The 288,358-nt window shown below is 47.3% G+C and overlaps 2 protein-coding genes and 1 pseudogene across 11 annotated transcripts; 2 read left to right on the plus strand and 1 right to left on the minus strand.

The window, feature by feature from the left end:
• Positions 1-594: 594 nt before the first annotated feature.
• On the plus strand, positions 595-154,751 carry CPXM2 (carboxypeptidase X, M14 family member 2). Of its 6 annotated transcripts, none has more exons than XM_067709128.1 (14): positions 595-1,043; positions 12,226-12,324; positions 28,726-28,835; positions 51,954-52,093; positions 84,829-84,913; positions 85,897-86,047; positions 95,120-95,208; positions 102,589-102,712; positions 103,931-104,127; positions 105,142-105,321; positions 108,340-108,637; positions 113,556-113,695; positions 115,813-115,912; positions 154,233-154,751. In XM_067709128.1, exons 1-14 carry the CDS (start codon positions 743-745, stop codon positions 154,370-154,372), a joined length of 2,154 nt encoding a protein of 717 aa, XP_067565229.1. In that variant the 5' UTR covers positions 595-742; the 3' UTR covers positions 154,373-154,751. The 6 variants fall into 6 exon arrangements, with proteins under 6 accessions (XP_067565229.1, XP_067565228.1, XP_067565230.1 ...); XM_067709127.1 differs by lacking the exon at positions 154,233-154,751 and adding an exon at positions 125,526-126,178; XM_067709129.1 differs by lacking the exon at positions 154,233-154,751 and adding an exon at positions 126,502-127,858 and having other exon boundaries at positions 597-1,043.
• On the minus strand, positions 145,419-202,011 carry GPR26 (G protein-coupled receptor 26). Of its 5 annotated transcripts, none has more exons than XM_067709135.1 (4): positions 201,777-202,011; positions 200,939-201,508; positions 191,530-191,643; positions 145,419-146,261 (listed from the first exon to the last, which is right to left on the minus strand). In XM_067709135.1, exons 2-4 carry the CDS (start codon positions 201,427-201,429, stop codon positions 145,955-145,957), a joined length of 912 nt encoding a protein of 303 aa, XP_067565236.1. In that variant the 5' UTR covers positions 201,430-201,508; positions 201,777-202,011; the 3' UTR covers positions 145,419-145,954. The 5 variants fall into 5 exon arrangements, with proteins under 5 accessions (XP_067565236.1, XP_067565233.1, XP_067565235.1 ...); XM_067709134.1 differs by lacking the exons at positions 145,419-146,261; positions 201,777-202,011 and adding exons at positions 176,019-178,214; positions 181,563-181,835 and having other exon boundaries at positions 200,939-201,675; XM_067709132.1 differs by lacking the exon at positions 201,777-202,011 and having other exon boundaries at positions 145,420-146,261; positions 200,939-201,675.
• On the plus strand, positions 158,056-159,514 carry LOC137209464 (polypeptide N-acetylgalactosaminyltransferase 11 pseudogene; annotated as a pseudogene).
• Positions 202,012-288,358: the final 86,347 nt, after the last annotated feature.

Consider the following 288,358-nt stretch of genomic DNA (forward strand, 5'->3'; position numbering starts at 1 on the left):
CTCCTCACCCAACAGGGTCCCTTCTCAGTCAGGAGCAGGGCTCCGCCCCCCTCCTCCCCGACACTTTACTCCTCGGAGCCCTGGGGACCTGGGTTCCTCATTCATAGTTCCTGAAATAGGATCGTGGTCAGGTTGAGGAAAGGTCTGTCTGGCCGGTGGGGAACCCGTGTCTGTTGTGGAGCCAGGGACGGGGTAGGGGTCAGGAGAGCTGGAGACTAGGCTTCGGGCTCTAATTTGCTTTAGGACCTTGGGCCGATCCTTTCTCATCGTGGGTCACGGTTCCCCAACCTGTAAAACGGCTCGAGGTTCCTTCTAGATGGAAACTCCTTCGAGTCTCTGGGGAAGCAGGCGCCCAGCTCTGGCCGGCTTCGGGAGTGCGGGCAAAGGGGGAGGTTTGGAGACAGTAGATGGGGTGGAGGGGGCTCCCGACACCCGGCTCCAAGGGCCTGCCACCGCGGGGTCGGCCGGAAGGGGAGGGAGGAGGGAAGGGCGGGGCCGGCCCCCCTGCGCCCGCCCCGCGTCTGGGCGCGCCCCTGCCCGCCCCGGCCCGGCCCAGCCCAACCCAGCCCAGCCCAGCCCAGCCCGGAGAGCGGGTCACACGCGCCACCGGCCGGCCGCCTCCGCGTCCCGTGCGCCCCGCTGTTGAGGCCGGCGCCCCTGCCCTGCGCCGCTGTCCGCGCCCGCCGCCCGCCCGGCGCTCCCGGCGACCGTGACCCTGCCCCGGGCGCGGGGAGGAGCGGGCATGGCCCGCCGGGGGGCAGCCGCGCTGGCGCTGGCTCTCGCGCTGCTGGCGGTGGCCCTGGCCGGGGCCGCGGCCCAGGGCGCAGCCGTCGAGGACCCCGACTACTACGTGCAAGAGATTTGGAGCCGGGAGCCTTACTACGCGCGCCTGGAGCCCGAGCCCTTCTCGCCGCCGCTGCCCGCGGGGCCCGGCGAGGAGGAGCGGAAGCTGCGCGCGTCCGAGCCCAGGGCGCCCAAGAAGGCGACCAAGCCCAAGAAAGCTCCCAAGAGGGAGAAGTTGGCTCCGGAGACGCCTCCGCCAGGTAAGTAACTTTCTGCGCTGCGCGGCCCGAGGAGGCGCCCGTGGCTGTGCGCCTGTCCCAGCGGCGGCCCGCCGGGTCTGAGGCGACCGCTGGCTTCGCAGTCCGTGTGTCTGGGATGAGAGACCGGTGAACCTCCCCATCGCTGCCCCCCACCCCCTTCCTAGGCACTGCACTGCGCATCCCGCGGGCCCCTCCGAGCGCCCTGGAACTTAAACCTGACCGGCGGTCCCCTGTCAGGTAGAGACAGACTGTGCAGTTGGGAAGCTGCCTGGGAAGCTGGTCCCAATGCCCCAAGTTTGAAATTTCCTGGGCAAAGGATCTTTCTGCCGGGCAAAATTTCCTGGGCAAAGGATCTTTCCTACTCTGCCTACTTTTTCAGTCTTCTCCCAGGGCGTTTTCTTGAGAGTGAATTTCCTACTTGGCGATGTGACTAGTTGGTCTGTTTCGGCACCGTGGCCTTCTGGGGAGAGCTCAGCGGTGGGCCTTTCCCCAGGCCGGGTCCCCTCTCGGCCCCCTCCCTCCTGCTTTCTGTGGGTCCCTTGAATCCTCTGTCCAGTAGGGGCAGGATGGCAGAGCCTCTGTCGGGGAGCCTTGGGCTGCAGCTGGACTCCTGTGCCGGAGGAGGGGTTAGGGAAGCCCAGTGGCGCCTGAAGCCGGCCGTCTCTCCCAGCCTTCTCAGTTGCATCCCCACTTTCTGCCTGCCCCGTCTTGGGGAAATGACTTCCATTTAGTTTCTTACACTCCTTGAGAAGGGGGACTTTCTCTTCATTGTCCCAAATGTTCTTTGCTGAAATTGCAGAGGGCTGCGGTCCTAGTATTTAAAGATTGAGGCATGAGGCAGGATTGTGGCCAAATTCTCCGGCCTTGTAACGGCCTTCCTTGAAAGGAGATACATGCCAGTGGCACCATTACACAGCTCCTGGCATGAAAGGCATCACCTTTGTTTGGTTAAACTGTTCACAAGAGATAGCAGCGAGGCAGTGGGGAAGGAGTGGAGATGGCGGCCCAGAACTCTTGAGTGTGTGGGCCCATCTCAGCAGCTCCTTTGCACTTACCTGGAGGGGGAGTCCTGCCATATTTCAGTCTGTGGGCGACTCTGTACATCTGCAGGCAGTTCTGTGAGTTGTGTAACAGGAATAGGAGTTGGGAAAAGACACTCATATTTGTAGACCGTCTGCTGCGAGTTTATTAGGAGATTTACGGGCAGCCGTCTCATTCATTCTTTCAGGGACTCTGAGGGGTGGGTATTCTTGTGACTTTACAGATGAGGAAACTGAGGCTCTGACCACGTAGGCAAGCTGCTTAGGGTCACTCGCTGGCGTGGGAGATTTGAAAGCCCTTCTCCTGTGCTTTTGACTCAAGACCTTTTTTGTTTGGTAGTTTGAATCAGCTGGCATGTGTTTTTGTTTTTTTAGTATCTGCTACGTGGTTAGCACAGCGCTGGGCGTGGTTGGGAGAGGTGGGTGGGAGACACATTTGTTAGGTTCTGGTATTTACTGGGGGGACGGCAAGGGGAGCATGGAAGGAGCCGCAGACTGAGAGTGTGAGGACTGCACTTAACGCCCGGGTCTGGGGCTCAGCGCTCAGCTTCCCGGACCTCAGCATCTCTATCTGCCCAAGATGACTAGTGCCTGCTACCTTACTTGTCAGCTGTTTGATGAGCTTTTCAACAAAAGCTTGCAGTGTGTCAGCTCGTGGTTGTGCTAGCCCTTCTGTGAGTTCTTCATAATTCCGCAGGTCCTTACGGAGAACCTTTCCAACATCAGATGCTGGGTGAGGTCCTGGGGGGAGGGGAGCGCAAGACAGCCCCGGCCCCGCCCTCCTGGAAAGCACCAAAGTTGGCGGCTTGGAGAAGGTTATTGCAGGTGTGTTGAGGGCTGCATTGCTGATTCCCCAAAATAAAAACAGGGCCCTGGAAATTCCAGAGACTCAGCTTCTGGAGAGCTGCCTCCAGGCCTCCTGTCTGGAGTGTGTGTTTCTAATAAATTGTGTGGGGCTTTTCAGAGCTCCCCGACTCTGACAAACAAAGTGTGACCTTGGTCAAATACTTTCAAGTCTGTTCTCCCCATCCTGCCTTTTTTGGCACTTGACCACTGGAACCCTTTATCCTGGACCCCAAGTGGGGGAGCTTGGTTAAGACTGACTTTGATTAGGGGGGGTCAGTGATAGTTTGTGCAGTTAAATTGCAGTAAGAGGAGATGATTTTGCCCCCCTTAAGGCGTGGCTTGATATATGTATAGAAGCATTCGTTTCTGTTTGCTGTGAACTTCTGGACTGGGTAGATGGTGCCTGCTACCTACCAGGCACTGTCTAGACACTGAGGTGGGAGTGAGAGGTAAGACTTAGAGAAGAAAAAGAAAGTGAAAGCATATGTAACTACTCATTGAAAAGTCTGTCATGTGCTTTGTCTTTGCAGGTGATGAAGTATTTTCCAGATAGCCGGTATCTTGCATAAGGGCTGGGCTCAAGGGAAGATGGAAGGCAGATGTTCTGTGCGTCAGGGTCTAGGATGGAGTCTTGTCTGAATCCCATAGGGAGGTATACTTAAGGAGCCAAGGGCATTGGGGATTTGATCTTGGTGTGAGTTTGACTTGCCCCTTGACTGTTCTTTCATGCCACCACAGAAATGTGCAATGGATGTCATGGGCTGACATTCTCCTGGAAGTGGCTTGGACAGCTGAATCCTTTGGTTAATTGAGAGCACTGCATTCTTCCACGAGTGGCTGACAGATTCTGGAGAAGTAGAGCCCTGATGTGCTGAATAGAGTGAAATCTTAATTTTTTTTTAAAGTTTTTATTTGGAAGTAATTATAGACTCACAGGAAATTGCAGAAATAGTGCAGAGAGATCCTGTATACCAGGGGTCCCCAGTACTGGTCTGTGGCCTGTTAGGAACCAGGTGGCCTAGCAGGAGGTGAGCTGCGGGTGAGTGAGTGAAGCTCCATCTGTATTTACAGCCGCTCCCCATGGCTCACATTACCGCCTGAGCTCCACCTCCTGTCAGATCAGTGTCGGCATTGGATTCTCATAGGAGCGCGAACCCTGCTGTGAACTGCGCATGCGAGGGATCTAGATTGCGCGCTCCTTATGAGAATCTAACGCCTGATGATCTGAGGTGGAGCTGAGGCAGTGATGCTAGGGGAGCGGCTGCAGGTACAGATTGTCATTAGCAGAGACGTTTGACTGCACAGAGACCATAATAATCAGTTGCTTGCAGACTCATACCAAAACCCTATCAGTGAGTGGCAAGTGAAAACAAGCTCAGGGCTCCCACTGATTCTGCGTTATGGTGAGCTGTATAATTATTTCATTATATATTACAAGGTAATAATAATAGAAATAAAGTGCACAATAAATGTAATGCGCTTGAATCATCCCAAAACCATCCCCCCACCCCCCGTCTGTGGAAGACTTGTCTTCCATGAAACTGGTCCCTGATGCCAAAAAGGTTGGGGACCGCTGCTGTATACTCTTTCCCCAGCTTCCCCAAATGATAACATCTTTTAGAACTACAGTACAGGATTTCTTAACCTTGGCAGTATTGACATTTTGGGGCCAATTGTGTGTGTGTGTGTGTGTGTCTGTGCGCGTGCGTGTGTCTCAGGGCGAAGGCTGTCTTGTGCATTGTAGGATGTTTAGTAGCATCCCTGGCCTTGACACACTAGATGCTGGTAGCACCCTCCCCCAAGTTGTGACAACTAAAAATGTCTCTAGACATTGTCACCGGTCACCAGTGGGTTGAGAATCACTGCTATATACAATGTCAAAGTAGGAAATTGACATTGGTACAATACTTTTAACTTTTAGGTTACCTTCCCTGGTTTTCACATGCACTCGGGTGTGTGTGTGTGTGTGTGTGTGTGTGTGTGTGTGTGTGTGTGTGTGTGTGTGGTTCTCTGCATTGTCTCACATCTATGGATTCATGGAACCATCACCACCATCAGGATACAGAACTGTGAAATCCTTTTCTGTGGTGGACTGGGACTCAATATCATAAAATTTCTGAGGCCCTCATTGTGAACATCAGTAACTCCCAGAATTTTAGAACTTCAAGGAACCTAAGTGTTCATTGCATGCAAGTTCTTGTTTATTGCAAGATTCCGACAGTGGGCTGCTCGGTGTTAAAAAATGATTGAAGAAGACAATTTAGGTGATATAAACTTTTTTTTAACACTTTCATGAAATGGACAGTCTCCTTGTGGAGAATGGCAAAATGGGGCGGAAGGCAGGAAGCTTTTATAGGACAAAGAATAAAGAACAAGGAAGGAGAACATAGAAAATATCTGGTTGGCTGGGGTGTCACAGTCCACTTTGTTTGGGGTGAGAAGACCCAGAGTTGGCTTGGCGTTGGGGAACTGGCTAACTATTTCTGACTAAGGTTGTTAGGAACAGGAAGCTTATCTAAGTTTTGTTTCCTGATGCGGCACCCCGGGTAAGAGCAACTCCATCTTGGGCCTGGAAGTTTACTTTTTTTAAAAAATTATTTCTTTTATTTTTGGCTGTGTTGGGTCTTTGTTGCCACACCCGGGTTTTTCTCTAGTTGTGGCGAGCGGGGGCCACTCTTTGCCACAGTGTGCGGGCCTCTCACTGCAGTGGCCTCTCCTGCTGTGGAGCACGGGCTCCAGAGCGCAGCCTTAGCAGTTGTGGCTCACGGGCTTAGCTGCTCTACGGCCCTCCCGGACCAGGGCTCGAATCCGTGTCGCCTGCATTGGCAGGCGAATTCCCAACCACTGCGCCACCAGGGAAGCCCCTGGAAATTTACTTCAACACCAGTCTTGGCTCACACGTTTCTACTGACGGGTGCACACCACCTTGCGAGGTTGCTTATCCATTGGATAAATAGTACTGATTGCTAGCATGTTCTTCTTCACAGGGACCTGGCAAGCTGCTTCTCTCTAATTCCATTTATTCAGCTGTTTCTAGCCAAATTCAATATTTTCTAGATCCCTGCAGTTGGAATGCTTTGAGGTCCAAAGAGTGAGTCTCCTGGCCCCAGTTTTCATCATCCCAGGGTGAAGAGTGAGATGACGGACCACATTCTGGGTGTGGGAGTGCATTTGGGGTGTACTTCTCATGTCATCTCCAAATTGATGGACTTGGTTTGGAGCCATACCCTTTGTAGAGAAAAAAATGGAACAGAGAAGTAAACCACAGTTATATAACTGATTTGCCTTTTCCCTCCCAAGTGGTAGGAAGAAACAACCAAGTTAATAAACAAGACTCTTAATAGGTGATTTGAAGATGTTTTGTTCTCCCCCCTCCACTGGGTTAGAAGTAGCCTTTAACTTCTGGGTTCCTGCTTGTTTGTTGCTTTCTTCAAGGACTGGGAGCACGCACCTCTGTCGGAATACACGCGTGCCTGCCTTGCATCCATGGTTTTGGTCCACGGTCTTGAGTCCGTGGAATTCGCAGAGTGGGCAGCGATCCATGTTTGTTCGTATGTCTGTGCCCAGAACTGGAGAGTTTGCACTTTGTACTGTGTTGCCCCGGCTTGGGGGGGAGGGGGGCGGGCGGGCGGCGATAATCAAAGAGCTGTTATTTGAGCATATTTGGTTATAAACAAAGCCGTTTCTGTTGAGCGCTGCCAGCTGGTTGCTGGGAAGAGCTTCACTTCTAAGCTTTTGCTGCAACACTCTTCAGGGCGTCTTGCAAGGTTTGGCCTTCAGATGGAAATGTCTTCTGCCGGGCAAAGCTGGAGTGTGAGGATTAGATGAATGTGTTTGTAAATATTTCACTATATACTTTAAAAGCAATCACACGGCTATCCGCACGCCTAAACAAATAACAAGAAATCTTTATATCATGGTATTATATGTTCTCTTGAAGAGTTAAATCCAAAGTGCTTGGTCCAACTCCCTACAAAATTCCTAGGGAAAGGACTTTTTATAAAAAAGGTCTTCTCACATACATCAGCAAGCAGCTTTCTAAGACACCACCTCTGTTTCCAAAACGCTTTCCAAAGACAGCTATTCGCGCTGGCACATCTCCTCTCGACTGTGCCCGTGGTTCCAGAAACCAGGGTTTGTGCGTGGATAATGAAGGGCCAGACACTTGCGTGTTTGGGGAAGCTGGGTTGGATGCTGTGGTTCTTGAAAATAGCCACCGTGTTTCCTGCGTGCCCCGGGCATCCCTGGCTGCCAGACCTCACGGTGGGTGGTGGCTTCAGTCCCGTGGCAACAGCAGCCTGGGCCCTGGAACCTGGCCACGCCACGCGGCATGCGGGATCTTAGTTCTTGACCCCATGCGCCCCGCAGTGGAAGCGTGGAGTCTTAACCACTGGACTGCCAGGGAAGTCCCTTGGAACCTGGATTTTTGGGGTGGGGGCCTCCGCTGGATGTCTGAGGTGGCCAGGGAGTCTGAGCTCTCAGGTTTTGCACCTCCAGCAATGGCTCTGCCTTCTGTGGCCTTCTGAGGTCCCTGCCCCCATCACTGCTTTTCTGGGATCATGAAACCCATAAAACTGGGGTGGCTTTGGATGGCTACGGGAAGGGCTAGTGTTCGTAACTGGCTGGGATCCCATCGACTACTGATCTGGGTATCGTAGGAGGGTCAGAGCCACACAAGACACCTTCAAATGTTCATTTAAGACTCTAGATTTTTATGGAATACTTGATTCGTGAGAGGCACATGGAAGGGTTTGGCATAGTTTTTTCAGGATTCAGAGAGATTCAAAGTCTGGCTCTGCCACTCATGGGCACGTATGACATCTTCACGCCTCGAATTCCTCACTGTGACGGGGGAAAAATAATGAGAATAAGCTTCCCAAGGTGGTGTGAGGTTAGAAGGTCGATGCACAGCCTCGCAGTCTTTCGAGGGACAGGTCAGAGGCAGCTCCTACCCAGTGTCCTCAGGTCCCCCAGCTACGTTGAGTCCTGATGGGTCCCGCTTAGCAGTGCAGCCCGGGTTATTGGCGTTTCCTTCGCTGAGTCTCACTCCCTCCACTTCTTCTTTTGTGCTTCATGAAATCACCTCTCACGTTCGCTCCAGCCTCCAAGGCCTTGTCTCAGGCTGGTTCCAGGCAGAACCCAAACAGAGACCAGCAAGTCCCAGCAGTGCCCCCTGCAGGGTTGGCACACCCCGCCTGCTGTGGTTATCAGGGTATCTCTTTAAAGGCTCAGGGCTTCCTGCTTGGTTGCAGGTCAGGAAGGTGACCGCTGCTGCACAGAGCTGGGCGTGGCTCTCCCTTCTGCCCTGGGGACCCGGGTGGAGGCCAAGTCTTCTGCACGAGACCAAGGTCTTCCTTCTGCACAGGAGGCAGCCCAGAGGAGGACACGGTCTGATCAGCTAGTTTCCCAGGGAAGACACAGCCAAGCAGGAGCAGGGGAGGGCTTTTGATTGATTGATGGACGGGCTGATGGATCGATTGACTTTGATCCAGCCCTGCTAAAAAAGTACTTAGAAAACTGCACTGGTGCTCCCATCTCCAGCCCAGACCATTCAGGTCACTGATTGACGGAAGCAGGCACGTCCTTCAGCCACTCAGCCCCTTTTTTGCAGGCTGCACCAGATCCCTGGGAAACCTCCTTCTGCCAGGAGCTTGACGGTCTCAGATTTGGGAACTCGATAAGGACACAGGCTGTCCCCTCCCTGTGTCATGATCCTTTTCTTGCTAACACACACACGGAGCACGAGTTTCTGATTTTTTTTTTTTTTTTTTTGGCTGCTCTGCGCAGCCTGCGGGATCTTAGTTCCCCGACCAGGGATCAAACCCACGCCACCTACAGTGGAAACCTGGAGTCTTAACCACTGGGCCGCCAGGGAAGTCCCGGGAGCACAGGTTTCTAACTGCTTTTGTTTCGGCTTTTCACGTTTGCCTGCAAGGTCCTCCTTGGTCCCATGGTGTTTGAGAAAAGCGGAATTATTGTCTGTCCCGGTGCCGCGAGGCTGCCTCTCTGGGGAGCTCCCGAGAACCTGCAGTGGCTTGGTTTCTCGCATCCTTCCTCCTCACGCGGGTTCCTTCACAGGAGCCAGGCAAGGAGCTCAGGGCGGGGCTGCGTCCTTCACAAGAGGGAGCGCAGGTACCATAGGGCTGGAATTTCTTGGGAAAATGCACATATGCAGCAAAGAATTTTTTCGGATTCTGGGGTTGCTACTGTAAGCTCCTAGTATAGAGAGGGGAAAAAATAGTTTCCTGTCAATCAAGGAGTGTGATATTTATCACCGTGGACCAGAATAGAATATGTGGCCTGCATCGGCAATTCAGTTTGCTACTTTTAAGGAACTCAGTTTTGTCACGCAGCCCAGATGGAGATGTTGATTTGGTCCTGGTTCCTTCTCTGTGCATTATTTCCACTTCACTCTTTCTGTCATCCGTACAGACCATATGCTGCCTTTCTTGCTGTACGAGAAGAAGGGGCAGGGAAGGGCCTAGGCCTGGCGTCAGGCTCCTGCTCTGCTGCTCCTGTCTGTCAGTGACCTCGGGTGGGTCTCTTCTCCTCTGGGCCTCCGTGTCCCCCTCTGTAGAATAATGTTCGTAGCAAGCTTCCTGCCCTCGATGGGTATTTGCCAAGATCGAATGTTTTAATCTATGTGAAAATGCCTTGTAAATTGTGCTCCACGTGTTGGCTGTTACTCTTCCAGCACCTGGGACGGTGCTTTGTGACGGTCGGGACTTGGGACTAACAGGAAGGGTGAGAAGGTGGAGGCTGTCTTTTATTCAGAGGTCACTGCAGGTCAGGCACGGCCCTCAGTGCTTTGATGTATGTCATCTCTTTCCTCTCCGTAACTTCCACCGAGGCAGGTACCATGTCTCCTTATTTCACTGATGAGGGGAATTAGCATAGAGGGGTGAGGTGGGTCCCCCGAGGCCACACATGGTCGGTGCAGTGGCAGAACCTGGCCGCCTGGGGCTGGAACCAGATTTGTAGGCACATGTCCTGGAAGTGCGTCTTCCCTAGAGAAGGTGGCAGGTGCCCTGCCTGTTTTCTCGGTCCCTTTGCCACTCCCTGCAGGGAATCTGTTCCCCACATGTTGGTCTCAGCGGTGATAGCACATCTGCCTCACATCTGGGCCATTATTGGATTCCCAGAGCTGAGTACGGGGCGTGGGTCCAGCCCAGGGGAGTGAGGCTGAGGGTGTGCGTGGGGCTGTGTCCTCTGACTCTGTCTCCCATGCTGCCCGTGGAGGCCCCGTAGAGGTTGCCCAGGCAGAGGGAAGGCCTGCAATGAATGGCCGGCTTCCAGGGAGGGGTTGGATGGCTTTTTCCTCTCATGTTTTGTAAAACTTTTTCTTCCCTTAACATATTATCTTTCTGCCAAATCAGACGCTTGATTCTCAAAAGTTGTGGCACCCAATTTTCCAAACAATCAAGATTTTTACAGACCCTCGATCAGGCTCTTTCAGAAGAAGTCATCTTTGGAGGTTGCCGGGCTGGCATTCCTACCCACAAAAACGGGACAGATGCCGAGGTGACATTAGGCTGATGTCATCGGCTGCACTCAGGTTGGCAGTCTTCCTCCTCTGGCCTTTCTGAATGTTTTGGTTTATTGATTTCCTTGACCCGAGGAGGACATTTAATTTTGTGATTTTTTTTTTTTTTTTTTTTTAGCTTACATGAAAAATGAAAGATATGCCCAGGAGGTATCACCCAAGAATATGATAGAGAGGGGATTGCCTGTGGCTGGGCCCAGTGTACCCTTGAATTTTTTGAGGATTTAAGGTTTTCTTGATAAATATCTTTTTTTTTTTTTTTAGTGACTCTAGAACTATCTGAAATGATTTCATTAATTGGCACAATCCACTAGATGTTTTTGGTATTTCAACTTGCTTTTTAAAATCCAAACTAAGTATCTTTCTCCATAGACCTTCCCTTCCTCCTGTTGTTGTCTCATTGGTCACCCACTGACTCACGGTCATTCATGATCAGTTGTTCCTCAAAGACTTAACCAGACTCTGGAGGGAGAGCAATGAGCAAAACCAGACACAGTTCCTGCCCCCGTGAACAGAACAACATATTTACGTGTGTTTGATAATGTTACACAGGACGGGTGTGCAGAGCCATAGTGGGGGCTGCTGACACCACACCCAGGTCCTCGTTTCCCACTGGCACACCCATCCCACAGCTGCTGGGGCTTGGCTGTGATGGCTCACAGCTGCTCCCCTCTCTGGAGCACGATCCTTGGAAGGAGACAACTCCCACCACCCCACACACACACCTCCCCCACAGTCTGTAGCCAGAGGCAAACCAGCATAGGAAAAGGTGGCCCCTTATCTCAAGGTGGGGCAACACTGCGTGCAGTTCCAGCTCCAGAGCTCCCCATGGGATCAGGCTGAGTTAGGCTCTGCCTGGGGACACAGCCTAGCTTAGCTCCTTCCTCTGCCTCATCTTGCTTCCTCCCTTCCCTTCTCCTTGGAGCCCTCCCTCAGTACATCACCTGCACCAAACCCCTGCCTCAGGCTCCACACAGAGGCAACTTGACCAAAGACAGGTGCTCTCAGAGCCCATCCAAGGAGACATTGATGTAGGTGGGGAGTTCAGGAAAACCATCTCAAAGAGGGCGTGGCTGAGCTTGGATCTGCAAGAGCAACAGGAGTTAAGTAGATGGAGAGTGAATGGAAGGATGTTGCAGGAGGAGGCACAGCACATGCCGAGTTCTGGTGGGCAGGAAATATGAACTGCAGGCTGAGAGGAAGCCAGTGTCTGTGGCACAGAGAGAGTCCAGTGTGAGAGGAAGCTGGACGGGCCAGCGAGGTGCGAGCAGGCAGACTCCCTGGGCTCCAGGAAGGAGTCCCTCCAGCATCATCACACCTCCAGGTACCCAGCCGGGGCCTTGGAGAGTTAGGTGGGAGGAGCCCAGCATGGTAGGAAATCTTGCCCCGGGATCAGAGGTCTGGAGTTCCAGCTCCATTTTATCAATTAGACATGGTGTCACTTTTGGGGCCCCAGGGAGGGTCAGAGGTACTCTGCAGGACGTTTTGCGGTCTCAGAACAGTAACCACCTGCAAGTGTGCATTGTTTTTATTAGGAGTGGTTATTCCCCTGGGTGCTCACAATAACACACTTCCTTTCCTTTAACCACCGGCCCCTCAGAGTCCAAGGTGCCTTCACTGGGGTCCGGGAAGGCAGAGGGTAGAGACAGCTGCTTTGCAGGAGAGGACGGCTGAGTCCTCACCAGCCTGGGATGATTCTGACATATGTGACAGTAAAGGCATCTCTCTCTCTCTCTCTCTCTTTTCTTTTTAGGTAAAAAGAGCAACAGAAAAGGCATGAAAACCAAGAGCTCTGAGAAGGCTGCCGGTGATGACCACAGGGTCCCTGTGGCCCGTGACACTGTCAGAGAGGGTGAGTGAGGCCCCTGCTTCATCACCAGCCCTGGGAGGGCGTAGGCCCCGGCGCAGCAGCCGAGTCCTGAGCACGGGTCTGCCTGGGGTCTGCTGCCCCTTCTGCACCGTCCATACGGGGGTGAGAACATTCACAGGCTGTCTCTTCTGCTTCGCACAGTAACTCACAGCCATATTTTCTCATCAGCTTGACTAAGGTCATTTCCGAATTTCCTGGAGCGCTTGCCTTCCCTGCCCTTCCCCCTCCCCCCTCGAAGACAACATCATTTCCTTTCTTGTGGGGCCTCGTAGCTGCCCACAGCCTTGTGTGTGCATTTCTGATCTCCCAGCCGAACCCAGGGCCTCCAGTGGCAGAGGTCGAGGATTCTACTTCCAAAGCATGTAATGCTAGGCCTGGCATTTTACAATCATGTAAACATATTGGTCCTTTAATCACGTACCTTAGGATGGTCAAAGCCATTAGTTCGAGACTTATGGACAAACTCTGGCCCACTAGCTAGAGCTATAACTGTTATTACTAACTATTACAATTACCTTTATCGTTATCTCTCTTACTCTAAAGTATGGTATCTAGGATGACATTTGTGCTGATATTAGTAATAGTGAACGTGTATTATGCACTTACGCTCTCAGTCATTGCCAAGCACTGGGCCTCATACCTCACGGCTCCTGATGTCCCTCTGAGTATCGTGGATATTATCATTGTCATCGTCGCCATCACAGATGAGGAAAATGAGACTCAGTAATACGGATCATTTGCCTACCGTTATGCAGTTTGCAAGTTGTGAAACAGGGATTTGAACCCAGGATTTGCTGGTTTCTGCTCAGCTGCTTGAAATAAATAGAGCAGTTCACAAATTTGAGGCAGGATCCGATTTCAGTTGCCGCATGAGCCCATAAACCGTGTAACAGAGTCGATTGTCACAAAGGGAATTGTGTGCTCCCTTAGGCAGAGTGTAATGATCTGGGGCTGTGTTTCTAACCAAGAACTTGCCATCAGAGAAATCATAGATATGACTAGCGGTGCCTCCTAAAACAGAAACAGAAGTTCCACAACAGTGAACTTCTGCAATCACTTAGTAATGAGAATTCTCTTCCACCGTAAAGTGGGCAGGTGTGCACTGGACACATTGCCCCCGGGAGGGCCCAGCATATCAGGACGGTGTGTGGAGGACCCAAGGGGTGCTAAGGCTGTGTTCCTGCCGGTTCACCCTGAGAGCGTGGGCCTTTGGGGTTTCAACTAAATGGGTGGTAGTAAGACTCCCACCTTGAGTGGGCCTCGGCCATGACTCTTTGTCCCGTTGCCCCAGCAGGCTGAGAAAACACCAGCTGTTTCTCAGGATCACAGGTCACAGGGCTAAAGCGGCTTCTAGTCTGGTCTCACCTCTCTGGGTTCTGCTGCTGTCAGATCTGGGCCAGAGAGTTCTTTCTTGTCTTGTTAATTCTTAGATGCTTTCAAACATATTTTAAAAATAGTTTTTCCAGTTTTGTTAGTAGCTTTAGCACAAGAGCCGGTTTGAGTTACCTTACTTCTCCATTACCAGAATTGGAAGTTGGTACAATTTTGAAAGGCATTTTCGCAGAGGTTTTTCAAGGCCCATTTCTGTACCCATGTGTGTACGCACGTACGCTCTGAAGTCCGCAGTTACCTCCTGATCTGCCACACGAACATTCTCCTTCCCCACCCTGACCCGCTCAGGATTGTTCCCCCGCCCTTCACCTCAGAGCCCTGTCTGAACAGTTGGGACCCCTGGTCCCCAAGGCAGCCATTCTGGCTCTGATCCTTTGAGCGCCCTGGACGTGATTTCGGCCTGTGAGCCTTGTTCACATTGCTCTTCTATTAAAACAGAACTGAGGGCAACCCTGGGGTCGGGGGAAGAGAAGCTGTGTGGGCCCTAGTATGCAAATACGGGAGAGAGAGAGATGGTGAGGAGGGGAGGTCATGTGCAGGAGGCAGGCGGCACAGCAGTTAGGAACACTGGTCTGGACCAGGAGGAGACACCTGCGGGTGGCGCTGGGCAGAACAGGGCCTCGGATGGACAGCTGGGCGGGCTCAGGACCCCGCATCCATCATTCTCTCAGCATCTCCTCTGATCGAGCTGGGGGCCTCGCTGGAGATGGGGCAGAGTGAAGGGGCGGGGAGGGTGGCTGTCACTTACACTGTGTCCAAGGCGACAGGTGGACCAGATGTCACCTGCTTCATTTTCAGGGCGGTGGGTAGTACAGATATTAACCACACCGAGTTATGGGAGTGACTGGCATCAAAGGGCTCGTGTTAGACGTGGATTTGAAACCGCACAACCCAGATTGGGACTTGAACCCACTGTCTTTTAATTGAGATGACAGACCTGGTCTCTGGGCTTAATGAAGCCCAGGTTCTTGATGTCTCATTGCAGGAAGAATTCAGCGAGAGACAAAGTGATAGGTAAGAAGTGGATTTAGAGAGACACATTTCAGAGACAGAATGTGGTCTGTCTCAAAAGGCGAGAAGGGCTTTGGGAGGAACACATTCCACAGACAGAGTGTGGGCCATCCCAGAAGGCGAGATGCCCCAAAATAATGGGCTGGTTAGTTTTTATGGGCTGGGTAATTTCATAGGCCAATGAGTGGGAGGATTATTCCAACTTTGGGGAAGGGGTGGGGATTTCCAGGAATTGGGCCACCGCCCACTTTTTGGCCTTTTATGGTTGGCCTCGTAACTGTCATGGCACCGGTGGGTGTGTCATTTAGCAGCTAATATATTACAGTGAGCATATGATGAGGCCCAAGGTCCACTGGAAGTCGAATCTTCGGCCATCTTGGACCTAGTTGGTTCTAACTAGTTTTTGTCGTGTCCCCAGTGGTTATGTCATTCTTATTTTTTTTTTTGCGGTACGCGGGCCTCTCACTGTTGTGGCCTCTCCCGTTGCGGAGCACAGGCTCCGGACGCGCAGGCTCAGTGGCCATGGCTCACGGGCCCAGCCGCTCCGCGGTATGTGGGATCTTCCCGGACCGGGGCATGAACCCGCGTCCCCTGCATCGGCAGGTGGACTCTCAGCCACTGTGCCACGAGGGAAGCCCCGGTGATGTCATTCTTTTAAAGGTTATGCCCAGTCCCCTTCCCTCGTGTTTCAGACTCACCCTGAGAGAATCTTAGCTTTAAGGGAGAGATTATGTACATGGCTGTCACCATGACTAAGGATCAGTGTCAGCTGTGGCGAGTCTCCAAAATACATCTTGGATATTGTTCTGTAATAGCATATGCAGTGGTTGAATTATTGGTGTAGTTCTTCCCCTCTCCCTATATGTACAGCCTTTGCCATATGCCTTCTCAGTTGCCTTCACAAAGGTGAAAACCCCTTGACTTTGGGCTGGTCCATGTGCCTAGGTGAGGCCAATAGAATAAGGTGAACTGAAAAGGTGCCAGTTCTGTGCTGAGGGACTTTGTTTGTTTCCATTTGCTCCTTGCACCCTGCCATCTCCATGAGAAGAATGCATGCATCTAGGCCACTGGTCCAAGGAGCCTGGGAGATGAGTGAAGCAGATATGGGCCCGATCTGCAGCCTGGAGCCACCAGCTGAGCCCAGCTGATCTGTAGACAACTAAGGAATAAGTGCCACTGAGAGTCTGTGGTGTTTTGTTACACAGCAATAGCTGACAAATACAGTGAAGATGAAAACCCTCATTTTTTAAAACGTTGCATCGTGTTCTGTCAAATGGATGTTCTATAATTTATTTAACCTCTTAAGTGAAGGACGTTTAGGTTGTCTCCAATATTTTGCTGCTGTAAAGAGTATCGCGGTGAGCTTAGCGTATACCCTGTCACTTACCATGCACTGGTTGCAGAATAACTCCCTGCTTGCCATTCAGAGCCCACCATGATTTGACTTATCTCTGGCCTCTGCCTCCCTTTTTTTCCAACCAGACAGGATCTTGTTTCTCAGACATGCCCTGTGCGAAAAGCTCACTCACGTGTTTCCTCCGAAGGGAACTGGGCAAGCGTCTCAGTTGGTGATGCAGAGGTAGCTTTGGGGTCAGGCTCTACCCTCGCTGGCTGTGACGCTCCGGGCAAGTTACTGTCTCTGTGACTCAGTTTCCTCATCTGTAAAGAGGGGATAATATGTCTTTTATAGGGTTTTTGGAGATGAAATAATGTGTGCAGAGTGGAGTGTACACAGTAAGCTGTCAGCAAACATTAGCTGTGATTTTTATTTGCTGTCTTGGGACTTTCCATGCCTTAGTTACAGGAGTTGGCAGATAGCTTTAAAGGATCAGATCGTAAATATTACACGCCTTATGGGCCAACATGCAAAGTTGAGCGTATTATGTTGGTACTTAAATAACCATTACAAAATGTAAAAACGGTTCTTATCTCATGGGCCCTACAGACACGGATGGTGGGCTGGGTTTGGCCCTCACTTGGGCTGTAGCTTGCTGGCTTCTGCCTTAGAACTTTATGGTTCTCTCGGAAGCCTGCCCTGGTCACCTGTCCTTTGCTTTCCTGTATCTCTTCCTCGTGTTCCTGGTCCTCTCCTCTCTCACATCCAGTGATTCCTGCGCACAGCTTTTCTGACATGGGAGGCTAGGTATGTTTATGAGCAGAGGCTCCCCGTGTGATTCACGTCAGGAAATGCCCAGCGTAGGTAGCAGCGGTACTTGACCAGAATAACAAACCTGTTCATCGCGCACCCGCGCTGTCGGCACTAGTGTTCTGGGGTGGAGATCGGGTGTTCCATGCGTGTTGAGGTGGATTCTCCATGGCCCAGATCAGCAGAACTGGGCCTCCACAGGAAGCGCTCTTTGATCTGTAGGAAAGAAGCTTAATTTCCTGCCATCATGGAAATAGGGTGGTTTCCCAAAGCAGTACGTGTCGGTGAATGGAGTGCCCTCAGCACTCTGCCTCGTGTTGGGCTGGGTGAGGTTTGAGGCCTCTACCAGGTGCGGTGCTTGGGGATTGACCTACCTTGTGTGTGTGTGTGTGTGTGTGTGTGTGTGTGTGTGCGCGTGTGTGAAACTCGAGGGTTTTCCTTTGTATTACAGTTTGGCTTTCGGCTTTTCATCCAAGCCCTTGCTGTGAGCCTTGCCCCTTGTTGCAGGGCCAGGTGGCCCTCGGAGGCTCAGCTTGGTCGTCCCCTAGATGTCTGGCACAGCTGTGGAGGGCAGTAGAGTGAGTCCCAGTTTCCTGATTTGGGAGGAGACGGGGCCGACATGGTCTCAGCTACCCTGGAATATGCTGTAATAAAGGATCACATCTGTATTTCGGATTCCTTTGGAAGTGAGAGGGGAAGCGAGGGGTGGCAGTTGGACAGAATCACACCACCCTCTTGGACAAACCTTGGTTGGGAAGCCTAAACGATGTGGACACTGGAAAACCCGGGGCTCCTCCATCCTTGCTACTTCTTCCACTTTCAGCTCCATCTCAAACATGTCTAAAAAGTTCTTCAATCTCTAAAATGAAACCTGTGTCCCTTGAGGTCTTTCTAGCCTCTTGCACTTTAGAGAGATTTATTTTTTCCTCCAGTGGTTTTGCCATGGCAGGGTCTTCACTGGGTCAGATCAGGGGCCCTGGGCTCACGCTGTCTGCAGTTGACGGCACACTGAGTGTGTTGATTGACACCGTGTGGGCAGCCCAGGGCCATGGGCTTCAGAGCCTCAGTCTGAAACCAGAGCCACAGTGGACTTGCCGGCCTAGAAATATCTCCCAGACAAGGGGTCAGGGAACAGAGCTCTGATGTGTCAGTAGCACTGGTTTGGTGGCACTAAAAGGTTCCATTCATTTCTATCACCCAGTTGACCCCAGCTGTGGTTCTCGGTGACCAAGATCACACTAGTCCATCATTGGAGGAGCGATTCCAGTGCTGAAGCTCCTGTGAAGCCTCATGACCGAGGCCACAGCACACGTGCTCTTGTCGCTCTTGGAGTTTTGTTCTTGTGACACTGTCAGCCTTCATTCCATCTTCTCAAACCTTCTGTGTGAGACTGTCTTTATTCTACATTGCTGACTCTGGATGGATTTAGCAGAAAACCCAATTCACCTTGTCACATGCTAAAACTTAAAAAAAAAATTTAACCCACTTGAAGTGGAAGTTGTTTTAAAATTGATTTCTTTACTGCTTTATTAGACATTCTGAACTATGAAAATAGTGAATGCGCCTTGTAGAATATTTGGAAGATACAGAAAAACGCAAAGAAGAAAATAAAAGGAATCCACAGTCTTATCTTCCAGAGATTATAACCATGGTCGACATTTTGGAGTGTGTCTCTCCAATCTTTCCTCTCTGCGCGCGCGCGTGTGTGTGTGCAAGAACAACATCACAGGTCTGTGTATAGATCACACACACGCTTTTTGCAAAATTGAACTAGTCTTATTTTGTAACCTTCTATTCTCATTTAATATGCTGTTACTTTCTCATCATAAAATATTCTTTTACAACATTACATAACATTATTTTCCATTTTATGATGGTTTCCTAACTGTTACTGTGTTTTTTAATGTTCACGTTGTTTCCAGTTCTTCCCTGATGTGGGCAGTTCTGCTGTGCACCCTGGTGTCCGTGGCTTTGCTCACCTACTCCTTGGGCTTGTTTCCTTGAGGAGGAACTGCACAGATGTGATCCCTGTCTTCCAGAAAAGTTTATACCAACTTGTACTTTTATCAGCTTTTACCCACTTTCTATTAGTGTGTGTGTGTGTGTGTGTGTGTGTGTGTGTGTGTGTATTGATTTATAAGAGCTCTTTATATATGAAGGACAGGGCCCCTCTATTGATACATTGCAATACAGTGCATTGAAGAACTCTGAAAGCAAACTGATTGGAGATCAAAACCCAGTCCTTGGCTCACTAGCTGTATGACCTTGGGCATGATGTTTAACCTCTTCTTTCCTCAATTTTCTCAAATATAAAAGGGGGCTAATACTTGGACATGCCCATAGGATTGGGATAAGTATTAAATAAGATTACTTGAACGAAGCACAAGTGGCTGACACATGGTAAATTCTCAATAAGGGTTACTATTACCTTATTAGGTCCCATTGAATGAGCTTCCTATCAGTCATTCACTGGGGCACTGGCCATCTTTCTTCTGATAGAGGCTGAGTTGGAAGATGTGTCTTGGCATGAGAACCAGATGGGTGCGAATGAACCCCAAGAGGTGCAGGCATCCCCACTCCCAGCTGTATGTGGCTCTAGACCAGGGCGTTGCTCCCCCGAGAGGAGTAGAGCCCATGCGGAAAAGTGGAACCATGCTCCCCGAGGGCATCCTGCTTCCAAGAGGAGGAGGGGAGGGCAGAGCTGAACTATACACACCATTTATCGGTGCCTGTGTACCAGTCAGACAGGTTACCCCAAGGGCAGAGTGAGTCAGGTGGCAGAGAGAGGTATGGAACTCCCCTCAGGAACATCCCTCCTCATGGAAGCCAGGAGCGAAGAAGTGTTCCCTTTAGCATATGCCTACAAGTTTAAAATTGTTTCATCTTCCTGGAGAATTGTGGGTTTTTTTTTTTTCCTACTGTGTATTGACTTTCTTTATGACTAATACTACTTTTTGACTTAAAAAATCTATTTTATGTGACATTAAAGAAGCTATATAGTGGGCTTCCCTGGTGGCGCAGTGGTTGAGAGTCCGCCTGCCGATGCAGGAGACACGGGTTCGTGTCCCGGTCCGGGAAGATCCCACATACCGCGGAGCGGCTGGGCCCGTGAGCCATGGCCGCTGAGCCTGCGCATCCGGAGCCTGTGCTCCGCAACGGGAGAGGCCACAACAGTGAGAGGCCCGCGTACCACAAAAAAAAAAAAAAAAAAAAGTCATAAAGACATTTTATACTACTTTCTAATTCCTTTTTTCTCTTTCTCATTTAGGTTTTTATATATTAGAAAGGATTTTGTTTGTTTGTGATAGGAGATTGAAGTTCAGTTTAATTTTTTTTCTTGTAAGAACCCAAATGGAATAATAATTGTCTCCCCACTATTTTGCAGTGCTGCCCTTAGGTGTTGGCTGTCGTGTCCATATATGCTTGGCTTTGTTTTCAGGCTCCCAGTTCTCTTCTTTATCGTTACTTCATTTTTCTACCCATATATAAAATATCTCACTCTCTTAATTATTATAGCTCTATGATAAATCTTGATATCTGATAGAGCGGAACTTTGTTCTTCTTCAAAAGTTTTGGTTATTATTGACCCACTGAAAGTGTGTGTGCGCACACACACATTTACACCATGTAGTCAAGTTCTTTAAAAACTCTCCTGGAATTTTGATTAGAGTTACATTAATTCCGTAACATCAATTAGGGGAGAATTTACATATTTATATTGAGTTTTCTAATCCACAAACATGTATATCTCCGTATTTCTTACATCTTTCAAAATATATCTCAATACATGGGCCTTGCACATTTTTAAATAGATTTATTCTTAGATAATTGACATCCTGTGATGCTTGTAATTTCAGTTTTCTAATTCTCTTTTGCTAGTGTACAGGAGTACAGTTGATGTTTGAATGTTGATTTTATACCCAGCAACTTTGCTAAACTCTTATTAATTATAAATTTATTCATATATTAACTTGAATTTGGCTACAGAATCAATGTACACTAAATAATGACAGTTTTCTTTTTCCTTTCCATATTTCAAGGCTTTTATTTATTTTTCCCTACTGCATTGGCAAAGAGCTTAGTTCAAAAATAATAGATCTTTCCTTGTAGGTTTTAATTCTGTCTTTGGATTTTTAGTTTTCTTGATGTTTGGCTTATCTTAAATATTTTCTATCTTTTTTTTTCAGCATATCCTTTTCATGGCAAGTAGAGGCCATGTCTCTTGCACTATACTTAGGGTGAACAACATTTTCCTGGTTATTTTATCAAATCACATTATTTCTTTTGGAGTCTTTTGGATGGTGTACCTCTTTTAATGTTTTGTTCTTTACTCATCTTTGAATGAGTCAGATTTTCTCCCCTGGGGACAGTCTAAGCCCTGCCTCAGATCTACAGATGTTGACCAGTTCAGCATGCAAAACCCCCAGTACAGTTTGTACTTCCTAGCAGCCTTTTATCTTTTACACATCATCGCTCTTAGGTGCGAACTCCTTCCCTCACTGCTGGTTCTTAGACACTGTGATCTGATGGGATTCATGGGGAACTATAATCACCTTCATATGCGGTTATCAGTGTTCTTTTTGTCCCCACACTGTCAGACTGCCACACCTCCCCCTACCTCCTGTCCAGTTGTGTTTCAAGAACTTCTGATCCAAACAGTTGTAGAAACTTGGCTGGGGGGAGAGGTGAGCACCCAGCCACCTCAGAAAGCCCCATCTGGGCTTTAGAGATAAATGTGCAATTTTCTAGTTGCTGCAGACCCTGGGTTTCAAAATGGAGGCATGCAAGAGGGGTGAAGGGTTTTTCTGTCCTTCCTCTGGTCATCTCCATTTTTTTTCCCAACTGTCCCCATTGGACTCACATGTGGTGAATGTTCTTCCACCTCTGGCATTAGGTTAAAGCACTGCTGGGAGTCTTTACTTATCTGCCTCTTCATAGTTTTTTAGGATGAGTTTGGGAGAGGCTGCAAAATTTTAAGCTAGAGTTCCCCAAAGTCTATGATGCCTCCGTACAACTGGCGACTTTATGAATTATGGTAAATAACCCTGAACACATTATGAGAAGGTTGTCCCTTTTAAGATCCCTTAAAAAAGCTTTTTCTTTTTTTATAAATTTATTTATTTATTTGTTTGTTTTTATTTTTGGCTGTGTTGGGTTGTCATTGCTGTGTGCCAGCTTTCTCTAGTTGTTGTGAGCGGGGGTTACTCTTCGTTACGGTGCACGGGCTTCTCACTGCGGTGGCTTCGCTTGTTGTGGAGCACAGGCTCTAGGCACGCAGGCTTCAGTAATTGTGGCACACGGGCTCAGTAGTTGTGGCTTGTGGGCTCTAGAGTGCAGGCTCAGTAGTTGTGGTGCACGGGCTTTAGAGCGCAGGCTCAGTAGTCGTGGTGCATGGGCTTAGTTGCCCCATGGCATGTGGGATCTTCCCAGACCAGGGCTCAAACCCGTGTCCCTTGCATTGGCAGGCAAATTCTTAACCACTGAGCCACCAGGGAAGCCCCAAAAGCTTTTTCTTTTGAAGTAGTTACAGACCCACGGGAAATTGCAAACAAATGGGTCTTGTGCTCCCTTCAGCCTGCTTCCTCCAGTGCATTTTGGGTAACCGGTACAATAACAAAATCAGGCCATTGGCATTGGTACAGTCCACAGAGCATGTTTGGACCCCACCAGTTATGCATGTGCGCGTATGTGTGGGCATGTGTGGGTGTACGTGGTCCTATGCACGTGTAGCTTCATGGAAGTAAACACCACAGATACAGGACAGTTCCATCACCATAAGGCTTCCTGGTGCTCCCCCTTTATAGCCACACCCTCCCTTCCCCAGGCACTAACTTCTGGCAACCGCTCATCTGTGTCCTGTTTCTATAATTTTGTTTTTTAAGAATGTTAGGTAAGTGGAATCATACAGTATACACTTTTTTGAGATTGGCTTTATTACCTCAGCATAATTCTCTTTCACTCTTTCTGAGTTGGATAAACAGACTTAGTCTGGTATTAATATGATGTAATAGTCAGGAAAAGCTAAGCCTGTTAAAAATTATTAGTATTGAAGTGTGCCATGCATACAGAAATGTCTAGAAATCATAAGGATATAACTTATTGGGTTGCCACCTACACCACTCCCATATAGTGTGAATACGCCATTATAACTGTCGTCTTGATCAGAAACAGAACATGACCAGAACCTCTGAGGCCTTCCTCCAGGTCCTGCTCACAGACAACCACTGTCAGAGATTCCTTTTGCCTGTTTTGAGCCTACGTTCATGGATTCATACGTTGTACTCTCTTTGTGGCTGATTTCTTTCACTCAGTATTATGTGTGTGCGATTCATCCATGTTGCGTAGAGCTACGGCTCACTTATTTTCATTAGTTTATAGTTTTCTATTGCATGACTATCCCGCAATTTATTCATTCTCCTATTAGTGGACATTTGACTTGTTTTCAGTCTCTGGCTATTACATATAGTTCTGCTAGGCTCATTCTTGCCTGAATCTTTTGGCATATGTATGAAGGTGTTTCTGTTGCGTGTATACCTAGAAGTAGAATTGCTGGGTCCTAGGGCCTGAGGATCTGTAGTAAATACTCCTAGAGAGTTTTCCAAATTGGTTGTACCAGTTAACACTTGTGCCAGCAGTGTTGTTTCACTTCCTCACCAACATTTGATATTGTGTCTTTCTCGTTGTATTCGTATTCATGGGTATGGACTGGTATCTCGCTGTGGTCTTAATTCGCATTTTCCTGAAAGCTAATGACTAATGTTTACTCACCATTAAGATATCTTCTTTTGTGAATGCCTCTTCAGCTCTTTTGCTCATTGCTCTTCTTATGGATTTATAGGATGGTTTTTGTTTGTTTTTTATGCTTTTCTTAAAAATATTGTGGATGTGAGTCCTTTGTTATTAATATGCATAGTAAATACCTTCTCACGCTCTGGCTTACCTTTTCATTCTAGCACTAGTGTCTCTAGAGTAACAGATCTTCTTAAATTTAATATAGACCGTTCATCAATATTTTCCTTTAGTACTTTTGTTTCACGTTTAAACTTTTTTTTAACCTACCCCAAGATCATGAATATATTTTTCTATGTTCTAGTAATAAGATTTCTTTTGACACTAACATATTTTCATTGAAATTATTTGACTTAATTAAAAATTAAGTAAGAGTAATCAATTAAGCAATAGTGCCTGGAAAAATTCATGGAGATGATAAGCAAGGGATTGAGGTTTGAGAAGTGCTCTTTTGAACCAATTATTCCTTTTTTGGCTTTATAAGCGATATGTAAAGAACAGACTTAATTTTCCATGACGATGCAGACATAGTGATTATTAGTTATATTGGATTGTATTACAAATTCATTCATTCATTCACGCGGGAAACACCGATTTGGGCTTTGGGACTTCAATGATGAGAACTCATGGTTGCTGCCCTGGGACCTTCACAGTGTGGTCTGTACTTTTCTTAGGTTGGGGTGGGTAGGATGAGAGGGGTGGGTGTTGAGGGACGAAGTCTCTGGAGGCTTTGCATGTGAGGCCACCACTGATCTGAGGTTGGAGCTTCTAGATTATACGAGGGTCTGGCAGGCTCCAGGCATGAGTGGCTTCCACCAGCGTGGGCTGATACCCAGCTCCCTGAGAGTTTCCTCTGCTTGACCCCCTGGGGCCTGGGAAAGAGAATCCCGAGTTTGTGCAGCGTTACGGGTAAGGGACACCAGCCAACCAAGGTCTCAGAAGATTCACTTGGGAGCCTTAGACTCGGGCCCGGGCCACTCTGCCGTCCCGTGGATCAGAGTCTCTGGGGAGGGGGTCTAGGTATCTTTTTTTTTTTTTTTTTCTCTCCAGAAGATTCTGATGTTGGGTCAGGGTGAGAACTGCTGCCTGAAGGAGTCCAGAAGTGAGGGAGGAGCTTTCCAGGGGTGATTAGATAAGGCTGGGATTAGCTCCTTTGCAAGACCCCAAGGGAGGCGTGCCCTCTGGGAAGCCAGCGACTTCTGAGACGGGCAAAGAGCCACTGCAAACGCTCTCTGGTGCACCAGGAAGGGCCCTCACACTCTCACTGATCCAAGGGAATGTCAAGTTCAGAAAGGCGAAGGAAAGAATGTTCTAAGACTTATCCGGTTTATAGGCGACCATGAAAACAAAAGTTCAGCATGGCTGTGAGCTTGCTCCTGGCAGTGCTCTCGAGGTCTATGGAGAATCCTTTGCTCTGCTTCCAGCAGACTTCACAGCAGGCCAGAAGACCTTGGACTCTGAGCGCCCCTCTGCCAACTGGTGACCCCCGTCCCAGCCTCACTTCCTGTCTTCCCTGTGACCCCAAATGCAACCATGCAACTTGCATTTCTACCACACTGTGGAGTTTTCCAGTCCAAGGGAGGTGGCGTAAAGACCGTGCCTGGGATTTTATGTCACACTTGATTTTCAAATTCTAACTCAGATACTTCGGAGCTGCTTAACTCTGTGTAAGCCTCTTTGAGTCCTTGTTTACGTGTAAAATGGGGATGGTAATGCCCATCTCTCACGGTTCTTGTGAAGATTAAATGACAAAGTGTCTTCAGAGGCTCTGACTCATGGTAGTTGCTTTCATTGCTCCCCAAACCTTTTAAAATGATTCTCTTGACTCTCATAACAGCCTCGCCTGCAGACAGATTTAGGGCACTGAGGGTGTTCTAGTCTGACTGTGCTCCGTAACTTATAGGTCACAAAATGAAATGCCATGAGCACCCCTGATTTGTTACAGAGCTGGTATATGCGCATATGGTAATTGATGGTGGTGAGAGTAATAAATATATTGCCATAGTGCTAATGTCCATTTTGTAAAGTGGCTGCAATGCAGAGAATTTTAGCCAGGGACAGATTTAGTTAAACGTGTGTGTGCCTGCGTGCACTTGTCGAAGGGGAGGTGTGGAATGCGGCAGAGGGTCCCCTTTTCGCCCACGTCCTGGGAACAGTGCTCAGGCCTGTGAGGCAGTGCCCCGCTCAGCACAGGGTGTTCTCAGGAGCCGCGCTGCCTGGAAGAGGAAAGTCGAGTCATCTGTGACGACTGTCACTCTTTCCTCCAGATTATGACACATCTCCCATCTCTAATTAATATTTTCCTGAAGTGTTCTTTTCACACATTTTTTTTCATGTTCTCCTCACCCACATGCTTCCCAGGATTAGAGTCTTTTCCTCTTAGAAAAAACAAAAATGTGATTTGATGATAAAGGGTTTTGTTTGTTTTTGGAGGAGGAACAGGGAGCTGCCTCGAGGGCTGTTCAGGGGCTGCTGCTGGGACAGCTTGGCCCAGGAGCTGAGTCCTGGCTGAGTTACTGCCAGAGCTACTACCTCCGTGCAGCCTGGCTGGGGACTCAGAACACAGGGGAGGGGTGAAGAGCTGGGAATGAGCTTCCCATTGACTTCAAGCACTCTTTCAACCTAGTAATTATCTCCTCAGTTGACATTATAATCTTGATTATAATACCAACATATCACGCTCCAGTAATGATGCCATCACTCTGCCTGGCCTTTTGACTTTCTGATTGTGGAGATTTAAATTAAGCTTTGAAACACTTGTGTCTCCTCCATTTATTTGATCCTCGAGGCAGCACCCCTGGCTTCCTGAGTAATATTTTCTGAAGATGGAGAAAAGTCCTGCCTGTTGGGAGATGGTATCATGACGGACTGCTCTCTGGACAGGGGCCGGGTGTATCTTTGAGAATGTAAGACCAAAGGAATTCCAGCTTCTTGCTTCCACTTAGCATTGCTTTTGGAGTTCTTTGGCAGGTAGAGCGCACTGGGCTCTTTTGGGGGGAGTCACTGCACAGAGCCCTCAGCTCTTATGTCCCATGTGGGGGGTGTGTGTGTGTGTGTGTGTGTGTGTGTGTGTGTGTGTGTCTGACACATTAGTCCAGCAGTGTTTTCAGCAAGAATCTGAGGTTATGATGGGAGTGATGAGGTTATGATTTTCTAAGCATTGACTGAAGATGCCCTTTTGACTGTTGACAGATCGTGGGTTCTAGATTCTCATTCCTTCCCCTCAGCCCTTGGATGCAGGAGTTGCCAGTGAGAAGCCTTGTGTTAGTGTGATTGTCTCTTGTCTCCTGGAAGCCATGGACAAGGCAGGAATCGTGGGTGGGAGGAGGCCGCTCGTCTGCTTCCTGTCCCCTCTGCCCTTCTGGAGTTCCCGTTTTGAAGATACGGAGGTTTCCTTGAGACGGCTGATTCATTCTGTGGGTTTTGTTAGGCTTACAGCCTTTGGGGCTCTGGTAGCAGCCGTCCCCCACTGTGTCAAAGTCCAGGCCGCAGCTGAGTGAAGTTCTGCAGGTGTCCCCTCGAGGACCAAGAGGTGGTCTCGAGAGCTGGCCAGGTTTCGTGATCACCCTGTGTCATTTTCTTTCCCACGTGGTATTGTTCTACATTGCGGGTGAGTCCAAGGAGGAGAGGCAGCTTTTATTCTGGACGTTGAGTAGACCTGCCAGAAATCTTGAGAATGATCACGAGGCCACCTGAAGGCTTCCGAATCCTGGGGCAGCATCAGGCCGGTGCCAGTGGAACTGTCACTTCCTCTCTTGTGCTCTTTACCACGCTGGGCAGCAGTACCTCTGCTTCCCTGTGCTAGTACAGGCAGCCTCCCGGCAGATGTGGGCAGGGGAGAGTGTGGCATCGTTTGAAAGCTCGGAGCTGAGAGTCTGGAGACCGGGATCTGAGGCGTGGCTCTGCTGCTGGCAGGGACGCCTCGGGTGGTTCGCCTTGAGTCTCGGGGCCTCGGTTTCCTCTTCTGAGAACTCAAGGGGAGGACTTGATGGCGTCTCAGGTCCCGGCAGGTCTGAATTCTTCTGGCTGTAGCACCTGGACAGACTTTCTACCTGGTGCCTGCAGAGCATGCCCTGCGGGCACTGTTCCGCCACCTCCTGCAGCCTCCCAGGACCAGAAGGGCTTTTTCCCTGCAGGGGTTTGTTGTGGCTGGACAGACACGCTCACGTCCCCAGGGATCCCCAGGGGCACTTCCGTCTCAGCAGCGACCCACAGGGCTTTTAAAATTTGCCTCTGTTACACTAGGGATTTTTCACAGAAGTAGATTTTGTTCACTTCTCCTCCCGAGTGTTTGTTTTCTTTCTCCAGGGCCAGATTTGAAGAAGGTAGCATCACTTGGAGATTTCCAGCCCCACGGTAGGGTGGGTGGTGAGAATAGCAGCCCAGGAGTCAGGAGGCCTGGGATCCGGCCCCAGGGCTGCCGTTAGAGCTCTTATCCGTAGGGACGATGGGCTGGATTGGGATGATGGCCAAGGGCCTGCCCAAGTGCTAGCATCTTATTCCAGGGGCAGCTTGGACAAAACTGCGTGGAGTAACCATTCTCAAAATTACCACTTTTGCCAGGAATGGAAGACAATAGGTTTGTTTGTTTGTTTGTGTTTTTCTGTTGCTCTGCTCATCAGTATTCACAATACAAAGGCGAGAGTTGCTGAAGCAGAATCAACAAGTTCTGATTAATTTGCAGAGCTCAGCCATGGAATCGTTCTGAAATTTCTAACCAGTAACTCTCCCTAGCTGAGTCACACTGCGGAAGGATCCTTAATTGGAAACAGCCTCAGACAGTAGCATGGACAGCATCAGACAGAAGGAATATCAGGGCAAAAACACCCAGAAAGGAAATGCCGACAAGAAGGAAAACTGGCATAATGTCAACAGTTGAATCGACAGCGTTGGTCCGGAAACGCTGCGCATACCAGTGAGTGGGGCTGCAGCGCTGAGCGGGAGCTCAGGGGAAAGACGGAGAAGCACGTGGCCAGATTTAGAAAACCAGAAGTTCGTTTCTGTCAACATCTGTCCTTGTTTTTAATAAGCGTTGTCCTTTCCAGGTTGCCCGCCTCTTGGTCTGGAAACCTTAAAAATCACAGACTTCCAGCTCCACGCGTCCACTTCGAAGCGCTACGGCCTGGGGGCGCATCGGGGGAGACTCAACATCCAGGTACAGGCGCCGGCACCGTGGGAAGGATTCTGACAGCAGGGCTAGTTGCTCTGGCCACAGACACAGCGATGGTTCACTGAGCTCGGGGCAGGCTCCGTGTCTGGCATTTAACACGAATTAGCTCTAATTCTCACGATGGGGAGGGCCTTGCTGCAGAATCCGCATTTTAGAGAATGAGCCCTGAGCCTCAGGATACGTGTCTCCAGAGACTAGTTAGTAAAAAGGATGCTGCTGCTTCCTGGGCCCAGATCAGGTCACCTCCATGTGATTGATCTGTGAGAAAAGGGCGGGAGAGAAGGCTGGACCGCTGCGGCCATGGGCCGGCAGTGACCTTTGTCCTCTCTTGCCTCCCTGCTGATGCTTCTCACCTCTGCCACACTTACTTCTTCCAGGCTGTTCTGTGGCTCCTTCCGTTGTGTTCCGCCAGGTCAAACCCTTAGTGGTGTTCATCGTGTCTGGCCTCCCTCCCGGAGGCTCAAAGGCCTCCGTAACCTTGGCCCTCGGTGCTGTCAAGGTCCTGCTCCTGGAAGGTGGGCTCCTCCAGGCTCCCTCCTTGCACCGTGCGCTTCCTGGCTGCAGGCCTTTTCCCAAGCAGGTCCCCGGCCTGCAACGTCCCCTCCCTCCACTTTGCCCAAGCAGTGTAAACCCTGGTTCAGCCGTGACATCGCGTCCTTGTGCTGCTCTCACAACTTGTCGTAAGTGTAGCCACTTATGCAGCACAGGTTCATCCTCTTACAGTTCTGGAGGATAGACGGCTCATTGGGCTCCAGTCGAGGTGTCGGTAGGGCTGTGTTCTTTCTGGAGGTTCTCAGGGAGAATTGTTTCTTACCCTGTTCCAGCTTCTAGAGGTGCCCACATTCCTTGTTTTTCTAAGCCAGAGGTGGCAGGTTGAGACCTTCTCAGGCTGCCACCTCTCTGGTTCTCTCTTCTGCCTCCCTCTTCCGCTTTTAAGGACTCTTATGAGTACATTGAGCCCACCTGGATAGTCTGGGACCATCTCCCCATCCTAAGCAACCTTAACTGCATCTGCAACCTTCATTCCCCTTTGTCATGTAACTTCGAGTGCTCGCGGGTTCTAGGATTAGCACGTGACGTCTTTGTTGGGGAGGGGGTTGTTTTTCTGCCAACGCATCTCGGGTGCCTTTTCCCTCCTGCTCTGGTTCCAGCTGATCTACCCCTTCTCAGGTTGGCGTTTGATCCCATGCCATCCTATGTGGTTCTCCAAGAGTGTGGTTCCCTAATATTTTAGTTTCTTTCCCCACCTGATCCATAACTGTGTGGTTTCCAAGCCCTTTGGCACATGTGCCGTCTTGGCAAGCCTCCGGGGAGGAAGGTAGTCCTTTCATGCACACGATGTGGGGTCGTCAAGGCTGCACTCAAGGCTCACAGCTTCTAAGCGGCAGAGCTGACAACTCATTCCCCCAGCTGTCACTGTAAACGTGCTACGGGCAGCTGCCGTGCTGAGAACTGGACGAGAGTGGATGAGACCCCTTCCCAGGGAGCCCCTGGGCTCAGCAGGGGGACATCTGAGCAGAGCTCCGACTCCAAGCATCTCTTCCCTCCTCTCCACCGCATCAAATAGACTTTCAAACCACTCAACCGTAACCACTTTTCAGTTCAGAAGAATTCAGGTAGAACGTTTCAGAACGAACTTTCATGAAATCTAACGTTGGTTTAAAAATATTTGTTCTTCTTCCTTTTTAATAACAGCTGTTAAGAAACATTTGGATGTGTACAGCTGGACACTTTACCAGAGGATGCACTCTCAAAGTGCAGACAGGAGTACCTGCTAGTAATCCGAGTGCCTCCAGCATCTGTCATGGGCTGCAGTCCTCCAAGTAAATGAAGTCAGACCTGGGCAGGGCTACATCCAAATGTCTACAGGCCTGCTTCCTGCATTACTTAGTGGATCTGTCATCTGATGCCTTGGATTCTTTCTCTAGAAATGAAGTTATCCTTTATGAAAGAGGAAGTGTTCACATTTACCCACACTTCCGGTCAGAAATGGAGAGGCCCAGTTAGTCCTAAATATGTGGGGTGGGGGCAGAGGATGGGGGTCACGTGCTTCCAGTTGGGAAACCCATGGGCAGAGTGGACACGCCGCACGCAGTCCAGTCAGTCAGGCTGAGTTCAGACCTTGACCTTGACACATCTAGATGTGGGGACTTTTGGAACAATTATCTCACATCTCTGAGCCTCAGTTTCCTCATCAGAAACATGGGAGTCCCAAGTCACAGGATTCCTTGAGCAGTGAAATGAGATGATTTTTAATTTTAACACATTTACTGGGATTTCTCACTCCTCTGCTTAAAGTGTTCGGTAGCTTTAAGGACAGACGCCCTTTGGTGGGTCCCACTTTCCAGAACTGGTGCCAGGTGAAGCGTGATTCCACTGCCACAGGTGCCCCAAAATGCATCTTCCCACACATGCAGTTTGAATGCAGTTTAAACATAACTACATCTTGTCTCACATCTGGGTATTTGGTAGGCTTGTCAAGCTAATGGAATTTTATGTGTGAGAAACAGCAAGGTATTGGAATTAGAAACCGTATTTAAATGCATTTAGTGCAGGATGTGAGCGAGGTCAGTCCAGCCCTTTGCTGGTCAGGCTCTGCAGGCGTGATTGTGATCCACCCAGAACTCAGGCTCGGCCGCTCCCTGGTCCTCCTGCTGACGAGCCGAGAGGCTTTAGGCAAGATGCTCACCTTCGCTCACTTCTCGGAATGTGAGGATCAGAAGGAGGAAGAAGGAGAGTCATCCTCAGCAATTCTCAAATGCCACGTTCGTGCCCATTAAAATCTGTTCACTCACCTGACCGTTGCAAAGTGCCCTTTATGTACCGGAACTGTACGGCCCTTACAGAGCCAAGAAGAAAAGCTCCTGTTTGTTCCCTTTCCTCCAGATGCCTCAGTCTCCAGCAGAAGGAGAGCTGGAAGCAGCTCTGATAGTCACTGGTGCTGTGCTGAGTGCTTTACCTGCATTATTTCATTTATTCCTTGGCGTGAGACAAGGACTATTATTATTATTACTTCTGTCTCATAGAAAACAGCTGCATGGATCGGTAGAGTAACTTTGTTGAGATTTCCCAGGAGGGGCAGGATGTGACTCCAAGCTGCTTTAAACCTGGAGCTGCTGCTCCAAACGACGCCATAAAACTGTCGCGACCAACAGCTAAAGTGTTCTAGGCATCTCCGGATGATTATTAAACCATGTGCAAGTCTCTTTTCTGACGTTTATCTCACATTGATTTACTCATGGGTCACCCTCCCCAGGTCGTGTGAATCTTGTTTTTCTGAGATTCCCACACTGTCAGCACTGTGTCTGCACATATGTATGTGCCTCATAGGTGCTCCTGGGGAGCTGCTGCAGTGCGAAGGGCACCGTGGCTGCCTTGAAGTCTCCCCGAAGTGGATGGGGTTGGTGCAGGCAGGTTGGACGTCTTGGTGTTTCGTTATTGCAAATTTGCTCATGTGTGATTGGCAAGTATGGGATGATGTCATTGTGGCACAGAAGTAGGGTTGGTTCATGTACCATTTTTGCCAGTACATCAGTGTTTTGCGGGACCAGGCGGCAGCCCTGACCCCAGGGACCATCAACACAGCTGCGGGCAGAAGCCTCGGAAGAACTCGGTCCTGTCCATGGTGCTCGTCACTCTGCGGTGCTCTGGCTAGGGTGGCCGTGTGCCCTGTCCTAGGACGCTTACCACTCAGGTCCTTTGCCCATTTGCTCACAACCCAGCAGCTTCCATTCTTCCTTACACCCCTTTCCACCATACTGCTTTAACTGTGGTTTTTTAAGGTCAAATTCTATCATCATAGCTGTATTTAAAAAATTGTTTTAAATCAGGGCTTCCCTGGTGGCGCAGTGGTTGAGAGTGCGCCTCACCCCTTCCACCACGTGAGGACAAAGGAGAAGACAGTCGTCTATGAACCAGGAAGCAGGCCCTCCCTCACCAGACTCCGAATCGGCCGGCACCTTGATCTTGGACTTTCCAGCCGCCAGAACTGTGAGGAATAAATCTGTGTTGCTCCTAAGCCCCCCAGTCTAAGGCATTCCTTTACAGCATCTCCCAACGGACTAACACCGAGACAGGTGTTTCTGCTATAACGTGGCAAATGCAGTTCAGTAAATGCTCATCGTCTGCAAAATCTTGCACTTATAAAATCCAAGTTCACAGGAAAAATAAGGTTCAAAATCTATGCAGCTCTGTAATCAGAACAACAACAACAACAACAATCAATTCCAAAAAACATCACTACTGGTAAGGAGACACGTTAAATTGACTGAAAACAATTTTTTTTTTTTTTTTTTTTGCGGTACGCGGGTCTCTCACTGTTGCGGCCTCTCCCGTTGCGGGGCACAGGCTCCGGACACGCAGGCTCAGCGGCCATGGCTCACGGGCCCAGCCGCTCCGCAGCATGTGGCATCTTCCCGGACCGGGGCACGAACCCGTGTCCCCTGCATCGGCAGGCGGACTCTCAACCACTGCGCCACCAGGGAAGCCCTCTGATCAGAGTTTTAAAGAAAGAGCTGGTGTTTTGAGGTTGCAAGAAGAAACATGGGGCATTAACACCTGCAGACGTCTTTGCAGTGCCTGGTCACCATTATTTGACTCTCTGTGGCCCACGACCTGTCTCACGTGTGTGAGCCCTCTTTGACGAGGAAATGTGTGGTTATAATAGCATCTGTCTGAACCATTTCTCAGCACCACTGGAACGAAACACAGCTCCTCTTGTAAGTCATTCCATTCAATAAATTCCACAGAGCAGCTGGGTGCTGATATTAGAACCCACTGCCAATGACCTGATCATCTTTTTACCTGACATGAGGTGTAAGCCGTGAAGATGGCCAACGCCCGTGGCTTCAGATATACCCACAGGGAGTCGGTTATAGAGCATTGAACCAAGTTTTATCCTGATGTCGAAGTTCACGAGCATGGGCACATCCCACACATCTGTCCCCTTGTCCTCTTTGGCCCTGAGACACCTGGTGCCCCACGTTTATCTGGGCGGGGAGCGTATGGGGACCACCCAGGGCAGCATGGTTTTCTCAGGCGTCACCCCGCTCTCCCCCGCTCCTGCCTGTTGCTGGAATCATCTGCACCCGAGGTCTTCTGACCCCAAAGCCTGTCTGTTCCTTCACACCATCCCATTTCTCTGCCTGTCAGCCTCCCATTTCTTTCTGGCTGTACAAACCCTTGCTGTGACTCGACAAGCCCTCACTGGGGGCTGTTTATGTGCCGGGCGCTGCAGAGGCAGAAATCATCACAGTGGGGAGAGTTTCCAAATCAAGGAATGTTGTGCTCGTTTCCGATAAAGGGATTTCATTCCGCATCTGGCTTCAAGAAACAGTCTGGGACACAGTGTTTGGATGCCAAGATGTTGGAATTTGAGGTATTAGGATTTTTATGGGAATAGCAGGACTGAGTATTTTAAATCATGACTTTTGGAAAGTTCAAAGTGAGAATTTGCCATAATGAGGTTGACGTCCTGGTCTCATTCTCGGAAGCATCGTGAAACGCGAGTGTGATAACTAGGAACAGAGCAGGGCAACGAGGACAGGGGAGCCCCGAGTAACAGAGACGCCTGACCTTTGGATCCCAGGCCATTCTGGAAGCACCGACTCCCTGGTGCAGGAGTGGACTCCGTTCTGCTTGCCGTGTGGATTTTTCTTTACTATTTTACTAAATTTCATTAAGTTAATATTTCATTTCATCTTCAGCATACTCAGAGGGAAACTCTGGTTAGAGAAAAGGAATTGAAGTCAGAGGCTGACTGACCTGCCCTAACCCGACAGCCAGTAAGTGCAGAGCTGAGGCTCAGACTGAACTTTTCCGGCCGTAGGGTTTTCCGTGCTCCTTTTGGTGCGTCTCAGGTGCCCACGAGAAGGTTCAGTGTGTTCACTAGCTTGTGGTTTCCCCCAGCACCCCCCCTTCTGACTCATCTCCTTGACCACTGGCTTCTGCATCACCTAGTACCTTCCAGGCCCACATCCTGGCGAGACCCAGAGAAGTCTGATGGGTGTCAGCAGTCACCCCCATGGGACCTCATGTCCATTCAGTTGGCACAACCCAACTGTGCCTTCTCAAATGGTGCCTCGTGGGGATGGGCCCTCTGGGCTGTCTGCCCAGCCACACGCAGGCCAGCCAGACTGTCTCCTGGACGTGTACAGTTAAGAGTCAGGGGTGCAGGTCATTCTGAGCTGGGGCTCCAGTGGACACAGCACACACTGCACAAGCAGGGAAGACTCGTGTGGAGAGAGTATGAAAGACAGGAAGGGAGGAGGGAAAGAAAGATCAGAACAGATTCTTTCTTGTATTCATTCATTTCGTTAAAAACCCCACCTCCTGGGGACCTTATTGGTGCTAGGCAGACACTAAAAATCACAAGTCCTGGGGAGACGATGATGAGCAAAACCAGAACCAGTCCCTGATCTTTTAGCCAATGTTTCTGGAGGACCTCCTGTGTCCTGGGCCCTGTGCTGGATGCTTGGGATGCCTCAGTGACCAAAACAGGCAGAGATCCTTGCCATCTGAGAGCTTACGGTCGAGAGGGAGGGAGGCACATGAAAGCAAGAAAAGTAATAAAAATTTTTATAGAATGTTAGAAGGTGATAAGTGTGACGGAGAGAAGAAAAACAAACCTGTAGCCGACAGTGGGGTCAAGAGGGCCGGCTGTGGGGAAGGGGCAGGTTATAGTTAAAGGTGATCAAGGTCTGGGCTTTTGGGAGGTAATATCTGTGCTTAAGGATCAGCAGGGGCTCAAGTAGCTGTGGGAGGAGCATCTGGGCAGTGGGAGTGGCCTGAGTGTCCTGCACCGACAGCAGGCCAGGCATTACCAGTTACCAAGGAGCAGCAGAAGGCTGGTGTGGCAGGGGGTGATCTCAGCATCCCGGACAAGAGGTGGTGCTGTCTCCGGCCAAGACGGGAGTGTGGAGGTGGTGAGAAGTGGTTGGGTGTTGGATATTTTGAAAGTAGGCTTTTCTGATGAAGTGGATGAAGTTTGGAAGAGGATGTGAGAAAAAGAGGAGTCAAGGATGCCTTCTCTGATGTTTTTTTGGCCTTGGATAATGTAATGGGGAAATGAAATTATTTAAAAAAAATTCTCACAGGTGAATGCCCAATTACAACCTGTAATGCATACGCAGAAGGAGAGGACAAGGTGCATTAGTTTCCTGGGGCCTCCATAGCAAAGTGTCACAAACTGGGCAGCTTAAAGCAATAGGAATTTATTCTCTCACAATTCAGAGGCTGGAAGTGTGAAATCAAAGTGCTTGTAGGCCTGCGCTCCCTCTGAGGCTGCGAGGAAAGGATCCTTCCTTGCCTCTTCCAGCTTCTGGTCCCCATGCGGCCCAGGATGTTCCTAGGCTTGTAGTGGCATCACTCTAGTCTCTGCCTCTGTGGTCGTGGGCGGTTTCCCTGTGTGCTCCTACATCATCTTTCCTCTCTGTATGTCTGTCTCTGTATCCAGATTTCCCCTTCTTATAAGGACACCAGTCATTGGGTTTAGGGCCCTTATCATTGCCTAACTAATTTCATCTGCAACAACCCTATTCCCAAATAAATTCACATTCTGAGGTTCCAGGGATTAGGGCTTGAACATATCTTTTTGGAGGACATAATCCAACCCATAACACCATGGCTCGCTATGCCCAAGAAACCTGCCTCAGTCTAGAAATCTGGAAGACTTTCCTGAGGATGGGCTACAAGATGTGAAGCAGGATTAGAAGTTAAGAGTTTATCAGATGAAGAGTTGGCAGAGGGGATAGGAGAGAATTCCAGGTTGAATGGAACACTGTGTGCAAAGGCCCTGTGGTGGAGAGAATATGATATATTTGAGGAACTAAAGCAAAGCCAGTATGCTGGAGCCCTGCTATGGTTGTGGAGCAATATCATGGCCAATAAACATAGTAAAAAGTGCTCTTTATCATTAGTCATCAAGTAAATACAGATTAAAATCACAACGAGATGTGATAGGCACTAGGATGGCTTTTTAAAAAAGGACAATATCAGAGCAGAAGCAAGAAGAACTACAATCCTGCAGCCTGTGGAACAAAAACCACATTCACAGAAAGATAGACAAGGTGAAAAGGCAGAGGGCTATGTACCAGATGAAGGAACAAGATAAAACCCCAGAAAAACAACTAAATGAAGTGGAGATAGGCAACCTTCCAGAAAAAGAATTCAGAATAATGATAGTGAAGATGATCCTGGACCTCAGAAAAAGAATAGAGGCAAAGATCGTGAAGATGCAAGAAATGTTTAACAAAGACCTATAAGAATTAAAGAACAAACAGAGATGAACAATACAATAACTGAGATGAAAACTACACTAGAAGGAATCAATAGCAGAATAACTGAGGCAGAAGAATGATAAGTGACCTGGAAGGCAGAATGGTGGAATTCACTGCTGTGGAACAGAATAAAGAAAAAAGAATGAAGAGAAATGAAGACAGCCTAAGGGACCTCTGGGACAACATAAAACGCAACAACATTCGCATTATAGCGGTTCCAGAAGAAGAGAGAGAGAAAGGACCAGAGAAAATATTTGAAGAGATTATAGTTGAAAACTTCCCTAACATGGGAAAGGAAATAGCCACCCAAGTCCAGGAAGCGCAGCTAGTCCCATACAGGATAAACCCAAGGAGAAACACACTGAGACACATAGTAATCAAATTGGCAAAAATTAAAGCCAAAGAAAAATTATTGAAAGCACCAAGGGAAAAATGACAAATAACATACAAGAGAACTCCCATAAGGTTAACAGCTGATTTCTCAGCAGAAACTCTACAAGCCAGAAGGGAGTGGCATGATATACTTAAAGTGATGAAAGGGAAGAATGTACAACCAAGATTACTCTACCCAGCAAGGATCTCATTCAGATTCGATGGAGAAGTCAAAAGCTTTACAGACAAGCAAAAGCTAAGAGAATTCAGCACCACCAAACCAGCTCTGCAACAAATGCTAAAGGAACTTCTCTAAATGGGAAACACAAGAGAAGAAAAGGACCTGCAAAAACAAACCCAGAACAATTAAGAAAATGGTCATAGGAACATAGATACCGATAATTACCTTAAACGTGAATGGATTAAATGCTCCAACCAAAAGACACAGGCTTGCTGAATGGATACAAAAGCAAGACCCATATATATGCTGTCTACAAGAGTCCCACTTCAGACCTAGGGACACATACAGACTGAAAGTGAGGGGATGGAAAAAGATATTCCATGCAAATGGAAATCAAAAGAAAGCTGGAGTAGCAATACTCCAGATAAAATAGACTTTAATTCAGATAAATTAGACTTTAAAATAGACTTTAAAATAAAGAATGTTACAAGAGACAAACTGTCACTGCAGATGACACTATATGATATGTATGATACTATACATAGGGAATCCTAAAAATGCCACCAGAAAACTACTAGAGCCAATCAATGAATTTGGTAAAGTTGCAGGATACAAAATTAATGCACAGAAATCTCTTGCATTCCTAGACACTAATGATGAAAAATCTGAAAGAGAAATTAAGGAAACATTCCCATTTACCATTGCAACAAAAAGAATAAAATACCTAGGGATAAACCTACCTAAGGAGACAAAAGACCTGTATGCAGAAAACTATAAGACACTGATGAAAGAAATTAAAGATGATACAAACAGATGGAGAGATATACCATGTTCTTGGATTGGAAGAATCAATACTGTGAAAATGACTATACTACCCAAAGCAATCTACAGATTCAATGCAATCCCTATCAAATTACCAATGGCACTTTTTATGGAACTAGAACAAAATATCTTAAAATTTGTATGGAGACACAAAAGACCCCGAATAGCCAAAGCACTCTTGAGGGAAAAAACGGAGTGGGAGGAATCAGACTCCCTGACTTCAGACTATACTACAAAGCTACAGTAATCAAGACAATATGGTACTGGCACAAAAACAGAAACATAGGTCAATGGAACAAGATAGAAAGCCCAGAGATAAACCCACACACCTATGGTCAACTAATCTATGACAAAGGAGGCAAGCATATACAATGGAGAAAAGACAGTCTCTTCAATAAGTGGTGCTGGGAAAACTGGACAGCTACATGTAAAGGAATGAAATTAGAACACTCCCTAACACCATACACAAAAATAAACTCAAAATGGATTCGAGACCTAAATATAAGACCGGACACTATAAAACTCTCAGAGGAAAACATAGGAAGAACACTCTTTGACATAAATCACAGCAAGATCTTTTTTGATCCACCTCCTAGAGTTATGGAAATAATAACAAAAATAAACAAATGGGACCTAATGAAACTTTAAAGATTTTGCAAGGCAAAGGAAACCATAAACAAGACGAAAAGACAACCCTCAGAATGGGAGAACATATTTGCAAACAAATCAACGGACAAAGGATTAATCTCCAAAATATATAAACAGCTCATGCAGCTCAATATTAAAGAAACAAACAACCCAATTCAAAAATGGGCAGAAGACCTAAATAGACATTTCTCCAAAGAAGACATACAGATGGCCAGGAAGTACATGAAAAGCTGCTCAACATCACTAATTATTAGAGAAATGCAAATCAAAACTACAATGAGGTATCACCTCACACCAGTTAGAATGAGCATCATCAAAAAATCTACAAACAATAAATGCTGGAGAGGGTGTGGAGAAAAGGGAATCCTCTTGCACTGTTGGTGGGAATGTAAATTGATACAGCCACTATGGAGAACAGTATGGACGTTCCTTAAAAAACTAAAAATAGAATTACCATATGATCCAGTAATCCCACTACTGGGCATATACCCAGAGAAAACCATAATTCAAAAAGATGCATGCACCCCATTTTTCATGGCAGCACTATTTACAATAGCCAGGTCATGGAAGCAACCTAAATGCACATTGACAGATGAATGGATAAAGAAGAAGTGGTACATGTATACAATGGAATATTATTCAGCCATAAAAAGGAACGAAATTGGGTCATTTGTTGAGACGTGGATGGGTCTAGAGACTGTCATACAGGGTGAAGTAAGTCAGAAGGAGAAAAACAAATATCGTATATTAACGCATGTATGTGGAACCTAGAAAAATGGTACAGGTGAACCGGTTTGCAGGGCAGAAGTTGAGACACAGAGGTAGAGAAAAAAATGTATGGACACCAAGGGGGGAAAGCTGCGGCGGGGTAGGGATGGTGGTGTGATGAATTGGGTGATTGGGATTGACATGTATACACTGATGTGTATAAAATTGATGACTAATAAGAACCTGCTATATAAAAAAATAAAATAAAATTCAAAAAAAAGAAAAAGGACAATATCAGGTGTAGGCAAAGACGTGGAGCAATAGAAATTTTTATACAGTGCTGGGATTGTGAAATAGCACAGCCACTTTGGGAATCTCTTTGGTAGTATCTGCTGAAGCTCAACATTCTCATACCTGTTAATCTAACAAATTCACTCTTATGCCTGAAAGAAATGCATTCATATGTGTACAAATGACATGTACAGGTAGGTTCATAGCATTATTATTCATGATACCCCCAAATGGTAATAATCCACATGTCCATCACCACTACAATGGATAAGTCATTTGTATATGCACACAGTGGAATACTATACAACAGTGAAAAGGAGTAAGTTACTGTTACCTGCAATAATATGGATGAATCTCACAGATTTCACATTGAGTGGAAGAAGCCAGGCACAAAAGAGTAGCTACATAAAGTTTCATTTATATAAAATGAGAAAACAGGAAAACCAATCCAGGAAACCCAGGGCATCAGCAGTGAAAGCACAAGGTCCTAACCACTGGACTGCCAGGGAATTCCCTAATAGATTTTACTTTTAAATGTTTTTAATTTCATACTCTAGATGTTTATTGGTTTCCTTAGCCAGTGCAAGAAAATTTTTTAAAATTGGTTTGGGGTTTACAAAATGGCTTCAAAACAATGATTGTTTCTTTTTAACCAACTTTACTGGTGACCAAGGCCTGAACTAGCAGGGAGCTCTGCTAATTTGCAGAAGGATCAGCTGATTTGCACCCAGGCAGTTTTATGGGTTTATCACAGAGGTTTACTGAAGGTAGATATTCAGACCACGTTATGGCCTTTTATGGGAGATTAGTTACTTACCTATAATAATCAGATGTCACATCTAACATTTTTAGGTAACCACTGCCTCCCAAGGAGCTAACTCGTCGGTAACTATGACGTTTCAGCCTCTGCTTCTAATATTTTTTTCTCAAAAGTATTTAAAAATAACTATTACTTTTTTCTGTTTCTGTCCAAATAGCACTGGGCTATGTTTGCAAAGTGGCAGGCAGCTGTTTTAATTATCCTGGAATCACTAACTAGTTACATTCACTTGGATATAACTTTTTAATTTGCTTCCAGATGTTTCTGTATAGAGGCAGCCCATGATCATGCAATATGTACAACGGAGATCAGTGATTTCACAGCAGCAGAGTGACTTTGAGATTCGCAGTCTTCTGTATGTGCCATAAAGCAAAGCATTTTGCGTAACGCCTGGAACATAGTAGGTGCTGTGTAGACACCCGGATAATTAAAGAATAATTTTATTTTATTTATTTATTTTTAAACATCTTTATTGGAGTATAATTGCTTTACAATAGTGTGTTAGTTTCTGCTTTATAACAAAGTGAATCAGTTATATATACACATATGTTCCCATATCTCTTCCCTCTTGCGTCTCCCTCCCTCCCACCCTCCCTATCCCACCCCTCTAGGTGGTCACAAACCACCGAGCTGATCTCCCTGTGCTATGCGGCTGCTTCCCACTAGCTATCTATTTTACATTTGGTAGTGTATACATGTCAATGCTACTCTCTTACTTTGTCCCAGCTTATCCTTCCCCCTCCCCATGTCCTCAAGTCCATTCTCTACCTCTCGGTCTTTATTCCTGTCCTGCCCCTAGGTTCATCAGGACCATTTTTTTCTTAGATTCCATATATATGTGTTAGCATATGGTATTTGTTTTTCTCTTTCTGATTTACTTCACTCTGTATGACAGACTCTAGGTCCATCAACCTCACTACAAATAACTCAATTTCGTTTCTTTTTATGGCTGAGTAATATTACATTGTATATATGTGCCACATCTCCTTTATCCATTCATCTGTCGATGGACACATAGGTTGCTTCCATGTCCTGGCTATTGTAAATAGAGTGGCAATGAACATTGTGATACATGACTCTTTTTGAATTATGGTTTTCAAAGGGTATATGCCCAGTAGTGGGATTGCTGGGTCGTATGGTAGTTCAGTTCTATTTTTAGTTTTTTAAGGAACCTCCATCCTGTTCTCCATAGTGGCTGTATCAACTTACATTCCCACCCACAGTGCAAGAGGGTTCCCTTTTCTCCACACCCTCTCCAACATTTATTGTTTGTAGATTTTTTGATGATGGCCATTCTGACTGGTGTGAGGTGATACCTCATTGTAGTTTTGATTTGCATTTCTCTAATGATTAGTGATGCTGAGCATCCTTTCATGTGTTTGTTGTAATCTGTATATTTTCTTTGGAGAAATGTCTGTTTAGGTCTTCTGCCCATTTTTGGATTGGGTTGTTTGTTTTTCTGATATTGAGCTGCATGAGCTGCTTGTATATTTTGGAGATTAATCCTTTGTCAGTTGCTTTGCTTGCAAATGTTTTCTCCCATTCTGAGGGTTATCTTTTCATCTTGTTTGTGGTTTCATTTGCTGTGCAAAAGCTTTTAAGTTTCATTAGGTCCCATTTGTTTATTTTTGTTTTTATTTCCATAACTCTAGGAGGTGGGTCAAAAAGGATCTTGCTGTGATTTATGTCATAGAGTGTTCTGCCTATGTTTTCCTCTAAGAGTTTTATGATGTCTGGCCTTACCGTTTAGGTCTTTAATCCATTTTGAGTTTATTTTTGTGTGTGGTGTTAGGAAGTGTTCTAATTTCATTCTTTTACGTGTAGCTGTCCAGTTTTCCCAGCACCACTTATTAAAGAGGCTGTTTTTTCTCAATTGTGTATTCTTGCCTCCTTTATCAAAGATAAGGTGACCATATGTGAGTGGGTTTATCTCTGAGCTTTCTACCTTGTTCCATTGATCTATATTTCTGTTTTTGTGCCAGTACCACACTGTCTTGATTACTGTAGCTTTGTAGTATAGTCTGAAGTCCAAGAGCCTGATTCCTCCAGCTCCATTTTTTCTTTCTCAAGATTGCTTTCACTATTCGGGGTCTTTTGTGTTTCCATACAAATTTTAAGATATTTTGTTCTAGTTCTATGAAAAATGCCAGTGGTAGTTTGATACGGATTGCGTTTGAATCTGTAGATTGCTTTGGGTAGCATAGTCATTTTCACAGTGTTGATTCTTCCAATCCAAGAACATAGTATATCTCTCCATCTGTTTGTATCATCTTTAATTTCTTTCATCAGTGTCTTATAGTTTTCTGCACACAGGTCTTTTGTCTCCTTAGGTAGGTTTATCCCTAGGTATTTTATTCTTTTTGTTGCAATGGTAAATGGGAGTGTTTCCTTAATTTCTCTTTCAGATTTTTCATCATTAGTGTATAAGAATGCAAGAGATTTATGTGTATTAATTTTGTATCCTGCTACTTTACCAAATTCATTGATTAGCTCTAGTAGTTTTCTGGTAGCATCTTTAGGATTCTCTATGTATAGCATCATGTCATCTGCAAACAGTGACAGTTTTACTTCTTTTCATATTTGGATTCCTTTTATTTCCATTTCTTTTCCTATTGCTGTGGCTAAAACTTCCCAAACTATGTTGAATAATAGTGGTGAGAGTGGATATCCTTGTCTTGTTCCTGATCTTAGAGGAAATGGTTTCAGTTTTTCACCATTGGGAAAGATGTTGGCTGTGGTTTTGTCATATATGGCCTTTGTTATGTTGAGGAAGTTTCCCTCTATACCTGCTTTCTGGAGAGATTTTATCATAAATGGGTGTTGCATTTTGTCTAAAGCTTTTTCTCCACCTATTGAGATGATCATATGATTTTTCTCGTTCAATTTGTTAATATAGTATATCACGTTGATGGATTTGTTTATATTGAAGGATCCTTGCATTCCTGGGATAAACCCCACTTGATCATGTTGTATGATCCTTTTAATGTGCTTTGTTTGCTAGTATTTTGTTGAGGATTTTTGCATCTATGTTCATCAGTGATATTGGCCTGTAGTTTTCTTTTTGTGTGTGACATCTTTGTCTGGTTTTGGTATCAGGATGATGGTGGCCTCATAGATGAGTTTGGGAGTGTTCCTCCCTCTGCTGTATTGTGGAAGAGTTTGAGAAGAACAGGTGTTAGCTCTTCTCTAAATGTTTGATAAAATTTGCATGTGAAGCCATCTGGTCCTGGGCTTTTGTTTGTTGGAAGATTTTTAATCACAGTTTCAGTTTCAGTGCTTGTGATTGGTCTGCTTATATTTTCTATTTCTTCCTGGTCCAGTGTTGGAAGGTTGTGCTTTTCTAATAGTTTGTCCATTTCTTTCAGGTTGTCCATTTTATTGGCATATAGTTGCTTGTAGTAATCTCTTATGATCCTGTGTATTTCTTTAGTGTCAGTTGTTACTTCTCCTTTTTCATTTCTAATTCTGTTGATTTGAGTCTTCTCCCTTTTTCTCTTGATGAATCTGGCTAATGGTTTATCAATTTCGCTTATGTTCTCAAAGAACCACCTTTTAGTTTTATTGATCTTTGCTATTGTTTCCTTCAATTCTTTTTCATTTATTTCTGATCTGATATTTATGATATCCTTCCTTCTGCTAACTTCGAGGGTTTTTTTGTTGTTGTTCTTCTTTCTCTAATTGCTTTAGGTGTAAGGTTAGGTTGTTTATTTGGGATTTTTCTTGTTTCTTGAGGTAGGATTGTATTGCTATAAACTTCCCTCTTAGAACTGCTTTTGCTGCATCCCATAGGTTTTGGGTTGTCGCTTTTTCATTGACATTTGTTTTTAGGTATTTTTTGATTTCCTCTTTCATTTCTTCAGTGATCTCTTGGTTATTTAGTAGAGTATTGTTTAGCCTCCATGTGTTTGTATTTTCTACATTTTTTTCCTGTAATTGATATGTACTCTTATAGTGTTGTGATTGAAAAGGTACTTGATACGATTTCAATTTTCTTAAATTTATGAAGGCTTGATTTGTGACCCAAGATAGGGTCTATCCTGGAGAATTTTCCATGAGCACTTGAGAAGAAAATATATTCTGTTGTTTTTGGATGGAATGTCCTATAAATATCAATTAAGTCCATGTTGTCTAATGTGTCATTTAAAGCTTGTGTTTCCTTATTTATTTTCATTTTGGATGATCTGTCCATTGGTGACAGTGGGGTGTTAAAGTCCCCTACTATGATTGTGTTACTGTCGATTTCTCCTTTTATGGCTATTAGCATTTGCCTTATGTATTGAGGTGCTCCTATGTTGGGTGCATAAATATTTACAATTGTTATATCTTCTTCTTTGATTGATCCCTTGATCATTATGTAGTGTCCTTCTTTGTCTCTTGTAATAGCCTTTATTTTAAAGTCTGTTTTGTCTGATATGACAATTGCTACTCCAGATTTCTTTTTGTTTCCATTTGCATGGACTATCTTTTTCCATCCCCTCACTTTCAGTCTGTATGTGTCCCTAGGTCTGAAGTGGGTCTCTTGTAGACAGCGTACACATGGGTCTTGTTTTTGTAGCCATTCAGCCAGTCTGTGTCTTGGTTGGAACATTTAATCCATTTACATTTAAGGTAATTATCGATATGTATGTTCCTATGACCATTTTCTTAATTGTTTTGGGTTTGTTTTGTATGTCTTTTCCTTCTCTTGTATTTCCTGCCTAGGGGAGTTCCTTTAGCTTTTGTTGTAAAGCTGGTTTGGTGGTGCTGAATTGTCTTAACTTTTGCTTGTCTGTAAAGGTTTTAATTTCTCCGTCGAATCTGAATGAGATCCTTGCTGGGTAGAGTAATCTTGGTTATAGGTTTTTCCCTTTCATCACTTTAAATATGTCCTGGCACTCTCTTCTGGCTTGCAGAGTTTCTGCTGAAAGATCAGCTGTTAACCTTATGGGGATTCCCTTGTACTTTATTTGTTGCTTTTCCCTCACTGCTTTTAATCTTTTTCCTTTGTATTTAATTTTTGGTAGTTTGATTAATGTGGTCTTGGCGTGTTTCTCCTTGGATTTATCCTGTATGGGACCGTCTGCACTTGTGCGACTTGATTGATTATTTACTTTCCCATGTTAGGGAGGTGTTCAACTATGATCTCTTCAAATATTTTCTCAGACCCTTTCTTTTTCTCTCCTTTTTCTGGGACCCCTGAAATGGTGCATTTCATGTTGTCCCAGAGGTCTCTGTGACTGTCCTCAATTGTTTTCATTCTTTTTTCTTTTTTCTGCTCTGTGGTAGTTATTTCCACTATTTTATCTTCCAAGTCACTTATCCGTTCTTCTGCCTCAGTTATTCTGCTATTGATTCCTTCTAGAGTATTTTTAATTTCATTTATTTTGTTGTTCATCATTGTTTGTTTGCTCTTTAGTTCTTCTCGGTCCTTGTTAAACGTTTCTTGTATTTTCTCCATTCTATTTCCAAGATTTTGGATCATCTTTACTGTCAATATTCTGAATTCTTTTTCCGGTAGACTGCCTATTTCCTCTTCATTTGTTTGGTCTGGTGGGTTTTTACCTTGCTCCTTCACCTGCTGCATAATTCTCTGTCTTCTCATTTTGTGTATCTTTCTTTGTTTGGAGTCTCCTTTTCGCAGGCTGCCGGTTCATAGTTCCTTTTGTTTTTGGTGTCTGCCCTCAGTGGGTGAGGTTGGTTCAGTGGCTTGTGTAGGTTTCCTGTTGGAGGGGACTGGTGCCTGTGTTCTGGTGGGTGGGTCTGGATCTTGTCTTTCTGGTGGGCAGGGCCGTGTCCGGCGGTGTGTTTTGGGGTGTTTGTGAACTTAGTATGATTTAAGGCAGCCTCTCTGCTTATGGGTGGGGCTGTGTTCCTGTCTTGCTAGTTGTTTGGCATGGGACATCTGGCAGTGGTGCTTGCTGGCCGTTGGGTAGAGCTGGGTCTTAGCTTTGAGATGGAGATCTCTGGGAGAGCTCTCACCGATTGATATTATGTGGGGCCGGGAGGCATCTGGTGGTTTAATGTCCTGAACTCGGCTCTCCCACCTCGGAGGCTCAGGTTTGACACCAGGCGAGAGCACCAAGACCCTGTCAGCCACACAGCAGGTAAGTGGGGATTTTCTTGCCTTTTGGGAAGTCTGAGGCCTTCTGCCAGCGTTCAGTAGGTGTTCTGTAGGAGTTGTTCACATGTAGATGTATTTTTGATGTATTTGTAGAGAGGAAGGTGATCTCTACGTCTTACTTCTCCGCCATCTTGAAGGTCCCCCTGCAATAGGAGACTCCACTGAAGACACCAACCTCCGCACAAGCTAGAGGTGCAGAGGCACTTTTTTCAGAGGGTTTGCAGCTTGCTTTTTTTTTTTCTTTTCTTTGTGCTTCGTCTAGTTTCATTGGCACTTCAGATCAGAGTGCCTAGTCAAGAATAATTTTAAAAGTAGGTTGTAGGGCTTCCCTGGTGGTGCAGTGGTTGAGAGTCCACCTGCCGATTCAGGGGACGTGGGTTCGTGCCCCGGTCTGGGAAGATCCCACGTGACGCGGAGTGGCTGGGCCCGTGAGCCATGGCCGCTGAACCTGCGTGTCCGGAGCCTGTGCTCCACAACGGGAGAGGCCACAGCAGTGAGAGGCCCGCGTACTGCAAAAAAAAAAAAAAAAAAAAAGTAGGTTGTATATCAGTTACTATTTATATCTGTGCATCTCCTTTCCTTTCCTCATTAAAATTAAAATTTATTTTAATCAGTTTTATGAGCAAGTAGTTAAAGAAATCAAAACATTAAAGGATTATAACAAATAAACAATAGAATGGTGGTTGCCACGGGCTGAGCAGGAGGGGAAATGGGGAGATGTAGGTTAAAGGGTATAAATTTTCAGTTATAAGAAAAATAAGTTCAAAGGATCTAACATATAGCGTGGTGATTATAGTTAGTAATACAGTATTGTATAATATTGAAAGTTATTGAGAGTTAAATCTTAAGCATTCTCACCCCACAGACAAAAAAGTGAGTTAACACCAGAGGTGATGGCTGCATTAATTATCTTGATCTTGGTAATCATTCCATAATGTATATGCATATCAAATCATCATGTTGTACACTTTAAATGTATACAATTGTATCTGTCAGTTATTCCTAGTAAAGTTGTAAAAAACAAAAACAAAACAGTAGTTCCTGTTGAGGCATTCCACATTCCACCCCACCCCCTGACTGCCCCGAATGCTGTGAATGGGGCAACTACTTCCAACTCTTTTAAATTGTTTCTTTGGACATTTAAATCTTAATTTCTAAATGATATGCACGTATTGATATGTATTGGTTTATATAAATTTGGGACTTTATCTTTTGAGTTCTTATTACGGAAGATGAGAATTTCAGCTCATTTTTAAAATCACTCCTTTACCCCTCTTTAATCTTTCCAATAAAGTCGCATCTCAGATTTTGGATAAATTTACATTTGAGGTTTTCATTGTTATGACTATAAATATTGCTTACTATCGAGCCAAGAATTATTGTAGTTTTAAGCCAAGAAATCGTTTCTTTTATATAATTTCTTGACAACTTTTTGTTTTCCTGGAACTGCTCATGTTTTTAAAAACATCTCCCCACACGCTGCAATAGTCTGGGTCTGTAAAATACCTTCAATATAACTTTCTATAAGGTCAGATCTGTTCAATGATGTTCAGTCTGACCTTTGTTGTTTTGTGTTTCTGTAGACATTCGTTTGGGAGCCCTTTGACCTGCTGTATTCTGAATAGGTTGCTTTCTGGGTCTTTTACATCACTAGTATCTCGGGACTTCTTCACCGTCATTCTGAGAAGTCCCTCCTGTGTCGGAACCCATTTTTTCTGGATCTGATGTCTTCCTCTTTTTGGTGTTCTGCCTCATTTTTGTGGAGCACATCCTACAGTAGCAGACATTTTGCTGATATCATTTTTGGCATTCTGGTGTAATTTGGTGACATCTCTGGGGCTGGTACCTCCTCTTTCATTGAATTCTCCCAGATGCTTGCTTTATAAATGTATAATTGATTTTGCAGAGGTGGCTGTCATTTCCCAAAGAGTCAGCTTCAGGAAGGGCTCTTCAATCTCCTGACACCTTATTACGTTTAATTGGCTGTCTGGGGTGCTCAGGAAGAACTGAGATGGGCAGCAGAAGCAAAGTATCCAGACTGGCAGAAACGGGAACTGTAAATTGAATGTCGGGTACCAGTCAGTAGACTTTGGCCGAATGACACGAGGACAGCTGCTCCAAGCTTTCATGGTCCTGTGGGGGTGAACATCCTGGGCTGTGGGGCAGCTCTTTCTTGTCTGCTTAGCCCATAAGCTGGCATTCTTAAGCTCTGCGTGATTGACATTTTGGGGCGGGCAGCTCTTGGTGAGGTGTTGCTGTCCTGTGCATTGTAGAATGTTTAGGAGCATCCCTGGCTTCCATCTGTTAGTTGCCAGTTGCACACACCTCCCCGAGTTGTGACAGCCGAAAATGACTGCAAATGTTGCCGGAGGGGGCAACATGGACTCCTGTTAAGAACGTTAGACGGTGGGCCTCCTCTTTTTTCAGATTTTATAACTCTATTCTGGATATTTGAGGTTATAGAAAATGTGACACCAATGAACTGGAATAGTATTGCAATTCCCTGGAATTTTGTACAGTGTGAAATCATTCTTAAAACACCCATATTTCCATGATTTACCAAATATTCGTTGTTTTAGGCGTACTGATACCTAGCATTTACTGAGTGTTCAATTCTTTTTGAGCCCATGCTTCTAAGTGCCAGGCCCTGTTGAAAGCACAGGCAGCATCCTGTCACTTGAACAGATGGGGAAACTGAGGCACAGAAGAGCATTTAGGCAAATTGCCTGAATTAATGCAGTATGAAAGTTGCAGAACTGGGATTCACACCCAGATAGGACTTCAGAGCACAAGCTCTTAATCAACACACTGTGCAGTGGGTGATTTTGAGATGCCAAGACCAGGACACAAGCACCGTGAGGGGACTTCAGTCCACCTGCCTGTTCTGAGCTCCAGGAAGGCAGGACGGCCTGTGTCATCTACCTTTGTATTTCTGTTGCTGGGGCCACTACTTGGCATATAGCAAAGACAAGGTGAAGGTTAATTTTAATAAATTAAGCTATTCTAAGCACCCGTCTCATGGGCAGTTTATGAGAAAAGAGGAACCACAACAAAAACGGAGTGTGTATTATGGTTTCTTGAAAGAAGATGAATTGTGATATTGTAGGTCGTTAATGGGTTTCAGGTCTCCTCCACTGGGGGGATAAGTGCCTTAGATGAAGAAAGGGAGCAATTGTGTAATTACAGCCTTCAGGCTGGGATGGTGATCTCCCCGTTGACTGGTAATGTTGGGAGATGAGGGCTTATACTTAAGAGTTGTCATCACTTTAACAAAATGCACTGAAGCACAGGTGGGACCATTAACACACACTTGCAAAATTTAGCTTTTCTTTGATGGCTCTAGAAGGCAGAACCTTGCAGCACCTCTAGGTCCTTATTGCAGACGCCCTGTGTACCATCAGACATGGAGGTGCTGGCTCACTGAGAGCTTGGGTCTCTGGAGAATGTAGACTAACAGTTTTTAATTCACCTTCATTTGAGATGGCAGTGCTTTTAGAAGACCATGATATGTTAGTATTCTGACATTCTCTCAAAGCTGTTTCAAGATTGTTTCAGGAGTGGACTGGGAATGCGTATGCTGTGTTGGTCCTGATAAAGGCTTATGTTAGCTGGTGCAGTGATGGATGGGCTCCGCTAATGGGACCCTTAGCCAAGCTGTTCCTCTGCTGTAGCTGAGCTCTGAGCTTCCCGTCAGTGTTGGCCATTACAAGTAAGAATTTGAGCTGCAGAGTACTCAGAGGTAGGGAAGATAGACTGGCTTATCATGCTTATCTGTTGACTGTCACTCAGACTTTTTTTCATCTGATTATGCACTTGTGAAATAACCATAGGAAAATGGGATTCATGTAGAGAAGATCTTAGTAAATTAGAAAGGTTCACCTGGCTCACTTGTCTTTTTTTTTTTTTTTTTAGGTCAGGGCATTGTCTCTTCACATGGTAATAATACAGGGAAAATTCCAGAACAGAAACGTCACGTACCTTGTAAATTCAGATCAAGGGAATCTTTGGTAGTAGTAGTAGCTGACACTCAGACACATCAAATGACTTAAATGCTAATAAATAAATTTTCACTAGATAAACTTAACCTTCAACTCCAAGTTCAAATATCATCTCTGACTTGGGGCTTCCTGTCCGTGGTCTCCCCCAGACCAAGTTAGCTGTGCTAGGCTTGAGTGTTCCCATAGCAGTTTGCTCCTATTCCTGAAATAACACATTCCCTATTATGTTCTAATTCATCTATTTTCTTGTCTTTCTTCCTGCCTGGATCCTGAGATTCTAGGAGGGGATGATTCACCTTTGTACCCCCAGCACCTGGCATATGTAGGCTGGTATGTAGGAGACGGTCTGTGTCTGTTGGACGAATGAGTAATAGAACTCATTAAATTTCATCTTTTACACTGGGCAACAGGAGGACTTATCATATTGAAATATTTCCAGCTTGTTAATAATAAGCAACTCCTTTTTATGATTTAGAATAAGGAGTTCAGGGCACAATGACTATTTTTTTCCCCAATTCCTCATTCTCTTCTATTCCTCCCAACCCCCTTCCTCAAAATCTCATAAAAAATTTTGTCTTAATTTTCTTCTATTCTGGGTCTTTTTGAAGAACACCCCTCTCTTTTTTTTCTTTTTTAATTGACGTATAGTTGATTTACAGTGTTGTGTTAGTTTCAGGTGTACAGCAAAGCTATTCAGATACACACACACACACACACACACATACACACACACGTATACATGTATATATGTATATTCTTCTTCAGATTCTTTTCCCTTATAGATTATTACAAGATATTGAGCATAGTCTCCTGTGCTATACAGTAGGTACTTGTTAGTTATCTATTTTATATATAGTAGTGAAGAGCACCCCTCTCTTTCTTTTCAGGCAGGTATTAATGAAAATGATTTTTACGACGGGGCGTGGTGCGCGGGAAGGAACGACCTCCATCAGTGGATTGAAGTGGATGCCAGACGTCTGACCAAGTTCACTGGTGTCATCACTCAAGGGAGGAACTCGCTCTGGCTGTAAGTGTGGCTGGACCTGTGCTTCCTAGACTCTGTGCCTTGAGTCTAAAGTTCTAGAGTTTAGACAGGGTCAGGGAAGTTGCAGAGAGGTATCTGGGGATAGGCAATAGAAAGGAAGAAAGTTGCAATGAGGACAGGAGGCTGGCCTTGCTGTAGACATGCTGGGAAGGTGCATCTGTTGGATCAACACCTTCCCTGATACCGGAGCAGAGAGAAGGATCCATGGGTTAGGCTGAGGAGACAGAGGTGTTGTCAAACTCAGGGAGGATAGGCAGGTAGCTGCCGTCTTGGATCCGGGGCGAGCTACTGGTGCCCTGGTGGGCTGCACACAGCCTAATGTAGGAACTCTGCACAAGCAGTGAGTGACAGGTAATGGTCTCCAGCCACTGTCCTGGGGTAGAAGGGATGAATCTTCCAGATTCTGGGAAGAAAGATGAACTCTAAGCAGGTTCCCAAATAAAGAACCACTGGAGGAGTAGTAGAATTGAAGGAGGAGTCCGTCTGGGGCCTGACAATGAGATGGAAGAGCCCATTGTTCAGAATTGAGCTTGGGATCAGGGCTGGGTCAGTAATAATAGTAGTCCCAAGAGAGGTGGGCTGTAGCTCCTTAAAATTCATCTCATGGTACGTGTATACAACGGAATATTATTCAGCCTTAAAAAGAAAGGAAATTCTGACACACACTACGACATGCATGAACTTTGAGGACTATATGCTCAGTGCAATAAGCCACACACAAAAGGACAAACACTGTATGATTCCACTTCCATGAGGTTCCTAGAACAGTTAAAGTCATAGAGACAGAAAGGAGGATGAACGGTAGCTGCCGGGGTCTGGCGGAGGGGGATAGGGTGTTATTGTTTAATGGGCCTGGAGTCGAGTTGGGGACGATGAAAATTTCTGGAGATGGCTGGTGGCGATGGTTGTACAACAGTGTGAATGTACTTGATGCCTCAGAATTGCACACTTCCAAATGGTTAATTTTATGTTATGTGTATTTTACTACAATAAACAAAAAATATATATGTAAACAAAACAAAACCTTTCCACTTCAGCCCAGGGATGGTGGTGGAGACAGAGGCAGGACTATATCTGTGGGGTTGTCCTGTGGCTTAAGCTGTGTAGACAGCAAACATGCAGAGACTGGGCGTTAGGCAAGAATTAGGAGGGGCTGCAGGACCTTGGGTGCTTTCTTAATTTAAACAAGAAATTTTCAATTCCTCTAACATCTGTCTACACTGAGAAGCCAAGAGCACAAATGCCTTATATTTAGACATTAGGAAACTGACTGTGGACCTAGTTAGCAAAGAGCCCTCCTGTCCTGCCACCCCTCCCCCTGCCCTGACTATATTGCACACTCAAATCCCATGTCTGGGTCCCTTTCAGGTTTTACTGATGACCAGTTGGCAACCATGTAAAGTCTGTCTTTGTTGATTAGATTCATTTTAATGCCTGGAAAGATCAACGTTAATAAGTAAACCAGGGCTTCCCTGGTGGCGCAGTGGTTGAGAGTCCACCTGCCGATGAAGGGGACACGGGTTCGTGCCCCGTCTGGGAGGATCCCACATGCCGCGGAGCGGCTGGGCCCGTGAGCCATGGCCGCTGAGCCTGCGCGTCCGGAGCCTGTGCTCCGCCACGGGAGAGGCCCGCGTACCGCAAAAAAAACCCAAAAAATAACAAACAAATAAATAAGTAAAACCGGGATAAGAGGAGGGAACGTGGCATCAGTGCTCACGTTTAACTGCCCGTCATTGTTGCCGTAAAGGGGACTTTCTTACAAAATGACAGTTGTCAGGCTGACTCATCATGTTTTCCTCTGAACCTTTTTTTATCGTAAAGACAATACTGTAACCTCCAACAACATTTAAAAACATTACCCGTGATTCCACTGTCCTTGAGCAAACATAATTTTTCTACAGATTTGTAATCATATTACATATGCAATTGTTATTTTTAATTTAAAAACATATCCATAATATTTTCATGCTGTTACTCAGAGTTCATAATGATCATTTTTAATAGCCTGTAATTTACTGAGCCATGCCTCTATCACCGTCTCAATTTTCTGCTATCACATACTTTACAGGAAAGCGTTTATATACTTTTTTCTTCCTTTGAATTACTTCCTTCAAATGAATTTCCAGAGCGGGGATAATTTGTACATTTTGACAACATTTGGTTATGTATTTGTGCTACTCACATTTTATTCACTTTACTTTTCAGCAGCACTTATGTGTGTGTTCACATATGCTGAGTTTTGCTCTGTGGTGTGTCTTGCTGTAATCAGCGGCTTGTTACCATAACAATTGTTTTCACTGTGTAGATTCTGAAAGGCAAGAATTTTAGAAGAAACAAAGTTGAATTGCTCAAGAAGAATAGAAACTTGGAAAGAAAGACTGATCTGAGGTCATCAGGAAGGACGAGAGCAGTGATTTTACCTTAATGCTTGTATGTTAACCTGTCTGCTCAGTATCATTAGAGAAGCAGTAGTTGGGTTATTACTGGATTAGAAAGAAAGAGCAGGGTAGGAGTACTGTTTACATTCTATTTCAGGTGGAAACACAAGAGGGTTTGGGGTGAATAAGAAATTGCAGTAGAACAATATCTTTCTTTGACTAAGCCCGGGACAGGAACATCTAAGAGGGAGGCAAGGGGTAGAATTGCTTTTAAGAGTCAGTTTTTTTAATGTATAAATGTATTTCAGGTCAGGGACAATGAAATGAAATCTGATGAGTTTCAGTTGATCTTACCTCCTGGAATCGGACTCTGTACTAAGGAGTGAGGAGGAAACAGTCTCGGGTACATTTTGGTGTCTGAGCCCCTTGCCCCCGAGGCGCTGGAGGTACTGTGACCAGAAAGCTTGCCAACCACAGAAATCACCAAATATCAATAGTAAGGAAGACAGTAGCTGTCCTTCTTTCCCTCTCCAGGGCCTCTATCCCCGTGCTGTTCCCAGTACAGCCATCTACGGTACCACTTTTAATATTCCTATTCATTGTTTTCCATATTTCTCCCCGCTAGTCTGTGAGAACTTGATAGAGGCAATGCCTTGATAGTCTGTGTCTCTGGGACCTGGCCCAGTACCAGACATCTAATAGATGCTCAATCAGTGATTCTTTAATGAATATTGTACGGAAGTAGCAGATTGGCAAAGAGTCATTCACACCAAATGGTAATGAGTTAATTAATTGTGAGTGTAAATGACTGAAAGCAGGCTTAAACTGTAAGGGGGAGAGGGGAGGGGACGTGGAAAGAGTAGACTGAGAAGTGATAAGGATTTTTAGAGGTGGAGGCACATAAAACAATGTGGCTTTGGAATAATGTCATGGCTGACTCTTGCTGGTTATGAGATTTCTCTTCTTTGAACCTCAGTATGATCTTCTGTAAAATGGGTTAACTACCGTCTAACTCATAAAGATGTGGTGAAAGTTAAATGGAATTATGTTACGATGTTTTAAAATTACCCAGCACGTGATAAGAGCTCAATAAATGGGACTTGCTTCCCTCTGCACCTAGAGCGAACAGTGGTTTTCAAGCTTTATTTTTAGCCACAGACCTTCCTTCATATAGAGTCTTTCCTGGAAACATTTAGAAAATACAGACAGATGAGGCTGCTTCGTGTGAATATGGTGGTGGGGAGAGCATTGCCTGCCTGGCCTCCCCTTGACCCCTCACAGGACCACCCCTGGAGGATGCATTATGAAAGTATCACTGTGTAACAAGCAAACTAAACAGCTTGAGGGTGCCTCTCTGCAAGTTACAATCCTGCCAGCACTCCAAGCCGGATTGCTTCTTCTTGAATCCTGCAGGGTAACAGGCAGATGTAGAATTCAACCTTAGACAAGCGATGGCAGAGTTGGAATTAGAGTTTCATTTTTTCTAGTTAAATGGGCAGACATACCATAATCTCAGAGTGCTGCACTTTGTTTGGTGATGTTTTAGAAATGGAGGGGAAATGGGGGGATGGCTCTTGGGGGTTGGCCAAATGGATATTGCTGTTTCTAAGTAGCATCTATCTGGTTGTTAGAAGACAGGAGCACTTTGGAGTTACAATATATATTTCAGAACACTATGAAAATATTTCATTTATAAAACTGCTGTGGTTGGTATTTTAAAATGAACAGCCATCATCTTATTTGTTCCCATCTGTTTATTGAGCACTCTGTATAAGAACTGGCCTGCCTGCAGGGAGCTCTCAGTCTGGAAGAATCCAGTATGTTGACAGGTCAGCTAGAATCAGCACCGTACACGTCGTGGGATGGGGGTAGGAGGTCTGTTATCAGACCTGTGAAAGGTGATACGGCAGGTCGCGACGCTTAGCCATGGTCCGGGATGAGTTCCTAACCAAGTTGATGAAAAACTTTATGATTCTCATTGTAATAATTTTCAAATAATTCATACTATTTGAAAGTAATAAAATATAATTATTTTCATGATACTGAATAATTTATATTTTTCACCAATATAAACAATGCTTCCCCACTACATTGCAATTTAGAGAAATGTTAATATACTAGTAAAAGCCAATCTTTTGTTTTCCTGATTTCAGGAAGTATATTAGATCTATGAGTGTTGCAGTTATAACCAATGTGATGATTGAAAAGTTAATTATTCTGTCTGAAGTGGATAGATGCTTCTAATAACTTGGGCAAAATACAGGCAATTTAAAATAACCAAATGTTTTAAACTTTATTTAGTAAACAAGACAGTTCTCATCCTCTCTTGAGAGTCTGTACATGTGTCCTTAGGGAGAAACAGCAGTTTGATGGGTTTGTAAGGTGCGGGCTGGGGAAGGTTTGCCTGGCGGGCTGAAGTTTTTAGAAGCAGTTTGGCTAATTAGAGCAAGATGAATGGCGTGTGCTGTGAGCCAGCCTCATGGCTGAGGACACAAAGATGGTGGAAAAGACAGTCCCAGCCTGAAGAAGCTTGCCTTCTGTTCGTCGGTGCAAAGTCTTAGCCGAGATTCTTCATGTGGGCTTCCCCTTTGAGAATTCTGACGGTGAAGCAAAGGAGGAGGTGGGGTACCCAAAGCAGACGAAGACAAGGTCGAGGAAAGGCCTGTGTGCTGCTCTGTTTCCTGGAGACAGCTGTATTCACAGGAGGGGCAGGTGGCCGATGGGGCAGGTCCCTAAGGGGCATGGGTGGCGCTGACACGGGTGCGGGGGTTCACCTGGAAGGAGGAGGGTCTCCTGGTCCCGAGATAGAAGAGTCAGGGCGCAAGTGCTGAGATGGATTCAGAGCCTTCACACCAGAGGGTTTTCTATTCTTGGTGGCGTAGGAGGCAGGTCCTCTGCAGACGGTGAGGCAGGTTTAGGGGTTGGAAACTTAAGAAGGCCAGGGAGATTCCCTGTCCCTTTGTAGAAAGGACTGGGCTGGGCCCCCGAGCTCATGGAATAAAATCGTAATGGTCCCACTTGCCACCGTTGGCACTTTCTCCCCTGTGGGGGGCGGTGGAGAGTTGGTGGCAGTGCAGCTGGAGGAGTTCCAGGGATAAGGGCATTGCGGGACCTGGTAGGACACGGCGTGTTAAGGGTGAAGGGTTGTGAGGTTGAGATCCAGGGCTGGTCAAGAAGGAGTCAAAGCTAGAGAGCTGATTCCCTAGAAGCTAAGGTCAAGTTCACAGAGCCCCTGAGGAAGAGGAAGCTTCAGAAAAGGTAGAAACTTGCAAGGGGAGGACACTGGCCACCTGGGGGCTGCACGGGGGCCGTCCAGGTGATGACTGGATGTCAGGGCTGGACAGGAGCAGGTGTCTGGCATCTTGGGGTTGCAGGCTTCGCTGCTCAGTGCTGTCCCTGTAGGGAGAACCTCCAAGACGCGCTGGACCCTAGCTCAGGAGGGGGGATCAGGAGACAGCTGAAGAGATGGTGGGGTCTGTGTGAGAAGGAAAATGAAGAGGCAGAGGCAAATTAGAAGCGCTGAGGATGTTGGTCCAGAGACAGGGATGGAGGTGGAACCTCCCCAATACCTTCCTGGCCTGGGGCTCCGCCCAGTGGCTGGACCTCTGGTTTCCACAGTGAGAAGTATCCACCCGGTCCCTCCCTTTCTCGTCAACTCCATCTGGTTTTCCACTCCCTGGAGACTGATCCTTGGCAGTCTGGGCCCCAACCCCGCAGCAGCGTGCCAGGGCACAGAGGAAAGGGGAGCCGGGCTGGGCCAGGAGTGTGGAGGACAGCCGGCAGCCCCTGGGAGCAGGGCTCAAAGGGAGGCTGCTGGTGCTTCATGAATCACCTACCCATCTTCTCAGGAGAGAGTGTGCGTGTGTTTTCAGCACGTGTCCTGCTGCGTCCCCCTGTTATTGGCAAAATGAAATGTTTGGCACCTGTGGAGGGCGGGGGAGACAGAAGTTTCCAAACTCCTTTCTGATCTCTTTGAAAACTGTCAGTTTTTGAACTGCTGAGTTTGGCTAAAATGGAGGGGTTTCAATGAAAGTATCTCCAAGTTCAAGTAGAAGGCCAGGCACACAGTCATTTCTTCACTTTGTGTTATGTGTCCACAATGCAGGCATAGTTACTTGAAATTGAATAAAGCTCTCCCTCGTGGCAGTATGGCTCATACTTGGTTTTTTGGGCGCCAGTGACTAAGGAATAAGTTCTCAGAAGGTAAAATCTCTGGAAAGGAAGCAACGCTAGAACTCCTTCGTGGAGATAAAGCTTCCACCCGGCTTTATTCCAGGGTCCTTGTCCCCTGGCTCTGACTCCCCAGGACACCCTCCGGAAGGTTGTTGGGTGCGCTCACCCTTCTTCTCTTCTGTTCCCTCTCCAGCTTGGCTCACATAATGCTCCCACGCCTGCACCCACAGGGCCTGTGTGGACTGGCTGCCACTGCCTGTTTGACCTGCTTCCCTTTGCTCGTTCAGTCCTAGCCCAGGAGCCTTCTCTTTGTTCTGCAGATAAGCAAGCATGTTCCTGCCTCAGGGCCTTTGCATCTGCCATTTCCTCCGCCTGAAGGTGCAACCCTCCCTGCATTCAGAGGCGTTCTCTGACCAGCCTTCTGAAGCCCACTCTCTGTAGCTCTGTGTCCTCACCTGGCCCTGTTTGATTCCCTGGTTATTTGCTTGTACTTGCACTGGTGTCACCCCCAGGGAGCAGACAGGGCCTGGCTCTGGTTTGCCACTGAATCCTCAGTGTTAGATCAGTGCACGGCACGGGGAAGGTCACCATGATTGCCATCCCCAGCCCCTACTCCATCATTCAGAACCGCTCAGATCATGTCCTGATACTGTCCTCTCCTGAGGCTGCACGGCCCCCACCCCCATCCCAGTGTCTGCCCACCATAGGGGGCTCTTTAGTGCATAACCACCGGGAGAAAAGAAGCCACATCCCATGGGGACGCAGCTCTCGTATTCCTTTGGTGTCCCTCCTGTTCAGATGTCCAGGTCCTCACCTGGTATAGCCGAGCGGATCAGAGTTCAGATTCCAGAGTGAGGCTGGGATTCCAGACTCCCTGGTTGCATGGCCTTGGGTGTGTTTCTGAGCTGTTCTGTGCCTCTGTTCCTTCATCTATAAGATGGAGATGATAATAGTGCCTGGATTGCTGTGGGGATTAAATGAGTTAATACACATCAGGCAGTTAAGAGAGTCCTTGGCACGTGGTGAGTACCCTGCAAGTGTCTGTCATTCCTGCTGTTTTCTTAAGATTCCTTCCCTTCTTCGGTGGAGGGCGCTGCTCACGTGTTAACTCCCCTCTCCCCCATCCCTCTCTCCTCTCTCCAGCCAACGCCCTTGGAGCGCTCAGACCACGGTCTCTCCCCAACGGCCCTAGCTCCCTCTGCGTGGTCTTAGAGATGTTAAGAGATGTTAACTGGAGGCCTGCGTAGGTGGGTGGTCCGGGTGTTCTCCTCACTCTTCCAAGCCTCGGTTTCCTGGTTTGGGAGAAGAGCTTGTGTTGAGCGTTCAGTGAGACGCAGATGGAAAACGCTGACACCTTCTGGACCCAGAAGATGCTCAATGAACTGTGGCTGCAGTTACTTACGAAGTGGCTTCACCTCACCCCTCCCGTCTCCGAGCCCCCAAGCCCTCAGCCATCCAGAGTTGAACCTCCAGAGCCCCCAGTCGCCCACCAGGAAAGACTTCAGAACTGAATCCGTCACATGGCGGCGGAGAAGTAGAGCCTGACATTTTGTGCAAATCTTCCTGTGACACATCTGTATTTTGTTGGATACTTTTGGTCAGCAGGAAATTCCTTTAAATAAAACGCCTAGACTCGAGCTGCTGAGGTTCTGTGTTACCTCATGGGGTGTCTCAGTGACTCTGCCTGGAAGGTCCCTTTCTTGTCCCCATTGTGTGGATGAGGAAACTGAGGCTTGGAGAGCTTGTGAAAATGCTTGTCCTTTCTGCTCCCTGTTCTCCCACTACCACTCTCGGCTTTCACCAGGCCTCAAGCCCCGTGAGTGGGCTCGTTTGTACTTCATCTGAGCACTTTCTCAGGGACATTGCATGGCTGCCCCTGGGCTGACCTACCTGTCAGACACAGCAGGCACGATGCCTGGGGCCTTGTAACCTTTAGGGGCCCAGGAAAGTGTCGAACTTCTTTTATAATCTGGAGAAAGTAAATGAACTTTTAGGTTGAGGAAAATATATAACGTTAATATATTCATCTTTATACCAATGCAGTCATAAAATATGATTAAAAACAATTTTTTTTAATGGAAGAAGGGGCCTTTTCTTCCTCCATGTTGAGGTCCTAGTCCCAAGGACCCGTGAATATGTTAGGTTTTGTAGCAAAGGGGACTCAAGATTGCAGATGGAATTAAAGTTGCTAATGAGCTGATCTTCAAACAGAAAGATGACCCTGGATTATCCGAGTGGGCCCGATGTATTCACAAGGGTCCTTAAAAGTGGAGGAGGGAGGAGAAGAGAGAACCAGAGAGCTGGCAGTGTGAGAAGAACCCCGCTGTTGCTGGCTTTGAAGATGGAGAAAGGGGCCATGAGCCGGGAATCTGGGCGCCTCCGGAAGCTGGGAAAGGCAGGGAAACAGATTCTCCCCTAGGGTTTCCAGAAGAAACACAGCCCTGCTGACACCTTGATTTCAGGACTTCTGACCTCCAGAATCATAAGCTAATAAATCTGTGCTGTTTAAACCACTCAGTTTGCAGTAATTTTACAGCAGCTACAGAAAGCTAATCGAGGCAAAAGTACCCACAGCCCACAAAAGCCCTCACATGCCTTGGCTGCCCCCCTCCCCTCTCTGGTGCAAGCCCCCGGTGGAGACACCCAGCTTTGGACCATCATGCTCCACACACAATATAACTGAACAGAAGCAGGGCCAGTTCTCTCCTCTGCATTCCTTAGGATTCCCGTGAGCCATTTCTTTGGTTCCTTTCTTCCTGCTCTTTCAAGCGTCTCTTTTAGATTTGGAGGACGTTAAATACTTTTTTTTTTTCTTTTAGTTCTCTGCAGTGGGGCTTCTTAACTAGGAACTGCCTCCCCCTTCACCCAGATTTATTGGACTTGGCCCCCAAAGTGGCATTTCCCCCCTCCTTCCCTGGTAGACAATTTGTACTGGAGGTAATGGAAAATAGACAATATTCCTAAGTTTATAACATTCCCTCCTATGGTCTGAATTCCCAGATAGCCATGGTAACCAGTCCAAAGTGAAAAATCCAATAAATTGGTGGGTTGGTTTTTCAGTGTCTAAGATTTGTCTGCACTGAGAATGTGGCAGAACCATTTAACCGTGTGATTGTGGTTCCGGCAGAAAGAGGTGGGAGGGAGGGAGAGAACCAGAGTCAGTATCACTTAACGTTCTTGAGTGTCAGGCATGGCCATGCTTATTGTAGGGCAAAGATAAACCTTTTTTCCCCAAAATGTTTCTAGAAGCCACACAAGTTAGACTCTGCGGAGTAGTGGTCTTGCCCAGAGTTATCACTCAGCCACAGCCAGGATTTGAGGCTGCTGGGCTCTGTCAAGGAGGTGAGGGACAGGAAGAAAAAGCTGCCAGCTTCCAACAGAAAACTGGCATAAAAACTAGGAGAGATTGTTGGACTCCTGTTTCGCTGACTGAAAAGGGATTTAATAGTGCTTTCCCAACTTGCATGAGAAAGTGGACGACACCCAGTGCTATTCAACAGAGGTTGTGGTTATTAGCGACCTTTTAGCTGATGAATGCTCGTTTGCTGCATCAGATGATATGTGCTGAGGCTGATGGTGGTTGTTTTTGAGGATTTGAGGAGATTCTATCTCTTGCGAGGTGGAGGGAGAGAAGAATCTGACTAGCAAGACTCATTGCCATGAAACTCCAGTGTGATAGACCCCCAATGGGCACTGTCAGATCTTACCGTACATCCAGTCGAAATTAGTTCTTTGACTGTGGTTTGAGCTACTCATGCTTTTCCCAATTATTCTCTTTCTTATCACTTTACTTAGAGGACCTTTTGATGTACAAAAATTTTGGATTTTTATATGGTTACCCTAATCAGTTTCCTAAGGTTTATATCATGCTTAGAAGACCTTGTCCCTTCTGAAGGTATAAGTCATTTTCCCCATATTTTCTTCTAGTATTTTTATGATTTCAAATTTTACATTGACATTTTAAACCATATGGAATGTATTTTGATGTAGGGTATATGTAATAGATCAGACTCTTTTTACCCTCAAATGGCCATTAGGATGTCCCAACATTATTTATTTTCCATATTATCTCCAACTGCTGTGGTCTGAATGTTTGTGTCCTCCCAAAATTTACATGTTCAATTCTAATGCCTGATGTGATGGTATTTACAGGTGGAGCATTTGGGAGATGACTAGGTCATGAGGGTGGAACCCTCATGGTTGGGATTAGTGCTCTTATGAGAGACCCCACAATGCTCCCTAGACCCTCCCACCATGTGAGGACACAACAAAAAGTCTGTGACCCAGAAGAGGGCCCTCATCCGACCATGCTGGCACCCTGATCTTGGACTTCCAGCTTCTAGAACTGTGAGAAATAAATTTCTGTTGTTTATTACTACCTAGTTTGTGGTGTTTTGTTACAGCAGAGCCTAATTTAGGGACTAAGACACCAACTAAAGTGCCCGTAACAAGATACTCTAAATTCCTGTCTTCTATGGAGTTTACTTCCGGACTTTTCATTCCGTCTCACTGCTGTCTTTATATGCCAGTACCAAACTGCTGTATAGTTATTACAGCATGTACTGTACTGTTTTACTATTTCTTAGATCTAGTTCTTCCTCCTTATTATTAATCTTTTCAGAATATTCCTGGCTATTCTTGCCATATTCTTTTTTCATATGAATTTTTCAAGAAGTCCAAATTAGCCCCCAAAAAAATTTCGGGTGATATGTTAGAGGGGAATGCCTTAGTTAAATTGCAGGGGGACCGGCATCCCTAAGATCAAAGTGTCTTCCTCTATATAAGAACGTGGGCTTGGCTTTTCCATGTGTTCAGCTATCCCTTTTAACTTTTTGTACTGTTTTTTGTTTTTAAAACAATGCGTTTTTTTTTCCTCAGTAATTTTCTGTGTTAGTTGCATGCTTAGTTTTGTAAGAAAGGATTTTCCAGAGTGGCTGTGTTATCTTACATTCCCACAAGCAATGCATGTGATCCAGTTGCTCTGCATCCTTCCTAGTATTTGGTCTTGTCATTATTTTTTATTTTAGCTGTTCTAATAGGTGTGTAGTGATGTCTCATCATGGTCTTTATTCGTATTTGTCTAATAGCTGATGATGCTGAACATCTTTTCATGTACCTATTTGCCATCTGTATGTCTTCTTTTTTTTATTTTTATTTTTTATAAATTTATTTATTTATGGCTGCCTTGGGTCTTCGTTGCTGCACGCGGGCTTCCTCTAGTTGCAGTGAGCGGGGGCTACTCTTCGTTGCACTGCGTGGGCTTCTCACTGCAATGGCTTCTCTTGCTGCGGAGCATGGGCTCTAGGCACGTGGGCTTCAGTAGTTGTGGCACACGGGCTCAGTAGTTGCAGCACGCGGGCCTCCGGAGCGCAGGCTCAGTAGTTGTGGCGCACGGGCTTAGTTGCTCCGCGGCATGTGGGATCTTCCCAGACCAGGGCTTGAACCCATGTCCCTGCATTGGCAGGCGGATTTTTAACCACTGCGCCACCAGGGAAGTCCCCTGTATGTCTTCTTTAGTGAAATGTCTCTTTGTGTCTTTTGTCTATGTTCTAATTGCCTTGTTTGTGTTTTTACTTTTGAGTGTTGAGAGTTCTTTATCAGTTCTAGATATGCCTTTTGTCAGATATGTGGTTTGCAAATATTTTCTCCCAGTCTATAGCTCATCTGTTATCCTCTTAATATTGGCTTTCACACTGGCTTCTCAGAGAAGAAGTTTGTGATTTCAACCAAGTCCAGTTTATTGATTTTTTTCCTTCATGGATTGTGCTTTTGGTGTCATTTCTAAGAACACTTTACTAAGCTCTAGATCCCAAAGATTTTCTCCGTTATTAACTTCTAAAGTTTTATAGTTTTATGTTTTAGATCTATGATCCATTTTGAGTTAATTTTTATATAAAGTGTTAGGTTTAGTGAGGTTTAATGATATATCTTGTAAACCTAGTGATATATAACTGCTTATAGATCTATAGTAATTGTTTTGGTACCATTTGTTGAAAAGACTGTCCTTCCACCATGGAACTGGTTTTGCACCTTTGCTAAATACAGGTTGATCAGATTTGCATGGATTTACTTCTGGGTTCTCCGTTCTCTTCCACAGATATATGTGTCTGTCCCCCTGCCAATCCCATACAGTCTTGATTACTATAGCTATACACTGTTTTGAAACTGGGTAAATGGATTTCTCCCATATTATTCTTTTTCAAAATTGTCTTAACTATTCTAGTTCCTTTGCCTTTCTGTATTAATTTTAGAATCACCTTGTTTATATCTGTGACAGAGTCTTACTGAGATTTAATAAGAATTGTATTAAACTGTGTATCAACTTGGCGAGAATTGACAACTTTACCGTGTCAAGTCTTCCAATCCACAAACACGTTTTCCCATTTAGTTAGATCTTCTTCAGTCTCTTTTATCAATGTTTTATAATTTTTAGCATACAGGTTTTGTTAGATTTATACTTAAGAATTTCATCTCTTTTGAGCAATTATGGATGGTATTGTTCGCTAATATTTTATTTAGGATTTTTGCAGCAATATTCAGATGTGACATTAGGCTAAAGTTTCCTTTCTGTGAGCAATCTTTGTTGCTTTTTGGTATAAAATTTTCTATGCTTTGAATACATACAGGCATGTGGTTTCAGGGGAGCTCTTTTTTTTAAAAATTAATTTTTATTGGAGTACAGTTGCTTTACAATGTAGTGTTAGTTTCTTCTGTACAGCAAAGTGAATCAGTTGTATGTATACATATATCCTCTCTTTTTTAGATTTCCTTCCCATTTAGGTCACTACAGAGCACTGAGTAGAGTTCCCTGTGCTATACAGTAGGTTCTTATTAGTTATCTATTTTATATATAGTTGTGTATATATGGCCAACAAACACATGGTAGGGAGCTCTTTGATTACTGGCCTGCTTTCTGCTGTGGTACTCAGGCTGTTTAGATTTTCTGTCTCTTCCATCAGTTTTGATAAATTCTATTGTCCTAGAAAATTTGTGTTTTCAAAAATATTTGTATTTGATTCAACAAAATTGTCTTACAGATTCTGTTAATTTCTTCTGATTGGTGATTATTTTCTCCTTATTATTTTTAAGTATTTGTGAATTTCCTCTTTCTCTTCATTATGTTACCCAGTGGTTTGTCTATCATTTCTTTCCCTCTTTTTTTAAAGAGCAAGCATTCCTTGGCATTCTTTATTAGTTCCGCTATGTTTCTGTTTTTGAGTTCATTAATTTCTTTTTTTCAGATTGATTCTTTCCTTTATGTATCTATACACATTGAATATCTGTGTAGAACACATGGTGTGAGACACCTCCATGAAGTCTAGCCAGTGGATTCTCCACATTATGAAATCCCTTCTCACTTGTGGTTAAGGCACAGCATAGGTCCGGAAATTGAAGTTTTTCCATCGTCATCCTCTACCCAGAAGCTTCTAGTCCTCCTGGGGTAGCTGGTAGGTGTCCAACCATCTCAGCAGAAATTTCCAAACCGTGTTTCGTAGTTTTGATTTGGGAGCAAAGTAGGCTTTCAAACAGGCAAAGACATGATTCCTCTGGGTGCGAGTTCTTCTGCATTGGCCCCTCCCCTTCCACTAGGTCAGGCGAATGGCAGTCAGTTGACCACCTGAGTCTTTGCTGCCTCATGTCATGCGCTGGAAGATGTCACCTTTCCTTCCAAAACAGTCACGATGAAAATATCTGCCGCGCGTTGAGCTGCTTCAGTAGTAAGTGCATCATACGTGTTAACTTCGTTCCTTACAGCATCTTGGCAGTTAGTATCTAACCACTTACTCTTGCAAAGAACTGCAAAGGCCAGAGGTGGCACGGTTAGTACGTGGCCCGGTGAGTCTTCGAGCCCAGTTCTCCCTTGCATTTCCAAGATGCCATCCTACACCAGGAATTGTCTGCTCCAGCTGAGGTTGAGAACGTTGAGCTCTCCTGGTGTGGGTTTTGCTTCCTTGATACCATCTTTCATGCCTGGTGGAGTGCTTCCTATTTTCTACCAAGGCCTCTCTTTTTGGGGGGAGACTTTTCATTCTTCGCTAGCTCCCATCCAGGTTGAGGGAATGTTGAACCCATGGTATTTCTAAGCATTTTTTAAAGTTAAAATCTTTGCTAAGTTTCAAAGCAGTTGTTATTTTTCTTCTTTTTACATAACCTTCTGATCTCCGATTTTTCTTTAAAGTCTACCTGAAAAATAACATTAGCGTGGCCAACAGAGTAGTCACTTGGCAATACATTTAGAACACAAGGCAGGCGACGGGAAGTAAAAAGCAAAATGCTTTCCAATTTTGCTCACGTAAAATTCCACTGACTTTCTCTCCAAAGTAACATAGTAAAATGCGAACTCTTAAAAGAAAAAGAAAAAAGAAACTCTGCTTTTTAATCCTGCTTTCTGTTTATAACCAAGATGTAAATTCACCTCAATTCGTTGGAATTGCATGCGTTGGAAGAAAATGACCCTGAACTGGGTGGAAAAACTGAGAAAGTGCCGGAGGAATGAGGCAGAAGGAGAAAGAGAGAATAGGGAGTTTATTTTGTAATTAACAAATCATGTGTATAGTTTAAAAAGTCAGATAGCACTACTTATAATTAAAAATAGTAGCCCGTGTCCCCATACCCCTTGGTCCTGTTTCCTGGTGTCCCAAGGTAACTACTGCAAACCCTTCAGCTGTTTCTTCTGTTTTATTTTTCTTAAACCCTGTGTTTCTGAACAAAATGCTTTAGTACTCTCTCTTGATTCTTTTAAATTATTTATCTGTTGACTTTCTACTATAAAAAGGAAGAATTTAAATCTCTTTCTGACCTACCTCTAAGACACACACGCACACACACACACACACACACCACACACTTATTCTCTTTGTCTGTGTCTCTTTCTGTGTGTGTGTGTGTGTCTCCTCCCAGCCTCCCAAAGGAGTTATATTATCAATTTTAGCTAAATCGGTGTTTAATTTTTGCATCAGGATCATCGTTGAGCTATGATTTGTAGCTGGGTCACATGGTATGCTATAATTACCTTTCCTTTCCTGTGGAACTTTTTTGCTTTTCCTGGAGCTAATAATCACTTCTTTTTAATGGTCTCCTTGGTTTTCAAGGTACTTCTCACTAATTCATTCCGAAGCTGTCTGATAGACCTGAAAATCTCCTCTGAATGTGTCCATAATATGAACAATTCACTCTTTCATTTTCTTCCTGGAGAGATCCCTCCCGGAGCCATCTGGCCTCTGCTGGCATCTGAATTTGTAGGTTTTTCAAGCCTATTACATTGCTCTTGTCATGCCTATTGGAATTCTCTTCCTATCTCTCCTGAGTTGTATTCTGTATTTCTTAGATCCCAGGTTTCTCTGTTTTTCTGTTTATTTTCGTGGTACATGCCTTCTGGAAATGGAGCTCGGGAGGTAGAATTTTGGATTCCTTGTACGCCTGAAAATGCATTTTTTGTTGACCTCACCCTTGATGGGTAGTTTGGAAATAATTTTCCCTAAGAATTTTTAACAGCTTTATTGAGCTATAATTCCCATAACTTACAATTCACTCATTGAAAGTGTATAATTCATTATGTTTAATATAGTCACAGAGTTGTGGTATCATCACAGCAGTCAATTTATAACATTTCATCATCCCTGAAACAGATGATTATCCCTTATAATTTGGAAACATTTTTCCGTTGCCTCTTTATCTTCACTTTTACAGTATAAAGATCTGAGTATGTTCATACTTACAAACTTTTGAATTATTTCACCTCAATGAAGTTTTAGGGTTACGTCTATAGCCCTCGTGCTAAAAACTGCCCAATGTTGCACCTTGTATGTAGCTGGTACTTGATGTGACCTTGAAATAAGGGATCATATTTTTCAGTTCTGGGAAATTCTTATTCTTTTTATTCTTATTCTTATTCTCCCTTCATTGTCTCCTGCCAACTTTTTTGAAGTTATTATTATTTGCATGTTGAATCTCTTGTATTAATTTTTAATACAATGCAAACCACTCTTCACCCTGTTACTTCCTTTTCATCCTTCACATTTCAGCTCAGACACCACCCTCCAGGAACACTTTCCCCATCCAGCCCTAGACTAAGTCAGCACCCCCCTCCATTTATAAACTCTCTGTATTTCTCCTCTGAACGATATCGCAGTTGCAGTTTAGTAAGTAACTGTACAATTAATTATGCAATTTCTGTCTTCCTCAGTAGACCGTAAGTTCCCTGAGACGAGGGCCGGGTTTACTTTGAGATTCACTCCAACCCAATGCCTGGCACCCTCCCTCTTCCTGGTCTGACACGTGCGTGTTGCTCGAGTGAACACGGGTTGCAGCTATGCTAGGCTGAACACGGCGTGAGCTGAGGTTGGCACCATCTATAAAATAGACAAGTTTTAATAAGCAAAGTCCCAGTGTAACCTTATTCAGGGGTTTTCCAGAACACTAGGGAGAAAACCAGTTTCTGTTCACTGTTCAGCTATTTATTGCATGTGTCCGTCAGACAGCTAAGCCACCTTCTGTGAACTCACTCAGCCACCAGCTTGGCTGGTCATGTATCTGTTTCTGAGTCCTTCTTGTTATTTAGGTGAATAAACAGGAGAATGTTGAGGAAGTGTGTATTAGCCAGCATCCAGCCCGGTATTTAAAATGTCATGAACCCCTGAAAACCCCCTTTCTCAGTTTCCTTGATAAGAAATTGCCAATAGCATTTATCTCAAAATTGTTTGAACAAATCACATGGAGAATTACCATCTTGTTTTTGACCTGTTTAGACTGGTGTTTCTCAACCTCTGCACTTTCGGCATTTTGAGCTGGATAACTTAGCTCTGGGAGTTGTCCTGTGCATTTTAGGCTGTTAGTGGCATCCTGGCCTCTATGCATTAGGTGCCCCCCATGGTAGCACCCCACTTAACCCCCATCCCCCGGTCATAATAATCAGGAATGTCTCAGACCTTGCCAAATGTCCCTGGGGGGCAAAATCACCCCCAGTTGAGAACTGTTGCTGTACGTTCAGACTTGGGGGTCTCTTCCCAGTCAAATACAGTTGGTAGCACTGCTCAGGGCCTGTCGGTGTTCCACAGTGCAGTGAGAGTCTACCCACGTGGTTGATGGAGTGCTCAGGAGAGCATATCGGGTCTTGGGCTGGAATTGGAAGTGTTTCTAGAAGTCTCCAGTGGCCAATATGATGACCTGCTTGTTCTTGCCAGCTGGGCTCATGATGGGTAAAAAACAGAGTGTGCCTCTTTCTGGCACATGGCTTCTAACATCGCGTAGAAGGAACCAAATGTTTTGAGAAACACCAGGAAACTTCACCTATGGTAAATGAACCATGACGTTAAACATTGATTTGTCAGATGGGAAGGAATTTCCTCAGTGGCGATTTGGATTCTAGTTCCACTTTGAGAGACTGGTGTGTTGAGATGGGCAGGGTGACTTAGATTTCTGTGGCTGTGGTTTTTGGCTAAGCCCTAAGCTTCCCATTCATTGAATAGAATTAACCAACCGTTGTTTTATCCTGTTGGGACTGAGGTGGTAGGACATGTCTGGACCCACAAGCCTAGGGAAGGAGAGGAAGGGGCTGGAGTGAGTTAAGAGTGGAACTAGAGTCTGAGTGGGGTCCTTGTGGTGGGCAGGTGTCCCCCGCACATGATGTCCACATTCTGATCCCAGAACCCATGAATCTCTTACCTTACATGGTGAAAGAGACTTTGCAGATGGGATTAAGTCAAGGACTTTGAAATGGAGAGAGGGTTCTGGACTATTTAGGTGGACCTAATCTAATCATATGGGTTGAAAAGGGAGAACCTTTTCCAGCTGTGGTCAGAGGAGCCATGACTACTGAAGACTGGGTAGAGAGATGCGACACCACTGGCTTCAACGTTGGAGAAAGGGGACCATCATCCCAGGAATGGAGGAGGCTCTAGAGGCTGAAACAGGCAAGGAAACAGATCCTTCCCTAGAGCCTCCAGAAGGGAACCAGCCCTACTGACACCTTGACCTTAGACCAATGAGACTTCTGTTTTACAGAACTGTACAGTAGTAAATTTGTGTTCTTTTAAGCCAGTAAATGTGTGGGAATTTCTTACAGCAGCCATAGGAAACCCATATGGCTCTCAAAGTCTAGAGGTCGAAACAGGAGTCCGGTGAGCATAAAGCCCAAAGCAGGGGTGCTTGGGAGCAGACATTCCAGAGTGAGCACTGATCCCTTGTTTCAGATGGTAACCCTGGTCCTACTAGACGTGTGTGTGCACGTGCGCGCATGTGAGTACGCATGCTTGTACTGGCCAGAATACAGAGCTTTGCAGGCTGGAGAGACATGGGCTCCTCTGGGCAGAAACCAAAATTCCAGACTACTTACAAGGCTTTATATCCTATCACTCACAGTCCACCATCCATACATATCTATTCCAATTTGGTGCTTACATATTCCTTGTGTGGTCCTACTATTTTTATCAGGAGGTTTGAAAGAGGATGGTATTATATTTCTAGTACAGCTGCTGTTCTTTTTTTTCTTGCGGTACGCGGGCCTCTCACTGCTGTGGCCTCTCCCGTTGCGGAGCACAGGCTCTGGACGCGCAGGCTCAGCGGCCATGGCTCACGGGCCCAGCTGCTCCGCGGCATGTGGGATCTTCCCGGACCGGGGCACGAACCCGTGTCCCCTGCATTGGCAGGCGGACTCTCAACCACTGCGCCACCAGGGAAGCCCAGCTGCTGTTCTTGAGTACCAGAGTCGACGCATATATTATATACATTAGCTCATTTAATCTTCACAAATGGCAGTTGTCAGACGATACTGACAATGCTGATCTGCCCTCTGACGGCATTCAGTGTTGCTTGGGAGCACAGGGAAGGTATCAGGAAGGATTTGGGAGACCAGGCTTCTCTGATTCTTTTGGCTCTTCTCAAATATCCCCATTGTCATGGTGGTGATCTCTGTTTTCTAATCCACAAGCTCTCCTCAAGCTGCGGTGGGACATTCGGCTCACGCTGGCTGGCTGGGTACTTGGTTTTCTGGCCCTCAGCAGACTCAGATTGGTTGGTGGGGCCGGTAGGACTTTCTAACAACACCTGCCCTTGACTCGCTGTTCCTTACCTGTTTCCAAGTGAATCAGTCTGGACTGAACATTGTCTCTTCTTAATGTAATGAATACCTTATTGAGGCTGGAAGATGTAGCCAACCCACTCCAATATCTTATCTTTGCTATGTAGTCCTAGCTCCACGGGACCTGTGGACTGGGTCACAAACACACAGCTGGTAACACTTTAACTGGTTTGTTCCTGAAGAACAGTAATCACCAACTTCCCAGCCTAGGCTCGTACTGTCTGCCTCGCTCAGACTTAGCAAAAACTTAGCAGTTTTTGAATAGGACTCCCTTGGGTGGAAAGTACCCAAGTCTGCTTTGAGGCACACTGGGTGTGTCAGGGAGCCGATGAGCAGGAGTGGAGGTGGAGCTGGGCTCCTCCGCCGGAACCTGGGGTTGTAGCGCTGCCGGGACCGTCTGAGGTCCCCTCGGAGCTCCTTTGTGCTTCAAGCTCACTCTGCTCTGCGTCTGGCCTCTAGACTGGCCTCTGCTTCTCCAGCCACATTATGGGGAATGCGACTGCCATCAGCACTCAAGGTTTACAACTTACAATTGCGAGTGTCACGTGGTCTCAAATACAAAATCCCAGGGAAGGATGTATTGACTTATCTTGGGTCAAGTATCAAGTGTAGGCAAATCAACTGTGGTCACATCATCAAGGTACTGTGATTGGCCTGGCGCCCACCTTTAGGCCATTCAGCCGTGGCCAAGGTGCGGGGTCATGCTGCCTAAAATATCTGCTCCAAAGGTAATCATGTAGAAGGATATAGATGGAAAGATAACTCCTGAAAATATTAGGCTGAACATACAAAACAATGTGTCCAGACAGATATAATTCCCATTTTTGGCACACACCTTCAAATAGCTGAGATTCTCATCTCTACTTGTTGAAAACAACTGTTGTTACATAATACTCATTAGAAAAGTTGATTAAGGTCTAGTTTGCATGTTTAGGTTATGTTTTTAATGTTCGATTTTTTTTAAGTTCTGAAAATTGTTTTTGTGACCACACACCAGCTCGTGTTTGTGTTTTGTAGAAATTGAGATTATTTGCAAGGGATTGAGAAGTGCTGATTATAGGTTTAAGTTGTAAGCATTTTTTGACGGAGAACAGTTACTAGTCCCCATGTGCAGCTCCGGAGAACTTGTTTCAATACCCCAAAAAGGTTGGTGATTGTTCTGGGGATCCTGAAATCCTGCACCCAGAGCCGAGGGAAAAGAGGAGTGTGATGAAAACCAAAGGATGGGAGACTGGAGCATCCAGGATGGAGAAACAGGAATGAAAAGCAATCTGACCCTTTCCTCCTGCCAGCCCAGCTCGCCTCCTGCCAGCCCAGCTCACAGCCACGTCCTTAATGAGAAACTTAACTTGTTTGTCTGAGATAAAGTAAGACCATGTGTGTGGAAGCATTTCGTAAACTGAAGGCCATAGGAATTATTATTAGGACATGTTAGGATAGTTGCTCTTTCAAAGAAAAAATTATCGTGTATTTATAAGAAGTTACCAGGGCAAAGATTTTATGTTTTTTTTCTTAAAATATGTCTTTAAGGATGAATGTAGCATCTTCACATACGTCCTGTCCCAAGAGATGATTGGGACATTTTCCTGTGCAGAAGGCTATTCCACAATATTCAAATAAATATCTTATCTTTTTCATTGCGTAATGTTTGATGGTTACAAAACCATTGATGTAACATGCACTTAAGGTATTAAGCATTATAATAAAACCAACACTCAGCAACCCACCACATACCTGAAGAGCTGGAACGTTGCCAATACTTTTGAAACTATTTATGTGCTCTTTCCTGATCCCACCTATTTGCTTCCTCCCAAAAGTGAAACCATTCTCCTTATTAGGGGTTTATTATTCCCTTGCCTTTTAAAAACAATCTTATCATGTATGTATAACATATGCAAGAAATTTTCTTTCTTTTTGAGCTTTATCAAAAAGATTTTTCACTTTATGTAGCTTTTTTTTTTTTTTTTTGCGGTACGCGGGCCTCTCACTGTTGTGGCCTCTCCCGTTGCGGAGCACAGGATCCGGACGCTCAGGCTCAGCGGCCATGGCTCACGGGCCCAGCCACTCCGCGGCACGTGGGATCTTCCCGGACCGGGTCACGAACCCGCATCCCCTGCATCAGCAGGCGGACTCTCAACCACTGCGCCACCAGGGAAGCCCTATGTCGCTTTTTAAACTTGTTTTCAACTCAGCATTATACTTCAAAGGATTGTTTGTGTGCCCGTAATCGTAGTTCAGTAATTTGTACTGCCATTTAACCTTGGGAATATGCCTTATGGAGATTGAATTGACCCCTTTTCAATTTTTTGTTACTTTATTTTATTATACTTTTTTTTTTATTATACTTTTAAAAATAATGCTGCTATTAACATTCTTGTATATGTCTCTTGGAGCGCATGTACAAGGGGATCTCCGTGGTATGTACTTGGAGCAGAATGGCTGAGTTGGAAGGTACATAAATGTTGAGTTTAATGGAATAATGACAAGTCATTTTCCAGAGTGGTTGTCCAAGCAGCTTCTCCTCCAGTAGCTTTAGAGTTCCTGTTACTCCACATCCTCACCAACATTGGGTATTGCCATTCTCCTAAATTTTCAATATGAAGAGTGTGTTTTCAATACAAAGCAGTATCTTTCACTGTAGTCCTAACTTGCCTTTCCCTAATCACTAATAAGGTTGAACTTCCTTTCCCATGTTTACTTGCCATTTTTGTTACCTTTACTGTAAAATACCTGTCATGTTTCTCCATGTTTATATTGTGTTTTTCTCCTTTGTCTCATTGATTTATAGAATTTAAAAAATATATTCTGAACCTTAATCCTTTTGTTAGTGAAATGTGCTCGGAATATATTCTCTCAGCTTAAGGTTTCTCCTACTGGTTTCTTTATGGTGTCTTTTGAAAAGCAAAAGTTTTTATTTTTAGTGTAGTTCAATTTATTTGTCTTTTATGATTAGAATGATTGTGTCCTATATAAAATCTTTTCATACCCCATGGTTACAAACTAATTCTCCTATATGTTCATTAATTTTTTTTAAGTTTCAAGTTTTACTTCTCACATTTAAGTAGTTAATCCATTTGGTTATGATTTTTGTAAAAGGTGTGAAATATAGGGTCCAATTTCAACTTCTTTTTATATTAATATCCAGTTGCCTTTGGACATACATTGTAATAGCTTATTTAGTTCCCATTGATATGTAAGACATCTCTATCAAGTTTATATACATACATGAGTCTGTTTCTGGGCTCTCAATTTTGTTCCATTTACAATTTGTCTATTCATCCATCAATATCACAGTGTCTTCATTACTGAGGCTATAAATAAGTCCTAATATCTTGATAGGGCCACTCCCCCCTGCCCCCTGTTCCTTCTTCTTATAAAGTATCTTATTATTTTCTTCCCTATAAATTTTAGTATCAGTGTGTCAAGTTTCTTTACTATGCTATTGGGATTTTTATTGAGAATTGACATTTTTCTATCTATGAACATAGTATACAGATCTCCACTTATTTATATCTTTTGAAATGTCTTTCAATAAAGTTTTCTCCATAAACATCCTGCACATCTTTTGCTCATTTTATTTCTAAGTATCTTATTTTTGGCTGCTTATGTATAGAACTGTGATTAATTTTTGTATAGTAGCCTATGTCCAGTCATCTTGCTGAACTCTCTTATCAGGTCTAATAATTTTTCTAGTTTCTTTTCAGTTTTCTTTGTAGTCAGTTAAATTCTTCGGGATCTAAATTTGTTGCTTTTTGTTTCTGCTGCTTCTTTCCCATAGAGAATGTTTTCTTGTGTGTTTACTGATTTTTTAAAAATTGTGAGCACCTACGTGATTGAACTTAGTGAAACCTCTGAGAACCTAAATTGAAGGCTCTTTTCTTTAGAGGGGATTCATGTGTGCTTCTTTTGGGAGCTGGATGGATACTGCTGTTCTGAAGTCATTTTAGCCCCCTTTGAGGGTCCAAGAAAAAGTCCCTGAATCAGTTTCCCTACCTTTTGTTGTCCCCAGGCTTAGTGTTTGGATCCCAGCACTGTTATGTGCATTTTTCCCTAGGGCGACTCTGCCCTTTTTCTTTGCTCACTCTTCATGTTTTTTTTCAGTTCACAGATCTTTTTTTTTTTCCTTGGAGATGTCCTTTACTTGTTTGCAAGCCCACTGGTGTTTTAAAACATTCATTTGTTTTAATGTAACCAGGATCTCGTTGTACTGAAGCAGAAGGCTCCGTAAGCATTTAGTCTACCATTTCGTCGATGGGGGACATTCTTGGTTTTTATTTTAACCAAATTAACATTAGGTAGTAAAATGTCTGAATGTGTCCCGGTTTTTTGCCTTGTAGCCCACCTCCTCTGTTTTCCTGATCTGAAGGAAGGCTGGATTGGTGGGAAGCGTAATCTCATACCAGGATAGAATTTTGGGGGAGGGGGGATTGTTTTTTATTTTTGTTTCTGTTTTACGTGAGGGAGGTGGCTGGAGCCCAGAGGAGAGTCAGCAGAGCCTCTCGGCCTTTCTGCAGTCAGGAAGTCTTTGACACAAGCACATCTTTACTTGGGCTGCATTGCAGTTGAGTTGAAATCTCCAGTCACAGAGAATTAAATGTCAAGGTGGTTTTGTGATGTGGAAAATCTCTCTGAGGGAACTGGAAACAAGCCACAAAGGGCTGTGAATGTCAAGCCTTCTCCAAGGATTAGGAGACAGGAAGCATGGGCATTATAGCTCCAGTTTTTGAAGCTGGTTCTCTAATAACAATGGATGTGTCAGTCACAAAAGAATAAAATATGCAGCTTTTATGTTAGATAAGGAGTGTGTTGCATTCATTAACCTGCCCCCAACCTCCTTCATTCCCCTTGGCCGCACACCCTTTCTCTGCCCTCTCACAACTTCACAGCACTTAATCTTATTCTCTTGAAATTTCTAGTTTACTTCCCCATTTCCCTCATTAACCTGTAAAAATCTTGAGTAAATAGATCATGTCTAATTTATCTTTGTAGTCTCAGAGGCTGGCATGGTATTTGCAATGTAATGGCTGCAGGGTTAGGAGCAGGACTTCACACATTCCATGTTGCCTTCATTTTTTCATGCAGGTAGAACTTTCAGACAATTCAGTCCTACCCCAGCGTTACTGATTGGCAAATATCTCTTCTATCACCCTGGATTACCAACCTTCTTAAATTTAAATAAAAAGGAATTAATTCTTTATTTCTTTGTAGCTGTGACAGATTTTTATTATTACTGGGGCACAAAGGGTTAAGCCCGAATATCAGTCGCTCTCTGGAAGTGTCTGAAGGGAACGTGAGAATTATGTTTATAGTTCAACTGGTAATCCTAGATGTTGGTATAGAATTTGACAGTATATTAATTATGATATATTATTCTTATTAAGAACTCAGATTTATGGAGCAATTATTATGTTCCAGGTGCTATGCTCAGACTCTACATGCATTACCTCATTCACTCCCTAATCACTGTGCAAAGACATAGAGTTGTTACCTTACAGTTGTCTTACAGCAGGAGCCCAGAGGTCACATGACTCTCATGCTGGTAAGTGGAAGAACTAGGAGTTTAGTTTGGGCTTCTTGACCTCAAAGCCTGAGGTTGTAACCAATATACTATAACATCTCTCAACTTATAAATTAACATATAACCTCCTTGTAGGTATCATTATTTCCAGAAAGGTTACACAGCTTGTCAAGTACATGTAGTTAGTAAACAACAGTGCTGGATTTGAGCTAAAGTGGTTAGCACTCATTTCTCTACTCATACTCTTATTGTACATTTATTTACTAAATGTCACAACAATAGTTTCAAAATGTCTGTCTGTGTGTAAATAAAACAATGCCTCAGGAGCTAATCAAATCTAACTTTTAAAGTACTGAAAGAAAATAATTGTCAGCCTAGAATTCCCAGAAAAAATATGATTCAAAAATGAAGGTGAAATGAAGCCTATTCAGACAGTAAAAACTGAAAAAAGTTATTGCTAACATATCTGCTTTGAAAGAAATAACAAAGGGAGTTCTTCAAGCAGAAAGAAAATGATCTCAGATGGAAATATGAAAATGCAAAAATAAATGAAAAATATCAGAAAGGTTAAATAAGTAGGTTTATAATTATCAACCATACAAAACAATAGTAGTAATGTCTTAGAAAATTTATTTATAGAATTAAAAATAAATTCAAAAATCATGTAAAAGATAGAGGGATAAATGGACTTAAATTATTGTACCGGTTCTAGTATTATCATGGAAGTGGTAGAAATTAAAATTTGAATAAGACTAGTAGTTTAAGGGTACATAGGTAATCTTTAGGGTAATTATGAAAAAAATAGTGTGAATGTATAACTAGTAAGTTAATAAAGAGAAAATAGAATAATAAGAATATTTGATCATAAAATAAAAATTCAAAAAGTAGAAAAAAGGAACATGAAATAGGTGGGTCAAATAGAAAACAAATAGTAAGATGGTAAATATAAATCCAAATATAGTACTAATTACATTACATTTAAATGAACTATATTATCCAATAGAAGAATAATATTATCATACTGCACCTAAGAAAAAATACAGAAAAATGAACTATATGCTATTTACAAGAGACACAGTTTAAATTTAAGCAGTCAGAAGTTAAAAGTAAAAGGATGGGAGGAAATATATCATATAAATCTTAACCAAAACAAAGCAAGTTTAGCTATCCTACTATCAGACAAAACTGACTTTAAGGCAAGAAGCATTGATAGAAATAAAAAGGGATATTTCATAATCATAAAAGAGTCAGTCTACCAACAATATATCACAGTCAAATTCGTATGTACTCAACAACATAGCTTCATAATATATATAGAAAACATTGCGAGAACTAGGAGAAACAGACAAATTCATAGGCAGATTGGCATTCTTTTTACATCTTTCTATAACTGATAGAATAAGCAGATGAAAAATCATTATGGATGCAGAAGATCTGAACAACACAGTTGATACATTTGTTCAAAATTATATGTGTGGGGCTTCCCTTGTGGCACAGTGGTTGGGAGTCTGCCTGCCAATGCAGGGGACACGGGTTCGAGCCCTGGTCCGGGAGGATCCCGCATGCCGCGGAGCGGCTGGGCCCGTGAGCCATGGCTGCTGGGGCTGTGCGTCCGGAGCCTGTGCTCCGCAATGGGAGAGGCCACGACAGTGAGAGGCACGCGTACCGCAAAAAAAAAAAAAAAAAAAAAAAAATTATATGTGTGGAACATTGCATACAACAATCACAGAATTGCAATTAGTTTAAATGCACATGGAACGTTAGAGTTGACTATACGCTGAGTCATAAAGGAAACCTCAACAAATGCCAAAGTATTGACGTGATTTAAAGTATGTTCTCTGTCCACAATGGAATTAAAGTAGAAATCAGTAATAAATAGATAACTGGAAAATCCCTAGTAACTGGAAATTTAAAATTATACTCCTAAATAGTTCATGATCAAAGAAGAAATCACGACTGGAATTCATATTTTGAACTGAATGATAATGAAGGTATGACATATCAAAATTATAGCATGTGGCTAAAGCAGTGCTGAAAGGGACTTTCTAACCTTAAATGCACATATTAGAAATGCAGAAAGACTGAATATCAGTGATCTCAATAAATTGTACAAAAAGAACAGCAAATCAGACCTAAAGAATTACCGAGAAAAAGATAATGAAGATAAGAGTAGAAATTAATAAAATATTACTTTGAGCCTTAGGAAGTTGCTGATATTCAATCATTTTGATCTATAAAAACAGTAGTTTCATATGGTTCTTAATAGGAAACAAATAATAGAGAGAGTAAACAAGGCCAAAAGTTGATTCTTTGAAAAGATTAATAAAATGAATAAACTCATGGCAGACCAGGGAAAGAGGAAAAAAATCAACTACCAATGCCAAAATTGGAAAAGGGAGCATTGTTAAAAATCTTATAGACGCGAAAAAGACAATAAAATGATACTAAGAACGTGTTTGTGCCAATAATATTGAAAATAGCTGAAACGCAATAATTCTTCAAAAGACACAAGTTACTAAAACTGACAGAAGAAGAAATAGAATATCAGAGTGGTCCAATACCTACTAAAAATGTCAATTCATTATTAAATATTGTCCCACAAAGAAAACTGCCAATTTCAGAATATTTGAGTTCTTCCAAACATTTGAGAAAGGTATAGCACTTAAAAAAAATCCAGAAAATGGAAAAAGGGAAGCATTTCCCACCTATGAGTTTGACATAAATTTGATATCAAAATCTGATTAGGACATTACAAAAAGCAAATTTATGAAAAGATTTCTTTCTTGAGCATAGATACAAAAAATCCTAAGCAACGTATTGCCAAATTGAATCCAGCAATATGTGGATCCAGCAGTCCATCACCACCAAGTGGGATTTATTCCAGGAATGTAAGTGTGGTTTAGCCACAGTTGTAACCAATTGCTATAATTCACCACATAAACAGAACTAAGGAGAGAAATAATATGATCACTCTGATAGATGCATAAAAGGCATTTGAGAAAATTCTATAGCCATTTGTGTTTAAAAGAAAAAAGATCCCTTTAAGCTAGCAATAAAGAGGAACTTTCTTAATCTGAAGAAACATATCTACCAAAAGCCCATGGTGGAGTATAGCCAAGCTCCTTGCAGTGAGGGGCACTGGGGCTCACACTGCAGACTCTGCTTGGAGCTCCTGCTATGACTCCAAAGCTTGTATGTACTGACTCATTTTGAGAACTAGAAGTTTTTTATAATGTGAAAAAAAGAAATAGTCCAAACAGCAGGAATTACATATTCTCCTGTTATAACAGTAGAAAGTATTTTGATAGAAGCTGAAAGACTCTATTCAGCATTTTCTGAACATAACATGATATGGAGATGCAGCGACCATCTTACAACCCATCTTAAAACCCTTGGAGACAATGAGTATGAAAAATGAATGTCTACTGATGTTGATTCTGGTACAGTCAACCAGCTGCATAAGTGCTAGCAGCTGCAAACATCCAGATTCTCTTGTTATGTGAGAAAGAATGAACTCATACTTGGTTACAATAAAAACAAACTAACACATAAACAAAGGAAAAAAACCCCTACTGGAAACGTAGTGAAATACTCAATGGTGAAATACTTAAACCTTTCCTTCAATCTCAGGAATGAGACAAAGATGTCTATTATTAGCATTTCTTTCAGCATTGAACTGGAGATCCTAGTCAGTATAATAAATAAAGCAAGAAAAAAAAATAAAGCCCTAACAATTGGAAATAAACAGAACTATCATTGTTCTCAGATGACATATCATGTCCTTAACAACATCCAAAGGAATCCCAAACTCTTAGAATTATTAATGAATTAGCAAAGTGGTTGGATACACAGTCAACATACAAAAAGTATTTATATTTCTACATACCAGCAACAAAAAAGGAGAAAATAAAACTTAAAATATTATTTATAAAATAATCAACATCAACTGTCTAGGAATAAATCTAACAAAAGGTAAGTACAATAACACCTAAATAAATAGAGGGGTATACCATGTTTATGGATTGGAAGATTTAATATTGGAAATGTTAATTCCTTTAAAACTGACCTATAGATTCAATGCCATCTCAATTAAAATCCAAAAGCCTTTGTTTTGGAAATTGACAAGCAGAATCTAAAATTTATATAGGAATGCAAAGGGCCAAGAACAGTCAAGGAAATTGTGAAAAGCAAAAACAAAAATGGGAAAATGTACACTACCAGATACAAAGACCTATTATAAAGCTACAGAAATCAAGACAGAGTGGGTTTAACATAAGATAAGGAACAATGGAACAGAATATAGCATCCCCAAACATACCCACACATGTACAGTCACGTGATTTACAGCAATGGTGCTGTTGATGTGCAATAGGAAAGTAATCATATAAATGGTTATGGGTCAATTGAAAGCCCATATGGAAAACAATGTATCTTGACCCTTACCTCACACCGGTACCAGTCCGTGGCCTGTTAGGAACCGGGCGGCACAGCAGGAGGTGAGCAGCAGGCGAGCAAGCGGAGCTTCATCTGTATTTACAGCCACTCCCCATCGCTCACATTACCGCCTGAGCTCCGCCTCCTGTCAGATCAGCGGCGGCGTTAGATTCTCATAGGAGCGCGAACCCTGCTGTGAACTGCGCATGCGAGGGATCTAGGTTGCGCGCTCCTTATGAGAACCTAATGCCTGATGATCTGAGGTGGAGCTGAGGCAGTGATGCTAGCGCTGGGGAGTGGCTGCAAATACAGATTATCATTAGCTGAGAGGTTTGACCGCACAGAGACCATAACAAATCAATGGCTTGCAGACACATCAAAACCCTATCAGTGAGTGGCTAGTGAAAACAAGCTCAGGGCTCCCACTGATTCTGCATTATGGTGAGTTGTATAATTATTTCATTATATATTACAATGTAATAATAATAGAAATAAAGTGCACAATAAATGTAATGCGCTTGAATCATCCCAAAACCATCCCCCTCCCCGGTCCGTGGAAAAATTCTCTCCCACGAAACCAGTCCCTGGTGCCAAAAAGGTTGGGGACCGCTGGTTTAGAGGCAGACAGAGAACAGGAGAAGAGGAGTCCAGACAAATGGAACAGTATGTGCAAAGGCCCTGAAGCAAGAGAGAGTATAATCAGTATCAGGAATTGAAAGAAAGAGCATGGAAAACAGGAGGTAAGCAAGGGTCTTATAGAACATGATGAGGAATTTGGTCTTAATACTAACATAGCTGATACTTTAAGCAGGAGATGACATATTAGTATTTCATTAGAAAAGTAAACCTCTGACTGCATGATAGATTGGAGGACAGTTTACATTTCAGAAGACCAGTGGGAAGCAACTGCAATAGTCCTGGCCAGAGAGAATGGGCTGGGTGGTGGGAGTGAAGATGGAGGGAGTGAAGAGATTCTAGAAGGATGTGGAAGGTACAATTGACAGAACTTGGTGATGGTTTCACTGTAGGGGAGAGAGGGAAAGGGGGGCCAAGGAGGACTCTGGGATTTTGTTGCCCTGGGTAGATGGCAGTACTTTTTCTGAGGCAGGGGGTCCCAGGTTGAGGTACAGAGTGGACGAAATAAATCAGTTGGTTTGGGCGGGTTCAATTAGAGACATCGCTGAGACGGTAAGTGGAGAGGTCAGCTAGGCAGAAGGATGTGATGTAGGTCTGCCGTTCAGAAGAGAGGGCTGAGCCACATCATTAATTACCCTTCAAACATAAGTGTTGGATTTGTCCATATTTGTTTTTTTTTAAGTTTGAGAAATTATTACTTGGTTTGCATTTCCTTTTTTCTCTCTCCCCTTTTCTTTGGAGGACTTGTTTGAATTTTTCTTTCCACCCCTCTCTTATTGTTTGTGTGCTTCTTTTGACTGAGAAGCTTCCTAAATTCATCACTTCCACCCACGCGTGGGTGAGGGATACACCCCTCACCTCTGCCACCCCTCACCTCTGCTGACTGCCTCGCTGGGTCACTGTGGGGTGTGATCAGCAGAAAAACAGATGGCAAAGGAACTGCAGATGCAAGTCATTTGGAAATAATTTGAATGTTGGAAACAGTTTGCAGTTGGGGGTGAGGATCATTTTCCGGTGCAAAGGGCCTGAGCTGTTGCTGAGGGGCCTTTCGAAAGGCGTGCTTAGCACATCTTAATCTGCAGGCGTGGGCTGAAGTCCGTAACCTCCTGCGGAGGAGCACGTTGTTTGATAGATCCTGGCTCCCAGCAGGTAGTCACAGAAAGCTGGTGGACAGGTGAGAGAAGGGAGAAAGTTCAGCAGAGGGTTGGCTTCCAAGCACATATAAAAGCACCTAAAAATAATTTTTGAACGAGTCAGGCAATTCAGAATGAATAGAGCCAGCAGCTCTTTCTAAACAAACTTTACTAGACAGTATTGATTTGGACTAGAAACTGAGAACCTTCTTGGGATCTGTCTGGATCCTGAGTCCAAGGAGATTTCACAGTAGGAAAACAAGGATTCCAAATGCTTCAGCTGGTGGAATGTTCTAAAAGATTAGTACATTGGTGCTTAGTTCCAATATTTAAGAAATTTGAAAGGAAGACGCTCAGGAAGACTTGTCTATGTTGCTTAACAATTAATGTTATAAAAAACTGAGGCAGGGGCTTCCCTGGTGGCGCAGTGGTTGAGAGTCCGCCTGCCAATGCGGGGGACGTGGGTTCGTGTCCCGGTCCGGGAGGATCCCGCATGCCGCGGAGCGGTTGGCCGCGGAGCCATGGCCGCTGAGCCTGCACGTCTGGAGCCTGTGCTCCGCAACGGGAGAGGCCACAACAGTGAGAGCCCCGCGTACCGCAAGAAAAAAAAAAAAGAAAACTGAGGCAGAGCTGAAAAATGTGTTTTCCGCAGGAAAGTCATTTTTTTTTTGCTTATCAAATTGACCTCCACTCTGGGAAGTCAACTTTTGGCTCTTTTCCCCTCAGTAATTTCTGTGCAGTAGGATGTGATGAAAGGGGTCTGGCCTGGGGCCCAGATATCACTGGATTATTGCTGGCTGTGGAGTGGGGTGGGAGAATTGTCTGCACGGCTGTGACAGCCCAGGAGAAACCTCGTGTGTCTTAGAGACTCAGGCTGCTGTTTCTGTGGTTGGTGGGATCTAGTTTGTTATGTTCCCAAACAGTTTTCCAAATGAAATTTCTAGGCCAACTTGCCGCTTTTGCTGAGATTTCTTTCCCACGTGGAACTCTACTACTGTGTGTGACGTAAATGTTCAGCATAAACAAATACGTAAGTTATTTGTGTACGTTTATGTGCGTGACCAACATTTAGTTCTTACTGGGGGCCAGGTATTGTCCTAAGTGTTTACAGGGTATGAAACCATTTAATGCTTACATTAATATTTTAAGCTTGGTGCTCTTATAATTCCCACTTCGTGGATGAATAAACTGTAGCCTAGATGGGTCTGTTACCTGGCCAAGGCCACAAGGAGGGTGAGCAGTGGGGGCCAGGGTGTGACCCAGTACTGTCCACCTCTGGGACCTGCTTTCTCTATTGCTGCACCTCTGCGTGGAAGAGGGAAACATTTTGAAGTGTGTAGTCCCAATGGTGTTTTGTTTTTTCTTAGGAGTGACTGGGTAACCTCCTATAAGGTCATGGTGAGCAATGACAGCCATACGTGGGTCACTGTTAAGAATGGATCTGGAGACATGGTGAGTCTCTTTTCCCTCCGACCACGCCCTTGGTGTCTGGCTGTGCAGGGCCTGGCAGAGGCAGTGGACACCCGACCAGTGTTTGCACCTGGATGTTGCCTGGTTCTGTGTCAACCCAGACCAGCCATCCAGTCTGATGGATAATGACCCCCTTTCCGTACCCAGAAGCTCGGAACCAAGTGGCCCACATTTAGGGCTCCAATTCAGAGCTGCTGGAATTCGGTCTCTTCCACAAGTCACAACTCAGCCCTGGAAGGTCAGCGGCCCATGGGGAATATTGGGACCTGCACAGCTAGTCATTTATAGTAGTTCCTGAACTTTCTTTAACGACCCTGGTCTTTCAGCTCCACGCTTCCCTCCGGGTTAGCCAGTTCCGATCCTATCACCCTCTTCCTCGGGTTCTCAAGTGCAAGTTCCAAACATGGTATCCAGTGCCTTCCAAGATCTGACTGCAGCCTCCATTTCAACCTTCTTTATCATACTTACCGCGCCCCGCCCACCCCCCCAACCCTGCACACACTCCTCTGTGTTCCAGTAACAGGGAGATGGTTGCTCTTCTCCTGAATCCCATCTCTGGGCTTCTCCAGCCATTGCTTCCTTTGCTTTACAATCCCTCCCATCTCCACACATCTAAAGACTTCTTCTTCAAGGCCAGTTCAAATGACACCTCATCCCTGAAGCTTTGCCTGGTCCTTTCCTTCTTCTGACATCCCAGAGCTTTGTGGATGTCTCTTTGCCATGGCACTAATAGATTTCACCTATGACATCTAAATATAACGCCCCTCCTCCTCCCTGCCTGCCCCACTAGACTGGGGCTTCCTGAGGGCAGGGTCCAGGCCTGATCCATTTCTCCTTCCCCCTCAATGCCCAGCTCACGTTAGGTGTTGCTCGAGATCTTGTGGAATGAGTGAATTACTGACTCTTTCATGCCCCGATAATCAAGCTCTAAAAGATTCTCTTTTCTCCCCCTTGTGCATAAGTAGATATTTGAAGGAAACAGTGAAAAGGAGATTCCTGTCCTCAACGAGCTGCCCGTCCCCATGGTGGCGCGCTACATCCGCATAAACCCACGGTCCTGGTTCGATAATGGGAGCATCTGCATGAGGATGGAGATCCTCGGCTGCCCGTTGCCAGGTGAGTCTGCCCGTGCTTCCTGCAGGGCAGGAGTGCTGACGGAGCGCAGGTGCTTAGCCAGCAAGGTGAATAAAAATAAGCCACACAGTCTTTTTCTCATGTAAAAAAATACCACATCTGTTGCAGAATATTTAGAAAACATAGGTAAACAAAAAGACAATAAACACACATCTCCCATAACCCCACTCAGAAACGCCGTGAACATTTGGTGTATTAAAGTAATGCGTCAGCCGTGGCTTTGCCTACTGGGATTTTAAGATGATATATGTTGCAAGGTTGAAAATTCACTCAAAGCTGCTACTCAGAAGCAGGCAAAAAAAAAAATTAGATCACATTGTTTTTGGTAACACGTTTAATTGCCCTTGACTGCTCCTGCTACACTGGGTAGAGGAGGTGGTAGGAGTTAATTTTAAACTTGACCATGTCCATAGTCTCTCCGTAAAAGTGACTTCGCTTGGATGCCTGTGTCTTTGGGAAAATGCTTGCTCCTTTCGGCTGTGTTCCCCTTGCCCTATCTTCACATCGTGGTATCTGGGTGCGACCGCAGAGTGGCAGGAAGATGGGGGCTTGAGTTCGCACGTGGACCCTTGCTGGTGTCTGCTCTGGACAGGCCGATCTTGTTTGGCTTTGGTGCTCTGTCGGCCTTTCAGAACTTATGAGTTCGTGTGCATATGTGGCAGCCCCTTCATCCTGTCCAGACATCTCCAGGGAAGGAAGCTGGCCTCCAGAACATTCCTAAGGCCCTTCACTAGGGCCTCTAGGAATTTCCACTTTCCTGTCCACCCACAGTCAGGCCGTGGGGAACGAGGAGCACAGCTTCGGGTTCTTTCTCCTATACTTTCTCCCCCAGGAAAGCCTCAGCTTTCTTGTCTAGTGAGAGTCAGGCCTTGCTACCTCTGGATTCCCCCTGCCAGGGGAAGGGCACCACCAGCTCTGATGTCTCAGGTGCCGCTATATCCGTCACGCTATTTCTATAGCCATCCCACCCCCCACACCGTGAACTTACAGTTACTGAGTTTTCGAAGCATATTTCCTGTCGTTTATTGCTTTTCCCTCAATCCCGTAATATCCATGATCTTGCTTTGCCAAGTATGAATTTGTAGAACATACGCTCTGTATTGGTGAGAAAGATGGGTCTACCTACCTACCTACTTACCCTCACACCAGACGGATTCTTTGTTATATATTTGTGCTTACTAGACGGCAAACTTTTTTCATGTCATTTAAACTATTAGAGACCATCTGTCTTGTGGATGCTTTTATCCTAGTCTGCGGACAATATCTCATGTTTTCAAACTGCCTCTTATAGTTAGAAGTTCAGTTGTGTCCAGTGTTTTGATTCTCTACCGAATCCCACAGTGCGTATCTTTGTTTCTGTGTCATTGTGCGCATCCAAAATTATAGTGTAAATATGGGATTATTGCTCACATTAGGTTACGGTGGCTGGGATTGCTGGTGGAAAGGAAGTATGTGTTTCCAAGGACGATCCAGATTTGGGATCCGGGCCTCCTTTTGTGGCTGGCTCAGCCTGGGGTGACAGTCGCCTGCTGCCGCCCAGGGCCTGCTGGGCGTTCCTGAGTTCACTGCATCCGCAGGCACAGATGTAGGGGGGATCTGTGAGGCCTTCTTTGTGGCAGGTCACTCAGCACAGCCTTGGTCTGCTTGCTTTAAAAAGCAGGGTCACGGTTTCTCTCTGAGGGCGGGAATTCATCTGTTGTTGGTAAAGGGCAAAGGGCAGCCTGTGAGAGTCTCATGAAATAAATATTTTCCTGTTAAGTTATTCTTGGTGTGTGTATGTTTGAAGATAGGTCCTGGGGGCAATTTAAACACAAAGACAGAATTACAGTGTGAAATCTGGATGGGTTTCAAGTATGGACTTGGAATGGTTCTATTTTCCAACCCTGAATATTTAGGGCCATTTTTCTTCTAGAAGTTACTTAGCAGTCTGCCCAGAGGGGAGCTGGCCTTTGTGCATGCTGCCTGGCGGTGGTCACATCTGAGGGCCTGAGGTGGCACAGGGGCCCCATGTCCACGTGGGTAATTGAACCTTGCTCAGTTGCCTTGTTGTCGACACAATTCCTTTGTGCAAGTTAACGAGACCAAAGGCAGGGGTGACCCAAGCAACTCAGCCACTCAAACCCAAGGTGACTTTGTGCTCTACATGCAAACGCCCAGAGTCTATTCTTCCTGGAACTCTTGTTTATGAAAAATTCATTTACCTTTGCTTCTGCTTCTTCTCTGTTCTGTCTTCCCTGTCTTCCTGTGGACTCTCAGGTGAGAGCAGAGGAAGGGGAAGATTCTTTTTAAGTCTTCATGAATGATGTGTCCAGAAATTTTTGAACTAGAAAATGAATTACACTATACCATGGTCTATTAATAGGATTTTTAAAGCTCGAATAGAAAAGGGGGAGTGTTGTTTAATGGTTATAGTTTCAGTTTTGTAAGATGAGAATGTTTTAGAGATCTGTTTCTGCAACAGTGTGGATATATGTAACACTACTCAACAGTACTCTTGAAAATGGTTAAAATGGTAAATTTTATGTTATGTGTGTTTTACCATGATTTAAAAAAATTTTTCAATTCAAACAAATCTTTTAAATGTTGTTCATTTTTTTAAAAAGTGAAAGGAAGTCCTCTTCCCCAAATTTGAATGGACTTGTCCATTTTGGACTAAGGATCTATGCATATCAGAAACTCTGGGGAGAGCTTCGTAAGATAAATTTTTAATAATGAAGAATTCAGGTGAAGACACACGCCAGCTGATTTGCAGATCACAGCCTTGGTGGTTTTCAGGTATTTTGCTGTTGCAAACAACACTGCAATGTGCTCTGCCTCTTTCAAAAAGGAGCTCCATTGTTCTGCACACGATTTCCCCACAGGGTGACAGGACTGTGCCCAGGGTCCTGGGAAATAACCCTGCAGGGCAGGCGGTGGCAATGCTTGAGCCCCTGGTGCCGGTCTGCAGCTTCTATTATGAATGTGAGACTCTGACCTCTTTGGGGCAAGTCTTCACTCCTCCCACCTCGTCTTCCTGGCCACCAGGTCTGAGCAACTGTCCTCTCTCTGCACAGTGCCAAGCGGTCCAGGGTCTTGAATTTGACCCAGAGGAGCTTGTGTCCCTCAAGCATGGAGGAGCTGCTAAAGGGCATCGCCCCTGAATCATCCCTTCGGGCAGGCCAGGACCCGTTGAGATGCTGTGTCTCCTTTCTCTGACTACACATACCCTCCATTCATAAGCCACTGAGAAAATGTTTTAATTGTAAGACCACCTACAGTCTCGCTGAACTGTAATAATGTTTCAGCCTGCCCCACCCCCTCTCAACAATTTGTATAAATTGGGGGAAGGATGGGTTCTATTGGATCAGCATAACTGCAAGGACCTTTTAAATCTATTTGCTTTACTACCTTCCACTTTTCTTCACCAAGTCAGGCCACACTCCCCCCAAAATTCATGTCCCCGTGGAACCTCAGAATGTAACCTTTTTTTGGAAAGAGGCACTTTGCAGATGTGAGTAGTTAACGATGACATCATACTGGGTTAGGGTGGGCCTTAAATCCAATGACTGGTGTCCTTAAGAAGAGAAAACAGAGCCACACAGGGAGAAGGCATGTGATGACTGAGCCAGAGACTGGAATCATGAGGCCACAAGCCAAGGATTGCTGTCAACCGCCAGAAACTGGGAAGATACAAGGAAGGATCTTCTCTGAGAGCCTTGAAAGTGCACGGCCCTGCTGACAGCTTCATTTCAGACTTCTGTCCTTCAGAAATGTGAGAGGAGAAATTTCAAGCTACCTAGTTTATGACACTTTGTTATGGCAGTCCTAGGAAACCAGTACACTAACAGATCCAAAGACGGCATAATGTTCCATAATTATCCTCAATCCTGAGGATGTGCTTTTCATTTACCACTCGCTCCACCCTACCCTCCATTCTCTGTTCCACCATAGTGATAAGGTAATAGCATCATGGCATAAAGTGGGCCTCTTCTCAGAGGTCACCTGGGCCCTAGAAAGTGCTGTCTTTTTGTAACTAGCCCTTTCTACATAACTTGATTGGAGTATCCATCCATCCATCCATCCGTTCATTCCTCACTCATTCATTCATCATCAGACGCTTCAGGAGCACCCGTTCGGAGTCAGGGCCCAAGGATTCTGAGATAAGATGCCACAATTGCTGCTCCCAGAGCTCTCGCTGTCCAGTGGGGGAGGCGTGGCAGCGTCTTTTCCCCAGTGAATCCCTCTCAGTTCAGGGGGCTCCAGGCTTGCTGGCTGCAGCCTGTCCCCCCTGTCGCAGAAGGCATCTTGCCCTTCTGAGTTTAAATAAACGTGTGATTTCTCTTCTTGTCCAACTGCCTGATGTTGATTATCTTAGGAAACTGTATAAACAGCAACACTCTTGAAAATTGTCTTTCCTGACAGTTTCTCCTGTCAGTCAGGCCGCAGATTGGCCCTGGGACTTCCTGGAGAAGGTGCGCCAGCCAAGAAATCAGAGCGTTTCCTGGACTCACGCAAGCAGCGTGGTGGAGATGCTATGCGGTGGGGTTATATGAGGCGGGGCGGCAAGGAAATAAGCATGAATGATGTGCTGCTCCCTCTTCGGAGCCACATGGAGCTGTGGGTTTGATGCTTGCACTGACAGTAACGACCTAAGATCATAATGAGCTCTGCCTGGGGGTCCACGTCTCCCCCTTGCCCCTTTTGGAGTGACCTTGTCATAAGAACAGTCAGATGGCGCTGGACAAGTGCGACTTCTTCTCATTAGGGAGCCAGCTCTTTGCAGAAGGGGTTTGGTGCTGTTTGCATATGGTACCAGGTCATCTGTGCTCAGGGCTCCGTGCTGGGGGTGTCGGGGCTTCGGGAGGTCACAAGGCCACAGTGATGGGCATTTCCTTGGGTGAGGGGCTGGCCTCGTGGCAGGGAAAGAAAGCTCTGTGGTGGCTGCGTTTCTGGTATCCCCCTTAGTCCTCAGAGAGCACTTGGAGGCCAGCAATATTTTTTTTAAATGAGGTGAAATTCACATAACATACAATTAAGCTTTTTTAAAGCATACAGTTCAGTGATAGTATATTCACAAGGTTGTATGATCACTGGCTCTTTCTAGTTTCAGAACTTTGTCATGGACCCAAAACCAGCCTGGACCCACTGAGTAATCACTTCTGGATCCCCCTCCACGGGGTAACCTCTAATCTGCAATGTCTCTATGGATAAAGCGTGTCATGAGACTAGCGATTGTAGATTGCAGTGAGCCCCCTTTCCAGGAAAGACAGCCTTTCCTCTCCCAGCTGAGCACCCGCAAAGCAAGGTCCCAACCCCCAGAGCAGCAAACAGCTTAGCAGAACGGTCCAAGAATGGTGGTGTCCCCTTGGATGTCCAGGAATGGGGTTTGGTCTGCATAGTGTAGTGAGCTGGTCCCGGATTTGGGATGAGAATAGCGAGTGTCCACATCAGTGAGGAGCTGGGAACGTTCAGGTGTGGACTCGTTTCCAGGGCTGCCGTAACTAAGTACCAAAATCCAGGTGGCTTAGGATACAGAAAGTTATTGTCTCACAGTCCTAGAGGTAGAAGTTTGAGATCAAGGTGTAGCAGCGCTGGTTCCTTCTGACGCCATGAGGGAGAGTCTGTTCCGTGCCCCTCCCCCGGCTGCTGGTGGTTTGCTGTCTAACTTTTGACATTCCTCAGCTTGTTAGACGCATCACCCCCATCTCTGCCTTCACTGTCACATGGTGTCCCCTGCGTGCTTCTCTCCATGTTCACATTTCCCCTTTGGATAGACACAGTCATAATGGAATAGGGCCCCCCTAAGGACCTCATGTACACTTCATTAGCTCTGTAAAAACCCTCTCTCCAAATAAGGTCACGTCCTAAGGTCCTGGGGATTAGGACTGCAACATATCTTTTTGGAGGGGGGCCATCATTCAACCCCAAAGAGGCTTAATGAGTAGCCCCGTTGGGACGGAACAGGACTTTGAGTCACCGAATAAGAGACGTAATGTTGGGAGGGCAGTTTTAGACTCCATGTGCCCCGTCTGCAGTTTGTCTATTCCCATTACTAAGGTGTTCCAGAAGGAATCAGCTGGTTTTCAGTACATCTGATATATGAAACCAGCCACATGAAAGGAAGCAGGAGACTGATTCTCCAGAGCTCCATCTGCAAGGATAAAAGCCTTGCAGACTAAATCCGGACTTCTGTTTCAAATGTCGGAAGTCCTACTCAAATTACCTTGGGAGGGGTCGGGGGAGAAGGAAAATTTTCGCTCACAGGAATGAAAATTCCCGGGGTAGATCTGACTCTGGCTTCAGGTAGGAATAGGTCTGCAATCTCAGGGCCTTCTTGTGCAGTCAGGGCTCCTCTCCCACCACCGTGCAGGCAGGAAGCTTGGCCACTAACACCCCAAACTCATCCACCATGTGAGTGACGCCAGCAGGAGACCCTCATGGGGAGGAGCTCTGGGAGGAGTCGTCTCATCAGCCCAGCTTGGATCCTGGGACCATCTCTGAGCCAGTGGCTGTGACCAGAGGACGTGTGTTTTCATTGGCTGAACCTGGATCACACGCCCATACCTGTGAGTGCTGGGCAAGGCTATTCCATTGGAAGCATCTAGAATAGATTCCCCACAGGAGACTGGGATTCTTTTGTCCACCGAAGAGAGAAGGGGACAGTGGGTTTGGCTGACTGACGGGGTGGGTTTGTAGACTATGGGCCCCAGGGAGGCGGGGGGGCGGGGCTTGCTTCTCACTCCTTACCTACAGTGTTGGGGCCCTGATAGGTTCTCAATAAAACTTTATCCAATCAGAATAAGTGGACAAGTTTAGAAGTATTTCTTCGAAAGGTGGAAGACTGAAGGTTGTGAAAATGTTCACCTGTGGTTCTGAGTCAGTTCTGGAACTTGTATGCATACCCTCAAATTGATTAGTCTCAAGGAAGGAAGGATGTTGCCAAACATGGCGATCTTTCTACGTTGAGTTCTGAGTTTGTCTTCAGTCCTTTTTAAGAACCTTGAAGACATAACTTGCGCTTGAAGACAAAAGGGGCTTTTCAAGCAGAGTCTTGTGAAAGGCCCCTGGGACTTGGGGGCGGGGTGTGGAATAGCTCTAAGGAATCAGCAGTGTAAAGTAATTCAGTGTAAAGTAATGTGAAATGTGCTTTACCTTGGCTTTGAAACATACAGGTTTGGAAATCAAAGGGCAGGAGGCTTGCTGGAGGGTACGGTCAGCCTGCACTCCCCAAAGGAGAGAACTTGGAACATAACTGGGGGCCTTTGCTGAACCTGAACTACTTTTGCTTTCTTTCTGGGACAGAATGCCAGTTTGCATTATTTCTTTTTCAATGGTGCTTATTTGTTTCTAATAGTGTTACTGGAAAACCTTCTGTGAATATTAAACACCAAGTCGTTTTTGGTGCGTGGGTCTATATGTGATTTTCAACGTGCCGCATGTGGCCGCAGTTCTCAAGGGTGAAGCCAGTCTTTAAGGGGCCCTCGGCAGGTAGGTTCCAGGTGGCAGTCACGCCGGGTGGCTGTGGATTGCAGACAGGCAGCCAGCTCGCGTGATCGCAGATGTGTGTGATGTGCACCGCGGACCTCAACCCTGCTGGCAGTGCGCTCAGTACTTTAACACGGTGCTTCTCACAGTTGTGGATTTTTTAAAATGTGGATTCGGATTCAGTAGGCGTAGGCTGCGTCTTACAAGCAGCCAGTGTTGCTGGTCTGCGGCCTTGCTTGGTGGCACGAGTTAGGACTCCCTGCTCCTAATACCACTGGGAGCTGGTGTTCGTCCTCCCATCACCCGCCACCACCATCACCTCCAGAATTATCCCTTGAGCCACTTGGATCAGACAGCCGCTATGGTTCCAGCTTTGCTCACGTGGTTCCGGAGTTAGTAGGTTAACTTGTCTGAAGTACCACGTGCTCTCTGCCTTGGGGAGGGGTCTGCGCGGACCGGGATTTCTGGCTGCACGGAGCTGGGGCTGGAGATGGCAAGCCTGGCTGAGGCTCTGGAAGCCTCCGACTCTGTCAGGTCAGGAGAGGGCCCACTGAACGGTCCCTGCCCCCTCATCCCCCTTCCAGCTCTTCCTGTTCCCTTGCCCCTCCTTCCTTCTCAGTGCTCATTGTTTCTGTAGTTGTATAAACGACATCGGCTTATAGGAATTACAGAAAAAAGTCCATTTATCTGGAAGAGAATTAAGTCAAGAGCAGACATCTCCTCCCCAGTCCTCAGGGGTCACCACTGCTAATGCGTCCTGACTATGCCTGTTAGGGTGCTTCGGCCCCAACAACAGAAACCCCAGCTCCCACTGGCTTAGCAGTTCAGGGAATTCTTTATGTCAGGTGATTGGAAGTCCCAAGGGAGGTTGATGGGGATCTAGGGTTGGTTCACTCAGAGGTTCTCTCTGTCCTCTACTCTGGAGAGATTCTCGCTCACTCCTCTGTGCCATTAAAGTCCTTCCCTTCAGTCTGGACCAATAAGAGTGGCCAGGAGTGCTATGTTCTGATTGACTTAGACCAGTCATGTAGGACCCCTGGAGCTTAAGGCATGAGGTCAGTTTCCTAGAAGTGGAGAAGAGGGGATTCCCAAACAACACAGGGCTTCTGTTAGGAAGGGTGAAAGTGGACTGCATGCTGGGCAAGCAAGTGACAGAGTCCACCGCACTTCTGAAAATTTCCATGCAATTGTGATATTCATTCATTCATTCATTCATTCACTTATTCCTTCCTTCATTTAGTGTGACTGTTTGCCAGGCACAAATACTAACAATAAACCAGTGAGGGAGGTACCAGTGTTCCCCTGTTTATGGGTGAAGACACTAAGGAAAAACTCCAGTGACTTATCCAAGGTCACACAGCACACAAGTAGAAGAGATTGGAACCCAGGCATTCTGGCTCCAGGCCCATGCTCTCCCCACTGGGTAGTTCTGACTCTTAAGATGCTTCTTGAAAGTTGGCTCTCTCACCTCTGTGCGAAAGTTAGAAGCTAGAGGTTGAGCTGTGTTCCCACACAAATCAGGCACCTAACACAGCCACCACAAGTAATAGAATAATGTGGATGAATTCAAAACCATATTTCTGTCCCTAGATCCAAATAACTATTATCACCGACGGAATGAAATGACCACCACCGATGACCTGGATTTTAAGCACCACAGCTATAAGGAAATGCGTCAGGTAAGATCCAGGTTTGTCAAAGAGAAATCTCTCCTGTGCCCAGAAGCACATAGGTGTTTGTTTTTGTGCTTTTATGGTTTGTTGAAGCCACAGGAAATGCTTGTAGTTTCGAGGCTGAGAATGCCTTGGGGTTCAGGTGACCAGAGGAAACCTCCCTCGCCAGCAAGTGATTGAAGCAGAATTCGAAGCCAAGCTTTCAGATTTAATACTATACTTCTTCCACCTACGCTGTTGGTGGAAATGTAAATTGGTGACAGCCACTATAGAAAACAGTATGGAGGTTCCTTAAAAAAATAAAAATAGAGCTACCATATGATCCAGCGATCCCATTCCTGGGTATATATCCAGAAAAAAATGAAGACTCTAGTTGGAAAAGATTCATGCACCCAAATGTTCGTAGCCAAGACACGGAAACAACCTAAGTGCCCATCAACAGACGATTGGCTTAAGAAGATGTGGTATATGTATGTACAATGGAATATTAGCCACAAAAAAGAACGAAATATTGCCATTTGCAGCCACGTGGGTGGATCAAGAGAGTCTTATACTTACTGAAGTAAGTCAGGGAAAGACAAATATTATATGACATCACTTACGTGTGGAATCTAAAAAATAATACAAATGAATCTATATACAAAACGGAAACAGACTCACAGACATAGAAAGCAAACTTATGGTTACCAAAGGGGAAAGGGAGAGGGGGAGGGATAAATTAGGAGTATGGGATTAACAGATACAAACTACTATATGTAAAATAGATCAGCAACAAGGATTTACTGGATGGCACAGGGAATTATAGTCAATATTTTGTAGTAGCCTATAATGGAAAATAATGTTCTCTCTCTCTATATAAAACTGAATCACTTTGCTGTACTCCTGAAACTAACACAATATTGTAAATCAACTATACTTCAATTTAAAAAAATACATCGCTGTGTGTTTGAGTGGTATCACTGATTTAAGGACAATAGTCATGTGCAGAGTCGAAGAAGGAAAAGAATCCGGAATAACACTGGTGATAGTAATAGCAGGAAGCTCTCACATATGACCTACATCAATTTCCCTACATTAGGAATTTACCTATGTTAACATGGGCAGTCTCTCTGACCACCCTAGGAGCGCAGGACTGTTGTTGGCCTTGTCTTACTGATGGGGAAACTGAGCCACGAGGGACTGTGTAACACCCCCCTTGTTATTCTGATTCTCTGATTCTCGGTGTTAGAATCACTGGGGGAAATTTGGAAAAATACCTATACTTGAAACCTGCCTCTGGCCAATTAAAGCAGAATCCTGAGGAAAAGGGACTGGGGAATCTAAATTATTTAAAGCTCTCCTTGTGATTCTAATACACAGGCAGGTTTCAGAACAGCTGGTTGATACCTTATGGCTCTCAGTGCTATAGACTGTTAGGAGGAAAAGACGTCCCAGATGAGATTGGCCCCAGATTTAATGACAGAAACCAAGTAATCCTGAGCTATTGACAACATCTGTCTAGTGGGTGCAGAAGGGAGAAGGGACCAAGAGTTTTTTAGGACAGGCTAAAAAAGCAGCCCTGTGCTGAGTGCTTTGCCTGTGTAATCCTGTGCAGCGTTCCCCCCAAGCCTTGTGCTAGAAAGCGCGGGCCAGTGTTGGCAAATGAGAAACCCTTAGACATGTAAGACTCTGTCGGAAGAGAAGGAACAGAGAAATGTACTCACAAATATGTTTAATGAACAAGCATTCACCAGAGGCCAAAATAACATGGCTCAAAGCGAGGGCTCATAGGTGCTGAGGGAGCAGTACCAGCCACGCGGTACAAGGGCACGAGACTTTCCTGAGGTCGGAGCAATGAGGCTTTGCCACGAGGGCTCTCTGCTTCATCCCAGGGAGTCAACAAACCCGGTTAGTCTCCATGTCATTTAATTGGAGATACACACAGCTGCTTCCAGGCACCTGTCGGCACAGACTTAGAGGTGGGATGTGCTAAAGAAATTGCCTCGTGGTCTGTGTTTGGACTTGAGGTCTGTGAGTCATCCCTGCTGCTCTCCACTTCCGGGTGTGTGTGCGACTGCTCGCCGTTCCATTTTATGAAGCACTCGTGTCTTAACACAGCTTTGCTCAGTGGGCATCTCGGGACATCTTTTTGCCCAGAAATTAGGCAAATATCAACTTAGTTGGTGCAGTTAATGTCAAAAGCAATCTATCTAAATGCATTTAAAATGAGCTCACTGCACAGAGAGTGTGGTACCTTTAACTAGTTGTCCCGCATGGAGAATGGAGGTCCTTCTCATATGAGGAGAGCTAATGGATGTGCTTCATTGCCCTGCGGGACTCTGGTCCCCATCACTTGGTAGATGTTAGAGCTAAGAGGAGTCCGAGAAAGCAATGCAGCCCCTGCAGGGGACGCTGGGGGCCCCACTCTGATCTCTCAGGACCCCGCAGCACTCACCTGGAAACTGTTGGAGGTTGGGGGCATCTATCAATCATGAAGAGTGTTCAAGCCAGAAGTGATTTGCCATTTGAACTCCTGGTTCCTGGGGATGGGAAAGAAGCCAGCACTTTTAGCAATTCCCTGTATGGAGTCTGCTAGATTGCTGTAGAAATCTTTCTACTTCAGGGGAAAAAAAAAAATGTTAGTTTATCGAGTATTACGAGAGACATTTACAAACAACACAGAAATGAGAAGCAGATGTGGGAGCAGGAAAAGAAAGCAGAAGAGCCGTTGCTTGGAGGGAAGTCGTGAGAATGTGTGCGACCAGCGCGTGTGAGAATTATTTCTGGAGCACTGATTTATAAGCTGCCGTTCTCCCCGCTGGGGGAGCCCCGGGGGCTCGGGAAGGGGATGGGGGAAGCGGGGGAGGCAGGAGGCCGTTGGGCAAATGCTGATATTATGATGCAGATTGAGTTAATTGTTCTGAGCACTGAAGGCCTCCCCAGCATGAGTCACCATTCATAATTGCTCAGTCATCTCTGTGTCTGCATGTACGTTACCTTTCTCCATCATTTGGGACCGCGAGGGCAGAGACTCTGTCATTTTATCTTAAATCCATAAAGTGTACTGGATAACTGTACTTTTGAGGTTGTTGCAGGGAGATATGTGGGGGACAGGGCCGGTGGTTGGGAAGGGATGGGGTTGCAGATGAGGTCTGCCGTCATCCAGGGCCTGTGGCAGGAAGAGACAGAAGGAAGGGTGGTCCGAGCAGTGAGTACAAGGAGGCAGGACTGTGGAGGCAGGAGGGGACGGCCTGTTTTCTGGGACAGTTGGCAGTGCCAGGAGACGCTTTAGTCTTGAGTCTGAGAATCGGGAGGTCTTTTCCAGGAGCAGAGCTGTGTTTGGGGAGATCCTTCCGGCAGTTGTATGGACAGTAGACTGGTGAGCTCTGTCCCAGGAGAGGGACCTGCCGGGTCTGAAGAAGGATGGGGGGAGGGGTTTCTGAGAGGGACTGACCAGTCCTAGGATTCCCCAATAAGTTGGAGAGAGATAGGGTTCTGGTGTGCTTCCCAGGGCCTGGGACACCGTCCACAGCAGGAGAAAAAGAAGTGGTTTTGGGGAGAGGTTAGAAAGATTGCACTTTGGTTGGGGACCTGCTGTTGTCAGGTGCCCAATGCTCAGGAAATTCTGGTTGGTTGGCTGAGAAGGAGTGTGTGGCATGTGGCGTAGAAAGGAGTCCAGGAGAGACGTGGGTTGGAAGGCAGCCGGCTAGTGGCTTTGATTTCCCGGGCAGCTGAGGATGGTCGTGGGCAGCAGGCAGTGGGGTCGCTGAGCTCCTGACCCTGGGGGTGGACAATGGTGGCAGGAAGCCCGGGCAGGACAGCAGGCTTGTGGATCCAGACAAGCCCAGCTCCGCCCACCACGGGATGCCTCCTACCCTGGCTCTCTTCCTTCCGCCTCCCTCTGGAATTCGTTTTCACTTGATCAGATGCAGTGTCTGTTTCTCAGACAAATGAGTAAAGATGATAGAAGAGGACTTTTTCTCTTCTCCCTTCTTTCTTTTTTTTTTTAACATTTTAATTCATTGGATAAACAATATTGTAACCATATCAAATGCAAACTAAAAGTCTCAAGGTTAATCCTCCATGAACCCAATACCCTAAAGAATCAGTGGTTTTCATTTTCCCCCATTTCTATCCAGGGTTTGCATTTCTGTGTTCACAGAATTCATACGATTTTGATCAGAGGATGGTTACAACTTTGCCCAGATTTTCTCACTTAATATGGGATCATTAGCCATGTCTCATTGCCGTCTTCATAATTGTCCTTGGATGCTGCAGAATATTCCAGTGAGTGGATGCGTCAGTTTTCTCAGCTACCTTTCTGCCCTGGAGCCTTGGATAGCTCCCCACTTGCAGTGACTTGTGTGAGAGGATGAAACCCGCTCCGGCAAGTGTCATCGTGCACGTAATTTTCCTCTGATGTACCGCTCTGATCCGCTGATGTATTGCTCGAAACTGAATTGCTAGGAAAGGGGGCTCTTTCTTCTGTCTCCTTCAGGAGAGGAGGGAAGCAACCGAGCCAGGAATTCAGTAGATCCCAGGATGTGATTTATTCCCACCTCCGAGATGAGGAGACAAGAGTCTTCAGGACGCTGAGAATCTTACAAAACCCACTACTCTCGAGGGCAGTGTTTCTCAGCCATGTTTCCTTACTGGCCCTTTCTAGACGCTTTTCTTAATTACCCATTACAATAAAAACGAAGGAATAAAATTTTGTTAGGTAGGGTTGCACGTTGGAGGGCCACAATGCATGTAATATTTAAGATTTTGAGCCCCTGGAAAACCAGTTTTCACCTCCTTTGGGTGATGTCATCCTTGTTGGGGATGAATATGCTTCCTCAGCAAGGCAGTGAAGAAAATTCTGCCCCTTTCTCTTACTTCAGACATCAAGACTCAAACATTTACCATTAAGACTCAAACTCCAAAAAATCTTCTGACTCTCTTTGGGAATAAGCAAGGTGGCTCACCAGCTGGGTTTTTGAGGGTGCCCACGGCCCCTGGAGAAATCCTTCCCAGCATTGCAGAGGGCCACGGTGCGGAGGGAACTGTCAAGAACCTTCCTAAAGGGAGTCTTCAAATGCCCGTGTTCTGGTTCCTATGCGTGGAAAAGATACTTGTGATACCACAACACCAAGAAGGAAAATGTGACTGGTATAAAAATACTGCCGTGGTGGGTAGAGGATAAAGAGGTGACTCCAATGAGTTATGGCTAAGAATCACCCCGTCCTGAGAGGCTGTATCCCTGGCTAAGTGTGCATCCAGGGAAGATGCTGTTTGTCCTTTTCCAACGTCAAGGTCATGATCCCAGCACAGGGGGCACATTCCTCTGGCAGCTCATCAAAAGGGCAAGGAGGGTAGGCATTAAATGGCAACCCAGCACAGGGGGCACGTTCCTCTGGCAGTGGCTCTGTGTCTGCAGAACTGGTCCTTGATCTGAACGCAGGACAGTGGGTCACCTGCTGATCAGGATTTGCTGAGGGCCACGCTGCTAGTGGAGCGTGTGTGGTCAGCAGGGACTGGTATGAGAGGCCCACATCAGATGGTGCTTGTGCTGTGGCCGTCTACTGGAACAATCCCATGTACAACAGACAAAAGGGGTGGCATTGCTTGTTTCGATCGCTCTGCTGCACCTTCATGGACAGATAAGAACTCAAGAGTCCGAAGCCCCGGCTCCACCTGGTACCAGCTGGGTGACCCTGGGCAAGTCCCTCAATGTCCTTCTGAGCCTCCGTCTCCACAGCTGTAGAATGGGGACAGGCCTCCTTGCTTGTCTGCTTCACTGGGGGTCCTCACGATGAGATTCAGTAGAGAAATAGAACTTACTCTGACCGCGATGGTGAACGTTGCTAGTGACATTATCACCGTGTCTCTTGTTAAAACTTGGCCTACTCCTGTGTGCCTCCGCTTCAGCCCCTCGGTATGTCTCCCTCATGGTGAGAGGTGTGAAGCTACGTTAACCACATGCCTTGCTGGCATGTGGTTTCTCCAGTGATGGTGGGTTTCTGCCTCTTCCCTCTTTGAACAAGAGTCCTTTATAGTCAGCTTTCTCTTTCTCTCGCCTAGGTATTATAACACAAAGTGAGTTATCATAAAGCAAAGCATGTTTCCCCCTCCCAGGAGTGGTGAGAGAATAGACCCTGAATGCCTGAGCAGGGCTGTGGCTGTAACACCTCGTAGGTGTGTCGTAAAAGCAAAGCACCAGCAGCAACAGCTCCATTCCTTTAGAGATGCGCACCGAGGCCCGGGGATCGCCCTCCACCCAGCAGTGCAGAATGCTCTGTTACAAAAGGCAAACCAAGTGCAATGTCACTCCACTCCATCAGAAATTCTACGATACCGATTTACCAGCTCCATAGTTTTGGGTTTTTTTGTTTGTTTGTTTTGGTTTTTTGCGGTACGCGGGCCTCTCACTGCTGTGGCCTCTCCCATTGTGGAGCACAGGCTCCGGACGCGCAGGCTCCGTGGGCGCCCGCCCACACCCCTGGCTGGGATGTCCTCCCTCGCTGCTTCCACAGCACGCAAGCTTCCCTCCTGGTCTCTAACACCCTGTCAGAAGTTATCTCATGAACACACCTGACTCCACCATGGGGAAGCGTGGCTAGTCTGGTGCCTGGCAGAGACAGCCTTTGCATCACAGCTTCTTTCACTTGGGGATGGCTAAACAGTTTCCCCCAGAAAGTCGAGGCCACTTACCCAGCTCACTCACAGGTACCCGTTCAGCGATGAACTCTGGCGGGGGTGTCTCTGTCCTTTGCCCCAGGGCTCCTGTGATGAGCAGACCCTCTTCCCTTCCTTTGGCAGCTGTCTGACAAGCTCGACTGCCCAAGCAAAATTCAGGAAACCACCCGTATATATTTCACTTTCTCGTAGAAGCCTGCGTCCCTCACGCTTTCACTGCACGGCTCCCGTCACCCTGGCCTCCACGCACCCCCTACTTGGCACCAATGAAGTGGCGATGGCACTCCATCTGTTACCTCACTTTGAGTTCCAGGAGGGCGAAGCCGTGTGTGTTCCTTCAGCCTGACATCATAGATTGCTCATTACAGTGTAAGAGAAAAATGATGTTCAGTAATAAATATTTATTTAGGCAAGGGTATAGAGAGAAAAGGCTCAGTCTGTCTAATGAGGGCACAATAAGAAAACAGGAAACCAAGGTGAAAAGGTAATACCTCGTCACCCAGGGAGGTGACACTCCAGCTCAGGGAGGTGAGAAACACAGGCACGAGGTGCTGGAAGACCGGGCAGAGGGGCCACAAGGAGAACACTCCAGGCAGGGGGATAGCACTGGTGTGCAGGAGGGTGGGCGTGTGCAGGGGGCCGTGGGAGAGGGCTGTCTTCTAGAGAGGTCTGCCCTCCGTGCAGCGTGGCCATCCTTGTGTAGGGCCGTAAACCCATCTTGTTTCTCAGTTGATGAAGGTCGTGAACGAAATGTGCTCCAACATCACCAGGATTTACAACATTGGCAAGAGCCACCAGGGCCTGAAGCTGTACGCCGTGGAGATCTCCGACCACCCTGGGGAGCACGAAGTCGGTGAGGCTGCCCCTCTGTAGTGCTTCCGGCCCTTCGAGTCTGCTGCTTTCTTAAAGAGCGAGGCGATGGTCACGAAACAGGGCGGGAGCTGCCCACGCACTCACTCTTACATAGATTCTGCAGATCTTGGTTCTGTGAACCCCTCATTTTATGATGTGGGCTGTCAAATTGCTTAAGAAATACCCTCCTTTTCTCCAAATGGACCGTATTTAATTCTGTTCCCCATCTCTGAGACCGGTCACGCTAACCAAAGAGGAAAATAGCTGGAGATGGTTAGGACAGGGTTTTTTTCCCGGAGAAAATTCTGGACTCCTCGGTCATTAAGGGCTCTAGTTAGAGATGGTTCCCTTAATTTTCTTTTAAATTTCCATCCTATTTTCAAGCATTTCCTGTTTTCAGCCATTTCTCATTCAATCACTCCCAAAACTATGTTCTCCTACAAGTCAGTGGGCAGAGGAGAGGCAGTGGGGTCAGAGATTTTTCTTTCTGGTAAAATTGTGAGCCCTTTAGAAATCCACTGCAAGTTAAATGCAGAGATTTGTCTGATTCTCTCGACTTCAATGTTCATCGGTATTCCAGGAGTTTCTCTCGGGAGTGCCTTTCAAAGGGTAAGGGCTTTATCTGTGGGTGAAATCACATTTCCGCAAAAGCAGTAGCTTGGCCAACAAAAGAGGCAGGAGTGCTGTCAGCTCGCGCCCGCACTGACAAATCCGACGTTGAAAAAGCTGAGCTTTGAAGAGAACAAGCTCAAAGACAGGCCCACTTTACAAAACGGTGTCACTGCTGACTTGCCCTGACACTACTTTCTGCTTGCGTTTATTCATCTCTGTATCTTTATAAAATTGAATACAAAGTTCTTTTAAGAAAAATAATTGCCTCCCCGAAGAGAAAAATAATTGCTCTGGCTTGTGTCTAATTTGTAACTTTTAAACTCTAAACACTGTGTTATTGTATTTGTTCTTGCCAAATAAGGCTAAACATTCCTACCCCGTGGCTGGTATCATTTGAGACTTTTCTACTCATTTTCTTATATATCTGACTATCTGGGAATTAATAAAAATTGTACTGGTATAATTGTGGTTGATTTGAAAGAACAGAGAGGGCTAAAATTGTAAGTTTCTATCATTCAGAGATTTCTTTCCTAATACAATGTGACGAGGACTGTTTTGCTGGGAGCATCCGATATGATCCTCTGTTTTTTCCCATCTTTGAGTAAAGGTGAGCCCGAGTTCCACTACATCGCGGGGGCCCATGGCAACGAGGTGCTGGGCCGGGAGCTGATGCTTCTGCTGATGCAGTTTCTGTGCCAGGAGTACTTGGCCCGGAACTCGCGCATCGTCCGCCTGGTGGAGGAGACCAGGATCCACATCATCCCCTCCCTCAACCCCGACGGCTATGAGAAGGCCTACGAGGGGGTAATGGACCGTTCCTCTCGCCCAGCACAGCAGCTCTCCCCCCTCTCCCCCCCCGCACAATGTGCTGAGCCATGATTGATCTGAACTGCACGTTACCAGCTTTCTTCTTAAGTGTCTTTCCGCTGAGACAAGGAAACCCGCAAGGCTTATGGAAGATGCACGGCAGTAATTGAGAATTATGGGGAGACACTAACAGACTGAAGAAAATGAGCATGAATGATAATATTGTTATATATACGGTGGGAACAATAGGATAGAATAATAATAACACGTAGCATTGATTGAGCACTTAAGGCATGTTCTGACCTTGATTATTACCTACAATCCTCTCATCAGTTCTCTGAGGACAGTTATTTTTATTATTCTGATATATTGTTTATATGTCATGTTCCAATTATGATATAGAATTTATATAGGTTAGAGTTATATAGAGAGTTATGTATAGATTACAGTTAGTATAATGTTGTATTGTGTATTCATAATTATATTCACAGTATCTGGGAATAAAATGGAAAACTATACTTAAAACAATGGTACCTATCAAATGCAAGTTTTACAGTGCAGAGTTTTGGTTGTATTTATTGGTGCAAATGGTTGGTTAGGGATTTGCAGTGCGAAATAGTGAGCCAGAATTGCAGGGAGAAAGCATTTATATGGTGGCGTTTGATTTTTGCACTGACACAGTCTTAGATTCATTACTACTTGGAGTTTCATTCAACCTGTGTAGAAGAGGTGAAGGAAGAGGAGGCAGGGGAGACCTCATACTTTTCTGAGCGCTGCCATGTGGCAGGAATGGTTCTGTGCATTCCCTCTCTGGAGTTGCTTGGCTATATTATCCATCACCCACCAAATATTAACAGATTATTAACCAAATATTCTCCTTTGGATGTCATCTTTGGGTCAGAGGGTGCATAGAGGCCCCAAATGGAGATGGAGACGGAGGTGCCTCATGTATGTGAGAGACAGAATGATCCAGAAGCCTGTGGGTTCCTCATATTCTGAATTTTCTCCCAGGGCTCGGAGCTGGGAGGCTGGTCCCTGGGACGCTGGACCCATGACGGAATAGACATCAACAACAACTTTCCTGACTTAAACACACTGCTCTGGGGGGCAGAGGACCGACAGAACATCCCACGGAAAGTTCCCAATCACTATATTGCAATCCCGGAGTGGTTTCTGTCTGAAAATGCCACGGTGAGTAAAAAGACCCCATAACCTCTAGAGCAGCGGAAGCCAAAGTTAAACCCACCGGTATTTGCAGAGGATATAACGTTTAAGAACAAGACAAAATCATTTTTTCCTTTCATGTTTTCTCCAAAAGTAGGGAAGTGTGCTAGATAATAACTACCTTTTAAATTGAAATTTGAGGAGATTCTTCCTAGAAGAGGAATCATTTAATTAGATTTCTTTGCGGTGCTTCCCGAAAAAACTTTGCCTCAATTGTGCGTGTTTGTTACGGTCATTATAACCCTCATCTTTGGCAGTGCAGTGAAATTGCAGTGAAATTTGTCCTTAAGACCTCACTGATTACTTGAGATATCTTACTTTTATTTTCACAAGTCCCCATGGATTTATTACATGTGGTGCTTCTTTGGAAAGAAAAATGCAATTAGATGAGAAATGTCTCCCCCAAATTTCTTAGGTCTAGTTTTGCAAAAAAGTATCTCGTGGAAGAAATAATTTTCGCCGAATTTCCCATGCCTTTTATTGCCTCCTCTGCCCACTGTAAATGCACTTTACCCTTAGTCTTTTGTCCTATATGTCCTTCAAAAGGTCTGCCTTGATTACTATATGAGTGTTAGGTTTGGGTACACCAACAGAAAAAAACCAAAGTCACAGCAGCTTAACAAGGTAAAAGGTTTTTTTTTCTTTTTTCACATAAGAGAACCCCGGAGGCAGATGGTTCAGGGCCAGCCAAATAGAAGCCCATGAGCATCAGGAACCCACAAGTCATCTTTCTGCCTCCAGATGTTAGCATGTGGACTTTGATTTTTCAAGGTCATAATTCAAGATGGCAGTTCCATCTGGGGCTCCAGCTATCATGTCTTTGAAGGAAAAGGAGAGAAAAGGTTAAAAAAAAGTCTTCCTCTCCGATAAGTCAGTTCACTTTCTAGGCATTCCTAGAATTCCTGCATAATACTTTTGTTTAAATCTTGCCAGAGTTTAGTCAAAACTCGGCATCCACCCCCCAAAGGGAAGGCTGGGAAATGCTATATTTTAGGCAAGCACATTGCAAGATCAAAAAAAGAGAGCTCCAGCTCACAGCACATGTGGGTACCACTTACTGGAGGAGGGCCAGCGTGGTTGCCTCATTTAGTGATGCACAGGATCGTGTTCTCCAGGACCTCAAGAAGCAACCAGTCACATGATGGAGACAGACAGTGGCAATACCATGCCGTTTAGTTAGGATGCCCAAGGGCGCCTTATGGGGGTGGAGAAGTAAAGAATTCTGGCCCTCTGGGTCTTCTGAATCCTTTCTCACATTTCCTAATTCCACCCTACATAATCCCTGCTTTTTTTCCAAGCTAACATACTAGTGACATCTGGCAAGGCTGAGGATTCAAGTGCTGTTATAATTTGGGAACGCTTGGATCAAAATTGGAATATGGTTGCCAGCTTTCTTAGACTTGAGTCTCTGAGAGATAAGTAATTATTTTAGCACAATTATAGAAAGTCCTTGGATTTCAGTCTTTGCTTTAAGTCCAGAATTTAGTTTTTTGAGCTTGTTCTTTAAAAACACAGGGAGAATTACACAAACCTCTCATCACCAATACCTTTCTCAGTTATGGACAGGTTAGATAGATAGGAAATCAGCAAAGACAGAGATTTGAATAACAATTAACAGCCTTGACATAGGGATCTGTAAGAGTTCTACAACCAACAAGTAGAGAATACATATTCTTCTGAGTAATCCCTGGAGAATTTTCAACAATTGATGGTGTTCTTGTCTGTAAAGGAAATCTCAACAAATTTCAGAAAATAGGAGTCAGGCAGACCATGAGTCTCTCACCACTGTGCAATTAAACTAGCAGACAGTAATAAGGTTAGTGAAAACATCACCATGTATTTAGAAAATTTAAAAAAAATAATAAGTAATGGGTCAAAGAAAAAGTTCATACTGGCAACTAAAAAATAAATCAAAGATAATGAGAATACTAAATGTCAAAATTCGTGGAGTATAGCAAAAACAATAGTGCTTTCGGGAATTTATACCTTTGAATGATTATATTCCAAAATAAGAACAGTTGAACATCAACTAACTTAAGAAGCTAGCAAAAGAATAACAAAAGAAACCCCCAAAGTGTAGAAAGACTGTGATTAAAAAGAGCAAAAATCAATGAAATGATAGAAAAAAACCAAAGAAATAATTTGTCTGCAGAAGGAAGTATCTGGTAAAATTTCACAGTCATTTACAATGATTTTTCATGGTGAGGAAAATGATTTTAAAAGGTATTAATTATAAAATAAAAGATTTTAAAATTAATTTTTATTGGAGCATACAGTGTCGTGTTAGTTTCTGCCGTATAGCAAAATGAATCAGCTATACATATACATACATCCCCTCTTTTTTGGATTTCCCACTACAGCCATCAGTAGCCATGTCCCACTCAGGCCTGTTTTTGTAAATGGTGTTTTACTGAAACACAGCCATGTTCATTCACCGGCGTATTGTCCGTGGTGCTGCCCTGCTACAATGGCAGAGTTGAGTAGTTGCCACAGGGACTGCATGGCCCTCAAGGCTTAAACTATTTCCTATCTGGCCCTTAATAGAAAAGTCTGCCGACCCCCGGACTAGAGGCTTGGTCACCTACAGGGTGGATGGTTTTTCTAGGTATGTGTTCCGTCATCAGGAGACACGTTACGTTTGGTTCTCTCTCTTTGTAATTATTGGTGAGCATTAATCCATTGACTGAGCCATTAATTCAGTGGAGTTGCAGAATGTTGATACTCTAATTCTGTCATTCCCTCTTTGTGCATTAACTGGAATGTTCCTAGGAAACGAAACTTCTCTGGGTTTCTCTCTTTTTTGTCCATGATTTCCACAGTGGCCAGTTTTCCCAGGACAGATTTTGAAACTCTATAAATTTTGCTCAGGTGATTCCATAAAATGATTGCTTTTTCAGTTATGTCCCTGTTTGGAAAGCTAGGGAGAGAAAGCAGTTTCCTTCTTATTTTATTTCTCAAATGTGTTTAAATTTGGAACATTCACAGGTGGCAGTGGAGACCAGGGCCGTCATAGCCTGGATGGAAAAGATCCCCTTCGTGCTGGGTGGCAACCTACAGGGTGGGGAGCTGGTGGTGGCCTACCCTTACGACATGGCGAGGTCCACGTGGCAGATGCAGGAGCACACCCCCACACCCGACGACCACGTGTTCCGCTGGCTGGCCTACGCCTACGCCTCCACTCACCGCCTCATGACGGATGCCAGGAGGAGGGTGTGCCACACGGAAGACTTCCAGAAAGAGGATGGGACTGTCAATGGGGCTTCCTGGCACACTGTGGCCGGAAGTAAGTATGACGGTCCTGCTGTCATCATGCGGCCCGATGACAATGGACTGGCTGCTGGACCGGGAGGGAGGACCATCTCCTGCCCAGCCTTCTTTTATCATTGTTACCAGCGTGATAGCTACTGTAGTTCACCATTTATAAGGTGCCAGAGCTCTCTGTAGACTCCTCTTTCATGCTCACAGTAGTCTTTGAAGGGGTGTGGCTTACTCCCTATTTTATAAATGAGATAACTGGGGCTTGGAGACGGGGAGGGATCCGTCCAAGCTCCCAAGGAGCAGAGCTGGGGTCTGTTTGACTCCGTGGTCTGCTCATAGCCACTGAGCTAGTTGGCTGTTACAGGGTCAGAGATGGTAAACGTTCTGTCGGCCCTTGGAGGAGGCGGGGCATTGATCCCACGCTCGAGACTTTTTCCAAATATCCTGTTTCCTGGAGGTCTTCCAGCCACATCAGGGCATCTGGCCAAAGTCCCGTTGTTGTGATTCGGGGAATACAAGGTACTGCTCCCAGCATCCCCTTAGGACACAGAGGCTTCCAGCAGAGACTTTAGGAGTTCCGTTGCAGCAGCCAGATGACCCCGTGGTCCAAGTTGCAGGATAAGCCCTTTGTTTCCTGTGTCAGGGCTGCTCCTGGCCTAGGGCTCCAGAATGAGGATGGCTGAGGATGCCACATTCCCTGAGGTCCCTCTGCATTGGGATGGTAAGACCCCAAACATAACGTTCATTGCTTCTTGTCTTGACTTTGTGAAGGTTGATCAAACCGCTGATGAATTTGAAAAATATCCCGTGTCAAATAGACCTGGGATCAAATTCTAGTTCATCACTTAAATGCTGTGTGACTCTGGGCAAGTTACTTTACCTCTCTGAACGCCCATATTTTCCATTAGTAAAATGGGCTTGAGGATGGTGATGACGATGATGATGATGATGACGATGACGATGATCCCTCTAGGGCTGTTGTGAGGTTGTAGATGGTGGATGTTGTGTTCTGTGTCTTGCTTGTCAGAAACACTCAGTTGTAAGTTCCCACCCCCTACCCTCCCCCCTCTTCCAGTAGCATAGTCACCATGAAACATCTTTTATGAGCATATCCTTAATCTCTATTTTACTGTACTAAGTAACTTTAATATTATTTTCCTTTGCTAGAGGTTCAGCCTTCACATACCTTAGAGGTATGTGACACTCAGGGGAAAAAAAATTAGAAAGGAGTAGACATATATGTTTCCTTGGCCATTTTTAAACACATGCAGAAAGCTTGCCATTTCTTTCTTAGTTAGACACCAAGCAGAGGTGTTTTATTTCTCTCCACCAGGGTTTTGCTCTGTTCAAAGTAAAAAAAAATAAATGCAAATCCCTATCAAGAAAACATCCTGTGGCCAAAAGCATGCTTGCTTTTTCAATTCTAGTCCCAAAAACCTACAATAATCTTTATGTGAAGTATCTGTTTAGGTTTTATGGCTGCTGTGACTAAATTGGGTTCGGACACGGCGGGATTTGCCAGCGGTGGGTCAATAGCAACGTTCTGAAAAGTCGGCTGCCACTTAATCACATCAGCAGCATTTGATTTGTTTCTATCCATTGTATTTTCCATTGTTTCGGGGACTTCTGTGGCAGAGCCATGTGGTGGCTTAAGCCTTTTTAATCATTCTTCCTGCAGGTGGTGTGACGAAGTCTGCAGATTCATTTCTTTGAAGATTAATGAGATGGGATGTCTAATTTCCTTCCCTCCTCTCCTCCCCTCCACTCCTTCTTTCTGTCTGGGTCTTGCGCACTCGTTAGCGGTGCACCGACAGGCCTTAGTTAGTGGGGAGTGGGTAGCTGGGAGCAGGGTCCAGTCTAGCTCAAAAGGCACAGCGTTTGCAGTGTGTGCATTTCAACTCCAAAGGGATGTGAGACCTTCTTTGTGTCGGCTGCTGTCTGGCATCCTCTCCCGCACAAGGAAGGCAGATGTTGTGACAGCGTCGGCCCCACAGAGCCACAGGGTTGCGTGGCCCCGTGTTCCACACTGAAGCCGTGACAAGAGCAGGATTCCAGGCCCAGAGAGAACCCAAAGGAAGAAGCCTCGGCCGGGAAGAGCTATCTGGATCACCCCACACCTCCTGCCCGCACGTTTCACTTTTGAAGCCATTTCTTACGGAGGATTCTCAGCTGCATGACATTCGCTGAAGGGCTGGAATTCAGCGTTAACGATAGCCTGGTGCAAGTTTTCCACCGCTCTCCTGGTGTCTCATTTTGCCAATTCTTCTAGTGCTTCTAGCACTGACTGCAAAATGGCAGACCCGCTCCAGAGTTTTAAATATCACATTTATTTATTTCAGTACTAACAAGGCCTGGAGGTTGGGATAATGAGAATTGTGTGTGTGTGCGGAGAGGTCCGGCCCTCCCGGGAGGGCCTGTCCGTGCTGATCTGTGGGCGCTGCCTGAGGTTCCACGCCTCGGGTTCCACTGAATGAGCTGACCTGGCTTTTTTATTTTTTTTGCTGTACGCGGGCCTCTCACTGTTGTGGCCTCTCCCGTTGCGGAGCACAGGCTCCGGATGCACAGGCTCAGCGGCCATGGCTCACGGGCCCAGCCGCTCCGCGCCATGTGGGATCTTCCCGGACCGGGGCACGAACCCACATCCCCTGCATCGGCAGGCGGACTCTCAACCACTGCGCCACCAGGGAAGCCCTGACCTGGCATTTTTGGCCAACCTTCTTCAGCCAGACAAGGTCCTGTGAGGGGTTTTTCCATTAACTTGACACCGTCCCACTCCTTTTATCCCACTGCTGTCACTCTCCTTATTTGATCACAGATGCGATCAAAGGCCCATGGCTGGTGACCTGTGAATGGTTCGAATCTGGAATCTGGTAGAGAGAGTGACTGTGTATTTTGTACCCTTTTGTCTGTGACTTTATCGATTAGGCAGCAGATCGATACAGAATTGATCTTGACACCCAAAGCTGTGATTTTTAAACAGACATTTGTACTGAGGGATGTATCACTGAACGCTCCGAGGAAGGAGGGAAGAGAGGACGGGTGAGTACCGAGGCTGACGTGCAGGAGGACCTGCTTTTTGTCCCCGGTCAACAGAGAGACCAGCCCAGCCAACTTCCTCTCTCTGTGGCCTTGACCCTCAGAAGCCAGGGCGGGCTTGTTGGTGGTGCCTTCTGCCGGGGGAGTCCTCTTGGCCCTCACACATAACATAGTAGCACTGTGTTCTTGCTATTTCAAATGGTTTCCAAAAATAAAATGTTGGGAAGAGAGCCACTGGACTTTATGCCATCTGACATTCATTTATGCATTTTGGGTACTGTCGTGGGTTGACTGGGACCCCCAAGATATACATCTACTTCCTAATCTTTGGAAGCTGTGAGTGTGACCTTATTTGGAAAACGGGTCTTTGTAGGTGTCATTAAGATAAGCGTTTCAAGATGAGGTCATCTTGAGTTACCCAGATGGGCCCTAAAATCAGTGACAAATGTCCTTAAAAAGGACAGAAGAGGAGAAGACACACACTGAGGAGACAGCCCTGTAAAGACAGAGGCAGAGATGGGAGTGATGCAGCCACCAGCCAAGGAATGCCGGGGGCCACCAGGAACTGAAAGAAACAAGGAAGAGCCTTTGGAGGGGGTGTGGCCTTGCCAACACCTTGATTTTGGACTCCTGGCCTCTAGAACTATGAGAGGATAATTTTCTGTTGTTTTAGACCCCCCAGTTGGTGGTCCTTTGTAACAGCAGCCCTAAGAAACTAATACAGGGACCAAGTCCTGTTGTAGCCATGTCAGGATGCACGAGACTGTCTGCATTCCAGCTGGGTGGTGAGGACATTTGCCCTTCAGTCCCCCAGCAGTGACAAGCAAGGGCTGGGCACACATTACACACACCTGGGTTCAAACCCTGACTGTCCAGACACACGATTCTGGATACATTCCTTAATGCAGTCCTTAACCATTCTCTGCCTCAATTCTCTTATTTGTAAAACTGGGCTATGCTACCTACGTCTCTGCTGGATTTGTGATGAAGACTAAATGAGCTTGGATGCAAAGCGCTAAGGACGGCTTCTGGCTTATGTAAAACACTCGGTAAATGGTGGGATGGATAGTTATGTGTATGAATTAGAATAGACAACTGCAGTTTTTATTCTACAGTTATAGAGCTGTAGCTGAGAGCGGCATGACTCTTGAGCTAAATTTAATTAAACACTAAAAAGCCATACTATTAATTAATGATACCTTTCAAAAGATAAAAAAAAACAAAAAGAAAACAAAAGAGAGGGACTTCCCTGGTGGCACAGTGGTTAAGAATCCACCTGCCAATGCAGGGGACATGGGTTTGAGCCCTGGTCCGGGAAGATCCCACATGCTGCGGAGCAACTAAGCCCGTGAGCCACAACTACTGAAGCCTGCATGCCGCAATTGCTGAAGCCCTCACACCTGGAGCCCGTGCTCCGCAACAAGAGAAGCCACTGCGATGAGAAGCCTACGCACCGCAACGAAGAATAGCCCCCACTCGCTGCAACTAGAGAAAGCCTGCACACAGCAGCAAGGACCCAACACCGCCAATAAATAAATTAATTAATTTAAAAAAAAATTTTTTTTAAAGGAAAAAGAAATGATACCTTTATCCTAAAAATACTATTAAACTGAGTTTAATAAAAGGAAAATAATTTTATCTAAGAAACATTTCAGTCCTCCTTTTGTCAAAGATGTCCTACATATGCCTGTCTTCCCCACGGACTGTTCCGGCTGCATCTTCTCTCTATCTCAACCCCCCATTCTGTCCCCCATCAGTTGCTCTAATTAATTTTTTGTGCAGAGTAGACACTTGATACCTCCTTGTTCAAATGAAGTCCTCTGAATCACATTCTTGAACATTCTTGCTGTCTCCCAGGGCCACTTTGAGCACTGTTCAGTTAAAACGTTGTCTGGTTGGCTCGGCAGGTCTCAACGATTTCAGCTACCTTCACACCAACTGCTTCGAGCTGTCCATCTATGTGGGCTGTGATAAATACCCACATGAGAGCGAGCTGCCTGAGGAGTGGGAGAATAATCGGGAATCCTTAATCGTGTTCATGGAGCAGGTATGACGTGGGCACATGGCCTTGCTGGCGTGTAGCTAGTGAACAAAGCCCTTGAGATGGCCAAAAGCCTGAGATCAAATTAGCGCTTCCTACGGTGGCCATCACCCTGGGCTAGCGACTACAGTGTCTGAAGGAACTGTTGTCTGTGAGCTCTAAGTCAATGTCATTTGCTCCCACTGGTTCATGGTAAGTGAGACTACTTCCAGGGTTCTAGGATGCTGCCCCATGGGGAAGGGGTGTTTGTCCAGCCAGCATACTCAGGCCCCTTGTATTAGTCTGCCAGGGCTGCGTAACAAAATATGCAGGCTGGGGAACTTAAGCAACAGAAATTATGGTTCTCGAGGCTAGAAGTGCAAAATTAAAGTGTCAGCAGGTTGGTTTCATCCTGCAGCCTCTCTCCTTGGCTTGCAGACAGCCACCTCCTCACTGTGTCTGCACATGGTTTTACTCAGTGTGCATACATGCCTGGTGTCCCTGCGTGTCCAAATGTCCTCTTCTTACAAGGACACCAGTCAGATTATAAGGCCCACTCTTAGGGCTTCATCAGCTCTTTAAAGATGCTATCTCCAAATACAGTCACATTCTAAGATACTGGGGGTAAGGACTTCAACATATGGATTTGTGGGGGACACAGTTCAGCCCATAACAGCTCGGAGGCTGAGGAGTCACTGCTGCAGGTGTCGGGTGTCACCTGGGAAGAGTTCCAACAAGTGCCTGCTGAGCTTCTGCTTGTAGCTGGTGAGGAAGTCCTGCCATGTATGCTAGGACCCTCGCACGCCTTCTTTTCCTCCTGCTCTCAGGGATACGCCTGTCCTGTAGCATTGAGCAAACCGGCTCTAGTTTGGTACTAAAACTAACCAAATAACGTCCATGCCCCTACAAGGAATAGACTCCCAGGAACCAGAGAAATAAAAAGAATGTGGAACTTCATATGACTACCGTGACTCACATTCATTAGGAAGTAAGATGCTGAGGCTGTATTGGGAGGTTGCCCTTCTTCCATGGGTTCTCATAGGTGAGTCGGAAGAGGCATTCAGCCAAGGGCTTGGGCTGCCAGCTTCCTGGTACCTGCACCTCCTCATGGTGGCAGAGGTTGGCACTGCGATTTAGCGTCCAAGTCTGATCCATGAGGATCCTGAGAGGGTCAGTGCAGCCCACAGCCCACAGCCCACTTTCCTTGCACAGTAGGGTGTGAACCTGTTCTGCCGTCCTGGGAAGCCATGAGCACACTCTCCATCCCCACTCTGGAATTTTGTAAGGGAAGGCTCATTTTTCATTTCATATATGAACAAAGAGAGAAAAGGCCTTAGTCATTCTAACGTGATGATCCCAGTTTAGCCAAAGAGCCTCCTATGGATAAAATGCCCAGGCATAGCAATATGTATAAAGAATGTCACTGGAAATGATGGTATGTCATCTTGGATCTTCGGATGGGGGAACCTGAGGCACGAGGCTCAAGAGTTGGTGTGTGTCATGTGACACAGCTCATCAGTGGAAGGGCCCTGCGGATGAACTGTACTTTACAGGGATGCTTTTGAGTCTTTTCTCTCCTCTTTGACTCTTTTTTTTTTTTTGCGGTACGCGGGCCTCTCTCTGTTGTGGCCTCTCCCATTGCAGAGCACAGGCTCTGGACACACAGGTTCAGCGGCCATGGCTCACGGGCTCAGCCGCTCCGCGGCATGTGGGATCTTCCCGGACCGGGGCACGAACCCGTGTCCCCTGCATCGGCAGGCGGACTCTCAACCGCTGCGCCACCAGGGAAGCCCCTCTTTGACTCTTAAAGTCTATGTGTTAAGTCTGTAGAGTCCAGGAAAGTCAAAATAAATGTGCCTATAAAAATTAAATTCCATTTTTACTGGATGTGTCTTTTATGAACCATCTCAGATCCTAATATTTTCTAAACCTCTGGAATATTTTAACTCCAGTGGAAGACTTTCCAGTAGATGGACCCAAAAGGAATACAGAAATTTACACACCAAATCCATGCCGAGCCGGGGAGCTTTTGAGCCAGACGTAGCTTTGTGGGGGGCTCTTGGCGGCACTGGGCTAGGTTTCTGGCCCTCTTGGCCGTGCCGGTTGATCGGTGAGCTCATCTGCTTCTCCTGTTTGTCGAGCAGGTTCATCGGGGCATCAAAGGCCTGGTGAGGGATTTGCACGGAAAAGGAATTCCAAATGCTGTTATCTCCGTAGAGGGCGTTAACCATGACATCCGAACAGGTAACTACAAATAATGTGTCAATTCGTAGGTCCTGGGTAGTAGGATGTGGGCCACTGGAGAGTGTGGGGGGCAGGGCATCATTCAACCCAGGGCAGGTCCCGCCCAGGTGTAGCAAACAGGGTCATCATCAGCAAGAGGAAGGAAACCGTGATTTCCATAAAAGAGATCTCTTCAGCCTGCAGACACACTTGAACTGGGAGAAACAAGACTTGACACTAACTTGGCCTGACCTGCGCCTGGGGATCTAAGAGCTTCCTTGTGCCGGGGTGGCCAGCCGCACTGGATGTTATGTGGCGTTTCCCAGATGCACAGAGAGAGGCTGAGCTGGGATTGAGGCAAGAGCTTGAGACTCTCAACGTGGTCCCCCTTGCCTTGCCCCACGCTGTTCCCCCTGAACAAGAGAAGGGCCGCTTTCTCCGCTGGCTGGTCACATGCATGAAGACACCCTGTCCTCCCCCAAGTGATCCCTTTTGACCTGTGAGGAAGCAGAGGCTCTAGGACATTAGGATGGGGGTGGGGCTGAGATTCACACCTGGCCCAGGTGTTCTTCAATACCAGGCTACCTGCTCACGTGCCTAGCAGAGAAGGACAATTATTCTGTAAATGGATGAAATGCCACAAAACAGTAGACTGTGGTGTGATGCCCTGAATCGCCTTCTTTCAAGGTAGTTGCCTGTTTCTTCATGCAGCCATATTTCCTGAGCGTCCACTTGTCCTCCAGGGTCTTATAGCCACTGACCACAAGGCTGCACACTGGGTAGCATGGCATTTGGTACATAGTTGCCCCACATAGGCAGGCATACACTGATCCATTCACTCATTCACTTATTCACTTATTCATTCATTAATTCAACAAATGCAGATTGTAAGCTTGTCACGGGCCAGACCTGCAAGGTGCAGGTGATCACTGTGGATGAAAGGGGCTATTTGATCTGGTTCTGCGTAGGCCTTGTATTTTAAACATTATTAATGAGTGCCTGTAAAAGAGCCTGAAACATTCCTTGGACTGTTAGTCTTTTGTAGGCAATGTGAGAAAATAAGAGTTTTAAACAGAGTGGGAGATAAAATGTCCCCAGGGGCCCACAAGCCAGCAGAGAGAGCTTTGCCTAATGGGCTCGGAATTTCAAAGCCCTTGTAATCAAGGAGACAGTTTTGATGAGCTAATGGAAAATGCAGCTCCATCTCCCTTCGTTCCCCACAAAATAATCTCCCAGCATGTTCGCATCACAGAGGAATCCCGTGTGTCACGGATGGTTCTTTATTGCGTTGCTTTCGGGGTCCTTCGTTGCTCCACATAAGCTCTGAATTTGCCTTGATTTCTGTCTGAGGCTTATGTGATCTGACAAGTTTTATTCCAGGAGGGATTTTGCATAAAATAAACAGGGATATTAAGTGGGATTCCACAGGGAGAGAAGCTAGTAAGGATGCTTTCTAAATGCATGTAAATATGTTGGCCCGAAACCTGGCTCAGAATGCCACGTGACTGACCTTTGTTTGGGAACGCTAACCCGACCTGCTAATGAATGGCCATTCGTTAGGGCCTGGGTTGTTCCTTCCGTCCACCGATGCTGGGCGATGCCAGCTGGGTGCCAGCCTCCCCCTGCAGCTCCACAGAGCACTCACCCCCGAAACACACCCCGGACAGGGCCCCGAGATGTGAAAAGAAGGAGGCCAGCACAGCAAAGGTGGGCAGATTGGGGAGAGGATGAGGAGAGAGCCTTCTGCTATTTTGGGGAGAAAAAGAATTACAAAGCCGTCTTATAAATTTGAATCAGTAGAGCTGACAAGCACGTGTTAATTATGGATTTCTTTCACTCCTGGCTTCCTGAACATCTCCCTTGGTGAGAACCTGGGCTGCCCCTTCCCTGGGGGTGTTTCAGACTGACGTCAGTGTGTTCTCGAGGTGGGCACTCCCACCGAAAGGTCTCTCCTCCAGCGGCCTCTATCAAGTTAGTTGGCGGGTGGCCGGTTCTTGGCCTTAACGAATCCACTCCGGTGTTGGTGGGGAGAAAGTACCTACAGTGGCTGAGGCTAATATGTACAACTTCTCACCTTAATAGCACATTTGTATTCATGTCTGTTTGTCTTCATCCCACTTAATCCAGCTGGCATTCATCAAGGACACATGACTGAAACACACAGTTCAGTGGCAAAGAATAAGCCACAGGTCTTACGGAGCCCACAGCTTAACACGGGGCCAAGACAGGACAGGGAGGTCTGGGGGGTGCAGGGGCGGCTCTGGCAGGTGTGCCTGGGAGCTGGGAGCCCGGAGAGACGTCTCAGCGCGTGCCTGCCCAGGAGGCTCCGGCTGTCTGATAGCAAGACAAAGACGGCTGGGCGTGCCTCTCGGCTTCTGAAAAGCCACCGAGTGGCATTTTATTCAGTTGAGAACCTTGCATTTTCACTGCAGGAAGACACAGGGTGCAGTGCTGAGAAAGTCAGGGAGCCGTCTGCCTGCATTGCGTGCCTGGGACGCTCACATTGAGGCCTGTTTACCAGGTAGTAGACTGTGCAAACGTGTGGCGAACCACTGCCTGCGTATTTCATTTTTCATGACATCTTGTGCTCGCGTGAGCTCACCACGTTGCATGGGGCGTCTCAGATGCATAAAGATTGTGATGTGAATTTAAACATGGTGCTTCGGAGCGTTATATGCGTGTATGTGGGAGATAAATATTCTCACACAGAGTTCTCTTCCATTCTTTAGGGGACATCAGGGTTCATTCACATGAGTAAAACTTTCCCGGGCCTTTGTAGCACTTCACCAAATCCAGCCTTTTCTCTTTACACCGGGCAGGACAGATCATCATAAGAGAGAAAACAAACCTGGCCCGGGAAGACCAGCTAATCACTAGCTGTGTGACCTTGTGCAGCACGTGACACTTCCCTGGGCATCCAATTACTCATGTAGAAAAGGGGATCATTATACAACCTACATCAGAACTTGGCTTGGAGGGTTCAGTGGATTGGTGCCTGCGTCGTCCTTCCATGTGCTACGTGGGAGTTGATGTCTCCTTTTCTGTCTCGAAGCCTCTTTAATGGCAGGGGTCCAAGTGATCTCAGCAGGTGTAGGCCCCCTGGGGAGGAGTGGCCTTGGCCTAGCACCCCACTTTATGCAACAAGGATCTAGCGTTGAGTTAAGGATGGACCCGGGTCCAGTTAGGTGCCTGTTGGGTGCCTGACCAATGGTGTAACCGGGACAGGGGGAGGGGCAGGGGACTCTGCCTGCAACGTCCACGTGTACCTGCTCCGTTTCTTCATAGAGGACCATGGAATGAGGTGTGGACCTTGGGGCCTCCCCCCAGGTCGTTTGTAGCCCTTTCCTTCTCTTTTTCAGACGTGAAGCGCCCCACCCCTATACTACTATTCTGTATTTATAGCCGTGCTAAGGGAAGCCAGGAAGCCACGCACAGATGGCTTTTCAAGATGGCATTCTGTGGCGAGGGCATACCATTCAGACATTCAAGTTCATAATGAATGGTGTGTATTGTCACAGAGAAAGGAATGTTAGCGATTGTTTCTCCATCTCTGCTCATGCGTATTAACACTGCGGGGAGCCTACACCCCAGTCCCCTTCCTGTTAAAACCATTAAGGTGGTTTCCAAAAAGGAAAACATCTTGGCTTCCAAAATGCATCAAGAATTTGCATCTGCTGGGGCTCAAATTCCACACTGCTTGCCCGTCAGTCTGTCTCTGGCCAGGAGGCTGGTCTTGGAATAACAGAGCTGGTGATATCGCTGCTAGAAAAGAGCTGCCCTGAATTCCCCTGCTTTCTTTTCACAGCCAGTGATGGGGATTACTGGCGCCTTCTGAACCCCGGAGAGTACATGGTCACGGCCAAGGCAGAAGGTTTCACCTCGTCCACCAAGAACTGCATAGTCGGCTATGACATGGGGGCCACACAGTGTGACTTCACACTCAGCAAAACCAACCTGGCCAGGATCAGAGAGATCATGGAGAAGTTCGGGAAGCAGCCCGTCAGCCTGCCAGCCAGGCGGCTGAAGCTGCGGGGGCGGAAAAGACGACAGCGCGGGTGACCTCCCAACTCTTGAGTCACGTCCTGGACCCCTGCAAATTAAACCACCCTGGTTGTAGCTCCATAGAGGACTCACTCCTCATTGTTTTCTCTGTAATTCAAGAAGGCCTGGGAGGATGTGTACGTTGCAAGGCTGGTCCTGAGGGGAGGCTTAGGATAGTTTCTTTGTTCCCATTTATCCAAATAACTTGGGCAGGGCAGCAGAGGAAGGCTGGTGGGAGGATTCAGCAAGTCATCCTGGGAGTCTGAGTGAGAGAGAGGAGCTTGCCTGTTGAGGGCCTCCTGGCTGTACAGGAAGGGAATCTGGTGCTTTTCCTGTTTGCGCGACAGCAAGAGTTCCCCATGCCTTTGCAATTTGCATGGCTAGAATGGCAGCATTCCCAGGGCTCTGCTGTCCCAAATGTTACCATTCGAGATGCTCACGGGCGTTCTAAGAGAATCTACCCTCTCTGGCCCCGGGACATCCCACGCTGCTGCAGGTAAACCCTGCACTCTGTTGACAATAGAGACATTACTAAGTGAGCATCAGTCGGCCTCTTGAATCAGTTTGTTTTCCCTTTCAACAAAGGATCACGCACATAAGGGGAGAGAAAGGCTGAAATAATTCAAGAGTGAGTGTGGGCAGCAGACGTGCTTTGGGGCTCCTGGCGTGCAGTGGGGTCCACAGAGAACCCCCCAAACTTCCCGCTGCTGCAGTAGCTCTGGGGGCTCCCTGGGTGGGGAGAGCAGGAGGTGCCCCACCTCCCTAAGGAACCAGAGCAGTTAGCCTGGCTCTCCTCTTTGACCTGCTAGGACTTGAAAAGAGCTGGAAGGAGGCTGACTGTCAGCCCTCTCTGTTCAATATACTCCTCCTTTCCTGGAAACGAGCACTCCGAAGCCGGCCGCCATCACTCCGGGAGTTATTTTTGGCGTGTGAGATGCCAGACCATGCAGATTAGACCGAGTTTGATGAAAAGCTCTTAGAATTGTGTGTGAGCGTCGGTGTGAGAGGGGTTATTGAATTGCCGTGCAAGGAAACAGTTCTTCTCACTTTGTATTAATGTTGCTGCCTCACTGACCTGGGAAGAATAGAAAAATAAAGAAAGCAAATGGTGAGCTCCTTCTCGTGTGTGGTTTTCCTGGGTAGACTCGCAGCCACCCAAACACCACGTCCCACCCCCTGTCTCTGCGGTGGGTCACCCTAGAGAAGGTCGGTCAGTCACCCTGGAGAAGGCGCCTGCTTGGGGAGGGGCATCCTGCACCCCCGTCGAGCTCCGTAGTGATGCTGCCAGCGTTGTGTTCCCTACCTCCTTCCCCAGGGGGGCCTGTGGTGGGGTGAAGTCATCCTGACACTTGGGTCCCACTAGTAATTCCTGGGTCCGCCAGTGAGCATCTTTCCAGAAAAGATCCTCATGTCACTTTTTGACAGTCTACACTAGAGATCAGCAAACTTTTCGTATAAAGGATCAGATCGTAAGTAAAGACTCTGTCACCAGTACTCAACTCTGCTCTTGCAGCACAAAAGCAGACCTACACCATACATAAGTGAATGGGCATGGCTGTGTTCCAGTAAGACTTTATTAGAACACGTGGCAGGGAATCCCCTGGTGGTCCAGTGGTTAGGACTCCGTGCTTTCACTGCTGGGGCCTGCTTGGGGAACTAAGATCCCACAAGTCAGTCAGCTCGGCCAAAGACAAAAACAAAAACACATGGCAGCTGGATTTGGGCCCCAGGCTGGGGCATAGTTAGCTGACCCCTGCTATAAACCAGCAGTGCCCAGTAGAACTTTCTGCAGTGATGGAGATGTTCCATTCTGTGTGTCTAACACGGTAGCCACTCGCCACAAGTGGCCAGTGAGCCACTTGAAATGTGTCTCATGCAACTTGGGAAAAGCATTTCTAGTTACATAATTTTAATTAATATAAATTTAACGTTCAGTAGTCATATAGCTATTCGCCATATAGCTCTCCATAAAACCCTTGAAATGATCAGTCAGCCCTGCAGTTCAGAGTGGTTAACCATTCCAACTGCATCAGCAAACGGTAGATCGTCAGGTTCCAGCCACGTCCTACTGGGAGGCCAGGTCCCCACACTTGGTACCACGGTGATTGTCTCATTGCCACCGTCTAGCAATGGGGCTGTGGCCCTTGTAGCCCTTGGGGCTGCAGTATGCCATCTGCCGCGTTCAGCAGTTCTTGGTCCTCTGCAAGGCCTGTCTTCAGACTTAGCCCATTGACAGGTGTCTCGGGCTTGCAGGATGGAGCTGTGGCTTCCAGACCTGGCACCACCCTTTGGCGTGTGGTCTCGGCCAGACAGCCTCTCTGGTCTCTTATCTGCTCCTGCAAAGTAAGCCCGTGGGCTGGATGGACTGTCGGGGCCTGTCTGGCTGTGGCGTCCCCTGATTTCTGGTGGAGAATTGACCTTCCAGATCCCTAAGGCTCTGTTCTGTTGGAGCCGCTCCTCTACGCAGCCCCGTCGGTGGGCTCCCCGTTGGCTCCATAATAATTCAGCGGCTCCTCCCAGCTGGGCCTTCAAGCCCAGGCAGGGGTCTTCCTTCACCTTCTTCTTTCCGAAGAAGAAGGGCTGCTCTGCAACCAGACTTCTCCCCTGCTTCTCAGCCAGAATTACTCCTCCTGGATCTTGCCTAGGGGCGGCCTTGGGCCTCTGCATCTCCTGTGTCTCCCCACAGCTGAAGACCTTCCTGCTCCTCTCAAGGCCTTTCTCAAATGCCACCTCCTGCGGGAAGCCTTCCTCCGTCTCACAACATGGATGCATTAGGACAGACCCGCAGGGCCCTTGGGGCCTCTCAGGGCCACCGCTCTCCATCCCTTTCCACTGGGGTCATCTTACCTCTGGTTCTCCCCGCTGCTGTTGTCCCAGAATCTCCCCAAGGGCAAGAACAACGTCGTCCCCCTCTGTCTCTGCCCCACAAGTCTGGCTCGGCTTCTTCCTCCCAGCGGGTGTTCAGTAAATACACGTGGAACTGAACTAGCCTTGTGTATGTGCTGCGATGTTTATAAGAGACCCTTATAAGTTAAGAAAATGCGACTTCAGAAATTAAAACTCCATAACTTGGATTTATTTAGTGTATTTTTACTTCTTCGAGAGTCTTCACTTTTTTTTTTGCGGTACACGGGCCTCTCCCGTTGCGGAGCACAGGCTCCGGACGCGCAGGCTCAGCAGCCATGGCTCACGGGCCCAGCCGCTCCGCAGCATGTGGGATCTTCCCGGACCGGGGCATGAACCCGCGTCCCCTGCATCGGCAGGCGGACTCTCAACCACTGCGCCACCAGGGAAGCCCGAGAGTCTTCACTTTTATAAGTAAGTCTAATACTTCACTGCGTAGAAGCGTGTCTGAAAGCTTTATAGAAGGTTGTGCGTTCCATCTGGATGTCTTTCTTTAGGGTAAAATCAACACAAAACTTCTGCTTCTGGCAGAGAATCCTCTATTTATCCTGATTCTCCCACTCGGCGCCCAGGTGGCCACTGCAGCATTGCTCTTTTTAATGCCACCTGTGTTTTTGGTTAAAAGGCATTTAAGGAGCTGCTCAAATCAGGGTCCTTCAGGGATCAGAGCTCAGTTTTGATGACTTTAACAGGAAACCCCAAGATTTATCCAGACTTTGTGTAACAAAGATATTAAGAACAACTTTAAAACTACAATGTGGTTTTTTTTTTAATTTAATTTTATTTTTTTTATACTGCAGGTTCTTATTAGTCATCAATTCTATACACATCAGTGTATACATGTCAATCCCAATCTCCCAATTCATCACACCTCCCCCGCCACCACTTTCCCCCCTTGGTGTCCATACATTTGTCCTCTGCATCTGTGTCTCTATTGCTGCCCTGCAAACCGGTTCACCTGTACCATTTTTCTAGGTTCCACATACATGCGTTAATGTACGGTATTTGTTTTTCTCTTTCTGACTTACTTCACTCTGTATGACAGTCTCTAGATCCATCCATGTCTCTACAAATGACCCAATTTTGTTCCTTTTTATTACAATGTGTTGTTAATGTCTAAATCATGATGTAGTATAAAAGATGTTGTATTTACTTGGTATTTGGGTGGCTGGACTGGAAAAGTATCACAGGTTTGCTGGTTCAGAATTGGCCCTGGCGATCGCCACCCTGCCTGGAGAAGCTCAAATTCCCATGCCACTTCATGTTGGTATCCCCATACCCAGCTCCAAGTTCCCAGTCAAGACATAAGGAGTCCAGAAAAAATTAGAAAAATAAAATCAGAGAGCTGGAGCCCATGGGATAGAGTCTTCCAGTGCCTTCTGGTATGTACAGAGGAGAATGACATGTCTTTAGAGCTGAGGGCACCTCAAGATCAATGTGTCCAAGGATGGAAACCAAGTTTCCTCTTGCAGGCCAATTCTGATTTATCGGTAGTAGTTGCTTGGAGCCCTGTGTTAAGAAAGATTCTGAGGCAAAGTCCTGGCTCAGTGGGAAAGAATGCTGCAGTTGATTAGCTGTGTCTGCTATGGGTATGGAAGAGGGTGACAGCAGTGATTCCTTATGTTTCCATCCCTTGAACTAGCCCAATCCCCCTGAGTTTAGAGATGGAAAAACCAAGGCCTATGGAGAGGCACAAAGTATCCAAAGTTGTGTCTCAGCCCATGGCAGAGGCAGGACTCTCAGAGCAATGCTCTTGCCACTGCCCTCCTGAAACACTGTAATTGGGTCCTGGAGCAGCCCTACGGTCTGTGCCTCTTGGCCTGACTTTCTTAGGAGCAAAGAAGGTGATGGAAGCCTTGGGAGTCGGGGTGCATTTGGGAAATCAGAGGACGAAAGATGGTAACTCTTATTTGATCAGCTTGTCTGGGGGAACTGTCAGTGAGGAACTGATGGAATGTGCAATAAAACCCCGAAGAAGCTATTGGGCCTGATTCTGGACGCCTTTTTGCCATCGTAGTTCTCTGTCCACTTCAGACGACTGAACAGTTGGGTGCTGCCCTGACTCCTGGCCCCATTTTGATTTTCAGTGAACGATGCTCATTACAGGTGCAGCTCCGTGTCCTTCACAGCCTGGTCAGCTTTCTGAGTTCAGCATCACGCTGGGGTTTCTTTTTACCTAATCTACCGTAAGAGCAAACCTGACGGAGGAACGGGGACAATGGCTCCACTCATGCTCATTAGTGCCTCGTTAGTGGACTGTGTCTACATCTGGTCCATTTGTCAGCATCCGTGGGAGGACCTCTTTCTGGAGCCCCCTTCAAGCCTCTCTCACTCACCTCTGGCTCATTGTAGAGCAAAGTATTTAGGAGCCTGGTCCTTGGAGCCGGGAGATCTGGGTTGTAGTGCCAGCCCTGCCTCTTAGTCCCTGCACAGCCTTGGGTAAATTATATAACCTCTGTGACTCAGTCTTCTCATCTGTAGAATGGGAATACAAGTAAGTCCCCCACATACAAACCTTCAGGTTTCGAACTTCCAAAGATGCGAACACGCATTCACATGTCCAGTCACGTAAGTTCAGGTGTCTGGCGTATGCGCTCATGTGCATGCATCCTCTACAAGTGGTTGTGCTTTTGTGTACTTTACTGTACTGTATAGAGTACAGTAGTACAGTATCTTTATTTCCAGCTAGATCTGCAAGAGGATGACTTCATTGAACTCCTTGCTGTGCAACATGAGGAGCTTACTAATGAAGACCTGATGGAATTGGAGGCCCAGAGAAAGGACGGAGAGAGACAAGAGGAAGAAGTAACTGAAGAACCGAAGAGGTTCACGATACAGGAAATGGCAGGGGATTTTCTTTATTTGAGGTGGCGCTGTTAGTTTTTTGAGGCACAGGACCTGAACGTAGAACAGTACACGAAGGTTACCGCAGCCATTCAGAATGCAATCCAGTGCTACCATGTCATCTATGACGAGAAAAAAGAGCTACTACCCAGACATCACTGGATCGTTTTTTCAAGAGGGTAGATAGAATTGAATCCAGCAAGGAACCGGAACCTCTGCCATCAACGTCAGGTGTGAGTGACATTGCAACTTGCCCTCCGTCTCCTATTGCTGACGACCCTTCAGCTCTACCATCTCCCACCTCCTGTCCCTCCTCCGTGGAGTAACTCTTCTTGTCTGTTCACTCAATGCCAGACCCCGTATGCCAGCTGTTGTACTGTACTACTGTCCTTTTCAAGATACTGTACTGTAAGATTAAAAATGTTGTCTTTATTTTTTGTGGGGTTTTTTAATGTATTATTTGTGTGAAAAGTATCATAAACCTATTACAGTACAGTACTATATAGCCGATTGTGTTAGTTGGGTACCTAGGCTAACTTTGTTGGACCTACGAACAAATTGGACTTACGAATGTGCTCCTCGGAATAGAACTCGTTCGTATGTAGGGGACTTCTGTAGTAACAGGACCTACCTCACATGTTTTTCGTGAGGATCCACGCTGGGGGACATTTAGGCTGGTACCCGGCACACTGCAAGCACTAAGAGGCAGAGAAGAAGCAGCTAAATATTTCTTGTTCCCAGCAACGTGCTATATAACTTTTAATCCTCATGGTTGCTGATATCGTTAGAGGTAAATATCATTATTTCCATTTTTCAAATAGGAAACCGAGGCTTGGAGCATGCATCGATACGTGGAGCCCGACCATCTACTTTGATGGTTTTAGGTTAATTACTACGATGGAAGCGACCATCTTGATCTACACCCTAATTTGCTCTGGAAACCTGCCTCAGCGGAGTGGGTGAGGGAAGTAAGAGCTGAGCTGGGGAGACAAACAACCTCGGAGCTACAGAAGTAGATCTCCGGGCTGTGAAGAATACCTATGGCTTTTAATGAATTTTCACTGAAAGTCACGGCTTCCTGTGTGACTCTCCCTCGCCCCTCATTCCCTCTAGACATGCGCTCTAGCTGTCAGCCTCCCCAGATGGGCCAAGGGGACACAGCAAAGGCCATTGTCCTCTGGGTGTTGTCCCCATCAGCCCTAGGAAGTGCAGAGACTCCAGAACATCAGGCTCTGGTTCTGTGCCCTCGGCAGATTCAATCGGAACACACTGCACAGGGCCAGGGGGATTCTTCAGGGCAAGGAGGAGAGGGGGACCTTCGAACGTCATGGAGAAATTTTCCCTGGTACCCCCAGATCTGCGGACGAAGGAAAGAGCCCATGGGTCACTGCATCTCCTGGGTGGAGTGGGGAGCAGTGGGATAGAGAGGGAGGGGGTGGAGCTTTGGGGGACGGGCTTAAGTGTGATCCCTGCTCTTACCATCTGAGTGGTGTTGAACAACTTGCCTTATCTCTCTGAAATCTCACATCTCTAAAATGGGTTTAGTAGTCCCTGCCTCTTAGAGTTGTGGAGATTCAGTCATTGTTAATGTGTTTAAAGTGTTTGGAACCTTCAGCAACAAAAAGATCTAGAAACAAAAGTGGACTATTTTTAGAGAAAAGTGCAGCCACTTTAGAAAACAGTCTGGCAGGATTCTTAAAATGTTAAGCATGGAGTTACCATATGATGCAGCCTTCTACGCCTAGGAGCATACTCAAGAGAGATGAAAATATGTCACGTGATCTAGCCATACAGTGGAATGTTATTCAGCCATAAAAAGGAAAGAAATACTCATCCATGCTACAGCATGGGTGAACATGGAAAACATTATGCTGAGTGGAAAAAGTTAGTCACAGAAGACCACATGTTGTATGATTATATTTACGTGAACTGTCTGGAATAGGCAAGTCCATAGAGACAAAGCAGATTACTGGTTGCCCGGGGCTGCGGGGAGCAGGAGACTGGGTGCAGGTAATAGCTGAGGGGTATGGAGTTTCTTTGGGGGGTAGTGAACATGTTCTAAAATTGATCATGGTGATGGTTGGTTGCACATCTCTGAAAAACCATTGAATTGTACACTTTAACTGAGTGTATTATATGGTATAGACTATATTCAATAAAGCTGTTTTCAAAAAAACATGGTCTTGGGACTTCCCTGGTGGCGCAGTGGTTGAGAGTCTGCCTGCCGATGCAGGGGACACGGGTTCGTGCCCTGGTCTGGGAAGATCCCACATGCCGTGGAGCGGCTGGGCCCGTGAGCCATGGCCGCTGACCCTGCGCGTCTGGAGCCTGTGCTCCGCAACGGGAGAGGCCACAACAGTGAGAGGCCCGCGTACGGCAAAAAAAAAAAAAAAAAAAAAAAAAAACCATGGTCTTACCAGATTAAATAAGCAGCATTTTCAAATATGACATTCCAGTCAAGACCTTGGTTGCATAAGTAATTTTTCCAATTATATTCTAGTAAAAAGGAGGCCAGTTTCCTAGTGAACCCATGCAGACAGCCATAGAGCCATTCGGAATAGGGAGAAGAGTGAGAGTTTCTGAATTCAGCTATTAAAAACGAAGGCATTTAAGTCTTTAATCCATTTGGAGTTTATTTTTGTGTATGGTGTTAGGTAGTGTTCTAATGGTACTGATGAACCTCGTTGCAGGGCAGGAATAAAGAGGTAGACACAGAGAATGGACTTGAGGACTTGGGGTGGGAGGGGGAAGCTGGGGCAAAGTGAGAGTAGCATCGACATATATACACTACCGAAGGTAAAATAGTTGGCTGGTGGGAAGCAGCAGCATAGCACAGGGAGATCAGCTCGGTGCTTTGTGACCACCTAGAGGGGTGGACTAGGGAGGGTGGGAGGGAGATGCAAGAGGGAGGGATATGGGGACATGTGTATGCATACAGCTGATTGGCTTTCTTGTGCAACAGAACCTAACACAGTATTGTGAAGCTATTATACTCCAATAAAGATCTGTTAAAAAAAAAAGGCAAATAAAATTCACTTTGTAAGTTTATTCTTATTAGCTCCCTCATGTTCTGGAATAAACTGACACTCTACTTCAGGACAGGTCTCAGGGGTCTGTGAGGACAGGACTCATTTAAAAATAATACTAAGATGCTATTAACATGCCATGCATTCACTGGTCTCTTCAAATGTGTCCATAAATAAGCATTTAAATAATTCTCAGTTTCAGACTCACAGACACAGAGAACAGACTCGTGGTTTCCAAGGGGGGAGGAGGGGTTGAGGAGGGATGCATTGGGAGTCTGGGGTGAGCAGATGCAAACTAGTATACAGAGGATGGATAAACAACAAGGTCCTACTGTATGGCACAGGGAACTGTATTCAATATCCTGTGATAAACCGTAACTTAAAGAATATGAAAGAGAATGTATATATACGTATAACTTAATTACTTTGCTGTACAGTAGAAATTAACACAACATTGTACATCAACTGTACTTCAATAAAATAAATGTTTAAAAATTCTCAGTTTCAATTTCCGATTCAGAAAACATTGATAGCTAAAACTCTAAAGTCAAAAGCGCTTTGGGGTCCTCTGTCACTTTTATGAGGATAAAGATAGTCAGAGACAAAAAAAATTTGAGACGTTGCTTTAGGGCAAAACTACTCTTTTCCTTGAAAAATAGGAGGATGTACTCAGTTGTATTTCCCTTCACTGTTGCTTCTGGTATAGTCTTAACTGATTGTCGCAATTATAATTTTTAACCAAAGTAAGTAACTTCTCTTTCATCCAGCAAACAATGGGTTGGTTAATTGAGAACCACGTGACACACCAGCATTTTAGCAGCTAGCAGAGCTTGCGAATTGACATAACAAATTTCTATAGCCACATGCCTCCCTTAAGGAACCTCTAAAAGTAGTAAAAATGTACATGTTAATATGGCCCAATGAATGTAAAAATAAGAAGCAGAGGTCTATAGATGCAAAACTGCTTAGTCATCAACGTTTCAGTATTCATCTTACTTAGAAATGATCTAGGCATCCAATGATTATCCTTTAGTTAATGCAATTTAATGTCAGTCCAAGGGTTTAAATTACTTAAAAAGCTTGGAAATTATCTTCAAGCTGACACACTACAAAACATAATTACGGTTGAAATATAGAGATTGTCAGAATAATGATTCAATTTAGTTGAACACAAATTTACACTTTTCAGAGCCTTAAATATTAACTAGGAATAATGTTAGCTTCTTTGATAAGTAAAAGGGAGTAAGTCTAAAAAGAACACCTTTTCGGATAAAAGTCCCCTATTATACGTAGCATTAATCAATTAGAGAAGACATAGTGATTTTCAGTAAATCAAAATTATTAAACTCGTCTCATTTGCCAAAGATTTGCCTTAATTATATGGATTCCTAAAATGCTTCTAAGTTAGCTTCAGCTAACATATTTAAAGTTTTAGAAGTTTAAGGTCCTTATTTTCTGATAATTATAGGAAATAATTTCTATAAGAGTTTTTCTCTATAAACCAATCAGATCCTTGCACCTTTAATTTCAGAGACTTTGTAATTTAACTTATTAACAGGCTCTGAAGATAGGAAAACATCAAATACACAATGAAAGGTAAAGTTCTTTCTGAGCTACAGATACACGAACATAGGTATCAACAGAGGACTTACAGCTTTAACGCTACCATCTTAGCCACTGTTCGCAAAAACTCACAGGTCCAAATAGCAAATTGCTCTTCTCTTTCCCGGTAGGCACGCAATTCTTACTCGATTTGAGTTCAAAATATACAAATGGCAAACAAAAGACTGTGTATAGGTGAGCTCTTACTGCTAACAGCCAGCAATGGTCTTTCTAGGTACGGGGCTGCGCTCTAGCTTTGGGGTTCACTTCGCTTGTATTTGCAGAGCCAGAATGGCCGGGGACACATGCTCCGCCGGGGCATCCCCTGGGCATCCCCTCCCCAGTGAGTGATGGATGTGAGTGTGCAAATACTCTGACCCCCTGATCCCTGAGCAGGACACTTCTGAGTTGACTGTACACTCTCCCCAGAAGTCCAAGCGGGGCGGGTCAAGGTCACCCCTGATGGGACTTGGCTTACGTCATGTCCTTACTTAGACTCCTTCATTCATGATCCAAGGTTTCCACACGCTTACCTCATTTTCCAGGACTTCCCAATAAATCCCTTCCACACAAATCCTCATCTCTAAGCTGCTTCTGGAGAACCCAGCCTAAGGGTTTGCTTAATATCCGCTTCCTGTTTAGTAACTGAACCCTGGGTATATTCAAGGGTCATTTTCAAGGGTTAATAATATGGACGGGAAAAGGCTGCGTTTCTAAATTGTCTTTGTATGTAGGGGTGGCACCACGTTTATAAGCTCTGGATGATGAGATGTAAGTGAGAATTCCAGGATGTGAGATTAAAAGGAGAGCCTGCCTTTTTGTTCTTTCTCCTTCCTCCTTCTGTCAGCCTGGAACAGAGACGTGAAGGCTGGCACTCCAGCAACCATTTAGGATATGGGCCTCGAAGATGGAAACCAAGCATTGAGGATGGCAGAGCTGGGGCCTGGAGATACCAAAGTGTCACCATGTCAGTCCCCAGCTGTCTTCCTCTCGATGTTTCCCACCTACCTCGTTTCAGCCTCAGTTTTAGTTATGTGCAGCCGATCTTTAGCCTAACTGATGCAAGCTTCAAATTCAGGTCTCTCTGATGCAAAAGTTAGCATCTCCAACCCGTCAGCAACACTGAAGTCAGGAACATTTTTGCATATATTTATCTAATTTAGTCTCTGCCTAGGAACTTTAGAAACCAAAAGCCAAAATGCTGAACGGTGACTAAAAAGAATAACCGTGTTGCTGGGGGTATTTTCAGCTCCTGTGTTCAGATGTTGCATTATGCACTGAGGTCCTTTGTGGACAACCTCACCAAATCGCCTGCTATTTCTAAATGTTTCTCAAGCTGTCGCTGGGTACCACCTCCTAACTCAGCAGCCATTGGTAAGCATTCCGGAGTGGAAAAATGCTTCAGTATGCTGACCTTGATGGAACCATGGACACTGCTGTGGTCACACTTCTGAGTGGGAACTTTCAGCCTGGTGAACCCATGTCAGTGACCTTGGATAATTTTGCCTTTGCAGAGAATAGAAGCATACTATTTCAGAACATTGCTTCATACTTTCTAGCTGATCAATAAATAAGGAACTTTTCAAAATACTTCTTTTGGTTAGCAGAAAGGTAAGGAATACCTAAGGGTGTTTGCTTGCTTGTTCAGTTACTTCATAGGGGATTAAATGATCTGTGTTCTCCTAAAACCCTAGTAAAGCAATGTGTCCTGTTGTGAAGGGTTGGGCTTTGCGTCAGGTGGTAGAGGGGAGTGAGAAACTGAATATACAAATCGATGGCAGCCAGAGCATATATAAAAATAGGATTCTGACCCACAGTCCGCAGCAACCAGCCCAGGAAACCAGCCTGCGCTCTCTAAGTCGGACTTGCAGGAAGTCAGAAAGCATTCTGAGTCTCACATCTCTTGTGATAATTCAGGAAGCCAAACAATAACCCTGGTAACATCTACCTCAAATGGCCAGGACTTGATCAATAACTGACACCTTCCCTAATTTCTGGCCCTGCTTCCAAGTTGGAACTAACCAGAGACAGTTCAGTATGTCCCCTAACCAATCGCATATGATGCTCAGCTTCTAATTAGTCCGCCTCCAGCCTCCCCAGGGCTACAGCCTCCAGTCAGGGCGCACCTGGAGCCTTCCCTGTTTCCCCTAAAGCTTTCTGCTCCTCTGCCTGCCTTTGAATCTCTGCCAAAATGCAAGAGATAGTGGCTGCCTCCCTCCTATAACCACCTCTGAATAAATAGCCCCTGCTTGTTCTCCCATGAGGGGTCTTCACTGACTTCACAGGAGAGCCTGGGCATTACAAGGAGAGAGAGAAGATTTGATTTCAGACTGTCACTCGCTGCCTTGTTGACTCCAAGCAAGTCACTTGATTCTGCTTAGACTTGGTGTCCTCACCTCCATAATGAGCCAGCAGCGATGATGAGCACGCAGGGTCCCTTCAGTTATCCGAAAGGAGGTGGTGAAACAAACAGCCTGCCTGCGGCTGACTTGGGGGAGCAGGTTCGCAGAAAATAAGGGACATTTCTGCTTTATGAAAATCACTTCCTAGGAATCAATTCTATTAACTTTGGGTTTGTTTGGGTTTTTTTCTTCTTTTTAAGGGAATACTGGATAAAAAAATTTTTCATTTACACGTCATTTTGTAGTTTACCAAGGACTTGCACAGCCATTATTTTATTTGCAACTCCCAGCAATACCCTGGGGGAAGTTCTTATCAGCTCCATTATGCAAATGAGGGAGTGAGGTCAGAGCACATTAAAGTTAACAGGGTGGTTGACCCACTAGTAAGGGCTGTACAGGGGAAGCTGTGCAGGGCTCTTACCCACCCTGCACCCTTGTCGTACAAAAAGGCAAACCAAAAATGTTTGCTTGGCTTGTGGGACTGTTTGTTTAGGATTTACAGCCTTTGGACAATGGTATGTGGACCCCCACTCAGATCAAAGCTTCCCTCCACCGTGCTGTCAACTACTGGGCTTCCTCCACATGCAGACCCTTGGTTTGGTTCTTAGGGCCACTTTCTAGTCTATTCTCTGTGCCTGTTGTGCTGACACTCAGTGTTATCAATGCAACAGGGGTCATTTGGGATCAAGATGGGATGTGTGTGCTTTTGAGGGTTGTAAGCCCAGAGGTGCAGAAATACCTAGGTCCTTCCCTGTCAGTCACCTCCCACCCAACCCCGGAGGCCCCAAGAGGCTCCACGCAAGGGAGAATGAAGGTGGAGAAGGAGTCAAGGCCAGTCTATAAAGAGCTGAGCCCATGAAGCGTTCTCTGGTCAAAAAACAATCCCTGACCCACCCCCAACGGTGATGTTGGATGCAGGAATTTCACAAGGACTCACCCCGCTGTACAATGAAAAGGGAATCCAAGTGAGGGCCTGCCTGTCTCCACGCGCTGGGCCTGCTTAGGTCTGAGTAAGGGCTCAAGAGGGAGAGAGAACGAGGGTTCCTGCCTCGAAGACGGTTCCCTACCCAGTGGGAAAACACAGACCCATGATTGTTGGGAGCTCTGGCCAATCAAGTACCAGCCCAGGGGGATCTGGAAAGGAGAGGTTTGGGGTAGAGGCCTTGGGTTGGGTGAGATCAAAGTACCCACCGTACCTCCTGGGATTTTACGATGTAAAGGCATCCTGTACAGAAATGAAACACAACCATTCCAGTGACCCTGTGGCACGATCATACCTTCTCCCGTGAAGGAAATCTCGTTTCCTGCCCGTAGCAGTGTATTGTGGATTCCCTTGAAATGAAGGTTTGTCCTAAGAGAAGCTTTGCTGTCCAAAGCCTTTATTGAGTGTCTGCTGTGGTCCCATCCTGGTAGGCACCGGGACTGCAGCCTCATGGTCAGAGCACCAGCAGAAAAAGAGAGGCAAGAGCCAAAAAAAAAGGAAAAAAAGGATTCTGACGGCAGTTTTATTTTACTTCTTTAAAATTACTTTTTATCGGAGTAGAGTTGCTTTACAGTGTTGTTTCAGTTTCAGGTGCACAGCAAAGTGAATCAGCTCTGCGTATACATATGTCCCCTCTTTTTTGGATTTCCTTCCTATTTAGGTCACCACAGAGCATTGAGTAGAGTTCCCTGGGCTGTACAGTAGGTTCTCATTAGTTGTCTGTTTTGTAAAACATAGTAGCAATAGTGTATATGTGGCCCAATCTCCCAATTCCTACCCCTCCTTTCCCCCTTGGTATCCATACATTTATTCTCTTTGTCTGTGTCTCTATTTTTGCTTTGCAAATAAGATCATCCGTACCATTTTTCTAGCTCCCACATATATGCATTAATATACGGTATTTGTTTTTCTCTTTCTGACTCACTTCACTCTGTATGACACTCTCTAGGTCCATCCACATCTCTACAAATGACCCAGTTTTGTTCCTTTTTATGGCTGAGTAATATTCCATTGTATATATGTACCACATCATCTTTATCCATTCGTCTGTCGATGGGCATTTAGGTTGCTTCCATGTCCTGGCTATTGTAAATAGTGCTGCAGTGAACATTGTGGTCCGTGACTCTTTTTGAATTATGGTTTTCTCAGGGTATATGCCCAGTAGTGGGATTGCTGGGTCATATGGTAGTTCTATTTTTAGTTTTTGAAGGAACCTCCATACTGTTCTCCATAGTGGCTGTATCAATTTACATTCCCACCAACAGTGCAAGAGTGTTCCCTTTTCTCCACACCCTCTCCAGCATTTATTGTTTGTAGAATTTTTTGATGATGGCCATTCTGACCAGTGTGAGGTGATATCTCATTGTACTTTTGATTTGCATTTCTCTAATAATTAGTGATGTTGAGCATATTTTCATGTACCTCTGGGCCATCTGTATGTCTTCTTTGGAGAAATGTCTCTTTAGGTCTTCCGCCCATTTTTGGATTGGGTTGTTCATTTTCTTAATATTGAGCTGCATGAGCTGCTTGTATATTTTGAAGATTAATCCTTTGTCAGTTGTCTCATTTGCAAATATTTTCTCCCATTCTGAGGGTTGTCTTTTCATCTTATTTATGGTTGATAGCAGTTTTAGAGGCAGGTCAATTCTCTTTGATGTCTTGGGGTGGTGCAGGGCAGGAAAGGTGACCTTCAGCTGGATTTGGAAGATGAACTAGTCCACCCCGCAGACCGAGAGAGGAAGAAGAAGAACGGCCTCTCCGGGGAGAGGGAACAGTTTGTACAACGGCACAGACAGACACAAGGTGTTTTGTGTTTGAGGAGCTAGAAAAGGATCCCCCGTTAGAGAGGGAAAACAATCAGGTGAGGAGAGACAGATGATGGCAAGGAGGAAAGCAGAGCAGGATCATGCCAGACCTCACGTGTCAGACTCAGTTTTGAGCAGAGCCCTGCGGGTGCTCCAGGACCGCGGAGAGCTCGGCAGAGGCCGCATATGCAATTCCAAGAAATATAAGAGAGCGGGAGCATGGCTTTGTGCTGAGAAGTAATGGAAACATTTCAGAGTGGTTCCTTCTGTCTAAAAATGTGCATGTTAAGAGCTTCCCCGGTGGCGCAGTGGTTGAGAGTCCGCCTGCCGATGCAGGGGACACGGGTTCGTGCCCCGGTCCGGGAAGATCCCACATGCCGCGGAGCGGCTGGGCCAGTGAGCCGTGGCCGCTGAGCCTGCGCGTCCGGAGCCTGTGCTCCACAACGGGAGAGGCCACAGCAGTGAGAGGCCAGCATACCGCAAAATAAATAAATAAATAAAATAAATAAAAGTGTGCATGTTAAAAACGTTTTTTTAATAAATGGAGTGGAAAAATTCTTTAGTTCTTAGGAAAGGAAGATAAATAGGCCTTTTTTTTTTTTAAATCAAGAAACTGCAGGACACACTTTAGGATTTAATTGTAAACCTAATTTTGGCGATTCTGGTCCCTTTGAAAGCATTGCTCAAGCACCAGCTTGCCTAGGCTGTCCCCCAAGACAGCAGTGAAATGGGAAGATCGGTGTAATTATTCCATTTTACTGAGGGCCAGGTGAGGCCTGGGAATTGTCAGTAACTTGCCTAAGTTCTTTTCAGTGTATCGAGAAGCAGAAATTTTGAGGGAATAGCATTTAGTAAAAGGATAGATAATTAAAAGGTTTGCAAGATGGGAATTTGGAGCAGAAAAGGGTCCACAATGGGATATTTTGTCTAACTCTATGCCTTGGTTTGGGGTTCCCTGAAAGTAATGTCTGAGTCAAGAACTTGGGTGCAGGGAGTTTATTAGGGGGTTGATCCCAGGGAACAGGGGTGAGGAAGCCGGGGAAGTGATGCAGGAAGGAGAGGCCAAGACAAGGTTGCTGCCGTTGTCAACGGCGGTTCACGCCCCCAGCATCTTTGAGAAGCAGGTGGATGCCTCCCGCTGTTATCCACATGAGGGACAGGAAGCTGAAGCTGGTGTGAGGGCTGGTGGGCTCCTGGGTATCAGAGAAGGGCCCGAGTGTGAGATGCAAGCCACACAGAGCCTTGAGGCGGACACTGCCCACAGGAAGTCAGTGTGAAGCTCAGATGACAGGTGGACCCAGGGGCACTGGTGCTGGTCGCCAAACGCACCTGCAACCGGAGAAAGGCAACCCGGGAAACTGACTCATGCATGTGAGGACTGAGTGGAAGATGCTCTGAACTCACCACCTTGATGCCCTGCACTAGTGAAGACCCCAGTGATCTCTGCCCCCTCACCTCCGTGATACGCTGTTGGTTACAAGGAATCCTGGACCACAGGTAACTGGAGGACAGCAAGTGAACTGAAGTTGGGCTGAACATTTCTATTCATTGACTCATTTACTTAACAGATTGACTGAAGCCTACTGTTCCCCAAGCACTGTGCTGAGGCCAGGGGTACAGCAGGGGAGGAAATGTTACCAAATCAGGTCCAGCTGCTTGCCACTTGAAAATCAAAGAGAGAGGGGGAGGGGGAGGGAGAGATGTTGGTAGAAAGTTGCTTTTATTGTTTTTTTAAAATTTTATTTTGTTTGCATTGCCTTTCCACCTTTTTTTTTCTGCGGCATGCGGGCCTCTCACTGTTGTGGCCTCTCCTGTTGCGGAGCACGGGCTCCGGACGCGCAGGCTCAGTGGCCATGGCTCACAGGCCCAGCCACTCTGTGGCATGTGGGGTCTTCCCGGACCAGGGCATGAACCCGTGTCCCCTGCATCGGCAGGCAGACTCTCAAACACTGCGCCACCAGGGAAGCCCCTCATCTTTTTTTAAAAATAAATTTATTTATTTTATATAGTTATTTATGGCTCATTGGGTCTTCAATACTGTGCGTGGGCTTTCTCTAGTTGCGGCGAGCGGGGGCTACTCTTTGTTGCAGCGCGCGGGCTTCTCATTGCGGTGGCCTCTCTTGTTGTGGAGCATGGGCTCTAGGCGCGCAGGCTTCAGTAGTTGTGGCACGTGGGCTCAGTAGTTGTGGCTCTTGGGCTCTAGAGCGCAGGCTCAGTAGTTGTGGTGCACGGGCTTAGTTGCTCCGCGGCATGTGGGATCTTCCCGGACCAGGGCTCCAAACCGTGTCCCTTGCATTGGCAGGCGGATTCTTAACCACTGCGCCACCAGGGAAGCCCAGAAAGCTGCTTTTAATTAGAATGCTGGCAACCTGGGGGAGATGGTGGACTCGGTGTCCCCCAGAAACCACCTCTGAAGATCTTGCTCGGCCTTGACAGTTTTCAAAAGGAAAAAGGGAAGTAATCTCAGTTAATCATTGAGATGGGGGGTCAGAGTCGTGGCCCTCCCCCACTGCATGCAGGCTTGTGTGCAGGCTTGTCGATTCCTCGTGATCTTTCTTTAGATGCTGTCTTTTTCACACAGTTTGTTCATGAGATTACTGAAGGGGAAGCTGGGGAAGAGACCTTGTCATCTGTTAATTACTTAGTTTTCATTTCTACTTCTTCGATCTATGGAAAGAACCAACAGATTAGGCAAAGTGTACTGTGTGATCAAAAGATTTGAGTGGTGTGCTAGGGCCGGAGACGAGTATAGCGTGGGGCTGCCCGGTTTAAAGTTAGTGACAGGACAAAGGGGAGGGCCCTGTAGAGACCTCTTTCCTGCCAAGAGCTGCTTTCTGTCCTTATGGAAATGGCACTTTCGGGGTGTTCTTAGTGGTGCCCTAGTGGGTTTGCTGTGGCTTATAGACCATCCATGAGCTCACAGGTGCAGGAAACCAGGTGAGGTAATTCCTTGTCAAATGTACGGATGCGCTCAACTAATTTGCAGGTCAAAGTCACCCAGGAAGGACACGTGGAAAAAGGTCTACGGATGTAAACATCTTGGTCCAAGTAAGTGGATTTCTGGAGGGAGAGAGGAGGCCAGTAAATCTGAAGCCTTCCTGAAGGGATACGGGGGTGGTGAGATTAGGAGATGGGTGTCCTCTAACTGCGGAGGAATAAGATGTTCTGGGAAAAACACACCCCCACCCCTAGGAGGTCCAGCTAAGCTGGTGGTGTCAGGGAGGGGGAAATTCCCCTCTGCTGTACTAGGTCCTCCTGGCGGGTCTAAGAATTAAATTGCCATGAGACGGATTAACAGGAGAAAATCACACCAAAGTTTAATAACACAGGTACGTGGGAGAGGCCCAGGAAAGCTAAGTCACCGAAATGGCTGCAACCCTCACCTTGGATGTCATCTTCAGCTAAAAACAAGAGGATGTTGGGAGTAGTGGTTTGTGACTTCAAAAAGCAGGAAGGCAATACGCCTGGAGACAGAAAAGCAAATATTTGGTGAATAAATGTTTGCCGGCCCCGCAGAGACAATGGACACAGAGTGGACGCTGATCTGTAGGCCGTGTTCTCCCACCACACCCAGCCCGTGTTCCCTGCAGACATCTCTGGTGATTGCTTTATTCCGGAAACAGGCCCTCTGGTGCTTCCAAGCCAATCCTTCCTTTCCACTCGTTAGATAGGACTGAAGTCAAGGCCATGACTCATTAAGGCTGCCATGGATCTCCCCCATCTATCCCACCCATATTCAGGCCACATCTCTTTGGACCGAGCTGATTAAATCCATTAGCTTTAGCCAAAAAACAAAAACAAAAAACCCAGGTGCTGTTACAACATTTTAAAAGCTTGTCTTCAGGGCTTCCCTGGTGGCGCAGTGGTTGAGAGTCCGCCTGCCGATGCAGGGGACACGGGATCGTGCCCCGGTCCGGGAATATCCCACATGCCGTGGAGCGGCTGGGCCCATGAGCCATGGCCGCTGAGCCTGTGCGTCCGGAGCCTGTGCTCCGCAACGGGAGAGGCCACAACAGTGAGAGGCCCGCGTACCGCCAAAAACAAAAACAAAAGCTTGTCTTCAGGCAGGATTCTCTTGTACTCTTAAGGGTCTTTACGAAAAAACCCTCTACTTCCCCTTTGTGCTAGTGGGAAGAAAGCCTAAGTCATCATTTTCTCAGGAGTGGAGCCTATGCTACCATTTATTAATTGGTTATACTTTTGGGGGCTAAGCATGGCATTTTTCTGTACATTGGAAATGGATTCAAAGATGAGACAATTGTCCCAACTGGTGCCTGTCAGATGTACAGAGGATTTGTCCAGCGTGGTTTAACCAACCAGAGGCTATAATTAGCTAAGTGTTAGTCCTTGCCTGTTTACGTATCTCTACAATATACGTAAAAAGGCAAGTATCCTATGCTTCATGTAACGTTTATATCCTAATATCCTTATGAAAAAGAAATGTACCTTCTGTGGGAAGAAAAATGTGGTCGACAGTAGCTGTGACCCGAAAAGAAACTGTGTGTTCTCCTGGGGATGCGTCAATCTACTGAAAAATTAACGCTATCAGCTTACACACTTAAGTTACTGTCAATCACCCCACTCAGCATAAATGCCAGAGGCTGATTTACATTCTTGTTCCTGACGTGAGTTCTGGGTGTAACATTTATCAGGCAATAGAAAATAACTGTAGGCGAGAGAAATGGGAGTTTCTTCTAGGGGTTCCTTTAGCTGTCACCACTTGCCAATTTCCAGCCTCCGCACGATGAGGAGTTGCCCTCCTGAACCCCAGAGGCCCTGGAGAACTAGGTATTAGTGCAAGGCCAGGTCAGAGAGTCATTTCTACAAATCCCCACGCACTCCCTGAAAGGCGAATCCCTCGCCCGTCTTAGCGGGGCTCCTGGGGCCACGCAGCAGTTTGTGAGAGGAGGCACCCTCTTTCTCTTCTTCAAGCTGAGCCTCAGGCACAGGGGCATGAAAAGGGTGTGCCAGCCCAGGAATGGCATCCTTCACGCCCAGCCCCTGGGAACAGCCAGCATCACTGAGCCACCGGCGGCAATGCAGCCCTCCCATTTTCTGATTATGGGCTGTTTCACAGGGTCATGGGGCTTCCTTTCCTTAAGATTCTTTAAAGAAAGATTTGAATTAGGACTTCCCAATCTCCATCTTCTATGTGAAGTCCTTCTCTAGGAAAAGTGGTCTCTGAGCCAGCCCCAGACCCTCTTCCGCATGGTCTGGGGTTAATCGGGTCCACGCAGGCCTACCTTTCCAAGCCCGAGAGTGTGGCTGTACCAGCCCGTGCGGGGCGCAGGGTGGGGTGGAGGGGACAGGCCTCCTGGGAGGCTGGGGGGACCCTCAGGGAGAAGGAGGTCTGGGGGGAGGCAGGGCCTTGCTGTAACAGCTGCCACCCTTCTCCTACCAGCAGAAAGGCTGTGGTCACTCCTCACAGGACCCGCGTGCCCTAACCGGCTTCCCAGGCCCGGCGGTGATTTGCGAGAGGAGACGCCATCTTGCTTTCATTCAAGCTGAGACGCAGGACGGGGTGGCGGCTGGGTGTGCCAGGCCGGGAACAGGGCATCTGTAGCGTGTACTCCCAGCCCGGAATTACCGAGCGCCACACGGAGAGGTGGCCCAGAGCTACTAGCTCTGCTAGGTTTTCAAGAAAAGCCAGAAATTGGGATTGTTATGGGAGTTACATGTTGGTCACTAATTCAAATAAAAATAATGGCTGGGGTTTGTGGGCACGAGTTTGTAACTTCTGATTTGACCTATAGCTCTGCTAAAGTTTCCTTTCCTTTCCTTTGCTCTTTCCCACCCCACCTCCAAACACCCAGTGCATAGAACCTCTAAGATCCTATCGATAACTCTGGAAAACAAGGAGTACCTTTATTTCAACTTTTAGAGTCTGATCCAATCTCTTCAAAGCATTTAACTCAATTACAGCCTAAGCCCCTCCCCAAAACTGGCTGCCAGTGGGGAATATGAGCTCTAAGGAGAGGTGAGGTTACCAAGATCACATTTTGGGTGATTTTTTAATTAACCTTTTGGGGGAACAAGTAATATTGTCTCTAAGCGATTCAAATAAAGGAACTCCTGTCTTCTAAACTTGTTTGTAACTGCCACTGTCTACCAGTCCTCCAAAGAAAAAGCTGTATTCTATATTTCTTGGGATTTTTTTTCCTTTTATGTCCTAGAAAAGCTCAATAAGATGCTACATGTTGCTTCTGCCTAATTCTTCTCTCCTGGCAGGGATGCAGGAAGGAAAAGTGTTCCCCTGGGGCCAGGAAAGGGAGTAGGAGAGAGGCCCCTCACAGAGTTGTGGCTCCTGGCACCAAAAATGACTCTGAGGGAAAGGGACAGAGACGGGGATGGCTGCTCAAAATGGCCTGGCAAAGTAGAAGGACTTGGGATATTGGGGGTTGAAGTGAGGTGCAAGCAGGGGAGGGGAAGTAGCGGTGGTTATGGGGTGGAGAAGAGGAGAGAACTGACAGCTGGGAGTGGTCTGAGTGTAATTGGAGGTCCTGTATAGGAAAGGGGTTTGATTTGTTCCTTCTTGACTTTGCTTCTCAAGGGTAGCTCCATCTGAAGGGGGTACGTAGGCTCATCCTCATGATAGAAGTCAGGGCTCTTTCAATTGCAAGTGATAGAAACACAACTGAAATGGGCTTAAGATAAGAAGGAATTCATTGAATTCATTCGATGCAGCTGAAACTTCAAGGAGTGAGTGGACATCAGGCATAGTTGGATCTGGGTGCAGATGATGTCATGGGAAATCTTTCTTCATACCTTGTCTCTGATTTTCTCTGAAGTTGCTTCATGGTGGGAGGGTTCTCAACATATTTTGTTGGGAATAAGCCTTAGCAGTACCAGACCATCCTACCAGCTCAACACCAGGAGAGGAGAGTTCCTTCCCCTAATAATTCCAAGAAATCTTTTTGGATTGACAGTGGTTCTTCAAATTTGGGTTGTGCCTAGGAAAAACACGCTGTTTTCCTTTACCCTCACACTGAATACTTCTGACTCCAGGTGTGGGGTTTTTTTTCCCATGCCAGCCAATCCTCTGACACCAGCTAGATGTCTTACAATTCAGTTCAGTTCTGACACTATCTACCCGCAGTTAAGACTCAGTCCACAAAACTGCCCGCACTTCAGAGGCCAGTCACAAGTCCCAGGTTGTCCTCTGCACTTCTGACCGACTGGCTATAATTTGGGGTTCCCACGGCCTCCTCTTCCTATTTGATAATTTGCTAGAATAGCTCACAGAACTCAGGGAAACATTTAGTTATGTTCACCAGTTTATTACATCACAAAATACATGATAAAGGATACAGATAAACAACCAGATAAAGAGATACATAAGGAGAGGTCTGGAAGGGTCCCGGGCACAAGAACTCCTGTCCCTGTGGAGTTGGGGTGCCCCACCCTTCTAGCACGTGGATGTGCTCACTGACCTGGAAGCTCTCTGAACCCCATGCTTTAGTGATTTTTATGGAGGCTTCATCACATAGGCATGATCAATGATTAACTCCACTTCCAGCCCCTCTCCCCTCTGTGGAGAATCGGGAGTGGGGCTGAAAGTCCCAAGCTTCTAATCATGGCTTCATCTTTCCAGTGAGCAGTCCCCATCCAGAAGCCCACCCAGAGTCACCTCATAAAAACGAAAGGTGGGGCTTCCCTAGTGGCGCAGTGGTTGAGAGTCCGCCTGCCGATGCAGGGGACACGGGTTCGTGCCCCGGTCCGGGAAGATCCCATGTGCCGCGGAGCGCCTGGGCCCGTGAGCCATGGCCGCTGGGCCTGCACATCCGGAGCCTGTGCTCCGCAACAGGAGAGGCCACAGCAGTGAGAGGCCTGCGTACTGAAAAAAAAAAAAAAAAAAAAAAACGAAAGGGCTCCTTTCACCCAGGAAGTTCCAAGGGATTTAGGAACTCTGTGTGTCAGGAACCACGGTCATAGACCAAATATTAGCAGGAACAGAGAGCAAAGACACACGCATATAAATATAAATAATATAAGTATAAATACAAATATATATTCTTCTTATTTCACAGGGGGACATGCCCATCTCTGACCCAATGTCTTTGGCACAGGGGATGCAGTGCTCCAAGTGGCTGGGCCTGGGTCACATGTCCACCTCCAGGGCCGGGGGGAGGGGATCACGCCCATTTTAAGAACATGGTTGGAGAATGGGGGAGAGGGTGGTTCTACAAAGGGCAGTCGGGTTGTTCCCAGAAAAAGAGGATGGCTGGGCTGCAGAAGCAACCTGTCAGCCCTGTGAAGACGGTGATTCTCGCAGCCTTGTGGACTGCTGTAACCCTGGTGCGTGTGGAATGTGTGTCTACTCTGCTGGCCGTGCCCTTGCCTGGGAGCAGGAACCCGTGATCTGGTCTTCGCAACATCTTATCGGTGATCTTGATAAAACCATCTTACGTCATTGGGCCTCTGTGTTCCCTTCAAGTGCTAAGGTTGCCTCTGAGTCTGATTCATAAGATTCCACAAGCCCCACGAGGAAATGTGTCTCCCTGACAGGTGTACCCCGTGCCTGTGCTGTAGGGGGGATGTTTGGGGGGAATACACGTATAAGCCCCCAAGTTAACTACACTCTGTGAATTGGAATAGCCCCCATGTTGGGTCTACAGGAACAGCGTCTGTAGACAGGTACCACCGCCCACCTTTTCTCCCTGCTAGCCCCGCTTATGATCTGGGGAAGTCCCTTTCCCCCCTGACATTTAAGGGCTCTGGAGGACATGCTGTTTTGGGAGAAGAGGGAAGCAGGGCCTTGGGGACAACTGGATGTGCAGGGAACCAGCTCAGATGACACATTTCTTTGGTTTTCGTCTTGCTTGCTACTCCAATTCACAGATGTACCTTATTAGCTTGTATTTTCCAAACCCCCTCAATCTACTGATGAGCCTTTGCATGGCCAGTGGAATGTCCTCCCTGACTGAGAAAACGGGAGGAAGAGAAGAAACTCTTGAACCTGTAATAGCACATTTCTGCCATCAAAACTCAGGCTGTGGGTTTTCTTTTTTAATGAAGAATTTCTGTATAAAACTGTACTGTGCAATCTCAAGATGACTCTAACTCTGGATTGGGGTACAGAAGGGCTGAACATGGATATCACTTGAGGGTCTTGTGAAGGATAAAAGCACAGTCCTGAGTGGTAATGTAGGTCATCCTGTTAACCTGCTGATTTCTCTTCTCATCTCCTGACCCTGAACCTGACCAAAGGTAGATTCAGTTTTAGAAACTGGAGACATGACTTTGCACAATCCCCATGGAAATGTCTTGGCAGTGTTACAGAATTCCTGGAGTCAGTTATTCTAGGGCAGGGAGATCTGGCATTACCTGTGCTTTGGAACCAGCTGATCCCCAGGTGAGCCTGGGGCTCAGGTAGTTTTGGGGTGACCACAAGACAGTCTGGGTGCCACGTTTGTTTTCAGCCAAAAGCCACAGTCCAGGAAGACTGAAGAGAGGCTACCAGCTGGACCAGAGTTCCTAGGAGCAAATGGACCTAACTTGGGGTCCCTGAGCAGGAGAGTCTGACTGTTGCTGAGCACCCAGAGGACCCCCACCCCCTGCCGTGCCCTCGGCTGGCTTGAAATGATTGCATGAGAGAGCCAGCCCATAGCTAAAAGTCCCCATAACACACTCCGTTATCCCACTCCAGCAGCTCAGGTTCAGGCAGCCCGACCAAAGACCTAGGGACTCTTTGCTATGCCCCCAAGTTCCGGCTTCCCTTTTCCTGCAGAAACCCCTCCACCAACCTTCAGCCACCCCTCACTCTATCCTCCACCCCTGCCTTCCTACCTACTGTGGTCTCTTCACATGAAACTACCTCCTTTTTCTATGTTAATCATAACCCCCCTCTCCCCTCCCCCACCCCGGGAGAATTTGGTTTATACCAGTGACTTTTATCCATTTCATGACAGAAACCTCCCTGAGGTACAGTGGAATGGTTGAGTTTGAATTTAGATTTGCCACTTAGTAAGTCTAAGACCCTAACCTCTATGAGCTGAAATTTTTCATCTTTTAAATGGGGATCATAATACCAACATTTCCAGACTGTTAAAAGATGAAATATAATAATTTTTAGAAAGTGCTTGACACATACAAAATGCTTAGTAATGACTGTGAATTCTTTTATAAGAGAAAGATATCTACGGAAAATTCATCTATATTGTGTGTGGTGTAATACTGATTAAAATATTGGTGTCTATAAAAGCAGTGGTGCTTTGAAACGATGGTGCCCCTTTACCTCCTATTATACTTGTGTTTCTCCACAGTCCCTCCTGACACTTCCAGACTAAGCGAATTGTTGTTAACTTTTCTTTCCCTTCTACCAGCTTCTTCTCTGAGCACCCATCTGCATCCTCTTTTTCCCTTCAAAATCTCCTTTGGTGCTTATTTTAACCTTGGTTCGTGTGTGCAGGAGCTGTGTGGAGAGGACTGCGGTGAGCACATGCTAAGATGTGTTTTATTTATCTTGGACTCTGCATCCCTGTGGGGCTGAGCCTGGCAGACTTAGAAGATGATCCAAGAGAAGTTGCCTTCAGTGTGGACTTTGCAAGCATGATGAGATGAAGCTTTGTGCTGAGGGATGAGAAGTAAAGTGAAGGAGGTGGAGAGGGGCTGGTTCCTCCTACCGCCAGTCCAGTGAGCCTTGCCATTGGTGCCGTTAGGGAGTCCGCAAACTTCATCCAGCCAAGTCTTACCTGACAGTTCTCATGGCCCCAGCTTGGAGATGTAGCCTCCTCTTCAAGCCAACACAGCGGGGTCCTTGAGCACCTGTGAGGGAAGGACCACCTTTGAAGTCTTGGCTGGAAACCATTTTTCTAGAATACACCTCACCATTTCCTCCTAAGAGGCTGAAGGAGTGATCATTTCATAGACTTCGAGGATGCAGTGTTGAGTCTATTGATGGAGCTGTTCTGAGTATTTAAGTTGTTGAGATTTTTTCTAAACATGCCTGTCTTTGTTCTTCTCTTTTTGGACTTTGAAAATGTTTCAGAGTGTTTCACCATCTCTGAGTTACTGGAAAGTGCTTTAAAGGGTTGCACCCGTTTCTAAAGGGAAAATTGAGGCTGGTACATTGCAAGGAAATACTAGAGCATAACCATTGAAGAGTATGCAACCTGGAATGGTTCACAATCTGGTTCAAAGTCTGATCCTCGTGTTCCAGGCGAGTAACCTTAGGCCAATCACTTCATCTTTATGAGACTCCGCATACTCTTCTATAAAATGAAATAAAAACAGTGGCAACCTTTTTATTCTCTTCAAATGCCTTCTGAACACGGGTTTTTAGTCTTATGAAGTTCAGTTTCTCAATTTGTTATTTTCTGGATCATACTTTTTGATTTTGTATCTAAGAAATACTGGTCTAACCTGAGCTCACAAATATTTTTTTCTTCTCCAAGTCTTAAGGTTTTAGGCTTTATATTAGGATTCTATATATCAAAGAAGATATGTGGAGGGCAAAACAGACATGAAAATGCAATCAACATCTTAGTCATTAGGGAAATGCAAATTGAAACCACAACGAGATACCATGACATATGTCAGAGAATTACTAAAATTTAGAAAACCAGCCACGCTAAATGTTGGTAAGGATGTGGTCGACCTAGAGTTCTCGCATCCTACTAGTGCGAACGTAAAATGGAAATAGTTTGGTATATTTTCTTAAGTTAAACTTAGACCTACTAAATAATCCAGCGATTCCACTCACAGGTGTTTACTCCAGAGAAACAAAAGTACATGTTATACAAAGACATGTACATGAATGTTCACAGCAGCTTCGTTTGTAATAAAACTGGAAGCAACCTTAATATCCATCAACAGATGAATGGATTGAAACACTGTGATACATCCGTACCACGGAATACTACCCAGTAATAAAAGGGAATGAACTACTGTTAACATTCAACAACCTGGGTGGACATCAAGGTCATTATGTGAGTGAAAAAAAACCCAAGCTCATCAAGTCACATACTGCATGATTTTGTTTATATGTTAATCATGAAATGACAAGCAGAGGTTTGATAAGTGCTTGCACACTGGGCTTGTCCCTTTGGACCACTTGCTCGTGGAGCTGATTTGACACACCGTGAAGCCCAGACATGTACAGAGGCTGTGATGGGAACAGAGACCCTCTGGTCAGCAGCCCCGGCTGAGCTCCCAGCCCACAGCCAGCATCAACTACCATCTTGGACGTTCCAGCCCAGAAGAACCCACAGACGGGTACAGCCCAAGCATCGTCACATGGCACAGAAGAACATCCCAGATGATCCCAGTGAAGCCACAAAACCACTAGAGATAATAACATAGTTGTTGCTTTAAGCCACTAAGTTTGGGGGTGGCTTGTAATACAGCGATAGACAACCCAAATAAGTGCCTAGCAGTTCCAAGCCTACATGCTCACAGGGCCAAGTACCCATCCATGAACTGGTGTGAGCATGGCTAAGGAAGGTGCTGGCCAGCCAGACCTGGGCTGTACATCCAGCCCTGGAGCTGGGATGCAGTCAACTCTCAAACAGTGCCACCCAGACAGAGTGGGGAAGAGCCTTTCCCAAAGGAAGACCAAAGCGCAGTTACCAGAAGAAGGGCGATGGTGCAGGGCAGAGCAGACCCAAGCAACAGCCCGCTACAACTAGATTGCGGGGGCCCCCAGCAGAGGGAGGGCACCCGTGGATTTGGGACTCTGACGGTGTTTATGTAACTGTAGTGAGATTAATCTTTGTGCAGATTACAGGAGATAATTTTAGGTAAAGCATTACACGCAGTGCCTGACAGATAGGAAGTACTCAACTATTATACCTCTTATTATTTCATTTCTATTATTATTATTAAACAGTAGCTATATCATACTAGTTGATACTTCTTCCTCTGCAGACATCAGCCTGTATTTGGTCCTAGCACAGACTATATTCACACAGAGGTACGTTTGGCTCTATTTGAAGGACTGTCCCTGGTCTACGTGGGCCCAGTGTTTAGAGGCAGAGAAGTGTAGCGCTTGTCTATTTGAAAGGCACTGTCTTATTAACTCGTAGCCGCAGGGACTGGGCTCTGCTATGGCTCCTCATTTAGGAGACAAATAACTCAGCCTGGCCTAGTCCTGTCTGTTTTCAAGGTTTCCATAGAGACCGGGATGGAGACAGAGGTAGCGTTGGAAGCCTCAATACTTTCCCTGCAGACAGGAGACCAGCGGTCCTGAGGCATCTTCTGTGTTGAGGGGTGTGTGTGTGTGTGTGTGTGTGTGTGTACGGATGCTTATATGTTACAGACGTGAAATTCTATATCCACATGTGCACAGGTCGTCCCCTCTTAGGAGAGACATGTACTCCTGGAAATCACAATGAAAAGTCACCAGGCGTGCCCTGGATGATGTAGGAGAAACCTCCGGGACAGCTCGCCACAAATCTTATTAATGGGTCCTCACGGCCGAAGGCTTGCTGGGCTACTAGACGGCTGGCTTTTGTTAGCCTTTAAGGTCAGAGGTTAGACTGCATCATAGTTTCAGTTATGTGACGGTGAATAGCTTGGACAAGCATTTGGTCTGCTCCAGAACCGAAGGTAGGAGCTATGACTTTGGCCTCTTGGAGGCTGAACGGATATGTTTTGGGAGCGGAGATGAGAATGAGAAGGCATCTGCGCGTCCCTGGCACACACGCTCCATCTAGGAACCTGTGTCTGTTTCCTCACTGCAGACTGTCTCCTGAGCACCTCTTGTTTGCCGGGCACTGCTCCACACGCTGCCGAATAGGTGTGGCCCTTTTCCTTATGAAGCTCACAGTCTGCGTGGGGAGGCCGACAAGCAAACCAGGAATCAGAGCAAACAGGCTGCTAGGGGCTGTACAGCCAGAGAACAGGGCCGCCTCCCTGCCCCGGGGCCAGGAAAGTCTTGTGCATTATGGAGAGACCTGTTTAGCTCGCTCTTCCCCTTCAAATAGGCAGGGAACGAATGGAATGGGGTGTGTATCTTTTCACAGGCCCCACCCCTCCTCGGCGTTGACGGCCACATGATCCACGATCCTAGCCTGGCCTCTCTCCTCCAGTCTGTAGTTTGACAGCTGAAGCCCAACCTGGATTGGGGCTGTTTCCTGATACTTGTAGCCCCTAAACATCAACTAGTCCAGGAGGCGACTTGTGATCTTGTTTCTGAATGAGGCGGCACTTGTCCGTTGCCGGAATGGGGAAGAGCTCTTCAGAGCGGGAAAGAGAGTGTGTAAGGAGGGTTAGCGGGTGCGACGGCACGGCCAGGATCAGCCCCGAGAAGACTTGGCAAGGCTGGCCCCGGGGGGTTGGGCACATGGCTCAGAACTGGATTGTGGCGCCTTTGTCGTCAGCCACATAAAAATGATTCACCCGGGTGTCCTTCAAGTCAGCAGATGTGAACGATCTTTGAGTGATCTTAAAAGACCACCCCAAAGTCCAGGCGTTATCATTGGATCACGCACTCATTGTTGAGAGTGGGGCCTGGGGACAGGACTCGGGTCTTCGACCCCTTCCCTTTTCTATCTCTACTCATCTCACTGCATCGACGACTCCAAAATTTGTGTCTGTGCCCAGACCTCTCCCCTGAACTCACACTGTCCACCCCTCTGCCTGCCGGAAAGCCCCACTTAGAAGTTGTCTGGGCAGCTCGGACGCAGCCAGCTGAGCCCCTGATCTCTCCTCACCCCCCTGCCTCTCCTACAGTTTTCCCCACATCAGGCTGGGGGAGATTCCGTCGTTCTGGTTGCTCTGGCTAAAAATCCTGGAGTCGTTCAGCCTGATTCCCTCTTTCTCTCGCACCCCAACCAATTCCCCAGTTCACCCCCCTAGTGCTTCTTTTCCAAATATTTCCAGATCTGATGGACAAATATCAACTCACTTCTAGCCGTGCTTGCTACAGACTGCTCTCCCAGCTTCTGCCCCGCTTCCAGCCATTTCTCAACCCAACAGCCAGAGTGATTCTTTTAAAACCTAAGTCATAACATATCATTCTTCTGCCCCAAGCCCTCTGGTGGCTCCCACCTCACACGGAGTAAAGGTAAATATATTTACCATGATCCACAGGGTCTTCACGGTCTGGCCTCCTCTTACCATCCTGCCTTCCTGCCCTCACACCACTTTCCCTCTCACTCCTCTACTCCAGCCTTAGAGATGCCAGACCCACCCCCCCACCTCAGGGCCTTTGCACCTGCTGTTCCCTTATATATTAGCAACGCCCACTGCCTCATCATCTTCAAGTTTTTGCTTAAATGGCATCTTCTCAGTGAAGTCTTTCCCAAACACCTCTTGAAACATGTGCCTTCCCCCAAGAAATCTTGAGTCCCTTTCCTGCTTTAGTTTTTTCTTTAATCTCCTATGTAAGTTCTGTTTATCTGAGCAACAGTCAGACAAAACAGCAGATGAAAAGCAGGCCTACAGTGATTTTGACTAATGAAATTCTCAAGTCCAGAGTATACAGTAAGTATGCTGAATATTGTTGAAGAAATATAGAGGGAATGGTAAACCTGAGTGAGGAGCAGAAGAATATAAAAGGTGACCAGGAGCAGGTATAAGTTTTGGGCATTGAAACTATAGTGACAGAAATTAAGAAGACAACGAAGAGGCTCAAGACCAGGATAGATGGAGCAGAAGAGGGAGTTAGAAACTGGAAGACAGATCTAAAGAAATTACTCAGAAACCATCACAGAGACAAAATGAGATGAAAACATGAAGACGTTAGGAGGAATGCAAGGGCAAGTATGATGGGTCAACATATATTTGAAGTTCTAGAAGAGGTAATGGAGAGATTGAGGAAAAGTCACTACTCAGTGAGATAATTGCTAAGCATTTTCCACAGATAATGGGGGGATTTCTCAGATCAGCAAGCCCTTCAAAACTAAGCTGGTTAACTAAAAGGAATCCACATCTAGATACATCTACTTAAGCAGCAGAACACCAAAGTCAAATAGAATGGTTTAGAGCAGCCTGAGAAAAAAGACAAATTACTTACAAAATGAAAACTATTATATGCGGAACAGGTTTCTCAATAACAACAATGGAAACCAAAAGACAGTGGAATACTGTCTTCAGATAAATGAAGGAAAATAATTGTTAACTTTGTATGGCCAGTGAAACTACCTTTCAAGAATAAGAGTGAAATAAATACATTTAGATAAATAAAAACAGGAAGTTTACCTCCAGGGCTGGGACGAGGGTGAGGCAAGTGAGGTGCCAGGGGGCATTGGAATTTAAGGAGGTGCTCACTTTCAGGGCCGTGACAGTTTAGAATTAGCACCTCAGAGTGAGTGTTTCCTTAAAATTTACACCGTAGGTGCCTCACACTAGTCCTGCCCCTGATACCACCAGAAGATCCCTACTGAGGAACTTCTAATTGATATATTTCAAGAAGAAGAGAAATAATACCAGAAGGAAGATATAAGGTATAGAAAAGAAATGATGAGTTCATGAAATAGAAAATGTCTAGATAAGCCTAGGTATTTTGAATATTTTTTAAAAATTAATAAATGTGGGGCTTCCCTAGTGGCACAGTGGTTGGGAGTCCGCCTGTCAATGCAGGGGACACGGGTTCGTGCCCTGGTCCGGGAGGATCCTGCATGCCGCGGAGCGGCTGGGCCCGTGGGCCGTGGCCGCTGAGCCCGTGCGTCCGGAGCCTGTGCTCCGCAGCGGGAAAGGCCGCAGCAGTGAGAGGCCCGTGTACCGCAAAAAAAAAAAAAATTAATAAATGTGTAATACGTGAGCTTAAAAGAAAAAGATGGAGCTAGACAGCCAGATGACAGTAGCAGCTGAGCTAGGAGGGAGGGGATTGTGGTTAAGCAGTCAACGATTCTTACATTGTTCAGGAAGGTTGTGATTAACCCAAGACATGCACTTGTGGGAATTTCTTTGATAACCACCCAACACCTGCGTCCTGCTGGAATGTCCTGGCTCTTGGCACACTTGGCCTTGAGTGCTAGCCTCGTGTAAACTTGGTTATTCTCACACCAGAGTCCAGTGGGCTCTCCACGAAAGAGCCACATGAGCCTCAACTTCAAATCCTTCTCCGGGTCTTCAGGACAAGCACGTACCCAGAAAATATGTGTTAAAAATCTCAACCTCACTAGGTTTTTTTCTTTTGTGTGTGTGTATGTGTGGTCCAAATTAACAAAATTTTTCATTCTGCTACACTAAAAGCTAAACCATTAACTGTTTACTACTGAAATTCCAGTGCCCACCAGCACATAGTAGAAACTCAAAAGATATTTCTTGAATGGTTTTATAACCATTTTTGATGGAGATGTACATCGTATGGTTGTTACTCTCTGGACTTTTCACTTCTCCATTTTATAGATAGTTGACAAGCACCTGTTAACTCCGAGGATCATCCTAGGTACTGGAGCGATAAGCAAGGGTGAGCAGCACAGAGCCGTGACCCTGTCCTTGCAAGCGTTGCTGTCTGGAGCTGTGACTTTCAAACACTTCCAGCACAGGCATACTAAGAAATGCATTTTACTTTGTGAACCAGCACACGCAGGCCACACAGTAATACATGTTTAGGGCATCTTTAGCACACATGATGGGCTCTGACAGTTTCTACTTTATGCCTTTTTCTTCAAGAAGAATGCCTGTCACCACCCACTAAATTGATGTTATGACCCATGACGGCTGTGGTTTGAAAAGCATTGATCCAGTGCAGACGTTCTGCATCTTTCCTCTGCCATGCGTTCCTCAGAATCATGGTTTTCAATGCACAAAACAACGGACATCAGGTTACAATAGAAACTTATTAGATTGACGTGCAATTATAAACATATTCGAGAAAACAAATGTGACACAGTAATATGTGCGCTTCATAATTAACACAGTAAACGCAAGATCCGGCTAGTGACTCACACTGGCTGGAATTCTGAAGTAGGGATGAACAAAAATGCTATTTTGAGAATTCTGCTACGACTGTGGTGAGACGTGGAAATATCTGTGATCACCGTTGGTGACAAAGGCACAGGTGCTGAGACCACCACTCTGGAGTGTCACCTACATTCATAACTGAAGGAATGCTGCATTTGAGAAGGTAGTGAAAAAAAAGGAGCATTGTTTCCCCCATTCAAGTTCATAGAACCCAAGGGGCCCCTGGACCCCCAGATGGAAACCCCTGGTCTAGCAGAGCCACACTTTATCTCAGTGATCTGAGCCTTATTGGGCAGTTGGAGAGATGTTGATTCGCTTCTCAGGTAGGTTTATAACCACAGTTTTTAAGGGTGTTGCTCACTGTGGACGTACCCATTTAAGAGTCGTAAGAGCTTCAGAAAGCTAAGGCAGCAACGGCACTGGCAAGGAGTGGGCAGGCAGGGGTCCCAGGGGTCCCCCCATCCATCCCCTGAGCCCTCCATCCCATCTATAAAGCAAGTGACTTGCAGTGCAGACCGATCCTGCAGGCGGATTCACTTCGGGTCGGGGGTATTCTGTTGGGACAAAGAGCATCGTCAGAGGTGGCTGTGTGGGCGTCTCGGGGACCCTCACTTCCCTTGTGGCAGAAGAGGTGTGGCCCTCGAGGATCATCCGCTCACGTAGCTGACAGGTTAACATGAGAAGAAGGGAGGAAAAAACCAGCAAGCTTGGAGGACCGATTTAGTCTTGCTAAATACACTGGAAGAGCGGAGTGTGGGAGACAGCATTTTATCAGCTCCCCGACTGTCTGTCGTTGTAAAGGCACCTGCTTGGTAACACTCCTGGAGAAGTCCTCTGCGACTACACTGTTGCATCCGTAGTAAGACGGTTCCTTCTATCTTACAGGCCATGTGGGGGAATTCCGAAGAAGCTGGAAATCATCCTCTGAGAAAGCAGAGTTACAGCATCTTCCAGTTTTCGTGTCTTATTTGAGGGGCTGTAGGAGGACCCCCATGTCCTCCTTCCATTTTCTGATATTTTATTAAATGGATACGACACTCCGTCATTGGTCTGGCTGGAGTAGGAGACCAGCAGTTTGCATCGTTTAGGAGGTGAGATGGTTAGTTTTATGCATCGGTCAGATATTTAATCAAACGCTAATCTAGGTGTTGCAGGGAAGTAGATGTGGTTCACATCTACAATCAGATGACTGCAAATAAAGGAGAAAATGGCAGGGAGTGCTCATCCAATCAGTGGGAGGACTTCAGAGCAAAAATCGAAGTTTCCCGGAGAAGAAGAAATTCTCTCTTAAGACTGTGACATCAACTCCTGCCTGAGTTTCCGGCCTGCCAGCCGTATGAATCTCAGACTTGCTAGCCCCCGTGATCACATGAGCTAATTTCTTAAAATAAATCTCTTAATACATTTGGTTTCATTTCCTTGGAGAACCCTGACTAATACGGGATGCATTTAAACATTTTTTTGTCTTAAATAAATGAAAGGCAAGAATCTGAACGCAAAGTGACTTAAACACAGCACATGCACACACACCATGCTCTGAGAGGTTGGAAGAAGAGGACTGTGGGCCAGGGAGGAGCTGGGAAACAGGGACACTAACCTTTCTTTTTTATTTTTTAAATTTTATTTAGTGTGCAAAGGGGAGCAGCCACTTCTCCTCCACCGGTCGAGGCCCTTTCTTGTCTCCCACTTATAGCTCTGTCTTCTGTGCTCCAACCTCCACCTCCATCTTGCTCCTGAAACCATATCTGATCCAGTCCCTGCAGACCCCTCACTCCCCCAGCCTGGGTTATTGAGATGGCCTCATCTTACTCGTCCTTTTGGACACACTGCCTCTCTTTCTTGAAACTTCTCCACTCCTTGGTTTTGTTCTCACTGTCCCTTTCTTTGCATCTTCTCTTCGTCTCCATCCTTCTCTCCCTCCACCTGCCCCAGAAACGGTCACTGAACACCCAGTTGCTGGGTGATCTCTTTGCTCAGATAGTTTGAACCACCTCCTAAATCTTTTTTTTTTTTTAATTTTTATTTATTTATTTATTTATTTATTCTGTGTCGTGTCTTCGTTTCTGTGCGAGGGCTTTCTCTAGTTGCGGCGAGCGGGGGCCACTCTTCATCGCGGTGCACGGGCCTCTCACTATCGCGGCCTCTCTTGTTGCAGAGCACAGGCTCCAGACGCACAGGCTCAGCAGTTGTGGCTCACGGGCTTAGTTGCTCCGAGGCATGTGGGATCTTCCCAGACCAGGGCTCGAACCCATGTCCCCTACATTGACAGGCAGACTCTCAACCACTGCACCACCAGGGAAGCCCCTACCTCCTAAATCTTGGTGCTTCCCCAACTTTGTCTCCATCCTAGAACTCTCCCTCCTTCTTCAAAATCATCCAACTAACCGTGCACTGGACTTCCCCACCGGAGTCCCACACGGCATCTCAGACTAAACCTATTTCCAAGGGATCCATCATTCCCACACCCGTGCTCTTGATCTCAGTTGGTAGAACTTCCATGCAGAGCTAGTATCTCCCCTGATAACAAGTCAGTCATTCTTGTGCATGCCTGATTTCCTTAAGAGCAATCTAAATGCTTTGACTTTATGCAAGTGATGCAATTGGATTCCTCTGAGGCATAATTATTATTCCAGGTACATGATTTCTGTAATGGGATAATTGGCTGCCTCTGCCCCTAGAGAACACCTGAAATAAGGAATATGTGCACCTGTGTTTTTAATCAAAGTGAAACATAATAAGCAGGGGCAGTCGAGAGGCACAGTAAATGTGTCAGTGGTGCTCTGGTAAGTTCACGGTGGTGAGTAGCTGGACCGCGTCCTTGTGAGTGAGTGAGAGGGCCAGGCCGGTGGAGAACAGAACTCGGAGGGACTTCAGGCCTTGACAAGGACATGATTTTTGTCCCGAGTACAGTGAGAAACCACTGGAAGTTTCGGGAGGGGGTTGTGGGATGATCAGATTGATGTTTTAGACGGTCACTCTGAGCTGGGTGTGGGACAGGGGTAGATGAGGCCAGAATGGAGCCCAGACTCCTGATTCTGATTCAGTTGGTCTCGGGGGGAGGGGGAGGCATCAGTGAGATGAAAAGTCCCCCACATGGTTCCAGTATGGAGCCAGGGTCCTGGAGGTCAAGCTCCGGAAGTGTGGCCCCCAACCCACGACTGCATCCCCAGAGTTTCTCACTCTCACGCCGGTTCACACCCAGCCTCCAGCACCAGCTTATGGCTCCAGCACCTGCTCCAGGAAGTTGAAAGCAGCCCTGCAGCTATGCCGGGTCCACAGTGGGAAGTGCAGCCCTGCAGCTATGCTGGGTCCACAGTGGGAAGTGCAGCCCTTCAGCTATGCCGGGTCTACAGTGGGAAGTGCAGCCCTGCAGCTATGCCGGGTCCACAGTGGGAAGTGCAGCCCTGCAGCTATGCCGGGTCTACAGTGGGAAGTGCAGCCCTGCAGCTATGCCGGGTCCACAGTGGGAAGTGCAGCCCTGCAGCTATGCCGGGTCCACAGTGGGAAGTGCAGCCCTGCAGCTATGCCGGGTCCACAGTGGGAAGTGCAGCCCTGCAGCTATGCCGGGTCCACAGTGGGAAGTGCAGCCCTTCAGCTATGCCGGGTCCACAGTGGGAAGTGCAGCCCTGCAGCTATGCCGGGTCCACAGTGGGAAGTGCAGCCCTGCAGCTATGCCGGGTCCACAGTGGGAAGTGCAGCCCTGCAGCTATGCCGGGTCCACAGTGGGAAGTGCAGCCCTGCAGCTATGCCGGGTCCACAGTGGGAAGTGCAGCCCTGCAGCTATGCCGGGTCCACAGTGGGAAGTGCAGCCCTGCAGCTATGCCGGGTCCACAGTGGGAAGTGCAGCCCTTCAGCTATGCCGGGTCCACAGTGGGAAGTGCAGCCCTTCAGCTATGCTGGGTCTACAGTGGGAAGTGCAGCCCTGCAGCTATGCCGGGTCCACAGTGGGAAGTGCAGCCCTGCAGCTATGCCGGGTCCACAGTGGGAAGTGCAGCCCTGCAGCTATGCCGGGTCCACAGTGGGAAGTGCAGCCCTTCAGCTATGCTGGGTCTACAGTGGGAAGTGCAGCCCTGCAGCTATGCTGGGTCTACAGTGGGAAGTGTCACCGTGCGATATATCTGTTGCGGACGTTCTTTTTCACCTGGGAACTGGACAGTTTTGCTTTTTGTTTATTTCAACTTCAGTGAACTGACAGCCACTTAAGAATGTGCTCATCAAGGTGTCTGGGCTCCATGGACTATTTCCTCCCCAAATTCTATCCCTGTTTCACTCGAGGTCCAAGTGGAGTATTAGAATCACAGTTCAAAGCAAACAACATTGACGACGTGAGAGAGAACCACGTTGAAGATCCAGAAAAAGATACTGTGAAATTCTCTTCTGCATTGGGTTTGATTTTTTCTTTTTTAAAGAAGATGTTGGGGGTAGGAGTTTATTAATTAATTAATTTATTTTTGCTGTGTTGGGTCTTCGTTTCTGTGCGAGGGCTTTCTCTAGTTGTGGCAAGCGGGGCCACTCTTCATCGCGGTGCGCGGGCCTCTCACTATCGCGGCGTCTCTTGTTGCGGAGCACAGGCTCCAGATGCGCAGGCTCAGTGTGTGGCACACGGGCCTAGTTGCTCCGCGGCATGTGGGATCCTCCTGGACCAGGGCTCGAACCCGTGTCCCCTGCATTAGCAGGCGGACTCTCAACCGCTGCGCCACCAGGGAAGCCCTGGGTATGATTTTTAATGAAAGTGATCAGGCATTGAGAGACCTGCAGTATCAGAAACATGCCTTCAATATGCTTCTGAGTCAGGGCTTGGCTGCCACAGAGATGTAGCCGATACGGGGAGGGCAGCACATGTCCACACAAGTCTGACTCAGTGGATTTGCCCGTGGCTGCTGTTGCTATTTGCTTCTGCAATGAAGGCTGTGTGCCTGGCTCTGGCCTGTTCACAGCCTCCTGGACCACGTGCCTGCCTGGCTTCTTCAGGACATCATGCTCGTGCACAGTGATTTGAAAGGAGAACTAGATGAATGTGTCCAAAACTACCTCCTTGGAAAAATTAAAGTAATAAAAAATACAAAGCGTGGGAGATTGATTTGAGGCAGAATCATCAGAGCGGCTGTGACGTGGCCGGCTCCTCGCTGGCCGTCATCCAGGAGGACTAGTGGACGGTAGTATGCCTGGTGACCAGCACCACCAGTGCTGACCCTCGCCTATAGCTCCTCCCGTGTTGTGAGGGGGATTCAACTGGGGGCTGCATTTCAGATGGGGTCGTGCTCCCTTTTCCAAGCTCAGAGGCCTGGAGGGAGCGACGACACCAATAAAGTCACCGACCATTGCTGGAAGATCGTTTGCCATGAAGAGAAACTATTTCATTGAACTTGGACAGTGTGACAGTGGCATGGATATCTGGGGAGGAGAAAATTTCGAAATATCATTTCGGATTTGGATGGGTGGAGGTAAGCTCTTCATCATCCCTTGCTCTAGAGTTGGACACATTTTTGGAAAAAGGCGACCGTATGGTTCTCCTGAAGGCGAGGATATCATGACATGCGTGATGAGACTGGTTCATGTTTAGTTGGATGAATATAAGCAGGAGTATTTTTCCATAAGACCTGGGCTGGGGTCCAAAAGCTTTGGAAATATCAATAAGCCTGTTGAATGGAGGAAGAAGTTGGCTTGGAAATCATTTAAATGATATTTGGATAACATTTGCCAAGAGAGGCAGATACCCGAGCCCAATGCCAAACCCTAGCAATCCATTTTTATCAAAAGAAGGTCAAAATGCCCCAAGTCCTTCAATGGGAAAGGCTCTGTCACCTCCAGATCAGTAAGTGTCTGGTGGCCCAGGGCTGCCCAAGGCAGACGAGAGGCCTAGGGGTGCTTAAGGGATGTGGCTACAGTGACCCTATTCAGCTCTGAATTTATAATGAAGAGCGTGAATTGATTTTAAATAATCTCCCTTTGCCTGGATATGTCGGAAACTCATTCAAGTGCTCATGAAGTGTCATGGGTCAGGGGCAGCCCAGCAATAGAATTTTGGGAAGAATAATTGGCTGTACCAGGTGCCAGGTGGACAGTGCCTAAGAGTGGTCGATCTACTGAGTCACAAAGGCTGTGTTGCTATGGCAACCTGTGACGGCATTTGGAGAGTTAAGACGGACTCGTGGCTGGAACGGTGATTCATCACACTTGTCCTCCTAATGGAGATGCCTGAGAAGATTAGCAAAGGTGAGACAGCAGATATACTGGAGATTGGAGCACCAAGTGACCATCAGAAGGTGAAGAAGTATGTTTCACCAAGACATTAAGGTCACTTCTGAGCTGCCGTTAAGGAATTTTTTGCTCATGACAGAAAACAAGAATTCAGTTTTAACTCTATTAAAGAGTCAAGTTTGCAGAGAAGGGCAAAACCCAGGAAACTGACATGCCTATTCAAATCTATTTGCAGTTCTTTTTAACCCATTTTAATAATGGAATGGCATTTATCTGATCAGAAACTTGTTATGATTTCCTTTTTTAGAAGACTTCATAGGAGATTGTTAATTTTTTCCACTTCTATTACCATGTTCTAAATAGATAATGTTAAACAGATTGCATCCACATTACTTTCAACTCCAGAAGGCATCGTTTATAAGATTATATTTAAGAGGCAGTTAACTATTATAAAGTATTTTGATGAATTATGGTACTATTTACATTTAAAGGATCCTTTTTATTATTAAAAAATAATAATAATATGGAGCTGGGGTGAAACTTCCTGCACTATACTAAGTCCTCCAAAACTTGAGACCCCGTTGTGGCCCCGCAAGAAAGATTCACGCAGCCTAAGCTTCATCAGCCCAACAGCCACAGAGAACTCACTCCTCACGGGGGCAGCCTGGTTCTCCTTCAGGCGGCTCTGATGGCTGGAAAATTCTTCCTTAGTTCAAAGACCAAATCTTCTCCATTGGTTCAGCCTTGCCCTCTGCACAGAGTAAACATTCCAGTTCTTTTAACAGCCACACCCATGAGCTGGTTTCAGGGACTTCTGTTTCCTTCCCTTTTATCTTCCTTTTCTTTAATATGTAACGCAGGCACATGGGAGGAGAAAGTGTAAAAGTGAGATGAAGGGCAAATCAAACCTTATCTGCCATACCTCCGGGCTCTGGAATCCTCCCCCCAGAGATAATCACGTTACCACTTCCTATCTTTTCAAGAGAAATTATGCATTTGCAAAGTATACACATTCTTGTAGACAAAAATATTACATACACTATTCTGCACCTTGCTTTTCTTAAACCTAGTAATAAATTTTGGAGATGATTCCACGTCAGTATTTAAAGCCGCACCTGATTCTTTTCAAAGCAACGTAGGCAGTTTCATAAAAACCATGTTTCATTAAACTAGTCCCCTGCTGATGGACACGAGGTAGTTTCCAATCTTTTGCTACTACAAACAAAACAATCATGAATATCCTTGCATTGCATATACCTCTTTGTACAGGTATCTGTGTGATAGATTTAGAGCAATGCAATTGCTAGATTGAAAGATACGTGCATTAAAATTTGTAATACACATTGCCAGATTGCCATCCAATGAAGTGGTACCAGTTTGCTCTCCACCAGTAAAGTATGAGAGTTCCTGCTCTCTCTCATGCTTAGGAGATGAACTAGTTTGTAATGCCCTCCTGGAATTGCTTTGCCCTGAACTGAACCCATTGTTTCTGTGTGACCAGTGACCTTAGTGAATGTAAAACATCCTTTCTCTCCCAGTTACTCTACTTCTTTAAAAACAAACAAACAGAGCCTCAACACTGAAGCTGCCATTGTGACCAGGGCCACATCACTGACATTTAGTCATTAGGCTCTGTTCCACAGTGTGCCTGCTAAACCAGGTTTCTCCCTTTTTGTGCCTGGGCTTTGGGATTTTTGTATGCAAGTTGCAGAAGTTTCCATTTATCTGTGTATTCGTTTCCTTTTGCTGCTGTAACAAGTTACACAAATTGGGCGTCTTAAAGCAACACAGATTTATCATCTTCCAGCTCTATTGTTCTGAAGTCCAAAACGAGTCTCAATGGGCTAAAATCAAGATATAAGGGCTGCGTTCCTTCTGGATGCTCTAGGGGTGAATCCACTTACCATTTCCAGCTTCCAGAGGCTGCCTGCATCCCTGAGCTCCTTCTTCCACCTCAAAGCCAGCGGTACAGCATCTTCAGTCTCTCTCTGGCTCTGACCCCTGCTTCGATCGTCACATCTCCTTCCTTGACTGCCCTGTTTCTGTCTTGCTTCTTTTAAGGACCCTGTGATTACATTAAGCCCACTCAGGTAATCCAGGATAATATTCCTGTCTTAAGATCCCTAACTCAATTATATCTGCCAAGTCCATTTTGCCACTTAAGGTAACATAACATATTCACAGGCTCTGGGGATTATCTTTAGGGAGCCATTATTCTGCAGACCCCAATCTGCATTAAATATCATCTTGTTAAGGCTAATTTCTTCAAAGGCTGCTTGGACATAAATGTGCTTTCAGGGAGGGTCTGGGTATATTCGCTTCTACAAGGATTTTTTTTTTTTTTTGAGTATAATTGCTTCACAATGTTGTGTTAGTTTCTGCTGTACAACGAAGTGAATTAGCTATATGTGTACATATATCCCCTCCCTCTTGGACCTCCCTCCACCCCCATCCCAGCCAACTAGGTCATCACAGAGCACTGAGCTGAGGTCCCTCTGCTATACAGCAGGTTCCCACTAACTATCTATTTTACACTAAGTACCAACCAGAACATAATGTTGAGCCGGGCATCCTTGGGGCTAGAGTGAAGAATTACAGAACAACTAACAGGTGGATCTGCACTTTACAGTTTATAAAGAGCATTTACATCCATTATGCATTTCCCGTTTCCCACTGTCAGGTAAAGAATCGGCCTGGAGCCTCACAGCAGGTACAGGTCAGCGCGATTCTTCAGGCTCCAAAGCTGTGGCTCTTTCCACGGCACCAGCTGCACCAAAGTTGTGCTACCAGCCCACACGGAGTCTCCAATAAAAGCCCTTGAGAATTCTTTTCCTCTGTGGGTTTCCAGAGCTGCCCATTCCCATAAGCTATCCATTTGGGTTGGAGTCAAAGTTCCTTTTTTACCAGTTTCCAGAGCTTGTTCTCACACCTTAGCCACCCAGAACTCACGACAGCCTCGTCAGCTGAGCAGGGCGGGCCTGGGGCCGGCTCTCCACATCCTTGAGGACACCAGGGAGATGGAGACCCAAGAGGATGGGGACTACGGCCAAGGGTCACAGGAGACGCAAAGCCACAGGGCTCCTCTCACTGAGCCATACTGTCTCTTCCAGAGAGGCTGCCCTGAAAAGCTAGCAATTCCAAAACCGCCGAATGGTCTGACCTTCACTCCAGAGGACATTACGTGTTTCTTAGAAATTGGAGGCTGAGTAAGGAACTAACATACATGGAGTACTTACTGCGTGCCAGCGCTTTCCAGAGACAGCTCATTTAATCCTTCTAACAGTTTGGATGTTATTATCACCATTTATTTTTTTTTGTGGTACGCGGGCCTCTCACTGTTGTGGCCTCTCCCGTTGCGGAGCACAGGCTCCAGACGCGCAGGCTCAGCGGCCATGGCTCACGGGCCCAGCCGCTCTGCGGCATGTGGGACCTTCCCGGACCGGGGCACGAACCCGTGTCCCCTGCATCGGCAGGCAGACTCTCAACCACTGCGCCACCAGGGAAGCCCTATTATCACCATTTTAATGATGGCGGCTCTGAGAGGTTAAGGGTCACAAAGATGGCAATGAATGGATTCCATACCAGGTCATTCTGATTCCAGAGCCCATGACTTCTCCTCCCGCCCACGCTGGAGGATGAGCTGAGGAGGACACCAGGTTAAAAAAAAATCTAGCACCTGCTTGGTGAGAGTAAAGAGGCCTCGAACGCCCTGGGTAGGCTTGCAGCTGGCTGGATGGAAGTGAGTGCAGCTGGTGGGAGAGGCTGGGAGGGAAGGTGCAGGCCAGCTGTGCCCTGGCTGGTGTCCAGTGACCTGCAGCCCTGGGAGCGGGTGCCGGAACCCTCCGTGGCCAAGAGAGAGAGGAGGTCCAGGGAGTACGGTCAGGGGTGGGGGGGAAATGTCAGAGCCAACTGCCAGGTAACGTCACCAAACAAACACTAGCTAGAGAGCTAGAGGCTTGTCCAGAAGTGTTCTCAGGGCTTGCTTTGGTTTTACCATTTGTCTGAGTTGGGCTTCATTTCCATATTTCCTTCAGCTTAGACCCCATCTGCTGCTCTGTGCGCCTGAGCCCACCGCTAGAGACACAGGCATGCAATTACCCAGCTCCTACGCATTTTTCTCGTTCTCTTTCTCTTTGAGTTTAATTTCCATCAGAGGCTCTGCCTGGAACTTGCTTAAAAACCTGCAATTATGAGGAGGCAGCTAATGAGACCAGGAGCAAACTTCTGCACCGTGCAGCTACTTTTTTAATGAGATAAACAGGGAAAAGGTCAAACAGAGGGATTTCTACGTTGCTCCCATGACTGAAAGGGTCCCCAGCATTGCAAATAAACGTGCTGCAATTAGCACGTGTCAGGGGCCAGGGGGTGGGTTTCATCCCTGGGGTCCTCGGGCTTCTTGACCTTGCCTGAGATGTGTGACTGAATCTTGCCTGGATGAAGATCCACTGTCCAGTGCTCCCAGGTCCAGAGACCCTTTTGGTCACGGTCAACAGAGATGCGCCCTGGAAAGGCCACTGAGTGTGGTGGCAGAGCTCTGACCTCAGCTACTGCACGGCTGCCTTTCCAAGAGTGGTTTGTTTTCCTCCCCAAGCACATTATGGGGTAATGAATGGGTCTGTGGAAATTGCACACAGCGTGTGTCGTAATGAATATTTTGACTTGGAATACAGCATTCTCAGCAACTCCCAGTGTCTGCGGAAACTCAAGAGGCGGCAGAAAACTCTATCGTGAAAGCGCCACTCACGCAGCATAGCTAATAATGGGAATTCAGGAGCATTTATTTAGTGCCTGCTGTGTACCTGTCTCTGAGCTGAGCACTTGGGGTACAGAAATGAGTGAGATGCAGCCTCTGTCCTTCTTTGGATCTAATGGAGAGAATTGGAGAGTTAAAATGATGCTGTACCCAATGAAGTCCCCCTCCCCCCACCTCCCTGCACCCAACTCCTCAGGTCTAGATTCACCCAACGAAAAGGAAGGGTTGGCTCAAGCCTTAAGCTTTTTCTTGAACCAACACCTATTTGAGGTCCGTTCTTCCTCCCCAAGGGGAGAACATTCTCCTTGCCCTCTTCCCTCCCGTTTGCCCATGGCTAGAGCCCAGGGCAGGGGTCAGAGGTCCCACCCCAGCCCCTTCCAGGGCACACTTGGGAATGGCTCAGTGCCATGGTCCTCGAGCCTGGTCACACACTGGAGCTGCGTGGGTTGCTCAGTGACAGTGCAGATGTCGGGCCCTTCGACAGAGGTTCTGATGTGTGGCTTTGGGACTGGTCCCCGGAGCCGTGTTTGGAACGATGGCTCCAGGTGATTCTGGTGCCTGGTCAGGCTTGGGAACCGCTAACCTAGGACCAAAGTACCGTTTTGTCACTCCAGCTGCTGGCAGGAGGCTCCTCCCTTCTCTGGAACACATTTCTCTCCTCTATAAAGATGCTTGATGACCTCTGAGGCCCACCCTGCCTCTGACCACCTGTGTGTCCGCAGGCGGGCTAGCCGGGCGCTGCCCACGACGCTGCCCTTTCCTTCACACCCCTGCATCTCAGGGGAGAAGAGAGCCAGCGAACCTGGACCTGATGTGGGTCTCAGCCCCTCCACCTGCTTCCTGGGGACCCAAGCCGGGTCCCCTCCCCTCTCTGGGCCTCAGTTGTGGTGGGTAAATCTCTGAGGAATTTCAGCAGATAACCACCCCTCTCTGTTTCTTTGCCTCGGGGTATTTTTCAGCGCAGAAATCAAAGCACCTTGAAGGCAAAGCCAAGAGCACTGGGTGGAAGCTACCTTCGAGGCAGTGAGAGCCAGCGGGGCAGCTGTGGCGTGGGCTCTGGGGATGGACCCTGCCCTGCACCACTGCGTAGCCCGCTGGGGGCGCCGGAGCTGCATGAGGGGCAGGAGGGAGGGTCTGCCCTGCGTCCAGCCTGCCTCCAGGAGAGTCTGAACAGGAGCTCACGCCGCTCCTAACTGCCAACCCATCCTTCCTCCAGCTCTTGCCAGTTTCTGTGGGAGCCGGGCTCTCCAGACCAGGGGAACCCACGAGGTGCCCCTCCTTGCGCCACATTTCTGAAATGTCATGAAGAACCCAGGGGTAAGACAGGAATAAAGACACAGACCTAGTAGAGAATGGACTTGAGGATATGGGGAGGGGGAAGGGTAAGCTGTGACAAAGCGAGAGAGAGGCATGGACATATATTCACTACCAAACGTAAGGTAGATAGCTAGTGGGAAGCAGCCGCATAGCACAGGGAGATCAGCTCGGTGCTTTGTGACCGCCTAGAGGGATGGGATAGGGAGGGTGGGAGTGGGGGAGATGCAAGAGGGAAGAGATATGGGAACATAAGTATATGTATAACTGATTCACTTTGTTATAAAGCAGAAACTAACAGACCACTGTAAAGCAATTATACTCCAATAAAGATGTAAAAAATAAATAAATAAATAAAGGAGGAGAGAGGTTAAACCAGCCCATCAGGAAACTTCAAGATAGGCCCTCCCCATGCCCTTGTTGGCCACCCCCCACCATTTACATCCAGCTCCGCGAGCTCTCAGTACCCCCTTCCTCCATCCTCCCTGTGCTCCAGGCTCCCTTCTCAGCTTCCTGTGGGTGAGGGGATCATCTCAGGGTTAACCTGAGGGGATAATCTCAGGGTTAATCAAAACGAGGCTGTCAAAAGCTGCTTTCACATCAAGGTGCGAATGACAAAATCACACACTAAACTAGGGATTCTCTGCGTTCCACAGACCAAACTTAGTCCATGAATTTGGTGGAAAATGTGGTCCTCGTTTTCACTAAAAAATTTAGCATTAACTTCAATTATGAATGAGGAGTAGAACATAGAGGTGTTAGCCTATAACTCCGTCACCAGTGGAGATCACAGGTAACTTCGCATCACTTCACATTTGATACAGGTACTCAAAATCTTATTTAGGCTCATCTTTTGAAATGATGGTAAATTCTGAGATTGTCACTATTCCTTGTTATTTAATGTGTTGATAACAAAGCACATCTATCACTATACTGCAAACATATGTAAAAAATATTTTGGCAACTACATTTTTAATACGATTGTTTTCTTTCAAAATCTTATGTATTCATTCTTTTAAAAAATGTTATTTAGAGGAGCCCATAGGGTTCACGGGCTGCCAGCGAGTCCATGGCACATAAAAGTTTAAAGACTCCACCTCTAAATTTATCTTAAGATGAATGTCATCCTATTAGGAAAATTTTGAGCAGTATGGAAAAGTGAAGAATTTTCGATAATGGTGAGAGCAGATAATTTTGAGAATTTGTCAAGATTTCCGGGAGCTAGAAGAGATCTTAGAGATATATAGCTTTATTTGTTAAATCAACCTTATTCAGCTTTAATTTACATAGAGTAAAATGCACCCATTGTTTTACGTGTGCTAATTGTTTAAAAATCGTGGCTAAAAACAAATAACATAAGCGTTACCATCTTAACCATATTAAGTGCACAGTTCAGCCATGTTAATTATATTCACGTTGTTATATAAAATGCACCCACTAGAAGTGTGCAGTTTGACGAGCTCTGACAATGTACTCGAATAACCAGTCATCACTACAATTAAAGACACAGTATTTCTATCACTCCCAAAACGTTCTTTTGTGTCTCTTTATAATGTCCACTACCCCAAACCCAAGTAACCATTGATCTACTTTTTGTCACTATAGACTAGTTTTGTCTTTTTTTTAGAATATAATTGCTTTACAATGTTGTGTTAGTTTCTGCTGTACAACAAAGTGAATCAGATATATGTGTACATATGTCCCCTCCCTCTTGGACCTCCCTCCACCCCCATCCCACCCATCTAGGTCATCACAGAGCACTGAGCTGAGCTCCCTGCGCTATACAGCAGGTTCCCACTAGCTATCTATTTTTCACATGGTAGTGTATATATGTCAAACCTAATCTCCCAATTCATCCCACCCTCCGCTCCTCCCCCGCACCCCGTGTCCACATGTCCGTTTTCTACGTCTGTGTCTCTATTCCTGCCCTGCAAATAGGTTCATCTGTACCATTTTTCTAGATTCCTCATATATGTGTTAATATATGATACTTGCTTTTCTCTTTCTGACTTACTTCACTCTGTATGACAGACTCTAGGTCCATCCACATCTCTACAAATGACCCAGTTTTGTTCCTTTTTATGGATGAGTAATATTCCATTACACACACACACACACACACACACACACACACATATATATACATATATATACCACATCTTCTTTATCCATTCATCTGTCGATGGACTTTTAGGTTGTTTCAATGTCCTGGCTACTGGCTATTGTAAATAGTGCTGCAATGAATACTGGGGTATATGTGACTTTTTGAATTATGGTTTTCAAAGGGTATATGCCCAGTAGTGGGATTGCTGGGTCGTATGGTAGTTCTATTTTTAGTTTTTTAAGGAACCTCCATACTGTTCTCCATAGTGGCTGTATCAATTTACATTCCCACCAACAGTGCAAGAGGGTTCCCTTTTCCCCACACCCTCTCCAGCATTTATTGTTTGTAGAATTTTTTGATGATGGCCGTTCTGACTGGTGAGAGGTGATACCTCACTGTAGTTTTGATTTTCATTTCTCTAATGATTAGTGATGTTGAGCATCTTTTCTTGTGTATGTTGGCCATCTGTATGTCTTCTTTGGAGAAATGTCTATTTAGGCCTTCTGCCCATTTTTGGATTGGGTTGTTTGTTTTTTTAATATTGAGCTGCATTAGCTGTTTGTATATTTTGGAGATTAATCCTTTGTCCATTGCTTTGTTTTCAAATATTTTTTCCCATTCTAAGGGTCAGCTTTTCATCTTGTTAATGGTTTCCTTTGCTGTGCAAAAGCTTTTAAACTTAAAAAAATTTAAACCTAAGCTTTTAAACTTAATTAGGTCCCATTTGCTTATTTTTGTTTTTATTTTCATTACTCTAGAAGGTTGGTCAAAAAAGATCTTGTTGTGATTTATGTCAAAGAGTGTTTTTCCTATGTTTTCCTCTAAGAGTTTTATAGTGTTCGGTCTTACATTTAGGTCTTTAATCCATTTTGAGTTTACTTTTGTGTATGATGTTAAGTAGTGTTCTAATTTCATTCTTTTACATGTAGTTGTCCAGTTTTCTCAGCACCACTTATTGAAGAGGCTGTCTTTTCTCCATTGTATATTCTTGCCTCCTTTATCATAGATTAGGTGACCATCAGTGCGTGGGTTTATCTCTGGGCTTTCTATCCTCTACCTTGGATCTATGTTTCTGTTTTTGTGCCAGTGCCATACTGTCTTGATTACTGTAGCTTTGTAGCATAGTCTGAAGTCAGGGAGCCTGATTCCTCTAGCTTAGTTTTGTCTGTTTTTAATAAATCATTTCACATACATGGGGTCCTACAGAATATACCCCAATCGTTTTTCCACCTGTTGATGGATGTGTGGGTTGTGTTGAGTTTTAGATTATCACAAATAAAGTTACTAAAAATATTGCTATACAAGTCTTTCTGCAGACACATGTTTTCATTTCTCCTAGGAAAAAACCTAGGCATGGAATTGCTGGGTTATATGATAAGTGTATGTTTACCTTTATAAAAAACTGCCAAACAGTTTTCCATCATTTTGCATTCCCACCAATGATGTATGGGAGTCCCAGTTGTTTTACATTCTTCACAATACTTGGTATTCTCAGTCTTTAATTCCAGCCATTCCCTGTGTGCTGGCATCTCATCATGGTTTTAATATGCACTGTCCTGATGGCTAATAATGTTGAACATATTTTTCTGTGTGGGGGTCATGAGCGAATGTTCTTTGGAGGAGTCTGCCTAAATCTTTTGCCACTTTTTATTGGGTTGTCTTCTTATTTAGTTTGGATACAATTCTTTTTTTTTTTTTTTTGTGGTACGCGGGCCTCTCACTGTTGTGGCCTCTCCCGTTGCAGAGCACAGCCTCCGGACGTGCAGGCCCAGCGGCCATGGCTCACGGGCCCAGCCGCTCTGTGGCATGTGGGATCTTCCCAGACTGGGGCACGAACCCGTGTCCCCTGCATCGGCAGACGGACTCTCAACCACTGCGCCACCAGGGAAGCTCTGGATACAATTCTTTTGTTAGACACATATATTGCAAATGTGTTTCCCATTCTGTAGCTCATCTTCATTTTTCTTCATGGTGTTTTCAAGAGTAGTGTGTTAAAATTTTGATGTGGGCCATTCATCAGTTTTCTATTTTATGGTCATGCCTTTTGCATTCTATCAAAGATATCTTTGCCTGCCCCAGAGTTGCAAAGATTTTCTCCTATGTTTTCTTCTGGGAGTTTTATTAATATATTTTTAGTCTTTACATTTGGGTTGATGATACATTTCAAGTTAAACTTGGTGCACCAGATGATGTATGGGTCAAGGTTTATTATTTCTTTCTGCATGTGAATATCCAGATCTTGAGCACTATTTGATGAAGAGACCATCCTTTCCTTGCTGACTTGCCTTAGCACCTTTGTTGGAATCAATTGACCATGTGTGTGTGGATCTATCTCTGGACTCTCAATTCTTTTCCACTGGCATATGTCTAAACTTACACCATAACTTTTTTTTTTTTTTTTTTTTTTTGCGGTACGCGGGCCTCTCACTGTTGTGGCCTCTCCCGTTGCGGAGCACAGGCTCCGGACGCGCAGGCTCAGTGGCCATGGCTCACGGGCCCAGCCGCTCCGCGGCACGTGGGACCTTCCCAGACCGGGGCACGAACCCGTGTCCCCTGCATCGGCAGGCGGACTCTCAACCACTGCACCACCAGGGAAGCCCCATAACTTTATTTTTAAAGACGAAAAATTTAGAGCTGAAAGAGTAAAAAGCCTTGTACAGGGTCAAACCAAATAAGTTAGAGGCCAGGATGAAATGTGACTCTTGTAAATATTCATTTTTATTCATGTTTTTCATTTCCATGGGCATTATCAGCACTGCCCACAGTGGCATTCATAGATCATTGTGAGAAAAAGCCACCATCTGCTAAATATTCATTTTTAATTCTTGTTGGAAGTCAGCAAAGAGGGACACAGTAAATCGCTGTGGGGATATTGATGCTGGGAAACAATGCTTCCCTGGACACTGCTTCCCAGCCTTACTATGGGGTCCCTGCAGAAGTGAGAGGCAGTGGGAGTGAGAGAGCTGGAGCTGGCTCTTCATGGAGCAGCCGTGTGACCTCACATGAGCTGCTCCGTCCCTATTGGTTGAATCCACACAGTCTGGATTCTCTAGAGAAACCGAACCACGCACATATCTTTGTATGTGTATAAGGGAACATCATAAGGAACTGGCTCACGCAATCATGGAGGCTGAAAAGCCCCCACGATGTGCTGTCTGCAAGTAGGAAGGACGGTGGTGTAATTCAGTCCAAGTCCAGAGTCCTGAGAACCAGGGGAACTGAGGGCAGGAGAAGGTTGATGTCTCAGCTCAAGCAATCAGGCAGGAGGGGGCAAGTTCCTCCTTCCTCCTTTTTGATCTGTTCAGGCTCTCAGCGAATTGGATGATACCGCCCACATTGGGGAGGGTAAACCAATTTACTGAGCCCACCTATTCAAATGTTAATTTCATCCAGAAACACTCTCACAGACACACCCAGAAATAGTGTTTAGGGCTTCCCTGGTGGCGCAGTGGTCGAGAGTCCGCCTGCCTTTGCAGGGGACACGGGTTTGTGCCCCGGACCGGGAAGATCCCACATGCCGCGGAGTGGCTGGGCCCGTGAGCTGTGGCCGCTGAGCCTGCGCGTCCGGAGCCTGTGCTCCACAACGGGAGAGGCCACAACAGTGAGAGGCCCGCGTACCGCAAAATAATAATAATAATAATAATGTTTAGCCAAATATCTGGCATCCCGTGATCCAGTCAAGTTGGCACATGAAATTAACCATCGCAGTTCCTCAGCTGTAAGAGGCGGGTAAGAATAATACGAGCCTCACAGGAGTATTGGGGGATTGAATGAGGTGATGCTTTGGAAGCATTTAGTGGGGCATCTGGAACACAGTGGGCGCTCAGGAGACTGACCCTTCATACCCTTAGGCTGCATGAGGGTCTTTTCTCCTGGGGCTGACCCTGGAGATGTCCCCTGGTAGCAAAGGGATCCCCTGTTGGCCTGGGCATCCCATTCCCAGGTACAGCCTCTGCTTTCTTCCCTGTTCTCCTGGGGGCTGGGCTGTGACCCACACGCAACTCCCCTGAGGACACTCCAGCCCTCCTCCACGCAGCTCAGCCCGATCCGAGCAGTGGCCTGGACCCCACTCAAGAGGATGTCTCCAGAGCCCACCCCAGGCACACGCAGGGCGGTGATGCGTCCTGCATCATGGTCATTCTCGAGGCCTCAGTAGGCCCAGTGAGGTGGGGACAGGGACTGTGGGTCCTGAGGGGGTGTTGGGGAGGCCAAGCGCCACACAGCACCTGCTGCATCATGTCTGGGTCTTCCTGCTAAAATCCCTGGACTGAGTGTCAAGCTTGAGACTGCCGTGCAAATCTGCTCAGAAATGGATAAAGCTGCAGCGTTGTGGGCACGGGGGGCGTGGGGTAAGATAAAGGGGCCCTGGCCTAGCCCCCTCACCCACGATGTCTCCCTCACGCCTGCCTTTCCTAGGAATTCCTCCCAGGTGAGTCCAAGATCCCCTTTCACAGGGACAGGATGCTATCTGGGGTGATAAGTCCAATATTAGCCTCCAATGTTGACTGAACTGTTAATCCTGTGTCAGGTACCATTCTAAGCACTTAGAACACGATGACTCCACAGGACTGCAAGGCAGGTATTACTGTTATCACTAGTTTACGTATGAAGAAACAGAGGCACAGAGAGGTTAAGTCATCTGTTCTAAGTCACACAGTAAATTAGTGCAAAGCTGGTATTTCATCACATGGGCTCTGGCTCTTAGACATTGCTTGAATGAAGATATTAATTTTACAAATTAATTCTTTGGTTAGGTAGGAGGTTCCATTCTAAAGAAGCAGCAGCTGGGGCACAGTGGACCCCAGGACAAAGGTAATGTTGGAACTTTGAGAGTTTCTAAATGTGAGTTTCTGTGCTGCTTGCCTAAGATCATAGGACACTTGAGGTCTAATGTCTGATGTTGGGAAGTAATTTCTTCCTCCATGCCTCAGTTTCCCCAACTGTAAAAAGGGAGGTTTTGCTGAATCATCCCTACGTTTTGGAGACATCTTCATGGATTTAGTGAAAACAGGAGTTTAACATCAGCCACCTGGTTCAAACCTCCATGCCCCACTTACTAGCTGTGTGATCCGGGGCTGGATATTTAACCTCTCTGAGCTCAGTCTCTGCAGCTGCTAAATGAGAGTGCCACCTCTGGAACTCTTCAATGAGGAACTGTGGCTGAGTCCATTCGGGCTGCTATAACAAAAATACCATAGACTGGATGGCTTACAAATGACAGAGCTTTATTTCTCATAGTTCTAGAGCCTGGGAAGTCCAAGATCAAGGCACCTGCAGATTCAGTGTCTAGTGAGAGCCTGCTTCTCTGGTTCATAGATGCTGTCTTCTTGCTGTGTCCCTCAGTGCCTGAGGGACAAGGGAGCTCCCAGGGCCTCTTTCATAAAGGCACTAATCCCATTCATGAGGGCTCCACCCTCATGACCTCCTAACACCATCAGACTGAGGATTAGGTCTCAACATATGAATTCTGGAGGGACACGCACATGCAGTGTGTGGCAGGTCCCTAGCACAGGGCCCAACACACTGCAGCAGTCAACGAATATGGGACTTCTTCCCTTCTGAGGCCCTTCCTGCTCTCTCTCTGGGATTTGAGCAGCAATTAGTCATCTAGCAAAGCCTAAGGAACTGGGTCAAAAGTGGCAAAGGTTGCCTGGTATTTAGGAGGGTGGGAGCCATGCCAGTCAATCCCTGGTCAGGTGTGTATGGGAGGGGTGACTGCTGGGGGGCCTGGGTAGTAAAGAAATGGTCCCAAAGGATGAACACCTAACCCTAGGAGGCTGTGTGACAGTCAGGAGTGTCTGGGCAGTGGCAGCAGGAGAGAAAAGGAGGTACAAAATAGGAAGATATATAGAAAGATAAAAAGAAATGTAAACTTACGTCCCACCATGAAATTATAAAACCACCATTTCCGACAATTAACTTGTGCCTAATAAAAATTTTTTCACACCAGGTCAACAAAGTGTGGATGAGATTTTATAACAGGAATTTTATAATTCTCTCATAAAAATTTATTACAACATTTGTTATGTAGTCACTAAACACAAGCCATTGTAAACAGAGCAGGCGACATTGGCCTTGGATTCATCAGTCCTGAGTCCCATTGCAATAGTAAACAGCTGTTGGCAAGTGTATCCCACGAAAGGTAACAGTGCCACATGGCGAGGGCTTCTGGTAATGTGTGTGTGTGTGTGTGTGTGTGTGTTAATAGAGCTGTACTTCTGTTTAATAAATTAGGAGAAAATAAAGTAAAAACTACCATGTAAACAAACACTAGAGGATGTGGTAACATTTTGCTTCATCTGTTTCATGCTTAGTACGCAGCTGTTGGTGAACATTCGCCCATAAGGACACACAGAGGGAAGCAGAGTCATAGGGGCCACAGTGACAGGTGCATTTGCTCCAACACAAAGTCACAGTGTCCCACCCGTTTTCCTATGGGTCTGACCTTAGGGACAGAACATTGTACAGGATCCAGGCATTTGCAGATCCCTCTGTCCCCCGGGAATGAGATATCTTTAGTTTTTCTAAATCTCGGCTTCCAAAAGTATTTTTGAAGTATCCAGATATAAAGCACATTCCCACGTGGAATGCTGAGCTAGCCGGCACATGCCTGAGGGTTCCTCAGTGCAGACTCCCTTCTATTCTCTGGATGTGCAAGCTATGGACAGCGTAAGTAAGTCCCCGCAGCCCACTTTGCACAAACCCCCCAAATAATGAAATCTGTGAAAACTGAAGGAATGCAAAGAATTAAACTTGGGTGCACTCATTACTTGGAGCTTCTGGCGTTCAAAGGGTAGCATCTAACCGGTCTCACCTCAGGGAGGTGGTGGTTCTCCCACTGGACACAGGGCCGGATGAAGCTCTGTGTGGGAGATGGCCGCGCTCCATTAGGGAGGATGGATAAGGGTGGCTGAAATTGTCTGCTGGCATCCGCTCAACACAACACCATAGCAGAGGGACAGATTTATGTCTTCCGAGGAGCTGCCTCACTACAATGGACGTGCACATCCAAATGGCAAAGGTTTGAACTCCTTCTCCCGAGCTATAGCCTAAGAATATAAAGACTAGCCTGTCCCTGTGTTCATAATAATGTCCCATGTGGTAAGGAGGGTAAGGCAAGACACCTCTTTTATTTGTCATTGGACTTTCAAGGTTCCCCCTGGGGAAATCCTGATGGGGTTGGTGAGACACCGTACTCCTTAAATGTCCCTCAAATGTTCCAGAAGAGATTATGTTTACAAACTTGCTATAAAACAGGATTGTTGAGGTTTGGAATGATTTCAACTTACGAGGGGACTTGGCATTCAAATATACCATGGGGTTTGGTTACTAATAATTCAAGCAAAGATTTGGTATTAAATGGCTTGAATGCTGGGCCATGGTGGACAGAGCCCTTGGGGGCTGGGTGTTTGGTATTTTTGCCAGGCAGGAGCTGTCTCTCTGATCTGGTCATTGGGAAATTGACCGGCTCAGGTCAACCAATCAGTTGTGTGCCATTGCGATGGTGTCTGATGCTCCCCAAACACATTTCCTATGAGTAGTCTGGGGTATTGCCGGGGCTTTGATGACTCTAATCTGACTCTCAAAATTCCCAGTGGGATTCCTGTCTCCAAATACAGATTTCAGACTCTTCAAAACGTGAACTTTAGGTTCTATTTAACACGTGCAACCACTCTTCCACGCCAGGAGTAATTAAGATGCTGACTATAGAATCACCAGGGCTACAAGAGAAAGGCCACAGGAAACACCCTGAGTCAGCGCTCCTAAGAGCACACGCATTCCACAAGGGGCACGCACAGTCTTCGGAGTCAACAACCTAAACTATTTTAAAAGTCCTTAAATGTGGGTATACGTGATAAACTATCGCACTGCTAAGATTGAGTAGATGCATAACGTTGGACCCTCAATGCTCAATGCATTTTTACATGACACACTGCACGAGTAAGCTGTGCAAGCCACGGAGATGGGTGTGAAGCGGGGGAGGCTGAATTGTTACTTGGGACAAGGGTCACATTTGCAAACACATGGTTGTTTCTGCTGTGGGTTCTTCCAGTTGTCTCCGGGGTATGGGCCATGCCCACAAGGACCCTGTGTTACTATGGAATGTGTACACTCCCTACTGAAGACATACCTTTATTCCCACTCGGGTGTATTATCAGGGGATATGCCCTGGCCGAATGAGGTTGGTTTCTTAAGAGTGAATCATGCCCCCTTCCCGCTCACTGTATAATGTAGACACCCCACAAATTAAATGCAATGCTTTTGGTGCCTCTCTCCCACCCTCCCTCCCTTCCTTCCGTCTTCTTTCTTTTCTTTCTTCCCTCTCTTTGTCAATAGCTAAATATATGTGGATTTCCCCCCATGTTTTCTCTTTCTAAAAGAGCTCTAATTTTGAAACTCCCAAGTTCAAGACCTCGGTGCTCTCCCCAGGACCACAGATCACATCCACTCTGTCTCAGGAGTCATGTCACCTCCTACGTGCCCAACCCATCCTATTCCTGGACACACGCTAAGCTCCCGCCCCGTTAGACTCCCCACTGGGCACGTTGTTCACACCTCCTTCATGTCTCGTCATAGGCTCTTCCCTACTGCAGGTTCAGGCCCAAAGCTACCACCTCTAGGAAACCTTCCAGAACGCTCCTCCCCCACCCGCCAAGTGCATCAGCCCTCCTCCTGCACCCCCAACACTGTGCACACTGCTCCAGGGCAGCTCCACCCTCCACGCTGTAGAGTAATCTCTGGTCTCTCCCGGAGTCTGACACAGCCCAGGGCCAGGCACACAGAAGGCGCTCCGTAAATGTCAGAGGAGTGACAGGTGGGTATTGCGACAGCCTCTCCCACCCTCTCCCCACGCTCTCCCCACTATAGCCACCAGGTCAGCACGGGCTTCTCCATGTTAACCTCTTGGCATCTGTGTGAAGGGGAAAGGTCAGCTTCAGTGCCAGGCACTGCTGTGTTGTACTAATGCTCGTGAAGGCTACTGGCCCAGAGTTTCGGGAAAATTCTTTGGACAACAAGTCCGCAAACACCTACAACGTTTAGTCAGTCAGATTCTCTGTAGCTGAAAAGGACTCGTGGACCATAAATTCTGGTACAGAGGTTGCTGCTGAGCAACTTCCCCTCGAACACCCCGAGAAGCACATGCAGAGAAAGAGAAGACGAGGGGTGGCCGTGACCAGAGGGGCCCAAGGCCCAGCTGGCCGGTGTGGGTGTCAGCTCAGGAGCTGAGAGCACGGGGTTCTCTGCTGCTGATGGAAAGTCACCTGCTCCTCCTTGAACTGCCCAGAGTCGGGTGAAGCTGGGGACTTCCCATCAGTACCAGCCCACCCTTCTGGAGACCTATTTTGTGTTGCCCCTCAAATTTCTCTACATGCTGCCCGAGGACCTACAGATTCTGCCCGATCTGTAAAAAGGAGAGAGTCATAGTGCTGACATCGGAGGATTATTACGAGGATTCGTGGAAACGCTACCCCCAAACTCTCAGCGTGGTGTCTGGTGTCTAGTCTTCACTCAGGACACACCGGCTCTTAGGTTGTCATTATTACGAGCTGCTCGTGGGGGACCCAGCAGGGTCAGCCATGCTGGATGAAGTGGGGAACCAACAAAAGACCCACACCCAAGGGTGGGCATCCAGCACTGTCTCTCTCTGGCCCTGCCTCGGCTGGCTCGGCCCCCCGGGTCTGAAGCTGGTCGGAAGGGGGCAGGGGCGAGGGCTCTGGTTAGTAGCAAAGGGGCTAGAAGCCATCGACTCCCCCAGCCAGGCTGCCCGGACAGAGTCTGTGTCAGGACGCAAGCAAGCATCCCTCCGGGGCCCTCTGAGCACCAGGCTCCCTTTTCTCTAACACAGTGTCTGAGCCAGTGAGTGCTGCCGCCCTGCCAACACCCAACACATCTCGTGCTTACCAGCCAGGAGCCCCACAGAGAGGAAGGAGGCTGTTTTGCAAAGGCCTTCAGAGGTAGAGTGGGCAGCTTCTCCCGTTCCACCAGAGTCTCGTGAAAACATGTTTTAAAAATTTCATGGCATGATCAATTTTGTTCCTCTGGGGACAAAATGACTCAGCCCTTGATTAAGCTGGAGACTGAACTGTTTGGCATGTTAGGGAACCATAGAAGACGACTGAAACCTAGATATTTAGAAAGAGCCAGTTTTCCATAGAGCTTATCCAGGTGTCTAAGACCATTTTTCCTCAGGGAGGACACTTTGAAGTCCACCTGCCACAGTCACCTGGGCCCTGATGTCTGAAAATGCAGAATCCTAGGCCTTGCCAGACCTCCTTAGACGGATCTCCAGGGAAGGGGCTCAGGAATCTGAGTTTTAAACAACGTCTCTTGGTGATTCTTGTGGATAGTAAAGTTCAGGAGCCAGTGGCTTCATTGCAGACGCTGTTGACCTTCCAGAAAGGTGGTGGGAGCCTCAGATATATCCAGGACTTCTCTCTCGCCTGTGGTGCAAGTGCTCCAGAGGATACGAGCAGATGTGAGGAATTTCTGGCACCTGACAAAATAACCTCGTTGAAATCATAGGCAAATTAGTCGATGCTGAATTTGGGTAAATTCTAAAAATGCACAGCCTGTGGTCCCCCCGAGGGTCACACTGCAGCCCTGCAAAGGCGTCAGCTACCTGCACCAAAGTATGTAAAAGGACAGCAACCAGGACCTGGACTCGGCCTGTTCTTTCCATCTTCTCTCAGAACGAAGGGCATCCTGAAAAAGAAAACTAGCTTCACAAACATGAGGAGAGAGGTTTATTGCTCACGGTGGCAGAAGTCCGAGCTGAGTCCTAGAAGGAATGTACAGTTGCTGTGAGATGAGTCAAGGCAACTTCCCGTCCCCCACCAGCCAACTTCATGGTAGAAATAGGCAGGCTCTTAGGGAAGCATCTTTGGGAGGTCAGCGGACCATGAGACACACAAACCCCAAATGCTACAACACTTTTCCCTCAGTGGCTCCCAGGGCCCTGAAATCCCCTCTAAGAAGCAGCATAAAGAAAAGCTAGAGTTGCAGAGTGACTGCAAAAGCCAACACAGATGGGGTTGAAACCTACAAGTTCAGGTCAGGTAGGGCTAGAAACTGAGCCCCGGATGTGGGTTTACGAATTTGAGAGCCTCTCCATGGAGGCTTTATTTTCCATCTTCTTCAATTGCTCTCACACCGAGCCCAGCTGTCTACCCAAGTTCGGGCCTTCAACATCAAGCCTTATTCTAGACTGACGTCAAGGAAGTTATCCCAGGCCCTTGACATAGACGCTGATCTGGACATTTCTAAGTGTTCTACCTGAGAAATCCACATTACCATGTTACGTTTGATAAATTACCAAATGAGGTAGATAATTCTCTTGGGAATAAAGGAGCTGGGGAGAATTTTATGGACTGTATATAAACATTTAGCTAAAGGTAACTCTAGCAGAGTTGGTTGACGCTGATGCCCAATGCAACGATTTTCTTCGCACTTCTCCTAGGGTTTTGCTGCCTGTGTTCAAATAATAATGAAAATACCCAGCCGACTGGCATATCTGGGGAGTTGTCACCATGATGCCAACACAACTGGTTTTATTGTTTTTTTGGCAGTCCTAAGGTTCAGTGTAATTTATGAAATGCATCTTCTCAAGACATGTGGCACTGTAGGTGACAGATCTTATTTTTTCACTAAAGAAGAGGTGAAAGGGATAGAGTTGCTTCCGGGAGTATAACTTGTTGCCTCCACAGAGGGAGCAAGAAGAGATGACGGTTATTCCTCCAACCTGACATGGATGGAAACGTATTTGTTTGTTTGAACTTGACTGTCAATTGACCTCATCCGCTGGGCCGCTACGCCCCTGCTGCCCAAGGAGTGTTTGCGTGAAAGGGAGATGGTCAGACTCAATTGTGCTTACTTTCCTGGCTCTGTGCTTGTCCTCGACCTCATTGGTTCTTTTGACGTTGGGACAATGAAGGGTGAACAGCTGCCTGACGCTAGGAAAGAGCCACATTAAAGAAAGTCTGTTGTGATTCAAACTTGAGTGGCCAGATGTGCTCTGAATCCGAGCAGTTCTGTTTCAGTAACACACAAAGTCCTGTCTGGGCAGTGATGTGCTGGGAGCTGTTTAGCAATGAGCTCTCAGCGGAGAAAAAGGCCCGATTTGTAGCCTTTACTGACTTTCTTGGTATAAATATGCCCATCACAGCTGACTTCAAGCTACCAAGCTTATGTCCCAGAACACAGAATTGGGAAGGGGTGTGTGTGCCATCGGCTCCTCCAAGCAGGTGTGAGCACACCTCCAGCTGCAACGGGAAGGTGGCAAGGCTTCAAAGGCTATGTCTGTCTCCATGCAAACTTAGAAACTAGACAAGAGTAGGCCAGGCTCAGTGATTTGTTTTCTAAATGAGGAGCTAAAGTTAATAAGATGCCATCTTTTCAAACACGCACACACTTCGTTTTTCAACACTGGGGCACCTGGCAGTGAACAGCTTCAGGCTCTTCCTGGTTGGTCCCTATTGAAATGGGTCCTCCCTTCTATGTTTCCAAAGTTAGGCTTTGCAGAGCAGGAAGGAGAGCCCTCGAAGCCTTGTGCTCCCATCCTTTCCACCCTGGAGGAATCACATAGAGTGGAGGATAGAGAAAGAACTGCTCTTAGCATTCACACAATATTTGAAATGGTAAAAGAAATAAAAAGATGGATGGGCAGAAAGCATTTAGTTTAATTCAAGGTCCACTCACCTTGGTTTTTATTAAATCAAGACGGGGGCTGCTCGTGAATTGGCATATGTTTTAGAGTTACGGTTTTCAATAAAAATTTCACTCTCCCATCGTGGGCACAGGGCACTTTCTGGATCACCTTGGGAAGCCTCTACTCTTTGTTGATGACTTACAGAAACTAGGATATTGAACCTTTAGGATAATGGAAGCCAGTGCCTTAAAATCAAGACTAAAACCCTGCTCAGGTCAGTTCTTGTCCAATCACCTAAGAGAACACGCTGGACAAGATGTGTGAGACAAGGTGAAACGCTTCCTGCAAATTCAGGTCACAAACCGGCGTGGGGGACCTGCCAGACACTGTCCTCCTGCCTCTCCTTTGCTCCAACAGTTATGACATGTGAATTAGAAGAAGGTGACTTCGGGTCAGACTTCAAAGAACATTATTACATGTAGTAATAACTGCTTATTTAAACCAGTTTCATGCTAAGATTGTCTACACACACAAATGTTAGCTTGGGGGCGGAGGGGGAGGGAAGAGAGGGATAAAAGTTGAATCCAATATAGCCATTTCTAAGACAACTTGTCAGCAAGAGTTGGGCAATACTAGTCGGCAAACACTTTCCCCTTGGACGTGGGGGCCCAAGGGTCCCAGCCGAGCACAAGTCAGTGAGTTCCAGCTGAACGATATTTGGGTTAAGGCAGCCACCACTACGTGTGGAGAAGGGTGGCCATGCCAGATGTGGGGCTAAAGGGCCACTGCCAGCCTCACTCTCAGCGTGGCTGATGCCCCACGGGGGTCACCACTTTTCTTCAGCATGGAGCCCAGCATCCAGGGCTTAGTGAGCAGGTGGACGCCATGCTTCCCCACCTGCCACCAGCACTGTGTGTCCTTGATCATGACCGGATGGGGTGTGACTCCTGGGGAGTCTCTGGTGACTCTAGGAGCTCAAAGGAACTTCTCCAAGAGAAAAGCCAGCGCACAGCATGTCCCTTGGTCATCCTTTGGTGATAAACAGGGACAGTTCAACATCTGCCCTCGAGGAAGCAGGAAGCAGGCTTCGGAGCCCCTCCTCCGAAGCCAGGGAACCGGAATCCCTGGGCTCGCTGGATGGTGGCGGCCGGTGGAGTCCGCCCAGGCGCCCCAAGCCCTCCCGCCCCCTCTTCTCACCAGCCGTCTCATTCCAAGCTCTCCAGAAGCAGCAGCGTCCTTCACTCAGAGGCCGGAAGAATGTTCTGGCTGTGGGAGTCCCCGGTGAGGCCGGAGGAGCGGAGGGAACGCCTGTGGAGGACCCTGTTCAGAATCTCCTTGCAGCTCTTGCGGTACTGGTGTCGCAGCAAGGAGTACACGAACGGGTCAGATGCGGCCTTGCTGTAGGCCAAGCACTTGGACAGCACCCCCCAGTGGGAGCTGATGGGCACCGCGGAGGACAGCTCCACCAGCCTGCGGACAGAGACGGGGAGGGCGTTCGTTACAAGAGCGCAGCTGGGCGCATCCCAGGCTCCAGCCTGAGCCCCTGACCCCAGCTTCCCGGCCACGCTTCAGTTTCTCTGAGGCTTCCTCCTCCCGCGACAATGACAACAGCAATTTACAACCATAACTATGGTGGCCGTTCTCCAGGCGCTTCTTTTAGTCCAGGTACTGGGCTAAGGACGCACTTTACACGTGATTTCGTGGAACCCTGGGAGATTAGACATCTCCAGTTTACATGTGAGGAAACAGACGTCCAAGGAGGTTAAGTACTGATAGTTTGCCAGTAAACTGTAAAGGCAGGGATTTGAACCCAGGCACCCAAGCTGATCTAAGAATTGCACCAATAGCTAATTGCACCCTGGCCATTTGCTCCGGCTGTGCAGCTGACCTGCTGTGTGACCCTGGGCAAGTTGTTTCCCTTCTGGGGCCTGGGTGTTTTCTACGAAAAAGGGGGAGTTGAATAAGGTCACGTCTATGATCACTGTAACTAGGACAGACTGATTCTTGGCTTCAGATCCTAGCTCCGCCGTCCACGGGAGCTTGCCTGGGAGGAAGGGCTGAGATTAATTTTGCAAATATTCATCAAAGCTCAAAGTATGTCTTGCATCAGGAAAGAATCTGCTGGTGGGAAAAGCTTCTTCCCAGGGTTGGGATTCTGGTGGCCCCTGGCTATAGCAGCAGTCAGGGTACCCTAAAGTGACCCTCATTCTTTGGAAGAAGGTGAGGGAAGAGGCAGCTCCTGTGTCAAAGGGGCACAGTTCTGAGAGTCCTCCAGGTATCCATCGAACAGCTCCATTCAGTGGTGCTAAGGCCAGGCTGTGAGGTAGTTAAAACCCTCCTCTGTGTAAACGGAATTCTCCCAAATCAAGCCATTTATTCTTTTCTCCCAAGTGTGTCCAGCACCCCGGCCATATTTAGATGTTACCCAGCATTAATATAAGGTAGAAAAGGCCACAGAGCTGAGAGAGAACTTAGAGATTATAAATTACCCACCCACTGTCAAATGAGGAAATCGAGGCCCAGACAGGGGAGGGGCTCGCCCAACATCGCCTAGCAAGTCAGTGGTAGAGGAAAATCCAGCATCTGTGCTCAGCCCGGGAGCTAGCACCTGTATTCTACCTGGCGGGGGGAGGGCATGGAGGTCAGCAAGATGGAAGGCAGCGGTGGCTCTCAGCTTGGAGGGCTGCCCAGGTGAGACCCCAGGTCCGGAGAGGACTGAGCTTGGGCTGTGACTCTGGGCTGCCAACTTCAGTGATTTTCCTGAAGGCTTCTTTGGGCTTCTTTGGGCTGAGGTTGTGAGGACGAGCCCAGGAGAGGAAGGAGGAGGAAGCTGGTGGGATGAGATCCCCCACTGCAATGACCCCCTTTTTGAATAGATCCTTAATGAATCCATTCTGAGGCCCTTCTATTAGGCGTCCCATTTCCAGCACCACTATCCACTCTTGCCCACCGACGCCGAGGGGGTAATGCCACCATGGTTTTGCTCCTGTCCTTGGGAGCCCGAATGGGGAAATGGAGCTGTTGGCATTTGAGAAATCTGTACTTTTAAGAAATCTACTTTGGGAAGTGATGAATTTAAGGGAACAAAACCCCCTGAGTTTAGAATTCACACCTAATAATAACAATGAAACAGCTGAATACCAACACATTGTTGCTATGGGATGCCAAACTGCTTTTCCAGAATGTCTCGTCTTCTATACATTGCTAGATTCGGTCTGAGCATGTTGGCTCTCCCAGGAGGATTTACTGAGTCAAATATCATCAAACCATCCAGCAAGATCAAAATGATTATTTGCAGGTTCTGCAGATTTCACAGAGTAAAACTATTTGGGACCATTTAAAATTTCACCATTTAGATAATTAAGAGGTAACATCTGTTGCCTTTGCTTCTCAGAGATTTTATGTAAGATCTGAACTCGCCTGGCTCAGTAATAATAATTCCCAGTTAAGTGTCTCCTGTGGGCCAGATGCGTGATGTGCACAATCTCTAACCTTACAATTATTCTCTGCAGAATGGGCATCGTTAGTCCCATTTTACAGACGAAGAAATCAAGGCTCAGAGAGATTGAGCAGCAAGCCAGCTTCTCCTCCACGGGGAAACCCAGCTCCATCGAACTGCAGCCCATGTTTTGTCTAGGTGCCATGATGGGATTCAAATCTCCACATTGCAGATGGGACAGGATGCGTTCTGAGGTCCCTTCCAGCCCCAAGAATCCCCCTTCCATGAAGTGGTTATGGGCTACCCAGCACTTCTGTCACTTGCCCCGTCCACAGTGTACACGACTTCTGCTTTGAAAAGCCCGCATCTGGCCTCCATCAAGGCCTCCAGGCAAAGAGATGCTTTGGATCAGTCTGGGCCTGGGCACTGCTCCCGTGTGGGCCCCGGGCCAGGCTGAAGCTCGCATGCTCCCTTCTGCCACCGGATGTGGCTGGCCGACCCGCTTTTTTATTTTCCTGGGCACGTGGACCCCTCTGCCATGTGCCTGCTGTGGCCGGCTTTGCTCTGTTCCAGCTCTGACAGTTCCAAGTCCCCACTTGTTTAAGGGGACTGGGCAGGGGCAGGGACTTCCGTATTGCTACAACTGCTTCTTTCTAATGCTAGATCTGGGCAGGGAATGATCATCTGGGCCCCTCCAGATGACCTTTTAGAAAGGGAGCACTGCAGCCCAACTTCTCATGCCAGAGCCAGCTCTGCTCATCTCCTCCAAACACCCTCCCCTCCAAGAAAGGGCCATTATTCTGATCAGTCCCAGTTTCCACGGGAGCAGGGTCACCGTGTGCTGCGAGGTGCCTGCCACGCTCTGCCTCTTCTCTCTCTGCTACGAATCATGGTGGATTATTGAACTCCCGTATCCTGCCCCTGCCCCCAGCTCTGCCCCAAGAGCCCTGCGTTTAGGGGTTATTGGGCTCAGGTGTTAATAAAGTGGGACTTTGTTTCCTTTCGCTATAGCTCCCTGTGTAGGCTGAACTATGTCTCCCCAAATTCATGTGTTGGGGTCCTAACCCCCAGCACCTCAGAATGTGATCTTATTTGGAAATAGGGTAGTTGCAGATGTAATTAGTTAAGGTGAGGTCCTAATGGAGAACGGTGGGCCCCTAACCCAATGTGACCGTGCCCTTACAAAAGGGGGGAGTTTGGACACAGATGCACACCAAGAGAACGCCACAAAAGGATGACGGCAGAGATGGGGTGATGCTTCTAGAAGCCAAGGAACACTAAAGATTGCAAGTTCACCATCAGAAACTCAGGGGGAGGCCTGGAACAGACTCTCCCTCACAGGCTCAGAAGGAACCACCCTGCCAACACCTTGATCTTGGACTTCCAGCCTCCAGAACTGAGGCCATACATTTCTATTGTTTAAGCCACTTAGTGGAAGCTAGTTACGGCGGCAGTGCTGGGAAACAGATTCACAGCCGCTAAGGAACCCCGTGGGGATGCAGGGGGTTGTTAGGCAGGATCCGGTTGTTTGTGGGTCCCTGGTCATAACACCAGCATGGCACCAAGCCCCATGGGGTTCCTGGAGCCCGTGAGCACTAAGGATAGTCCCTGGGGTCTGCAGAGGTAGCAGCCCCCGGAGCAGGGCACTGCCCCCTCCCTGCCCTCCGGGAAGCAGAGTTTTTCCCACAACCAGCACTCCCTGCCCCCTGCCCCCACCTTCCATTAAGCACCAAGGTGACTTTCCATGCACCGCCTGAGGTATGTGCTGGAGAAACCTCAGGCATCAGGCTCCGTTCAGGGGGAAACATTTATGCTTCCACGCTCACAGTGCACACATGCCTGCCCCAGACAGCCTGACACAGCTCTCGCGAGGATCCCCTGGGCTGAGAGGTCAGGCGGAGGGTTGATGGGGGGAGGACAAGGGCAGGGGAAGCCAGGGCAGGAGTCTGCTTTCTCAAGCATCTCAGGTGACTCTGACGCAGGTGGTTCAGAGACGCGCTGTGAGCACCTGGGGACGTCTGGTCAGAGCCTGGCTGGGGTGGGAGGTGTGAAATGCTGCGGGGTGTGGCCTGGGACCACATCGGAAGCAGAGCACAGAGATGGGTATTTTTCTGACTCAGGATGACACAGAACAGATACCCATCCTTTCCCGCCACCCCAAGTCCTATGTGTCTGCCCCACCTCTGCACCCCGTAGCTCTGTATTTGTTCGGGGCGGACTCCTCCAAGGAGCCATGTCCTTTCTCTTAGCACAGGGCCCTCTGATCTGGGTCACGGGAAGTCTCTGTGCTGGCTGTCACAGCAGAGGGCTGACAGGCCAGGAAGCCGGCCCCCTGGCCCTTCACCCACAGTGACCTCTCACCCGCCCCTGCCGGCCTGACCCTCCTGGTCCCGGGAGGAAGATGGGGTACTCTTGCCAGAACTCTCAGGCATTCTCGGACCCCCCAGAGAAACCAAGGTCTCAATTCTGCTCGACAATGGACTCTCCAAAGAAACTAAATTCTGGGGATGAGAACAAGACCCGTAATACCAGTAGCCCCAGACCCAGCTCCTCCTCTGTGTCCCCAGAGGCTCAGGGCTTTGGCAGCCGCTTGACAAACATTGTCTCAAGCACCTCCCACCCGCCCCCTTCGACGGTGTTGCTTGTGCTTCACACTACAGAGGAGGAACCCAGGCAAAGTGACGGGCCAAGGCCACATGGCCTGGACGTAGAAGAGCCAGGATTTGAACCCTGGACTGTGGGCACCAGAGACCACAGGCCCTCCTGGTGCCAGGCTGCCCCTCCCAGCTCCTTGACTCGGTTCCAGGGGGGCAGTCAAGGCCTTTACTGTCAACCCTTGAATTTAAAGAGGTAAATCCACAGCCCCTCTTTACACCTCCTGTGCGTCCATCATCTCTCCCCGCTGCCACACACACACGCACACACACGCACACGCACACACACACACACACACAGATGCTGTGCACCAAATGCAACGTGGGCCACAGAATAGCTTTTGGGAAGCAAGCCCAATGTCTTCCCAAGAAGACTTCTGGAGAATCCGGTCTGCATATTTGAAGAGCTATAAGTAACAAGCTGGAGTTTTAAATGTTCATGAGACATTAGCAGGGAAAAGGCATTTTATTAATAGAATATTAACACCAGACAGCCACCTGCATATTAAACCTCGCTGACATAATTCTGTGACTCGGAAAAGCCACAATAATGGTGCTGTCTGATCCACAAATGCCTCAAAGCCCCACTCCGATGATCTGGGACAACCGTAATTATTTGTAAGCCTGAACCGCTGCAGAGATAATAGCCTCACACATGCTTCTAGACGTGTACGTTTTAATTCAGAAAAACGTAATTAGAGCTTTTGGAGGCGAATGTCTTGCAAATCCTCAGACCATGCTCAGACACTCTGGAAAGAGCCCGATGTGACCCGCTAGGGCTTTGAGGACCTGGGAACCGGTGTGAGTGTGTGAACAGAAGGTAGTGACTCCGATTAAGAGCGAGGGTGGAGGTTGCCAAAGTGTCCCTCTGTCATCTGACGGGCCACAAAGTGCAGGTGCAAGGGGCTCTCCGGCTGGTTGGTGCAGTTGGGGGACTGTCTTTCTGGGAGGTGTTGGCTTCACAGTCAGCGTTAGTCCACCGAGTCTGACGATGGCTCTGAGCCCCACTCCAGGTCCACACAAGTTGCTGTCAGCCAGGTGGGAGGTCAGAGGTGACTCCACGCGAACCCACCGCTGCTTCTGGTGAAACAACTCACTCACCTACCTGCCTTTACCCCCAGGAGGCTGGATACTATGTCTGGGTTCCTGCCAAGATGCCTGGGAATAGGAAGTTGGATCAAAAGCCTGCAGATAAGCATTTCTACATTTTCAGTGCCGGGTCCCCAGGCTTCGGAGATGTAACATGTCCACAGGGCTAAATTATTGCCAACAGACCTGGCACTGACCTTTAACCCTTGGTTCTGCCAGTTACTACTCCTGTGGCCTTGGGCCACTCATCTCACCTCGCTGACCCTCAGTAAGATGAGGACTCTAGCACTCACCTTGCAGGACAGCTGTACTAGGCACAATCAGGTATGTACTGGTACCTCCTGGGTACATTACAAGTGTCGAATGAGTGATAGGTATGGTTATAAAGACTCCACGTTCTCCAGTAAGGGAAGCCTGAGAATCTACTGGAAGACTTGAATGGTTCTTGACCCAAGAATGCTGCTTCCCAGTCTGAGAAAGTTATCAGGCAGATGTGAATAGACTGGGAATAAAGAGAAGGGCCCTCCTCCCTGCCAGCCAGACCTTCCTGATCAACTTAGAGGGACGGCAGGTGTCGCAGCACAAGCCCCTTCTCTCTCTCGACGTTCTGATTCTGCCAGCTCCCAGCATTCCCCACGGTTGGCCTGAGGTGAGCCCACATGCTTGTGCACGTCTCCACCTATAAGGCTCCAATGGGGGGAGTAGCAAGGCGGGCTGCTTGGATAAAGGTTGTCCCTGGGGAGCCTCGGGAAATAGCGGTTTCTGCACTGACAGCTCAGTGAGGGGTTTAAGTGACGCATGAACACCTTGACCTTATCATCTCAGAAGCTGCAGCTTTCTGGTTCTGAGGGGGTCATGGCACAAAGTGCCCTCCTATATCCTCTGGGAGGGAACCCCATGCCCTCAGAGAAGCAGAACAGTGCAGGGCAAGGGGCCCCACACGTGGGCTTTGCCCCAGGCAGTGGATCCCAGGTGGCCTGCAATCAGCTCGCCCTCCCGGGATGAGACACTGCTAAGGAAACTTCCACTTCCATAACCCACAGCTCTAGGTTCTCCATAAGGAATCAATTCCTCCAAGACGTTAAATTCTCAACTACATTTCCAGAGCAGAGTCTGATTTCAGCTTCTTCTGAGACTGGGGTGATTTTGTCTGCACTCGGAAACCAGCTTGAGAACAGCAGGAGAATCAGCTGCTGCCCAGAGTGTGCACGGTCCCGACTCCAGTGCTGGCGACAGTAGGATATACCAGGGTGAATGCCTTGCGTGGGTTGTTTTATGGGTTCCTTACTAGATGCTGATTTCCCCCCACAATCACTGTGTGCTTCTCAGCACGGACTCAGCGTAAGATGGGCGAGTTTGGGTCAGGCTCCTTGGAGGTGGGTGTCAGAGCAAATCCTGCCTCACCCCCATCCAAGCCCACCCCGTTTGGCAGTTTTTCTGCCCTGGTGGTGGAAGTATAGCTCTGGTGTGATCCTGGCCGTGCCCAGCACACACCTGGAGCCCAGGGGGCTCCCCTGCATGCAAAGAGCAAGTTCACAGGTGTCCATCTCCCTGGGGTGTGCCTGGGGGCCCAGCTGCCACAGAGACTAGGCACCTCATCAGAATCTCTTCTCCCCGCGGTCACGGCAGGGGGGGTATGGGGGTGTGGACAGAGGGAGGTGGTCCCAGAGGGGCGTGATTTCAAGAGGATTAAGCACAAGGACCTTCTGCCGCAACACTGTCACCCAGCGTTGGGACCTGATGTCCCCTCATTCAGACCCTCCGAGGACTCCTGCCTCAATGCACCTGACCCCACAGAGGAAGACACTGATTTGGCCACTGCTTAGAAACTCCAACGTCGAGCAGGGCGCTGGACAGGGGAGGGAGGGAGGGACTTCTGAGCACTCTTGCAGCGCGGCTGGAAGGGCGATCCTGGGAACCAATGGGTTCCTGGTCAGAAAAGGATGATACGGGCAGCTAGAGGTCAAGGGAAAAAAGGAGCTGGGAGCAAGGGCTTCGGCACACCTAGACCCCAGATTCCCTGACTACAGGCCAGCCCTGCCCAACAGAAAGAGAAGGTGAGCCGCAGGTGGGAAAAGAAACCGTGAAATTAATTTTAATTACAAATCTTATTTAACCCAATATATCCAAGATTTCACCATTTCACTATGGAATCAATATAAAAAGTTTTAATTATATATATATATATATATATATATATACAGTCTTGCTAAGCCTTGGAAACCCAGTGTGCATGTTACACCTACAGCACATCTCAGGTTGGACAAGCCATGTTCAAGTGCTTCAAAGGGACCTGTGGCTGGTGGCTCCCGTGCAGGGCTCTAGACCTGGCTCATGCTGTCCCTTCTGCTGGGATTGTCCCCCTGCAGAGCCAAGCCCACTTCACTCACTCCTGCCTCAGAAGCCTGGGACGCTTCCCTATCAGATGCTATGACATGGTATTTGGCGTCCTGGCTGGACGTGGCAGGCCTAGACCAGGGGCTCTCACCCGGGGGTGATCCTGGTCCCCAGGTTGACTAGATTTTCTAGTTGTCAAAACTGGGGAGCAGGAGGGAAGAGGTGCTACTGGCGGGTAGTGGGCAGACGACAGAGATGCTGCTAACATCCTACGACGCACAGGACGGTCTCCCATGGAGAAATGTCAGGAGCGCTGAGGTCTAGCGGGCAGTTCTAGAAGGAAGAATTGATGGCTCTGCTCTGCCTGGTGCAGACCCATGAAGAGACCTGTAGACAGTCCTATGTCCTATGTTTAAAGAGAAATGCAGGCCCCCTGGCTTTCCCCCAGAGAGAGTGGCATGCACAGAAAAGACAGTGACAGACACTCTGGGCTTGTGGTGTCTGGGGAATGGGGGCTGCTCTGGGGAACCCCAGCTCACTGTCTGCAAATTGGGAGGGCCTCTGTTAGTAGAGGACATTCTCCTGGGCTGCAGAAAGCAGGATGGGGGGCCAGGCTTCACCTCAGTATGAGTAGGGACAGGGAAAGACAGGGGGACCTGGGCACATTGAGCGCCTCCTCTCCAGAGCGCGACTCTGGGGGACGCTGAGGCAGGGCATCCCTTCCATGTCCCTGCCAACTGAGGATGCCGGGGGATGCAAGGGGATGGGCCGTGCACTCTCTCTTCCATACAGAGGCACGTGCGTGCACACAAAACCCTGCACAGATCCTACTTTCCAGGCTCCACGTCCACCTCCTAATAGAACATCAAAGTCCTTTTTATTGTCACCTTCCCAAACAGCTAAGCCATTCTGGATACTAATTTGTGTGGGTATTTTCCCCTCCAGTGAGCAAAACTGAGTGGGTGATACTTTTTTTTTTTTTTTTTTTTTTTTGCTGGCTTCAACGTGTGAGGAAAATTCTGTAGCTGGAGCAGGTTGGCTTCTGGAACGTACAGCCCTGAGGCCAGCGCACTGCAACCTTGGCCGGCATGGGGGGTTGGGATTGGGAGAGAACGTGACAAGCTCACACTGCCTGAACTAACAGGGGCAGATCCCTGGAGCCGTGGGACAGGTGGGCCCATGCAGCATGCTCCCTGGTCCCTATGCAGGTGGCACGTGGCACTGGCTCTGCAGGGTGTCCGGGCTGAGGATGCCGAGTTGGGCTTTCCTGCACTCAGTGGGCAGTAAGAACCCAGTTCCTGCAGGGTGCTATCCCCTCTCTTTCCTCTCCTGTCGTCTCCTTTCGGGTCTCCTGCGGTTGGGGACTGAGGGTTAGAATGATGTGATTTGGAGATCAAGTGGGAGAGAGTCTCACTGCCTTTCGGTCCGGAGTCTAATCCAAAAGAATCTGAGGCTGAAGAGAAAAAGTATGTGCCCTTCTCGCTAAACCTGTCAAGTTCACTCTCATCCCCTGATCCAGCCTCTGGAAGACATGTGGCCAAGCAAGGCTGGCCACGGCGAAAGGCCACGCAGGCCCTGCTTCGCTCTCCAGAGCCCCGTGCCCGCCCCACTTGCCCCAAGCCCGTGTCCCGCTCGCCAAGCTCACCTGGTGATCACGTAGGGTGCGAAGCACACGAGGAAGGTGCCTATGAAGGTGCTGATTTTCTTGGTGGCGCGTTGCCGCCGCCTCCTCTGCTCCTCTAGACAGCGTTCCCGCACACTGCGTGTGAGAGAGAAAAAAGTGGAGTCATGGTCAGGTGAGTCATGGGGGGGGCCTGCCAGGTCACAGCGAGTTACTATTTGTACACGCAGGCAGTGGCCGCGAGTGTAGGAACTTGACTATGGAGCCAGAAAGACCTGAGCTCAAGTCTGAGCTGTAGGCACGTGACCTTGGGCACCTTGTGTGACATCACTAAGCCTCAGGGTCATCGTCTGCAAAATGTGGATACTAATATAACAAGACGCCGCAAAGGGCTGCTTTGAGAATTAAATGCGTGAAGCAGCTGAAGCGATTAGCACAGCACCCGAGCAAGTGCAAATATAAACTCATTATTAGTACTCATATCCTTCACTTATCACGTGCTATGGGCCAGCCCGAGTCCACACTCCCTAAGTAATATCTAATTCTTATCTCACCACAGTTGAACCTGCCAGGTGGATTTTACCTGCCCTGTTTTACAATGAAGACCATGAGTACAGTGAGGCCAAATGATTTGCTCAGCTGGTAAGTGGAGGCGGGACTTGAACCCGTGTCCGTGTGACTGAAAGCTGGTCCTCTCCAGCTGGGATGGCCTGGACTCTGTGTGCAGTGTGGCCCAGGGCTTCCTTTCCTCCACACCTTCAGCCCTGTTTCTTCCATCCCAAAGCCTCAGCCCTGCCCGGAGCTACAGGTAACGCATTATGAGGTGACTGAAGGAGAAGTCACTTGATTTGTCCAGAGACGAGGCTCGGTGAAGCCACGGGACGGCCAGGTCCCTGGAGAATCGGGGCCACAGCTCCGCGGATGGCCACCTACGCCTCTAACCACACCCTGCTCCTGACTCCACTCTGCTCCGGCCTTTCGAGAACTGACATCTCACGCCACCTGGGAGCAGTGGTTCTTGCAACCGTTTTCCTGCAGCTATGGGGAAATGCACAAGCAACAGCCGGTCTGTCCATTTCCACGGCCAAGGCGCACGCACGTAAAGACGAGCCGGGCCGTAAGGATTCACATGCGCCAGACCATGGGGCCCAACGTGGGCATGTGTTTCTACTGTTTACTTTTCAAATAAATCACATGATTCCAAAACTGGACGGGGAGGAGGACTGTGGACAGAGTTGCCCAGGAGTGACGATAACTTGGCAGAGACAGGCTTGGGCTGCAGTGACCTGGCACCTCAATTAGGTCAGTCTGTTCAACAGAAGCCAGGTCCGTGAGCAGCACGAACGCCAGGGCAGCCTCTCCTTCCTTCCACAAGAACCGTCGTTTTCATACTTAATCGAGACTCTTCTTTATCCGATTCCTGATCACAGAGGGACAATGCTATGTGAGTTTGGACTGAAGCCCCCTGAAATTCTTGCAGGAAGTTTTCTTCCCTTGACTTGTGTCTTTTCAGGAACTTAGACAGTTGGGAACTGGAGTCTGGCCCAGTAAAGACAGATTTCATACTGGCTGAAATGGTCTTACTCATGACTAACATTATGAATTAATTTCTAATAGCTAATATTAATAACTCACATTTCTTGAGTCTTTAATATGTGTCATCTTAGATACTGTGATGGGGGTTCATATGCATTTGTTGCTTGATACTCACATCTCTATAAGCAAAGGACTGATACAATTGTAATCTTCATGTTTTCAGATAAGGAGGGAGATTGAGGCACAGAGGGGTTAAGCAACTGGCTCAGGATCACACAGTGATCTGGTGAGGGGTGGCAGTAGGGTGACCAACTTGTCCCGGATAACCAGCACTGTCCCAGTTTTAGCACTAAAGGTCCTGCATCCTGGATGGTTTACACAGGACCGTCCTGGTTTTAGAAACAGAAGGGCCTGCGTCTGAGGATCCCCCCTCCATCTTGGGCAACCCAGGATGGCTGGTCTCCCTAAGTGATGGCAGTAGCTGAACCCAGGCCATCTGACTCTGGAGCCTTGAGTGTCATCTGTCAATTCACTGGGGTCATCACACATCCCTGGGGAGGCCCTGGGGCATCACCTCATTCAGAAAATCTGAAAAATACAAGTCGAGGGGCGGGGACAGAGGGGCGACTTTGCCTGAAGCCACACAGCGAGACTCAGTCTGAAGTCTCCTCCCTTTCCATTTGCATCGGGTGTCTGCAGTGTCCTCTCCCAAAGTCCTGTGGCTCTCGTGACATACGCACAATACAGGTGGCGTGGAGAGAAGGCTTAGGTCCCCACCCTGGAGGTCTGTGTTCAGGGAGGTGCCCAACTCATCTTGGTTTGCCTGAGACGGTTTTGGTTTTCAAACTCAAAGTCCCACATCCTGGGAGCCCTTGCAGTCCCAGGCAAATCGGGACACTGGTCAACCTAGCAGTGTGTCTGGCACATTCTCCATGACACAGGACTGCTTGTTTAATATGAAAATACTTCCCCCCAAACTCTCAGTAATCGATGTAGGAGTTGCTGGAGATTTGGGGCGTGAGCTGGGTGTCCTGGGGCATCACAGTACACTCACCCCACGAGAGGAGTACAGCATTCTGGGCATCTCCTCGAAAATGAGCACCAAAGTCATCATAAATGAATCAAGGGGACACGAGAGAAACCGGTGGTGCTCTGGGGCCGGGCCCTCCTCCAGTCTGTGGCCCTGACCATGTTATCCATTTCCCAGACATTTAGAATAACCCTGAGGACTGAACAAGTGCTGGCTATGTGTCCTAGTCCCAGCTGTGCCCTCATAGCTGTGTGGCCTCAAGAAAGCCACTCAACCTCTCTGAATTTGGTTCCTCACTTATCTGTGGAAGATTTCATAGTGATGACTTATAACTAGAGCTACCATTTAGCAGGGACTGAAGTGACTCACCAGCTACCAAGCTCTTAAGGAGTGAGGAGCTTCCTCTGCCCTCCCCGGCCCCTGCCCTTAAGGAGGGACTTGGGTTCCTGCTGAGGGTCTGAGGACTCAGCCGTCTCCCCAGGAGAAGCAGCCCTCCACCTGCCACACCAGACAATCCTGCCCCAAAGCCCTGAGGAATATTTAAAGACAGATGTTGGTTAAAGCTTTGAAGGTCTTCAGAAGGATACACAGAAACATTTCAGCGACTCTACAGGAATAAAACGGCCACTTTAGAGGCTAGAATAACCAATGTCACTCTTCTACGCTGTAAAATCCTATAGGAAATTAATTTTATCTGTTCCTGCAAAGTTTTGTACAGGAGAGAAGGATAAAATAGTAAGCACTCTGCACACACATTCCTTCCTTGGGTCCCCACAGTACAAAGCTCAACACCTTACACGCAGAAAACACCTAATGAGTGTATGTCTTTGAATTACTGAACAACCCTTAAAAGCATCTTAGGAAAATTAAGACTCAATCATTTTTAAGTGACCTTCTCAAAAGAGATGATAGTAGAAATCTGCTCTAGAATAGATTTTTTAAAGTGAGACTTTAAAAATCTTGAGCTTTTCAGACAAAGCAAGACTCGTCAGTGGCTGTCAGGCCATGCACACTTCCATGAACCCTGACTGCTTGACAGGGAAGCGGTAAGCATGTGAGCAGTGCCAGAGCCACACCTCTGGGTTCAAATCCAGGCCTCCCCACTTACTTGTCGTGTGGCCTTAGGCAAGTTACCCAGCCTCTCTGTGCGGCAGCTTCCCCACCTCTAAAATGAGGATCATACGGGTACCTATCTGGTAGGGTTCTGTTGAGATTAACTGAGTCAACACCCAGAAAGTACCTAGGACAGTGCTGACTCAGAGTAAGCACTTAAGTGCAGATGCTAATTATTATTCATTCAGCATATATTTATAAAACAACGACTATGTGCCAGCACTACCCTGAACCCCCAAACCACTGGGATCCCTCCCACGGCAAAAATTCTCTTGCTGCATTTACAAGGGTAGCTGGGAGGGAGAGAGAGAGAGAGAGAGAGAGAGAGAGAGAGGGAGAGAGAGAGAGAGAGAGAGAGAGAGAGAGGGAGAGAGAGAGGGAGGGAGAGAGAGAGAGAGGGAGGAAGAGAGAGGGAAGGAGAGAGAGAAAGAGGGAGGGAGAGAGGGAGGGAGGGAGGGAGGGAGAGGGAGGGAGAGAGAGAGGGAGAGAGAGGGAGGGAGAGAGAGAGAGAGCGCTGCGACCAGGAACTCTGCCAGACAGGTCTGAGCTTGCGTCTGGGCTCTCGTGCTGGTTCTGCGACCCTCTCTGGGTCTCCAGGGCGCGACGGATGCTATTCCGTAATTTCAGTGGCACCTGGCGTGCTGTGGGAGCACAGCGGGTGTGTGGGATGGGTGCTGCGCCCGGCTAACATCCACGCGGGCCTGGTCATGTGTCTGCTCTGGGGCGGGCTGGCTAGGCTCTACAGTCCTGTGTAGTATGAAAGATACTCTCACCCACCCAACCCAGCTCACAGATGGGGAAACTGAGGCTCAAAGAAGACAGGGACTTGCCCACCTGGAGAGTGGGCTGCAGGCAGGGCCAGCACCAGTTCCTGACACCCAGTCTGGAACCACGTGGCTGCATCCCTGAACTCCTGCAAAGGAAGAGAATGGACCCGACTTCTGTGCCCAGTGCCCCCCACCCCCGTGTCCAGGTGAGACCAGGGAGGCGGCAGCAAGAGGACAGCAGGGCAGCCCCCCAGGCTCCGAGGGGAGCAGCGCAGCTCTCTGGCTTATCGTTAGTATTGTTTAAGCCCAGTATGAGAGCAGCTCACCAGCTCCGAAAACAACAACATAATAAAATCACTTTGCACTTGCTGTCATTTATTTCCCGCCGTAGTTTTGCAAAACTGAGCACCTTGAACTCTCGCAGCCCTGTAAGCAGTCATTGTACGTACTTGCAGAAGAGGACACGGAGAGTCAGAAAGGTTTATGCCATGCCCAGGGCTGCAAAGTAAGTTCAAGACAGACCAGGACTCCTTCCAGGTCTCCTGACACCAAAATCTGGGGTGTCCCCCCATTGGGTCACTGAGCCATGGGCACGCTGTGTCTAGCTACGCTAACGCCCAGATATTCCCGGGCCTGATGGTGGCAGCTGGAGTCCTTGGACTCCCCAGCAGAATCTGCAGTGCAGAGGGTGAGAGGCCCAAAACTCTCCTGCCTGGGTTCGTTTGCTCAGAGTGCAAGCACTGTACCAGTGTGGGGCGACCCCAGGGCCGAGACGAGACACAGAGTTTCCTTGAGCCAAAAGGAGATGAGCCCTCCAGCACTGTGGCATGTAGGGTCAAAGACATGTTCCCCAGGAGGCTTCCGTAATAGAGCAGAGGGACGGATGATACTGGGAATATCTGAAAAGTCAGTAAATGAGGCAATTGTGGCTACAAGACGGTGGGTCTGGGTCCTGACTGATCGCCAGAGGACGGTAGCCAGTCGAGAGCCACGCTCTCGAGGACTCAGAGAGACATCCAGGTTTGCTTTCTGGCGTTTTGGAGAATGAAACAAAAGACAAAGGAATGAGCTGACCGATTGGTGGCAAAGAGCCTTGAGTTTGGGGTTAGGACTGATGTGAGCAGTCTTGCCCTCGACCTGGCCAGAGGGGCCCTGTCCTGGGCCCTGGTTACTGAGGGACCCACACCTCCCCACGAAATGAAGACTTCACAGGGCCAAGGGGATGTGCCCACCCAGAACCCACATCCTCCATTCTAGACCAAGCTCTAGGTACGTGGGACACGGAATTCTTTGCCCAAATGCCCTGATCCTGCTTCCAGAAAGTGCACAGGCATCTTCCCTGGGCCCGTCCTCCTGAGGGAGGGCTGCGCCACCCGCGTGCTTGGCTTGAGGCCGGAGGGGAGACATCTGTGAGTAACATGTGGAGGCTTAGCCTGCAGTGTCCACTTTGTGTGAGGAGGCCCCTTTCCACGCTGGGGTGTCGGGGCGGGGGGTGAGGTGGGCTGTGGCGTGGGGCCAGCTCAGCTCCCCTGCCATGTACAAGGCTGCACTCCAAGGAACCCGAGAACTCTAAATTTGAACCCAGCCGTGCCAAGTGTTAAAAATGTATATTCTCAAAGTAGGAGGATAGAACATATTTCCTTTAACAGTTTGTAAGCTGAATTTGGAAATCCTAACTATTCCTGTGGATGGTTTGTGAAACTCCATTGGCACTATCGCCCCCTCCGTAAGCCTTAGGAGCAGACCTAGGTGTGAGCCTTGGGTGAAGCCACAGTCCAGATCTATCAAATACGGCAAGTGTCCCCCTTCCTTGGGGCTCCCAACTTCCTCATCTGCAAAGTCAAGGGCGCAGTGAGAACCCCTCCATCTACTGTGGCACAATTCTGACACCCTCCGGCTCGGCACTCAGCCAGCCCCCCGTAGCCCTTGATCACAAGAATGCTTCTCCAACAGTCTAGTCTGAAGCCATTAACCTGTGCTGGTAAGTGGAGCCCTCAGCTGGACGGGGAGAGAAGGGCTGCAGCACCAACGTCCGGGCTCCCCTTCTATGTCTCTGGTGGCACCAGGGAGAGGATCTGGTTATAATTGGTCTGGAGTTGTGGTTTGGGAGAACTGAACCAAGCACACTGAGCGGTTGGAGACCAGGTGGGTTCCCAGTTCCTTTATGATTGTAGTAACTCGAGAAACCACCCCAGAAAGGCAGGGGTGGGCGACGTCTCTCAGGGTCCCTGATTTAATTTAGAGCAGAGGGTCCCTGACCTTTTGTGTGTGGGGGGTGTGTGTGTGTGTAAAGCAGAGGAGTCCAGCCTGTCGCTCACTGCATTTAACCCTCTGCAGGAGGAAGCTGGCATCACTAGGGAGCTTCTTGACAAATGCCAGCCTGGGCCTCAGGGAACTCAAAATTAAGTCCCAGGAGGCCATCAGTGTGGTGGCTGTTAAGTGAATCTCCCAGTGAGCAAAGTCACCTCCACCTGCCACCCTGGCTGCCCGGATAAGGAAGCCTGGCTTCTGCTGATCTGGGACTGGACCCCCACCCCCCCGCCCCCCAGCTCCCAGCACCAACTGGCCAGGAAATTTCCTGAAGCCTTAGTGACTAAGGCTCGTGGGACCTAGGGGCAGCCCCCCCGAGTTAGCTCTGCAGTTTCTCATTTGTGGGAAGGAAGAGTTTGGAGACGCCAAGAAAGAAGTCTGTGAATCCACTGTCAGGGAGCTGGTGCCCTCCCGTGTGGCCCACCACCCAGGCTCTCACTCTGGGAACCGACCCCACAGAGAAAGGCAGGCTGTGGTCACTGATGGGGCAGTGCTGTCCCACCTGCCCACTATTGCATAACCTCAGGCCAGCCCTCAGCCAGCGGGGCCTGTCTGAACTGGCCGAGGGCAATCCTCCCACCGGAAGCCCTTCCTTTCCCCAGCGTAGGCCGGCATTGCTCCTTGGCCCTGCAGGGCCCTGTCCGTGGCTCTGGGAAGAGGGTCTCCTCAGAGCCTCCTGGGCTCAGAAGCAGTCAAATTTCCCCGGAGGGAAGTGGAGGAGAGAAGAGAGGACCGGAGGGCAGCCGAGCAACCGCCTCTTTTCCTGACACCCCCGGGAGCTCTCTCTGCAGTGTCTGGCCTGGAGTCCGTGAGAGACCGGCAGGATTGGAGCCGACCCTACATCCTAAATGGGCTGAAAAGGAGCCACCGCCCTCCTGTTCTGGAAGTTGGAGGGAGAGCGGGGACGGGGTTTATACTGGTCTAGATAAGAACTGATTCCTTTCCCATCTCATTCCCTCCTCCGCTGTTAGACTCATGGAAAGTGGGCTTACTGCAGAAATTGTCCAAGTTCCGAGAGTTCAACAACATTGCCTACAGCTTCTAGAGCAGTCCCCGTGCACGTCCTAGGGATGACGCACCTTCTAAAGTCAGGTCCTCCCACCCCAAGGTGCTAGGAAGGGGAATAGCTCTGTGATCCTTAAATGACATTGAACCATGCATGGCCACATGCAGTGAGTCCGTGCATGCCTTTGTGGCAGTGTGCAGGAGGGCCACACCTGTGACATGGAATGATGTGTTACCCATGCAGTTGATATATGAACACATAGGACTGTGTGTGTGAGGCTCACACAATTTCACACATGGTTCATATGCCCTGGTGTCATTTACATGTACATATTGTACATGGTTCTGGGAGGAAGGTTCTGTGACTAGAAGCTTTGGTCCAGCATGTAATCTGGAAGGGCCATCCTGAGGGGAACAATGGACACACGGGAACACACGGGAACACACACATGGGAACACATGGGAACATGTCCTGTGTTCAGACGCAGTGACGTTCAAGGTCTTCTCTTTGTATTGCTCGTGGGCAGAAAAACCCCAGAACTGAAGGAGCTCTTGGTCACACTGACCCTCTGGTCTGTCCCCCTCAGCCACAAGCTTCTCCCTGGCCGGGGAGGCATCCGCACGACAGGAGCCGAGCTCCCTCCCTGCCGCTGGCCTCCTCCACACTGATACATTCTGCCTGCCTCACTTTTCACGCCATCTTGACACCAAAACCCCCCTTCTAGCGTCTGGGGCACCAGGATATAAAACAGCAGAGTCTACTGCAGGGGCACCAGCGGCCATTCCCCTCTTCTCTGGGGGAAAGCCAAGGTGAGCTCAGGACACCTCAGCTAAGAGTGTCCCCCTTCTCTCCCCAGAGGCTCCGAAGGATGGCAGGACTTCCCAGGGGCAGGGGCAGGGGCAGGGGGGTACGTGAACCTGAACTGCCCGCCCCGAGCTGCCCTCCTGAGAAACAGAGGCCAGGTGAACGTGGAAGGTGGGCAGGTTTTGTCACCGGAGCCTCAGGATGACGGTCTCCCTCTGCAGGGGTTTCCAGGCTTCAAGTCCAGGAGACACGGGACAGTGCTGTCTGGGAAGGTAGGAAGAGCACCCCCGTCCCCTCAAAGCCCTTCAGATGCTCCTTTAAGGACCCACAGAGGAAGATGCAGCCCGAGGACTCACACACACAGGACAAGACAGAGGCAGCGCCAGACGCCAGAGGAAGGAAAGAGCCGCAGAGCAGCACGTTCCCGTGTGAAGAGCTCTTCAGGAGCGCCCTAAGCATCCGGGCCACGCTCTCAGGGCCTGACTAGAACCATTTAGAGCAGTGAGCAGAGATTGCTGCCTTTTCTATGCTACTTACAGTGAAAACTACAAGCATAAAATAAGTATAAAGTCCAGCAAAGTTCGGCTCCTCTGTGGTCTCTACCCTAATGCTTCAAAAATGTACCTATTTGTTTCACCCACGATTTTTGGTGGTCCTGCTTTGCTGATGCTCTAAGCACCTGCCTTGAGACAGGCAACGGTGGCCCTTCCCCCCGACCTCAGTTCTCCAAAAAGGAAATGGAGGCTCGGTGTTAAAGGGGCTTGCCCAAAGCCACACAGTAGAGCCTGGGGGAGACGAGGACCCCCTTCCTCCCACAAAGACACGCCTCCCCCACCGAGTCCGCGCAGCCCTTCCCAGAGCCCTCACCTGGGGTGGATGTCCACGAGCAGCACGAGCGTCTGCATGGTAATCACGTCGATGCGTCTGCAGTGGAAGCGGGCCACCTTGAGCACCTTGAAGTATGTGCAGCAGAGCACAACGAAGGAGAGCAGGAAGCTGAGCGCATGGAAGGCACCCGTGAAGACGGCGAAGCGCAACCGCTCGTCTGGCCTCCGGCTGCACAGCGTGCAGGACGCGTACAGCTGGTGGAAGCCCAGCCAGGACAGGACGACCGCGGCGGCGGGGAAGGCGAGCGCGTGCAGCCACGTGTAGGCCACCATGAGCGCGGCGTCGCGGAGGCGCATCTTGGCGCGGTAGCTCAGCGGGAAGACCACGGCCACCCAGCGGTCGATGCTGAGCGCGGCCATGCTGAGCATAGAGTTGGCAGCCAGGAAGGTGTCGAGGAAGGCGGCCAGGCGGCACAGGCGGTCACCGGCCGGCTGCCGCTGCGCCACGACGCCGGCCAGCGTGAGCGGCATGTTGACCACGGTGCACAGCAGGTTGCCGCACGTGAGGTTCAGGGTGAAGAGCGCCGGCGCCTGGCGGCGGATGTCGGCGCTGTGCAGGAGGCAGAGCAGTACCAGCGCGTTGGACAGCAGCGAGACGCCCATCGTACCCACCAGCAGACCCGCCAGGCCCGCGTCCCACGAGTTCATGGTGCGCGCCCGCCGCCGGCCCTCAGGGCCCGCACCCCGGCGCCGCCATGGCGCCGCCCGCTCAGCCCCTCGGCGCCGCCGCCGCCCCGCGCCCCCCAGTCCCCGCCGCCATGGCCCCCCGGGGGGCGCGCGGCCACCCCGGAGCCCCGCGCCACCTCCCGGGCCGGCACCTGCGCGCTCGGCTGAGCCCTGGCGCCCGCGCCACCTCCCGTGCAAGCGCCGGTGCGTCGCCGAACCGAGAGCTTAGAGCGCCCTGGGATCCCGGATTGCGGGCGGGCGCCTGCTGCCCGGCTCCGCCTCTGCTCCCCCTGCCCTCGCCCCTTCCCTCCGCGCTCCGGCTCCGCTCCGCGCCCTCTCCGACAGCCTTGCTTTCTCCTCCTCCCCTCTCTCTGCTCGCTCTCCCTTTCTGCTCTCCCCTACACTTTCCCTCTCCCCCTCTCCCTCCCTCCCTCTGTCTCCCCTCTGCGGCGCTTCTCTCTCTCCCACTGCTGTTCTATCCGTCTGTCTCTCCCACTCTCAATCTTCTCCTCTTCTCTCTCTCCCTCCAGAATCTGGCTGCTTCTATCACAGAATTCCCGCTGATGCGCGCGGGTGCGCGCACACACACTCGGAAAGAACCAGCCCTGAAGCCTCCGGTGCAGGGTGATTGGCTCTTTGTAGCTTCCTGTCCCCCACCCCCACCCCTGAATCCTTCCTTACGTGTGTCAAAGACGGGCTGAGTCAAGAAAGTCTGCCTGAGAAAAGGGAGGGATGTCTGGGCACCTTCATGCCTCAGGGCCACCCGTCCCAGCCCAAGCGCCAGCCTGGCCAGACCGTGGAGGTCCTACCCGACCTGTCCTCGCTGAGCCTCCCGGGGCTGATGCTTCTCCCTCTGTGGGCTGAGCTGGGGGCGCTCAGGTAAGCTGCATTTGCTGGGAGGGGAAGGAACGCACATCTCTCCAACCTCCATGATCAAGGCCCTGGCCCCAGCTATCTCCAAGGCCTCCCCCGCCTGTCCCCAGGGCAGCTGCTACACTCCTGGGGGCGCTTGGTTTACGGTGCCCTCTTCCCATCACCCTTCAGCTGGGGCCGCAGCAGCATCCTCAAGCCAGCGGCGGCGTGGCGGGGGGGAGACGCTGAGACACACCGTGACCCCCCCCAGGTGTTCCCTCGGCCAGGAGAGGCCTGTATCTGACCCTGAGCGCTCACAGGTGGACAGGCCTGCTCGTGCACGGCCAGTCTCAGCAGAGCCCTGGTGTGGCTGATACGCAGCGCTCCCGGCCTGCGTTCCACTGTGGCCGTCTGTCAGCCCACACACCACCTGCTCCGGGTCTGGTGAGGCAGCAAGTTCCAGTCCGTAAGAGACCTAAATGATACACCATGCGGGAACTCTTTGGAAAAAGGGGAGGAGGGTGGCTTGGTGAAGACCCCAGGAACTCTGGGCAGGCAGGGTCCCAGCTCCCCCTCAGGAGATGGAGCAGGGACTGTGGCCCTTCTGTCCTTCTTTCAGAATCCCCCGGGGAAGGTGTGTGGATCAGGGCTCCCCTGCCCACCCTGAGACTGAACACTTACTGACACACCACTGACTTCACAGCATCCCACAAGTTACTGAACCTCGAGGAGTCTCATTGTCCTTCTGTACCTTTCAGAGTTCTGGGGAGAAATAGCTAAGATACCGTGTGTGGAGTGTTGCCCGGCAGAGGAGGAAACGGAACAGAAAGCCAGCAATCTCCTCATCTCTTGGCCTGTCGTGTGGCCTACAGACTTCAGGGTTGGATATATCTTCATTAGATACTTGGCATCAGAGTGAGCTGTTCACCTGCACATCTCCCCTGCTCCCAAAGACTTTGTCCCCACAAATAGCCCCTGGCGAGAGACTGGTGACCAGGTAACTTTGTGGAATAAATGACTGAGTTAACACGTTTCTATGAGCATCACTGGATCCACGATTCTCATACTTCAGTATTTATCAGGATCACCTGATAAATTGGGGTCCTGGCTAAAGAGTTAGATTCGTGGGCCATACTTCCGGGGTCTGGGGCTCTGCATTCTTAGTGAGTTCTTTAGGTAATTCTGATGAGAGTGGTCCATGACCATAGGCCCTGAAGAGCCAACTCTATGAGAAGCGGTCGGGTGGAGCGGCTGGAGGCCAACTCGTCACGTGGGTATATCCTCCCACCGTGGCCTGCTGCCCCGGCCTGGAGACTCTTGCTGGAGGGTCATCAGTGTGTGTAGGAAGTACAGTGTGAAGTGTTAACTAATCTCTTACAGCACATAAGAGTTTATAAAACACGTCCAAACATTATGGCACTTCATTTCATCCCTGTCACAATGACAAGAAAAAAAGCTTCTCATCTACATTTTCGATATGAGGCTACTGAGGTCCAAAGAGGTTAAGTGACAGAATTGGTCAGGGATGAAGCCAGCACCTCTAGCACCATCGACTGGCCCCTTCTGCGTACGCCAGAGGTCCTCAGTCACTTTCTCAAGCAGGTATCTTTGGTCTGGAACTTGAAGGTAACTCAACTTTGCAACATCAGAATGATGTTGGTGACCAGGTAACCGGGTTTAACAGTAATAAATCAGTGAACACACACACACACACATGCATACACACACACACTCACATCATTTTGAAGATCATTTGCTTTCTGATTCCTTAAAGGCAGCACTGAAAGGTTAACATGGCAGAAAGACAGTCAGAATATTTTAACTCAGTTTCCTAAAGAATAGAAACTTACTTTCCTCTGGTTGTGAGCAATATTTCCTGCTCCCAGTGGGGGTCTGGGAGGGCTGACCTCCTTAGGCCCAGGTCCTCAGCACCCAGGCTGGGCCTCACTGAGCACAGGTTCTGACAGATCTCCAGACAAGCAATGAGGTCGCACTCACCAAAGAAGCAAGACGCCTGTCCCTGTCCAGGCCTTGACACAGGGTTCCCATTGCTCCTTGTAAACTGAGGCCCGCAAGACGGGGCAGCTGAGTACCCAGGGCCTGGAGTGCGCCCAGCAGGGGGCCACACTGCGGCCGGACCTGCATGTCATGCTGATCGGAGCTGGAGAGAAGTGATGGGATATTCACGACTGTGTTAACATGAGTCATGAAGTGCTGTAACTGAGCCCTGAGGGAGGGCTCAAAAACGGGACTGAGTCTCATCCCTTCAGATGGTTTAATATAGTTCCACATAGAGGCAGGCACATACACACGTCATTGGGAGTTCTTGCCTCAACCCTTCAACGTAGACATCATGGTTCCATCTTGATGAGTGAAGGAGCTGAGACCCAGCAAGTTCCTTAATTTGCTCCAGGTCCCTCCAAGTTGGCATCAATAAATAGGGTAGCATGAGCTGATTAAGAAGGTAGAGTCCTCATGTGAATTGGAATCCACATCTATTGGACATGAAAACTCATGTTCTTTCCACTGTATTTATTACACACATGTGCTTGAACACACACACACACGCATGATTCATAACCTACCAATGAGATGTTGGAGACAGAAGTGGTCCTTTCCACAGCTATCTTTAGAAAGGGATGAAAGATTTATATAAACTGAACAGAAACCAAAATGTCACCAATGCCCCAAGAGAGGTCCAACTGAAGTAAACACAGAGGACACATCCCTTTGGAGAACGGAGGATTCAGGATTTCCGCAAGTGGAGGGAGAGCCTGGGAACCGGTGTTCCAGGGGAGGGAGGTGCCTGAGCAAACACCCAGAGGCCGGATCCTAGTGTCTATTTGTGTCTCTGGAGCGAAGGGGGGCCTGCAGAAAGGCTGGAAAGAAAGGTGCTGGCAAATCCTGGATGCCAGCCCAATGCCAGACTGAAGGACAGAAAGGTCAGTCCCTTTCAGATGATGACTTCCAGAACCTGGAACCTCTATCTGTTTCAGGGATACACCCCTGCCAGCCTCTCCACCTGAGCCTGCCAGCAGGTCTCTATTTTCAAAGCGCTTACACACCTGCTGTCTCACGTGACCCTATGGAACACTGGGAGGTCTAGGAGTGACGCAGAGATGCTCTCATTGCACAGGGCCCTGACTCACTGTCCAGTGCTCTCTCTGCTGCCAGCTGCTGCCCACTCCTGGGCTGGTGATTCCTTTCCAGGCAGGCTGTTTGTGCATACCTCCTGGTCCAGCCCTCAAGCTGGGCAAGCAGAATCAACTGAACAGAATCTTTCCAACAGGATCGGGCCTCTGGCTCACTTGCTTGCTATCAGTGAGGAGAGGAATTTGATCTCTGAACAGGGCCTTTGTCACTCCTGAGTCTCCATGGCTGTCCCAGGCCCCATAGGCCAGGTGTAGCAGGAAGTGGGCCAAGGGAAGGGAAGAAGAAGCCTACTACCCGGCAGCCTCTGCTGGTGAGCTCCTGGGAGGAGCTAAGCCACCTCTGTCTGAGGGGACTCAGGATGTCCCTTGTGGAAGGCTGGGTGTGACCCAGACACTCTCCTTACCTAATCTCATTTAATTTTCACAGCAGCCCTATTCGAGAGAGACTGTAGTTACCCCCCATCATACAGATAAGGAAATTGAGGTTGAAAAGGTCAAGCAGCTGCCCAGGGTGTCAGAACTGCTGGGGGGTTCCCGTCTGACTCAGCGCCTATGTGTGGAATCACCATGACTCTGTTCCGGTTCCCAGATTGGGCGCCCCTCCCCCCCGCTTCCTTCTCTCCCGGTGATGCCCAATCAACCGTCACTCCCACCCTTCCCTCCTCTACCTCCCTTTCTGAACTGGATCCTTGGGCTGCATGCCACCTGGGTGGTGTAGGAAGTCGGTGTGTGATATGTGTAACCTTGTCTGAGAGCTCCCTGAGAGCCAGGCCTTACGGTTCATAGGAGAGGGACTGCCATCCCACTGACGGATGGGGTGCCAGAGGCTTGCAGCTAAGCTGCTTGTTTGCCCAAGATCTCATCACCTGTGGCAGAGCTGGGATTGGAATATCGACGTCCCCAGACCAGGGCTCTACAACCTACACCACAATCGCCCCCACCAGCTGGGAAAACAGAAGGACTTGCAGTCCGGCTAGAGTCTGCCTGGCCCAGATATGGAGCTTTTCCACTGGGCTTACCACATCCACACAGCCAGCCAGTGATGTTTGCACTCTGCCTTGAAAATCCACTAAGCCTGCCCGTGGAGCAGAAACTTTTTTATTTGCAACCTGTACCGGCTCCAAAAAGACAAAAGTGTGCGATTGATCTTCCCGAGTGTCAGACTGTGAGGCATTGAAGCCGTCCATGAGCAATGGCTTCTCGGAGTCTGGACTGACTTCTGAGGACGACTAGCCTCTGTTCATTTCCCGTCTCTGAGCTGCAGTGGAGCACAGGAGCTTGGCGTGTATCCCCAGGAATAGAACCTTCAGGAAGAGCTGTTTCTCTCAGTTCCTTGTCCCACTCCCGTCCCTACTCTCCCACACTGCTGCCTGGAACCAGGGATCCTGAGCAGTTGGAAGCCGCGAGGCTCCTGCCTGGGATTGAGTTCCAGGAATATCAGCACTGAGACAGTGGACAGCTCCTCTCTCCCCAATCTCTCTACTGTCCTCTGGTCACTTTTAAGAAACACTGGCTGTGGAGGCCCAGAGCTGGCCTCCAAGTGTCTACTGAGTTCTGAAACCAGGTCTTCAAAACTGAGCCAGCTCCAGCTACCATTTATTGAGCAGATTCTGGACCATTTCCTCCCATTTAGCGCTCTCAGAAACTGAGGCTCAGTTCTAGTGAGGGGCAACATCCAGGTCTGTCGGACTCCAGCACGCATGCTCGTATTCAGTGAATTATATTGCCCAGTCATTTGGGGATGTGGGATGTTTTGAAACCACTTTGCTTCCTCTGTCTGTCTCACAGCTCCTGTAACATAGAGTATATAGGTCACAGGTCACATACAACGGAGCACAGGCCAGGCAGCTCGCTATCCTATGTGTGGCCTGACTCGGCTTCCACTGGGCTTCCTGGAGGCTGTTTCCAGGGTCTTTACCTTGGTGTGTATGTTCCCAGGGGTCTGGAAGGGAGACACCCTTTACTGGTGATTCTGAAGTCACCCTAATCGTGTCCCCACCCCCGGGACTGGTGCAGCAGTCCCACGATACCCTCAGCATGGGAGGAGCCCCTGACCTGAGTACTGCTTTCCATTACCGTCTAATAGGAATGAGCCCACTTCTCTGATGGGAAAGAGACCTTGGGCCGGCAGCATCATGCAGCAGACAGCACCCTGGATTGGAAGGCAGGAGCTCAGGATTCTGGTCTAGGCACTGCCCCTCACTAACTGTATGCACATGGGCAGTTCTTTCCTCTCTCGTGACTCAGACTTCCCCATCCGTGGAATGAACTGGGTAGATGAGGCAATCTCACATGTGAATCTAGGCTGCTTGAGGATGGATGTCACCAGGGACTTGATAAGGGGAGAGAAAGAAGGAAAAGGAGGGCAGAGACAAGTATCGTGGGGCCTTCCCTCCCCATCTGGCTGGAATTCAATCCCTTCTGCTGCGGTGGTAGCTGAAGCCCATGCACCACTTCAGCTTCGGAGGCCTGTGAGGATACGGCGGGGGAGGGGGCAGGATTCACTCCTCCTGACTGTGCCCTGGTCAGAACGATCACGGGGCTCAGCTTGCCACACCTAAGGGGTCTGTGTGTGGTTATCAGGTCCTGCTCTGTATATGCATTCAGGGACAGAGGCAGTGTGTGTGTGTGTGCGCGCGTGTGTGTGTGTTTGCATGTGCCTGTGTGTGTGTGTGTGAGAGAGAAAGAGAGAGACAGAGAGAAAAAGATTTGCTAGAGACATCAAGGTGATATTTTCTTATGGAAATTGGTTTGGGAACATAGGGAAACTGAGGCAGACATAAATCTCTTTTATAAATGACAACTCTTTTTGAGGCTTAGCAAGATTTAAAAAGCATGAAAAATCAATTCTTTACTTTGATTGAATACAAAGGGGCACTTTATGGAAAACCAATCTATTGGCTCATGGCAGAGAGGTAAGTGCGGGGCTGTTACAGGAAAGGAATTGCCTCTCTCAGACCCAAGGCTGACCACATGTTCTCAAACACCACTTGTCAGCATCAGAAGTTATTCTCTCAACCAGATATTGTAGCTTTAGCTCCTGAGGATCCTGCCAAGGGTGTCACACTAGCCTGACCCAGGCAGATGGGAGTGGATGACTGGGCCCTCCCTCTACCCCACCCCTCCGCCCGTGAGGCGGTCCAGCAGCCAATCAGGTCCTGAGTCATTCTGTCCCGTACGCTGTGGCTCCGGTACCAGCAGCAGCTCTTTCTCCTGTGCAGATCCACTTTTAAAATTTTTTATTATAAGAATTCCTTTTCTTACTGAGGTTTGCTTTACATAGTGAGAAGTACAAATCCGAACGGTACCACCGATGCGTTTTGATTAACGCATCGTCTGTAATCCACACACTTAGTAAGACCCCCTAATGTTTCTATCACCCAAGAAAGTTTCTTCAGGCCCCTTTCCAGTCAATCCACCTCCTAGCTAACTACTGTTCTGCTTTCTATCATCATAGATTATTTTTGCAAGTTCTAGAACCTCATATGAATGGAACCATATGGTGTGTGCTCTTTTATATCAAGCTTCTTTCACTCGGCATAATATTTTTAAGGTTTAGCCATGCTAAACATGTTCTGTGTTTTGCTAGTTCATTCCTTTCTGTTGTTGAGTGGAAATCTATTGCATGAATCTGTCACATTTCGTTTAGCCATTTTCCTATCAATGAACAACTGTTTTCTATACAATTTGGGGATATTCTGAATAAAACTGCTGCGGACATTTTTGTACTATTTTTTTTAAGTATACATATGTTTTAGTTCTTTTCGGTAAATACCTACATTTAATTTATTTTATTTATTTATTTTTTTTTATTTTTCGTTGCGTGGTCTTCGTTGCTGTGCACTGGCTTTCTCTAGTTGCGGCGAGTGGGGGCTACTCTTCTTTGCGGTGTGCAGGTTTCTCATTGCGGTGGCTTCTCTTGTTGTGGACCACGGGCTCTAGGCACATGGGCTCAGTAGTTGTGGCACATGGGCTTAGTTGCTCCGCGGCATGTGGGATCTTCCCAGACCACGGCTCGAACCCATGTCCCCTGCATTGGCAGGCGGATTCCTAAGCACTGCGCCACCAAGGAAGCCCCAAATACCTACATTTATATTTGACTTTATAAGAAACTGTCAAACAGGTTTCCAAAGTATCTGTACAATGTGACAATGCAACTAACATTGAAGTAGACTGTTGTCTTTTTCTTATTGAATGTAGGAGTTTTAACATATATTTTGGATATAAGACATTTCTTATATCTATATGTGCAGCTATGCTCCTAATCCATGGCTTATCTATTCCTTTTCTTAACAGTGTCCTTTGACGGCATATAAACTTTAGAATTGGCTTGACAATTTAGTTTTTTAAAAAACATGCTGGAAAGCGGGTATTTTAGTGGGATGGCTTATGGAGGGAGATGAGGGGACAATTGATATTTGCATACATTATAATTTTTTGTTTGCATTAGAAATGCCTATATAAGCTCATACAATTTGGACAATTTGTTTTCTTGTTATTTAATGGGAACTGTATCTTCACAAGTGAATAAGAAATTAAATTGCTTACTGTGTTTCAAAAAACATCTGCTATTCCTCTATTCTTTAGAGCTCCCAGTAGCCTAACTGTAGTTAATAACTCTTTATATTAAACTTACCATCTTCAAAAAACAAAAACAAACAAAACACATGCTGGACTTTTGACTAGGGTGACATTAAATCCATAGATTAACCTGGGGAAAGTGTCATTCTTTGTATTTTCTCCTTTATAATGTTAGCCTAGGGAAATACATTAATTAAACTTTCTAATGCTACACCAACTCTGCATTCCTAGTTAGCCATTCTTTTTCACTAAGATTTTAAGGTTTTTCTGCATCTGTGTTTTTGAGAAATACCAGCCCGAGGTTTTTTTTTTTCATCTACTGGCTTCATCTGGTTCTAATATTAGGGTTATGCTGACTCATAGACTTGTGAAATGTTCGCTTTATAAAACACTGCCACACTGTTTCTCAAAATGGTTGTGACATTTTCACATTACTCTCAGAAATGTACAAGAGTTCAAGTTTCTCTGCGTGCTCACTGCCACTTGGTATTGTCAGTGATGTAAAAATATCCATTGTAATAGTGGATAGAGGTATCTCAGTGCAGTTTTAATTTGCATTTTCATATTGAATCATTATATTGACTATCTTTTTACTCCTTATTTATCTACTAAATATACCCACTTTGGATGTAATGCTGTCCTGGCTGAGATAGTCCCGACTCCCCTCGCCGCAGCCCAGGCAGATAAGCCTGGAGACGAGTTCCTGGCTTCTTGTGGATGCCCCCCGCGCCTTCTGTTCCTGAAGACACCCCCCCTTCCTACCTCCTACACGCCCAGCCCTCAGACTCCTCCCCTGCTTTGTTCAGGAAGCTGAGGTCCTCTCGGGAGAGCACACTCAGCTCCTCCTTCTTCTCATCAGTATAAAGTCATAACAGAGGAAAGGGCTGGGGGAACACCTCCTAGGTGACGGCAGCACGCTGGGTGTCTTCATGCTGGTTCATCCTTCCACTTCACAGCACATTATTATCCCCATTTTACAGAGGGATTTTAGAAGTCAAGCAACTGGCCCAGGTTCTACAATAAGAAGTGGCAGGTCTAGCGTTAGGACCAGAGTCTGTTTAGTTCTAAAGCCCACATTCTTTGCCACCCAAGTGGTCCCCAGGCCATCTCTCTGGTCAATTAAGAGAGGGAACAGAAGGGTCAGCATGTGAATTGGGGAGAGCAGGTTGACTGCTGCTGGCTGCTTCCAGGAGTTTTCACTCACTCTGTCCAGGTTCCGGTGAGTTGCATCCACGTGGACTTGAAGGCAGTTTCAGACATTATATCCTCTCCGTCAGTGGGCACGGTGCCCACAATAGAAAGACAAGCAAAGGGCCAATGAACTTCAACCCCATGGTCCTGAAATCCTGGACTGGCCCCACCCCATCACTGCAGCTTCCAACTATTGGAACCCAAAGCCCTCGCATTGAGTCACATGATGAGACAAGACCCAGGCTCTTGGTTCCCTTGGGCTGTGCTGTTTTTTGGTGAGACTCACTGTACAAATCCAAAGGGGAATCAAGAGGATTTTTTCTTGTGGAAAGATCTGAGCTCCTACGGAAAGGCCCATTTGGGCTGGGGTGGGTTCCTCAGGGCGTGGGGCTTTGGTATCGACCCTGGAGAATCTGTGAAAGGCTTGCTCGTAAGAGTCTGTGTTTGTCACTTGAGAAGTTCACAGTTAGTTTTCACTAATTCTTTAGGACATCAGTTCTGTGTCCATAAGCTAATTCTAAGAAGCCGTCTTAAAGCAATCACATTCACTTTTCCACATGGCATCCATCCATCCATCCATCCATCCATCCTTTCATTCAATAAAGTACAGAGGGTCTCTGGACCTCACTGAAAGCACAGAGACAAAGATGCTACAGGCCTGACCTTCAAGGCACTTGCTAAGGTTGTGTCAGCTGTCCAAGAAACAGGTAATGTCTGGGCTGAGTCCTGAACCTTTCCTACAAGGAAAAGCATCTCCTGCAGAAGGAATGTTTTATGCAAATGCACAGACATAGAACACCTGAAGGCTTTGAGGAACCACCGGCACTCCAGGTAGACGGAGCCACATTCGTTTCTCTTTAGCCTTGCTTCAGATTTGTGCTGAGAGCTGCCGCTAACCACACACAAATGGCAAAAACAGATGCTTTCTATTCCTGTTGGACTGCAGACAGTCTGCCTGGACATGGTTCAGCTGCCTGGGCATCGTGACAGGTGGCAGTGCCCCCAGGCATGAGCCGCTCCAGTCAGCAGGTGACACCCCCCTCCCCCGGCTGGCCCAGGAGAGGTTCCACTCCATCACCAGTCTTTTCCCTGTGAAATATGGTCAGAAACACCTTGAAGAGTTGACAACAGAGCTGGATTTAGAGAACACCTGTCACCCACGAACACCTGAGAAAGAAAACCCTGGGCGACTTAGCATATTGTTGTTTTTGAAGATTTTTCGTCTATTTCTGAATATTCAACTGGGGCAGACAGGATGCTGTCTTTGTGTTTAATCTCTCTCTCTCTCTCTCTCTCTCTCTTTCACACACACACACACACACACACACACACACACACACACTTCCTTCTTTGTTTTCTTTCCTCTAGAAACAAAAGAGTATATTAAGACAAGTTCCTCCCATCAGGAAACGTCCACAAGCCTCTTAGATAGCCTCACCCACCAGAGGGCAGACAGCAGAAGCAAGAACTACAATCCTGCAGCCTTTGGAACAAAAAACACATTCACAGAAAGATAGACAAGATGAAAAGGCAGAGGGCTATGTACCAGATGATGGAATGAGATAAAACCCCAGAAAAACAACTAAATGAAGTGGAGATAGGCAATCTTCCAGAAAAAGAATTCAGAATAATGATAGTGAAGGTGATCCTGGACCTCGGAAAAAGAATGGAGGCAAAGGGCTTCCCTGGTGGCATGGTGGTTGAGAGTCCGCCTGCCGATGCAGGGGACACGGGTTCGTGCCCCGGTCCAGGAGGATCCCACATGCCATGTTGTGGCTGGGCCCATGAGCCATGGCCACTGAGCCTGCGCATCTGGAGTCTGTGCTCCGCAAGGGGAGAGGCCACACAGTGAGAGGCCCGCGTACCATAAAAAAAAAAAAAAAAAAAGAATGGAGGTAAAGATTGAGGAGATGCAAGAAATGTTTAACAAAGATCTAGAAGAGTTAAAGAACAAACAAACAGAGATGAACAATACAATAACTGAAATGAAAAATACACTAGAAGGAATCAATAGCAGAATAACTGAGGCAGAAGAACGGTTAAGTGACCTGGAAGACAGAATGATGGAATTCACTGTTACAGAAAAGAATAAAGAAAAAAGAATGAAAAGAAATGAAGACAGCCTAAGAGACCTCTGGGAAAACATTAAACACAACAACATTCTCATTATAGGGGTCCCAGAAGGAGAAGAGAGAGAGAAAGGACCCAAGAAAATATTTGAAGAGATTATAGTCGAAAACATCCCTAACATGGAAAGTAAATAGCCACCCAAGTCCAGGAAGTGCAAAGAGTCCCATACAGGATAAACCCAAGGAGAAACATGCTGAGACACACAGTAATCAAATTGGCAAAACTTAAAGACAAAGAAAAATTATTGAAAGCAGCAAGGGAAAAATGACAACATACAATGGAACTCCCATAAGGTTAACAGCTGATTTCTCACCAGAAACTCTACAAGCCAGAAGGGAGTGGCATGATATACTTAAAGTGATGAAAGGGAAAAACCTACAACCAAGATTACTCTACCCAGCAAGGATCGCATTCAGATTCGACAGAGAAATCAAAAGCTTTACAGACAAGCAAAAACTAAGAGAATTCAGCACCACCAAACCAGCTCTACAACAAATGCTAAAGGAACTTCTCTAAGTGGGAAATACAAGAGAAGAAAAGGACTTACAAAAACAAACCCCAGGGCTTCCCTGATGGTGCAGTGGTTGAGAGTCTGCCTGCCGATGCAGGGGACATGGGTTCGTGTCCCGGTCCGGGAAGATCCCACATGCCTTGGAGTGGCTAGGCCCGTGAGTCATGGCCGCTGAGCCTGCGCGTCCAGAGCTTGTGCTCCATAGCAGAGGAAGGCCACAACAGTGAGAGACCCGCGTACCGCAAAAAAAATAAACCAAAAAACAAACCCCAAACAATTAAGAAAATGGTAATAGGGACCTACGTATCGATAATTACCTTAAACGGGAATGGATTAAATGCTGCAACCAAAAGACACAGGCTTGTTGAATGGATACAAAAACAAGACCCATATATATGCTGTCTACAAGAGACTCACTTCAGACCTAGGGACACATACAGACTGAAAGCAAGGGGATGGAAAAATATATTCCATGCAAATGGACATCAAAAGAAAGCTTGAGTAGCAATACTCATATCAGATAAAATAGACTTTAAAATAAAGAATGTTACAAGAGACAAGGAAGGACACTACATAATGATCAAGGGATCAAACCAAGAAGAAGATATGACATATATAAATATATATGCACCCAACATAGAAGCACCTCGATACATAAGAAAACTGCTAACAGCTCTAAAAGAGGAAATTGACAGTAACACAATAATAGTGGGAGAATTTAACATCTTACTTACACCAATGGACAGATCATCCAAGCAGAAAATTAATAAGGAAACAGAAGCTTTCAATGACATAATAGACCAGATAGATTTAATTGATATTTATAGGACATTCCATCCGAAAATAGCAGATTATACTTTCTTCTCAAGTGCACATGGAACATTCTCCAGGATAGATCACATCTTGGGTCACAAATCAAGCCTCAGTTAATTTAAGAAAATTGAAATCATATCAAGCATCTTTTCTGACCACAATGCTATGAGATTAGAAATCAATTACAGGGTAAAAAAAAGTAAAAAACCACAAACACATGGAGGCTAAAAAATACGTTACTACATAACCAAGAGATCGCTGAAGAAATCAAAGAGGAAATCAAAAAATAGCTAGAGACAAATGACAATGAAAACACGATGATCCAAAACCTATGGGATGCAGCAAAAGCAGTTCTAAGAGGGAAGTTTATAGCTATACAAGCCTACCTCAAGAAACAAGAAAAATCTCAAATAAACAATCTAACGTTACACCTAAAGGAACTAGAGAAAGAAGAACAAACAAAACCCGAAGTTAGCAGAAGGAAAGAAATCATAAAGGTCAGAGCAGAAATAAATGAAATAGAAACAAAGAAAACAATAGCAAAGATCAATAAAACTAAAAGCTGGTTCTTTGAGAAGATAAACAAAATTGATAAACCATTAGCCAGACTCATCAAGAAAAAGAGGGAGAGGACTCAAATCAATAAAATTAGAAATGAAAAAGGAGAAGTTACAACGGATGCCACAGAAATACAAAGCATCCTAAGAGACTACTACAAGCAACTCTATGCCAATAAAATGGACAACCTGGAAGAAATGGATAAATTCTTAGAAAGGTATAACCTTCCAAGACTGAACCAGGAAGAAATAGAAAATATGAACAGACCAATCACAAGTCATGAAATTGAAACTGTGATGAAAAATCTTCCAACAAACAAAAGTCCAGGACCAGATGGCTTCACAGGTGAATTCTATCAAACATTTAGAGAAGAGCTAACACCGATCCTTCTCAAACTCTTCCAGAAAATAGCAGAGGAAGGAAAATTCCCAAACTCATTCTATGAGGCCACCATCACCCTGATACCAAAACCAGACAAAGATACTACAAAAAAAGAAAATTACAGACGAATATCACTGATGAATATAGATGCAAAAATTCTCAACAAAATACTAGCAAACAAAATCCAACAACACCTTAAAAGGATCATACACCATGATCGAGCAGGATTTATCCAAGAGATGCAAGGATTCTTCAATATACACAAATCAATCAATGTGATATACCATATCAACAAATTGAAGAATAAAAACCATATGACCATCTCAATAGATGCAGAAAAAGCTTTTGACAAAATTCAACACCAATTGATGATGAAAGCTCTCCCGAAAGTGGGCATAGAGGGAACCTACTTCAACATAATAAAGGCCATATACGACAAACCCACAGCAAACATCATTCTCAATGGTGAAAAACTGAGAGCATTTCCTCTAAGATCAGGAACAAGACAAGGATGTCCACTCTCACCACTATTACTCAACATAGTTTTGGAAGTCCTAGACATGGCAATCAGAGAAGAAAAAGAAATAAAATAAAATACAAATTGGAAAAGAAGAAGTAAGATTGTCACTGTTTGCAGATGACATGATACTATGCATGGAGAATCCTAAAGATGTCACCAGAAAACTACAGAGCTAATCAATGAATTTAGTAAACTTGCAGGATACAAAATTAATGCACAGAAATCTCTTGCATTCCTATACATTAATGATAAAAAATCTGAAAGAGAAATTAAGGAAACACACTCATTTACCATTGCAACTAAAAGAATAAAATACCTAGGAATAAACCTACCTAGGGAGACAAAAGACCCGTATGCAGAAAACTATAAGACACTGATGAAAGAAATCAAACATGATACCAACAGATGGAGAGATATACCATGTTCTTGGATTGGAAGAATCAATATTGTGAAAATGACTCTACTACCCAAAGCAATCTACAGATCCAGTGCAATCCCTATCAAATTACCAATGGCATTTTTTACAGAACTAGAACAAAAAATCTTAAAATTTGCATGGAGAAAAAAAAGACCCTGAATAGCCAAAGCAGTCTGGAGGGAAAAAAATGGAGCTGGAGGAATCAGACTCCTTGACTTCAGACTATACTACAAAACTACAGTAATCAAGACAATATGGTACTGGCACAAAAACAGAAACATAGATCAATGGAACAAGAAAAAAGCCCAGAGATAAACCCGTGCACCTGTGGTCAACTAATCTATGACAAAGGAGGCAAGGATATACAATGGAGAAAAGACAGTCTCTTCAATAAGTGGTGCTGGGAAAACTGGACAGCTACATGTAAAAGAATGAAATTAGAACACTCCCTAACACCATAAACAAAAATAAACTCAAAACGGATTAGAGACCTAAATGTAAGACCGGACACTATAAAACTCTTAGAGGAAAACATAGGAGAACACTCTTTGACATAAATCACAGCAAGATCTTTTTTGATCCACCTCCTAGAGTTATGGAAATATTAACAAAAATAAACAAATGGGACCTAATGAAACTTCAAAGCTTTTGCACAGCACAGGAAACCATAAACAAGACGAAAAGACAACCGTCAGAATGGGCGAAAATATTTGCAAACGAATCATCGGACAAAGGATTAATCTCCAAAATATATAAACAGCTCATGTAGCTCCATATCAGAAAAACAAACAACCCAATCCAAAAATGGGCAGAAGACCTAAATAGACATTTCTCCAAAGAAGACATACAGATGGCCAAGAAGCACATGAAAAGCTGCTCAACATCACTAATGCAGATCAAAACTACAATGAGGTATCACCTCACACCAGTTAGAATGGGCATCATCAGAAAATCTATGAACAACAAATGCTGGAGAGGGTGTGGAGAAAAGGGAACACTCTTGCACTGTTGGTGGGAATGTAAATTGATACAGCCACTATGGAGAACAGTATGGAGGTTCCTTAAAAAACTAAAAATAGAATTACCATACGACCCAGCAATCCCACTACTGAGCATATACCCAGAGAAAACCATAATTCAAAAAGACACATGGACCCAATGTTCATTGCAGCACTATTTACAACAGCCAGGTCATGGAAGCAACCTAAATGTCCATTGACAGACGAATGGATAAAGAAGATGTGGCACATATATACAATGGAATATTACTCAGCCATAAAAAGGAACGAAATTGGGTCATTTGTAGAGACGTGGCTGCATCTAGAGACTGTCATGCAGAGTGAAGTAAGTCAGAAAGAGAAAAACAAATATATTAATGCATATACGATGAACCGGTTTGCAGGGCAGAAATTGAGACACAGATGTAGAGAAAAAAAGTGTGGACACCAAGGGGGGAAAGCAACGGGGGGTGGAGGTGGTGCTGTGATGAATTGGGAGACTGGAATTGACATGTATGCACTGATGTGTATAAAATGGATGACTAATAAGAAGCTGCTGTATTAAAAAAAAAAGAGTATATTAAAACCCAAGCATCAGACCTCACTGTCCCTAATGTTTCTCTTTTTCATAACTCTGGTCACAGAGTATTTGTTCAGTTTTCTCCTTCCCCCCCACCCCAAATCTGTCCCAAGCGGATAGGGAGTACCCTCAACTCCCAAGCATATAGCCAGGTATTCTAGGACGGGCATCACATTTGTAATGGGCAGCATCCCAGTCTGAACTAGTCTGGCAAAAGCGGAGACTCATTGGCAGGAACCTGGGTGCCACGTCACCTTGAGTCAGGGAGCAGCTGAGCCTCGCAGATTCCTAGAGACGGACACGGAGCGCTGCCCTCTGCTTACACCTTCTCTGCCCGCCTCTCGCCCTGCTGCTTTCTCCACCTCAGCTTCGTGCATATTTGGTGGACAAAACAACAAGTGGGAGCTCTTAAGGGCTGAGAGGAGATTCCAGAGTGTAAAGTATATGTGTCCCCTATTTAGCTAAAAGTCAGAGGTGATTTTTCTAACCGGATCACCTACAGTCCACAGGGTGTGGCAATGGCCGGGATGAAGAGGACAGCTATAATTTCCTTTCAAGGCCCTGATTTTTTGTGAAGACCCGGTGTAGCTGAGCTCCTTGGGACTTGAGTCAGCTGCACTGGCGAAGGGTGGATGCCAATAGGAAGTGACAGCTTTGTAAGAGGTGAACAGGATGGCCCGAGTTGCTGGGCAGCATCACCCATAGGGGTGAGGGTGGCCAAATACAGGCCCAGGGGCCAAAGATGCTCCCTGGTGGCCATCATCGCCCCACCCTGCCCCCCACCTCCCATTTCCCCACTTCCCGCCTGTAGGGGCTCAGGCTGTCGTGGAGCACGGGACACAATCCAAAACAGAGGGAAAGCATCAATAGCAGTAGAACTGGGGGAACGTTTATGACTGGACTCTGTTCTGCAGCTTTGAATATCTGCTTATGTGTGGGGAAAGTTCCAGAAGGCAGCTTCAGATTCCAGCTGAAGGAACATCACCATCATCACTTAGATGCTGGTTTCCATATGTCAGGCATGGTTCTACGGGCTTTATATACAATAACTCCATTAAAGCTCAAACACCTGCGTCAGGTAGGTGATCAGTTTCACCACCTGTATGGGGTTGGATGATGTCCCCCCCAAATTCGTGTCCACACTGAACCTCAGAATGTGACCTTATTTGGAAATAGGCTCTTAGCAGATGTAATCAGTTAAGCTGAGGTCATACTGCATTAGGGTGGGGCCCAATCCAACGTCTGGAGTCCTCGTAAGTAGAAGGAGGTTTGGACACAGAGACACAGACACAGGAAAGACGGATGTGGAGACGAAGCAGAGACTGGAGTGATGCTGCCACAGGCTAAAGAACACCAGGGATGGCCTGCCACTTCCGGAAGCCAGGAGGATGCACAGGGTAGTCTCTTCCTTTCCAGTGCTTATTAATTAGATGGGGAGAAATCTGTTTCCTTGTTCTAATTTGCATTTTTCCTTGGTTACTAATGAGGCTGAACCTTTTCAAATGTCCTAGTCACTTACATTTCCTTCTTTGTGAATTTTCTATTTGCATCCTGGGCCCATTTCTCCATTCTTTCCTTGATGTTTTCTTATGACTATAAGAATGCTTTCCTTGCGGTTATTAACCCTTCGTCTGCCATGCTAACTTAGCAATGTCGCCCAGATTGTTTCATTTTTAAATTCATCTTTCATTGCTTCAGAGGCTCTGCAGACCACTCAGAACATATTGTTACATTCCTAGGTCCCCGGTAGCTCAGCAGAGCGACACAGACTTGTTGAAGAGGCCAGACCCGTCTCCCTGTATGTGTGTTGCAGAAAATGGAAAATATGGTTAAGCAAAAGTAAAAATGAAAGGTATTACATTCCTACCACCCAGAGCTTTCCACCATTAACACCTCAGTACATATTCTTCCTTTTTTACTTCACTCAAATGAGATCATTCTGCACAAAATGTTTCATAATCTGATTTTTTTTCCAGCAAACAACCTCCACTTTGCTGCTGGTTTTGGAACATTTTTATGCCATCTAATACCCAGACCATTTTCTAATTTCCCTGACTGACCCAACAATGTTCTCTAGAGCTGACTTGTCCAAAGCAGCCTTTGATGCAGGACCACTCAGGGCATCTTACTAGGTCCCTAGGTCTCTGTTAACTCAGCAAAGTCCCAATTAAGTGACGCAGATGTTGAGGAAACCAGGCCAGGCTCCCTGCAGACAAACCCACCATCTGGATTCCAGCTGCCTCCACATGATGTCATCAACTTATGCTCCTCTCTCCTGGCTTTCTTATAACTATATTTTCTCTCTTTAATATTGGCTATTGTTTCTTGACAAATACAGTCATTTTCTTCTCTGTTTTTCTCCCTCTCCCCTCTGAGATGTGATGGTCTTTCTCTGGCTTCTTCTTTCTTCCTATATCGGTTGGACACTGCCGTCCAGCCCCTTCCGCAATATGGAGGGATCTTTGCATGACCCTAACATTTGAACCACTTATGAAGGACGGGCATTCACTGACCTGAAACTCACTGCAAATCGCCTGGGGAGATGCTGAGCTGGGCTGCCAGCTGAGGGACTCAGAGATGCACTGTTCTCTGGGCAGGGAGTCTTCCTCCAAGAAGAATCTAACGCATATATTTTACACGTTTCTTTAAATTTAGGGATTACCCTGCCTCAGCCACCTGCCTCAAAATCAAAAATGTCCCAGTCCCCAAGCTTTTGTTCTGCTTTGGCTGCACGGACCCTTCCACAAGGGCAGCAGGTCTTCTCCTGGGGACTCTGTTCCTAGGAACAATTACTCATGGAGTCTGTTCCGAAGAAGGAGCTTGGCATAGAACGTGACAGAGGAAAGAGGAGGCTGGACGAGAGGAGAGGGGAAGGGAAGTAGAGATGGCATCTCCGGCTCTTTCTGCACTCTCTGTGGGCTCTGAGGACCCAGCAGCAATGCCAGGAGACAGAGACCTCCTGAGCCTGTGGGCGTGTGGCTCATCTCTCCAAGTTGCAACCTCCATTGTTTAGTTGTACAATGGGTAATGATAACCACCTCTCAGGAATACATTACTGCAGAAATAATGTTAAACACACGTACAGAGGATGCTGGGACAACACGTGTGTGGATAGCAAGCCCTCCAACGGTCCTGTTGGTGCTGACGTTTATAGAACCACCAGCATCAGGTAGATGGGCCACTGACATCAGAAGGTCGGATCTCCCGGGTCTTTGCAGGTGGAGATGCTCCAGTGTGCTGGTTGTCTCCGTATCTAGGCTTCAGGGAGGTTCTCATCGTGTGACCACACTTCCCTCCCTGTGAGGGAAGATTCAGTTTCAGCAAAACAGCATCATCTGTCCCATCAAATGGTGATAATTTAAATGTTATTCATTTTATTATCTTGTCTATATTTTATTCATAAATTTGTTTTATTTCCCTAGTTGTTTAAAAGTTACCTACAAAATTAAGGAATTGATATGTAGTTTTATATTTGAATACATTTAAATAACATTATAATAAGAATAACTTAAATCAATGCTTTCCTTTTAGACGTAACACTTTATTTTTTCAAATATGCCTTAGCCTGTAAATCCCATGAGGCTGGTCATCACCTGTCTTACTCACCAGTGCATTCCCTGAGCTACCATTGTAGTTGGCACATAAACGTGCTCATTAAGTAACAGTTGAGTGACTAGATGAGCGCCCCTAATTTCAGGGCAGGACCCAAGGCCTCTGGAGCAGCTCTCCTCCATTGGGTGGTTGTCACCAGTCTTGGAGGATCTTGGTTTGACCTGCAACCTCTATCCCCAGCATTTGGGACACCATGCTCCAACCCCATGGAGCTGGCCCCCAGTTCTGACCCAGGCTTTGCCAGGGAGGAGCAGAAACTAGCCTTACTTGAGCTCTTCCTAGATTCCATGGCTTCCACATCATCCTCTCTACACCACTGCAAGAGAGGCATTAGCATCTCATTTTACTGATGAGGAAAGTATGGTTGGGAGAGGTGGTCTCTTGCCCAAGGTCACTTCCACTAGTGAGGGATGGAGCTGGGATTTCATCTCGGGCAAAATGACTCAAAACCCCACTCTTGCCTCTTTGTCCTGCTGCCCCCAGACAGCGATGAGGTCTGTCCATTCATTTGAGCTATTTGTAAGTTTACTCTGAGTGAGTGAGACTGGTATTGATCACAAAAGCCCGTCAGCCTTGACCCCAGCAGAGAGTCTGTAGCCCACAGTCTGTTTCCTGCTCTTTTTAGAGAAGAACTGACTTTCCATTAAGATCTGAGGGGCATGGGGCCTTTACGATGTCACCAATTCCATGGCTTGGGTCTACCATGTGTCCAGTTGCTTGAGCACAGCACATACACACACTGAGAGCTGTCTTTGTGTGGCTCTCGTTTCCTTCTTTATAGTGAAGGCTTGCTGGTGAATCGCAATGACCCATTTCTTCCTTTGCTTCTGAAAGCTTTGGATGCCACGTGGAGCCACCTAAAAGGCCCTTCTATGTTCCCCAAGAGAGCTTTCCCCAGGGTTGGAAGTCATCTGATCCAGCAGTTCCACTTAAGGAAGGGTTGGTAGCAGAGCCTCATGTCAGACTAGAGATGAGAGGAATCCAGAGAAAACCTCCTAATGTTTAATGCCAGCCGTGCCCAGCAATCTGAGGGCATAAATTAGATGGACAGCTTGGCCAACCCAATGAAATTTGCCGAGATTGGCTGTTAAAGCAGCTGAAACTTCCCTCATTAGGGGTAAAAAAAATCCAAAAACTTGATCCCTGAGGTTTGTGTGGGGCAAATCTCTTTTAAAAGGACGGGAACTCGGCATTCATTTCTGAGAGGAGCTTGTCAGGGGCAATGAGGGAGGAGTCGTCTTAGATTCTGTAAATGTCAGTCTCTCTCTCTCCTGGCAGGCAAAGGGACAGAAGCTCAAACCACAGTGCCAAAGCCCGGTGCAAGGACACCGGCCTCTTCCCTGGCTGGTAACAGTATCCTCCCTCGGGCCTGCTTGGACAGCAAGAAGAGAGCTCAGGGCGGAGGTTCTCAAACTTCACCAAGAACAACAACAGCTGGGGAGCTGATTACACGTGTCAGTTCCAGCCCCACCTCAGAGCACCAGACCTGCAGCCCCAGAGAATGTGCGGATGTGGCTGCTTCTCACACCTCCTGGGGAGGCACCCGAGCTTCCAGTCTGAGAAGAAGCAAGTAAACCTGGAGAGAAGACTTTGGATTTGTAGGCAAAGATGATGAGAAGCTGTTGCAAACATCCTTCCTGTTCCATTTTTCTGCGGCCAGTTGAACGACTTGATTCTATTCTTTGCCCAGTGCAGGCAAATGCTTCTTTTTGCTTTCTGGTTTTCAATCATTTTCCATTTTTAATGCCGGGAAAAAATACCAACTTTGTGCACCGTTTGGCATCCTCAAATATTCTATGTTTTTTTGTGTGTGTGTGCCCAGTATTGCCATGGCTCTTGGGACAGGGAACATTTGGCTAGACCTGTAAAAATTTAGCCAATTATATTTTCAAATACTTAGGCAAGTTCTCAAAGTGCAGACAATTGACAGACTGTTTCCATTTTCATTAGGCTGTTTGTTTTTGTCATTAGAGGCAAAAGGCCTGGAGCACGTGGGCTGAAGTTTATGCAGAGCTAGCGCCAGCCCAGAGGTGTTTGCAAAGACATTTCTGCCATATTTATTTCCCTTGAGTGCATATCATCTTTAAATAGATTTTTCATAACATGAAAGGAAAAATGAATTTTTCATAAATTTGAAAGGACACTCATTTTGCTAGTATTTTTGAAGGAATTTTAAAGCCTTTATATAAAGAATGCAGTCTGTTCATGACCATATTGGTAAACCCACTGCAGCTTTGGAGGGAGCTGTCCACACGTAAAGTACGTCCTTAATAGAATGCTCTGGTCTCCAGAGGGGTCAGAGGCGTGCCACAATCCTTCATGAAATATCTACCATATACTCAGCATCATGCTTGGAGCTAGAGATATGAGTTTGGATAAGATTCTGTTTATTATCCCAAGGAACTTGTGATTTAGATGTGGGACATGTACTGGGATCACTGTAATACAGGCAGAGCAGCTTCATTGCATCATTATAGGTAGAACATGTTATAAGAGCCTCAAAGAAAGTGTCATTTCAACTGAGGATTAGGAAGAGGCTTCTTGGAAGAGGTAGCATTCCACCTGCACTTCGAAGGAGGGGCAGAGTTCAACAGTGTGAAATTGGATGGGACTGATGGCTCAGTGTAAAGAAAGACAAAAGCATGAAGGTCTGGGTGTCTTAGGTAAATAGAGACAAGCTCCAAGTAACCAAATGTTTGCGAAATTGACAGTCAAGGAAGCCGAGTCACAGAGGCTAGGAAGTGCTGGGGGTGTGAGTGCAACAGCAACGGCCCCATTGGATGGGAGCAGCAGTCCTATGAAAGGAATAACAGAAAGGAGACCCGGCAAGCTGTAGAGTGTGGCAAGCACGGCAGATGCCCTGAGATGCTGAGACAGCCCTGCCCACTCTACTTGGAGCATGACAATCGCTGGCCTGTCAGATCATCTGAGGATGGGGGCAAACGTCAAGCTCCCTCAGTGCCCTTGGGAGTTGGGGGATAGTTGTCCTTGCATTGACCCCACGCCCAGAGGTGAATCCAAAAGCCAGGGTGAGAGTTTTGAGAATCATCTGAGAAAATTATGACCATTCTGCTCTATCCTGGGTCACACTGTTGAGGCCAGAAAACGTGGAACGCCAGACAAGCCAACCTTGCCTCCAGTGGGGAGGGAATCTTGATTCTTCCCCATTTGGCTTCCAAGTAATTTCTACTCAAATGACACAAGGCCTCTTTCCTATGTGTAGAAGTATCATCCAAGGTATCCAGGGGAACAGTCCTGCCCCACATCAAGCTGGTGATGCTTCCAGACTCCTCAAGCCCCACCGGGAGTTTCTTCCTCATTTTAGAAAAGAACGACACTTAGGGGATGCTGACCAAGGCAAGGATATGTCAAAAGTGACACAGAGAGAACTGAAGCTGTTCTCAACAGACTCTCCCCTGCCTAGTTTCTCCTTCTGGGCAGTGAACTGTATGTCTCATCCTTGAGTTGCTGTGGCTTAGAAAGATATTTCAATAACATGAGTCACCAGCAACGCTGGTTTCCACTTGGAAGCTTTTCATGAACAGTCATATCACACAGATAAAATTTTATTGGAAACTCAACTTTGCACTGTAGCCACAAGTTAAAGCCTTTAGGACATGAGCCCATCAGGGGCAGGGTTTTTCTACCATCCATCTGGACAATAGAATCACAGAATTTTCGGCTTCAGAGCTTTAAAGTCGATCCAATTTAGCATCACCCAGTGGAAAAAGCTCTCAAGTGTTCCTCAAATTTCTGGTTATCATTATTGCTCAAAAACTTCCAGCAAAGAGTAACTTAATTAATCACCCATCATGGGGTCAACCTGATGCAAAGTCAACCCATAATTCTAGAGTATGTGTTTCCAAAGCTACCCCATCTAAGTAAATGACTGCAATTTTAAGTTAATACATCCTGGGGTCAAGCTGACCCAGCCTAAGTTTGTAGTTGAAGAGGCCAAGGAAGTTAAAGAGATGAGTCATCCTTCAGTGTGGTCTCTTGTTGGCCACAGTCTACCAGATCACCTTTTCCTTTTCTGGCCAAGCGTCACTGCTCTGAACTTCATCGTCTCAAGCCTGGATGTGTGCAGTGGTCTCCTGATTTCCCTCCTCTAACCTTGTCCCCCTATTCCTGCCCACTGCCCACGTCATCACTGCATTGTGTCCCTCCTCCTCTATAACCATAAATCTTTACGGCCCCCATTGTCAATGTGATAGAGTCCAACCTCCTCAGCAGGTTGTCTGTGGCTCCAACCCGAGAACCCAAAGGCCCAGCCTCGTCTCCCCATCCAGCGCCCCCTCCCTCCAACGCAGTCACCCATCCTGTGTTCCTTGCACATAAAAGCACTTGTTCACTAGCTAAAGATCTCATGTACTTCTCTGTAATTCCAAAGTCTTATCCTTCCCTCCGTTGGCCCGCTGTCAAGACCCAACTCAAACGTACTTTCATCGTCAAGCCTTCCTCACCTGCTCAGTCCCTCAGCCCTGGACCTCCTTCCTCAGGCCCCTTCTCTGGGCTGCACTGCACTGAGCTTCACACTCTGGAAGCATCCATCCTGGCACCACAGAAGTCTGTGTGCATCTGCATCTTCTGCTAAACTGTGCTCCTGGAAGATTAAGTCATGTCTTATTCATTGTCCTTGGGGCCAGGCACAGAACAGGTGATCAGTACGCATTAATTGAATCCATGAATAAATAAATAAATGCATGAAGATATGTGTGTGCCTACACAAAACGACCAGGCAGAGATGGGTGAGTGCCCCTCATTACCACCATGGCAGGTACAGCTTAGTTTCCCCAATAGATGGTACAAGGAATAAGACAGAGCCTCTTCTCTCAAGGAGTCTAGTTGGGAAAACAAGACATAAACATTTAAAGAGTGATGGTCTTGAACAAGGTCAGTCAAGACCATCTTTGCATACCTTTGGAAGTTGAACCAGTCTAGAAGAACTGCAAACATGCAGCACTCAGCCAAGGCCATGCACCTGGTGAGTGTTGATGCCAAGTCTGATCCCTCTATGGGGGCTGTGAAGGCCACCTGGGGCTAGTTGGTCTCCTGGCTGAGTCTTTACCTTGGAGAACCTTTGTAATGGTCAAGCACTTTCCCTCCTTTTTGGTCTCATTTGAGCCTCACAAAGATCAGGGAGGTGGAAGTATTATGATTTCAACCTTGCAAAGAAGCCATGAATAACTACAGCAAAAGCCTTCAAAGTGAGTATGGTGAGAGAGCTCACCTTCCCCCAAATCATTTGTATGTTCCTTATTTCATCTGATATGCACTGAACACCTGTCTGGTGCACTGTGACAGGTGCCAGGAGTACAGACACAGAGATGATGTGGCCGCTATCCTGGAGGGAGCCGCAGCTAAGTGTGACACGTGTACAAGCAGCACATGCCTTACCTAATGCCATCTGTCCCTCCCTAAGTATTGGAGCAGGCAGCATGTCCATCACTCATTCATTCTTTCATGCAACCTTAGGTGGGGATTCATGGTTGGAGAGTAACATGCAATTACTCTGACCTCTCCTCTCTTTTCAGCTGTGCTGAAAGCTCCTTAAGGATAGACTGGATCTTGCAAGACTTTGCACTTACCAGTGGGTTTATGCAACAGCCATTCGGTACATGATGTAGGCTCTGCCTGTGTGGTGGAAATGGCTTTAGCTTCCAACCCACAATAGTGTGAAAGCAGCTCCACTAGTCACTTACTGCATGACTCTGGGCGAGTCATGCCAGTTCTCTGGATTTCATTGTATTCATCTGTCAAATGGAGATAACTGTCTCATCTCAAGGAGGAGATTTCTGTTTTTCTCAAAACAGAGAAAAAACCAAGGTTCAAGAGCAATGGGTTTCCATCCTGTAGCGTCTTCACTTTCAAAAGTAGGGTTCCAGGAAGGAGGCTCTGAGGCAGTGATTACCCCCCAGGGTGCACGTCTCCTCATCCTACTCTCCTCTCCAATCTGCAGCCCTCATCTCCTCCTTGTTGGAAAGGACTGTTGCTGGGGGTCACTGGCACCGATGTCCTAGCTGCTGGGAGTATTGGTGGGCCAGTTGTGGGCTGCAAGCTTGAGACCCACAGATCGAGGAAGAAATGATTGAATACCCTTGTGTTTGGGAAATACTAGGATTCATCTGACATATCCAACCTTGCTCCAGGCCCTGAGCAATCTAAAGACAAGCCCACGTTATTTATACATCTATGCTCAGAAACTCTGGTCAGTTTGTAACATCAGAGCCATCAATTCACTGAAGCCCAGTTAAATGTCAGCAGAGCGGGGAAACCAACCAGGAAGGCTTCTTGGTGAAAGGGCAGTCAGTTCACTCTTGGATTTTCCTCAGTCATATTTTTCCAGATGCTACCATCCAGGGTGAAAATAACATATCTTCAGGAGTCCCCTGCCAAACCTGCATATTCCTAAGATCCCTGGAGGAGATGGTGCCGTTCCTGCTGGCATGTGGCTTACTGTCTGAAATCTCTTCCTTGAGTGGGAGGTTGTGGCACAGACTCTCTGCCCTGGGCTTTGTTTTCAGCTGGTTTTCCTGACCCCCAGTATCACCCCAGTCAAATGCAGGGTTCTGTGGCTGTAGTACCCAGAGGTGGGATCAGAAAGAATGGGCCATGAGGGGCCTGTTGGATCACAGATGTCCCTGTCCTAGTACCATCATGGATCAGACTCCTTGCCCCTCCCCATCTCTGAGGGAAAAAAAGACTCTCCCGAGAACCTCTTTACCAAATGTGATGAGGGTGAGGGGACGGAGAGGAGCCACTGAGGTCCTGATTCTGCTGACTTCCTTATTAAGCTCCTTCTACCCTACTCATTGCCCAGATCGACATGGAAAGAGTTTCATGTTCATATAATATTCTCTCTACCTGGACTACTGCTCCCACTTCTCCCTCCCCCACCTTCCTCACTGGTTAAACCCTCAGCTTCAGGGTGACCTATCTTCTGAATTCTTTGCTGAACATCCTAGCCCTGAGGTAAGGGGAGAACTCACCCTTCTCTCCTCATCCCAGAGAGACATCTGTCACATTGCTTGTTCTGACTTTTTGACAGTACAGCTCTTCTATTGGAGGAAGGGACAAAGTGAGCTTCTCTGCTTTACAAGATACAGAATATGTCCCAGAACTTGGCCATCTATGAGAATCCACTTGGCCTAACCATGAGAATCCACACATGCTGCTCACAGACCTGATGACACAAACTCTGCGTCATTTGTTAGCCTAGGGGGGATCCTCTCCAAGCCTTCTTTCCCTACTTGCAGAATGAGGGTGGGATCACTGGATGATTTAAAAAGTCTCTTCCAGATGCTGTGAATCTTCAAGGGGGGATCCTCAAGGGACCTACTTTGGGCATCCCCAAAAGAAGTGTCAAGCTTCTTGGACCTGTAGGCTAATGTCTTCCATCAATTTTGGACTGGTCTTAGACATCACCTTTTTAGATATTGCTCTTCCCTCCTTTCCTCTTCATCTTCTTGAATTCTATGTTGTATGTTGTGTTATTCTATGTTGTAAGAATCTTGTTGGATTCTTAGATGTATGTTAGCTCATGTCTCTCATGCTCTGTTTTTTATCATTATTTTCTTTACTATTACATTTAATATTATTTTATTATATTTCCTATTGCAAATATGCCAAATATTTGTAAATTAAACAACACATTTCTAAACAAGCTATGAGTTGAAGAATAAATAAAAAGGGAAATTCATAAATATTTTGAACATGATGAAGATTAAAAATATCAAAATTGTGGGATTTAACTAAAGCAGTGTTTATCAGGAAACTTATAACATTAAATTATATAGTAACAGAAAAGAAGAAATATCTCAATATGTAATCTGAGGTTCTACCTTAAGAATCTAGGGGGAAAAAACACCACAAAGTAAACCCAAGGTAAGTCAGAGGAAGGAAACAATAAAGTTAAGAATATAAATCAACTTAAAAATCTAGCAATAGCAAAAATGAACAAAACTCAAGATAGTCTTTTTAAAAAAATTTAAAGATTGATAACCTCTAGTTAGACTCATCAGAAAGAAAAGAGAGAAGGCCAAATTTCCAATGCCAGAAAGTAAACATTGGACATCACCAAGATGTTGCAGACATTATCAGCTACTAAAGGAATTTTTAAATAACCTAATGGCAATATATTGACAATGTAGATGAAACGGATACATTCCTTGAAAGACAAAAATTACTAAAATAGATTCAAGAAGAAATAAAAAATCTGGGTGAGTCAATATCTTTCAAGAAATTAAATTCATAATCTAATATTTTCCACAAAGGAAATTTCTATCACATATGCATTTTTTTAAACAGTTCAGGAAGAAACAATGCCATCACTACACAAACTTTTCAGAAAATAGAGTGGAGGGGACACTTCCTAGCTCAATTGATAAAGACGAGCATTACCCTGATGCCAAAGCAGAGACAAAGATATTACAAGGATACTACAGATCAACATCTCTCATGCATCTCTCAGATACAAAAATCTTTGACAAATATTAGCAAATCAAATCCAGCAATATATTGAAAAAGATAGTACATGATGACTAAGTGGAGTTTATTCAAGGAAGCAAGTTAGTTTAACATTTAGAAAGCAATGTAATTTATCATATTAACAAACTAAAAAAGGAAAACAATATGATTATCTCAATAGGTGCTCAAAAATAATTTGTGAGAATCTAACATCTGTTTGTAAACAAAAGAAAAAACAAACAAACCGGGGGCTTCCCTGGTGGCGCAGTGATTGAGAGTCCGCCTGCCGATGCAGGGGACACGGGTTCGTGCCCCGGTCCGGGAAGATCCCACATGCCGCAGAGCGGCTAGGCCCGTGAGCCATGGCCGCTGAGCCTGTGCATCCGGAGCCTGTGCTCCACAACGGGAGAGGCCACAACAGTGAGAGGCCCGTGTACCGCAAAAAAAAAAAAAAAAAAAAGCTCTCAGCAAACTAGGGAAAGAAGGAAAGTTCCTTAATTTGATAAATTCTTTTAAAAAATCCTATAAACATCACATCTAATGGTGAAGTACTGAATGCTTTCCCTCTAAGATTGGGAACAAGGCAAGAATGTCTGTTCTCCTATCTTTTATTCAACATTGTCTTAGTGGCCCTAATGCAATAAGGCAAGGGAAAAAAGTCCTAAAGATTGAAAGTAAGAAGTAAAATTATCTTTCTTTGTCAATAATACAGTTGTGTTTATAAAGAGTTCTGTATATCATAGCTATAGAGAAAGTTACTATAACCCATAATTGAGTTTAGAATAGTCACAAAATAGAAGGCCAATATTTTAAAAATCGATTCTATTTCTAAGTATGAGAAACAAACATTTGGAAATACCATTTACATGGTATTAATCTCAAAAGATATAAAATACTTTGTGATAAATTTATGAAAATATGTGTATGACCTGTACACTGAAAACTATAAAACATTACTGAGGCAAAATAAATAAGCTAAATAAATGAAGAAATATACTATGGTTATGGATCAGATGACTCAAAATTGTTACTGTGTCAATTCTCCAAAAGTTAATCTTTAGATGCAACACAATCCGAACATCATTTTCGTAGAAATCTGCAGTATAGATCAGTTTCTATTAAAGAAATTGAATTAATAGTTTAAAATATCTTCACAAAGGGAATTCCATTTCCAGATGTCTTTACTGATGATGTGCTTAAACATTTAAGGAATTCCAATTTATCTGGTAAAGGACCTAGAATAGCCAAAACAATTTTGGAAAAGTTAGAGAATTTGCACTACCTGAATTCAAGGCTCACTATAAAGCTACAGTAATAAAATAATTAAGATACTGTGATATTGACATAAACATAGATACATAGATAAATAGAATAGAGATTCCAGAAATATATCTACATATATGTGATCAATTAAAGTTTGGCAAAACTTCCAAGGTTGTTCAATGGGGAAAGGATGGTCTTTTCAATATATTGTGTAGAAAAAAACTAGATGTACATATGGAGAAAAGTGAATTTTGACTTTACCTCATGCCAAGCACAAAGATTAAACTTGAAGTAGATCATTGACCTAGATTTAAAAGCAAACACTATACACCTTTCACAAAAAAACCCATAAGATAAAATATTCACCACTTTGGAGTAGGCAGAAGTTTCTTAAACAGAACACAGAAGCGCAGACTATTTTTAAAAATAGTTGAGGTGAAATTCATCAAAATTTAAAACTCTTTTTCTAAAGACATCTTTAAGAAAAATTTAAAAAAGCAAGCCACATACTGAGAGAAAATTTATAAAATTATATTTCTGACAAAATTTTTGTGTCCAGAACACTTTTAACTTAATAATAACACAACCCCACATTTTTTAAATGGGCATAAGATTTAAAAAGACATTTCACAAGAAAATATATATGGCTAATAAATGATAAAAGGATGGTCAATTGATTATCAGAGAAATAGAAATTAAACCACACTGAAATACCACTTTACACTTACTAGAATAGAAAAAATTTAAAAGACTGCCAATATCAAGTGTTGACAAGGATGGGGAGCAACTAGAACTCTCACATATTGCTGGTGGGAATGTAAAATGATACACCCACTTTGGGACACAATTTAGCGGTTTCCTTAAAAAGTTAAAAAATATATGACCCCAGCCATTCCACTCCTAAGTATTCACCCAAAAGAAATGAAAGCCTAAGTCCACATGGATTTTTATACAGTATTCTTGGCAGCTTTATTCATAATAGCCCCAAACCAGAAACATTGCAAATGTTCATCAACAAGTAGATGTATAAGTAAATTGTGATATATTCATTCAATGGAATATGACAAAGAAATTAAAAGGAATTTATTAGTGATATACAACAGCATGGATGAATCTCAGATACATTATGCCAAATAAAAGAAGCCAAAGAGCCCAACTATATAATTCTTTTTATATAAAACTCTAGGAAAAACATAAAAAATGTAGTGACAGGAAGCACCTCAATGGTTGGCTATGCCTAGGGTTTGGAATAAAATTGATTGAGGAGGGTCACAAGGAACATTTTTGAGGATGGAAATGTTCTTTATATTGATTGTGGTGGTGGTTACCTGCATATAAACATTTGTCAAAAATCATCGAACTTGACGCTAAGATGGATGCATTTGTTGTACGTAATCTTTACCTCAGGAAAATTGATTTTAAAATAGGCAATGTGAATTCTATGCTCTTAAAATAAACTTGCTCAATTTTACCAATGAGAAACTGATGTACAGAGAGGTTGCTTAAATGCACAAGGTCACAGAACTAATAAATGGTGAAGCTGGGACTGAAAGTGACATCTGTGAGACAATACATTTCTGCTGTTTAAGCCATCTAGTCTATGGTATTTTGGTATGGGACCATGAGCTGACTAAGACAGACTCAACGATGCAAGATGCTTTTGAGAGAGAATCGAATTCTATCAAAGTAGTTTTAGACAAGGAACAAGCCTAGCCTAGCAAGAAGGTGGTCCTGTCTAGTGCCGTCCAGAAGTTGGTCTACGTGAGTGGAGCTGGGCTAGGTGTGACCCCTGCTTCTTACGACCCCAGAGCTGATTGAACTAGGAGCCATCTCCACTCTTTCTGGGGTGGAAGAACATCCATGGCCCCTCATCTCCTCCATCATCCTGTCAAGATATGGTCCAGGTTCTGGAGCATCTTCCTCCAGACCTGCTGAGCTACCCCACTTGCCCTGTATTCTCTTATCCAACCATGCTGAGCTCCCTGCCCTCCCAGGCAGGTCATGGACTTTTCCTTCTGACCTGTGCCTGGAATTCCCTTCCTTCTCCTCCTCATGTCCTCCACGAACTTACCCTGGTCCTTTGAAACCAGAACAAATTATTCTCAGTGATGGCTAACATCACAACATGGGAGAGAACCAACATTATGTGCTTTCTGGTGGAAGAACACAGAAAGCGTTCTTTGTGTTCTCGGCACATTGAACATTGCTGCCGAGTTGTGGGGTATGGTGGTGATGCTATCCTAGCTTTCCTTGTTTGTCAATCCCAGGTACTGAAGCACTTGGGTTTAAGGTTCAAGCCACAGGGGCCAGCTGTGAATCCCAGTGGGTGGGCTCCTCTCCTGTCTGCCCTGAGTTTTCTGATATCTGCCAGGCATTGGCTCCAGGTGCGCAGGAAGAAACTCAGGCAGAAGTTTTGTCTGTTCCTCTCACTTTACTCATTGCTGTTCTGATCCTCTACCGTGTACATTTGTTAGTCAACATGGATGACATTTCTCAGCAGCACTGGCTTCCCAGGCAGAACTCGGCGGGAGGAAATCCTGATCGCTTCCTTCTGTATTTTACCTTTTGGTTAAAAATAATAGACAAATGCCCCAGGGAACTTCTGTGACATTTTACAGAGGCTCAGCCTTCACTTGGATTTGGTAATTTGACATTTGCATTTTCTTTTGCTGCTTCATCTTAAATTGATGAGCCGGATGAAACCAAGATCGCCAGTCCTGTTTCAATATTTAATCATTGGCTCAGTCTGGAATGTCATTAAGCTAAAATAAGAAACTTGTTTTCAAAGAGCACTTTGCAGAGGACCTGTTACTTTGCTAAGGCTGTCTGTCTTGAGACATAAAAATAGACATTTCACACCTCCCCCGCCCTCTCTCTCTCTCTTTTTTTAACTGTTCTTAACCTTTATAGCTTACAGGTTAGCTAGAAGCTGTGATTTCTGGGATGTGATTTCCTCACATCACTGAGCTGTCCAGTTCAGTAAAAATGTCTCCGAGATGTAGGCATGGGCTTACTGATGTCTGCATCCAGCTGGTGAGGCTGGGACAGGCCACATACATAGAACTGCCAACTACAGCTGCAACAATAAAAATAACCACTCCACCAGCAGCAGAATGTATTGAGTATTAACTTTGTGTCAGATGCTGGAATAAGTGCTATACACACGTCACCTTTTCTCATGTGTATTGAGTATTTATTGATAAGGAGACTGTCAGTTTATGTGCCAGAGTCAGCACGGTGTAGGGTGGAAGAAGCCCACGGGCAGCTTGAGCAGGAGTGCGTGAGCCAGTGAGTTCCCGGCTGCATCTGAGAGACAGCAGTGGGGTCAGGGAGGAGTTGAGGTTGCGGGTGGTAGGGACAAGCTGGGCACTGAGCAGGGGGTAGGGAAGCGGATTAGGGAGAAAGAGCGTGAGCTTTGGAGGCAGCCACACCCCGATCAAATTTTTGCTCAGCCACTTACTGTCCACGTGGCTCCTGGCGTGTCCTGTGCCTCTTGTGGCTATCAGTTTCTTGACCTTTAAAATACCTGACCCACAGGTGGTCCTGAGGCTTAGGTGATCCGATAAGCTTAAAATGCCTGGCCTGAGAATGAGCAGGTGGTAGGGCTGGGAGAGCCAGTGTCCCGACTCTTCCACAGCTACAGGCATCCCCACCCCAGAGGATCGCCCTGAGGATTCATACGATAAATCCAGGAAAGGGCTTAGCACCAAGTCTGAGAAATAACCCCTTGTAAGAAATGTAAGGGACTTCCCTGGTGGCACAGTGGTTAAGATTCTGCCTGCCAGTACAGGGGACACAGGTTTGAGCCCTGGTCTGGGAAGATCCCACATGCCGCAGAGCAACTAAGCCCGTGCGCCACAACTACTGAGCCTGCACTCTAGACCCCGCGCGCCACAACTACTGAGTCCACGCTCCTAGAGCCCGTGCTCTGCAAAAGAGAAGCCACCACAATGAGAAGCTCATGCACTGCAAGGAAGAGTAGCCCCCGCTCAATGCAACTAGAACAAGCCCACGCGTAGCAACGAGGACCCAATGCAGCCAAAAATAAATAAATAAAAATAAATTTAAAAATTAAAAAAAAAATGTAAGAAGCCCCTCTGCTATTGTTAAAGTGCAGAGGAAACCCTGACTGCACGTGAGGTCCCTCTCTGGTTCCCAACTCTAGTGACCCCGGCTGGGTCGCCAGAGCTGCAAGGACCCCCTCTGCTGGTCCTAAGCAGCTTGAACAGCATCTCTTTTCCTCCACGTGACCAGCCAGTCCCTTCCTGTCTTTCTAAGGAAGAGCTGAGCATCTGCTCCCAAACCAAAGGAAGCATCGGAAGCAAAGGAGCAATCCAGAAGCAGACGATTCTAAGAGAGAAAGTGCTTCCAGGAGTGAGTACCAGGTGAGGGTACCAGGAAAGGGTACAATAAGAGAGGTTCAAATGCCTTCATCTTGATTCTGTTGGACAGGACCATGCGCAACAGGCCTCTTGCCCTAGACCAAATGACTCTGACTTTCCTCAATGGAGGATGGGGGTGGAGGCCAGGGAGAGGAAGGAGAGTTCCAAGAGAGGTGGGGAAAGATCTCTCCTTTCCTAACTTTAGCAGGCTTTCTCTGAGGTCTACTACCACCAAGGATGGGCAGAATGCATTTGTCCATTTTTTCCTAGTGGGATAAGCCATTTAAAATAAATTTATCCAGACTGCCAACTATTTGAGAGCTCCCACACCTCTCTGCACCCTTCATTTGTTCAGAACCCAGTTTACTAATTACTTCCCAGTAAGTACTATTTCCTGACATGATGGATGTGCCACGATGCAAAAAGCCTGGCTGCCACCCAAACACCCAAACACCACATGCTGCTTCTGCTGTTACGAGAGGTCATTGGAGGCCACAACTCCCATGGATCCGCAGACAGGTGAGGAACAGGGAAGGCAGCTTTAACATACTCCCAGGCCCCCAGCCTCCTGCTACCCTCCTCCATTCTCTCTCCTTCTCTCTTAAGGGTAGCCCTCCCACATCGGCAGCCTAGGAGTCATCTCTGAAGCCATTTGAAAACACTAGAATTTGCATGACAATTTCTTTAAAAATGTTTTAATTTTTTACGGGAGTAGAGTTGGTTAACAATGCCGTGTTAGGTTATTACAGTTTCTGATGTGCTACCTGAGAAGGCGGCAAGGCTGACCTCTGTTGCAAATGACCACTCTCACGGCATCACATCTGGGTCCAGGGAAGGGCAGCTCCAGGGTGTCCTGGCCTTTCCAAGGGGACCCTGGCGGGGGCACATCGTGCACCTTGATTTTTTTTTCTATGTAAATATCTGCAAGGAATGTCTTCCCCAATCTCTTCCTTCAGGGAGCTCAAAGAGCTGGTTGATGCAGTGAAAAAATCCCCACATCCAGTAGTTGTGGTTATTTAGGTCTGTCTGGAAATGCTTGGCCTCAGGAATTAATTCCAGCCAACTTTAATATGCACACTCCAAGCACCCGTCAATGGACAACTCAGACAACAAGAGAAATTATGGGGCAGATGACCTCGCTTCCAGCTGGAGCTCTGGCTAAACACTGAGTAGTAAATTAGCTTGCTACCTAAAGAGTTTAACTTGAGTTAACTGGCTCTGTAATAATCGTAAGTGAGGCCATGACCCAAATGTAGGCTCTAAAGACCCCTCCTCGCTTTGTGGTATGTGTGATGCGTGTGATGTGTGGAGTGTGTATGGGAGGTGTATGTATAATGTGTGTGTATGGTTTTTGTGTAGAGTGTAGGGGTGTGTCTGAGGTAGGGGTGTGTGTGTATGTGTGGTTTGTGTATGGTGGGGGGTGTGAGGTGTGGCAACTGTCAGCAGTTTGCTTTTCCATTAGGCAAAGCCTGGCTGGGCTTTGCTATCTGAGCTCCATCTGCCTTAGATTTTAGCCTCAGCTCACATATCATCCATCTGAGTTTTCAATGCTATTGTGACTGGTTGTCTTTGTCTAAATTTCGTGGGTTTTTTAAGAGAGAGCTTTGGGAATGCTGTTTAAGGAGCTGTAGCCAGATGCCACTTTTCAGTCTCGGAATTTAGTTTCTTTTGTTATTCATCCCACCTTTTCAATCAAAGTTTGACACTTCCCAGGAGCTCCTGACACTCTATGTGACAAGATCTTGGCTAAGTGGCTTTTGGTTGGGACCCCTGCCTGGACCAAGAGTGGTCTGGGCCCTGGAGGAAGTAGATGCCAGTGCAGGAGAGTCCAGGGGTCTGTGTGTGAAAATATCCACCAGCCTGCCGGCTTCCAAGTAGCCCAGCCAAGCCCTTCACCCACCATCAGCTCTGAAGTACAGACATCACCAGTCTTCAGTGATACTTGATTGATTCACTCCACCAGGAAGCCTGGAGCTGGGTTTCCACTAGTCTCTTTAATAGGAGCCCACTCAGGACATTTATTTGGAGGGGATGGAGCTAGCCAGGATCTCCCCACAGTATCACTGTAGGAAGCACTGGGGAGCTGTCCGCGGTACTGACCCCACCTCCTCCCATTACTTTTTCCCTGTTTCTGCTGGATCCCCACCACTCACCAAGCTTGCTGCCTGCTGGTTTAAACAACTCTTGGCCCTCATTTCTGGTACAAGCTTTGTCCTCTTTCAACCTCTGCCTGGACCACCTCTGCTCTGAACTGTGGGTTAGCTAATCAGGCAGCCAATGTTGACCCTATCACTGACACGGAGCCCCACACTGAAGGTAGAGTTAGGTTTTGAGAGTCACCTCGATGGTTATCAAATGCTACTCTGCCACTTCCTATCTGTGTGATCTTAAATAAGTTGCTTAGCTTTATGGCACTCTAGTTTCTTTATCTGAAAAATGGGAATAATAACACTGTTTTAAAGATTGAAATGAATAAGAAATGTGAAAGAAACGGGGATATACAGTGCTCAGAACAGAGTAGAAAATCATTCAATATCCAGTTCCTTCCTCTTTCCTGATCTTTTCCAAATTCTTAGCGTGACCTTGGGCCAATGTCCAAGTACTTCCCAGGGAAAAGGTGGAGGAGAAGCCCCACTGAGAGCTTTTCTTTTTGAGTATCAGGAACCAGATGCGCTTGCAGCTAGAGTACAGAGTTCAGGATCAGCCATGGAATTTCTGGGGAGAAGACATACTTGCTGTGTTGAAGAGCAGGTAAGGGCATTGTTTCATTATTAATTGATAACTCACTCTTTGATGTAGCAAACTGTCACTGAGTGTCTGCTAAGAGCAAGGCACACTGATAGGCATTGCATTATGGTGTAGAAGCCAAGTTAATAAGCTGTGGTCTGTGCTTTAAGGAGATCACAACCTGACAGTGACTACCAGAGTGCATTGGGCATCTACTATATGCCCTTCTGACTTCTAAGTCTTCACAAGCATACTATATCATTTGACCTCATAGAATCCCCAGGAAGTCAGTACTCTTCTTATCCCCCTGTACTAGTCAGCTCTGGCTACTATAACAAAATACCACAGACTTCATGGCTTAAACAATAGAAACTTGTTCTCACAGTCCTGGAGGCTGGAGAGTCCAAGATAAAAGTACCAGCTGATTTGGTTCCTGGTGAGGGCCTGCTGCCTGGCTTGCGGACGGTTGTCTTCTCACTGTGTTTTCACATGGGGGAGAGAGAGTGAGCTAGCTAGCTCTCCTGTCTCTTCTTATAAGGGCACTAATCCTATCATAGGAGCCCCCATACTGACAACCTCATCTAAATCTAATTACTTCCTAAAGGTCCCACTTCCTAATAGCATCACATTAGTGGTAGAGGCTTCAACATATGAGTTGGAGGGGATATTCAAACATTCAGTCCATAACACGCCATTTCACAGAAAAAGAAACTGAGACATAAAGGAAAAGTAGACCCAAAGTCCAGCCACTAACTGGTGAAGCCAGGATTTCAACACAGGTCTAACTACAAAGCTACTGAAATGATTTAAATAGTATGTTAATCTATAATTATAGTAGAGAACATATAACCTATATAGAAATAAACCTATAACCTATATAGAAATAAACTGTGATGGAGTGATCTAAAAATAAAAATAGCAAGAACCCACTTAAATCTGACTTTCAGAGAAAGAGGAAGAGAAAAAGCGAGTGAGCAATGATTGATCATGGGAGTTCAAAAGAGAAAGGTAAAATCTCTCCATAGAGCAATCATAGTAGGTTTCCTGGAAGAAGTCACATCTAAGCTGGCCTGGCAACTTATGTAGTTTGGGAGATAACACTTCCGGAATATTCCAGGCAAAGGAGGCCCGCTAAGCCAAGGACAGGACCTGAGGATGGTGTAGGAAGCAGGAGCAAAGCTCAAAATGGCACATGGGAGCCTTGAAGACTTTGATGGTGAGGTTGGCTCTGCTAAGAAGGTGCTACAGAGGGAATTCCCTGGCGGTCCAGTGGTTAGGACTCGGTGCTTTCACTGCAGGCGACTGGGTTCAATCCCTTGTCGGGGAACTAAGATTCTGCAAGCCTCAAGTTTTGGTGAAAGGAAGGAAGGAAGGAAGGAAGGAAGGAAGGAAGGAAGGAAGGAAGGAAGAAAGAAAGAAAGAAAGAAAGAAAGAAAGAAAGAAAGAAAGAAAGAAAGAAAGAAAGAAAGAAAGAAGAAAGGAAGGAAGGAAGGAAGGAAGGAAGAAGAAGGAAGGAAGGAAGGAAGGAAGGAAGGAAGAAAGAAAGAAAGAAAGAAAGAAAGAAAGAAAGAAAGAAAGAAAGAAAGAAAGAAAGAAAGAAAGAAAGGAAGAAAGGAAGAAAGGAAGGAAGGAAGGAAGGAAGGAAGAAAGGAAGAAAGGAAGAAAGGAAGAAAGAAAAGAAGGAAGGAAGGAAGGAAGAGGGGGAAAGGAAGGAAGAGGGGGAAAGGAAGGAAAGAAGGGAGGAAGAAAGAAGGAAAGAAAGAAAAAGAAATAAAGAAAGAAAGAAAGAAAGAAAGGAAGGAAGGAAGAGGAAAGAAAGAAGGAAAGAAAGAAGGAAAGAAAGGAAGGAAGGAAGGAAGAGGAAGGAAAGAAAGAAAGAAAAAGAAAGAAAGAGAAAGAAAGAAAGAAAGAAAGGTAGGTGCTAGGGAGCTAGTGAGGTTGATTCTATACACATTCCCCAAATATTTGGTTTGAGGAATTTCTCTCATTGTTTCACTAAGATCATAGGTGACTAGATCAAATTGTCCCCAAATTTCACTTTATTTAATATCCCAACTGCCCCTTTCCAACTCTTCAAGCTGCTGACCATCCCATAGGAGCCAGCTGGGGAAGAGAGAAAGCCTTCTTTCTTCGCCTGACTCCTGTCTCCAACTGATGTAACCTGGGCTCAGGGAACTATCTCAAGCCACCACTGGCCTGGCCACTTCCCAGCCAGGGCAGGGCCCTGAACTATGCCCCAGATCTGCCTCTCTTCTGGAGGTCTGTCCTCCAGGACAACCACCCTGCTGGGGGCAATCAACCTCTGTCTCTGCCCAGGTGAGGCATCAGGTGGAGAATGTCCCCTGACCGCCTAAGTCAGCTGACATCAGGCAAACATCTTAATTGGTCCATCTAATGATATCACTAAACTAGCATCTGCTTACACTGTTAGGTCTTCCATCTCAAATAAACTTTATAAAATTATTCAGGCAAAACTCCTGACCCTCCTCAACCTCAGGAGCATGACCTCATTCTGATGGGGAAGATTCTTTCCCCATTTTCACAAACATGAGTTCAGGCAATGACTGGCTTGGGTTTTACTTGGCTGTTTAGAAATGTACACAACTCAACAGCAAGTAAACAAAACTGCGTAAATGGACTTAAGTGCCTCTTGCCTGTCCAGATTCATCTTCTGATTCAACAGTGCGTAACTTGAAATCCTTCTGAGTGGGTCCCATTTAAACATTTCATAAAAAGGGGACTTAATGAGGTTATTTTTTCCCACTCGTGTCAAAAGCCTACAGATAATCACAGATAATATTTGGGTTACTAATAAAACTCTCAGTTGGAAGTAGGTATGAAAGGGCAGTATCTTGACAAAGAAGATGAGAAAAATAGGGCTGATCTCCGTCAAGCAGCAGGATGTTAAGGAAGCGGGTCCCTTGCAGGCGTGCTTACTCAGGGCCCCTCCTGAGACCTGTGTCCCGCAGGCCGCAGCCTCTTGCAGCTGAGTCATCCTTCTGACGTTGGGCACCAGGCGGGGGATGCGTGGGAGGAAACACAAGCAGTGACCTGTGAGCATCTCTGGGGATCATTCTTGCCCAAATTCGGGGAAGAAAATTGGGATGTTGCCAGCTCGCTGTCTTTACTGTTCCACAGGCATGTCCTTGGGACCTTGGGGGACAACCCCAAAGCTTCCTTCCTGAGGTGACAGTGTTGAGAAGAATCTCTTCTGGCAAGGTGGCTATGTGATGTCAGTCTCCAACTGATGAGTCAGCACTCAGAGTCAGCACGGTCAAACAGCAAGGGCTGACTGGGACAGGTGTGAGTTTCTGACCTCTGGAGAAGTAGAAGCAGATGTGAGTAAACCACATCACAGGGACAGAGCGGGAGAGGGTCAAGCGTAGCATGAGACCCAGACAAGATGACCCGTAAAGTCCTTGAGGCTCTCAATGAGAGCTGAAAAAAGATGGAGCCAAGAGGCATTGAGAGTGAACTACCACCCAGGTTTGCCCAGGGCTGAGAGGTCTCCTGGGATGCGGGACTTTCAGCACTAACACCTGGGAAGTCCTGGGCAAACCAGGATGATCTGCTCAGGTAGTCGTGTCGTAAGTCTCTCTGGTGTAGATGTGATTTCCTTCCACCACATGGAAGGCTGCCTACACTAACTAAGATAGAGACCAGGGTCAGGTGGCCTGAATTTAAACCTGGCCCCCAAGCCTGTTCTTTCCTCATCTGTAAAGTGGAGTTAATAATAGTGCTGCCCCCTGTGTTGTCATAAGGCGAGGATCACGCGACACGATGCTTGTAGATCACTAGAGAGCATGCCAGGGACGTAATCAGCTCTCAGTAACTGCTGGCCAAGCTTGGCCATGTGCCCTGTGCTGACTACACAATGCTGCCCAGTGAATGCAGGAGGATGACACTGAATGTACAGAAGCTTGCTTAGTAGTCTCTGATGCCCCCAGGAGACGCTATGTCCTGACTGCTGCAGGCATGTTTATTGTGTCTCCAGAGCTGCCTGACCTGCGTCTGGACTGGAGGGAACGCCTTATGCCCTTGAAGCTCTATTTGGCTTCAGACACCCGCTAAAATAGTGTCATTGACCAACCTAGCTTGCTGAGGGGATGGCCCTGTGTTTTTTTCACCCAGCACTGTGGACACGCATTCCAGGGCTGTGTTTGAGCTTCAGAGGGTGGACAGACACCCATGGCATAGGTAGACTGGGAAGTGCCTCGTTTTCTGAATCTCTTGGTGCCTCGTGGGTTATAGCAGTAAAGCTGCACTCGCCTTTGACTAGAGCTCCCAGAAGGCACGCCCTCACTGCAATATATTCCAAGGACAGAAAGAACAGCAAGCAGATATCACAGGTTTGTGGTTGGTACTGGTAATAATGTAGTAAGTCTGAGACCATTGGATGTACATTATGGGATGGAGCAAATGAACAAACATAGTGACAATTTAAAACCAGGGTTCTCGCTGTGGAAGAAAGGGAGGATCAAATTTGGGTTGGCAGGAGGTGAGGAAGAGCCTGTGGCATTGACTTTGCATTGGAGGTGTCAGGATGAATGCGTGATTTAGTATATCCAGTCCCATCCATGTCCTAGCGGCAATGATATCATAGCAGTGATGAGATCTCTAGCAGATGCCCAGTGAGGAGCAGGGTGGGCAAGACACACTGTGTCTGAGATGATGGAGAAGACTGGCCTCCCTGAAGCTTTCTGCTGGTTCCAGCATGTGAGAGAGCTGGCTGCACTTGGTTTTCTGTCCTTGGAGTTGTGGTACCTTAACAGGACTGCCCCTGGCCTCCTTTACCTCTTTTTACTTGAACTTGTTGTTCCCATCCCTCGCGACCTAACTGCCTCTCCTGGAATTCTCTGCAAATCTCACTTTGCTGAATCAGACACACTTTCTACCCCAGAACAGCACCAGAAGTCCTGCTGGATGGAAGCCATGAGTCAAAGACGTGAGGGATGGGAGCAGGGATGGGGGAGTGGCAGAACAGATGCTGCAGGCTGAGCTCAAGGCCTTGGAGTCCAATTGTGTGATCTCTGGAAAAGCTGGCAAAACCCCAAGATGGTCTCTCTGAGAATTTGGACCTCAGCTCCCTTTCATTGGAAGAGGCATCTCTCCCCTACCTGCTCTTGGGCTGCTGCCAATGAAGGCCTGGGTCCCTGGGGTCCCTGGGTCCTTCTGTTTCCTCACCTTTTCTAGCTTCCAGAGGCCACCTGCCCTCCCTATTCATGACCCTCTTCCTCCATCTTCAAGGCCAGCAACGGCAGGTGGCGTCCTTCCCCAGCTGCCACCTTTTAGTGCTCTCTCTTCTGCCTCCCTCTTCCATTTATAAGGACCCTTGTGATTACATTGGGTCTGCCTGGCAAGGAGAATCTTGTCATCTTAGAGTCAGCTGATTACCAACCTTAATTCCATCTGCAACCTTCATTCCCCTTTGCCATGCAACATAACATATTCACAGGTTCCAGAGAGTAATGTGTGGACATCTTTGGGAGGCCATTATTCTGCCTACCACATGTAATAGCTTTAGAAAAGACAAACTTCAGTTTGACTGTTGACTTGGGTACTTTGCTTAACCTCTTGGAACCTCCTTTTCTTCATCTGCAAGCTGGATGGTGACGTCTGTTTTGTAGAGGTGTTATGAGAATTGAATGGAGTCCTGTATGAGAAGTCCTTCCACCAGTCTCTGGGGGCATCACGGGTTCCCCAGATGTGAGTTGCCTTTGCTCCTCCCTGGGTTCCCAGTTGACCCCATATCTCCTCCTCCGCCCGTCTCCTCCTTGCAGATCGCATCTATTCCTTTCACCTTTGGCATTCAACCATGTCTGATTATCCTGCCAACATGCTAGGGATTTCTTGAAGGATCCTGCATCCCATCACGCCCGTGTCCCTCTGGCACCTGGCTGGTGCCTGACACAAAGTCCTCAGAACAAGCTGTCAGGAGCCCTGGAACCTGGAGTGAGAAACCTGGGCAGAACATACTCATCTTTTAAATTCAAATGAGCTCTCTCTTTGTCTGTCACCATCCCTGTCTCTCTCTGTATCTCTGTCTCTCTTTCGATTTACCCATGACTGTTCCTTGTTGAACACAAGAGACATACAGAGTAAATGTTGTATTGGAAAAGACTGCACCTGATCCTTCTTCAGACACAATGAATTTCAAAAATTTTTTTTAGGAATTTTCTTCTGGTGCTGCGATAAGCCAGTAAGGCTTTTTGAAGGACAAAGTATCGTAATCACCTCTTATAAACTGAATGAGTGTGTGTGACTTTTCACGGGAGGGAAAATGAACCCATTTTTTACCTTGAAATCATGCCAATTTTACAGCTGAAATATTTGACTGGAGTGGATGGCTGAGGGAACAATGGGTGCTGGAGATGGAGAGAGGGAAAGAAAAGATGACTTTTGTGTCTTGGGGAATGTTTTTGACTAAGTTCAAGGGAAAAGTGAAAGACGATATCCTCTTTATCAAACTTCCAAAGATACGATTTTCTTATCAGTTTCCCCAGTTTCACAGCATGAAACTGGAGGTTGCCTTGAAGTCGTGGCTGAGAGGCAAGCTGCAGAAGGTTGCCGCATTTTTGTTACAAGGTGCTGGATTTTTTTTCAGAGAAGTTAAGTTTACTGCTACTTTGTACTTTCTTGAATTCCCTTCATTCCATGTACCTTTCTCTTTTGGATTTAAGAGTTAAAAAATGTTCAGCAAGGTCCCAGTTAGATGTTTAAAGGTCTCCACTTAGATCTACCTTGGTGGCTTACCAAGTGGGGAAGCCAATCCTGCTGACAGGTATTTTTTGAGCACATTCTCTATGCCAGGGACGACACAGGTTTGGAGAATGTAAAACTTCAGAAGGCATGATGCTCGCTGATGAGAATTAAGAGCGTTTCTACACCTTCCTGTATGTGAACATCCTCCACAGAAAGTTGGGCTGCATCACTCTTGCCTTCCTGTTCTCTTTAAGCCAAGCACCAGATGTGTCCGTTCTACCTTCAGTTCATCCACTCCCCTCTCCAGCCCCTGCTTCCACCTTGCTTCAGGTCCTGGTCACCTCTGCCTCCCAATGCCCTCCTCAACTCCAGTTTCTTTCCTTCTCAGTCCCCCACCTGTGCTGCAGTCAAGTTTATCTTTTGAAGCGAAGCTAATCATATCACCTTCCGATGTTCGCAACTCCTTCAAGACCTTATCCAGACCCGTTCTTGTGGCTCTCAGGACCCCTCACAGTCTGGTTCCTGCTTAACTACAGCTAATCCTGAAGCCCTCACAACGACAGGCCCTGTGCTAAGTGCCTTCCATGTCACCACACGTCTCACATCTCACAAGTGCATGAGGTATGTGCTGCCATATCGTCACTTCCAAGAGGAGGAAATTGAGGAAGAAAGTAAATAGTTATCTGAGGCCACCCAGATGCTAAGTGGCAGGGCCAGGACTCAGACCCGACAGCCCAGCCGGCTCTTGACCACTCCATGAATTCGCCTCCTTGGCACACTGGACTCAACTCTCTCCAGCCTCCTGGTACCCTGTGTCCATGTTCCAGCCACATGAACTGCACTCCCCACTGATACAGCCCATCCCCTGCCCCCTGGCCAGATTCACCTCGGTCTCAGACATCACTCTTTCTGGGCAGCTTTCCTGGACAGCTCCCAATTCCTACCCCCGCTGGATAACATTCCCTGCAGCACCCTGTGCTCACTGACTGACAGATGCCTATGGAGCTGTCTCTCTATTAGACTAAGTTCCTTGGGAGCAAGCAACCCCTCTTAACTCACTATTCAATCTCCAGTCCCAGCGCAGCACCTGGCTCAAAGTAGGGCTCAATAAAAAGGACCAAATGAACGACTGAATGACAATGTCATCTTCTAGCAGACCTCACCTGGTCTTTCTCTGAATACCCTGAGGTAGAGGAGAATGATACACCAGGGTTCAAGTTTACATGCTTAAATTTTCACCTGCAGGACTTCCAGCTTCTGTACAGGATGAAAAGAGCTGGAAAAAGCATCGCTCCCACCCTTAGGAGTTTGGAGGTCTGCAGGGTCACACATTTTCCTGAACCCATCAGAGAGCCCAGGTCACGGGGCAACCAACTAACCAGACATCTGAGGAAAGACTGGTACCTCCACCTACAGACAGCTCTCTAAGAGCTTGTGTAACTGAACACCATTGAGGAGAGTTCAGCTAAAATGTTAATAAGTTGCTAAAGGCTAGGTAGGCAAATAAGAGATTATAGATGCCCGGGGGGGGGCGGGGGGGGCACAGATACAAGGGGGATTTGTACCCATGTCAGGTGCTCTCCACGGACCTCCTCGGCTTCTCACACAAAAGACTAGGGCCCAGAGACCTTCAGAAGTCTCCCTGGTGGGGCCCCCTCAGGAAAGGAACAGCAGGAGGAGGGGGCAGAAGTACCATCCTGCTCCTAGGCTCTCCTACGGAACAAAAGCCTAAAACCCTGGAAAAAATAGGTGGTAGTTTCTTCCAGATTTAAACATACACTCATTGCAGCTCTATTTACAATAGCCAGGAGATGGAAACAACCTAAGTGCCCATCATCGGCTGAATGGATAAAGAAGATGTGGCACATGTATACAATGGAATATTACTCAGCCATAAAAGGAAACGAAATTGAGCTATTTGTAATGAGGTGGATAGACCTAGAGTCTGCCATACAGAGTGAAGTAAGTCAGAAAGAGAAAGACAAATACCGTATGCTAACACATATATATGGAATTGAAGAAAAAAAAAAGTCATGAAGAACCTAGGGGTGAAGGAATAAAGACACAGACCTACTAGAGAATGGACTTGAGGATATGGGGAGGGGGAAGGGTAAGCTGTGACAGGGCGAGAGAGTGGCATGGACATATATACACTACCAAATGTAAGATAGATAGCTAGTGGGAAGCAGCTGCATAGCACAGGGAGATCAGCTCGGTGCTTTGTTACCACCTAGAGGGGTGGGATAGGGAGGGTGGGAGGGAGGGAGACACAAGAGGGAAGTGATATGGGGATATATGTATAAGTATAACTGATTCATTTTGTTATAAAGCAGAAACTAACACACCATTGTAAAGCAATTATACTCCAATAAAGATGTAAAAAAACAAAACAAAACCATACACTCACCCTATGACTCAGCATTCCCACTCCTAGCTATTTACCTAATGATTTGAAACTCAGGTTTACAAAAAACCTATATCCTGACGCTTAGAGGAATTTTCTTAGTAATTGTCAAAAAACTGAAAACAATCCCCATGTCCCTCACCTGGCGTTGGATAGTCAGTGGATATGGTCCCTCCCTACTTGCAGTAAAAACAACGTGCCACCGAGAAGTGAAACTGATGTGAACTCATAAGCATTACACTGACTCAAAAGGCTACAGACTGCCTGATTCCTTTTCCATGATATTCTAGAAAGGCAAAACTGTAGAGACAGAAGACAGATCAGTGGTTGCCAGGGACAAGGGATGGGGGAGAGTGTTGGCTATAAAGGGCTACAAGGAAATTGCGGGGAGGGGGCGCTGGTCTGACGAAACTGTTCTGTATCCTGGTTGTGATGGTGGTTACCCAACTGCATGCATTTGTCAAAATTGGCAGAAATGAACGTGAAAGTGGGGGTAGGAGGGGGAATCGTACTGTATTCAAATTATACCTTAAATAAAATGGAAAAGAAAAAAGAATGCACAGACAGCAGGGGGAATTTTTTCACCGGTCTGTACGCATAGAGCACCAGCTCATCCGCCTGAGGGCTCTTAACGATTAGACTCTAGCCACCTCTCCTGAAACTGCAGCGTTCCGGCCTGCATTAAACCAATATTCCCCAGACTGGGGTTCCATAGAGCACCATTCAGGGAGATTTAATAAAGTGCTAAGACAACCGGTTTCAATATCCCCCCTGAGAGATTCAGGACATCACCTGGCCATATTCAAGCTCAAGAAGTTTTCTAGTAAAGAGAACATCTTTAACTTTTTATACTAATTTGGGAACAGGACCCCCAGGGCATGCTCTGGTCTTCCCCTCCCCCAATGATATGGCCTGTTGGTGTCCTATGGAACTGTTTGGTAAAACACGATTTGGAACAATTCCATATGTCGCTTCAATAATTTCCTCTTTAACATTGGGTAGTCAGGAATCTCAGGAACAAATTCAATTCTAAATTACAATAATCTTAAGTTGTGATAAATTTGCTTTTTTCTTTTAATCTCTATAAGTTGTTCCCACAGATTTAATGCTCTTACTATCACCTCTGTTTTACATGCCACTGATGTCATTGTATCAGATTCTTTTTGGATGTAGGAGGTAGGGTAGACCTAATAAATTTTTGATAAAAATTACGATCAGCAGAGACAGCTACGGCAATGTGCAGAGCAGATGGAGAAACCAATATAATTCAAATAATCATTTGGAAGATGACACTGTTGATTAGTTTATGACTAATCATAATTGCTTGAGGTGTCAGTATGTGCTTGACACTGGGTTATGAATTAATGGCATGAAGTTGAAGAAGATGTTGCCTCTGGTATCAGATTCGCAATTTAGTAGGAAAGAGAGATGAGCAAACAAATAACTCTAGGATTCAAGGTAGTAAGCTCAGTGCTACAGTGTAAGAGCCTGAGATAGAGCAGGGGTGCACATCCATCTGGGGGATCAGCTCCATGTGGGGTGGGGCTTCAAGAACTGAACACTTCCATGTGGCTCTGAAAAGACATGTTGCTCCTGGGAAGACAGACAGGAAGGGGAAGTCCATTTGAGACCTCGTACAGAGGTCACCAACTCCTGTCTTGATTCAATCAAATTCTTGCCCGGTCCCTGTTAGTGCACCTGAACCTCCCATGAACTAATCAGAGGCACCTCCAACCACCCACCCAGTCACCCAGACTACAAACCCCTGGGTCAGATCACCTCATCCTGTCTGTTCTACCTCCCGAATATTTCCTCTGTTCTGTCCCCTTCTTTCCATCTCCCTTTTCTTGATTGAAGACTCTTACCACTCATCCCATATTCTAACTTTTTTGCTGATCTCTTTCTTCTGATGCCGGCCCCCACCCGCTTCAATCCATCTCCAATACACAGTCAGTGATCTTACCTGAGAGGCCGAACCAATCACATCACTGCCTACTTAGAATTCTTCAGGGGTTTTCCACTACTGCAGGGAAAAATCTAACCTCCTTTATGAGCCATATATGACCCATCATGAGTTTTACGATTCCCATTAATCATGAAACAATAACACATTAAACATTTTACTCTAACTTAAAATTTACATCATTCATTAGGCGAGAATTTCACGGCATGCCAAGAGCTTTTCTTTGAGACCAAGTCCTTTGTCTGGAGTTTCCAGTCCTCTTTCTTATGTAAACCCCACCCCAAACACATCGCCTATAATTTCCAATTTTGATTCCGTTAAAATAAGTGAGAACTTAAAGTCTTGTAAGTGCAGGTATTTTTAGATTTATACAATTTTCCTCAATATTTTAAAGTCATCTCGCCCGTGCCTAATTCAATTGCAGTTATTTTTAGGCTCTTTACAGGAAGAGCCTTTCCAAAGAATTAAACTTAGTTTTTGTGGAAACCACTCTCTTTCAGCACTCTTATTTCATTGGTTTTGGTAAACCGTTTCATTACACTGACAAGCACAGTTGACACAGGGAGGCATTCCACTGAACCAGGGAGAAGAGAGGCTGGTCTACGAGATAGTGAACCACAGCCCCAGCATGGTGGGCTGTGGGAGGCAGGGAGCACAGCTCAAGAAGACAGCACACCGAGGAGGAGAGCTGTTCCTTGGGAATTCTCAGATGCAATAGGTGTTCTTTTAACTGGCTTCTGCTTGACCAACGAACACTCCCCTTTCTTTCTATGAAACATTCCACCTGATACCACCCCAAGCCAATGCTCCTCTCCAGGGCAGCCTTTGGATGAACCCATCAACTGTCTTTCCAGACCCAAGAACTAAGCTTCTGCTTATTTGAGAAATTGCTCTCCATGTTCACTTCTAGATTTCTGTCTCTTCTCGTGCAATCCAAATGTTCAGATTACGATTTACCAGTCACACATTGTAAAGGTCTCAGCCAGGAGAAGAGGGACTGGGCGGTGCAGCAACACTCGATTGAATTGCTGTGTATGGGGAGCCAGATGAATGCATATACAAAACAGAAACAGACTCACAGACACAGAAAACAAACTTGGGATTACCAAAGGCAAGAGAGGAGGCAGGCGGGACAAATTAGGGGTATGGGGTTAACAGATATCATCTACTATATATAAAATAGATAAGCAACAAGGATACACTGTATAGCACAGGGAATTATACCCATTATCTTGTAATACCCTATAATGGAATATAATCTGCAAAAATACTGCATCACTATGCTGTACACCTGAAACTAACACAATATTGTAAATCAACTATACATCAGCTGAAAAGAATGCCCTTTATTCTCATGCTTGCCCTGGACTTTCTTGGGATAAGGGCTGTTTGACCCCTAGGATCTAAGCAAGTCGTTGCACCTTTAGGTGTTCTGACACTTCAGAGGCGGCTTCTAGGATGATGGTGAAGACTGGAAGACGCTGCTTAGCTTGTTGTTTTTCTAGAATCCTCTTCAAAGCTAATTCCTTGCCTCGGTAGTTGTTGAGATGCCTCCCTCTTACCCTCCCCTCCCACACCCCATACTTTCACATATCACATAACTTTGGCTTATATAGCATTTCTTTCCAAAATTAAAATGTTCTCAGGATGTGGAAGTAAAAGAGAAAAAATGGGAGGGCAGGGGAGGTGGGAGGGGGAAAGGAAGAATAAACAAGAGTGGAAGGAAAGCAGGGAGGAAATTTGCAAACTGTGTAGCGTCCCCCAAGCCCAGCCCATTTTGCTTTTCTGTAAAGATTTTTCTAAACATCAGTCTCGCATGAGCTCATTCTCAGAAGCAAGCGCTCTAGCAACATAGTAGTATTAGAATTGGATTTGGGCAATGGACATTTCCTGAAGCAATTTGCACATATTAGCTTCAAAGGTTCAGAAATTGGAGTGGCTTAGAAGCAGAGAAACTGGCTCCCTGGCTTCTGGTGAGTGAGGGGCACAAATGGCAGAATCGAGGGCTTCCCAGGTGCCCAGGGCCTGAAATCTCCCTGCAGTCCTAGCTCACAGGGCAGCGGGGAAGGAAGAAGTGGTTTTATCAGCTTTGATCTTCACCATGGCTGGTTGTCCCTTGCAGATTCTCCTGAGCTCAAAGCAGCCTATCACCGTGGTTCACAAATGTACTGGGTCTTAGAACCCCCTGGGTTAGATCCCATCCCAAACCTACTAAACCAGAACTGAGGAGAGAAAGGGGTTTGTGTTCTTAACAGGTTGGATGCAGTGGCTTTCGAAGGCCTTCCTCAGACTCATGTGTGCCAGCTCCTCGTTGCTCAGACTGAGAGACAGGATATTCTTTCTTCTGGCAAACTCCCCGCAGCTTCCAGTGGCTTCTGGAAAAGGGACATTCTGACATCTGCCCCTGAGCCCAGCGACGGTGCTGAGGGCTGCTCAGGGCAGATGGCATGTAAGGGAAGCTTTCCTTCCTTGGGAACCCTCTCTCCATGGGCACAGGGACTCTTTTAATCCCTCAAGGGCTAATGAAACATGCCTGCCTGATCACAACTGAACCTTCCATGCTAGGAGATACCAAGTCTGCTGTGAGGGATTTTAATAGGTAGATGATTGGATCAACCAATAGATAGACTGGATAGATAGATAGATAGATAGATCATTTCATGATAGAACATCTGGTCTAGACAATTCTGGGTCATCTCCAAAGAGCTGTGGGTCTTTCTTGAGCAATCTCTTTGCCTCTCCAAGCCTCACATTGGTTATCTGTGAACGAGTGGAGTTAATGCTGGCATCCTGTGCCCCTCTGCCTGAAAGTGTTCTGGACAGTCGGATGGGAGGGACATCACTCTGAGCGGCCCGCATCCCGTCCTTATTGTGGAGCTGATGCAGATAAAAAGAGGCGATGCAGGAATAAATTCCACGTGCAGTGGAGGATGGAATAAGAATGGAATGTGAGGAGGAAAGAATTTCCTTTAAAGAAAGTAGGTAGAATAGAGCTGGCTTCTCCTTAAGGGAGACATGTCAAGCCTGGAAGTTAGAGGTGGTGTTAAGTGAAGTGGGTGCAGCAGGTGGCTTCTGATTGAGGTCATCACTTCCTGAGAAAGACAACCCTGGGGGTGAGGTGGGGAGAAGGTGGGTAACTCAGATTTCCCTGAACCCTTTTCCCATCACTTTGGAGCTCTGCTCTTGGGACAAATGTGACAAACAGGTTATTTGAGGGGAGGGGCTCTGTCCCTTGGGGGAAGGATAGATGGATGCTGAGAGAGGAGAGATTCTCCGAGTAGCATTTTCTCTATCAGGAAGCCTAGACCTTCCAATGTGCTTGCACTGATTTCTAGCTTCTTTGAGAGCAATCTTTTCCAAATGAGCGCTGGACAGAAAGCCTGCAGCTGGAGAAGACTCACCCCACGGGGAGTTCCCAGGTCTGAACATGGGGCCGGAAGAGCTCCATGGCTTCCAGGCTCTTCTTTTCCTAGGGAAATGGCATCCTCCACTATCCAGCAGTGACAGAGCCAGGTAGGGATGTGGGGGTGATGGATAAATACGAGGCTTGGAGGATGGCCCTGTGTAGGAATCTGGAGACCACCTTCCCACAGGTCCAGCTTTGCAAGCTCACTCTAGGATCTTAGCAAGACACTGCCCCTCTGTAGACTGTTTTCCTATCTGGAAAAAAGGGGTGATGGAGATCTCCTAGGGGGCTTCTCTTTCAGATCATCCAAACCTAAGGATCAGGGAAATCCCCTAATACCAGGAAACTGAATTAGCGCTGTGTTTCACCTCTGTCATGGGAAACTGAGTCTCTAATTTGTAACGGTTATGTCATCGTATGAGTGATGTAACTGGGAGACCAGGGAAACACTGAGTGCCTCCATTTTACAAATGATGACACTCTCCTAATTTAGTGTGTCACTCCAGTAGCAATGTGCACACCTAGCACCCAGATCTTGGTTTCTAATACCCTTCTCCAATGAAATGAACCAGGGCTCCTTGAAGAACTGACTGATTCTAGGACTAGGGAAGGAAATATGCAAGACAAGCTTTCAGCATCTTGTACCAGAAAGTAAGGACACACACACACACACACACACACACTCACACACATGCAAAGACGGGGGTATGTCAAAGAGACACAGGAGCCAACTTAAAAAGCAACAAAATAAATATGGTAGTGTCGGATTATAACCCAAAATATAAAATATAAAATAAATATCTATGAGTCCATACTGATAACTAAATGAATGAACAAACAAATAAATATGAGGGAAGAGACAAATATCCTGGGCAGAAGAATTCCAAAGAATTGATGTGGGCTTCATGCCGTGACTTCCTTTCAAAGAGTAGAGTATGAAAAGGGAGTAAAACAAAACAAACAAAAAAGAGAAACGTTACAGTGGAGAAATCTTACGGACACTACATCAGGCAGATGATTAAGATTAACATCAGTTGTGATAAGTCACAGTGATAGTATGTACCCTTGATATAATGTGATGAAAATAACACTTTACCTCTGTGGTTTTCCTCCCCAAAACCCACAGTACCAGTCTAGTAACGAGAAAAACATCAGACAAATTCCAATAGAGGACATTCTACAGAACACCTGACTCAAAACTTTCAAGGTCATTAAGAGCAAGGAGAGTCTAAGAAATTGTCAGAACCAAGAGAAGCCCAAGGAGACGTGACAACAAGGTAATGTGGTATCCCGGATAGGATCCTGGAACCGAAAAAAATAGGACATTATGTAAAAACTAAGGAAACCTAACTAAAGTGCATTTAAAATATGCACTTTAGTTAAAAATGCTGGTTCATTACATGTGACAAATGTACCACAATAAGGTAAGATGTTAATAACAGGGGAGGCAGGGTTTAGGGTGTGTGCAAATGCTGTACTATGAAAGGAGAGGGGTAGTCCAATAATACATCCTCGGCGTGACTTTGACATGTGCTCTAGGAGCTATGTTCACTTATTTCTCTCAGGGCTTTGGTAATTAATCATGCATAATGAATAGATTTAAAATTAGTCCAGGCATTTTGGTAACAGCTGGTCCCCCCAGCCCCCCAGAATCCATAATATACAATTTATTTTGACAGGCTGTTCCTGGAAGCACTGGTAGGGAGACACAAAAGATCTGCCTGCACTTGGAAAATGGGTCTCTGGATCCCCAGCGGAGGGTCTGTCCGGAGGAGCTGGGAACCTGGGTCTACACTCCCATTCCCGCCATCAAAGCCCTGGCCGGATCCTATTACTTCCCATGGATGGGGCTGCGTCTGGCCGCCTCTGCTAGAGCAAAGGAAGTATATGTGGATGTCAAGCAATGCCAGCAGGTGAGGGGTGACTGGCTCTGCCCTCTGACAAAGGACACAGCAGCCTCCTCCTCCTGCAGGTTGGGGGTGCCGCTCCAGGCAGAAGGGCTGGTGCAGAGGCTGTCGCCAGGAGCGCCGGGGAGGAGGTCACAGCTGAGGGTGGAAGTGGCGTGTGATAGCCCAGCTCTGAATTAAAAGTCAGAAAGGCATGGCTCTGGTGGGGGTTCTGACCTCACGAGGCTAAAGGTTTCTGAGAAATTTACCTCTTCTCTCTGGGCCTCAGTTTCCTCATCTGTAAAAAAAAACGATTTAAAAAATCAGGAGAGAGGGACTTCCCTGGTGGCGCAGTGGTTGAGAGTCCGCCTGCCGATGCAGGGGACACGGGTTCGTGCCCCGGTCCGGGAAGCTCCCACATGCCGCGAAGCGGCTGGGCCCGTGAGCCATGGCCGCTGGGCCTTCATGTCTGGAGCCTGTGCTCCGCGACGGGAGAGGCCACAGCAGTGAGAGGCCCGCGTACCACAAAAAACAAACAAACAAAAAAACACCTCTCCCAGAAAGAAACCCACAGATCCACTCTTTACAAAGAATGGAAATAATGATCAGACATTTTTGGATGATAAAGGGCAGTTTTTCGAACATTTGTGGCCCAAATCTCCCAGCACAGGGCGCACTGTGCTCTGGGGAGGATGGGAAAGCGTTCAGGAGACGCTGCCCCTGTTTTCCACCTGGAGCCTGAGCTGCACGGTCACCTCAGCTCCAGCGTGGGGGGCTTCCTGTTAAAATCAAACCTCCGCAAGCCGGTGCTGGCGGAGGGGGTGAGCCCGAAGGTCGGCAGCAGGTGGTTGGTCCGCAGAGCCCTGGCATCTCATATTTTTAGCTTCCTTTTCTCTCCTTACCACGTTCATGCCTTCCTCTACTTCCCTGAACAAATGGAATACATTCATCAAGCTGCTTTAACATTCCTGTCGGCGGATTCTATCATTTCTGCATTTTTTTCAATTTCTATTTTTTTCCCCTGATTATATTTTCCTGATTCTGTTTTACTGTTTTTGGCCATGGATTTTGTTGTATTCCTTTAAGTTGTGTTGGGCTTTGTTCTGGAACGCAGGTAAGCTACCTGGAACGCATTTGATCCTTTTCGGCACTTATTTCAAACTTGACGAAAATGGAAGCAGACTAGCCTTCAGTCTAGGGCAACCTTTGCCCGCGACTGAAGCCCATATTTTGAGTAGTCTATCTGATGTCCAAGCCTTAGGAAGTCTTCCTGGGCCTGGGGAGTGCTGGAGCTGTCTGTCTACTCCTTCTAGATGTGCTTTCAGTGGCCTCCTTTCACACGCACACATGTCAGCATGTAGTCAGAATCCAGGGGATTCCTTTTCACCTCCTGCAGTTCTTTCTTTCTGAGCAGCTCCCTCTTCTCACAAATTATTATTTTATCTCACAAATTATAGCCCTTTTGGCTTTCATGAACTCTGTTTCCTAAGCCTTGTGAGATGACTAAGCTCTGTTTGCATTCCCCCTTCCTGCACTGTCAGCTGGAAACTTCCTCAGGTAGTAATCTAGAGCAGCCATTGGGTTGACCTCTTTGTTTCTTTCCTTTGGGGGGATCAGTGTTTTGTGTTGCCTGCTGTTTCATAGATGTTATTCAGTTTTCTGTTTGTCTAAGTTGGGAGGGAGAATCTGGTACTCTCGCTCCATCATGACTGGAAGTCATGTCTCTGTCACCTTAAGAAGAGGATAACTGAAATCCAGCGTGTGGAAGAGTCTTATGCGAATTCACCGGCAAGTCAGTGATGGATATAGGTCTGAAGTCTACACCTCTCGGCCCCAAGTCCTGACTCATGTAACTCTCCTGCCAGCTGAATACTTCCCTAGAATACTCTCAGTTCTTCCCTTGAATATCTGGACAAAATAACGTTGTAAATTCTGGGAAACCACAAGCCCTTAACGTCCTGTTCCTACGTTTTCAAGAGAGCCAAGTTATTTACCCTTTTCCACTATGAAACAGTGGAGTTGATGAAATGTCGTAACAAAAGTATTATCTCTCTCATGGCATGCTTCCACGTGGCCCCAAACCACCAATAATCTGAGTGTCCCAAACAATCATCTTCATGGATCTCTTGCTTATACTCATAGCAACTTGATTTGCTCTGATTTTAACTCCTTGTATTCCAGAAAATAAAGGCTAGTGGGATAAAATACTTGGTACATCTCTGAAGCCTGCAAAAGGAAGGAATTTCTTTCCAGGGTTCTTGCCCTTGAGAAATGCTGGAGTCTCGAGCCAGGAAATCTGTGTAGCTACAAATGGCTGCAGGACACAAAGGGGCTGTTGAAGTTCAAGGCCAGGTGAGAACCCAGTCTTAGAGTGTCCGGGTGCTGGGTGGTTCTAGTAATTCCTCCACCCCATTGTTCAAGACGGGCCCAGCTTCCATATTTCTCCATACTTTGAGCCATGGTCCCGGCGTGGACAGGATGAGACTTAGGTCTGGATGGGGAATCTGCGTGCTGGAACGCAGGTGCCTCAGTAGCCTCTGAAGGTGCGGCTGGTGTGACAGAGGTAAGAGGCAGTCTCAAAGGTCCCCTCTGCCCTGTCCCTGACAACGTGGGCCTCCAAAGGCCAACGTAGCCAGGTTAACACTGTGCCTCCTCGGGAGCCTTTGTGTGAATTAGATACAGGCGCTCCCTGCAGGCGGATGAATTGCAGAAGTCTCAGCTTCCTCTGAACTGAGAGCCCCTGGGGAAGGTTGCGCAAGCAGATTTCTGGCTCGTGTCTAGCCCCACCTACACCCTGTGGCAAGGTACCTGTGGTCCGGGTACAACTTGTACTGTCTTAAACGGCAGTGCTGAGAAGAGCTTCTTGGCCGGTTCCACCTGTTCCGTCACCCACAGCCTGTGAGCTCTGCCCACCTCTGAGAAGGAGCCCTCACCGGGCGCTGGGAAGGGCCCTTGTTGCCTCATCAGCTCCTCCCCCACGGAGACCAGTCGACCCTCTCCTTCTCACCCTCACCATGGCCCACATCTGCTGAGAACCTGGTGGACATTCCATTTGTTTCTGTCTGTTCATTCACCAGAGGCATTTTCCATAGGAGAAAATGCACATGGCCCATGGTAATAAAAGAAATGCATAGTAAAACAACAATGAGAGGTTATTTTCACCTATCATGTAATCCAGAATTTAAAAGAAAGATAATATCAAGTGCTAGCATGTACGCAGGGAAATAAGCATGCTTGTATATTGTCATGGGAGTGCAAATCAATGAGGGGTTTTTGAAGCTAACTTGATAGTATATATATCAAAACTCCAGATCTAACAATTCCACTTCTAGGAATCTATCCCAAAGAGATGATCTACTTGTCTTCAGAGATTTACGTACCAAAGATGTTCATTGCTTCATTGTTTACAATAGTGAGAAACTGGAAACAACCTAAATGTTCATGAACAGGGGGCTGGTTCAATAACATAAGTTACACTTATCCTATGGAATATTGTGTGGTCATTAGTAAGTGGAGTGGGCCTCCGTGCACAGCATGGAAGTGTCTCCAAGACACAGTGTTAAGTAAAGAAAGCAAACCTGAAATGAGGCAGATAACATAGTCCTATTCATACAAGAAAAAGGTAGAGTGTGTAAGCACATAGGTGTGTGTAATGCATGGACAATGCACCAGAAGGATCACGTAGGCTCTGGGAGAGGAGTGGGAATGAGGGAGGGGATGAAAAAGAAAAACAGGGTTAAATAGTTGATGGTGAAACAGGTGCACTAAACAATTGAGATAATTGATTTGCAGTCTGATAGAAATGAAGAAATTTCTAGATTCACATCTAAGACACAATTTTCAAAAATTGAAGAGTTAAATATAAAATTTGAATCATAGAAAAAGTAGACAAACTTAAGTATTTATGACTTTTGTAGAGGAGTGAGTTTTCTCTAAACTTTGCGGCTCTGGAAGAAATCACAAAGGGAAGGTTGAAAAATTCCACTGCAGAACAGTTGGAAACTTCTGTGTGAAATTCCCTCTACAATTCAAGAGAAACAAACAGGCTGGACAAAAGGGACTGTTGCTATGTGAATTGTGCAATAAGTAATTACTCAAATCAAGGCACAAAAAAAGCCATATGACATATAAATTAGGACATATTTGCATTAGAAAAAATTCATCCTTTCAAATGGGAAGATCTGCTGGAGCATCTGAAATATAACTCATTTTCCCCCCAAATTCCTCTACCCTAGACGTTCCAGTCCAAACCATGGCATAAATTAAAAAGCCATCTCCGGCTCCCCTGGCTGTCTTTGCTCCTACCTCAAAGGATGCAATGATCTGGTCCACACGTGGCAGGTGTTAAATGCTGCTGTGGGCAGGATAAGTTTCTAGGACTATGGCACAGGGCACTGCTCAGAGTGTCCCATCCGTGCCCACAGCACGGTGTCTCTGGAGTGCAGCGAAAGCTTCTCTGGGCTTCCCTTTCCTCGTCATCTCTGTCCTGCCCCGTCAGATGATCTGAAGAGTTAATACATCTATGGAGGCAAAGTCAAGTTCTGTTCCCTGAGGGCCTGGGACCACATAGTAGCCTGCAGTGGTTACTATGTCACTGCATAATGACATAAATACATAAATGTCTGCTCGTGTGAGATGCTCAATGTCCTGCAGGTGTTTGGGCCTATGAATCAGGGTCTCCCTTTTCTTTTCTGATTAAATAACATACCAGGCACTGAGCTCTCTCCTCAGAGGGTTAGAGGATGCCTGGAATCTTAGTATTTCTTTCTGAGCCTTGTACAGAATGAAGGTAGTCTCTTCATCTGGGCCAGGAGGCTCCTACGAGACCTCATCTGCTTCCCGCATAGGCACAGCCCTGGCACTCCTGCCCGCATCTGGTCCTGGAGGAACCCCGGAGGCTTCATAGAGGGGGTGACACTGCAGCTTGAAGGGACGAGTTGAAGGGACGAGTCAGCAGGTGCTAAAGGGCATGGTGTGGAGAGATCAGGGCGGAGCCCCTTGGGCTAGGGCTGTGGGGCTGGCGTGGAGGTCAAGTTGCAAGCAAACAAGGGCTGGGCAGGAGCCATCAAAGGCATCCGACCGTGGAGACTGGTTCGCTGGGCTGGGCCTCAAGGCAGGGGATGGATCAAGAGGTTTAAAGCAGAAAGCAAACGGCAAAACAAAACAGGATATAACCCTTTTTCTATGGGAAAAGGATTCATGTAGAGACACAAGTACACGTGGGTAGGTGCGGGACAGTAGTGGTGAGCTGGGGGCTGTGCACAGGAGCAAACGCAGCAGTAATTCACTCGTTCATCTCTTGTCCCTGGTGGGTGTCCATTCCAGCCTTGAGCCAGGCATAGGGGATCCAGGGGGACTCAAAGGTGTTTTCTTACCTCAAAGGAACAAGGGAGTCAGTGGGCTTCTTGGAGGAGGTGACTCTTCCAGCAGAGGGCAGGAAGCCCAGGGTAGAGTAAGACGAAAGCGGGCTCCACGGGAATCACGTGCATCAGGGCACCCTCCGCCCTGCTGCTCCCTGGTCCTCAGGAGAGAGGCTTTGAGGGAGATTAGCTGCTGCCTCTGACTGAGATCCCAAGGAGACGGCACAGCGCTGCCTGGAGCGCCCCCTGCAGGCGCCTGGAGCCTCCTACCTGGAACCATGCCTGCTTCACCTGCGGGGTGGGGATCCCTTCCTTCTTCCCCAAATGGGAGGGACGGAGGGCTCTGTCTGGCCCCAGCAAACGTGTTTAGGTGTCCTGCTGAGCCAGAGCCCTGCTGAAGGGCTGGATTGGCTGCAGTGGCGAGGTGGCCATCTGCGCAGTGGGCTCCTCCAGCCTTGTTGAAGAGCAGGCACGAGGCATCAGACTCTGACCAGAGGCAAAGCCAGAGTCACGTCTCTCAGACGGGGGAGCAGGGCAGAGGTGAATTTCCTTTTTTGTTTTGTTTTGTTTCTGTTTTGTCTTTTTCTTTTTTTTTAATATCTTCATTGGAGTATAATTGCTTTACAATGGTGTGTTAGTTTCTGCTTTATAACAAAGTGAATCAGTTATACATATACATATATCCCCATATCTCCTCCCTCTGCGTCTCCCTCCACCCTCCCTAGCCCACCGCTCTAGGTGGTAACAAAGCACCGAGCTGATCTCCCTGTGCTATGCAGCTGCTTCCCACTAGCTATCAGTCTTATATTTGGTAGTGTATATATGTCCATGCCACTCTCTCACTTTGTCCCAGCTTACCCATCCCCCTCCTCATGTCCTCAAGTCCATTCTCTATGTCTGCGTCTTTATTCCTGTCCTGCCCCTAAGTTTATCAGAACGATTTTTTTCTAGATTCCATATATATGTGTTAGCATATGGTATTTGTTTTTCTCTTTCTGACTTACTTCACTCTGTATGGCAGACTCTAGGTCCATCCACCTCACTACAAATAACTCAATTTCATTTCTTTTTATGGCTGAGTAATATTCCATTGTATATATGTACCACATCTTCTTTATCCATTCATCTGTTGATGGACACTTAGGTTGCTTCCATGTCCTGGCTATTGTAAATAGAGCTGCAGTGAACATTGTAGTACATGTCTCTTTTTGAATTATGGTTTTCTCAGGGTATATGCCCAGTAGTGGGATTGCTGGGTCATATGGTAGTTCTATTTTTAGTGTTTTAAGGAACCTCCATACTGTTCTCCATAGTGGCTGTATCAATTTACATTCCCACCAACAGTGCAAGAGGGTCCCCTTTTCTCCACACCCTCTCCAGCATTTACTGTTTGTAGATTTTTTGATGATGGCCATTCTGACCAGTGTGAGGTGATACCTCATTGCAGTTTTGATTTGCATTCTCTAATGATTAGTGATGTTGAGCATCCTTTCATGTGCTTCTTGGCCATCTGTATGTCTTCTTTGGAGAAATGTCTATTTGGGTCTTCCACCCATTTCTGGATTGGGTTGTTTGTTTTTTTGGTATTGAGCTGCATTAGCTGCTTGTATATTTTGGAGATTAATCCTTTGTCAGTTGCTTCGTTTGCAAATATTTTCCCCATTCTGAGGGTTGACTTTTGGTCTTGTTTATGGTTTCCTTTGCTGTGCAAAAGCTTTTAAGTTTCATTAGGTCCCATTTGTTTATTTTTGTTTTTATTTCCATTTTGCTGGGAGGTGGGTCAAAAAGGGTCTTGCTGTGATTTATGTCATAGAGTGTTCTGCCTATGTTTTCCAGAGGTTAATTTCTCTGTGAGGGGTAAGGTTGGCAATAATACTTTGGGGCTTGGGTCCTCCATGCTAGGACCACCTTTCCCTAACAATGTCATCGTGCTTTGCAGAAGGCAGGTGCTTCCTTTGTGTGCCAAAGACAGACTTCTGCCAGATTGCTGAAAATAAGCGGCAGATCAGAGTAGAATTCCAGTCCCTGAGCCGCACCTCCTGGCTGGAGCAACCACGCTTGGAGATGCATCTCTCAAGTCAAAACCTGGCAGCGTTGCCTGGCGGCACCGACCGCCCTCCGGTGGTGAGTTCATGCAGAGACGCCAACTTCCCACCTCTTGGGCACTACGCAGTTTGGCAGAAAATTCCTAAGGAGCATTTGAAAAATAAACACGTGTTCTTTTTCACCTTCTGGGCTTCTTAACTTAACGTCTAACAAAGAAATATATGTCATTCCCACTCCTTATACTGACTTGTATTCAGAAAAATAAGAAAATTTTCTCATAAAAATGAACTCTACAGACAGAAAAGTGGTTTTGTCATTAAAGCATAGAGACAAGGAAGGCCTTAAAAGAACAGAGAAACTTCAAGCCGATGTGCACGGCTGCCGTGTGGTCCATTTCTTGGGTAGCAAGAGGTGTCTAAAGGAAATGCCCACGAGGGCAGCCTAACATAGGGTTGAGAGAACCAGACTGCCTGGGTTCAGATCCCTGCTCCCCCTCTTACTAGCTGTGTGACTGTAGGCAAATTATTTAAACTCTCCAGTTTCCTCATCTGTGAAATGAGAATGATAATAGAATTTATCATGTAGAATTGTTCTGAGGATTAAATGAGTCTCTCTCTCTCTATATATATATATATATATATTTTTGAATAATGTCTGACACATGCTACATAAGTGCTTGAGATTGTTATTATTACTTTAGGGTGTAAGAGTTCAGGCTGATCCAACCACTTGCAATATAGAGAAGGAATGTGGCAAATATTGGTCCCTTTTAGCCACCAGCATCTGAAACCCTTCCTATCGGGGATTAGTCCTTTCTGCACTGTGGAAATAGGAGGGGGAAGATAGCCTCTCTCGCTAGCCTTGCACAGATGGGCCATGGCCATGTGACCCCATCCAAGACAGGAACAAGTGGGGAAAGGACACACAGATGCAAGGACGCTCAGCACAGTGGCAGAGCCAGAGTCCTTCAACCAGGTGGGCAGGTAGTCACGGGGGAAGGGGACCGATGTGGCACCTCAAGCCAAGCAGTGCTGGGGCTGACTCTGCTTGGTCCTGGGTTGCCTGGCCCCCTGTTTTTTGTTTCATCCAGCTCTCTGCCTTCCTCTGAATTCTGTGGGCCGCTCAGCAGCTCCACTGAGAGTCTGTTCTGTCGCTTCTACCTAAGAATCCTGACTGGTATAAGGACACTGGAGCCCAGAGAGGGCAAGGGACTTACTCAAAGTCACACAGCGCCAGGTCCACCTGCTTAGGTTGCTGGCCCTGGTCCTCCACCCGGGGGGAAGGTGAGCTGGTGTGTCCTTCCCAGCTCTGCCACACCCAAGGCCAAGGGCACAGAGCCACAGCATGTTTGAAGGAGTAGCAACAAATTCTCAACTTCCGTGGGACACAAGAAAACCACAAACCGATACATTTAAGGCACCAAGTTTCTTCAGCGGCTACAAACTCGCCCTCAGCTACAGATCCCTTCAGCCAACATCACAGTATCAGCGATTTAAGGCTCAAGGGCTCCTCCCAGTGGCTGTCTTGCTGGCAGCAGGGCCCTGGGGGCTTTGACCGCTGACTTCCGGAACTGAGGCAGGAGCCCTAATAAGGGGTGTGACTATACCTTGACCTCTGACTCCCCTGCAGGGACAGGTAAGGCGGGAGCCCTGGGGCAGAGGAGGCCGGGCCCAGACACAACACAATCGGGTCCGACAGTGAACGTTTCCGGGACAGCATCCTTCCTGGGACGCCTCCTGGAGGGTTCTGTCCCCAGGCCCCAGCTGCATGGCCGTGCCTGTTACTCTATGGATCCCAGAGGGCCCCACGTTCTGAGTGCGGTGACAGGCGAGGCTCATCTCTACGTTACAGGCTCCAAAGGTTGTCCAGAGTCTGCTGAAAAGTAAGACACGTGTGCACCAAGATGTGGGTGTGTCCACGCATGAGCACACGCACGTGCTCACACTCACATGGTCCCACACACGCACACATGCACACACCCACTCCAACAGCAAATAGTTTTGTCAATACAGATCATTAACTGAGGGGGTCACGATTTTTTTTTTTTTACTTCTTTCTGCTGAGGGAGAGAGCAGAATAGAAAACACAATTCGTTTAAGGCCCCCGAGCCTCAGTTTCCCCCTCGGCCTCCACCATCAGGGAGCTGTGCTGACTGCCTGGCGCAGAGGACGATGGCAGCTGGCGGGCCATTCTGTCCCCTGAGGTGAGACGGAGGTGAGGACCAGGGGCTGAGGGACCAGGTTGGGGAGCACAGCCCCACTTGTAACTCTGCAAACCTGCACACGCCTCGGCGCTCGCGAGGAGCCGGGTCCTGAGCGCACCACGATGAGTAAGACACCGGCCTCCATCCCAAGGAGCTTACAGTTCTGCACGAAAGACAGATCCGCAGACGATTACGGGTCAGTATGTGTCCTGACAGGAGAAGGAGAAGGTCAAGGGGACAGAGAGGAAGGAGACCCTAAGCCGGGGTGGGACGAGAGAGTAAAAGAAAAGTAAGGCTAAGAGCGAAGATGAGTGAGAGACAGACAGACAGAAACAGAGAGATCTGTATATAGTGTGTGTGTGCATTGGGCGAGGGGGGTGGGTACCAAGGGGCTGGACACTCCAGGTCGAGAGACCCAGAGAGGACTAAAGACAGCAGAGTGTCTGGGAAACTTTGGGAAGTGTGAGCTCGTTGGAGGATGAAGGTCAAGGAGGACGGGGTGGCCAAGGTGAGGCTGGAGGATCAGGAAGGTAGAGCTGTCATTGACAAGGACGCTGGGAAGTGACGGTGGTTCTGACCAGGGGCAGCCGTGGGGAGGGGAACGCAGGGATGAGCTGAAAGCCACGTGGGCATGGAGCTGGTAGGACTGGGGGAGGCTTGGGGGAGGGCTTAGAAGAAGGAGGGTTCAAGGCCAACTCAGGTTTCTGAATCGGGTGACTTGGTAGCTGAAGGTGGCATCTAAGGCAACGCAGGAAGGGGAGCCCGATTTCAGGGGTCTTAGGGGAAACCTGAAAAGGTAAACCTGTTTGGACGTGAAATTGAGATGCCCGTGGACAAGCTGGGGGGAGGCAGATGGACCCGTCTGGAGCTGAGGGAAGAAGAGGCAGAGAGGGGCATGATGAGGGGGACCCAGGCCAAGGAAGGATTTCTTATTAGAGGAGAGAGGCCGGACCGTGCATGTCTTCAATGGGAAAAGGCCACCGCGAAGGAAAAGGAGTCAGCTGAAGTCGAGAGGGTTCGGCCAGAGGGTCAGCTTCCGGAGGAGCAGGGGGCATCCTCTGCCAAGGAGACCCCTTCCCACTCTTGGAGGAGCGAAAGAAGGAACCAGCCAGGGAAAGTGTCCACATCCCCGTTTGTACGTGCAGTGGCCAAGACGATGGGGACATAGTCAGAAAGGTCTTGGAAGAGCCATGCAAATATTGGTCACTTTTGGCCACCAGTATCCCAAACCCTTCCAATCGGGGGCTGGTCCCTTTCAGCGCTGTCGAAATAGAAGGGGCAGATCGCCCCTCTCCCCGCGCTTGGGCAGATGGGACGTGGCCATGTGACCTCAGCTCTTAGGCAAGTTGCTTGAACTGTGGGCAGCTGTAAAACAGGTGATGAAAGAACCTGCCCTTGACTGTGCTTGTGGTGAAGGTTGCATATGAGAAGGCAGGGCAAGTACCCACCCAGAGGTCATTCTTACTAGAAGGTGGCCATTACTGCTCTGACAGCCAAGCACCTTCTCACCACCTAGATTTGCTTGTGTGCGGATCGCATTTTCCAGGTGTCCCTTGGACACAGTCCAGGGACACGGAGGCCTGAGCAGCACCGTGTCGTGATGAGTGCTCTGGGGACATCTGGGCAGAAACAAACGGGTTCCCACTGCGGGGAGCAGCCACACCCCAGAGAGTCAAGGGAGTTGCTGTGTATTTCAAATAATGATCTGTACTTTCTTATAAAAATGATATATATTCATTATGAAATTTCAAAGAAGGTGAAAAACAATTCCAAATCCTGATTCTGAGAGATAGCCATCACCAACTGTTGTAGCCAGAATGTGGGCCCCTAAAGCTGATCACATCCCTCTCCCCAGAACCTGTGAATAAGGTACCTTACGTGGCAAAGGGCACTTTGCAGGTGTGATTAGATGAAGGACCCTGAGCTGGAGACATTACTCTGGATTCTCTGGATGGGCCCAGGGTAATCACCTTAAAAGTGGAGACACTGGGCTTCCCTGGTGGCGCAGTGGTTGAGAGTCCGCCTGACGATGCAGGGGACGCGGGTTCGTGCCCCGGTCCGGGAAGATCCCACATGCCGCGGAGCGGCTGGACCCATGAGCCGTGGCCTCTGAGCCTGTGCGTCCGGAGCCTGTGCTCCGCAGTGGGAGAGGCCACAGCAGTGAGAGGCCCGCGCACCGCAAAAAAAAAAATTGCAGACACTTTCCATTCCAGCTCAGAGAGGTGAAACAGACATTGTTCTGTTCTCCTTTTATAAACACAGAGATGTGCATGCCTTTGCTTTCTCTATCTCTATCTACCATCTTCTCTAAGCTCCCTTTCGTATCTTTGTTCTTTTCTCTGTTTTGTGTTGATTTCCTTCCTCAAGGACTCCTATGGGACTCTAGTTGTCAATGCTACTTTGTGTTGTTCCCAGCGTGACCCTCCACACTTCAGAAGAGGGGGAAGAGGGCGCTTCAGTGACCCGGGAGAGGCTGCAGCTTTGGTTGACACGCCGTCTTGTTTCATTTTCCTTCTCTTGGGGCAGCCGTCTTTCCCTCAGCTTTCAACGTTTGAAAACTGGGTTGGTTCAGAGTTAGTCTCCTTAAGTCACAGACTCTCTGTGGTGTGATTCAGTCATCTCCAGCCCCCTCCCATCTCCTCTTTCCTTTGCCCTCTTCCAGAGGCTTGGTTGTAGAGAGTCAGCATGGTCTCCCTCTTGTCTCTGCCGGTGCTGGGTCTGTATCACTGCGTAACAAACAGTGACATAACAACGACCATTTTGTCACATCTCATGGTTTTGTGGGTGAGACGTCTGGTGTGGGCTCTGCTGGGTGCATCTTCTGTTCCAGGTGGCAATGACTGGAGTCACTCGGTGACATTCAGTTGGTGGCCAGTCTGGTCTTGGGGCATCCAAGATGGCTCCTGGTGGCTTGGTGGGGATGTCCGGCAGTCTGGGCTCTCCATGTGGTTTCTCTAGCTGGGCAGTCATGTCAGGCTCCGAGACAGGAAGCACCGCTGGAAATGTTCTTTTAAAAGTCTAGGCTGAAACTGGCATAGCATCATTTCCGCCAAACCAGAGCCAAGGGGAAGAGCAAGAGACCCACTTCTCAATGCGAGGAGTGTCTAAAACTTTAAAGCCATCTTCAATCTACCCCATTGCTGCCCCTGTGGGAGGAGTCAACAGCCTTCTTCTTAAAGAGCCAGGTAGTAAATATTTTAAGCTTTTTGAGCTGTGCAATCTGTCACACCTGCTCAGCTCTGTCATTATAATGTGAAAGCAGACACTGTCAATGTAAGTGACTATGTCTGTGTTCCAATAAAGCTTTACTCATAAAAATAGGAAGCAGTTTGCAAGCCATAGTATAGCAAACCCTGTGCTAATAGGAACAAAGTGGATTTCTCTGGGGACATTTCCCATTTCTTCTGTCACCTCTAAATCTTATTATAATCAACAGATCATTCGATAGGCCTTGGAGGCCAGCACTCTTTCTCTTAGGGACTCCGTGTCCTACCCGTAGCCTGAGGAGGCATGTGTGCATGGGCTCCTTGCTTTGGTCCAGATATCCTGGGATTTGGTAGGTGTGCTCCCTTTTGCGGTATTTCCCCTCCCCAATGTACGCCATCTAGGAAGTATCAGCCCTGCATTCCCGTAAGCCAAGGGGTGGGCGTGAGGCCGTGTTGGGCCAATTGGACTCTCTCCCAGCCTTCTAGATCTGGGCACAGAGATGCAAGAATGAACATTTTTTGCATGGTGGGAGCTTATTCATTCTGGTGGTCAAACCTCAGCATATCTCTTGAGGAGCTCTCATTGCCTGTGGCAGAGATGCAGCAGACATGACTGGTGCTCTGCAGTGTTTGTGCCCCTGTGTCTTCCTGGGAACATGCTCAGACTACATTTCGCAGACTCCCTTGCACTCAGGTCTGGCTAGTGGGATGTGAATGGAAGTGATGTGTGCCATTTCCAACACAGCCCATTACAAACCTCCCATTCGTGGTCCTCATGCTGTATCATCAATGGTTCCGTTCATTCAATGGTTGAATGGAGGTGATCCCAAGGACTCAGACCAAGGAGGAGCCACAAAATGGAAGGAACCTGGGTCCCTGAATGACTGGGTAGAGCAAAGAGCCCCCCCACCACCACCACTACCACCACCACAAAAACCCACTTGACTAGGCTGTGACACGCTGAACTGTGTTCAACCACTGAAATGTCGGGCTGCCATTGCAACAATTACTCTACCTTGATTAATACTGGTGGTGCCCATTTCTGAGCCTCCAACCTTTCCATAGATTCCTCCCAATAATATTCTTTTACACTCAAGGTCTTCTACCCATGGCCATATTCTGTTGTTAACAATGAGAGAAACATGATGGTAGGAGCTGGGAGTGGCCACAGAGACCCTTTCCCAAAACTCAGGTCTAGAGAGGAAACGTAAATAGACCTAAATCACACAGATGTACATGGTAGATCTGAGCTGGAACCCAGACCTCCTGACTCCCCATTCAGCTCCTTTTCCATGATCCTGGGATATATCTTACCCAGAACATAAATCTGGATTCCTGTGATGGCAGTGAAATGCACAGTCACCTCCAGACATCAGTCTTGCCCAGAGGACCCTGCGCCTTCACTGGGGCTCAGAACAAGGATCGATGGGGGTCTGGGTGCTTGGCTGTAAATCACAGCGAAGAGAGCACAGCAGACCTGTTTTCTAGCAGTAAATTCAACTCCAGCCAGCAGCAAGTGGTTCTCCTTCTTTCATGATTCTACCTTGTAGATCAGTGTTTAAGCGAGAGAGAGACAGAGAGAGCATTCCTTGCCTCATATATTTTCCCCCAATATATTAAAAAAAAAACATTAAATTTTGAAATAATTTTAGATTCAGAGAAGTGTTGCAAAGATAGCACAGAGAGGTCCCATATCCCCTTCACCCAGCTTTCCTTGACGTTAACATCTCACACCAGAAAAACGGAGAAATGAAAATTGGTACTATTAACTACACACTTCTCTTGGATCTCCCCAATTTTTCCACGAATGTCCTTTTTCTGCGCCAGGATCCAGTCCAGGCTAGGATGGTCAATGTGTTACAGCTTCTCATTTTTTCTTGTTTTTCACAACCCTGATAGCTTTGAAGAGCTCTGATCAAGCCCTTGTAAAATGCCCTTCACTTTGGGCTTGTCTGATATTTTCTCACAGCGAGAGCGCGGCTATAGATTTGGGAGAAGGATATGCAGAGGTGAGGCGGTGCCCTTCTCTTTGCATGACCCCAAGCTGTCCACGATATCAGCATGATTTATTCTTAGTGATTTCACTTGATGGGGGGGTGCCTGCCACTCTCCACCGCTGAATGCTCACTACTGTCCCCTTTCCATACTCTATTGGTCCTAATCGAGCCATAGGTTCCCACACTCCAGGGGAGAGGAATTCTCCCTTAACACTTATGAAACGTGATCTGTGACATCAGTGGCCGGATGACTCCTGCTTAGCCCGTAATCAAAGACCTGTGGGGATGCAGAGCTAAGGCGAGGGCCCACACGCCAGCCGGCTCTCTCTTCCATACAGCTGTCCAGTTGCCCACTGGCTGCTGGGATGTTTGTACCCCTCCATCCTGCAGGGTTCTGAGCGATGAAGCCCACACACAAGGAATGATAGCCAGATGGGAAAGAAAGCGCTGCTTTAAGCATCACTGGGAAAATGTCATACACCCAGAACCGCCAATGCAAGCTCGGGTAAAAGGCTCCCTTGGAAAGAAAAACTTTGGCTTGAGGGCAACTTATATTTTGGAGATCTAGATTCTCAGGTGTGCATAGGTGACAGTAGAAGGAGGAGGGTGAGGAGAAATCGTGTCTGTGGAGCAGAATCCTGGCACTAAGTTAAATCAGCCCACTGCCCATCTAGCCACAGGTGAACAGAGAGCCAGGTCTGCTTCTAGAACGGTAGTTCTCAACTTTGGTTGCACGTTAGAACCTCCTGGGGAATGATAAAAAATACCCCTTCCCCAGGCTCTGCCCCTAAAAGACTGCAATTTAATTTGTCTGAATGGGGCCAGGAATCCAATACTTCTTAAAGGCTCCGCAGGTGATTGTCCTGTTGCACTGAGGTTGTAAACCGTTGCTTTAAAACCTTGCTTCTCAAAGTGCGGTCCTCTGCCATCACCTGGGACACAGTCCTGGGCTCCGGCCCAGAGCAGCCCAGGTAGGATCTGCACCTTCAGGAGGACCTGGGGCAGTTTGAGGCACTCAGGGAGGGTGTGCTTTGCTCACGGGAGCAGGGTGCCCGCTGTTCCCGAAAGGAGGAAACTCACCAGGATACCTGGGAAGCTCAGGAACTTGCCCTCCAGGAAATGTTGCAGATTCCCACCCAACAGGAGGGGGCAGGTGCAGCGCGAGGGCTCAGAAGAGCTGCAGGCGTCCATTCCACATTTCTGCCTCGCTGGGAGAGGAAGCGCGGGTGGAATTTTCAAGCTTCCCTTGGACGGGGCAGAAACATTAAGGCATAGAGAAGCCTCCCCAATGCCCAGTGCCGCCTCCTTTATTCCGGCGGCTGTGCCCTTTCAGCAGACCTTTCATAACTGGCCCTGAACCTCCGTTTCCTTCTCTGTAAAGTGGAGAGAGTGACTACCTGGTGGATAGGTCGTGCATGAGATTGTGCAGGTAGTGATGACCTTGTGACCGGCTGGTGAGGGCTGGGCCAGGGCTGGCTTGGGACGCTTTGCCACCTTCTCAGCTTACCGAATCGATTCCTCACGCCTCCTGAACAATATTTCTACTCGGATCTCCTCTCGGATTAAGTTTTAGCCTCACCTTCGAGGTTTCCAACTCTGCCAAGACAGTACAGCCCACATCTAGGCAGCGGGCAGAAGCCACCGCCTGGGAGGTTCATACACTGTTCATTTCACCAAGTTCTCTACTTTTGATACACGTGGTGGAGAACCTCCTGAAAGACACATAGGAACGAATACTTGAATGTCTGCTGTACCAACCCCTTCATACCTGCTATTTCATTTCATCTTCCCCAGAACTCTATGAAGTGTGTATTGTCATCAGAGAGGGGAAGTAAACTGCCCAAGCTCACACAGCCATGAAGCCCATCTGCTAAGCTGTGATTGGATTGCAGCCTGGTCCCATCTGTCTCCAAACCCTGCTCCTTTCACTCTCCTTGCTGTTTTCCTTCTCCTTTTCCTTCTTCCCTCATTCTTCTTTGTTTTTGCTGAAACAAACCTGTATTAATTTTTACTGAAAATGAAAAATAATGTAATAGGAAGACGCAATTCCATAAAGAACTGTAAATTGATGCAACTGCCAGAAAATAAATACATTTAATGATCTGTGAAGTCACATTCAACAATAAGCCCAATGTTTCTTGTCATCTGTGGGTGACATACATGTGTCTGCATAGACACGACAGCTTAGCAATGCCAGGGACTTGGGCCCAAGGTTTATCTGTTGAGTGCACACACTGCGGTCCTCAGGACCCAGGAAGCTAACACCCAGTGCCTGGGGAAGCAAGCCCTCAGCAGCAGATGTTCGGGGCCGGCAGACAGCCCCGCATATCACCAAATGCGCAGGGCCCGCTGGGCTGGGCTACAGAATAGGCCCACGTCTCCTTTAAGGCTCAAACAACTGCCACTGCTTGAGCCCGCCTCACGGTGAGTCTGATCCTTTCTCAGGCGTCTCCTCTGCCCCACCCCTGAAGCTGGCCCACGTGTCATCACGGAAGACACCTGTCCTGGGAGCGGGGCTTGGCCAGGCAGCCCCTGACTCCAGACGTCTCTGCCGTCCCGGGAGAGCTGCGCTGGCTTGTTCCCAGGAGGACAGCCATCACCCTGGCTGATCACGGATGGCTGTGGCACGCTCCCACAGCCCCACAGAACGGGCACGATGTCCTGCTCGCCGATGGGCCCCACCCAGGTCTAGGCGGTTCCTGGTGGCACAAGGGGGGCCTCCTCTTCCCTCAGAGTGCTGCTCAGCCAGGGGACCTTGTGGCCCAACCGTAAGGCCCACAGCTTTCCACTCAGGCAGTGTATTAGATTCCCGGGGCTGCCGTACCCAACGCAGTGGTTTGAAACCATGCAAATGTACTTTCTCATGGTTCTCCAGGCTAGAAATCCAAACTCAAGGTGTTATGTCAGGGCTGTGCTCTCTCTGGGGCCTCCGGGGGGATTCTTCCTTGCCTCTGTCCCCGTTTCTGGTGGCTTCTGGCAAGTCTTGGCTTGTAAATGCATTACTCCCATCTCTGACTCCATCTTCTGTGTGCGTGTGCGTGTGCGTGTGTGTGTGTGTGTGTCTATTATAGGGACAGCGGCCATTGGACTTAGGCCCTTCCTACACCAGGATGAGGTCATGTCAACGTGATTATATCTGCAAAGAACTTATTTCCAAATAAGGCCACATTCACAGGTACCAGGGTCAGGACTTAAACAGACCTTTTAGGGGGGGACACAATCCAACCTACCACATGCTGTTCTGTCCCCCAAAACCCCGGAGTCCAGTGGAGGGGATCTAGCACCAGCTTCTCCCTGGACCCAGAGGCAGCCCCCTCTCCTGATGGTCTGGACCTGTCCCCCCTCTCTCTCATCACTCTGTCACACTTTCTGGCCTCCTGGTCTCCCGCGGAGCCTCCTGAGGTCAGCGGGTCTCTAAGACGAGGGGGCTCAGCAAGGGAGGGTACAGCATCCAGCCCTTCTGTGGTCACCACACTCTCCCTGGGGACCTTCCCAGCCCTCAGAGCATGTGCATATCCAGAACCCCATCTCACTGTGACATGGGGATCATTGACTCCATTGCACAGATGGGAAAACTGAGGCTCAGAGAGGGCAAACAACTTGCCGCGTGTCACACAGCTAATGAATGGCACAGCTGGGACTTGAACCCAGGTTTTCAGATGCCAAGCCCAGGACTACTGTCGACTGGCTGCCTCTGCGACGTCACGTGGAGGACCCTCTCCGTGCCGGGGCCCGGCATAAGGCAGAGGAGTCTTCTGACCAGAGCAGGACTGATTGGCATTGATGCCGGAGACAGCGAGGTGGCCACTTCTCCTGCTGGCCCCCACCCTCCAGCCCTCCATGCCCCATGCAAGACACACGGATTAGAAGTCATGAGAATGATCTCTTTAGGAACCCCCTCCTGATGGCCTGGCACCCTGCCTTTCATCTTTTTCCAGTTTTTAGCATCAGCTCTTCAGCATGTTTCATACCCTGAAAAGAAAAGGAAGCGGGACGTGAATCAGCAGCACAGCGCCCGGGACTTGCCTCCTCGGTGTCTCTTTGCTGGGCTGCCTGATACGTTCGCGGCTACTGATCTAGTAGTTATTTTAACTGTCGCTTGCTTTTAAGGCCTGTTGATACATTGGTGGCTTTTTTATACGTGGCGGGTCATTTGCGTGACTGATTTCGCAGCTCTTGCCACCCCCTGGAAACAGATCCAGCAACTGGGCTCGCAGGAGGCAAACAATTGCAGGGCAGCACCTGCGAGAAGGGCCATGATCACCCTCTCCCATCCTCAGCCACGTGCACAAGCCCACTGGATGTGGTGGCGCAGAAATAAAACGGGAGGAAATTGACAGAATTCAGGTGTCAGTCTGTGACGTTAAAATCCTTTCTCACTCGGTAAAGGGTAAATGATGTGGATGGAGGGAAATAGCAGCCTATGGCCAAATGAGCCTCCAAGAAATGGTCTTGTCCTGCCTGTTGGAGTTTTAGCAGCCGTGAGAATCCCTGGGCAGACTTTGCCAGAGGACTGTGAAAAAAAGAGAGAAAGTCATTGTTCCACTTCCAGAACACAAATCAATCAAACAGCTCTGCAATGCGGGCTTCTTACTCCTTCTCACACCACTGGGGCCGCTCCACGGCTGCTGTGCGTTGCTGGCAAGTGACAGGCACTGTCAGAGCGGATTTGCCCAAATGCCCAACTTTCTGGGGTGTTTTCCCAGAGGTGTGGTCATGGGGGTGCGTCTGTTTGCTTCAGAGAATATTCTTTTGCACCGTGTTTGAACAATTCAACACGTGGAGAAGGTGGCTCTATTCCCGGTTCTAACACAGACCTTTTCACTTTTCTTTTTCTACTTTTTCCTCATTTTTTCCCCCTTCCTCCTTTTCTTAAAAAAAAATACGTTATTTAAGATACTGAAAGCTTTGAAAACAACACAAGCAATTATAAACTTATCACCCAGCCTAAGAAATAAAACATTGCATATGCATGAAGACCACCTGTGTCCCCCACTCCAGCTGCCTCCCAACCTGTCACCCTGCAGGTGGCCTCTCCCAACCTGAAGCAGGTGCTGTGTAATCCCATGCATTTTTGTACCCTAAGCGACATGCAGCGTGGTTTTCCACGTTTTGTTTTACATAAACGACGTCATTTTTATATTATGAATGATATGCCTGCTTTCACAACTAGGTTTTTTCTTTCAGTGTTGTTCCTGGGGTGTATCTGGGTTGATACGCATAGTTCTGGTTCAATTATTATTATTATTATTATTATTTATTTATTTATTTATTTTTTTGCGGTACGCGGGCCTCTCACTGTTGTGGCCTCTCCCGTTGCGGAGCACAGGCTCCGGACGCACAGGCTCAGCAGCCATGGCTCACGGGCCCAGCCGCTCCGCGGCATGTGGAATCTTCCTGGACCAGGGCACGAACCCGCGCCCCCTGCATCGGCAAGCAGACTCTCAACCACTGCGCCACCAGGGAAGCCCTGGTTCAATTATTTTAACTTCTGTAAATATTCCATTGTGTGAAATATTCACGATTTATCCATTCTTGTAGATGAACTTGGGGGGAGGTGCGCGTGCCCGTGTGCGGACACGTGTGTGTGCATGTGCGTGCATGTGTGTGTTATGACAAACCATGCCTGTGAGCTTGTTTCTTCTTCCTCCTCCCCAGGATGACGGCCAAAGCACACTTCTTGCTCCCTGCCCAGCCCGTCCTGCGCAGCATCTCAGAGGGAAATAGCGCCTCCTGCTGCCCGTGGCCTGGGGCTCAGCACTCCGCTGCCCCCTACCTTTCAGAGAGGCCCTCAAGGGCTGCTTCCAGGAGACAGACTTCCTGCCCCTCACCTCCCACGGGGCGCGGAGGATGCGCTGCCCTGGCCTCCGCCCTGGGCTCTGCCCTTGGCTGGGCCAGCACACAGACCCCTCAGCCCCACAGGCAGTTGGCCAGGCTCTGGATGGGGAAAAGACTCTACCTCTATCTGAAGTCCACTTCCCTCAGCAGGGATGAGATGACAGGTGTGGTGGGGAAGGGGTGGAGCGAGCAGCTATGGTCACTGGGAGGGTTCAGGGCACAAAAGACACAGGCAGAGCTGGCCAGCAGAAAAGGACATCCCATAGGACATTAAAAAGTGACACTGAGGTTGACATGTACACACGGCTATATTTAAAATGGATAACCGACAAAGACCTACTGTACAGCACAGGGACCTCTGCTCACTATTCTGTAACAACCGAAATGGGAAAAAACATTTGCAAAAGAATAGATACATGTATACGTATAACTGCATCACTTTGCGTTACACCTGAAACTAACACAACATTGGTAATCAACTAGGTCCCGATATAAAATAAAATTTTTTTAAAAAGTGACACTGAGAATTTTTTAAACGCCAAGCTTTTAAAATATCAACCTTTACCCAAGAGAATTGGGTAAAACTGTGAAAAATTCTCATAATGGAATATTACACAGCAGTAAAAATGATTGAATCAGAACCACGTAGATCAACTCAGCTAAATGCAACACGTGAGCTTGGCTGGGAAAACCTAGCTGCGGAGGAATGCACGCAGTAATCAACGCCAAATTTGAAACCTCAGCAGAGGGGGCCTCAGCCTGCAGAGTCAAGCAGTCAGGTGACACGGCTCGGGACATGATTCCCCACCCACACGGCTGCAGTGCGGACTACTGGAGCTCGTCCTTGGAGAGCTGAGCACAGCGCTTAGGACACGGTACCCACCCAATTCATGTGGGCTGTTTTATGATCACTTATACCATATCTGATTTATAGAATAGCTTTCACGGAAGATTTACTTTGAATGAAAAAGTTCTCCCGCGGAAACAAAACATTTGGAAACTCCTGACTTGTCTAGCTCAAGAACAAGAGAAGACGCAGAAACCAGAGGGGTACCATGACTCAGCCAGCCTTCACCCAGCCCATCCGCGGGTGCTAGGGCTTTCAGCTGAGCATATCGCTTCTGGGACCTGGGTTTCCTGTGGACCGGACAGTCTCGTGGTCCCTGCAGTGTGGTATTCCTCCTGTTCAGAGACCACAGAACAAGGCAGGATGGATAGATGGGAGGGGGCATGAGGGAGCCAGAAACACGGAACTTGGGAAAAAACAGACTCAACCAGGACACCAAGACCCTGTGAGAAAAGGCCAGCCTGCCTTGGGCTCAGGGCCATGTGAACAAACCCCGAACCCTGGGCCCCATGGCAGACAGGAGTCAGTGTGCAGGGCGATGCTGCACATCTGAGGAACCTGCAGCATCAAAGGCCGTGCAGAGCCACCTCTTCTTGCTGTTCTGCATCTGATGAGGCCCAGATCTCTGGGCACAGAGGAGCAAATGCCTGGACCTGCTGAAATGGACTGACTAGTGTGATGCTTCTAGAAAAACAAAATCAAGTCCTCCCGGCTGGGGCAGTACCAGCCCAGGGAGGTAAAGACTCTGACGCAGAGTCTCACAGCCCTGGGGGTCGAGGGGCATCTGGGATGGAATCGTGTGGCTAGAAAGACCTTACAGCATCCCTAGCATAGAAGTCCAAGACCCTCGCCAGAGGAGGGCTGGTTTCTGATTTCTCAGAAGTCCATGGCCACCAAAGACCAGAGGTAGCCTTGCCCACCCACACTTGGGTCCTTGAGGAGCCCTGGGGGAGTGGGATCCAGCTCATTCCCCTGCCCAATGGGGATGCCAAGGAGGGCATGGTGGGGTATCCCTCCATCACCCTGGTCAGCTTCATGGGCTCCAGAGCTGAGTCAGCAGGTGCTGGTCCAGTTGGCGGGTGAAGGTTCAGAACAGTGTCATCTATTTTGGCAAAAATCCTTCCCTCAACTGTTTAATTATTCAACAAAGAATTCTATACCAAGTTTGCCACTGTTCTAGGTCCTGGAGTAGAGCGGTAAACAAAACAGACCCAGATCTCTGTTTTCAAGAAGCTTACAAATAACAAGAAATAAAATATGTCCTCTCAGGAGGTGGTAAGAGCTAAGGTAACAGCATGAGGCAGAAAAGGGATGAGAAGCACAGGGCAGAGGCACGAGGTGATATTAGATGGAGAGAGGAGGAACAGGCCTCATGGAGAAGGCGGCATTTGAGCAAAGGTGTAAAGGAAGGAGGAACCATACAACTGTGTGGGGAAAGAGCATTCCAGGCAGAGGGCACAGCAAGTGCAAAGGCCCTGAGGCAGGAGTGTGCCTGGCCTACTTGAGGAATATCAAGGAGGCCAGCCTGGCTGGAACAGTGTGAATGAGTGTGAGAGCTGCAAGAGAAGAGCTGTGATGGTCACAGTCTGGAGGTCACATGGGGCCTTGTGGGCCATTGAGTACTTCAGCTCTTCTTCTGTACCAAATGGAGTCATCGAGAGAATTTGAGCAGATAATTATGAACATGAAAATCCCAAATTATGAGTAGACACAAGAGTTTTATTTTATTTTTTTTTGCTAATTTGAGTCAATCACATCCAACCAGTGTGGTGTAGTGTTGTATAAAGCTGTATTAGTCAGGCTTCTCCAGAGAAACAAAACCAATAGGATGTGTGTGTGTGTGTGTGTGTGTGTGTGTGTGTGTGTGTGTGTGGAAAAGAGATAAAAGAGGTTTATTTTAAGGAATTGGCTCACACAATTATGGAGGCTAATCCCAAGATCTGCAGGGTGAGTTGGGGCAGCCTGGAAACCCACCAGAGCTAACGGTGTAGTTCTAGTCTGACTGTGGCAGGCTTAAGACCAGAAAGAACCTGAATTCCAGTTCTTCCCTTGCAGGAAGGCAAGAGGAGTTCCCTCCTATTTCAGGCCTTCAACTGATTGAACGAGGCCCACTCGCATTAGGCGGGGCAATCTGCTTTAGTCATTCTGTCAATTCAAACGTTCACCTCATCCAGAAACACCCTCACAGACACACCCAGAATAACTTCTGGCCAAAAATCTGGGTCCCGTGTGGTCCAGCCAAGTAGACACACAACTTCAACCACCACAGGGGTTGAAAAAAGAGTAAAAATCCCAACTGTGTGGGATCTTTCTGACTCTGTGACCCTGGGACCTTAGGTAATCACTTTAGCCTCAGTGACTTCATCTGCAAAATGGGATCAGAGCTGGCTTCATAGGCATTTAACCCTGGTGGTCATACTCAGAAGGGTTCTCTTTGGCTCAATTTTCCGTTATCATCACCTTGCAATTCCTAGTCTTTTAACACAAGACCCTCATCTTCATTTTGCTCCACACTGCCTAAATCACGCAGCTGGTCCTCAATGGGGATGACCTCAACTTCTCTGCAAGGGCCTTGTGAGGATCAAATGAGACGACACAGGTAAAACCCTCAGCACCTGGCCTAACACACAGTACGTGCTTCCCACATGTCCACTGTCAATGTCGTTACTGACCAGCATGGACAAGCCCCACTTGGGGCCCACCCGAGGGCCATGGAGATAATAGTTCACAGCGCCTGCCCTGGAGGAGTTTACAGTCCAAGTGGAAAGAGTGTGAGACGCCGAAACGGTGGCACTGAGGCATGTCCATCTATATAAAGGCAGCCCCAAGAGAGGACCCCTCCTAATTCTTCCTTCTTGTTGGAAATTAGGGGTGTTGGAAGGGTCCTGGGACAGAGGTATGATGATGAGGAAGCGGCCAGGGGGAGGTCCCAGGAGCTGGAGGAAAGGCCTTGCAGGGAGATGGGGTGGGGGGGAGAGGGCGTGAGGACAGAGCCCCAGCACTGGGGTCCTGATGAGGGGCTGTGAGGAACCAGGCCCTCCGAGGCCACACCCCGTAGGGTCACTCCCCGCTGGCCTGGGACCTGGGAGACCAAGGTCCAGCTAGCTGGCTGTGTGCCGCCCCCCCACAGCGGGCCCCATGGTCTCTGTGAGCCCCGGGGCTTCACCAAGTAAATAGAGAAACGAAACTTGTGAGGATAAATGTTAACTCGCACACAAAATGAAATCTGGTAGCGGGTAAATGCTATTGTACTGTCCAGGGGAGTAGGAAGGGGCTTCTAGAATGACTGGAGATGCAAGGCGCCTTGGCCTTAAAGGGCTCGCCCAGTCACCACCAGGCACTGTCCTAACCTGCTCCCTGGCAGAAAGGCCCAACCTAGCTCTCCAGCCTCTGGACCCCACCTCACCTCCACCACCGCATCCCCTCATCTTTTCTCCACAAAGAACTCAGAAGGATCCTTTTAAATGCCAGATGGGATCATGCCACTTCCCTCTGCAAAATGCCCAGGGGCTTCTGTACTAGAGACTGAAATGCTCCCTCCATCACCTCCATGACCTCATCTCCCTCTAGTGACCCCCAGTTACAGCATTAGGGACACACTGCCTTCTTCTGTACTGTAGGGCTGATCCTCTAGCCCATGACATCTCCAGGTCTTTGCCCTTGCTCTTGCCTCTGGCTGGAACAGTTCTCCACCCATGGCATGTCCTCCCCATGGCTTTCTCCTACCCTTCACTCAGTTACTGTTTAGATGCCCCCTCCTCAGCCAGGCTTCTCCTTATCCCCCCCTCTCCCCCATCTTAACTTTAATCACCATCACTCCCTTTTCATATTGTTTTATTACCATCATTGTCCATATCATGACATATTATATTTCTCTTGTTTATTTTCTGTCTCCCCACCAGAATACAAGCTCCACAAAGGTGGGGACTTTCCTTTTGTTCATGGTGTGTTATATCCCCAATGCTGAAGATTGTGCCTGGCACAGGATGGGCAATCAACTATTTGTTGAATTGATGGATTCCAATTTTGTAGGTACAGAAACTGAGGCTCGACGAGATCACATGCTTTGCTAATGACCCACAGCTCCAGAGCTGAGACTGGTCCCTGGGCAGTGGGATGCTGGAGCCCCAGCTCTCCCCAGGGATGGGGTGGGCGGTGGTGAGAGGAGATCCTGGTTGCATTTGCTGATTTCCATGGTATAAATACTTTCACCACCGCTGACTTCAAGCTATGAAATAACATTACAGAACATGGAATTAGGAAGAGATGTGTCCCACAGGCTCTGGAAGGAAGCTGGTATAAGCTAAGTCCAGTACGCCACTGCCCTCGACCCTCTGATGCAATTTTATATATTTCCTAGACTTGGTGTTTAACACAGCAGGGGAAGTAATTTCTGCTTCACTTCCCCCTGCCCCCAAATCCCACTTCAAATTCAAGAAAATGACCTGAGTTGGGCCGCTGGGCGCCCCTGGGCCTCCATTTCTACGCGTCAGGTCACCCCAGCTCATCCTCGTCTCTGGAGGGTCCAGGAGGCCTAATCATGTGCAGTACCCCTATAGGACACGAGGGGGCAGTCTTTTCCCATCGAATGCGTCTGCTGCTCTAATTTCCTCTATCAGCGCATCCCTCTTTAGCTGAACCCAACCTGGGCATAGGGCCGTGCCTAGTTTATGAATCAGCGATTGTGCCCAGCCTGGGGCGGGCAGTCATATAAAGGACCCATTGTCTGCACTGAGGCCTTTTGTTCCAGTGGTGGCCCAGAGAAACTGGGACTGGGCTGGGGGCCTGGAGGGAAGGTGGAAGGACCCCTGCTGGTCCCTCTCCCCTCTCTCCACCCCTGCCACTCCCACTGTCTATGGAGGATGCTTTGAGAGGTGGTGCTTCCTACCTGTGCCCTGGCTCTGTCTTGTCCCTTGCAGCCCAACTCAGCCTCCCCTAGAGTTTCCTTCCTCCCACCTTGGGGGTTCATCTGGTTACTCTATCTAACCCAATTTAATCCAACAGGAATTCATGGGGCGAGTGTTGTGAGCTGGGGTTTTAGCTGGAAATGTGGCTTCATTCCTTCTCCTGTCCACTGCAGTGGAGGGACAGGCCTTGGGGACAGAGCCGGGGCTGCCCTCTCTGGCCAAAACTGAAGAAACTGCTCCCCAACGCCATACCAGTTACTGATTCTCTACAGTTGGACTGTTTCCTTCCTTTATAGCTCTTACCCTCAATTTGTAATTAAGCATCTCTTTTGTTGTTTCCGCTAGTCTTGGGGGCCACAAGGATGGCATCTGATTTATTCACATCCCTCGCCTCAGTACCTGCACACACTAGTAGGTGCTCAGTAAACACCATAGAGTGAACAGGTGACCCCAAGGGCAGGTGCAGAAATAGTGGCGATGACCCAGAGTCAGGTCTCTACACCCACCCCACACCTCCCAAGAGGCCCAGGCTGTGAGGACCGATGGGGCACGTGGTCCCAGCAACACACTTTGCCCCAGACACAGACCAGGTGCCCACAGAACCGGCTCTCAAGAAGTGGGCTCTGGCTCTGAAGCAGCCCCCAGGGGAAGGGGGCAGGGGTGGAGGGGGCCAGGCAGTCTCAGGGCTCCCCTTCCAGCCTGGGCGGTCTCCTCCCACCCACCGTTTAGACTCCTGCTGTATCCCCTGCCACACACGCCTGTCCTCCCTACCCCCAGGACTATGTCGGGGGACTCCAAGCTGGGCCTAGAATCCAAGGCTACGTTTGGGTAGAAGCCATTTGTTCTGGCCTGTGAAGGTGGGTTAGGTTCCATTAAAGAAACATGGCAGCTTGTCCTGCTGTGAGCCATTTCCCCTCCCTCTCCCTCCACGTCGCCCCACGCCCCCAGATCCCCAACAGATTTCCACCTTCAGACACTGCTGACGCTGAACCTGGGCATCAGCGACCCCGTTCCAGGTGGAAGAGTGTCCAAGGAGGTCAAGTGAGGCTCAGTCTTGAGCAACAGCCAGGGTCCTGGCCTGGAAAATAAGCCTGGGCTTGAAAGAAGTCAAGCTCTGAGCCCCCAGTGAAGCTTTATCCGCCTTGTAGACAAACCCAGCCTCAAGAGGCAACACCATGGTCTCAGGGACAGAACAGTGACCTAGAGGCAAACCAAAGGTCACATTCCAGCAGTGTGGCCCCAGGCAAGTCAGTTCACAGGGCTGGGCCTCAGTCTCCAATCTGTGAAATGGGAGACAATGCTACGTGCATTCCAGGGCTGTGGCTTGGGCTCTGCTGAAGACCCAGGAACTGGCTTGGGTAGCAGAATCCGAGCTCTCCCTTGGTGCTGCTCTCACAGATAGTAATGTGAACAAAAGAGCGCCCATCTCCTGAGCCCTGCTCTGGGCAGGCAGCTGGCGGGAGCTGTATGTGCCTGACCTGGTTCAGTGCCACCTACCGCTTGTGAAGTCCCCAGGGCCACCTGGACCCCATAGCCTCTTTCACCACAAAATGGGAATCGCTGGGTTCCTTCTTTGGGGGGCGTGGTCTGTCGTGAGCCTCCAGCACCTTTGGAAGCCGTAGGAGTGGGAAGCAATGGTTGTCTTATTCATGATCCTTCACTCCTACCTTCGGGGTCTCTTAGGGTCTTTGCCCTGAAAACCTTGAAAACATCACCTGCCTCGGCCCCAAGAAAGATCTTTTTCTTTTCTTTTCTTTTAAAATGATTTTATTAAAGGTCTTTATAGGGCAACACCCAGACTCCAGATCCAGCAGCCAAGGCGACCCTCTCTTGCTATGGGTACCAGCTGGGGCATGGCAGGTGGCTCTGACTTCCCATCCTTCTGTTCGGAGGTGCAGGTGGTGGGCAGTACTTCGTCTTTGGGTTCCACAATTCTTATTTGATCAGGCAGGGGCTTCTTAGGTCCAGTCTTACCAGTTGGGTCCCAAGCCAGGGTGATGTTCACCTTGGTGCCCAGCACACCTAGAAGATGCCATGGTTAAGACCAAGCTATGGTCCCATCGGCTCCCCCGCTACACAACAGGATTGGGCAGAAGGAAGAAAAGAGCAGGTTACTCATCACCCCTGGAGCCTTGTCTGGTTCCCCAGGGCAAGATCTTGATTGATCCACCAAAGGAAAGAGAGGGGCATCCTGGGGGAAGGTTTCTGCCTGCTGAGGTCTCCCGACCCCAGGGGATGGGGCATGAAACCCCCAGAGCACAAACTGGTTGGGATAGACCCAGCTTTAAATCCCAGCTGGCCCTGAGGAAGTTCTGCCACCGTCTCTGAGTCTCAGCTTTTAAATGAGGACAGAAAGGACTCCACCCTACAGCAAGGGTGTTGGGACTGATGCTCCGTCCAGGCTCTGACATGTGCACGTGGGCCTCATAAGACGCTATATTTTATGAGCAGAAAAAGTGTAGCTCTTAAGTAGGTGTACAAACGTCACCAGGCTGTGTCTTATTCTGTCCTTACTGCAAAAGAAGCAACAAGGAGTGTAGGGCAAGAGAAGGTTTAACTTTCCAGGTCAAGTCCCGTAAAAACAAAAGCACATTATTGGCTGTGGGACAAGCCTTGAGCACTAAAATATTTGATACTGGTGTTTAAAAATACAGAACTACATACAAAAACAACCCTCCTCTGTGAGGAGCTGTACCCACAAGCAGCTTTGGTGGGTTTGAGGCAATAGTGCACGGGAGTCCCTTATGGTCTTAACCCTGAAGCTGAACCTGCTTTTCTACTCCCTATAAGTATCCACTGGCATGTGGGCCCGTCTGCTCCAGGTGCCCCTGGTGCCCCGGGGAGGGCGGGAGGCCCAGGTCACAAGACTGGGTTGAAGAGGAAGCAGCGAGGGCCTGGCTGGGAGGGCTGTGACCTCAGGTCCCCGCCTCTGCTCAGGTACGGGTAACTCAGCTCACGGCCCAGCCTCCCTTTCCATGAGGAAACCTCTTTTCTCCCTACCTGCTGATTCACAGCGTCTATAATTCAGGCTCGTTTAAATCATGTCTCTGAGAAACACATGCTTGGTGCTGAGATTACGTTTCTTTCTCTGTCTTTTGTTTTTCTAATTTGTTCATCTCTTTTGTGATGTAGGTGGAGAGCAGATGCCATTTAGGGAAACTGAGGCACCTGGCCACAGGATGCCATGCTGGACTGTGGGATGGTGACCTCCCTCCCATCCCCACTGTCCTGGGCAGAGTAGTCTCGGGTTTTGTCGGGGGCTTTCTGGGCACCCAGAGTGCTGGCAGTCTGTGAGGCCAGCTCCGGGAGGAGGACACCTGAGCAGGAGACACCTGTTCCTAAGACCACAGATTGTTGTCCTCAGGCTCCCACTCCCACCTCCGTCTGCTCCCCCAGCTCCTCCCAAGCTCCCCGAGATGCCAGGCAGCTGCCGTGCACTTCCAGGATCAGGGGCGAGCTGTCCTTTTCCAGCCAGCGACAGACGAAGGACATGCTCTCTGATCTCCTAGTGCACCCGTCTGCCACTCCCTGTGGCTTCGGTGTCCCAGGGGCGGGCCAAGTGTGGATCCCTGGTTCCCGAGGGCTCCCCCGACCTCTCTTCCTGGCTGGAGGTCAGAGAGGTTGACTGGGGGGCCAGCAGTCACCAGCACCCTCATTCCTGCATAATGACAGCGTCCTGCTTCCCACCCCCAAGTCCCTTCGTTCCTTGGAGCCCAGCCCAAAGCCCCAGCCTCCGTGATCCCTCCCCGGCCCCATGAGGGTGTGGAAGAAACACCGTGAAGGTCATTGCCCCAACTGTTCTGTTTCAGGTGCGATTGTCAGTGGCAGCTTGAGACAAACATCAGAAAGACACTGAGTGTGACCTCTGCAAGATCGATCAGGTCCCAGGGGAGAGTCCTGTCGGCCCACGGGCCTGCCTCTTTCTTTGTTGTGAGTGGACTGGCCTCTGAGATGGACAGGACGGCACCAGTGGGAGGTAGGTTCCAGTCAGATGGAAATGCTAGCAGTGTGGCAGCCAGGCAGACACAAATGCCCGAGTACGTGGACACCCAGGGGGCCTGGGAGCTCGCTCTCCCCCCGCCAGCCCCGCAAAGCGCCCAGGCCCTCAAGCCCAGCAGGGCAGCCTGGAACGATGCTGCCCAGACACCGGAGACCTTGCTGGCTGGGGAGTGTCAAGTGCGGGGCAAACACCTGTGCAGGTGAGGCCGGGAAGCCACGCCCGCTACCCCTGGATAATGGCGCTCGGGTGAGCCTGGGAAACTTAACTCCCACTTGCCTCTGAGGGAATGTAAGCCCCGATCGCACACAACAGAGCGGGATTGTTGTAGAGCAGTGAGCGGGACATGCCTTGGGCCTGTTTACAAGGCGGCTACCCAGGGTCCGTGCTGTTCCCCGTGTACTGGGGGGATCGTAGGTTTTAAAGGACTAGCCGAGGTCAGGGTGCTCTCAGCAGCTCCTGCTTTCCCAGGTGAGCCAGTGGTGTGGCTGTAAATCTTTTCAGCCACAAAGACAACACAACTCTTCTCCCTCTAGTTTCTCCTTCCTCAGAGAAGCCTCTTTAAGGGCGAGACTTATCAGCTGTGTCTTTGAACCTGGAACCAGTTCAGGCCTGGGTCACTCCACTCCCAAACCTCGGGGGGCCTGTGGTACAGTTCACACACTGAGGCCCAGTGCAAGCCCAGGCCAGCCCGGCCTCCTCTCAGCCTCCTGCCTGCCCAGCTCCTGCCTCCCGGCTTCCTCTGTACACCCAGCAACGCAGATCAAGTGCCTTTCTGCAGGGTCTCTTCTCTCAGTCCCCGATCCCAGCCCCGGGTAGCCCAGTGAGTACTGGCAGAAAGTGCAACAGAACAAGGCACGCGGCAGGTGGGCAGCAAGCAGTGAAGGTGGCGGCTTCGTCACTGACTCTGGGGCAAACCATGGTGCCACTTGTTCAAGAAGGAAGAGAACAAAGGGTGTTAGCTGGGTGGTGGGAATCGTGCCAGGTGGGGAGTGATGACGAGCCATCAGCCTCTTCCCCCATATACCCTTCTCCCTCCCTCAAAACTCCCCCCTCCCCTTTCCCATCACCCTCCTTCACCCCACGCAGGTGTCTTATGTGGGGAGAGAGGATTACACCCCTGGTGAATCACTCCACCTTCAAGATCCAGGGTTTTGCAGGAGGAAGGCATTCCCATGGGAGGAATAACCCCCCGGAGAAGGCACCCTATGTGCTCCGACTCTCGTCCAAACCCACTTTCCCACTGAGCATCCCTGGGCAAATTACATACCTTCCCAAGTCCAGTTTCCTCATCTGCAAGATGGACATAGCTAAAGGCCTCTGTCTCCAGGAACTGCTGAAAGGATCCACCATGAACAGGTCGCACCTTCTACCTAGTCCTTGGTTAGCGTTCAACAAATGTCAGACGCTGTCTTTATCATGTTTACTCTCTTCGAAATCGTGTTCAAAATAACTGAAGTGATGTCGAACAGCTGGGACATAAATCCAGATGTGATTTTCCAGTTCTGAATGCGCCCTGTGCGCCACGCTTATTTTATTAAAAATCCTTGACTTAACATGGATCAGGGGCCCAGTACAGTGGGTCGAAGCTCACGCCCTGGAATCCCACAGACTTCACACCCTGATGCCACTGTTCCCAGCTCCACCGTCACGAGCAAATTTGCTTTGTCTCTTTCCTTGCCATGGTATCCCCAGTGCCTAGGACAGCCCCTGACACATGTAGGTGTTCGATACATCTTTATTGGCTGAATTTAAGTTACCTAGCGTTGCTGAGTCTCAATTTCTGCACCTGCGAAGAGAGATTGTAATAGAACCTGCCTCAAAGTGCTGTTGTGAAGATGAAATGAGATGACACGGGAAAAGTGCATGGCGCATGGCCTAGAAAAATCTACCTGCCAGGGCGTCGGCTCGCCGCAAATGGACAGCTCACGCGGCACACACGTGTGGCTCTCAGGTAACTGGAACCCTCAACTAAGCAGAGCAGCCTCACTTATTCTGAGTTTGCTGCCTGTTTACAAAGCACAGGTAGTTTGCTCCTTAATCGAAACCTCTGGAAAGCTATTTGTTCAAAAAAAAAATCCAGCGGGTCTTGGCCAAAATCTATGAGAACGTCAGTGAGAACGCAGAGGCAACTGTCTGTGGATAACTGGGGGCTCAGGCTTGAGGATGCAGCCGGGTGCCCTGGAAGAGGCCCACGGCATCAGTGTCATTCTGAAGCCCTTGCTTCAGGGGATCCCCAGTGCCCCACAGTCTGGTGTGGCTGTGACTTTAATTCTCATAAAAGATAGTTTAGGAAAAGCAAGCGGGTCCAGAGCCGTTCTCCGCCGATACTGAAATTGCCCTCGGAAACTTTCCACTGGCCGCTAAGCGAGTGATACAAAGAAAATTGAGGGTTTATATATATTTTTAAACAAAAGGATTCTAATTCCAATAAAAAATAATGCCCTTCCATGGCCAATGGCCATCTCCACGGCTTTCTTCTTCCCTTTTTAATAACAATTTGTATTGCGCCCATTAGGTTAACCAGACCTAAGCACAGCCTTTCCTGAATCGCTCAGGGGGAACCGCTCCAGCTCCCGCCTGGGTTTTGAATCAGGATGGCTCCGGGGGAAGGAGTGAGTTCGTGCTCTCCGGAGAGTGACTTGGACCACAGTTCTGATCAGAGGCTGGAGGGGAGTGGGTTTGTCCCCTTGAAGGAGCTAAAAGTTTTATTCATACTTTTAAAGTGAAGGATGCTGACTTCAATTGTACAGAGGCCATTGTCTAGGATTGGAGTCCCCGAATCTAGTGCTGGGGGAAGCCTGGGGGATGGGGGGTGGGGGCTCCGTGGTGCTCTC

The sequence above is a fragment of the Pseudorca crassidens genome, chromosome 16, assembly GCF_039906515.1.
Source record: "Pseudorca crassidens isolate mPseCra1 chromosome 16, mPseCra1.hap1, whole genome shotgun sequence".
Lineage (NCBI taxonomy): Eukaryota > Metazoa > Chordata > Mammalia > Artiodactyla > Delphinidae > Pseudorca > Pseudorca crassidens.

What these genes read in the sequence shown, in the direction of transcription:
- GPR26 (XM_067709132.1), bottom strand. Translation starts at nt 201,606, where the DNA reads ATGAACTCGTGGGACGCGGGCCTGGCGGGTCTGCTGGTGGGTACGATG. An exon ending in CTCGTGGACATCCACCCCAG is followed by an intron (nt 191,644 to 200,938) that starts GTGAGGGCTCTG and finishes TCTCACACGCAG; the next exon opens with TGTGCGGGAACGCTGTCTAG. An exon ending in GCACCCTACGTGATCACCAG is followed by an intron (nt 146,262 to 191,529) that starts GTGAGCTTGGCG and finishes CTTCCCTCACAG; the next exon opens with GTGCTCAAGGACCCCGCTGT.
- CPXM2 (XM_067709126.1), top strand. Translation starts at nt 743, where the DNA reads ATGGCCCGCCGGGGGGCAGCCGCGCTGGCGCTGGCTCTCGCGCTGCTG. An exon ending in CTGGCACACTGTGGCCGGAA is followed by an intron (nt 108,638 to 113,555) that starts GTAAGTATGACG and finishes TTGGCTCGGCAG; the next exon opens with GTCTCAACGATTTCAGCTAC. An exon ending in TAACCATGACATCCGAACAG is followed by an intron (nt 115,913 to 119,696) that starts GTAACTACAAAT and finishes TTCTTTTCACAG; the next exon opens with CCAGTGATGGGGATTACTGG.